Raw genomic sequence first — 216,546 nt, forward strand, 5'->3', positions numbered from 1 at the left:
ATGTGCTTGAAGGTGTGTGCTGAGGGGCGGAATGATAGTTCAGGGCACCAAGAGGTTTCCAGCCTGAGGAAGAGGAGAGCCCCAATGGAGCTCTGGGCAGGCAGACTGAGCTGACTCAGGTGTGCACAGGATCCCTCTGGCTGCATGTGGGGAACAGACTCTAGCGGATGGGAACAGGGGAGCAGTGAGGCCACCCCTGCACTTGCGTAGATCAGCTGACCGCTGGCTGCTTGTCCTCAGCGCCACCTGGGCTCCAGGCCCTGAGCTTGGTAAAGGCCACAACCACAGTCATTCGCTCATCTGAATACCCATGGCGTGGAGCACAGGCCTTCTGAAATATTTGTTAACTGATTTATACCTTCCATGTCTTGAGCTTTTACTGTGTTAAGCCCTGTGCTGGACACTGAACAGTCTTATTGGAAACAAATCTCCACTTTATAGCTGTGGAAAGTGAGGCTCAGAGAGACTGCTTTCGGATCACGTGGTAGGCAGCAGCTTGACCACTTGACTCCAGCTGCCTGACTTTACAGGGCTTGAAGAGGGCAGAGGCAGCCTAGGTAGCATTCGCCATCGCCTATGCACCTGCCCAGGCGAGGCATGCTTAGCGCGCACGCGCCCAGGAGTATTTAAACCGTCCGCTGCTTGTCCTTGGCTTCAGCTGGAGGAGGTAGGCACTGGGCTCGCCCCTCAAGCCACCTTGAGGATGCTGGTGAGATGCAGGAGCCCGGGGCCCACCTCGCGGCAGGTGCCCCTCTGCAAGCGCCGACCTCTAGCCCTTCTCCCTTGCAGAGTCCGAATGCGTCCCGCGACCCCGAGCTTCGGAGCGCCCCAGCCCCCGACGGCGTCCCTGCGGACACGAGCGCCCCCCAAGGACGGCCGGAGAGGCCCCTGGGGCCGCGCGCGCCGCCGGGGCTGGAGGAGGCGCTAAGCGCGCTCGGGCTGGAGGGAGAGCGCGAGTACGCCGGAGACATCTTCGCCGAAGTCATGGTGAGCGGAGCCTGGCGGGAGCCCTGGGCCGGAGTCGCCCGCAGCCCTAGAGGGCCCCGGAGAGGGTCGGGTCAGACCAGCCAAAGCTGACCCGCCCACCAGCACCTACCCAACAAGCAGCCCCGGGCTGCCGCCGAGCTGCCTGGCTCTTAGCTCTTCCCGCTGACTTCCCAGCACCGGCGCCCCAACTCTTGGCTTGTTCTTTCTCACGCTCTTCCCGCGTAGCCAGGCTGTGTGCAGCCCCTCCTTTGGCATTTCATAGCCGCTCGTATTTGTCCCTCATATCTCTTCGTTTAACAAATATTTAGAGATTTATTAAATGTTTTTGAGCATGATCTAGGCATTAGGGATTCCGTGAGGAACATCAGCAGTCTGTCCTTGTGGGGAGATAAGCAAATGTAGGCGATTATTTCTGAAGGGCCACAAAGACGCCGTAGTCCCCGCATATCTGTATGAGACACACACTGTTTGGAAAAACACTGAAGGGATTAATTTATTTTATGAACTTCTGTGAGCATCTCTCCCGGACCAGGGCCTGTGTTAGGAACTGACATACAGCTGTGATCTGGACAGAAATTCCTGCCCTGTGATGCTGGCAGCTTAGTAGGGCAGCTAGACAAACACACAAGGAAATATCAGCTCACTCCAGACTGCAAATGCTAGGAGGAAAATAAGTGCTGAGGTGGAGGGATGGGATGCAGGGGGAAGTGCAGAAAAAAGGAACTCTGAGCTGAGACCTGAATGAGGAGTCGGCAATGCAGAGACATGGGAAAGCCCAATTCAAGTGGAGCGAACAGGCCGAGAGTGCAAAGGCCCTGAGGTCAGAATGAGCTTGACAATCTAGGGCCAAAAGGCTGTGGTAGCTGTGGGTGGTGCAGAAAGAGGGGGTGTCCAAGCAGGGGCTGGGCCTGAGGGTCTGAGAGGAATTAAGACTGTCCTGAGGGCACTGGAAGCCATGGGGAAGGTTTTAAACAGGGGAGTTTCCTGGCCAGATTTGTACTTAAGACCCTTCTGGGTGCTCTAAGGAGGATGGATTGAGGGCTGGTGGCCAAAAGTGGAGTGTGGGAATCGGGGAGATGACTCGGGAGGTCCCATGGCCATGGAGGCTACAGACTGTGGAGGTGGACAGGGAGGAGTCGAGGACAAAGTTCAAGGCTCTAGATGGGGATTCGAAAGAGGAGCGCGTTTCAAGGAGAGACTCGAGGCCGGTTTGGGTGCGGCACTCGTGCGACTTCCCACTGGCAACGATGCTGCTGCACCCAGGGCTGGAGCTCAGGAGATAAGCCGAGGCACAGGTGTGGGGATTGAGGCCATCCCTGCCCAACCCCAGGTGTGCGGCACGCTGCCTCGGAGGGCCCTGCCCCGCACTGTGACGCCGGAGATGCGGGCACTGGTGGTGGACTGGCTGGTCCAGGTGCACGTACGTACCCGGGAGGGGGCATGGCTAGGCCGGCTTGCCGCCTAGAGGTGGTCATCCGTGGCCTTCCCCAGGAGTACCTGGGCCTGGCAGGGGACACCCTCTACCTGGCCGTGCACTTGCTTGATGCCTACCTGCGCGCAGGCCGAGTGCGCCTACACCGCCTGCAGCTGCTGGGCGTGGCCTGCCTGTTCGTGGCCTGCAAAATGGAAGAATGCGTGCTTCCGGAGGTACTTCGGGATGGGGATTGTGGGAGTGGAGCCTTTCCTCACCGCCTCACAGATTAAAAGCCCTACTGTGTGCCAAGCTAGCCGTTTACCTACTCGTGGAATCCTAGCATATCTGTATGAAGTAGGGGTTACCAATGTGTCCCTTTAACAGAGGAAGAGACTGAGGCACAGAAAAAGGAAGATATTAGCCCAAAGTCCAGCAGCTGGGACTTGGACTCAAGTCTTGAATATTTACAGTCCTTAACATGCATAATTAGGACTACGTGCCTAATCAGAATTGCCTGGGAGGTAGGGATAACATCTCCATTTTAAGAATGAGGTTCGGGATTCTCAAGGGAGCTTCAGCGAATTCCCATATCACACAGGGAATAATTAGTAGGGTTTGAACTCGAACCCAGCCAGGTCTGTCTGACTCTGAAGCCGATGCTCTCCATGACTTCCATACAACAAATCAAAGGCCCCATTTTACAGAGCAGAAAATGAGATTCAGAGCGGTGACTGAACCCATCCCAGGCGCTCCAGGACAGGGAGTAACGGTGGGGGATCCAAGGCTCCCCGACCTCTTTCTCCCTCATCCGCAGCCCGCCTCCCTCTGCCTCCTGGGAGCTGGCTCCTTTTCCAGAGCCGAGCTTCTGCGGGCAGAGCGCCGCATCCTGAGCCGTTTGGATTTCCGGTTGCACCACCCGGGCCCGCTGCTTTGCCTCGGGCTACTCGCTGCCCTGGCCCGGAGCAGCCCCCAGGTGCGCGGGGTAGGAGAAGGGCACGCGGGGATAGGGGTATGGCCTGCACGGGATAGGGTAGTGGCCTGATTGGCCCGCAGCTCTGGCAGGTGATGCTACTTGCCACCTACTTCCTGGAGCTGTCTCTGCTGGAGGCCGAGGCCGCAGGATGGGAGCCTGGCCGTCGCGCAGCTGCGGCGCTAAGCCTGGCGCAACGCATGCTCGACGGGACGGGCTCCGGGCCCAAGCCGGCGCTTTACAGGTATGGCCTGGGGGCGGGTGGTGTTGGTGGTGTCTCTGTGGCTCAGCGACCTACCTTCCTGGTCACTGTCTTTACAGACTCAGAGAATGAAAGATAGTTATAGGTGGCAGGTGGGGGGCACCTAAACGATTTTTCTGGGTGTGAGAGAATGGTGTATATCTGTCTAGTCTCGGAGTTTCTGAGAATGGAGTGTTTGTCCAGATTTGGGGACCCTTAACCTTGGCCAGGGTGGAAGATAGGATCTCCTGAGGCTCGGAAGATGCTCTGCGTTCCCGGGTTGAGGAGTCGGCCAGCCTCGAATCTCCTTCCAAGGAATGGCGTCTTCCTTTAGCGGCTAGAGGCGCCCTCGCCCCCAACCTCCTTAACCATGCCACTGGGTGGCAGGTGCTTCCTCTTCCAGCCCGAGCGCCCGGGGTAGAGCTGGATGTCTGCCCATCCTCGGCCCCACACCTTCCCTCCCCGTGGTTCTGGCTCTTCCCTGGCCGCGCCCTGCGGGGAGAATCGAGGGTCGGCCCCTATTCGGCGCCCTCCAGTCACTCACTCTCTAGAGAGCCCCTGAGCGGTCCTCGGGGCCCCAAGTAAACATGTCTTCCCAGCCTCCGGTCCCCAGCTCCGAGGACAGGTCGTCTCCACGCTACCCCTGCCCCGCCTCAGTTTCCCCGTCTCCACGCCGCAGCCCAGCGGAGTTGGGCCAGCTGGAGCCGTGCATGGTCCGCGCCGCGCTCCGAGGCCCGGCGCCCGGCCGCGCCGCCATCTTCCTCAAGTACGCGCGGCCCCAGCGCCAGGGCACCAGCCTCGCCGCCGCCCGCCTGCTCCGCCGCCCCCAGCCCGGGCCTCCTTGAGCCCCGAGGCCAGATCAAAAAAGATTCCGTTTGTGTGTCCCTTTACCACTTCAATAAAAGAGTTTCTTTTATTCCGAGCGCTCCCTGTCCTCATTGGTCGGGGAGTTCGGCCCCTCTCTCACTTTTGATTGGCCACTTTCTGGGTCTCTCATCCTTCCGATTGGATGTTCTCACCCGTAAATTGCTGCTGGGCTTTGCAATGTAAAATATGGACTGCTCCGCTAGGGGGCACCGGCGGGCTTCCGCGAGCGCTGCTCAGCCAAATAAAACCGAGAACAGCGTAAACGCTTGTGGGAGGTAGATGGTCAGAGATGCTGAAAGGAAAGTGCACTGCAAACTGAATGACTCTCGGTCTCATGGTTGGGAATAAACTAGGAGGGATGGGGACTGTGGGAATCTGTGAGAATGCCTGCCCCAGTCATGAGGAATGCTACCTTAGTGTTACCAGATGTTCAGATTTTGTTCAAGTGAAGCTGAAAATTTGCAATTCCATAAATATCTCTGCTTGTATATGTTGGCAGCTAATTCAATACTTTAAAGATGGTTGCACACATCACGCATGTTGGCCTTGGAGGTTCATCAGTTTGCGATAGTACCTGTTTTTGACAGCAAGTGTTCCATAAATGGGATCTGATATACTTAACCTCTGAAATGCCACAGTGTCAACAGGTATAATTATGGCACCAACCTTACAGAGGTGTAATGAGGATGTGAGTTAATATATGAGAGCTTAGGACAGTGCCTGACACCTAGTAGGTGCTGTGAAAGTGGTACCGCTGTGTTCTAGAAGGACTGTGGGTTAGGTATAGTTGTCCCACTGATACTGAGCCCCTGGCACCTAACCATTTAGCAGGTGCTCAGAAAATATTTGTAATGAATCAATAGGTCTCCACATCTTTAATGAAAACAAAACAAAACACCTGAAGTGCAGAAAGGTGACCTCATTGCTCTGGAATTCAGACTCAGGAATATTAGACTCTTGACCAAACTTGGGTTTGGGGGTTCAGAGAAGAGGGAGTTCCTGCCCCTGAGATGTTCAAAGTTGGAAGACCAGGGATGGCAGAGCAAAGTACTAGGAGAGAGAGAAGCAGATGCTGCTGTTGGAATGGAAGGTGCTGTGTTCAGGTTTGGGCCTGTCCAGTGGGACTTGCCATGAGATCTCCACAGGGAGAATGTGCAGTGGGAGGCGGAGGGGAGGGTCAAAATACAGTCTTGGTGTCTGGGTCTAAGGCCCAAGCTAGGGTCTTGTGGGGATGGGCTGGGGTGAGGTAATACATAAAGTTATTCATTCGATCATTCATTCAACAGCTATATATGGATGCTGACTCAGAGCCAGGCACTTACGATCAGTACCTCCTAGTCTCATGGATGATAAGAAACACAAGTTGTTGGTTGTCCATTACTGTGCCGGATCTACATCATATAATTCAGTCCTTACAACTGCTTTGCAGTGAGTTCACTTGTTATCCCCATACTACACAGGAGGGCAAGGCAGAGGAAAATCTAAATTCCCACCACTTAGTAAAGCAGCTAAGGAAGGTTGAATACAACCACCTCATTCATCTTCAGTTTTTCTCTCAAAAGCCTCTCACATGTTTCTTTTCTGTATATTGTTTTATTATCATGCTGCTCACTCTGAGCTGTCACTCAACTGTTTTCCACTGTCCTACCCAGTGAGCTTAATGAGGGCAAGAAGTAGAGGCAGGTGCCTCTTCATAGCCTGTGGTACCTCCCCCATCCTGGCCTTGATCCCTCTGCATGCGCCTCCCCCATCCTGCCCCAACCACTTTGCCTGAACTTCCCAGGCTCTCCTGCTCTGGTCACTAGTCTGTCTCTCCACTGGACTAGTGGCCCAGTCCCTAGGGTAGGGTCTGAGGCTCTCTCAGTCCCTGCTGTGTCCCAGCATCATCCAGCCCAGAGGCAGGCAGAGAAAAGGTATCAGTGAATATTTGTTGCAGAGATAAAGGAATAAGTTTCAAAGTTGCTATTATGGTCCCTTGTTACCGAGGAGGATACAGAGTTCCAGACAGTTTAGCTTATTTGTCCAAGCCACACAACCAATGAGAAGATAAGCAGGGAATTGAATCTGGGCAGCCTGAGTCCACAGTTTGTGTTCTTATCATGAGAATGCCTAATGGGCTGGAAACCAGCTTTCCATGAAGTTATTGTCTTCCTGCTCTTTGCCCTAGACTTGTTAATTTCCTTCTAGAAAGCTTTGGGAGATTTGGGCATGGGGAGGAGAGCAGGCAGGAGGGTGGTGAGGACAACAGGAGTGGGAGGAAGGGAGAGGACGGCTGGGTAACTAGGACTGGGGCTGATTTTAAGGAGAGTGGGAAAGTCTTGAGGGGTTTCTCTAAACCCATAGGGGGAGCCGGAATCGGCTGCCGGAGGTGCGGGGGCGGAGAAAGGGTGGGGACCGGCCCCGTGGGGGGCGATGCGGTAGCTGCAGCGGCGGCCGCAGGAGTTTCCCACAATGCAGCGCGGCGCGCTGTCCCCGGTGCTGATGCTCAGCGCTGCCCCGGAGCCTCCGCCGCGCCCGCCTCCTGTCCTCTCCCCTCCGGGTCCGGGCCCCTGCCATGGCTCGGCCCGACCCGGTCCTGCCTCAGAGCCGTCGGGAGGCCTGGGGGCGGCGCTCGACAGCAGCTTGCGGGCCGCTGTCGCGTTCAAGGCGGAGGGCCAGCGCTGCTACCGAGAGAAGAAGTTCCGGGAAGCCATCGGCAAGTATCATCGGGCACTGCTGCAGCTGAAGGCGGCGCAGGGAGCCCGCCCTGGGGGCCTGCCCGCCCCCGCCCCTGGGCCCGCCAGCAGCCCGGGGCCAGCCCGCCTCAGTGAGGAGCAGCGGCGCCTGGTGGAGAACACGGAGGTGGAATGTTATGACTCTCTCACGGGTACGAGCCGTCATGGGGCACAGAGGGAGCGTATGTGAGAGGAGTGGGAGTGAGAGGCAATCATGCAGCCTTGTGTGTGTGTGTGTGGGGGGGTGCTGGAGGCTTGAAGGGGGATAGACCTCTGGGCTGGGGTCTTAGGGGTTAGACCTCAGACCTTATCCAGGAGAGGCATCAAGGGTGTAAGGCAACACAGGGCTGGAAGGAGCTGGGATGCAGGAAATGGGCTCTGGACTGCCACCTGAGAACCTAGGGTGAGAAACACTTACCCTGGATGAGCCATTCAAGACCCCATCCCTCACTTGAAATTGCCCTTGGTACCCTCCTCTACGGAAACCTCCCTTAGTTACCCATAAGAGCTTGTCTGTGTTTTTCGCGCCCTCTAGCGGCGGCGCAGATTGATTCTATTCTAATTGGTCAGAAGATTGGAGGCCTCTGGTAGCCGGAGCAATCCCTTAGGCCCGGTTCAGCTGAGGGAAAGGGTGGGGGTTCCGTGCAGCCTGAAGGCCGGGCTCCTCGCGGTCAAGTGAGGGCTGTAGGGTGCCGCCAGGCTCTGAGAGAACCGCCCCGGTGCCCCCGCAGCCTGTCTGCTGCAGTCGGAGCTGGTGAACTATGAGCGGGTTCGCGAGTACTGCCTCAAGGTGCTGGAGAAGCAGCAGGGCAACTTCAAGGCCACCTACCGCGCCGGCATTGCCTTCTACCACCTGGGTGACTATGCGCGCGCGCTGCGCTATCTGCAGGAAGCCCGCAGCCGGGAGCCCACAGGTGAGGGGCCGGCAGGAGCAGGGAAAGGGGCTAGAGCAAACAATGAAACGAGGGAAGGGCAGGGCAGAGCTGCTTGGAGGGAGTGCTGTACAACCCCCTCACCCCCACCCGACGTTGCCCTCTCCACCCACCTACTCCTTACACACCCACGCAGCTGCTCACTCACCATTCACCCGCCAAACATTTCCTCACCCATTGGTCTCTGACATTCACCCAGCCACCTCATCTATTCAGTCATTGATTTATCTGCTCACCTACTCAGCCACTGTCCTATCCACTCACCCTCCCCCATCTCCACTACCACCCCCACCAAACTCATTCATCCACTCACCAACCCATTCACACCCTTACCTATTCCTTCACCTGTCCCCCCACCCACGACATATTGGGCACATGTTGGGATGCAGACTCCAGGGAAGGCAATGCCAGGCAATGTGTGGTGGGGAGGGGAGTTCAAGGTTTCTTCCTTGTGCTCTAAGAGAGAGCCTAGGAGTGAGTGAGCGAGTGAGTGAGTGAGTGAGTGAGTGAGTGTGTGTGTGTGTGTGTGTGTGCATGCTGTTTTGTAATAGCCAATGACCAGGGGTTGAGGGAGCAGAGGCAAGATTCATTTTCCTGGTAAGTGGTTTGGGGAGAACGGATTCCTTGAAGATGTCGGTGGAGGCTGAGTAGAGGTGTGACAGGGGTCTCTGAGCAGAGGCATTCCTGGCAGAGGGCATAGCAAATACAAAAGAATGGAAGTGTGAGATGCCCCTGCTCTGTTTGTTGTGGCTGGGGCTTTGAGGGAAGGGCTCTGGCAATATTGGCTGTGTGTGGGAGCCGTTGAAGGCTGGGGACAGCGAGGTGTGGGCCAAGGTGGTGCAGATACTACCTACCACCTGATACCACCCCTGGACACGCAGATAATGCCTTGCCCACCTCCCCTGCAGACACCAATGTCCTACGCTACATCCAGCTGACTCAGCTGAAGATGAACCGTTGCAGCCTCCAGCGGGAAGACAGTGGGGCCGGGGCTGGGACTCGGGATGTCGTTGGCTGAGGCCGACCTAGGGGAACTGTCCCTAGCCCCCCTTCACAATGTAACTTCCCTGACTAATGCTCACTGGTAAAGCACTTGTCACTGGTGACCAAAGCTTCTTTGTGTGGTGTTCTTGTGGGACCATGGGAGGGGACAAGGCCTGGGCTTCACTTTCCGGATCTCAGAAACCTAGAGAGGCCAAAGGAGGAAGCATGGGGTGGAGGGGTGTCCTACGGGGGATGACCTGGGATCAGGGCCCCGATGCCAGGGAAAGACACATAGCCAAGTGCAGTAGGGGGCAGGGGTTACCTTTAATGTTGTGTTTTGTGCCAAATCCCCTATGATGCCCTGTCCCTGAGTATCCCTGCCCACCCCCAACCCCCTGCAGGGCGGGCACAGGGCCCCACCCCCTGGGGTAAAAAGGAATAAATAAAGTGGTCCCCCTCCCCCCTTTTCCCCAATAAATAGAGTATCCTGCCCAGGGCCTCCCCCATCTGTGGCACAGTGGGCAGGGGCAGGGCCTGGGGCGCTACATTCATGGCTGCCCAGGCGGGCGGTGGTAGGCAGGCCTCAGTGAGAGCCATTGGCCCCGCACAGGGGCACTGTGCTGTCTTGGCTCTGCCCCTCCATGTCCATGTCAAGCAGTGTGGGCTGCATGCTGAGGGGCCCAGGGCTCTCTGGAGTGTCTGGCCTGCTCAGAGGCGAGATGCTGAGTGTCCGGCCAAAGGAGACCAGTTTCCAGGGGTCCAGGCGGGGGTGGCTGGCAGCTGGCCTGGGTCTCGGGGCAAAGGTCAGGGTGGTAGGACGGCCAGGGAACTCAGGGGGCCGGCGGTGGGTTGGGAACAGGGCTTGAGGGTCAGGCAGGCGGGGGAAGTCCAGGGGGTCTCGAGAGCCTGATAAGAGAATCAGACGAGATGAGTGGGGTGGGCCAGAGGCTGGTATTTAAAAGCCAGTAGCTCTCACATGAAAATGGGTATTTCTGACTTTTGAAAAATCTGATTTTGTTGGGCCCACTTTTCAGCAGTGGGTGGTCCTTTGCCTGGGCCTGGAGCGTAGGTAGTCGCTCACTCATCTGGGTGTATTCCTGATCTTTCCAGAGCCCGCTTCCTTGTTGCCCCTCTAGACAATGCCCTCATCCCTCCCAGCTCTCTTCCGGTGGGCTAGGTTCACAAAGAGACCTAGAGAGAAGGTGGGCATGCCACTGTCTCTGGATGGGGAGAGTAGCAGCTCACAAAATAGGTGAGGATTAGATAAAATAGTAACAATAATCATAAAACGAGCAGCCCAGTGCCTGACAGTAGGTACTTACCTCTCTTCTATTCATCTTTGTCTTTGTTAAAAAATGAATAGAGAACAGGGCCTAGCACATGAGTGTTAGCTCATGTAGTCATTCATGTCACCTGCCTGTCCCTGTAGGCATTAGAGTTTGCCATCAGGCTTCTTCCTGTGTCTCAGTCACCCGGAAACCACACGGCCTACAGCAGTGAGGGCCACGGGGACGCCCGCCCTTCCCACGCTAAGGAGCACGAGGCCAACCTGTCATCCTAGGGCTGGCTGCGGGGCTAGGACACCGGACCTCGCCGGGGGCAGAGGAGAAGGGCCGTTTTCTGGGTGCGGGACGCCTCACTCACCAGGGCGGGGGCCCGCGGGCTCGGGCGCCCCCCGCTGCCCCAGCGCCCCGTCCGATGGCGTCCGCCGGTGCCCGCGGCTCACAGCACGTGCGGTGGTGACGTGGGTGGGCGTGAGCGACTGGCGGGGGTCCTTCTTGAAGCTCTCCAGCTCCAGGTCCACCAGTGGGTTGGTGCTGGGTGGGGAGGGCGGCGGGGAGGGCGCGGCCGGCGCAGCCTCATCGCTGTCCGAGCGCAGCAGCGAACGCGTGGAGTTGCAGTCAGACACGGACGACAGCGACACAAGGGTGGCCGAAGGCACCAGGCCCGGGCCAGGGGAGGCGTCGTCGCGGCGGCCCGGGGAGCGCCCGGGTGAGCTGAGACCCCGCGGGAGGCGGCCGGCACGCGGGAAAAAGAGGCCATCGAGCCAGCGCCGTTGTTCCTCGCCGTCGGCCGCACGCGCCTCGGCCACGTCGGCGCCCAGGCCCACAGCGCCCAGCAGCGAGGCGCAGCCCAGCAGGGCCAGCTCGCAGCGCCGCCGGCCGCTAGGCCCAGGTCGGGCGGGGGGCGTGGGCGCGCCCGGGGAGGGCTCGGCGGGCAGCGGCACGGTGAGGTAGGATGGGGTGGTGTAAGGGGAGGGGGGCACGCTGCTGCCTCCGTCTGCCTCCGCAAACTCCTCTGCAACCAGGAGAGGGCCATAACTCGACTTGGGGCTGGCCCTGCTCCCCGGGGACTTGGTGGCAAGGGGCTGTCCCCAGAGACCTTTCCAACAGTGAGACCTCCAAGCTGTGCTAAGCATGGATCTCGAACCATTCTACCCGCAAGCCCCTTGCCTCCGGGAATGACCCCCACACCGGAGGGTCTGTCCCCCTTTCCAGGAATGCTTTCTACCCACCGGCCCTGTGAGATCTGGCTCTCTCCCACCAGCCCTGGGGAACGGTCACCCCATGGTCTTGGGAACACCCCTCCCTCCGAAAGGCACCCTCACCCTCTTACCCATCTCATTGAGGCTGGCAAAGCCTGGGGCGATGGGTGTGTGTTTCGGGGATTTACCCAGGTTGGGGGCGCTCGATGACCACTGTTTGCTTCCTTCCCCCAGGGCCTTCAGCCTGCGGGGGGCACCAGAGATGGGGGTTTGGCTGCCCTGGGCCTGGGGGTAGGGCCCGGGGCTGGGCTGGGCTCCAGGGGCCAATACCTCTCCTCTCCTCCAGCCCGCTCCTTCTGCAACGTGGAGCTGGGCCCCCAGGTCCGGCCCTTCTTCTTGCCCCCAACCAGTTCTTCCTTCTTTGGGGGCCCACTGCGGCCCCACGTCCCACTGCTACCACCATCCACGGGAGTCACTGGGCAGAGAGAAACCATTCCATTACTGCATCTCGGAGAGTCTGTGCCTGCTGGGCTCCCAGCCTCACTTCCCCCACACTTCGGATCCACCCTCCCCCTGGAATCCAAGGGATCCTGGATTCTCAATCCAATCATGACCCTTCCCGGAGACAAATCCTTCCATAGCTTCCCAGTGTTGTGAGGACAACATCCCAGCTCCTCAGCCTGGCATTTGAGACCCTTCATTCGCTACTCGCTGTGGACCCTCAGCCCCCTGTCACTCCTCACAGCCTCACCCTTCAACCACCCACTCATTCCCCCATTTACTGAGCACCTGTGGTGTGCCAAGCTCTGTACTTGAGAAGACAGTTGTGGACAAAGCAGGCAAAACTCTCTGCCCTTGCGAGTTTATATGTATGTGGGAGAAGACGATGACCAACAAGAATCAGAGGAGGTAAGTAACCTGGGGTGTGTAGGGGGTTAGAAGGTGGGGAGTGCTGTGGGAAATATAAAGCAGGAAAGGGGCCTGGGGAGTTGGGGAAGGCCTCATGTTTGGGGAGGAATCTGAGCAAAGACTTGAAGGAGGTGAGGGAATGAGTCAAGTAGATACAAGGGAGAAGAGCATTCAGGTAGAGGGAACAGCAAAAGCCAAGGCCCTTGGCCGGATATGCCTGGAGTGTTCACAGAACAGCCGGGAGGTCGGGATGCCCGCAGTGGAGGGAGGGAGGGAAGGAAGGAGAAGAGGGATGAGATGGAGCTGGGATGCCAGGCAGAGGGCACTGAGTGGCACGGTGGGGGCCCCGTGCCTGCCAGCCCCCAGGTGGGCATGTCCACACCTCCATGCCTTCGCACAGCCTGCTCCCTTCACCTGGGAGTCTGCTCCCTTTCGGTCCCTCTCCTGGCCTGGTTGGCTACTCGCCCTTCAAGCATCCAGCTCTGAAGTAGTTCGTTCCTTGGAGAGTCAGTTGCTCTCTCTTCTCCGTTCCTACCACACTTTAAAGGTAGCCCAATATTAATACTGACTACCACTGTGTGTCACTGTCCCTGCATCTCCATAAGGACCTCCCGGGCCTGGTACAAAGCAGATGCCCAAACAGAGGTGCTAGAGGGGAATGTGTGGGGCAAGGCCAGGGGTGAATGACGGAGTGGAACAGACTCAGGAGTCAGCCTTGTGTCCCCAGTGGCTGTACCCCTGCCATGTAGCCCCAGCTGTGGCCATGTCCCCCCACAGCTGCCACCATTTCATTTGTCTCCTGCCCTTCTATAATCCATACCCCTCACACCAGCTCAAGGGAGAAGATAAATTTATCACATCACTGCCTTGCTCACAGCACTCCAGCGGCTCCTTCACGTTTAAAATTAGGTCCAGATTCCTTATCCCCGCTCTCAGGGCCAGGTGTGATCTGGTCCCTTCCAGCCCTTGACCACAAGCCTTCTGCTCTCCCTCCCATTCGCTCTATTCCAGTCAGGTTGGCCTTCCGGGCTGATAAACAGGCCGTGCTTGTTCCCACCTCCAGGGCTTTGCCCTTGCTGTTCCCTCTGTCAGGGATGCTCTTCCTTTAGATCCGGCATGCTTGCTCCTTCTTACATGCAGGTCCCTGCTCCAACCTCAGTTTCCTGATGTAAGACAGCAACCTTTTCTATTGTGTTTCCCCTGATGAGAATGAGGGAGGGAACCCTGTTGCTCCTCTGGCTTGGTGCAAGGTCTGTACTCAAAAGTTTGTTGACTGACTGATGGGTCAGGGACTTGGGAGATACTCACGGCGAATGGCTCTCAGCCGGGGAATGATGCTGGGGCTTGCAGGAGGGCTGGCCCCATCGGATCCTTTCCGCTTGTCCAGGGTTGGAGAGGCCTGAACTGTGATCTTATGCTCAAAGCCTGCAGAAAGAAAGAGACTTGCCTAAGTAACAGTTTCACAGGTAACCAAAGAGCAGTTCCCTTTGAGAAAGGAAGAAGAAAGGCTAGAATGGATACACCACCATTTTGCATTCCTTAATGCAGCAGCAGTGTCCCCATCAGCTGGAAACCTCTTGTGAGTGCATATTCCCGGGCCCTCCCTGAATCAGCAACTCTGGGCGGGGGGAGTGCAGCCGGAAAACTGTGCATTGCAATCTAATTGTAACAAGCCCTCCAGACACCTCTGCTGCACACTCGAGTTTGAGAATAAGGATCCTAATTGGATCCCTAATTAACTAAAGATCTAGGCCTGAGTGTCAAATATGCTGGCTTTTAGCCACATGTGTCAACTGAGCATCTAAAATGCAGCTTGTGCAACAGGAAGAACTGGACGTTTATTTAATTGTAATTAACCTATGTGTACATTTAAGAACAGATACTCAGTTGTTACTGGAAACATTTAAGCATGTTTGGAACAACTTGGGTATGTGAATCTACTTTTTCAACTGTAAATGTGATGGTAAATTTTATAAACTCTAAATACAGGTCAAGTATTTTTTATGAAAATTTAGCACCTGGATTGAGATACACTGTAAATATAAAATATGCACTGGATTTCAAAAATTTAGTGGAAAGAAAGAAGGTAGAATACCTTGCTAACAGTTTTTCTTCTATTGATTACATGTGAAACCATAACATTTTGGATATATTGGGCTAAATAAAATATATTTTATTTTATGCTAAAATTAATTTCACCTGTTTCTTTTTCCTTTATGAATGTGGCTACTAGAAAATTAAAAATAATCTTAAATTATACATGTGGCTTGTGTTGTATTTCCACTGGCCAGTGCTGTTCTAGGCACTACTCTACGGCTTGTAACATCACAAAGAGAGGGACAACCAGACTTTCTGAGGGATGAACACTGGAACACGACCTAGGAGGCTGTCTTTGCAAAAAACAACAAAAAATACCATCTGAACTTGGAACTGATTAAGATCCACCTATTAGGTTGCTTCACGTGAAACTTGTCTTTTCGCAGGTCGAAAATGGCTGAACATTAGCAATTTCACATGGTTTAACCAGATACCAATTTATAGGAAATTCAGGGCACAGGAGGACATGTTAAGCAATACCAGGGGGACGCAAACAGCAAAATCCAGACTGTAGGAAATGCTACAGGACAAATGATGAAGGTCCTCAACAAATCATTGGCAAGGGAGAAGAGGCAGCAGATTAAAAGATAGTCAAATAGTTGGGAGACAAAACTATAAAGAACAGTAAGGAAGTGACTGCCCTAAAAGTCAAGAGAGTGGTTACTCTTGGGAGTGATGGGAGTTGTGTTTGGAGGGGGCATGTAGAGGACCTCTGGGGGTCCGCAGGTTCTCTCTGCTGTCAAGGGGGCAATCGCGGTAACTTATTAAGCTGTGCAGTTTTTTGGTCTTTTCCTGATTGTGTGATATACTGGGCAATAAAACAATTTTAAAAATAAAAGGAAGAGATAAACCCTGGGTTAGGAATGTGCCCAGCAGCCTCTTGGGGGATGTGCAAGGGACGCGGGCGGGTACCGGAGGGCAGGCTGATGTGGCTGCCGCCTTCCCGAAGCTTGAGCAGGCGGCTGCGCTTGAAGTTGCCCTTGCGTTTGCGGACTCTGGGCTTCTCCTGGCTCAGCTGGCACATGAGCAGGTGCAGCTCCCGCTCCACAATGTCCATCTCGCGCTCGGCCAGCTCCTGCTCCCGCCGCCGCAGCTGCTCCTCCTGGAAGCGCTGCTCCTGTGCGGCCCGTAGCAGCTCCTCCTCGCGGCTCCGGAGCTCCTGGGGAGCACAGGGGCGGCTCCAGGGGGGGACTCACATACTCTGTCCCTGGGGATGGACTCAGGGCCACTGGATCTGTTTGGGGCCCTGCACAAGGGCGTCCCGCTGTGGGGCAAATTGCGGGCACCATCCAACTCACTCTTCACTAGCCAGGGCAGGGGACTGTGTTAGCCCAAAGAAAGGGGTGCCCTGTTTTTTTTCCCCTCTTTGATTTTTGTCTTCAGTCTGATAAACTTCAAACATCCACAAAAGCGGAGAGAGAACAGTACACCCAATGTACCCATCAGCCAACTTCAACAGTGATTTACACTCTGCATATTTTTTTCATGCATCCCCTTCTCTCCTCTCTCATTTTTGCTGTAATGTGTTAAAACCAGTGCCAGACACTATGCAGTATCACTTGTAAGTACTTCAGGGCAGGGTGTCTTACTCTTATTAATCCTTATTCGTACCATGCAGAAAAGCTCCCTGTGCCCCGTGTGGATCAAAGACTGGGGCTCACGGAAGGGACACCCTGTCCAAGGTATCAGAACTCAGCCATCCTGCTCTCTCCCTCCCACCGTGGCCCCTGCGGTCACCTTCTCCTTGGTCCGGAGGTCATTGAACATGTGCTGAATCTCCAGCTTCCAGTCTTCCTGCAGCGAGTGGAAGGACTCCAGCGGCATCTGGAACAGGGCTGACTGTTCGATAACTTCAAGCTGCTTCAAGATGCTGCGGAAATCTGGCCGGCCATGGGGGTCTGGGTCCCAGCATTCTGGGGTGGGGGTGGGGAGGGCAGCAGTGGGAGTGGAGATGTCAGTGGCCATGTTCTGGGGCATCGGCCTGCTCAGCGGAAGGCAGGACTTTGAGGGACTGTGGACAAACTGCTTCCACAGAGCTGAGGGGAAGGAATTCAGAGCTGAAGTTTTGGCAATATTTCACTCAGGGAATCTCAGAGAGAAATCCAGGGACCTGCTGACTGGTAGTAGAATCAAGGATTAGGGAGGAATGCCTCCTAACAGGTTGCCATCAAGGGCTGTGGGCCTGGTCAGAGCAAGGGACTAGGGGCATGGGGCCAACTGTGCTCTGAGGGTTGCTGCCCCTTCTCCCTCACTCCTGGACCCACTGGTATGGATGGGTACGAAGGGGTGAGGTCTGGGCCCAAGGGCCCCTGCCACCCCAAGCTGAGCCTGTCCTCTCCTCGGGGCCCCAGCTCACCCTCCAGTAGGCGGGCAAAGGGCTCGGGGCACGTGGAGGGAATGGGTAACGTCAGCTTGTTCATAGCCACGCCGTACGCCACAGCCAAGGCGTCGATTTCACGGTAGGGGACCTCACCCGTCAGCAGCTCCCAGAGCAACACCCCGAAGCTGCAGGTGGGGAGAGGGAGGGTGATACCGCAGCCTACCCCAACCCCCACCAATACCCCAGCCCTGCCCCTGGTCCACAGTAGGCTTCCCTTACCCCAGCATCCAGCCCTGGCAGATGAGGCTGCAAGAACTGATTTGACCTTCATCAGCCTGACTTCAAACGAATGTGGTGGGGTTGGCTTTCTGTCTCCCTTTTGCTCTGCCTCTCTTCCCTCACCCCTGCCCAAAAACCTTCAGGGGATCCCCTGTGCCCACTGGACTAATCCACCCTTCTTAGCCCTGACCTCTGATGATCCCCACAGCTTTGCTTCTAAGCAATCTCAGTCCCTGTACCAACCCCAGCTTCACCTCTCAGCCACACTGAACAGTTGAACAAGCCCTATTTTTCCTAATCTCTGGCCTTTGCATATGCTGTTCCCTTTGTCGAGAACACCCTTCCCTTTGCATAACTGTCCTTTCAGTCACAACTCAGGTGCCCCCTCTGCCAGAAAGCCTTCTTTGGTTCCACCGCCTCCAAAGCTGGGTTAGGGGCCTCTCCTCTGTTCCTACAGAATACTCGGCACTCACCTCTAAAAACCAGTTTATAAAACATTTATAAAGCACTGCCTCCAGGCCAGCACCATGCTAGACACTCTCAGTAATCCTCACAACAGCCCTGTAAGCAGAAGGTACTGGTATGACCCTACTTCATCTGATGAGTAGGTGCACGCTCAGAGAGGCCGAGTTGCCTGCCTGAAGCCACACAGTTACTAAGTGGTGAAACCACACTTAGACTCAGGTCTGATGCCCACAACAGTGTCCTTAATGGCTCTGCAATACCAGAGCACGTGTCTCTGTGCTACAACGGCCTGTGGCAGTCTTCTTCAGTGAGCTGTGCTCCTTCTGGATCCTGACTGCTGTTCTGTGCAGTGCCTGGCGGGTAGTAGATCCCCATGCTCCCCATATCCATGCATGCATCTGCTCAACATACACTAATTAAGTGTCTGCTGTGTGCAAGGGACACAGCCCCTGCCCTCATGCAGTGACAGCCTCTCCTCCTTTCTCAGAGACAGCACTGGTCAATTTGAGGGCATGTATGCTGCCTGAAATGATCCCTACCCCTCACCTTCCTGTGTAGCTGAGTATGCCCACATGGCCCTGGTTTGGGCCCGGGGGATGTAGGAGGTGTACAGCACGCACCTGATTTCCAGGAAGTGTCCTGAAAGAGAATGGGTGCCTTTCTCCTCTTTTCTCCTTCCTACTGGTTCAAATGTGGACATAAGAGCTGGGGCTCAAGCAGCCATTTTGGATTATGAAGTGAACTTGGAAATGGAGGCCATGCAAGGTGAAAGAAAATACAGTGGCTTTCAACTGGAGGTGGCATGAACCGCCCACCTCTCCCATATCCCTGGAAACCTGTGGGGATGTTCTGATCTTCATAATGACTGGGCAGTGCTACTGACACTGGTGCCTGAAAACTACGGATACTCAGTATCCTGAAAACTACAGGACAGGACCACACGAGGAAGGAGTGCCCTGCCCTGTGGTAAGGAGCCCTGATGCAGGACCTGGAATCCCTACTGCTGGGGCCACCATATCAATCTTGGGCTTTAAAGGAGAGTAGAAACTTCAGTCTTGTTTTCATTTGGGGTTTTCTGTTCCTTGCTGCTGAAATATGGCTCCATTCAGTGTTTGGTACTACAAATCAGATGAATACCTGATGTAAAACCAGTCAGAACTTCCCTCAAAGGGCTGTGCTGCTCTACTTAAGACTTCCCGTCTATCCGTCTGCCCAGAAGCCATGCCTTTGCTGCTTGGTCCGTCTGGAGCTTCAGCTGGGAACTGACCTGGCCTTGGCCTCGCCCCAGTGGAAGGCACTGGGTCGAAGTTTCTGCTGCCACCAAGTCTCACTGGCAATGGCAACAGCCTCCTCCCTGGCATCCCACCCCCACTCCTGTCCCCTGCAGCCCCGGGAGCCTTTGCAGTGCTAAATCTGATCACATCGTTTGGAGGTGCCACTGATGGCTTCCCACTGCACTTAGAATGAAACCTGCAGTCTGGTCCCTGATCCTTGGGGCCCTCCGGCTCTCTCTCCCATATCGTTTCCTGCCAATTTCCTCCTTGCTGGCTCTGCTCCAGCCACATGGGCCTCTGAGCTGTTTCTGGAGCACACCGGGCTCATTCACACATCACTACCCCCTTTGTGGTCCTGTTCCCTCTGCCTGGGAGGCTTCCTCTTCCAGACTCCCTACGGCTGCTCCTTCTTGTCATCCAGAATTCAGCTCAAGTATCACTTCTCAGAAAAGCTCTCCCCAAAGTCATCCCCTACTCTCAGAGTGCTTTTCGACCAACCTCCTAGCTCTTAATATTATGTAATACTTTTTCTGGTGGGTTAACTTATTTTTTAGTTATTTTACAATTTTCTCAACTTAAAAACAGCTTTCAGCTTGTGTTATTAATTTATTTAATTATCCTTGTAGGTGGGAAACATGTCTATTTTGTTTACTGCAATATCCCTAGCACCCAGTGAAACTGGATGGATGGGTGGGTGGATGGATGGATGGGTGGGTGGGTGGATGGACGGATGGATGGGTGGATGGGTAGGTGGATGGATGGATGTGTGGGCGGGTGGATGGACGGATGGATGGGTGGATGGGTAGGTGGATGGATGGGTGGGTGGATGGATGGATGGGTGGGCGGATGGATGGACGGATGGATGGGTGGATGGGTGGGTGGATGGGTAGGTGGATGGATGGGTGGGCGGGTGGTTGGAGAGATAGATGGGTGGATAGGTGGGGGGATGGATGGATGGGTGGGTGGAGGGATGGAGGGGTATACAGATGGGTGGATGGATGGGTGGATGGGTAGGTGGATGGATGGGTGGGTGGATGGATGGATGGGTGGGGGGGTGGATGGGTAGGTGGATGGATGGGTGCGTGGGTGGATGGATGGGTGGGCGGGTGGATGGATGGGTGGGCGGGTGGATGGACGGATGGATGGGTGGATGGGTAGGTGGATGGATGGGTGGGCGGGTGGATGGACAGATGGATGGGTGGATAGGTGGGTGGATGGATGGACGGGTGGGTGGATGGATGGATGGGTGGATGGGTAGGTGGATGGATGGGTGGGTGGAAGGATGGATGGGTGGGTGGGTGGATGGGTGGATGGGTAGGTGGATGGATGGGTGGGCGGGTGGATGGACGGATGGATGGGTGGATGGGTAGGTGGATGGATGGGTGGGTGGGTGGATGGACGGATGGATGATGGATGGGTGGATGGGTAGGTGGATGGATGGGTGGGCGGGTGGATGGACAGATGGATGGGTGGATAGGTGGGTGGATGGATGGACGGGTGGGTGGATGGATGGATGGGTAGACAGATGAGTGGATGGATGGGTGGACAGATGGGTGGATGGATGGGTGGGTGGGTGGATAAGTGAATGAATGGATCCAGAGTTGCTTCCAAAAGCCTTAGTTTCCTGTTTGACAGGTATGGGCAGGGTACTGGATGGTGTTTGAGGGGACTTGGTGCTGACATCCTATGTTTGGAATTTTTTACCCTAATCCAAATCCTCCCGAGCTGCCACTTCTGCAGCAGAGCAGAACCCTTAGAGCTTGTCTGCCAGTCTGACCTTGCTGCCAGGACCCTTTGCCAGGCCTGGATACTGGGTTCAGTGGGAGACTGTCCCTCCCACTCTGCCTTCACCACCCCCATTTCCAGGAGGCCTCCCTGGCCCCACCATCAGCACCTCCAGACATCACTGCTCTTGGAGAAGAGGGAGAGACGGATAACCTCTGGAGCCATCCAGGCGTATGTCCCTGCGGCACTCATTTTGGTGGTCTTGTGCCACTCGCGGGCGAGGCCAAAGTCTGTGATCTTGAGCACCGTGTCTGAGAGGCTGTGGTTCTCAATGGCCTCCAGAATAAGGACTGTGGGGTAGGAAGAAAGGTGGGTTAGCCCAGACCCACTGGGCTGCAGACTCCAGTGCCCTGGCCCCTCCTCTTGACCCCTGCCTCCCTCAAGCTGCCCCCACTGCAGCATCCCCCTTTCTGGCCTCAAACACCATGAAACCCTCCACACTGCTCTAATCCCTGCCCCCAGGTTTCCATGAGGGTGTAGGGAGCATCCCCTGCATCCCTTGCCTTACTGACTCCAACCTGGGCTCTGAGAAGCTCAGGGAAAGGCCAGCACTGGCACCTTGGCTCTCCTTGGTCCAGGCTTTGAATTCCCTACCACCCCAGAAGCAGGCACAACAAACCATAAGCAGAAGAGATGAACATGGTTTTCTTATGCCTTTTTCACCCCCTGTGAAATAACTGCATTCAGGGTCCCAACTCTACTTTCTGTGTCGTTGTCTGCCATGTGACTTCTCAGTTCTTTCCACTAAAGAGGCAGAGTGTATTTCCCATCTTCTACTCTGGCTTGGCCACATGCCTCGCTTTGGCCAACAGAATGAGGCACAGGCGACACAGTGCCAGTTCCAAGCCTAAGCCTTCCAAGGCCCCATGTGCTGTTAGCTGCCTTGCGCTTCTGCCATCACCATGATGCCATGCCTTGGCTAGCCTTTCGGTCCAAGGAAGATGAGAGAGACTTGGAGCAAAACCTCTGCAGTGGGGCCTAGCCTAAAGCACTTTACTGGCCTGAGAGTGTATGAGTAGTAAGTAATGACACTGAGTCTGAAGATACTGTTTTGAGGGTAGTTTGTTACACAGCATTATTATGACCAAATCTGATAATCCCCCGAACATATTGGATGGCCCAACTTACTGACAGCCTAGGGTTGTTAATAACAGCAATAATAATCATGGCTAGTGTTCATCAGGAGCCCGTTACATGGCAAGCACTGTGCTAAGTCCTTCACATGCATCAATTAGTGAGCAACCCAGCTAGTCAGTTTTACTGACTAGCAAACTGAGGCCCAGAGAAATGAAGTCACTTGGCCAAGATGAACCATACAGCTAGAAAACGGTGGGGCAAAGACCTAAACTAGATCTGTTATCAGGGCCCCATCTTTTACTGCTATGATATTCTATTACTCTGTCAAACAGAGGCTCCAAAGTATAGGGTCCTGCCCTTGAATCCCAGCTCTGCCACTTATTAGCTACATAACCTTGTATACTTCAATTTTTCGAAGCACAAGATTTCTCCTCTGTTAAATGGAGATAACGGTATTTACTTTATAAGGTTTTAGTAAAGATTTACCAGCAGTAGTTCCTTTAAAAGCATTAGCTATTATTAGTAGTATGTGATGCCACCATAATTGTCCCTTATTTCTTCAGCTATATCTTTGGCCATTCCTGGCTGCTTCTCCAGGCAGTAATTCTATTATCATGCCCCTTTGGCAGAAGCAGCAGCTCAGGTTAGTTCAGTATATTGCCCAAGGTCACAAAGTTGGTAACCTTGTCCATTTTTTAAAGCCCCACTCAGATGCTACCTCCTCTTGGGTCTCCCTTGACTCTGTAGCATGTGACTCTGCCTCCCAGAAGTCCTTCCATCTTTCCTGTTTGTGGAGTGACCCTGTGACAGAGGGAACACCCCACTGTCTTTCACTTTATCTCTGCATCTCCCAGGCTCGGCCTAAATCAGTTCCCTTTAAAAATATATCTGATCACATCACCCTCTGCTTAAATTCCTCAAATGACTTCCACTACATTGAGTAAAATACCCAATGGCCTCACCGTGGTGCTCAAGGTCATCGTGATCTGGCCCTGTCTGCCCTTCTGAACTCATCTGCCTCCACCTCTTCCTGACTCTGATCTTCCAATCCCTCTGGTCTCCTTGCTATTTCTCCAGCATGGCAGGCTCATTCCCATCTCAGGACCTTTGCCCTGCCCAGATCTTTGTAAAGCTGGGTCCTCTTTGTTCAGGTCTCTGCTCCAATACTGCCTTCCCTGACTATCTGATCTAAAGTGCTCCCTTTGCTCCGCCCTTAATTTACTTGGTTTCCTTCAAAACCCCTGATACTCTTTAAAATTCCATCACTTATCTAGGTGCCAACCATCTATTTCTGGTCACTGGACCATAACTTCCCTGAGGGGATTCCTGCCTTGTTCATGTCTGTTATCCCAGAGCTAGGGACAGTGCCTAGGACACTTAATTCTGTTGAAGAATGAACCAATGAATGAGTGACATCAGTGAGGGGCTACTTAGGGAAGGGTAAATGGGGGAAGCCATGCTGTGGAGGCTCTGGGTCCCCCATCTCAGGCATGGAGCAATCCCACTGTCCAAGCAGGAAGCCCTGGCCTAAAAGCTCCACTGTCCAGGTAGCACTGGCTACAGAAAATGTGGGGGCAGCGGGGAGGTGTGTCCTTATACCCCACCCTGGAGGCTGTGGGTCAGTGGGGTGAGGAAGGGCCAGAAAGGGGCCCCAGCCTTCCAGAGGAGCATGCCGTTAGTCCTGCCTCCATTTATCCAGCATTTCAGAGGAGTCAGAGCACGAGCCTCAGTGAAGGTAGGGGCCTTCTGCATCTGTCTTGCTCAATTCCTCAGCCCTCGCACAGTGCTTGGCACACCTTGGGCACTTGGTAGTTGTCTGTTGAGTATATGAATGCCAGGCCTGGAAGTCAGGAAGACTCACTCCTCTGTTCTAGGTGCTTACAGCTGGTGGTGGTAGGGGCATAGCAACAAACATAAAAATAGTGGGATGGATTCAAACAAATTTCAACATGTAGAATTGATAGGAATCAAAAACAGAAGAGGTGTGGAGGTGGAGGGCAACGGGGAAACCCTCCCATTTCACGTGAAAGCAGGGAACATGCTGGCCTCATTCCCTGTTGATTCCTCTTGCTTAGCATACAGTCTGGCCCAAGAAATACCAAATGAAAGGATGAATACATAAATGCAGAAATGAAAGGGAGTGAGGAAGGATGGGAGGACCGGGAAGGTAGGGCTATTCCCCTGCTCTATCCTTAGGGCCCAGGACAAGGTCTGGCACACAACAGGCACTTCGGACACCTGGGGAATGAATGAGATCTCTAGTTTGTGACCACTGTAAAGGCAGAAACCATAGCCATCTTGGACCCTGTTGGGCTCCTACTTACTAGGTGCTCAACTAACATTTGCTGACATCATGATCTAAATGTGGGTGCTGAAGAAGCTTCCCTTCCACCAGGCCCCAGTCCTCATCCAACCAACCAATCGATTTTTGAGAGCCTGTGATGAGCCAGGCAGCTGGGAAGATTTACATAAGCCATATCCCTTTTCTCCTCCCTCATCTTTTCCAGTTGGCCTCAGCCAGCTGGGGCAGAGGCCTAAGAGGACTCCATGAAATGGTTCTCAACTGGGGTAGGTTTTTCCCTAAAGGACATTTGGCAATGTCTGGAGCCCAGTTTTGGTTGTCATAACTGGATGAGGGGCAGGGAAGACCAATGGCCGCTGGTGGGTAGAGGCCAAGGATGCTACTAAACAACCTACAACACACAGGACCACCTCCTACAATCATCTGGCCCCAAATGTCAACAGTGCCACGGCTGAGAAAGGTCTGACTCCAGGCTAGGTTCTTCCTGTCCCTGCCTGGGGACTCTGATATTATGGTTGGACAGGGAGTGCCAGGAGGGCACTCACTGTGTGTCCTGTGCACATAAGAAGCACGGGGCCTGTCCCGGCATTCACAGATACATTACTTATTAAGCAACTGTGATTCTAGCCTGGGAGGCAGGTAGTCCCTCCACCTTTCTGGGCCTTCTTTTCCTCCCTTATGGTGGCAAGTCCTGCCTCACCTGGTCCTATGTACTGCTGCTCTTTCTTGCCCTAGGTAGTGTCTTCTGGTGTTCCCATTTCCCACCACCTAGGCTTGGCCTCACAAGGTTCCATACAAGCAAGTTTTGTGGGCAGGACACCACTTACTGTTGATGGACTTGAGGTCCCGGTGGATGATGGGCACAGGGGCATCACTGTGTAGGTAGTTCATGCCCCGGGCCACCTGCACAGCCCAGTTGACCAGCACGTGAGGGGGCACACGGCGACCTGCCAGCACCCTGCTCAGTGCACCTCCCCTGGCATATTCCATCACTAGGCAGAGGTGTGGGGGGCTGAGGCAGGCACCTCTGAGGGCAATGATGTTGGGGTGCTGCAGGACTCCAAAGAGCCGGGCCTCCTGGCGCACCTGCTCTGCTGTCACTGCTGGGTCCCGTTCGGGGTCTAGCCGGGCGGCCTTGACGGCCACCTCCTCGCCATGCCACAAGGCCCTGTAGACCTTGCCAAAGCCCCCTACACCGATGATCTCCTCTAGCTGCAGCTCGTGGAAGGGGATCTCCTGAGGAAGCTGGAGGCCTGTGGGCGCGGCCGGGGCGCTGGGGGCCACGTAGTTGCTGGGGAAGACGCCCACACGGCCGCCGGGTAGCTGCCCGGTCCACCAGCCCTCGTCGCCCGACACCGCACAGTCCTGGGAAAGCACCTGGACGCGGTCGCCCCTCCGCAGGGTCAGCTCCTCGTCGCCCGCCGCCTCGTAGTCGAACACCGCGGTCCAGACAGGCCCCGTGGGGGTCGTGCCCCACTCCTTGGCCGCCGTCCCCTCCTCCTCTTCCATGGGGGAGGGGCCGGGGGCTGCGGGAGGCCGCTTCACACAGGCTGCCCGCGGGATGCAGAGGGCGGGCCCTGGCGGCCAGGATAGGGGGCAGTCCCTGCGAGTCCTAGGGGGCTCCTCGGGTCCATGGCTGGGGGGCCTCCGCAGGAGCAAGAAAATGCCTCCTTAAGAAGGCAGGGTCGGCCCCGCTGATTCAGCTGCCCAGGCGGGGCGTGGTGGGGGTAGGGCGATGGGTTCACCTGTCCCCCCCAAACGTTAGGGCTCTAAGAGGGCCTGGCCGCGCGGCTCCTGAATTCCTGCCGGGGCCCGCCGGTGGGGGACGAGGGCGAGGGCAGCAGGCAGCCCCCTTCCTCGCGCCTCTCACCCCGCACAGCTCCACCGGCGGCCCCCGGCTCCGCATCCCGGACCACTACCGCCGGGCGGGGTGGAGGTGGCGAGGCGCGGGGGGCGTCCGCCCCGGGGCGGGGTGGCGCGCCCCTCACCCTCCTCACGCGCGGGGCTGTCGGGTCGTCCCCATCCTCAGCACCGGCCTCCAAGTCCGCCCCAGTCCTGCCCCCGCCCGCGCCGCTTCCCGGGGCAGTTGGCGGTGCCCGAGTGACGTGTCGCCGCCGCCGCGCGGTGCCACCTGGGAGTTGTAGTCTCCGGTTGTGCGGCCTCAAGGTTCGTTCCCTTCCCTTCAGTCCCCCAGAGCGCGGCTGCCAGCCACGGGCCGCAGTGGGGACTCCGTGGGGCCGGAGGAATCCTCCCCGGGAGATAAGCCTGGCCTCGGACCCTCCCTGGGTCCCGGTGGGCCGGGCCGGACGTCTGGAGGCGCGAAGGAGGAGGAGGCCAAGCGCTGAATGCTGACGGTGACGGACGGGCTCCGCAAAGCGAGAAGTAGGAGCTGCGTGAGAGATGGTTAAAGCCTCGAACCTCTAACGCAGCCGGCACAAGATCCCCGCGGCTGGACTACCCCCTTGGGACCCCGATCCGAGGTGCACACCGGGAAATGTAGGCCGTTCTGGAACCGGCGCTGCGGGAGGCGGCTCCCAAACCGCAGGCTTCGGAGAGCCGATGGGTGGCCTCAGTAAGCTAGCGGGTCGCCCTGATGGCGAGGCCTCTGCGGGGAAGACGGGGCTGGGAGGATGTATTTACTGACCCCGAGGAAATCACAGCTACGTCTGCTTTTCCTACCAGTTCTGGGGTCCTCTGCCTCCTCAGTCAGAACTCGAGCCCCCGGGAATCCCCTGTCTTCCATAATAGGAACTTCTATTTATTGGGGCTAAATATGCTTCTTGTGCTTTGCACACATGTTATCTTTAAATCCTTGCAAAGCCCGCATTTTACAGATGACGCATAGAGAAATAAAGTTACTCGTCCAAGGTCACAGAACTATAAATAGCAAAACAAGAATTTAAAATTAAAAACACCACCACCGTGATTTGTTTAAAACACTGCCTTCTCATTAAAAGCAGAAAACTGAGGCCTGCTGAGGTTTAGCGACTTGCTCAAGATCTGAGGCTTGTAATGGACAAAACTCCGGGTCTTTTCACTTGTCCTCTCTGGAGTTGTCTGGGGGTCTGAAGGGTGGAAAGAAGAGGGGAGCTTTGGTGTTCAAGCTCCAAGGAATTAACTGCCCGTGCCCCAGAGTCTCCTGGAAAGTTATTTCACTTTCAGAGGGAAGTGGGTATCCGGTTTCCTGGCTACCTGTCAGGGAAACGTAGGATTTATCAAGAATGCCTATCGGAGGAGAGAGATTCCACTTCATTCTGAGTATAGGCTTTTCTGCTATAACCTGATGTGTGCGTTCCTGAAAATCCTGGGGGTTTGCAAAGCAGTGCACTAAAATAACAAGGCTTTATGGGAAAAATAGAATTAGGTACAGATTGCCCCAAATGTATATGCAACTTTGTAATCAGAGCCCTACAAAATCAGTAATGATTCTAATAGAAATATTAGCACAGTTAAATTTCCAGGAGCATTTGCACTTAGCCTTCCATCGCTTCTTTTGCAACTTAAAGGCTGGGGCTTGTTCATCCTTGGAGATGCTAATCTGGAGATGTTAATTTATAATGGACTTTGGTCCATTTTCATCATCATTCAAAATCTGATCCAACCTGTAGTCTTGTTCATTAATGTGTCATTTTAATACTAGGAAAGTATCATTTCAGGTTCTTCATCTATGTTCACAGCCTTCCCACATACCATAACCTTGTATCTAGTGTTGTGGTTTTTTTTTTTTTGAGAGGGCATCTCTCATATTTATTGATCAAATGGTTGTTAACAACAAAATTCTGTATAGGGGACTCAATGCACAGTCATTAATCAACCCCAAGCCTATATCTCAACAGTCTCCAATCTTCTGAAGCATACCAAACAAGTTCTTACATGGTGAACAAGGTCTTACATAGTGAATAAGTTCTTACATGGTGAACAGTGCAAGGGCAGTCATATCACAGAAACTTTCAGTTTTGATCACGCATCATGAACTATAAACAATCAGGTCAAATATGATTATTTGTTTGATTTTTATACTTGATTTATATGGGAATCCCACATTTCTCCCTTATTATTATTATTATTTTTTTTGAGAGGGCATCTCATATTTATTGATCAAATGGTTGTTAACAACAATAAAATTCTGTATAGGGGGTCAATGCTCAATGCACAATCATTAATCCATCTCAAGCCTAGTTCTCATCAGTCTCCAATCTTCTGAAGCATAACGAACAAGTTCTTACATAGTGAACGAATTCTTACATAGTGAATAAGTTCTTACATGGTGAACAGTACAAGGGCAGTCATCACAGAAACTTTCGGTTCTGATCACGCATTATGAACTATAAACAATCAGGTCAAATATGAATATTCGTTTGATTTTTATACTTGATTTATATGTGGATCCCACATTTCTCCCTTTATTATTATTATTTTTTTATTTTTAATAAACTGCTGAAGTGGTAGGTAGATGCAAGATAAAGGTAGAAAACAGTTTAGTGTTGTAAGAGAGCAATTGTAGATGATCAGGTGTATGCCTGTAGACTATGTGCTAATCTGAGCTAGACGAGGGCAATAAAACATCCATGGATGCAGAAGCTTTCTCTCAACACAGGGGGGCGGTGATAGTGTTGTGGTTTTTGAAGCCATTAAGCGTATCACTGTGGATCTAAAGAAAGACAATTCTGTAGGTTTGCAGCTTTTTCTCTAAATATCTTTTTTTATTACTAAGCCTTCCTCTTTAACTGTGAGAAAGCATGCACCAAAATCTTAAATCCTACATAGGATTTAAGCTTCAAAATCTTAACTACCTTGGAGAAAATTGCATATTAAACAACATGCTTGTGTATGGTGGCATCATTATTCTGTTTACCAACTGCTTATGGGGTGATTCAAGTCAAAGAAGCAGGTAAACAGTAGAGCAGGTGGTCTCCAAACAGCTGCCTAGACTTGGGTGAGGAAAGGAACCTGGTGGGCCCTGCAATGGGGATGGGGAGTGGGATGGAAGTTGTCAATTCCATTAAAAAATCATTTGGATTTTAATTGGGATTGTAATGAATGTTATTAATTTGGGGAAAATTTAAGACGTTTTATTATCGAGTCTTCCATTCTTGGACATAGATACAATTTTCTTCTGGGATATCTTGTACATACTTTCTTCTGCTCATTCACTGGGACTTTATTGTTTAAATTTACTTATATGGCTGAGATTTTGTTGTTTTTTTCTAGTCAGTTACTGCTGTTGTGTTTTTAATGCTGATCTTGGATCTTGATATCTTGTTCAACTCGCTCTTCTTCTAGGATCGACAGATAATTCGGCATACTTTCCCAGATATATGATCCTGTGTTGGCAAGAAAAGTGACAGTTTAGTCTTTCCAATCTTTGAAACTCATTTATCTCCTCCTCCCCTTTTGACTAAAAGTTCCAATAATAGTGGTAATAAAGGGGAAGCATTGTCTTGTTCTAGACTTTTAAAGGAATAACCCTAAGGTTTCACTGCTAAGTATGTTTTCAGTAGATCTCTAGAAGTCCTTTATCAAATTCTATTTCTACTTTGCTAAGAGATTTTTTTAGAAGTAGGTGTTGACTTTTATCAAATATTTTTAATGCATTTATTTATGTGATCACATGTTTTTTCTACCTTAATCTGGTAATATTGAACCATCCTCCTTCTCCTTTTTACCACTGCTGGATTTGATTTAATATTTTTATTTAGGGTTGTTTGCATTTGTTTTTATGAATGGAATTGGCCCATGGTTTTCTTTCTTGTTCCATCCTTGCCCAGTTTTTACATTAGGGAACTGTTAGCGCTGTTCTGTGATTTGGGTGAATGACCTATCATTTTCTATGATCTGGAATGGTTTGCAGTATACTGGAGTTATCTGTTCTTTGCACATTTGGTAGAGTTTGACTGTAAGATCATCCATGCTTGATGCCTTTTTTGTAGGTCTTTGACTACAATTTCAACTTCTGTGGATATTGGTTTATTCAGATTTATTATTTTCTCCTGGAAAGAATTTTTGTAATTTGTATTAACATAAAACAGTATCTATTTTATCTAGGATTTCAGATTTATTGGCATAACTTTATACATATTATTTTTTATGTGTCATTTATATCTGAAGTTATAGTTCCTTTGGCTTTCCTGATATTTATTTGTTCCTTCTCTTATCTTTCTGGATCACACTTGCAAAAATTTTATAGTTTTATTGATCTTTAAAAAAAACCCAGCTTTTTATTTTACTGATAATCTTTTTTATTTTTGAGGGGGAGGGGTTATTTTGTTTCACCATTCTTTTTCTCCCCCATTTTAGTGTTTGTTAATCATTATACTCCAGATTTTGATATGTGGTGTTTCCGTTGTCATGAGTTTCCCAATGATGTCATTTCAATTTTCTTAAACCCCAAATTATTTAGAAATGTATTTTTGAATATTTTAGTGAATGGAGTTCCTTGATTATCTTTTTATAGTTAATATCTAATTTTATTCAAAGAACATATTTTAAATGTTATAAATTCTTAGAAATTTGTTGAGATTTCCTCTTTGACCTAGTATATGACTTTTTTTTTTTGTTTTGGAAGTGTTCTGTATGTGTTTTTAAAGGATGTGTATTCTAGTTGTTGGGATCAGAGGTTTGACTATACAGGTTTATTAATTGTCTAATTCTTATCTACTAGATTCTTAGTTTTTTTTCTGTTTTGTCTATTGGTTTCTGATAAAGTCTCCCATTATGAGTGAGGATATGTCAATTTCTCCTTTTAGCTGTATCAGTTTTCGCTTTATATATTTTGAAGTATTGTTGCTAGATGCATAAGGGCTCATGATATTAGTATGACCTCATCGAATTATTCCTTTTATCAGAATGAAATATCCTTCATTGTCTTTCCTAATATTTTTTGCTTTTAATGCTTCCTTTTTCTTAACATTTCCTTGGTATTTCTTTTGTCATTCCTTTATTCTTTTTTTTCTTTTTCAGAGAGTTAAATTTATGATACTGTTTCATTTCTAACATGTTATCTGGAATAGTTTGTGTAAAGCTATTCTTTTACATTATGTGATCTTCCCCCCATATCCCACTCCCACTTTTATTTCTTCCTCCTCTTCATAGATACACTTTCTAATGTTGTTAATTTATGGGTCTTGGATGTGTCTATACTACCAAAAGGTGTATAGTGCTTTGTATATGTAAATGTTTTTAATTCACAAAAATGATATTAAGTAATTTTATTTATTACTTAATAAATAGATAAATTTAGATTAAATTTATTAAGTAAAATTTCTACTTTTACTTTTCTTTCTCAATATTGTTTTAAGAGCCTTCCATGTTGTTTATACATCTCATTCATTGCTTCTGATAGCTGCGTAGTACTCCAAGTTATTAGTTCACTATCCTTAACTGTTTACTTACTAATAAAGACTTATATTGCCTTGAAATCTTTGTTACTACAAAATAGTACTTCAATCAACTATTTTGTACTTGTATGCTTTGGGATACAAGTGTAGGAGTTTCTCTGGATTATAGGATATACATACTGAATTACACCACCTGGAGGTGCAGGATGTTTCCAAATTCCACGTCTTCTCTAATACTAGTTCCTCTGTGACCTGATTTTCGCCACACGGATGGATTTAAACTAATGTGGTGTAATTTCCTCACTGATTATGAATGAGACCGAGCATCTCTTCAGATTTAACCATCTGGATTTCCTTTTATGTTAATTGCCTATTCATATTTTTTGTCCAGTTTTTTCTATTGGGTTTCCTATTCTTAAATGTTTGCAGGATTTTGTTGTATGTTCTGGATATTCATCACTTTTTTTTTGAAGCTGAAAATATCTTTTCCCAGTATGTCACTCATTATGTTTTTCAATCATGTCTTTGTTTAGAAGAAATCTTTAATTTTAGCACAGACAAATCAATCTCATTTTCACTACATGGTTTATGTTCTCTGGGTTTAAGAATCTTTATTCACTTTAAAGTCATAAAGATATTCTACATTTTTTTTACTAGCTCTTATGAGTTGAATTCTGTCCCCCCCACCACAAAAGATATGCTGAAATCCCAATCCCCCCCACACCCCCCCATACTCTAGAATGTGGTCTTATTTGGATAGCGTTGTTGTAGATGTAATTAGTTGAATTACTCGCCCACCTCACTTTCGCTCACATCCCTCTGGACAGAAATTAGTCATATGGCTACAGACAAAGCATATTTCCTGGGGTTTGGTCAGAAAAACAGAAAGTGACCTAGTTATGTTCACAGTCTGCAAGCCAGGGAGAGAGGCTGCAGAGGAAATCAAAGCTGCCAACACCTTGATCTTGGACATTCAGCTTCCCAAACTGTGAGAAAATAAAAATTTCTGTTGTCGTTTTAGCCACTCAGTCTGTGCTACTTTGTTATGGTGGGCCCAGCAAACTAATTCCCTCTCTGTTGCTGGAATTTCAGACATTATCTTGTTCTCGGAGGGAGGAACTATGATTTCGCACGGGGGCCTTTCAGACGCTGTTCACATCACGGCCAGAGCACAGCCCGGCTCGGCGCACAGACTGAGCAAGCCCAGGCCCAGGACGTGTCACTCACGCAGCGTTGTTTCTTTTTTCAGGGCGTCATTCTAGTCCTTCTGCTCAGGAATGAATCTGAGGACAAGCAGCATCTTGGTGATCCTCCCGCATGACTTGGTTTGAGGACCTGTGGGATGTACTGATAAGAAAGACCGGAGGCGAGGTGAGAACAGCGGGAGCTGGGGAAAGGAAAGAGGGACAGAGGCATGCTCTCATGCATGAAGCCAGCTTTCTTTTAGTAGGTGTGGGTGAGGAAAGCATTTTATGAAAAGGTGTAGAAACAGAGGGAAGTGCAGAGAAGGAATGATGGTCGATGAGTTTAGGATGAAGTGATTCGGGGTTGGCGCAAGCATTCTAGCTCTCTTCTGCCTCTCTTGATTAAGTCAGGAGGCTTATTTTTTTTTCAGATAATTGCATCTACGAACCTTTATTACTTCCTTCCCATAGTTTTCATGTATACCAAACTCGTCTTTCATGGAAAAATATATTTGCTGAGCACAGTCACGGTATTGAGCGTGTAGCAGTCATGGAGACAGTCCCTGCCTCCAGTGCAGCTCTGAGTCTGGGTGGGCAGGAGAGGCACCGAGCGGGTGCACCAGGAGCGCCGAGTGTTTCAGAAGGGGCTATCTAGATAACAACTTTATACCAAGTTGACAATCCCTTATATTCCATGTGTTAAATTCTCTCTGTTAAAGTAACTTGTGTAGTTTCTGTCTCTTCATTGGATCCTGATTGATTCAGGGAGCATTGCGGTCATTCAAGTTAGAGATGAGGACTGCTCACACCAGAGCTGTGGGAGGCAGGTGGAGAAGAGGTGACCAAGGGGAGCTACTTAAAAGATCTTGATTCTACCTGGAATAGCTCCCAGATTCCTGGCCTGGGTCCCAGATGGACTGTGGTGCCCATTCACAGGATACAGGCACTAGAGGAGGAGGGTGGTGGTGGAGATGATCGACTTGCTTTTGGATTTGATCAGGTTCCAAACTGAGCTACTCAAGTGCAGACATCCAATAGGCAGTTGGCTATAGGTCTTGAGCTCAGGAGAGATGTCTGAATAGAAATTTAGATTTGTGAGTGATCAGCATCTAGGTGGCAGCAGAAGCCTGGATAAGCCTACCCAGGAAAGCAAGCAGCATGAGAAAATCCCCTGGCCAGGTGTCCATAGGATTAGAGACCAGGACAGACACTGAGAAGGATGGGCAGGGTGGAGGCAGTGGAGCCGGAGGGCTGAGGAGTTATGGACAGTGAGGGACCATGGAGGTTCAAGAAGGTGGGTCAAGTGTAGCACGAGGCCAAGGAGGTGTATTAAACAGGTCATTCCTCTCTGTATCCTGAGGCTTTGACATCTGGGCCCTTGCTGGCTCTGGAGGGACTGCCCCTTCCAGGACTAGCCAATTCCTAAAGATAGTAAATGAGCCACCCAGGGTGTGGTCAAATACAGACAATGGCTCCAGAGCCCACATGGCCACCTTCTCCTCTCAGGCTTTTACACCTGCTGTAAGCACCCGAGGGCCAGGTCCCAGACAGCTAGGGAAGACCCTATGCCTCCTTATGCACAAAAGGTAGCATACTTTGCTCGCCAATTTACACCTTGCTTTTTTCACTTAATTATATCTTGGAGGTCATGACGCCCACACATCTTATGTAGGTATAATCCTAATATATCCTATTTCCTTTTACAGCTGTATGGAGTTCTATTTTTATGAATGTAGCTTAGCACTGTTCATGGCCATTTAAATAGTTACAAATAGTGCTGCAGTGAAGAGGCACATTCAAGTGGCATGTCATCTCTGTCTCTGTCTTTTCCATAGAATCCTAGATGTAGGATCACTAGGCCAAAGGGTATGTGTGCTGGATATAACCAAATTCTCCTCCATGGAAGGCTTTATCTTTTTGCATTCCACCAGCCAGGTGTGAGAATCTCTGCTTTTCCACAGTGTTGCCAGAGGAATGTTGTCAAACATTTGGATTTTTGCTAATCTGGTAGGTGGGTAAAAGGATTTCAGTGTAGTTTTACTTTGTGGCTTTGAAAAATTTTGAGTGAGGTTGAGCAAATTTTTATATATGTAGGAGACATTTGTGTTTCTGTTTATGGGAACTCTGTTCATATATCTTGCCCACTTTTCAAAAGGTTTCTTGGTCTTTCCCCCCTCAAGGTTTAGATACTCTTTATATTTTAGGGATACTAACCCTTAGTCTGTGATATAAGTTGTAAATATTTTGCTCATTTTGTCATTTTTAGTCTGCGTATGGTGGGTTTAAGTTTTGAAGTCGCAAAAGGTTTGCATTTTTGCTTGGTCATTTAACAAAATTCTCTTTTAATGTGCCTGGATTTTGATGATAAGTTTGGAGAATTTACCCCACTCCCAGGTCATTAGGATACTCCCCAGTGTTTGTTTTTTTAAAATTATTTGTGATGTTGTATTTTTTCACTTAGGTCTTTGATGTACTTTGATTTAATCTGGTATCCAGCATGAAGAGTGGATTCAAGCTTTTCTTTTTGGTTATCTAGTTGGCTTCCCTGAAGCCACTTCCTAAATAAAAAATGATTATATAATCACGTAAAGTTCCAAAAGCAATTTTTCAGTTTCTGCATATCCTAATCCTTGCCATGATCTGTACGCCTGTTAATGCACCACTAACACTGTGTTTTATGTTGTTTTTAATATCTGGTGGAGCTGCTCTTGCACTTTCTCTTCTTTCTCCTTCACCTTTTTCAGGTTTTTCCCCTGTATTTGCCTGTTGTACGTCCAAATGAGCCTTATAATCAAGTTGTCTAGTTCTCGCAAAAAACCCTGATGACATTTTTATTAGGATTGTGATATATTTCTCAGCAAACTGGGGGCAGTTGACCTCTTTACAATGTTGGTAGACTTTTCAGTTCCATCCTTGGAATCCAGGCGCCATCTGGTGGTCACTCTAGATAATACTTTCTCTAAAAAAGTAGCTCAGGAATATTGTACGTCAACTATTCTTCAATTTAAAAAAAGAAGCTCAAAGCACACTTTCCGTGGGTCAGGTATTGTGGGGTTGGCTTCTCTGAATCATTCTGCCTCAAAGCCAACGCAGTGACGATGTCGGCCAGGACTTCCGTCATCAGAAGGCTGGACTGCGGCTGTGGGACCATCTTCCAAGGTGGCTCATTCACACTCTTGGAAGACGGTGCTGGCTGTTGGTAGGAGGTCTCAGTTCGTCACCATGTTGCCCTCTCCAGAGTGGCTTCATGAGTCTGGCTTCCCTTGGAGCAAGTGGACCCGGAGAGAGTAAGGGGGAAGGGGCAATGTTAGATAATGTCAGACCTAGAGAGAGTGCAGAGTTCTCATCTATCTCCCCTCCCTGAGCCCCCTCATGTTAACTCTCCAGGACAATGATCAAAACCAGCAAACTAACACTGGAAACCATGTTATCAACTAAATTACCAACCTGATTTTAACAGCTTTTCTAGTGGTGTCTTTTTCCTGTTCCAGGATTGAATCCAGGATCCCACAGTGTTTAGCTGTCATGCCTCCTTAGCTTCTTATTGTCTGTGACAGTTCCTCTGAATGTCCTTGCCTTTCAGGACCTTGACACTTTTGAAGATTATTGATCAGCTGTGCTATAGAATGTCCCTCAGTTTGGGTTTTCTGATGTTTTTCATGGTTGAGAAGAAGTTATGCATTTTCGCCAGGAGGACCAGACGAATGGTGGTGTGCCCGTCTCAGCGCACCATATCAGGGGATTCATGATGTCCATTCATGATGTCCATGTGTTTCATTACTGGTAATGTTGACCTTGGTCACTTGGTTATAGCACTGCCTGCTGCACTTCACTATAAAGTTACTGTCTTTCCCTTTATAAGTATCATATGAGAGACGCTTTGAAACTATAGAAGTCTGTTTCTCTCAAATTTTCACTCACTAACTTTAGCCTCCATTGGTGGATTGTGTCTGCAACAGTTATTACTGTGGCATTTGCCTAATACTGATTTTCATCCCTTCTTCTTTCTAATTTATTAATTAGAATTCTATTAAAAGAAAGAGCTGTCCCTTCTCCCCATATACTTATTTGTTTGATCATTTACTTAGATCAGTATGGACTTGTGGATATTTGTTTTATTCCTTGGGTCAAAACCTGATACTGAGAGGTTTTAATTTTTGACAATTTGCTGGCTGTGAAGTGGCATGGTACTGTGGTTTTTAATTAGAATCTGAATACCAATAAGGTTGGGCATCTTTAGCCTTTCCTTTTGTGGCCTCAGGGAAATGCCCACAGATGCTGTTTTTTATTGTCTTCTTGTCTTTTTAAGTCAAAATGTCAGGCTCACTGTACAAATACAAATCTATGGTTTGGGAAGTAGGCCTGAAATATTTTAGGGCCTGTACATATGTTAAATGCAAATTTTAGGCTTTTGTGCCATCTATATGCTGATGAATCCTGTTGGAATTTGAGTTCTCTGGAAGCAGACACTAGGTGCGGTTTGAAGAACAGGACGTTTATTAGGGATTGACACCTGTGGAAGGGAGACAGCAGAACCAGGGTTGAGTGGATGAAGAATTTGAAATGTGGTACAAGTACAGCATTGGCCTTGGTCTGCCCAAGAGGACCTGTGGAGCGTGGATGACCCACTGTTTGGCTGTCCCTTGTTTGGCTTTATATCCTGGGCCTTATATCCCTGACTTCACCAGTCACTGATGGGGCCATCCCAGGAAGGATCTGTGTTTGGGCAAGGCAGCTCTCAGCAACTGAGGCCGGCCCTGAAGGAGCCGACAGCAGGAAGTTGTCTGCTGACAGCACTCCCAGTGGCTGGAGCTGCAAGTCCTGCCTTGAAGGGGGATCTGAGCAGGGTATCCCCATGTCTACTGTTAGTTCCAAACTTATTCCTCCAGTGCAAACCTCTCCCCTGAATTCTGCACTTGGATGTCCAACGCCTGCATGTGGATGTCTAATGGACTCTCAAACTGCTTGTGTTCATAGCTGAGCTCCTGATCTTTCCTTTGAAACCTGCTTGTCCTACAGGCTTGCCCACCTCAGTTAGTAGCAACTCCATCTGTCCTGTTGCTCAGGCTAACATCTTTGTAATATTCTTTGATGCTCTCCTCTTTCTTCTGTGCATCACACCTGATCTGTCAGCAAGTCCCATTGACTTTGTGAAATATCCCAAATGTGAACATTCTGGACCAAGACACATATCACCTTTTTGCAGCCACTCCCTTCCCAGGCTCTGCGCTTCCACCCCTGCCCCACTAAGTTATTCTGCTGAAATGTAAACCACATCATGACCCTTCTGTGCTTATTACCATTCACTAAGAGTAAGATCCAGATTTCCCTCAATGGCCTCCAAGGCCTGGCAAGATTGTTTCCTCTCCTCTCAACTCTTCATCTCTTCTCCTTGTTCACTCCGCTGTACCTGGCATTTCCTTCCCCAGAGATCCCCAGGGTTCCTTCCCTCCCATCCTTCAGGACCCTCTCAAAAGCTGCCTTCTCATAGAGGGTGTCCCTGACTACTCATTAAACTACCACTCCTGCCTTAGCACCCCTTGTCTTTGACATATATTTCTTCATTGCATTCACCTCCATCTAGTATAATTTACTCATCATTTTGTTTATTATCAGTCTCACCATCAGATTGTATAAGATACATGAGCACAGGGCAGGAATTTTGTCCCTTGTGTTCGTGCAGAATCCCCAGTGTTAGAACAGTGTGTGCACATAGTGGGGGCTCAGTAAATATTTTTAAATGAACGCAAGAAAGAGTTTTATATAGTGTTCACCACTACAATACAGTGAATTTGTACCTTCTTTAAATTATACTATTGGTGTGTGAATTCATTCTTAGGAGTCATTTAAATATTAAAGGAAACACAAAAGTCCCCCTTAATGTGGATGGTGGACATTTTACGTTTTTTGTCTGCCCAGGAGCTAAGCATTTCTTGTCTTTTGTGAGACTCTCTAGTTCCATCATGTGGTGGGAGAGGTGAATTGGCACCTCACGTTGAACAGACTGTATTTGTTCCCTGGTGCTGCTGTAACAACCTGCCGCCACACCAGGGGCTTAAAACCCCCCAACCTTACTTTATAGTTCTGGAGGCCAGAAGTCTGAAACTGATCTCACTGCGCTAAAATCAAGGTGTTGGCAGGGTTGGTTCCTTCTGGAAGCTGTAGTAGAGAATCCATCTCCTTGCCCTTTGCTGCTTCTAGAGCCTGCCTGTATTCCTTGACTCGTGGCTCCCTCCTCTGCCTTCAAAGCCACCCAGAGAGCATCTTCTTCCACTTGGACCTCTCCTTCCATCCTTACATCTTCTCTCTCAAACTCTGATCCCCTCACCTCACTCTTATGAGGGCCCTTGTGATTACACTGGGTGACCAGGATGGTCCAGAATGAGCTCCCCATCCCAAGGTCCTTAACTTCGTCATATCTGCAGTGTCCCTATGGCCATGTGAAAGAACATATTCCCGGGTTCTGGGGATAAGGCAAGGAGTTCTTTGTGGTTATTCAGTGTACCCCAGAGGCTGAGTGTGGACTTCTTGGCAAAAATTGCAAAGTCTTGTGCTTCCTTCAGACCCTCCAAGACACAGTGTAGTATGGTAAAAGCATGAGCTGGCTAAAGTCAAAAACTTGCTCTGACATTTTACTAAGTGTGCAAAGTTTTGAGCAAAGAATTTCTCTATACCTCAGTTTCTTCATCCTTAAAGCCATTAATAGTAGAACCCACCCCTGTAATTGCTGTGGAGATGAAATGTATTAATACACAAAAAATACTGAGGACATGCTCAGCAGGTAGTGTGAGCTCAGCACAATGCTGCAAGGTGCAGGTGTCTCCAGAAAGGCCTGATGTAGTCAAGGGGGCAAGTTCCAGCCATCTCCTTACCAAATGAACACCCACTTTGTCCCAGTTCAGTATCTCAGACATTGGGTGAGGGATAATAATAACAGATGTTAAACAGCAGTTGCTCCTGAAGGACATACATTTGATTCTGTGAGATAAAATATGAAGCAATGGCATAGAGCTGGGACTTCAGATCAAGAAAACAGTTTTGAAAGTCATCTCTGCCCTGTGTGATCTTGTGCAAGTTCTCGTCTCCATCTGAGCCTCAGTTTATTCATCTGTGAAAGGGGCTACCCTGGCACTTAGCCTCTAGAATTGTGGTAAAGATGAAATCCAGCTGAACACATAAAGGGAAGAAGGCCACACTGGGAGCAGTAAGGACAACCACTCTCGTTAAGAACAAGAACAAAATGAATGAGAAAGAGAGCTCAGTGGCTCAGAGGTGAGGGACCTCCTAGCGGCTCTGGACAGCTAGTCATTTCCGATCCAGAGTAGACTGTTCATCTGCCAGGCAGCCCTTTCTTCTTTTTCTCTATCGAGACTCAGCACTGGTTGCCTCCACTCTAGGCAGGTTTCCCTGACAGCTTCCCAGTAGGTGGAGAGGCTGAGGGGATGGTGCTGTGTTCAGGGTCCCCTTGGAGGTGCTTATCTTCATGGAGCAGGAACTGAGAAGGGTCTAAAAACCTGGTAGCCATCCAGGGGCAGGGATGGGGGCCCTAACCCCAGGGCTTGTGAAAGACATGTGGCTCTGCCAGTAGCCGGGACAGTGGTTCCCAAAGTGTGGGTCAGGGACCCTTTCAGTACTATTTCTGTAATAATATGAAGATATTTTTTGTCCTTTTCATTGTTAATTCTCCCATGGACTTATTGGAGTTTTTTAGAGGTTATATTGTGATGACATCATTGCTCTGCTGGCTAATGGAATGTTTAAGTATTTATGTATGTGTGTGTGTATGTGTGTTTTAATAACAGCTTTTTTGGGGATATAATTCACATTTGCCCATACAATTTGCCCATTTAAAGCACACAATCCAATGACTATTAGCATATCCACAGAGTTGTACAACTATCACCACAATCAGTTTTTGAAAACTTTAATCACCCCAACAAGAAATGCTGCACCAATTAGTGTTTCAACAGATATTCCCCAACCCCTTGCTCCTGGAAGCAACTACATTCTTCTCTATATTCCAGACATCTCATATAATACAGAATTATTCGATATGTGGTCTCTTGCATCTGATTCATTTCACTTAGCATAATGTTTTCCAGGTTCATCCATGTCAATACTTTGGTCCTTTTCACTGCCAACTAATATCCCATTGTATGGACATATCACATTATATTTATCCATCCATCAGTATAAGGACATTTGGGTTGTGTCCACTTCTTGGCTATTACAAATAATGCTGCTTATGAACATTTGTGCACAGTTGTTTATGTAGTTGTATGTTTTCATTTCTCTTGAGTATATACCTAAGAGTGGAATTGCTAATCATATGGTAACTGCATGTTTACCTCCCTGAAGAACTGCCAGACTGTTTTCCAAGGTGGCTGCACCATTTGATATTCCCACTAGTGGTGTATGAAGGTTCTGATTTCTCCATGTCTTTGACAATAAGTGTCTATCTTTTTTGATTATAGTCATGCTAGTGGGTGAAGTGGTAGCTCACGGTGGTTTTGATTTGCATTTCCTTGATGGCTAATGATTTTGAGTATTCTTGTTTTTAAACATTTCTCAGTTTTAATTTCTAATATAGTAAATGTTGATTGAATTCACATAAATAAAAGTTCATTGGGGTCATCTATTATTTTGAGAGTGTAAAGAGAGCCTAATACCAAAAAGTTTGAAAACCATGAGACTAGGCCTTGGGGCAGGATTTACAGATCCTTTGGTTCCTGACACTGTTATAGCCTCAGTATTTTGGTTGATGATCCGCACACAAACTCAGTGGCTTCAGCGTTTTGCCTCTTGATCTCTGGACTGAGGTCAGCTGCAGAGTGATGATCTAGAGAGGGCTTTTCTGGGTGGCTCTGTGTCAGGCCCCAAGCTGACTGGGCTTGGCTCCAAACTGTCGGTGGGTTTTGGGTTTGCTCCGTGTATGTTCATTCCGGGGCCCAGGCTCAAGGAGACATGCTTTTACTCTGAACATGCTTATCTGAAGGGCAGTCCCCAGAGTGACAGAGTCAAGCCAACTGCACAGGCACAGTTAAGACCTTTGCGCACCTGTGTCTGCTACCCATCAGTCCATTCATGCAGCCTCCGCCCACTGCAGAAGGGGGAGGAGCCTACGTTTGCTGAGCCCTATTCCAAACCTCAGAGGTGGGGGCTCTACACTTCAGTGAATGGTTCCCCTTTCCCCCGTCAGGGAGCTCACTTGTGTCCGTGGCAGAGTGTCGCAGCATAGGAAGCTCCGTGCGCCTGGCCCCTGGCACTCTGCAGGTAGAACTGGCTAAACCCTGAAGATGATCTACTGCCAAGGCTGTAAGTTGGGTCTTGCGGACTCATACCTGTTCTTAAAAATGTCACTTACTTGCCACATATCTAAAATAAGTGGTTTTCGCATAAAACCCACATTTCTGTCTTGTCTTGAAAAATCCTAAAAACTGCCTTCTCCCATGGTGACAGGTAATTGTTGAGTAGTGATCACCGGCCTGACCTTCTCAGCTCACCCTGGTTCCCATCCCTCATTGCCGTACACGTGTCTTTCTTTACTCATTTACCTTCTCTCTCTGTCTTCTTTAGGGATATGTTTTTTTTTTTAATTTAAAAGATTGTGGTAAAATACATGTTATGTAAAAAATTACCAGTTACCAGTTTAACCATTGTAAAGTGTACAGCTCTGTGGCATTAAGTACATCGACAGTGCCATGCAACTATCACCACTTCAAATGGAAACCTGGTACCCAATCCTCTCTCCTCTCAGCCCCTGGCAACCACCTATCTTCTTTTTATGGATTATGCATATGAGTTTTTAATAGCTGCTCTAGACACACCCAAACTAGTTTGAAAATCAACATATGTTATATGATTTTATTTTGTTTAAAATATATTTGTGTCTGTAACGCAGATGTTATCTATACGTAGACAGAAAAAAATGTCTGAAAAATATGCTGTAAATTCTAAACAGTAATTACCTGTAGGACTTGGGATCAGAAAACTTTCATTTGTTGCTTTACATCACTAGCAAATAAAGGGACAAGAGTGTGGGTAGCTTTTGCTTAATTTTTGTGTATTGGTTTTTCCCTCCTCTGTTTATAAATGAAGCAATGCAAAAAACATATTGGAATATTAGGCTAAAAATAGTGGAGCCTACCCTACATGTGGCCTGTTTATAAGGGGGATAACCAACTGAATCCTTATTGTTTAAACCATTTGATTTGGATTATGCCTGTTGTTTGCACCCTAATCCATGTTCTTTATAACAACCTTAACAGGTAGGCACTATTATCATTTTCTACAAAAGGAGACTGGTGTTAAAAGATGGGAAGTCATGGTCTAGGGACACCAGCTAGTAGATACACAGGATTATTTTCTTGCCTCAAATCATCTGCACCTGGGAAGGAGTCAGAACTAGAAGCATGGCAGGGCCATTCCTAGGTAAACACCTCCCTTCACTGGGCGCTGAGTTTGACAGAGGGTAAAGCCCAAGTGTGAGGTCACCAGCACAGAGCATGCACACTTAGGGCTGTGAAGTTCCAACTTGAGGCTCTGGGCCAGGTGTTGGGTCACATGGTAACTCTATGCTTAACCTTTGACCTTTCCAAAGTGGCCGCACCATTTTACATTCTAAGCAGCGATGTATGATGGTTCCAATTTTTCTTTATATTTGTTAACTTTTATTTTTTGTTTTTTGATTATCACTCACCTAGTAGGTATGATTTTGATTTGTGATTTTGATTTGCACTTCCCTGGTGGCTAATGATGTTAAGTATCTTCGCATGTACTATTGCCTATGTCTGTACTGGGGAAATGTCTAATTAAATTCTTTGTTGGTTTTTAAATTGGGTTATCTTTTTGTGGTTGATCTGTGAGAGCTCTTTATGTATCTGGATACTAGACACTTATCAGATACGTGATTTGCAAATATTTTCTCCTGTTCTGTGGGTTGTTGCTTCGCTTTGATTGTGTCCTTTGAAGCACACAATTTTTTAACTTTGAGGAAATCCAATTGATCTATTTCTCTTTGATTGCTTATTATTTAGGTGTCATATCAGAGAAACTTTTGCCTAGCTCATGAAGGCTGGTAAAGATTGTGCCTACGTTTTCTTTTAATTTTAATAGTTTGGCTCTTACGTTTAGGTCTATTATCTGTTTTGAGTTAATATTTATAGTGTGAGATAGGGGTCCATCTTCATTCTTGTGCATGTGGAGATCCAGTTGTCCCAGCACTATTTGTTGAAAAGATTATTCTTTCCCCATTGAATTGTCTTGACACCCTTGTCAAAAATAAATTGGTCATAGATGTATAGATTTATTTCTGGACTCTTAGTTCTATTCCATCTATCTATGTTTATCCTGATGCCAGCCTCACACACTCTTAATTATTATAGCTTTATAGTAAAGTACAATTAGAAGTGTAAGTCCCCCCAGTTTGTTCTTCTTTTTCAAGATTGTTTTAGCTATTCTCAATCCCTTGCATTTCCATATGAATTTTTGGCTCAACTCTTGTCAATTTCTATAAAAAAGACAGCTGGGCTTCTGACAAGGATTGTTGATGAATTTGGATAGTATTGCCATTTAATACTATTAAGAATTCTGATTCATGAACATACAATGTCTGTCCATTCATTTAATTCTTCAGTGATGTTTTTCAGTTTTCAGTGTAAATGTCTTGCCTTCTTTTGTTAAATTTATTCCTGTGAATTCCTATCCTTTTGATACTATTGTACATGAAACTGTTTTCTTAACTTCCCTTTTGGATTGTTCATTGTGTTTTTAGAAATAAACTGATTTTTGCTTATTGATCTTGTATCTTACAATTTTGCTGAACTCATTTGTTAGTTCTAATAGATTTTTGTGGATATCTTAAGATTTTCTATATACAAGATCATATTATATACAAACAGAGAGTTTTACTTCTTTCTTTTCAGTCTGGATGCCTTTCATTTCTCTTTATAGCCTAATTTCCCTGACTAGAACCTCCACTGCAATGTTGAATAGAAGTGGTGAGAGAATATTGTTATTTTGGTCCTGGCCATCATGTTAGTGAGAAAGCTTTTAGTCTTTTACCATTAAGTGTGATATTATTGTGGGTTCTTTGTCGGATTTTATCAGATCTTTTTTGGCATCTGTTGGGATGATCATGTGGTCTTAGTCCTTTATTCTATTAATATGGCATATTATATTGAATGATTTTCACATGTTGCACCAAACTTGCATTGCTGGGATAAATTCCACTTGGTTATAGTGTATAGTCCATTTTTTATGTTTGTGGATTTGGTTTGCTAGTACTTTGTTAAAGATTCTTGTATCTATGTTCATAAAGGATATTGGTCTGTAGTTTTCTTATGATGTATTTTTCAGGTTTTAGGAAAGAGGTAATAGTGGCTCTACTGAGGGAATTCATTTTTTTCTTGCTAATTTTGAGGAAGAGTTTGCGAAGGACTGGTGTATTTTAAATATTTGATAGAATTCACCAGTGAAGCCATTTGGACATGAGCTTTTATTTATTTTTTTCTGGATAATTTTTTGATTACTAATTCAATTGCTTTACTTGTTACAGCCCTTTTTGGTTTTTCTATTTCCTTTTGAGTCAGTTTGGTAGTTGGTGTCTATCTTGGGATTTTTGCATTCTGTCTAGGTTGTCTAACTTATTGACATAAAAATTTCATGTTCTCTTATAATCCTTTTTATTTCTATCCTATTTTATTTTCCCCCTTTCATTCCTGTTTAGAGTAATTTGAGTCTTCTCTCTTTTATCTTGGTCAATCTAGCTAAAGGTTTGTTAATTTTGTGGACCTTTCAAAGAACTAACTTCAGTTTTGTTGATTTTCCTCTCTTGCTTTGCTATAATCTAGTTCATTCATTTCTGCTTTAATCTTTATTACTCCTTTTCTTTTCCTTTGGGTTTAATTTGCTCTTCTTTTTCCAGTGTCTTAGGTAGAAGGTTAGGTTATAGATTTGAGATTTTTTTTAAAAAGGTAGTCATTTACAGGGATAGATTTCCTTTTGGGCACTGAATCCCATAAGTTTTGGTATGTTGTAGTTTGATTTTCATACTTTTCTTACTATTTCCTAATTTCCCAGTGATTTCTTCTTTAATTTGGTTATTAGGAGTATGTTTTTTAATTTTTATATATTTGTGGATTTCCCACATTGCTTTCTATTATTGATTTTTAATTCTTCTGTTTTTGGAGAACTTTGTATGGCTTAAATGTTTTTAAATTTATTGAGACTTGTTTTATGGCCTAGCATGGGTTCTGTGTTGGAGAGTGTTCTATTCATGTTTGAGAAAAATATGTACTCTGCTGGAGAGAGTATTTATAGTTGTCTATTATGTCTAGTTGATTTATAGTGTTGTTCAAATCTTGTATTTTCTTGTTGATCTTCCATTCAACTGCTTTGTATACTGTTAAAAGTAAGGTACTGAAGTCTCCAAGTATTATTGTTGAATTGTCTATTTCTTCCTTCGATTCTATCAGTTTTGCTTTATGTGTTTTGGGGATGTGTTTTTAGGTCATGATATGTTTATAGTTGTTATGCCTTCTTGATGGATTGAGCCTTTTATTATTATAAAATGTGCTTGTCTCTACTAACAGTTTCTGTCTAAAGCCTATTTTGTTGATATTAATATAGCTACTCCAGCTGGATTTTATTACTGTTTGCATTCTATATCTTTTCATCATTTTACTTTCAACCAACATATTTTTATTCTAAAGTGTGTCTTTTTGTGACAGCATATAGTTGGATCATGTTTTTTAAAAATCTGTTCTGCAAATCACTGTGCTTTAATTAGAATGTTTAATCCATTTGCATTTATTGTAATTACTATAAAGGTAGGCTTTATGTCTGCCATTTTGCTATTTGTTTTCTATGTATCTTTTGTCTTTTTTTGTTCCTCTATTCTCCATTACTGCCTTATTTTGTGTTAAATATATTTTTTGTAGTGCATTATTTTTTAATTTCCTAGTTTTCTTTAATATATTATTTTTAATATTTTCTTAGCATTTGCCTCTGGCCACACTTTTATGTATGTATCTTTGCATGTCTCATAATATTTTTTGTTACTGGACATTTTGACTGTTACAATGGGAAACTCTGGAAATCACATGCTCCTGTCTTCCCAAGATTTGTTTTGTTGATGTTTGCTGCAAAAGTTATTTGTTTAGTGATTTTTTGATTTTCTAAACTAAATCTGTTAAGTCTGTATTCTTTGTTGTGTGTGGATACTGAAATTCTGCTCAGTTATCTTATGGATCAGCTAATGATTGGACAGAGATTTCCTGAAACGCCTGGAATCAATATGTCTCCCAGTTTTTGCTGAGAGACTGTGTGTATGTTGGGACATGCTTACAACACTTAGCCAGGCAGTTAGAATTCCACCTTAGGTTTCACTTTCTGCTTGTGCAGAGCCTCAAGGTCAGCACAAGGTGAGAGCTTAGGACTTTTTCAGGTCTTTCCTGAGCATGCACACAGCCTTGGGCATACTCAAAGCCCTATGCATGTGCATGACTTTCTAGATTCTCAGAATATGTCAGAGGTTTTCAACACTCATATGGACATCTTATTCTCTAGCTCTTCCTTTTAAGATTTTTGGTTGGTATATCGTTTGCCTTTACTGTTATTCACCATTTCAGATAGTTATGGAGTTAAATAACTGCCTGTAATTTTTTTTTTTTGACAAATGGTGCCCACTGTGAGAAAGCATTTCCCGCTGGGAAAAGTCAGGTCAAATACAGACAGCCTTACACGTGGGTCTCCAAGGGATCCATCAGACAGGTTGATTAATGACAACTCTTTGTGAATGTGGCTTTGAAAGGGCTCCAGCCCTATTGTATTCCCTCTGTGGACTGCTAGTTTTCAAGGCTGCTAGTTTTCACCTTGAATGAGAGCTTTGATTTTTCAAAACTACTGGGAATCTGGAGAGCAGGAGATGGGACAAGGGTAAATTAAAATGCTACAAGTAATGACTCTATAGCATCTTACAATGCTGATGGACAGTGATTGCATTGGGGTGGGGGGGACTTGATAATATGGATGAATGTTGAAACCACAATGTTGCTCATGGGAAACCTTCTTAAAATTGTATATCAATGATACCTTAATTTAAAAAATTAAAATGCTACAAATCTCACTATTCTTATTGAGATTCAGCTATTTTTCTTGAATAAATACTTCCCACATTGCTGTAAGCTTTTGATTAATTTCCAGAATTCAGAAAAATCTGATTCTGAACTATTATTTTTTTGCAAGTTTTCTTATTTATTTTATGGAGGAGAAAAATTTTGGTGGTCCTTATTCCACCATTCCTGGTGAATGCCTCCCCTATTTTCTTATGATATAGAAATATTACTGTACACCTGTGTCACTATCCAATCTGATGAAAGTAGAAATGAAAATGTTGCATGCTTCCAGAAAAAAACAAACAGTGTGTTAGTCATCTGGACTATTTGTAGCTAGTCAGTTTCTCCTCCTTCACACCGTGTTAGGCACAGTTAATTGACATGCTTTGGTTAGGAAGGTGAGCAGAAGTGGCAATTTGTTTCTTTCCCCATTGCTGTAGTGATCGTGGAAACACATCATAAGATGAATCTCCATCAGACTGGGTCCTTTAGGGACAAGAATGTGTATAGCCTTCTGTTGATCAATATTGGATATGTAATATGAGCAATAAACATATTGTATTATGTTAAAGTGCCAATATTTTGAGGCCCATTTGTTGTTGCAACACAACTGAGTCTATTTGGAGTGGTATAAATGGATAAGGGTATAGCTTTTTTGTGGAAGTGAAGAGTATTCCTACATATTCTATGTGCCTGGTGGGTCTGTGTTGAAAGAAAACAGAATAAGATATGATTATTAAATAAACTATGTAAGAAATGATGAGCAGCAAAACACTTAAAAATTCAATACATTAGTGACTTCATGAACATATCTCCCTAGGCAAGGGAAACAAAAGCAAAAATGAACAAGTGGGACTATATCAAACTAAAAAGCTTCTGACAGCAAAGGACACCATCAGTAGAACAAAAAGGCATCCTACAGTATGGGAGAATATATTCATAAATGACATAACCAATAAGGGGTTGACATCCAAAATATATAAAGAGCTCACACATCTCAACAAACAAAAAACAAATAATCCAATTAAAAAATGGGCAGAGGAGCTGAACAGACACTTCTCCAAAGAAGAAATTCAGATGACCAACAAGCACATGAAAAGATGTTCCACATTGCTAATCATCAGAGAAATGCAAATTAAAACTGCAATGAGATATCATCTCACACCAGTTAGGATGGCCAACATCCAAAAGACAAACAACAAGAAATGCTGGTGAGGATGTGGAGAAAGGGGAAAACCCTCCTACACTGCTGGTGGGAATGTAAATTAGTTCAACCATTGTGGAAAGCAGTATGGAGGTTCCTCAAAAAACTCAAAGTAGAAATACCATTTGACCCAGGAATTCCACTCCTAGGAATTTACCCTAAGAATGTAGCAGCCCAGTTTGAAAAAGACACATGCACCCCTATGTTTATCGCAGCACTATTTACAATAGCCAAGAAATGGAAGCAACCTAAGTGTTCATCAGTAAATGAGTGGATAAAGAAGATGTGGTACATATACACAATGGAATATTATTCAGTCATAAGAAGAAAACAAATCCTACCATTTGCAACAACATGGATGGAGCTAGAGGGTATTATGCTCAGTGAAATAAGCCAGGCAGAGAAAGACAGGTATCAAATGATTTCACTCATCTGTTGAGTATAAGAACAAAGCAAAAACTGAAGGAACAAAACAGCAGCAGACTCACAGAACCCAAGAATGGACTAACAGTTACCAAAGGGAAAGGGACTGGGGAGTCTGGGTGGGAAGGGAGGGATAAGGGGGAAAAAGGGGCATTACGATTAGCACACATAATGTAGTGGGGGGGCACGGGGAAGGCAGTATACCAGAGAAGACAAGTAGTGACTCTATAGCATCTTACTATGCTGATGGACAGTGACTGTAATGGGGTATGTGATGGGGAATCTAGTAATGATACTAGATTGATAATGGGGGGAATCTAGTAACCATAATGTTGCTCATGTAATTGTATATTAACAATACCAAAAAAAAAATTCAGTACATTAAACAAGAGATATAGAACCTATGTAAAATGAACTCTATAAAATTACTTCAGAGAACAAAACAAGATTGCACAAGTGGAAAGTCATGCCATGCTTTTGAATAAGGAACTTAATAACAATCATGTAATTTCTTCTAGAATTTATAAGTTCAGTAAAGTACAATTAAGATCCTCAAAGGATTTTTTAATTGAGCAAAATAATCTTACAGCTTATATGGAAGAATGAATGTCTCATGAAAAGCAAGAAAATTATGAAAATAAAAAACTGAGGTGAGGTTAATTTCCTCAGATATTTAATCACACCACAGAGCCACTGTAAAAATAGTACAGTACTCTGTGTGACCAGGCAGATACATCAGGGACATTAGAAATACAGCCTAGAAAAGATGTGATTTCATTACATGTAAAGGGGATATTTGAATTTGGTAGGAGGAGAATGGTTTATGTTAAAAATGGCACTGGCATAACTGGAAGAAAATAAAGTATGATCTCTATATCAGACAATGCAAAACAACAACAAAAAACAAATTCCAAATGGATAAAATACTTAAGGGTAAAAAAATCAACAAAAATCTTAGAAGAAAATTGGAGAGATTTTATGTACCATTTTGTGATGGGCAGGTCTCTTTGACTAAGATAAGGAATCTCAAGTCTGTAAAATATAATATTAATATTTTTGGCAAAATAAAAATCTCATGGCCAGAGGGCAGAGGGCAAAATTATAGCATCAAAGAATAATAACAAGTAGAAGTTTGGGCAAAGGATATACATAGACAAACTATAGAAGTGAAAATCCAAGAGGCCAATAAATGTATGAAAAGATGTTCTGCCTTTAGTATCCAGAGAAAAGGAAGTGAAAGCAGCAGTGAGGCATCATTGTATATCTATTTATTGGCAAAACCAAAAATGACTTATAAAGCTAATGCCAGCGGGAATGCTGGGAAAAAGATCCTCTCACTTATTGCTGGTGGCAATGTGATTTGTTAGAGAATTTTGGAAATCAATCTGGCATTATATATTGCGATAAAAAATGTAAATTCTCTTTAATCCAGAAATATTATTTGAGTCCTCTCTATGGAAATAAAAGTAACAGGACATAATGATATACACTGAGATTTTCATTATATCATAGTTTGCAGAAGCAGAAAACTTAAAGCAATCATAATTCCCATCAGTGAGTGGTTGAATAAATTGATACATCAAATTTCTGAAATACTATGTAGATAGATAAAAGAATTAGTTAAATACAAGCCAAACTTGAATATTACCATATAGTTTTGTGAGATTATCAGTATCAAGAGATAGATATATAATGTGATACTATATTTGTTAAGACAAAGACAAAATTCGTGTATATGTGTGTGTGTGTGTGGTGGTGCTTGAGTGTAAACATCCAAGCACACACTGGTAGAAAAATTCCAGTGTAAGACATAACAGATGATTTAGAATTATGCCAGAACTTCCTCTTATTTACATTTGTGAAGGTTATCACAGGTCTTTGAGGTAGAAGAGTTAAATCTGATACTAGAAACTACAGTAGTCTTCATATGTAGTTACTTATAAATAGGTACAGTGAGTTCTTTTGTGTTCTCATAACAATAAAAACTCAAGACCAAATATATCAAAAAATGTTGCATAATGAAAAAATACAGTGATGTAAACAGGATTGAAATTTTAACCATTTTTTTGTTTCTTAATAAACTAATAGAATTATACATATAGAAGAATGCATGATTGATAAACACACAGCTTGATGAATTTTCTCAAGTGGATAAACCTATGTAACCACCACCCAATCAGGGGACAGAATAATAACAGGATCCTGTGAGTCTTCTCAGTGAATCCTTGAACCTGGGGGTGGTGGTCTTGGAGACCTCTCTCTGATACAGTTCGCGTCAGAACTGGGATTCGTAGACCCGGACTCACTGAAATGGAGCAGAAGCATTGTTTGGGAAGAGGAAATGAAGATGAAGGTAGGTAGGTATGATGAAACTTTGGTACCTGGTGACTGTGGAGTCACTGTATGAACAGCACTGAATTGCTGTGTGTTGGGAGAGAGAAAAGTTACCTGTGGAATATGAAAATAATAGGTCGTCTCCAAGAGAGCTGGCTCCATGGATGTGCCTGCTGCTTCTGGCCATGCTGGATAAAGTGAGGGTTGGGGAGGGAAAATGCTGCCTGAGCGATGCTTCTAGTTTTTTGTTTTCTCCTCCAGGAGGAGGATGAAGAGCCCCTAAATTCTCCCGCCCCATCCCCCACTTGAGTTCCAGCCAGTATTTTCCCTGGACGCGGTAATATTAACCTTGTAAATGCTAACTTTACTGCTAGAGATTTGGGTACTTTTTCAATAAGGAAAAAAAGGGGGGGATATTTTAATTGCTTTGAATCTTGCATGTGGATGTATGGTAAAAATTGATATAACATGTTAAATGCATTTAATCTCATAAATGCTGGACGGATCATCCTTATAGGAAAGCTGCAAAGGAAAACTCTTGGACACAACTTCCTTGCCTTTTGCCTCTGGTAGGTAGATTAGAATTAAATTTTTTGAGTATTGCAGACAGAACAAATCTCCATAGCTGGTGATTTTTTTTTAACCTTCAAGGTGTTTAATATTTTACAATTTAAAGGAAAACAAACCCATTATGTAAATTTCAGTAAGACCCATTACTACGTACAAAAACTATACAGGAGAATTATGGATTGTATAGAAACTGATGTACATCAATGGTACGCATTTTTCTTAAGAACATTTAACATTTTAACACCACTATTAACAATATAAACAAAAGTTCAAAAATTATTACATTTTATACCCTCAAGTTGCTGCATTAAAAAAATTCTACATATTACCACATTTAAACCAAAAAACAAATCAAATCACAACTGTTTCTTTTGTTCAGCAACAGTTTGTAACAAAGCATGTTATCCTTCCCTATCATGCCCACGGGGTGTGCTATAATCTCAAATGAAATTTCCCTTTTGAAAAAATGTCTCTTAGGAGACATTAAAAAGAGAACTGGTGGAAACTCATTCCACAAAGGAACAAAATAAAAGCAAGTTTTCTATTTAATAAAGAGTATATGGTGTCGATATTACTGTATCAAGTTAGAATGCAGATTCTACGTCTTGAGTAACTTTATATATATGAAACATGAAGCCACCACTGTATCTAAAATTGAGTCTGAAATATGGATAATAAAATTAACATAATGATTTTTCATCACACAATGAAGTTTTTAAAAACTATACAACTGCTAAATTTACATTAGAAATATCCACAGATTATCTAAAACTTGAAACCATATAGTGTAAGAATATAGTAATTTATTCTCCATTTGCCCCAAGCACATAAGCCGGTGAGAATTATGCCTGGGCTTGCCTGGGGCTTGACTGGGTTTACCCCACCTTATCTCTAAACATCCCGACCCTCCCCCAAAGCAACAGGCCGAGCGGATCCGCCACCACGCTGCTGCCCCCTCCCTCTCTCTCTGTCTCTGTCTCTGTCTGTCTCTCTGCTGCCCTGTCTTTGTCTCTGTCTCTCTGTTCCCCTGCTCTCTCTGCTCGCTCTCTCTCTCTCTCTCTCTCCCCACTCCCATCTGGGGCAGCCACTCTCTCTTCCAGATAATAAAGTCTCTTGCGTGGGCCCGTGTCTCCTGAGTCATTCTGGGTAAGGAGGGTCGCGGCGAGATACCCTTTCATATAGTATAGTTACTAAGCTAGTTGGAAAAAAAAGAACAAAGAAACATACATTTTCATTCATTTGGAAGATGTAAAAATTTATGTACTAATATATAATCTCCACTTTCTCTGGCTATTATAAATAGTGCTGTGATAAACATTGGGGTGCATATGTCTTTTTCAAACTGGGCTGCTGCATTCTTAGGGTAAATTGCTAGGAGTGGAATTCCTGGGTCAAATGGTATTTCTATTTTGAATTTTTTGAGGAACCTCCATACTGCTTTCCACAATGGTTGAACTGATTTACATTCCTGCCAGCAGTGTAGGAGGGTTCCCCTTTCTCCACATCCATGCCAGCATTTCTTGTTGTTTGTCTTTTGGATGGTGGCGATCCTTACTGGTGTGAGGTGATATCTCATTGTGGTTTTAATTTGCATTTCTCTGATGATTAGCGAAGTGGAGCATCTTTTCATGTGCCTATTGGCCACCTGAATTTCTTCTTTGGAGAACTGTCTGTTCAGCTACTCTGCCCATTTTTTAATTGGATTATTTGCTTTTTGTTTACTGAGGTGCATGAGCTCTTTGTATATTTTGGATGTCAACCCTTTATCGGATCTGTCATTTATGAATATATTCTCCTATACTGTAGGATAACTTTTTGTTCTATTGATGGTGTCCTTTGCTGTACAGAAGCTTTTCAGCTTGACATAGTCCCACTTGTTCATTTTTGCTTTATGTTTCCCTTGCCCGGGGAGATATGTTCATGAAGAAGTTACTCATGTTTATGTCCAAGAGATTTTTGCCTATGTTTTTTCTAAGAGTTTTATGGTTTCATGACTTACATTCAGGTCTTTGATCCATTTTGAATTTACTTTTGTGTATGGGGTTAGACAGTGATCCAGTTTCATTCTCTTACATGTAGCTGTCCAGTTTTGCCAGCACCATCTGTTGAAGAGGCTGTCTTTCCCCATTGTAGTCCATGACTCCTTTATCATATATTAATTGACCATATATGTTTGGGCCTCCTGGTGATTTTTTACAATGATTTTTGCCACCTGGAGTCTCAGGAAAAAAGAGACAACATAAAAAGAGACACAATCTCCAGATGGAGATACATTTTAGAGTTTTAAGAAGCAGTTTTCTAAGGCGCTCTTATGAAATCATATATATGACATCCCTTAGAGGCTGATGATTTTCTAGCCTGATTGGCACAGGAATGTAAGTGGATCAATTTGGACTCCAAGTTGGACAAGAAAAGAAGGGCTTAGGAAGACCCTGCATGTCACTTGGGCTGGGTACAGGGCTGTCTGGCCTGAAGTGTCTTTGCTGCTGCTGAAGAAAATCGGCTGGTTTTTAAAGTCTTGAGTTAACAGATCCTAATGGCCTGGTTCTGACTCCAAGTGAAAACCTGGTATGAGCTGTTCTGGGCTGAAAGTAAGTGTGGGCTCAATAAATAGAACTCAGATTCTGGGACTGTCGCAGATTTAGGGCATCTCTCTGTGGGTGTCAGGGCCGTGACAACATTGTGCATGCTGGCTGGACCATCTGGGTCACTTAAGGTGCCCATAGGAAAGTGCTCATTCTCTGATAGGACTATCTAATTGTTGAGCTCCTGATTGGCTCTGTATTTCTTCTGATGCAGACTAATTGCATTCTTAACTTGGAATCCCTGCGTAAAGGCTACAAGTTGGAGGAGGACATCACAAGGCCTGTGACCCCTCCACAGGCCTTGACAGATCTGACTCTTGACCCCTCTCTTGGGGGATAGCTCATTTCTGTTGGCTGGTGGTCAGCTTTCTGGATTAGCAGCAGTGTGCAACAGTGTATTGCTAACCAGACTTTCCTGCCTTCACCTTTCTCCTGGCACGTGCACCTTAGGAAGGCAGTTTGATTGTTAAAAGCAGCTATCCCAGAAAGGGATTGATCTTTTTTAGACTACTCACTGGATGAATGATTGGGATGAAAGGGGTAGGAGGTTATGATAACTTATGTAAAAATTTTTGAAAATTCAGGATTTCATCCTGAGCAATTTCTGAACAGGGTGAGCCTTTCTGGTTAAGTTAAATAAATTTTTTTTTCCTATGAAAATGCTTTGTTTCTCTTTCATACAACACTTTCAGATGAAAGATCTGAGTGAGGGGAGATGATTAAAAAAATAAGTAAAGGAGATTAATGATAATAAAATAAATTAAAAAAAAATAAGTAAAGGGATGATCAGGTGGGACATGTTAATTTTGTAAAAATAGAGGCAAAAAATTTCCAAAATTCCAACATCTGGGGGAGGCATGGGAGAGAGGGAGGGTATTAATGATCTTTTGTTTTTCAAAACTGCTCCTAGAAGCTTCCCCTTCCTAAAGAAAAATGCCTCCACTGTTTGTCCACACTGCTACCTTAGTTTTGAATTCAGAATGACTGTTGATCCTTAGATCACACCACAGAACTGAGTAGGAAACAGCGGGAGGTAGCCGTCGCTCCTGCACGGCCCATGCAAACCATCCTTAGATGTCTACTCTCCTGAGGCAGATGAGCCAGTGTAATGGAAAAGCAAACTGTCTGGAACTGACCGCCTCAGCCTTCCCTCTGAAAGCAAGGTCTGGACTGAACCACTTGGACTGATCTGTCAACCCTGGGGCGGGAAGGCCCAGGGTAGGAGGCCTCACTAGGGGGCCCTGCTAACCTGTCCTGCCTGACCAGTCATGTTTTGCTTGAGGTACCCTAACAATTGTCAACTCTTAGCTTCCAGGGGTACCACATGTGCCCGGTGGGGTGGCTCTTCTTGGGTGTGTTGTGCCCTGATGCTGCCTCTGCCCTGGAAGGCAGTGACTTTTCAGTTTCAGCTTGCTGGCTGGAGTGTGCCTGAGTTGATGCCTCCAGGCAAGATAAAAGTTTCATACAGAAACTTGAGGAGGAAGCCACTTGGAATTCCTTTTGAACTCTAGTAGCAGACTTTCGCCCAAGGTAAAATCTGAGTTTTCAGCCTGTTTCAAAGTCAAGATTGGCAAATAACCCAAGGGTTAGTCATCAGTGGTAATATTCTGCATCCTGGAGAATTTTCATATCTCATCTGTTGTTCTCAGTGACCCTCTTCCTAATGGGACTTTGTCTTGTGTATACCTGGATTCCATTGGAAGTTCAACTCTGCTTTTCTGAAAGTTATTTAGTCTCCTGCTCGGCCGAGTTTTGCAATTCAGCAAATGTCTTAAGGAGGAAATCATTTTCTTGAAGCCCCTCAAATATCCAGTTGATGTGTCCACCCTCACACAAGTTCTAAAAGCTCTGCTGATTTCTCTGTGTCTCACCGACAGCCTTGTGCTTGGGCCAAGCCCAGATTCACCATTTTTGGACCATACCCAGAGTTTGCAAATGATCCCAGATTAACCTGAGGATCCTCAGCATTTGTCTGAAAGACAAATTCTTCCCTCTCTGGACTTTTATTTCCTTAATCATTATAGCTTTCAGAGCTCTCTGTTACCTTTAAAATATGATTGTACTAATTGTCCTGGCTTTTCTAGGTGTCCTTAGGAGAAGCACTGGTTTGCTTCAAAGTACTTCATCCTACCCAGACATGAAAGTCTTCTCCTGTTTTTCTGTTTAAATCAACTGTATTGTAGTGTAATTCACATACAATGAAATGCACCACTATAAGTGTGTAGGTGAGTTTTGAAAAATATACACAACCATGTAACCACCACCACTGTCAAGATATGAAACATTTCCACCACCCTAAAATGCTCTGTCATGTTCCTTTGAAGTCAATTCCACCTCCTTCCTCTGCTATATGCAACTAGGCAACCACTGATATGCCTTCTGTCCCTACAGATTAGTTTAGACTTTTCTAGAATCTCTTATAAATGGAATCATAACAGTGGTATTCTCTTGTGCCTGGCTTATTTGCTCAATTAATTGTTTTGGGGACTTACCCATGTTGTAGCAGTTGTCCATTCTTGAGTAGAATTGTGTCCAGTGATACCATGTTCATTGCTCAACAGTGTTACATTCTATGAATATACCATAATTTGCTTATTTATTCACTGGGTTGTTTCCAACTTTTGGCTGTTATGAATAAAGCTGCTATGGACATCCTGTGTAAATCTTTGGGTCTACATACATTTTCATTTCTCTTGGATAAAAACTTAGAAATGAAATTGTTGAGTTGTATGGTAAGTATATGCTTAACTTTTTAAGAAAGTGCCAAACTGTCCTCCAAAGTAGTGTGACATTTACATTCTTGCTAGCAATGTAAGAGTGGTCTAGTTACTTCTCATCATCAGTCTTTTTAATTTTCACAATTGAATGTTTGTGTAGTGGTATCTCACTGTCCTTTTGTGTTTCCCTGATGACTAATGATGTAGAACATTTTTTCAAGTGCTCATTGACCATTTATTTATTTATCTTCTTTGGGAAGTGACTGATATTTTGCTCCTTTTTAAATCGAGTTGTTTGTATTCTTTTTTTTTTGCTATCATTAATCTACAATTACATGAAGAACATTATGTTTACTAGGCTCCCCCCTTCACCAAGTCTCCTTCACATACCCCTTCACAGTCACTGTTCATCAGCGTAGTAAGATGCTGTAAAATCACTACTTGTCTTCTCTGTGTTGCTCAGCCCTCCCTGTGTCCCTCACACACTATACATGCTAATAGTAAGGACCCCTTTAATTTTCCCCACCTTGTCCCTCCCTCCCCACCCATCCTCCCCAGTCCCTTTCCCTTTGGTAACTATTAGTCCATTCTTGGGTTCTGTGATTCTGCCGCTGTTTTGTTCCTTTAGTTTTCCTTTGTTCTTTTACTCCATGTATGAGTGAAATCATTTGGTACTTGTCTTTCTCTGCCTGGCTTATTTCACTGAGCATAATACCCTCTAGCTCCATCCATGTTGTTGCAAATGGTAGGATCTGTTTTTTTCTTATGGCTGAGTAATATTCCATTGTGTATATGTACCACATTTTCTTTAGCCATTCATCTACTGATGAACATTTGGGTTGCTTCCCTATCTTGGCTATTGTAAATAGTGCAGTGATAAACATAGGGGTGCATCTGTCTTTTTCAAACTGGAGTGCTGCATTCTTAGGGTAAATTCCTAGAAGTGGAATTCCTGGGTCAAATGGTATTTCTATTTTGAACTTTTTGAGGAACCTCCATACTGCTTTCCACAAAGGTTGAACTAATTTACATTCCCACCAGCAGTGTAGGAGGGTTCCCTTTCTCCACAACCTCACCAACATTTGTTGTTGATTGTCTTTTCAATGATGGCGATCGTTACTGGTGTGAGGTGATATCTCATTTTGGTTTTAATTTGCATTTCTCTGATGACAAGCGATGTGGAGCATCTTTTCGTGTGTCTGTTGGCCATCTGAATTTCTTCTTTAGAGAACTGTCTTTTCAGCTCCTCTGCCCATTTTTTAATTGGATTATTTGCTTTTTGTTTGTTGAGGTGTGTGAGCTCTTTATATATTTTGGATGTCAGCCCTTTATCAGATCTGTCATTTATGGATCAACGACCAAATTAAAATAAACAAAATAGATAAGCCTCTAGCCAAACTTATTAAGAGAAAAAGAGAATCAACACACATCAACAGAATCAGAAATGGGAATGGAAAAATCACAACAGACTCCACAGAAATACAAAGAATTATTAAAGACTACTATGAAAACCTATATGCTAACACGCTGGAAAACATAGAAGAAATGGACAGCTTCCTAGAAAAATACAACCCCCACACACACTTTATTCTTCCTTCTCAGGATTGCTTTGGCTATTCGGGGTCTTTGGCGGTTCCATATGAATTTTTGAACTATTTGTTCCACTTCAGTGAAGAATGCTGTTGGTAATTTGATAGGGATTGCATCGAATCTGTATATTGCTTTGGGCAGGATGGCCATTTTGATTATATTAATTCTTCCTAGCCAGGAGCATGGGATGAGTTTCCATTTGTTAGTGTCCTCTTTAATTTCTCTTAAGAGTGTCTTATAATTTTCAGGGTATAGGTCTTTCACTTCCTTGGTTAGGTTTATTCCTAGGTATTTTATTCTTTTTGATGCTATTGTGAATGGAATTGTTTTCCTGATTTCTCTTTCTATTAGTTTATTGTTGGTGTATAGGAAAGCCACAGATTTCTGTGTGTTAATTTTGTATCCTCAACTTTGCTGAATTCCGATATTAGTTCTAGTAGTTTTGGAGTAGAGTCTTTAGGGTTTTTTTGTGTACAATATCATGTCATCTGCAAATAGTGACAGTTTGACTTCTAATCTTTACCAATCTGGATTACTTGTATTTCTTTGTTTTGTCTGATTGCCGTGGCTAGGACCTCCAGTACTATGTTGAATAACAGTGGGGAGAGTGGGCATCCCTGTCTTGTTCCCGATCTCAGAGGAAAAGCTTTCAGCCTCTCGCTGTTCAGTATGATGTTAGCTGTGGGTTTATCATATATGGCCTTTATGATGTTGAGGTACTTTCCCTCTATGCCCATTTTGTTGAGAGTTTTTATAATGAATCGATGTTGAATTTTGTCAAATGTTTTTTCAGCATCTATGGGGTGATCATGTGGTTTTTGTCCTTTTGGTTTATGTGGTGGATGATGTTGATGGATTTTCGAATGTTGTACCATCCTTGCATCCCTGGGGTGAATCCCACTTGGTCATGGTGTATGATCCTTTTGATGTATTTTTGAATTCGGTTTGCTAATATTTTGTTGAATATTTTTGCATCTACCTTCTTCAGGGATATTGGTCTGTAGTTTTCTTTTTTGGTGGGGTCTTTGCCTGGTTTTGGTATTAGGGTGATGTTGGCTTCATAGAATGAGTTTGGGAGTATTCCCTCCTCTTCTAGTTTTTTGAAAACTTTAAGGAGAATGGGTATTATATCTTCTCTGTATGTCTGGTAAAATTCCGAAGTAAATCCATCTGGCCCAGGGGTTTTGTTCTTGGGTAGTTTTTTGATTACTGCTTCAATTTCATTGCTGGTAATTGGTCTGTTTAGATTTTCTGTTTCTTTCTGGGTCAGTCTTGGAAGGTTGTATTTTTCTAGGAAGTTGTCCATTTCTCCTAGGTTTTCCAGCTTGTTAGCATATAGGTTTTCATAGTATTCTCTAATAATTCTTTGTATTTCTGTGGGGTCTGTCATGATTTTTCCTTTCTTGTTTCTGATTCTGTTGATGTGTGTTGACTCTCTTTTTCTCTTAATAAGTCTGGCTAGAGGCTTATCTATTTTGTTTATGTTCTCGAAGAACCAGCTCTTGGTCTCATTGATTTTTTCTATTGTTTTATTCTTCTCAATTTTATTTATTTCTTCTCTGATCTTTATTATGTTCCTCCTTCTGCTGACCTTAGGCCTCATTGTTCTTCTTTTTCCAATTTCGATAATTGTGACACTAGACTATTCATTTGGGATTGTTCTTCCTTCTTTAAATATGCCTGGATTGCTATATACTTTCCTCTTAAGACTGCTTTTGCTGTGTCCCACAGAAGTTGGGACTTTGTGTTGTTGTTGTCATTTGTTTCCATATATTGCTGGATCTCCACTTTAATTTGGTCGTTGATCCATTGATTATTTAGGAACATGTTGTTAAGCCTCCATGTGTTTGTGCGCCTTTTTGCTTTCTTTGTACAATTTATTTCTACTTTTATACCTTTGTGGTCTGAGAAGTTGGTTGGTAGCATTTCAATCTTTTGGAATTTACTGAGGCTCTTTTTGTGGCCTAGTTTGTGGTCTATTCTGGAGAATGTTCCATGTGCACTTGAAAAGAATGTGTATCCTGTTGCTTTTGAATGTAGAGTTCTATAGATGTCTATTAGATCCATCTGTTCTAGTGTGTTGTTCAGTGCCTCTGTGTCCTTACTTATTTTCTGTCTGGTGGATCTGTCCTTTGGAGTGAGTGGTGTGTTAAAGTCTCCCAAAATGTATGCATTGCATTCTATTTCCTCCTTTAATTCTGTTAGTATTTGTTTCACATATATTGGTGCTCCTGTAAGGGTGCATATATGTTTATAATGGTTATATCCTCTTGTTGGACTGAGCCCTTTATCATTATGTAGTGTCCTTCTTTATCTCTTGTTACTTTCTTTGTTTTGAAGTCTCTGATACTAGTATTGCAACACCTGCTTTTTTCTCCCTATTGTTTGCATGAAATATCTTTTTTCCATCCCTTGACTTTTAATCTGTGTATGTCTTTGTGTTTGAGGTGAGTCTCTTGTAAGCAGCATATAGATGGGTCTTGCTTTTTTATCCATTCTATTACTCTGTGTCTTTGGATTGGTGCATTCAGTCCATTTACATTTAGGGTGATTATTGAAAGGTATGTACTTATTGCCATTGCAGGCTTTAGATTCATGGTTACCAAAGGTTCAAGGTTAGCTTCTTTACTACCTTACTGTCTAACTTAACTCACTTATTGAGCTATTATAAATGCAGCCTGATGATTATTTCTCTCCCTTTTTATTCCTCCTCCTCCATTCTTCATATGTTGGGTGTTTTGTTCTGTGCTCTTTTTAGGAGTACTCCCATCTAGAGCAGTCCCTCTAAAATACCCTGTAGAGGTGGTTTGTGGGAGGCAAATTCCTTCTACTTTTGCTTGTCTGGGGATTGTTTAATCCCTCCTTCATATTTAAATGATAATCGTGCTGGATACAGTATCCTTGGTTCAAGGCCCTTCTGTTTCATTGCATTAAATATATCATGCCATTCTCTTCTGGCCTGTAAGGTTTCTGTTGAGAAGTCTGATGATAGCCTGATGGGTTTTCCTTTGTAGGTGACCTTTTTTCTCTCTCTCGCTGCCTTTAATACTCTGTCCTTGTCCTTGATCTTTGCCATTTTAATTATTATGTGTCTTGGTGTTGTCCTCTTTGGGTCCTTTCTGTTGGGAGTTCTGTGTACTTCTGTAGTCTGTGCAACTATTTCCTCCCCCAGTTTGGGGAAGTTCTCAGCAATTATTTCTTCAAAGACACTTTTTATCCCTTTTTCTCTCTTCTTCTTCTTCTGGTATCCCTATAATGCAGATATTGTTCCTTTTGGATTGGTCACACGGTTCTCTTAATATTGTTTCATTCCTGGAGATCCTTTTATCTCTCTCTATGTCAGCTTCTGTGCGTTCCTGTTCTCTGGTTTCTATTCCATCAATGGCCTCTTGCATCTTATCCATTCTGCTTATAAATACTTCCAGAGATTGTTTCACTTCTGTAATCTCCCTCCGGACGTCATCCCTTAGCTCTTGTGTATTTCTCTGCATCTCCGTCAGCATGTTTATGATTTTTATTTTGAATTCTTTTTCAGGAAGACTGGTTAGGTCTATCTCCTTCTCAGGTGTTGACTCTGTGATTTTTGTCTGTCTCAGATTCTGCCTTTTCATGGCGATAGAGATAGTTTGCAGAGCTGGGGCAAGTGACGGCTGGGAGAACGTCCCTTCTTTTTGGTTTGTGGCCTTCCTCTCCTGGGAGAACAGCGACCTCTAGCGGCTTGTGCTGGGCAGCTGCACACAGACAGGGCCTCTGATTTTTGCCCGGCCGCTATGGAGTTTAGCTCCGCAGTTGCTGTCGGCATGGCCTGCCTCTGGCTGCGGCTCCGATATGGCGGAGCCACATCGGAGGGGAAACGGCTGGGAGGCTGTTTATCTCCGTGAGAGGCCTCCAAGCCGCCCTGCTGCACAGGGGGTTAGGGTGCCTGGAGTTCCCCAGGATTCCCAGCTGCTCAGCTAAGTGTCCCAGGACACTTCCATCCAGCTGTGGGGTCCCTGTCCCTTTAATACTTTCAAAAAGCACTCGCTTTTCTTTGTTCCCGGGGTGCCGGCTGCGGGGACCCTCTCACAGGTCTTACTGTCCTGTTTCCCTAGTTTCCAGCACCCCACGCACGCACTGTGTGTCTGTGCTCTGGTGCGGATGGCTAGGGCTGGGTGTTTAGCAGTCCTGGGCTCCCTCTCCCTCCCTGCTCTGACTCCTCTCCTCCCGCCGGGAGCTGGGGTGAGGGGCGCTTGGGCCCCCTGAGCCATGGCTTGTATCTTACCCCCTTCGCTAGGCACTGGGTTCTCGCACGTGTGGATGTAGTCTGGCTGTTGTCCTGTGTCTTCTGGTCTCACTTTTAGGGAGAGTTGTATTTGTTGTATTTTCAAAAATATATGTGGTTTTGGGAGGAGCTTTCCGCTGCTCTACTCATGCTGCCATCTTGGCTCTCAGCTTTTATTTTTATCTGTATTCTTAAAGATTTGCAAGAGTTGTGTATGTATTCTGAATACAGGTTAGATACAGTGAGTATCTCCTTCCAGCCTATGGTTGCCTTTTTATTTTCTTAACTGTGAATTTTGAAGAATGGAAGCCCTTACTTTTGATGAACTCCAAATTTTTCCTTTATGGCTTGTACTTTTTGGGCTTTGATTAAGAACTGTGTACCTACTTCAAAGAAGCAAATATTTTCTCCTGGTCCATTTATAGTTTTAACCTTTATATTTAGTCCTGTGATCAAATTTGAGTTAATATTTGAATAAGGTATGAAGTATGGATCCAGGTTAATTTTTTTTTGCATATGGGTGTTGAATTTTGTCCATGTCTTTATAGGAATATTTAGAATGAATTTCATACAGATCGCTCATGTTTGGATCTTGCCTTTTTGATCCATCCTGCCAACCTATGCCTTTTAATTGAAGTGTTCAGATCATTTATAATGTGATTATTGATATCATTGAGTTTAAATCTACCTTTTTTGATATTTTCTAGTTTCCCCCCTGTTGTTTATTTTTCCTTTTTTTCCTTTTAGACTGATTAGTATTTTTTTAGTATTTCTTTTTTATATCTACTATTGGCATGTTAGCCATATATCTTATTTTTGTTGTTGATGTTGCTTTAGGGTTTACAATAGACAACTTATCACAGTCTACCATCAAATAATATTGGACTACTTCACATATGATGTAATAACCGTGCAACAGCATATTTCCATTCCCCCACTCATTCTTTGTGTAATTGTCATATATTTTTACTACTATCTACATTATAAACCTCACAATGTATTGTTATAATTTTTTAAATAATATTTTAAAGAACTTAAAGATGAAAAATATACTTAGATTTACCTACATATTTCTCATTTCCAGTGCTCCTTATTTATTTATATAAATCTAGGCTCCCATCTGGTATCTTTTTTCTTCCATTTGGAGAACTTCCTTTAACTTCTCTTATAGTAAAGATCTGTTGATGATAAAGTCTCTGTTTTTGTGCATCAGAGAAAGTCTTTAAATTTACTTGAGAAAGATATTTCATTAGGGTATAAAGTTCTAGGTTAACAGTTTTCAGCTCTATAAAGTTATAAGTGCATAACTTTTTATAAGAAGTCATCAGTGTTTCTTATCTTTGTTACTTTTTCTAACATGTGTTTTTATCTGGCTGCTTTTAAGATTTTATGTTTAATCCTAGTTTTCAGATACTCAATTTTTATGAGCTTCAGTGTGGCTCTTCGGTATGTGAGTTTATAGTTTTCATCAAATTTAAAAAAATTGACTCAAACAGGGGGATTCTCAAGATGGTGGCGTGAGTAGGGTGGCGGAAATGTCCTCCCAAAACCATATATATTTTGAAAATACAGTAAATACAACTCTTCCTAAAAGAGTAACCAGAAGATACAGTACATGAGCCACGCTACATCTGCAAGAACTCAACATCTCACAGAAATGGGTAAGATACAAAGCTGTGACCCAACAGGACCCGAGCACTCCCCCTACCCCAGCTCACTGGTAGAAGGAAGGGAATCAGAGTGGGGAGGGAATGGAAGCACAGGAATGCTAAATAACCAGCCCTGGTGGTCTGCCCCAGGAGCACAGACACACATTGCATGGTGCACTGGATATTAGAGGAGTGGAAAAGCAAAATCTGAGATTAACACTGTGAACAGGTTCCCACAGACGGCTGCCCTGGGACAAAAGAAAAGCAGGTGCTTTAAAAGTCTTAAATGGACAAGGGTTTAACAGGTGAAGAAAATCGTCCTGGCACACTCAGCCCAGCAGGCTGGGAATTTTAAGGAACTTCAGGTGCCCTAACCCCCTGGGTAGCAGCACAGCTCCAATCCCCTCACTGCAATAAGCAGCCTGCTGTTTCTTCCCCCCTTGCCGGCACTGCAAGCAAACCGGCTGATCCACCATTGCTGCAGAACAGCTGTGGAGCAGCCCCACCTACAGCAACCACACAGCTTAACACAGAGGCTTCTCCCTGCATGCAGCTAACTGGCCCAGACCCACAGGCTGCTCCCTGTGCACGGTTGACTGGCACAGACACGGAGATGGGTGCAGAGTCTGGGAGGCACAAAGGGGTTTTGTTCTTGCGGTAGAAGACAAGCCGCTTGCCTGCAACCCCTGCCAGTGCCCTAGGCTATCCTGAGGGCCACCCTGCCTATGGCAGCTCAGGGGATTAACACAGAGGCTGCTCCCTGTATGCAGTTAACCAGTACAGACAGCAGAGACAGGCAAGGCAACCGGCAAGCAGGAAAGGACTTTGTTCTCCCAGCTGACATATGCGCCACTTGCTGGTGACCACTCCCATTGCCATGAAAAGGCAGAAGAATTTTGTTCAGTCCAAAATCTCTCAAACACCAGAGAGAGGACTTGGTGAGACTGAAATCACCAATCTTCCTGAAAAAGAATTCAAAATAAAAGTCATTAGTGTGCTGATGGAGCTACACAGAAATATTAAAGAGCTAAGGGATGAATTCAGGAGGGAGATAACAGAAATGAAATAAACAGTGGAAGGATTTAAGAGGAGACTGGATGAGGTGGAAGAGACTGTTAATGGAATAGAAATCAGAGAACAGGAATACAGAGAAGCTGAGGCAGAGAGAGACAAAAGGATCTCTAGGAATGAAAGAATATTAAGAGAACTGGGTGACCAAATGGAACAGTATTTGCATTACAGGGGTACCAAAAGAAGAAGAGAGAGAAAAAGGGATAGAAAGTGTCTTTGAAGAAATAATTGCTGAAAAACGTCCCCAATCTGGGGAAGGAAATAGTCTCTCAGACCAAGGAAGTCCACAGATCTCCCAACACAAGGGACCTAAGGAAGACAACACCAAGACATATAATAATTAAAATGACAAAGATCAAAGACAAGGACAGGGTATTAAAAGCAGCCAGAGAGAGAGAAAAGATTAGCTGTAAAGGAAAACCCATTAGGCTATCATGAGACTTCTTAGCAGAAACCTTACAGGCCAGAAGGGAGTGTCATGGTATATTCCATGCAATGAAGCAGAAGGGCCTCAAACCAAGAATACTGTATCCAGCAAGATTATCATTTAAATTTGAAGGAGGGATTAAGCAATTCCCAGATAAGCCAAAGTTGAGGGAATTTACCTCCCACAAACCATCTCTACAATGTATTTTAAAGGGACTGCACTGGACGGAAGTATGCCTATGGCTAAATAGCTGTCACCAGAGAAAATAAAACCACAGCAAAGAAAGTAGACCAACCAAATACTAACTAAATGTAAAATAAAATAAGCTATCCACAAAATTGGTCAAGGGAAACACAAAGAGTACAGAATAAAACACCTAACATAAAGAATGGAGGAGGAAGAAAAAGAAGGGAGAGAAATAAAGAATCATCAGACTGTGTTTATAAAAGTGTAATAAGTGAGTTAAGTTAGACAGTCAGATAGTAAAGAAGTTGCCCTTAGCATTTGGTAACCATGAATCCAAAACCCACAATGGCAATAAGTACATGTCTATTGATAATCAGCCTAAATGTAAATGGACTGAGTGAACCAATCAAAAGACACAGAGTAATAGAATGGATAAATAGCAAGACCCATCTATATGCTGCCTACAAGAGACTTACTTCAAACCCAAAGACATACACAGACTAAAAGTGAAGGGATGGAAAAAGATATTTCATGCAAACAATAGGGAGAAAAAAGCAGGTGTTGCAGTACCTGTATCAGACAAAATAGACTTCAAAACAAAGAAAGTCACAAGAGACAAAGAAAGACATTATATAATGATAAAGGGCTCAGTCCAACAAGAGGATATAACCATTATAAATATCTATGCACCCAACACAGGAGCACCTACATATGTGAAACGAATACTAACAGAACTAAAGGAGGAAATAGAATGCAATGCATTCATTTTAGGAGACTTCAGCACACCACTCACTCCAAAGGACAGATCAATCAGACAGAAAATAAGTAAGGAGACAGAGGCACTGAACAACATATTAGAGCAGAAAAACCTAACAGACATCTACAGAACTGTACACCCAACAGCAGCAGGATACACATTCTTCTCAAGTGCATATGGAACATTCTCCAGAATAGACCACATACTAGGCCACAAAAAGAGCCTCAGTAAATTAAAAAAGATTGAAATGCTACCAACCAAATTCTCAGATCATAAAGGTATAAAACTAGAAATAAATTGTACAAAGAAAACAAAATGGCTCACAAACACATGGAGGCTTAACAACATGATCCTAAATAATCAATGGATCAATGACCAAATTAAAACAGAGATCAAGCAATATATGGAGACAAATAACAACAACAGCACAATGCCCCAACTTCTGTGGGATGCAGCAAAGAAGGCAGTTCTAAGAGCAAAGTATATAGCAATCCAGGCCTATTTAAAGAAGGAAGAACAATTCTAAATGAATAGTCTAAATTCACAATTATTGAAACTGGAAAAAGAAGAACAAATGAGGCCCAAAGTCACTAGAAGGAGGGACATAATAAAGATCAGAGAAGAAATAAATAAAATTGAGAAGAATAAAACAATAGGAAAAAAAATCGATGAAAACAAGAGATGGTTCTTTGAGAAAATAAACAAAATAGTTAAACTCCTAGCCAGACTTATTAATAAAAATATAGAATCTACACACATAAGCAGAATCAGAAATGAGAAAGGAAAAATCACGACGGACCCCACAGAAATACAAAGAATTATGAGAGAATACTATGAAAATCTATATGCTAACAAACTGGTTAACCTAGAAGAAATGGACAACTTTCTAGAAAAATACAACCTTCCAAGACTGACTCAGAAAGAAACAGAAAATCTAAACAGACCAATTACCAGCAATGACCTTGAATCAGTAATCAAAAAACTACCCAAGAACAAAACTCCTGAAACAGAGGGATTCACCGCCAAATTTTACCAGACATACAGAGAAAACGTAATACCCATTCTCCTTAAAATTTTCCAGAAAATAGAAGAAGAGGGAATACTTCCAAACTCATTCTTTCAGTGATGCTGGGGTTCTTTTTCCCGAAGCCGAAGAATGAGCTTCACACTCAAGGTAGGAGAGCAAGGTACAGGCTTTTATTTAGAGATAAAGTGAGAGGACAGAGCTCCTGACTCACGCCAGGAGGGGACAAGAGTCTGTGGTGGTACGTTTTCTAGGGGTTTTATAGGCAGTTGAGGATATTTGGGAACGTGAAAAAAAGCTTAGGGATGTGAACTTGTTAAGTGGTCCCTGAATATTAAAAATTAACTTAACATAAGGAAATTCCTGCCTTGATTTCTCTCTGGGATACCGGTGTCTTGGTCTGGGAGCATATCAAAAGGCCACCTGCCCAGCCCCCAAGGTGGGCTGACGTATTGTCTATTTGCTAAAGCATCCTGCCTCTTAAACTTCCTGGGTGTTAAAATGCAATCTTATCTTTAAGATGGAACTCTTACTGCCTTTTACCATACAGTCAGTCTACAGCTGGGTCTGCATATTAAATTGCTCAGTTTGCGAAATCACCTGTGAAGGGTCCCCACCAGTAAGATGGCAAACTTCCGGCTTCTCTTTGGGGTCCTCGGTTCCCACCGGCGCCACCTGAAGCCTAATCACCTCTCGCCCCCCTCCCAATCCCAGCACCTAGCCAACAGCCACCAGCCCCATAGAAGTAACACCACAATCACCCTATGCCCCTTCCTATATAACCCAGCACCTTTCCCTAATAAAGTGGAATTCTCCGGTGAATTGCTGCTGTGTGTCGCTCCTTTCCTTTCATTGGTGCCAAAACCCGGGAGACAGGACACCCCAACTGGGCCCCATCTTCCCCCCGACACCAGCAGCAGCTTGCCCTCGTCCTCTTTTTCCAGCGCTGGCTCATCACACTCACCACTCCTCTCTGGCCTTTAGGTAAGTTTTCCCCTGGAGTGGGCCACTCTTCTCCGAGCTATCGCAGTGCCATTGACCGTGATCGTCCGGCGAGGCCCTGACGCTCGGGGACGAGGAGGGAACTCTCCCCACCTCAGGCCTTCACGGCTGCGGTGGACCCTCAGGCCCCTCCTCCAACAGCGATAAACTCCCACCACAGGCCTTAAACTTTTTAAGCAAAATTTCCCCGGAGTGGGCCACTCTTCCCCAAGCTATCGCAGTGCCATTGACCGTGATCGACCGGCAAGGCCCTGACGCTCAGGGACGAGGAGGGAACTCTCCCCGCCTCAGGCCTTCACAGCTGCGGCGGACCTTCAGGCCCCTCCCCCGATAGTCATAAATGCACTCACTGTCCCTTCCATCAGTGCCGAAACTTTTTAAGCAAAATTTCCCCGGAGTGGGCCACTCTTCTCCGAGCTATCACAGTGCCATTGACCGTGACCGTCTGGCAAGGCCCTGATGCTTGGGGACGAGGAGGGAACTCTCCCCGCCTCAGGCCTTCACGGCTGTGGCAGACCCTCAGGCCCCTTTTCCGACAGCCATAAATCCCCGCCTCAGGCCTTCACGGCTGCGCAGACCCTCAGGCCCCCCTCCAACAGCCATAAACGAGGTGACTCTTTTGCAGATGAGAACGCTCCCTTCCCCCCACCCCTCCTTCTGTTCCATCCGCCGAAATCTGTTCTGTCTGCCGAAAACTCCTAGCGCTAGGTACCTCATGACTCCAGCAAACTGCCTTCTTAGGGAAGTCTGGGTGACGACCCACACTTCCTAAGAAATTCCGACTCGTGTACGAGTTTCCGCAGACCACCAAGGATCATTGGGGAAGCCCTTTGTCTCCTTGCGGTCTGCTTCCAGTCCAAGGATCTCCGTTCGTCTTCCCCTATTTGTCTCCTTCTCTGTCCTTTAGCCATGGGAGCCTCCTCATCCCTCCCGGAAAGTTCACCTCTTGAATGCCTGCTTAAGCATCTGGCTACCCTCTCCCTGATGCCTAATATAAAACCAAAACTTCTCCGTAAATACTGCTCCCAAGATTGGCCGACATACCCCCTAGACAATAACAACCAATGGCCCGCAGGGGGAACTCTTGATCCTAACATCACTCGCAATCTCTTTAAGTACTGCCAGCGCCTGAAAAAATGGGAGATTCCCTATTTCGAAGCTTTTCGCCTCCTAGCTCAAAATCCCAGCCTCTGCACCACCTGCTCCCCACCCCAAGTTCTCCTAGCCTGCAAGCCATCTCCCTCCCCTCCACACACTCCTAGTCCCTCTTCGATTACCTTTGACCCGGCCGACGAGCCTCCGCCATACAGAATACAGACTTCCCCCTTCGGCCCCTCCCCCTCCTACAACCCCTCCACCCTCCGCCGCTGCCGCTGCCTCTTTCCCCCAGGCGGCGGAAGCCTCCCGTCCTCTCCCTTCCCCTTCTTCTCCTACAATAGCCCCTCCCCCTTCCTCTACCGCTGCCACCACTGCCTCTTTCCCCGCAGCAGAAGCCTCCCGTCCTCTCCCTTCCCCCTTCTCCCCTCCCTCCACCACCATCTCCTCCCCCACCTTACCTCCTCCTCCTCCATCCCCCTCACCTCCCCCCCTCCCGCAGATCAAGCCTGAGCCTTTCAGCCCCCTTCTAACTAAGTTCCAGGAGCCTCCTCGGTCTTTGCCCCCTCAGACTCGGTCCTGAGGGCCTCCCAAAATTATCGCGGCTTTGCCCCCATCACCTGTTTCCCCCACACAGACTGAGCCAGAAACCTTCAGTCCCCCTCAGACCCGGTCCCGAGGGCCTCCCAAAATTATCGCCCCCCTCTGGGAAGTAGCAGGATCCGAAGGCATTGTGCGCATTCACGTTCCTTTCTCCTTAGGAGATTTAGCCCAACTAGAGAAACGCCTAGGTTCCTTTTCCACTGATCCCACGACATACATCAGGGAGTTTCAATGGACCCTCCAGTCTTACAGCCTCACGCATCATGACATTTTCATGCTCCTGGCCAATACTCTCCTCCCTGAAGAGCATAGACGAGTTTGGGACTTTGCCCAAACGCACACTACTGAAACCCACAGGACTAACCCCACCTATCCCCCTGGCCCCACTGCTATCCCCAAACAAGACCCACACTGGGATTATAACACTGCCGTGGGTCTCCACTCTCGAGATATTTTTGCCTCCTGCTTAATAGCAGGTCTAAAAAAGGCAGCTCGTAAAGTAGTCAATTTTCAAAAGCTCCAAGACATAATTCAAAAGAGAGACAAAACCCCCTCCGAGTTCTTAGACAGACTCACTCAAGCCCTATTACAGTATACCAGCCTGGACCCAGAAACACCTGAAGGAAGACATGTCCTTATGACATACTTCCTAGCTCAAAGCTACCCCGACATTAAAGCTAAACTCAAAAAGTTAGAACAGGACCCCACTACCTCACAGACTGAGATCCTAACAGTGGCCTTTAAAGTCTTCCATAACCGGGAGGAGGAGAAAGAACGCCGAAAACAAAAGGCTGATCAGGCCAATTTCCAGATGTTGGCCCAGCTGATAAAATCACAACCTGGGCACCCCTCTACAAACAAGCCCCCCCCAGGAGCTTGTTTCAAGTGTGGAAAAGAGGGACATTGGTCAAGGGCGTGCCCCTCCCCCATATCTCCTACCACCCCATGCCCCAGATGCCACAAAAAGGGCCACTGGGGGTCTGATTGCCCAACCACCCAAAGGGGAGGCTGGACGAACAACCCCCATCCTAAGCCCGCCGTAGTAGGGATGGCAGAAGAAGATTGATGGAGCCCGGGGGCTTCTCACCCAACCATTTCCATCACCAAACAGGAGCCCAGTGTTACTTTAACAGTAGACGGTCGCCCCATCTCCTTCCTCCTAGATACAGGAGCCACCTTCTCAGTCTTGCGAGAATACCGGGGCCCTACCATGCCAGCCATTACTCCTATAGTCAGGGTAGGAGGTAAACAGATTTTCCCATTCAAACACCCCCCCTTTTTATGCACAATCCTAGACAATCCCATACCTTTCTCCCACTCCTTCCTGGTTATGCCCCAGTGTCCCATCCCTTTACTAGGACGAGACATCCTTTCCCTCCTCCACGTTTCCATAACTATATCCACTCCCACAGCCCCCAGTACTCCCTTTCTGATGGCCCTCATAGCCGACGACCCCCCTCTACCCAATGAAAGCTCCGGTTCCGCCCTCATACACCCTGTAAATCCCAAAGTTTGGGACATTACAAGCCCCTCTGTGGCCCTATGTCTCCCTGCCTCTATCAAATTACGTGACCCCTCTCAGTATATCTGTCAGGCCCAATACCCCCTAACCACTTCAGCCCTCATAGGCCTCCAACCCATCATTCAAGATCTCTTAAACAAAACTTACCTCAGACCCACTCACTCCCCATTTAATACCCCCATATTAGCTGTTAAAAAAACCAACGGATCTTTCCGCCTTGTCCAAGACCTTCACCTTATCAACATGGCCGTTGTCCCTATCCATCCCTTAGTTCCAAATCCATACACCCTTTTATCGCAGATCCCTGCCTCAGCATCCCACTTCTCAGTCCTAGATCTCAAGGACGCATTTTTTTCTATCCCTCTAGACCCCTCCTCCCAAGATTTTTTCGCCTTCACCTGGACGGACCCGTGCACCAGACATTCTGAACAACTTACTTGGACAGTTTTGCCACAAGGCTTCCGAGATAGTCCCCATATTTTTGGACAAGTCCTAGCTCAAGACCTCAAACAGTTTCATCATGATCACCCCGACTCCACTTTATTACAATATGTAGATGATCTTCTACTCTGCAGTCCCTCGTGGGAACAGTCTCAACTTGACACTGCATCTCTACTTAAGCTTCTAGCTTCCAGAGGTTACTGGGTATCCCCTGTCAAAGCTCAAATCTCTTCCCCTTCTGTCACTTACCTTGGATTCCTTCTATCTCAACAAAGAAAGTCCATTACCTCAGACAGAAAATGGCTCCTCTCTGACCTGCCTGTTCCCAAAACCAAGACAGAAATCCTTTCCTTTCTAGGCCTGGCTGGGTATTTTAGAGCGTGGATCCCTAACTTCTCCCTGTTGGCAAGACCCCTATACGACCTCAGCAAGGGCCCCCCTGAAGAACCATTATCATCCTCACCCCGACACTCCTTCATTAAGTTCTGTCAAGCCCTTGTGGAAGCTCCAGCTGTCCATCTCCCTGATTTGTCAAAACCCTTCTCATTATACATTCATGAGAGGTCCAGTCAAGCTCTAGGAGTCCTAGGCCAATATTATGGCCAATCCTTTGCCCCAGTAGCTTATCTCTCCAAGCAATTAGACCCCACAGTTCGGGGATGGGCCCCCTGCCTACGGGCATTAGCCGCTGGACAGCTCTTGCAGAAAGAAGCTCATAAACTAACATTCGGAGCACCCCTTACCATTCTGTCCCCACATCACCTAAAAGATCTCTTAACCTACAAAAGTTTACAGACTCTCCCTCCCTCCAGACTCCTGACCTTACTATCCTCTTTCCTCCAAAATCCAAACATTTCTTTCCTCCCCTGCCAGCCCCTGAATCCAGCCACTTGTCTTCCTCTACCCTACTCTCCTCATACTCCCTTGCATGATTGCCTAGAAGCCCTTCACAACTTCCTTCCGTGCCACTCCACGATCTCCAAAGGAGCCCTCTCACACTCCGACCTCATCTGGTTTACTGATGGGTCCTCCTTTAAACATGAGGGCACCCACTACTCAGGATACGCAGTAGTGTCCCTCGAAGATGTCATTGAGGCACGAGCCCTACCCCTGGTACAACCAATCAGCAGGCCGAACTCATTGCAGCCACCAGAGCTTGCACTCTGGTCCGGGACACGTCTCTCACATTGTACACTGACTCCAAGTACGTATTCCACATTCTCTTGTCTCACGCGGCAGTATGGAAAGAACGAGGCCTCCTCACCACAAAAGGAAATTCCATAACTAATTCAGCCTTAATTACTAAACTTCTAGAGGCTTCACAACTCCCACACCGACTAGGCATAGTCCACTGCAAATCACATCAAAAGGATGACTCCCCCATTGCAAGAGGTAACAACAAAGCCGACAGAGTAGCCCGGTCAGTTGCCCTATCAGAAGACGCAGCAGACAACAATCCATCTGCCCTTGCAGTTTTAGCCTTATCACAAGACACCCTCTGCTCCCAGGACAAAGAGTCTCTCTTCCGCCTCTTACATGATCTGTTCCATCCCAGCCCCCAATCCTTGACCCATTTTTTACAATCTTTTTTTCCTCTCCTGAAGACAAAACCCTACTTAACCAAATCACCTGCAAGTGCACCATCTGCCAACGCACTAACCCTAATACCCCCCTCAAAGCCCGACCCTTCCCGGCTCATCAAGCAAGGTGTAATGTCCCCGCTGCAGATTGGCAAATAGACTTCACTAACATGCCCCCTGTATGGCATACCAGATATCTACTCGTGTTAGTAGATACATTTTCAGGATGGGTCGAAGCTTTCCCCACCACTAACAAATGAGCGTCCGCGGTTGCCTCTATCCTCCTCACCCAGATCTTTCCTAGTTTCGGGATGCCCACTTCCCTCCAATCAGATAACGGCCCTGAGTTCACTGCCCAAATTATCCAGAACCTCTCCAAGTTGCTCTCGCTCCCCTGGCATTTACATTGTCCTTATTGACCACAAGCTTCGGGAAAAGTAGAAAGAGCCAATAGGACTCTAAAAGACATCCTGACCAAACTATCTCTAGAACTACACCTTGACTGGGTTCGCTTACTTCCCTTAGCTCTACTCCACATTCGGACCCTCCCAAAGAAACCTTTCTTCTTGTCGCCCTTTGAGATCATGTACGGCCGCCCAATTCTACCCCCGGGGCTCCCTTCCCACAAAGGACCAATTCCTCCCAATATGGCCCTTCCACTACTCTCTCTCCTCTGCACTGAATTGTGGAAATATCAGGATTGGCTCCTTCCTGATCCATCCGCCTCCCAAAATCCTCCTGTCTTACAGCCCGGCCAACTAGTGTTTTGCAAGCCACCAGAGGATCGGCCCTCTCTCACCCCGAAATGGGAAGGTCCACACCCAGTTATTCTCTGCACCCCCTCGGCCGCCAAGCTCTCACTGCCTGATAACTCTGTCACCCCTTGGATTCATATCTCTAGGTTGAAACCAAATACCCAAGACCCACCTTCTCTGGACACCCAAGACCCATCAGTCACAATCCAGAGTCCTTCGGATACAGCCCGAGACGCTGTCTACTCTACCATTCCTCATCCCTCTGATCCTTTGAAGCTCCGCATCTCCCGTGCACCCCCTTTGCCATCCATACCCGAATCATGACTTTTTCCTCCTTTGCTGCTCTCTCGCTTTTTTTCCTCATTCCTATTGTCTTCCCCGCCACCCCACCCTCCTTTGTATGGCGATTCAAAGTCAGGCAGACTTACACACAGCATCAAACAAAAGTTACTGCCCTCATTGCCACATCAGACTGCCCTCTGAAAGGCTGCTCTGAGCCTTTGTACCTCCACTTTCCTCCCTCCACCGAAGTGTTCACTTACATCTACCTTTATTCTCCCTACCTCTGCTTCCTCTATGACCAAAGACAAGCCTATTGCAGGCGATGGCCAGACACCTACGGGGGATGTCCCTACTGGTCTTGCACCATTCACCACATGGGTGACTTCCAGTACCCACAGTATTACTCCTCCAACCATTTCATGAAATATCCCAACGGATCATTCTCCTTATCAATCCCAGATCCCTGGGACTCTCGATGGGCTGCTGGAGTCACAGCCTCAGTTTACTACTGGGGGTCCTCGACCCCCCACGGTACCCTTTGTATCTCTCGAGAGTATGTTCCCTCTCGCTCCCAGATCTCTCAAGTTGCATCAGATATCAGACATTCTGAAAAAGTCATTATCCAAACTCTTGATGGCACCTCTTCATCTTCTTATTCCTCCTACTCTTGGTTACAGCTCATTCAAGACACCACCATCTTTCTCAACCACACCCTCAACACCGCCAATTGTTTCTTGTGCGCATCACTACAGCGCCCACTGCTGGCCGCCGTGCCCCTCAATATTTCCAACTACTCTTTCCATGCAGAAGGACAACCCCTCCGCCCCCTGGCAGACATACCCCTATGGGAACCAGAATACGCAGATAATCTCACCATCCACCACTGTGTAGGCCCAACTCCACCCCCCTCCAGCGCACTTCACTGCCTCTCTATCTACACCCCTACCTCCGGCTCTAAGACTTTTACACAATCGGGACACTTATTTTGGTGTAATGGCAGTCTTTTCAACTCACTGCCTCTCAACTCCGATACACCCTGCATTCTCGTCACCCTAATCCCACAGCTTACACTTTACAGCATGGCAGAATTCCTTGAGCTCCAACCTCCCTTGCCCTCGTGCATAAAAAGGGCTGCTTTCCTTCCCATCATGGTCGGTATCTCTTTGATCACCTCAGCCATTGGGGCAGGGTTTTCGGGAGGAGCCTTGGGTCACTCTCTATGGGCAGTTAGAGATCTCGACGCCAAACTTGAGGGAGCCCTGACATCCACTGCCGATTCCCTAGCCTCTCTCCAAAGATAGGTCACTTCGCTAGCTAAAGTCACCCTTCAAAACCGGCGGGCCCTAGATCTGCTTACAGCCGAGAAGGGCGGCACCTGCGTCTTCCTCCGGGAAGAGTGCTGCCATTACATCAACGAATCCGGCATTGTAGAAACTGACATTACCAAACTCACTGACCTTGCCTCCAGCCTCCACTCTGCTTCCAATTCCAACCCATTCTCTTCAATACTAACAAACCCCCTCCTCACCTGGGTCTGGCCCATTGCAGGCCCCATAATAGTCATTCTTCTTGTCTGTCTCTTCTTACCCTGTATAATAAAGTTCATCAAATCCCAAGTCAGAAAAATCTCTAATCAAGCTTTCAACCAGCTTTTACTCAGGAACTACCAGCTTCTGGCCACAGAAGATCCCTCACCCTCACGTGACCTCCTCACCACACACTGAGATGGACCCCTCTCTCCACTGGAAACTGTTCCTGGAAACAATAGCTGCAGACGCCTGGCTCCTGACACCCATATCCTCTTGGCACCATTGGAATCAACAGGTCCTCAACCTATGGTTACAGGGAACCTTCATCGATTTCCAACCTGAAGAAGTCCACATCTACTCATCCTTACTGTGGGGAGTCCTATCAACCCTTTCCTTCCAATCCTCAAGCCCTCACTCCCTTCTCTGCCCCTGTTCAGCAGGAAGCAGCCAGAGAGAAAGCAACGTCCACAACCCCATAGAGGAGAAAGGGGGGAATGAAGGGTCCCCACCAGTAAGATGGCAAACTTCCGGCTTCTCTTCGGGGTCCTCGGTTCCCGCCGGCGCCACCTGAAGCCCAATCACCTCTCGCCCCCCTCCCAATCCCAGCACCTAGCCAACAGCCACCAGCCCCATAGAAGTAACACCACAATCACCCTATGCCCCTTCCTATATAACCCAGCACCTTTCCCTAATAAAGTGGAATTCTCCGGTGAATTGCTGCTGTGTGTCGCTCCTTTCCTTTCAACCTGTCAGATCTGAAGGAGGAAAGACAGCACATAGGCCTGGGCATTTTAGTATGCTAAAGTGAATCTTACTCATGATTACAAATGATTAGCATAATAAAACATGTGCTACTCTTCTTTATCTGGGGAACATTAATTGATCTCACTGAAGACTGACTCTAGAGCTTAATGTTCAACCTAGAGTTTTAGTAGGGGGGGTTTCCTTGCATGTAGTTACCTTGCTCTGACTGCAAATATCCTGTCTTGCTTTTTCTGGAGGCCCTCACCCTACTCTGACTACATCCATGGTCCCTGTCTCACTAGCAAAACCAGGCAAAGACACCACAAAAAAAGAAAACTACAGACCAATATCCCTGATAAATTAGATGCAAAAATATACAACAAAATATTAGTAAACAATTCAAAAATAATCAAGAGGATCATACACCATGATCAAATTTAGAAAACTTTCAGCTATTATTCCTTCCAAAAATATATATTTTCCCCACTTTCCATCTGGGATTTTAATTATGTATGTATTAGCTTGCTTAATATGATCTCACAGGTAAATGAAGCTGTGTTACATTTTAAAAATTCAATCTTTTCTTTCTCTCTTTGCTTCATTTTAGATGGTTTTATTGATATTTCTTCTAGTTCACTGATCTCTTCTTCAGTGTGAGATCCATTGTTAATCCTTCCTAGTGACTGAAACAAACAAAAAAGGTCTGGTCTATTGACTATTTTTCTTCTACTTATATAAGGCCATATTTTTCTAATTTTTGGCCTATCTATTAATTTTTTTTGAGAGGGCATCTCTCATGTTTATTGATCAAATGGTTGTTAACAACAATAAAATTCTGTATAGGGGACTCAATGCCCAATCATTAATCAACCCCAAGCCTGACCCTCAACAGTCTCCAATCATCTGAGGCATAACGAACAAGTTCTTACATGGTGAACAAGGTCTTAGATGGTGAACAAGGTCTTACATGGTGAACAGTGCAAGGGCAGTCATATCACAGAAACTTTTGGTTTTGATCACGCATCATGAACTATAAACAATCAAGTCAGATATGACTATTCCTTTGATTTTTATACTTGATTTATATGTGAATCCAACATTTCTCCTTATTTTTTTTTTTAAATAAAATGCTGAAGTGGTAGGTAGGTGCAAGATAAAGATAGAAAGCATAATTTAGTGCTGTAAGAGGGCAAGTGTAGATGATCAGGTCTGTGCCTATAGACTAAGAATTAATACAAGCTCTATTAATTTTTAATTGGATGATGGACACTGTCAATTTTTCTTTGTGGAGTGCCTAGATTTTCTTTTCTTTTTGAAAGGAAGTATTAGGCTTTGTTCTGATATGCAGTTAATTTACTTTTGCTTCAGTGTCATTTTTTCAAAGCTTATATTTAAGCTCTGTTAAGTAGGTTTAGAATAATCCTCTTATGGAGATATTTAGTCCAAATACTAAGGCATTGTCCCCTCTTGCGTCTTTGCTGACTGCTCTAAGTGATCAGAAAGGTCTCTCCTTCCTGGCTGGTCATATTGATGCCGGGGTTCTTGTTTGCGGAGCCGAAGAATGAGCTTCACAAACAGTCAAGGTAGGAGAGCAAGGTACAGGCTTTTATTTAGAGATAAAATGAAAGGACAGAGCTCCCGGCTCACACCAGGAGGGGACAAGAGAGTCCATGGTGGTGCGTTGTCTAGGGGGTTTTATAGGCAGTTGAGGATTTTTCGAGAACATGAAAAAACTTAGGGGTGGGGACTTGTTAAGTGGTCCCTGAATATTAAAAATTAACTTAACTGTAAGGAATTTCCTGCCTTGATTTCTCCTGGGACACCGGTGCCTTGGTCTGGGAGCTTATCAAAAGGCTGCCTGCCCAGATCCCAAGGTGGGCTGAGGTACTGTCTACTTGCTAAAGAATCTTGCCTCTTGAACTTCCTGAGTGTTAAATGCAATCTTATCTTTAAGATGGAATTCTTCCTGTCCTTTACCATGCTGTCTACAGCTGGGTCTGCATGCTAAGTTAGTTGCTCAGTTTGCAGAATTACCTCGTCAGATCTGGAGGAAAGACAGCACTGAGGCCTGGGCCTTTTAGTATGCTAAAGTGAATCATACATATGGTTACAAATGATTAGCATAATAAAACATGTGCTACCCTTCTTTATCTGGGGAACATTAACTGATCTCACTGAAGAATGACTCTAGAGCTTAATGTTCAACATAGTTTTAGTAGGGGGGTTTTCCTAGCATGTAGTTACATTGCTCTGACTGCAAATATCCCACCCTGCCCCCTCTGGAGGCTCTCACCCTACTCCGACTACATCCATGGTCCCTGTCTCAATATCTTGAGCAACTTCCAGCTTTGAATGAGTTCTGGGAACTATTTAATTCAGTTACCTAGTTTTTATATGTGTAGCCTCATGGAGTTATACCCTCTGCAGGCACAACTGATTGTCCAGCAAAAACTTAAGTGGGCCCTGAAAGGGTATCTCGCCGCGACCCTCCTTACCCAGAACGACTCAGTAGACACGGGCCCATGCAAGAGACTTTATCATCTGAAGGAGAGAGTGGCTGCCCCAGAGGGAGGAGGGGAGAGAGAGAGGGAGCAGAGAGGGAGAGAGAGCAGGGAGAGCAGGGGGACAGAGAGACAGACATATCAAAAGGCTGCCTGCTCAGCTCCCAAGGTGGGCTGAAGTATTGTCTATCTGCTGAAGAATCCTGCCTTTTACTATGCCATCTGCTGCTGGGTCTGCAGGCTAAGTTAGCTGCTCAGTTTGCAAAATTACCTTGTCAGATCTGAAGGAGGAAAGACAGCACGTAGGCCTGGGCCTTTGAGTATGCTAAAGTGAATCTTATACCCGATTTACAAATGATTAGCATAATAAAACATGTGCTACTCTTCTTTATCTGGGGAACATTAACTGATCTCACTGAAGAATGATTCTAGAGCTTAATGTTCAACATAGTTTTAGTAGGGGGGGTTTCCTAGCATGTAGTTACATTGCTCTGACTGCAAATATCTTGCCTTGCTTTCTCCAGAGGCTCTCACCTTATTCTAAGCCTATGGTCCCTGTCTCATTCTCCCTGCTACAGATAGAGACTCTAGCTGCTGCTAGGGAAAGGGGGCGATGACTGCTCTGGCTGCTTCACGCTGAGAGGGGGCGCAGTAAAGGGTGCAGCTAGGTCTCCATCACTGGTCAGTTGAGAGGGCCTCAGAAGGTTGGCACTTCTATTCTGGACTTCATCTCTATAACTATTTGCAGTTTTGTGACTTCTAGGCAAGATAGAATAAATTGTTATTAGGTTAAGTAGCAACATCTGGAGTTGGATTTTCTATTCTGGAAGGACAAACTTGACGAGATTAAGAATGCATGGCTGAATATGAGAAGTAGAAATATGAAGAGTCTAATTGAGAATCACAGCCAGGTATCATGGGGAAACTAGAATTCTGGATCGAGTTTACATCTCAATGACTAGTATTAGGATTTAGTATAGATAAAACTGCATTATTGAAACAATACTTTTCTCTAAAATCACCCTCATTTTTATTAGAAGTAGCCAGATTAAGAAAATAATTAACAGTTGGCTTGATTATTTGCATAAGTGCAGCAAGAAGAGTAATTGATTACATGGGATCTTTTAAATGTGCTTTGCTGGAACTTTTTGCAAGGAATTTCAGATTGAACTTTTAAGGGCTTCTTGAGGCCAGAGAGCTAAGCCAGACTTGCCATCAGGTTTTGCCTGCGGTACCTGTAGGTTTGGGTGAATTCCTCTCTTCTTGAGGTTTCCAAGACATTCCTGAGGTTCCTGCGCCTGCCAGGAGGTGACCTTCCTTACTCACCTGGTAAGGCTGCTGGGAACTCTGTAAGCAAGGTACCAGGCCAGTTCTTCTAAGGGGCTTTGTTGGCTTTATAAAGTCAATCTTAGTTCCTTAAAGCTGTCTGTTCATATCTGAGTTTACACACGTGTCTCTCAGGTATGACGTTCCAGTCAAAGCCTTGGTAATATAACCAGTGTTTTTAATTGGTCCTCTTACAAAGAAAGCAGATTCTTATTGAACTTGTGCAAATAAACATACTGCCATGAAATATAAAAATAGTCACTGAGAGTTTTTAAATTCTGGAGGGATCGGGTAGAGAGAAAGATCAAGTTTCAATTCTGCTTATAAAGGCAGTCATTTACTAAGCTGTTGTCAGCTTAAGAGAAAAAGCTTAAAACACTTTATCAACAACATTTGAAACAAAAAGCCACAAAATTATCTTCCTTAGTTTACTTAATCCTATGTAACTAATACCTGTTCTGCTGAAATCTAGTTTTTTACTAGTTTAGGAGTAATAAAACAGTGAGTATAGATGACAAAACTTGCAAATGACAATGGTTAAAGATCTGATGAGAGCTCACTGTAAGACAGTTGTCATAGGGAAATTTGGATCTTTCTGTAACACAAAACATTCAGTAACAAAGTTCAGCATCATTCTCTGTGACAGTGCCTTCTAGGTAGTTCAGCAGGTAATTATATCTCAGATAAATAAGCCAAATTAGCCCAATACTTTCTCCAATGAGAAAAAATTCCTCTGACATGTTCCAGGGGCCCTCTGGAACATATCAGAGTTAACTAGAGGTAAAAGCACCTTTTTGCATTTGATTTTGGGAAGCTGTTAAAAGTTTTAAGGCACTTGCTTAAATAGTTACTCAGATTAGACAAAGCTACACTTCACTTTAAGCATTTTTCTTTGAAAGATTTAACAGATACTATCAACTTAAATGACTTTAGGTAAACTTAGGCAGCTGATAACCATAAGGGCATGTCTATTCAGTTCAACTTAAATTAGCATTAATGCTTAATATCTTCTATTAGAATTTTTTAGAAGTTTTAGAATGCCCAATTTTTACAAGCGCTTGTCTTTAAATCAATTTTTATTAATACCATCTGGAGGTAGAAAAATATTTTTCATTTACACACTTAGACACAAACATACAGATTGAGACATAATGATACAGTGAGAGGACAAAGCTCCTAGCTTGAGCTAGGAGGGGACAAGAGAGCCCGTGGTGCGTTGTCTAGGAGTTTTATAGGCAGTTGAGGATATTTGGGAATGTGAAAAGAGCTTAGGGGTGTGGACTTTAAGGCAGGTACTAGGTGTTTAGGATGTAGGGGAGACAGAGAGCTTGGTTCGGAGGTAGGAGAAAGCCTGGATATATGGGGTCTCTTTCCATTTGCCCGTATGCTCACAGAAGTTGTATAAGTCATGGAGAATTTTAGGATCTGAAGAGCCATTTGGGGGCCATTTAGACTGATTGTCCAAGAGATATTGTGGCCAGATCTCATTACAGCAGCAAACAGGTTTGAGGTCTGGAGTGAGGTGGAGGGGCTTTAGATTATTGAGTAAGCACCCTAGTGGTGAATCTCCAGGAATGGAGGGGCCAGATGCCATGGTGAGAACGAGACCATTCAGAAGTCGCTGAGGCATCCCTGAGCAATTGAGAAGGTCATGGAGAAGATCAGGCACAGTTAGGGGGTCATCACCACCTCTAACTGCGGGGTCGAGGCGAAAACACTGGGGAGGCTCGGTACCTGGTACCAGGAGTTTACGAGTAGAGTAGAAACGTAAAGGGAGACTGGACCTCAGTGGAAGAGGATTCTCACCATGGGGAGGCAGAGAAGGGTCGACTATGGGGATCAACTGTGACTCTGAAAGTCATGGTTGGGGGTGCCCCTGTCCCAGAGGAGCCCTTGGGAGTCACTTCCCAGGTTCCAAAGGGACATTTAAGTCGACCATGAAGGGGAGACTCACCAAATCGAAGGCCGGTGTTGGGTGAGAAGATGAGCAACTGGGGAAATAGACAGTGAGCCCGTGGAGGAGGATCGGGCAGTGAGGGTTCCCAGAGCAGCTCAGGTTCCCAGAGGAAGAGCAAAGTCAATGCGAGAGCCTCATCTGAGTCACGGCACCAATGAAAGGGTATCTCGCCGCGACCCTCCTTACCCAGAACGACTCAGGAGACACGGGCCCACGCAAAAGACTTTATTATCTGAAAGAGAGAGTGGCTGCTCCAGAGACAGGGGGCAGAGAGAGAGAGAGAGAGAGGAAGAGGGAGAGGGAGAGAGAGAGCAGGGGCACAGAGAGACAGAGACAAAGAGAGAGAGAGCAGCAGCGGGGTGCAGAGCATTGTGCTTTTATTGTGGCGGATCCGATTGGCCTGTTGCTTTGGGGGAGGGTTGGGATGCTTAGAGATAAGGTGGGGTAAGCCCAGGCAAGCCCAGGCATAATTCTCACCTGCTTATGTGCTTGGGACCATGGGGTAAATGGAGGATAAATTACTATATTCTTACAGGCCCTATGCAGATTTCTGGAGCTTCTCTTCTGCATAGCTCCCTATTCTCTATCATTGCCTTTCTATCTCATTTATATACACTCTGTCATGTGAATTCATTCCAATATTTCTTTCTTTCTCTCTTCAGTGTAATTTTCCAGTTAACCCTTTCAGTCTCTCCCAGTATTCTTATACTTTCTAATTTCATTTGATCTCCCTGACCTGGAAAAACCTCCGCATTAATTGAATCTAGTGTTCATTTTTCACCCTGTAGCTACACAATGGCAGTTGTGTGCAGCTGAATACTCAAGTTGGTAGATTGAGGTCAGCATTAATATTTCATTGGCAATAACCTGAACTCCTCCAATTATTCTGCCCAACAGCTCTCTTTTGCTTCAGCTTTTGACTCTTTTTTTTTCATTACAAGACATCATTTTTATTTGGTCCATCAGAGCCTGAGTCTAGAAATACCCACGGAGGGTTATCCTTTAGGGATGTGGTCTGACAACTGATAAAATAGTCTCTGTGTCAGAGGAGCTGGCCATATGTACAGGGTTAAAAATATTCACAGCTCAGAGTAGAAGGAGGAAAAATAAAGGAGGCCCAAAGGGGAGTAGAGTGCTTCCCAGTGTTTCTCCAGCCTTTGACTCTTTCTGCCATTATCTCCTGCCGTGCTTCCAAATTATCTCAATCATCCTCAAATCTCTGTGCTTCTCCCTTTCTTTTCAGATATGCTTGTTTCCTGTGTCACAGAGTTGAAGCCATCTGTTGAGAAATGCCATTTCCTTCTGTAATTCACAATAAGCTTCCCTTTATACCCATTCCTTTTTCCTAAATGTATGTTAAATGGGTAATATATCCCTTTTAAAAACTAAGATTAATTTCTTTACTTATACATGGATCCCCCTTTTTTTATTAATAACTTTTGGTCTAATGAATATTAAATATATACTCAGTTACAATTCAACAAGCCTGATCTATCAGTTCTGACCTATCAGTATCTAAACTTTCCCTTCACCCCATAAAGTTCTGGTTACTCTTTTACAATTACAGTTACTGAGAGGGTGATCTGTACTCCCCTCCATTCCTTTACTCCCATACACTCTGACTCCATAGTAAGTTGACCTCCCGCTCCCATCTAATTTATTTTACCTTTTATAATAGGTTCTCTTGTCCATATCTGCTACCTTATTTAGATGTCCCCCACCCTCCCTCCTTGGAAGGCCTCTTTTTTTTTTCTACCAAATCTTTAATAGGTAGACTTCATCACAGTTTTTAGAGTCTAAGAATTCTCTTCTAGGAAATACACCCCTCAGAGATTTTTCAGAATATAGGCAGGCTCATGTGTTTGTTCCCTAAGCTCTTAGTTTTTTACGCCTCCCAGTTATTTGACATCATCCCTGGAGGCAGTGCAGAAAAATATTTTCTTCCAGTTACCTCTGACAGTATCTTGGGATACTCTTTTTAAAAACTCATAATTAATGTGGATAATTAGGATGAGGAAAAAAAAATGTTTAGAGGTTTTTCTTGGAGGCACTGTTACTGATGCTAGAAGTAACATCATAATCACAGCTCGAGAGAGATGAAGTCAGGAGAACCAAACCTATAACTGAGGGCTCACCTTTCCCCTCCCATGACAAATCTGGTAAACATTGCCACCAACATCCTGGAACACAGGTTACTCAGGTGAGTAGAGTTTAATTTCAGGCTTAGAAACTGAGAAAGCAAAGGGGTGAATATTCAGAGATGGGAATCAACACAATGTCCGGACAATAATGCCTTTTCATAAGAGCATATAAGAGTCCTCGATAGAGCTGGCCTGTACTTTGAAGGGGCATCCTCTGATCATGGCAGAGTCCTGTCCTTTCATCCACCTGCCGATAGTGTCTCCTCAATTCTTCCCCTGAATTAGTTCTGTCTGAATTTTCACCTCGTTCTTTGATTAAACCTTCTTAGTTTGAGATTCCCTAAGCCTGGGGTCAAGATGAATTAAATGTACAATAGAGAAAATTACAGGCCTGGTGCAGAGAATATCTTTCCTCAATGTTAATGTCTTTTGTTTTCACTGGACTTCGTCTGGGTGAGAGTGAATTTGGGAAATTCATTTATACTGGAAGTTTGTGTGCATTGCATGAAAATTTTAAGACATTGTCTGAATCTTCCTTAGAACTGGTATGCTCAGAAATTACATGTTATTGTAGATGCAGATCTTCAAAGTAAAATAATTCACCTTGGAATAAATGCCAGACCCCATTACAGGGAGAAGCCATGTTTACCAGTGAATAGCCTCACTGGTCCTCATCCCCAATAACCTGAGCATACTTGGGTCCAAGACGTGGATTCTGAGATGTGATATTGGTCCTACAATCAGACATCTGATGTGGACCCTGCCTTATACTTTGTATTCCACGGGAACATCAAAACCCTGAAGTCAAATATGACAGATCAGGGCAGTGCTGATCGAATGTACAGGGTCTAATGTTCATAAGAGCTTGATGATGTAATGAAATTCCACTGAACTTCAAGGTACGTGGACTTTAGGGAAGCACCTCCACTTTTTTGCTCAAGTGCAGAGCCCATACAAGATTCATCGACAGCTCCAGTACTCCCTTGGTCTGCTGGAGCTCTGCTGCCATTTCTGTCTGGGTGTGGGTGGCTGGTTCCTGCTCTTTCTGCTGATTTTTCTTTTTCTTTTTTTTGCCCTGAAGTTACTTGCCTGTAAGATTTGATTTGGCAAACTAACTTCATACTTTTCAAATCATTCACCAGTTTTTTTAGTCCCTCATTTTGAAGAGTTACTCTCTCCTTTATTGATTTTCTCCTTTGTGGAATTTCCTATTTATAATTTTTTCTGGACACTTCATTCTGAGCCATTGATGTCTGACTATTCTTCAATTGTACTGGGCACTTTGTGTATTATTTTAGGAAATTGGGAAGGTCAATCCATTTCATCATTATTATTTTTGAAAAATGTCTTGGTTTCTGTGTGTTTGAAAATTTTGATAATAAAGCACTCATGAAAGTGATGTGGATTTTCTTGAGCAATCATTAAATCTTGTCAAATTTTGATTTAAGTTGCCTAGTTCTCCAAAAATTATCTTGCTATTTGGATTGATATTGAATCTACACATTTGAGGAGGTTTCAAATCTTGATGACGTGTTATATCTTCCCACTCAAGAACATGGAATTTGATTCCATTCATTCAAGATTTCTTTATGCTATTTAATTTTTTAGCTTTTGTATTTCTAGCACATCACTGACCTAATTTATTTCTAAGATTTTAGAATTGTTTATGTACAATATATTTTAAATTTTTGCATACTTGGGCAAATTACTTCTAAAATATCTCAGTAGGTTTTTGGAGTGTTGCACATAAAAATTACCTAATTTTCAAAGAGGAATAACTTTTTTCCTGTCATTTATTGACCAAGTCAGAAAAATTTTGGATAATAACATGCCTAAGGTCATGTTAGTCTTTATTTCCAGTGAAAGGAGATTGCTTCTGATGTTTGCCATATTTGTCATGTGTTAAATCTCTGTTGGAATATATCTCTGTTAGTGTTGTATTATTATTAAGATAACTGCTCAGTTCGCTTTAGGTCCTTGATTCAAAAGTTGTGTTAAAAAATTATACTGGTTTAGAGAAAAATAATATTTAACAAAGAATATTTGATGGAAACTATTACAACATAAGACACTTGAGCACCTATCTCTCAGAAAGGCCACACTTTTACATAATCAAAAACAAAACCCCCAAATCAGGCAAGAATATGTAGTTTTGAATAACACAATAAGCTTAATGAACTATTTTTAACTATTAAGTGGAGTGTATGCATTCTGTATTAAATCTAATTATGTAGAGGACATACTGAAATATTTTGACATGAAAATAATGATTCCACTGATTTGTTTATTCATTTATTCATGTAATAGATATTTATTACCTTCTAGTAACAGATTGTTCTAGACCCTAGATATGAATTGAAAATAGGTAACAAATCCTTGCTTTCGTGGCTCTCATGTTTCTATTGGAGGAAGTTGTTTTCCTTCAACAGAATTAAGATAATCCAATAAGATCATTTCAGTTGTTGTAGGTAGCACAAGCAATATACTGGGTGATGAGGAGAAACAAACTTTAAGAATGGGTGTTTTATGTGTGACAGTGGAATAGGGCCCCCTGAAATTAAAGAAATTATGCTGAGAACCATATTTCACTTGAATTGAGGAAATTCACATGTTCCTTCTGTTTCTCCCCAGGTTCTAGGATTCCGAGCACAATCATCATACCTCATTCATTGAGGGAATGATTTCCGTTGACTTGGCAATAGGTATGGTCATCTTCGCTCAGACCGTAATAGGGATTTTAGGCAACACTTTACTCCTTTGTCATAATATCTGCTCTCTTTTCAGGAGACATGGATTGAGACCATCAGAAAAAATAGTCAATCATCTTTCTTTAGCCAATACTTTGGCCCTTCTCTGTGGAGGAATCCCTCGGATAATGGCAGCCTTTGGGTTGAAATACTTCCTAGATGATGTTGAATGTAAACTTGTCTTTTATTTTCAAAGAGTGGCCTGGGGAAATTCTCTCAGCACCACTTGTCTTTTGGGCGGCTTTCAGGCCCTAAGTATTAACCCCACAAACTCTAGATGGGCAGAACTCAAATTCAGATCCCCAAAGCATATTAATTCTCCATGTATCCTGAGCTGGTTGTTTCATTTGCTGGTAAATATCATTGTTCCTCTGGGAGTGACTGGACAAAAGAATAGCAGAAATATCAGTGAGAAATCAAATCTTGGATATTGCTCTCGTCTGTTTATTAACACAATTACAGAATCAAAATGCTCAGTTATTTTCCCCTCTATTGATGTTATTTGTTTGGGACTCATGATATGGACCAGTGGATCCATGATATTTTTCCTTCACAGGCATGAGCAGCAAGTCCAGTATATTCACAGCACTAGGCAACACCCCCGCATGTCCCCAGAGACCAGAGCCACAAAATCTATCCTGATACTTGTGAGCACTTTTGCTGTGTTTTATTCTCTCTCTTCTGCTTTTGAAATGTATGCTTATCTTTTTGACAGCCCACAGTTGTGGCCTGTGAACACCAGTGTGCTTCTGGCATCTTGTTTTCCAGCCCTCAGTCCTTTCTTGCTCTTAAAAAGTGACACCCGTATCTCCAGCTTCTGCTGTTCCCACTAAGGAAGTCGTAGAATTTACCCAGTTACCGACAGCTCTGCACAATATTCCTTCATCCATTCATCTCATATGGCAAAGTCCCTTCTCTGTACCACTCATGTTTTAGGCGCAATGGTAAACAGCAAGGGTATCTGCTCCACTAACGTCTGTTGGGAATACAGACATTCAGACAAACAATTACACAACTAATTATATAATTGGAGGTACACAGATTACTGCAGTGAGAAGTGTGGGATTGTATGGCTCAGAAGCATGGTGAGTTTCCCTTTGTATTTGCAGTTTTGGCTACTTCCTGAATGTTTTGGAGGAGCTCACCAGCCATAGTAAGTGCTGTAGGCAAATGGAAATCAGGTTTGTATACCATTTACAGGAAGGAACACAGAACATACAAAGAACTGAAAGAAATTCTGTGTGCCTCAAGTGCCCAGAACAAGAGAATTCAGCATGAGCCGAGGTTACTGATTTAGGGTGGGATGACAAATCATCAGGTCTTACAGATCAGGTTAAGAATTTTACCTTGAAGCCCAACAATATTTTCAGGCAATTTCAGCATTTTATCAGAGGGAAAAGAGGCATTTAAAAAATTACCCCCATTTACCTATTACCTAACAACTAGGAGTCTAGTTTACTGACTGGAGCAAGAATAAACTTGAAGAAAAGACTTGGAGATTTTTGAAGTAAACCACATGAGAGAAGATGGTGAGTCTGATAAAGATGATGACAGTCAACATGAAGAGGAGCATAAGGACGTGAGAAATACTTCGTGAGAAAGCAGTGCGCGCTGAACGTGGTAATTGTTTCATAAATGGTTGTTTAAGGCAGGTGTCGACAATGACTCAATTCTTTTAAGACTTGAGCAACTGGATTGGTTGTGCTGGTATTTTGTGATACTGAGAAACTGGGGAAGTTGTAGTCTAGGTGTAAAGATACAGTGCATTTGTTTTAGTAAGCAGAGTGAGCTGTGTCTCTAAGGCAACTGCAACATGCACATGTCTGGTCATATATCACACACACATGTATTTATGAGTAAGGCACAGATGGAGAGTTTGCTTTTGAAATACACATTTGGCTGTCAACACCATATATTGGTAATAAGGTAGGGCTGAGTAGGAGAAATGGAAATTTGAGAGTGGAGAGACTAGGCCTGAAACCTAGAAACAAATTAGCTTCATTTAAAGATCGTGTAGAGGAGGTGGAGCCTCACTTTTAGTTCATTTATTCATTCATTTGATCAAGAATATCCAATGATCCCTTCCTATATGCCAGTCACTGTTGGAGATGATATTGGATATAGTAATAAATGAGATAGGAAAAGAGAATGGTCCTTATGGAGTTTAAATTCTACTAGAAGGGGCAGAAGATGTTAAACAGAGAATGTTGTAGTATTTCAGCTGGTGATAAGGACTCTGTTGAAAAGTAATAGGATGGGGAATGCCCTGGGCAATTCAGTTTTAAATAATCTGGTCAGGAGATCCCTTCCTGAGACTGGTATTTCAACAGAGTCCAGAATGACTTGAGGGAAGAACAGCCCTTGGCAAGAATGTTGAGGGTGCGGGGCGTAGGTAGAGGAAAGATTGAGGAAGGACGGTTACTGGGTGTTGAAGGAATGTTACTGGCATGTTGAAGGAATAGCAAGATGACCAGTGGGCTGCAGAAGACCTGGGAATGAGCAAGTAGTAGGAGTTAAAAGGGCCATCTTATGTGAAGTGTTTTAGGTAGTGTAACTATTTTGACTTTTAACCTAAAAGAAGTAGGGAACCGTTAAAAGAGATTTTTAAGCAGAGGAAGGACATGATCTGATTTTTCTTTTTTTTTTGAAAGAATGAAGGTGGTGGTTTTATACCTATCAAGTTAGCTATGCTGGAACCATGTTTCCAAGAACTGATATTTGTGTCATATTTACAAGCTGGAAGAGAAGCACTTCACTGCTCTAAAGGGCTGTGGGGTCTGCTTGCTGCTGCCCTGCTTCGTGTTGCTGCTCATCGGCTAACTTGCCCTGCTGGCATGATCACCCTCGTTGGGCCTGTGGCCACTCAGACACCTGTCAGCCTCCTGTCATTCGGCTTCTCCAAGTGTGGGGCAGGTGTGTGTACAGCCCATGGCAGGCAGGGTGCCAACTTCTGCAGGTCACTCATGTTGTAGAAGCTGGAGGTCATGAGACACTGACAGTTTCTAGTTGGACTTCACTTTCTCCTATTTCACATCTAGCCTTTATATCCTGACTGCACTGCCAACTAACCTACAGTGACCTCAGACCCACCACCAGATGTGGAGGGAACACCACCCTGCAGATTACTTCACCAAGTCCACAGTTGGGAAGAGTCTAATCCTTAGTTTCAAAAATCTCCTATTGCGGATCCTTCCAGTGGTTCTAATTCTCGGACTGAATCCTAACTGATATAATTTTGTTCCTTCTGGTGTTTAGCTTGGAAGATCAAAGCAGGAGACAAGAGCCCATTTAGAAGGCAAACTGCAATACCAGTGTCGTAACAGTGGAAGTGGTGGGCATTGTTCAAATGCACATATATTTTATGCATTTGTGAGGTAATTTTCTTTTCTGAGATAATTACAATTTCCAGGCAGACATAAGTCTATATGTACTTATTTCTGTACCAGTTTTCAGCACAAATGAGATTTATAGAAGTTTCAGGCTCTTTTTTAGTTAACTTGATGTCTCCCGCCTCACACAACCCCCGACCCCCCATAAATTTTTTGGCAGTATAACATTCTGTTAACCTTAAAAACAAAACTGTTATTTTACCAGCAAAAATGAGTTTATCTGGGAACAGCAGAGAATTGCAACTGGGAGCAGGCAAGCTATAGCAAAACCACAAACACCAGGAAACAAAGAGAATTGTTTTGTAGAAGAAAGGGAAGAGTTGTGGGACTGTTCTAAGCAAAAAGTACATTGGAGGAAGCTAAGAGTCCAAAGTGTCCTGGCTGCTCATTGGCTGAGTCATAACAGCCTCTCATTGGCTGGGCTATTGCTGGGGAGGCAGAAATTCTTCCCTCGTTCTACTGGGTGGAAAAGTGGCCAAAGTAGTGTGAATTGCAAAGTGTTCATGTCGTCCTTGCCTGTTGCAGGTGCAATTGAGGAGTGGTGGGGTGGGAGTGCGCATTGGAGGTCTCCCCATGCCATGTCACCGAGGCTTCCTTTATCAGTTTTCAGAGTTCATAAAGAAAAGGGTCCAACTCGTAAGTTTACAAACTACTACATTTTCAAAATTTGAATACGCTCATGGCACCAAAACGCAGATTAAGAAACAATAATACCAACCCCCAAGGATCCATTTTTATACCATAATAAAGTTGCTAGTCCCATGGGAACCACTACCTAGATTTCTAACACCATAGATTTTCATGGTGGGTATGAAAAACCAGATGACGGACGAAGGTGGAAATGAGGAAAGCACCTAAAGGGAAACGCGTTTTTTTTTTTAACAACTTGCTCAATGTTTTAAATCTATTTAAAACTTTTGATTGAATCTGTGCTTTGTATGGGTGGACTCAGATAGTATGAATCCTCCATTGTGCCTGACTTCTGTGGCTCCACATTATGATTCTGAAACTCATACGTTATTATGTATAATTGAAATCCTTTTATTCTCCTGCCTGTGTATTATTCTGTTGTATAAATACAAGATAATTTAATCTTCCCAAAGTACGTGTTCATTTGGCTTGTTTCCAGATTTGGCTGTTAGGACAGTGCTGTTATGAATTTTTCTACAAGTCTTTGGGGATATTTATACCTTAATTTATGAGAATATAGCTAGAAGAAAATTGATGGATCATTTGGTAGGCATATTTTAGCTTTAATAAACAGCGCCAATTTTCCAAAGTGGTTGTACCAATATACTGACATTTCCACCAGCAGTGTATGAGAATTCTGTTGCTCCAAATATTCCCGACATTAGATATTGTCTCTCTCTTTTTTTCATTTTAGCCATGTTGTTGGTTATGTAGTGGTATCACACTATGATTTTGATTTCCCTATGACTACTGAAGTTAAAAGTCTTTCTATATTTTTATTGGCCACTTGGCTATCTTCTTTTGTTAAGTCCTTTTTTAAAAGTCACCATTTTTTTCAATTGATTACCTCTTTTCCTTATTTATCATTAAGAGATTTTATGTACTCTCTGTATAAGTCCACTGTAGGATATACTCAGTGTTAAGTATCTACTCCCACTCTGTTGTTTCACTTTTTTGTGTATGTATATTATAAATAGAAGTTCTTCATTATAAAGTAGTCCATTCTATTATTTTTCCCTTTATGTAGGTACTTTTGGTTTCCTGTTAAGGAAATTTTTGCATACTCCAAAGTCATGAGCACATTCTTACCTGCTTTCATCTAAAACTTCTATTGTTTATACTTTAACATTTATATATAATATATATTATTTTATCATTGTGGGTAGCGTGAGGTAGACTTCAAAAACTTTCTTTTCTTATGGCTATCCAGCCACCCAGGCACTATTGATGTATCCCCAAATGTATTTCAGTGTCTCTTTTGTTATAAATCAGGTGGCGATATATTTGTGGGTCAGTTTCTAGACTCTACTCTTTTTTGTTGCTCTATTTGTCTATACTGTGCCACTGTCACACTGTCTTAAGAATATCTTAGGATAGGTTTGTAACAAGCCCTCTAGCTTTGTTCCTTTTCTCCAGTTTTGCCTTAGTCATTCTTTGCCCTTTCCATTTCCGTATACATTTTTAGAATCAGTTTATAGATTTTCACAATCCTGCTGCCTGGGGTTGCACTGAATGTATAGACGAGTTTGGCAGAACTGGTATTCTAAAAAATTGAGTATTTCAATCTGTAAACAGAGTATATCCCCCTCTTATTTAGTTCTTATTTGATTTTTCTCAGGAATGATTCATGGGTTTCTATGTATAGGTCTTACACATCATTTATTAGATGTTTTCCTAATATTTGATGTTTTTGGTGCTATTTTAAATGACATCACTTTTAATATTTCGTTTTATATCCATTTCTTTGTTGATAGTATTTAGAAAGTATGTAGAAATAAAATCAGCTTTGTATTTTGAATTTGAATCCAGCAACATTGCAGCAAATTATAACATATTGCTGTAAATTCTTTTTTCTTTTCTATGTGAATCATCAGGTCATCTATGAATAACAACAGATTTGCTTTATGACCCAGGATATGGTCAATATTGGTAAATGTTTCTGTGTGGTTGAAAAGAATATGTAGTCCTTCACTGATTTGTTCAGTGACCTATGTACAACAATTAAGTCATGTTTGCTAATTGTGTTGTTCAGATACTGTATATCCTTGCTGACTATTTGATTGTTTCATCATCTGTTAAGACATGTCAAAATCACCCATTATGATTGTGGATTCTTCTGTTTCTCCTTTTACTTCTGATGGGACTGACCTTAGTCAAGAACATAAAGAGTTCATCCTCAGTAATAAGCAGTGAGAAAGAATATACGGGTGGAAAAGATGGTAGGAAGACAAGGCAGAAACCTCCTCCCCAAATCACACAGGACACGAAAACACCGCCAGTGCAGCTAACCCTGAAGGCAACCTGAGGGCTGCAGAGCTGACTGCCCACACCTGGGGGAGGAGAGAGGACCCTACAGGAAAGGGTGAAGTGGAAAGGCCATGATCCGGTGGGACTCAAGCCCTCCCCCGACCCCAGCTCACAGGCAGGAGGAAGAGCAACAGAGCTGGGAGGGTGCAGAAGCCCAGGACCCTGAACACCTGGTTCTGGAAATCTGCTCTGGGAACATGAGCCCACATTACATGGCACTCTGGTGATTAGTAGGGCTGGACAACAGAGATAGGCAGAAAACTTGGGTAGGTTGAGATCCCAGCCACCTGTGAAGAACAGGCACACTGTACCGGCTCCCCTCTCCCCTGCCCCTCTGAGAAGGAAAGAAAAGCAGGCAGTTTGAAAGACTTCCTAGCAGTGAGAGGGGCACCAGAGGGGCAAGAATTACACAGAGCTCTCTGCTTAGGAGAAAGGTCAGGTGGACAATACCTCCCCAGCCCACCCTCAGCTCAACAGGTTGGAAGCCCTCAGGAGATTCAGACTCTCCATCCCTCTCACTGGCAACACAGCCTGGAGGATCCTCACTGCAGTGTGAATCACACTTTACTCCTGGGTAGGCAGAGGGAGAACCCCCAGCTTGCTCAGCCCTATTTTGGGCCAGCTGGGGAGCTGCGTGCAGTAGCCAGCCCCGGCAGTTCTTTCCTCCGACAGGCGCCAGCCAGTCTTGCTTGCCACCAGCCCCCACTATTGCAGTAGGTCAGACAGAGGATGGCTCTGCCACTGCAGCTCTAGGGGTGCAGCACCAATGTCTTCCCTGAGCGCTCACACGCGGTCCAGTTCCAGGAGCTCTTTCCTCCCCACAGGTGCTGGCCCTGTTCACCAGTGGCCCTGCCATTGCTGCAGGCCAGGTGGAGGCAGCCCTGCCCACAGCAGCTCCAGTGGTGCAACTTGGAGTATTCTTCCTGTTTGCACAATCAGGCACAAAGGCCCACACAGCCCCCTGAAATCACATCACTACAAGCCAGAAAGAAAGGTGTCCTGCCCACTGCAAGCCGGCAGCTGGGGCTTCTGCACAGGAAATTGAGCTTCTGAGCACTAGAGGGCACCTCCTTCCTAAAGCTATACTTCATAGGAAACACTGAAGAAAATGAAGGGGCAGAGGAATTTGGTCCTAACAAAACTACAAGACAAAACACCAGAAAGAGGGCTGAGTGAAACTGAAATCACCGATCTTCTTCATAAAGACTTCAAAGTAAAAGTTATAAACATGCTCACAGATCTACAAAAAAATATTCAAGATCTCAGGGAGGACCTCAACAAAAAGATACAACGCCTCCAAAAAAGTCACTCAAAACTGATGACTACAGTATTGGAAATGAAAAATACGACGGAGGGAATTAATAGCAGGCTTACACAGGTTGAAGAAGTTGTAGGTGACTTGGAAATTAGGGAGCCAGAAAACAATGAGCCAAAAAAAACAGAACAATGGATCTCTAGGAATGAAAGAATAATAGGAGAGCTGTGTGACCAAGCCAGATGGAGCAGTATTAGCATTATAGGGTACCTGAAGAAGAAGAGAGACACAAAGGGACAGAAAGTTTCGTTGAGGAAATTATTGTTGAAAACTTACCCAACTTGGGAAAGGAAATAGACCTTCAGGTAATGGAAGCACAAAGATCCCCAAACAAACGGAACCCTAGGAAGACAACACCAAGACGTATAATAATTAAATGGCAAAGATAAGGACAGAGTATTGAAAGTAGCCAAAGAGAGAAAAAAAGATCACTTATAAAGGAAGCCCATCTCAGTAGACTCAGCAGAAACCTTACAGAAGGGAGTGGCAATGATATATTTAATATAATGAAACAGAAGGGCCTCCAACCAAGAATACTCTATCTGGAAAGATTAAATTTGAAGTAGGGATTAAACAATTTCCAGAAAAACAAAAGTTGAGGGAATTCATTACCACTAAACCAGACCTAGAGTATATCTTAAGAGAGTGCTCTGATGGAAATGCTTCTATGGCTAAATAGCTGTCACCAGAGAAAATAAACCTATAGTAAATGTAGTAGACCAATTAATTAGCAAGCAAATATGAAGTTAAATCAATTCCCTACAAAGTTAGTCAAGGGATAAACAAAGAGTGCAGTATATGACACCTAAAAAATACAGTGTGGAGGAGAAAGGAGAGAAAAATAAGTACATTTAGATTGTGTTTGAAAAAGAGTAATTAGTAATATAAGAAAGACTGTTAGATAGGAAGCTATTCTTGAGCTTTGGTGACCATAAATCTAAAGCCTACAGTGGCAATAAGTATGTGTCAATCAATAATCACCTTAAGTGTTGTGGATAAAATTCTAATATTTCCAGAATATCTCACCTGGCTTTGGTGCATTTGCATATCCTTAGGTGTGGAGAGTTCATCTCCATGTCAATGGGTAATTACCTGGGCAACTGAGGGCATGTCTGAACCTGAGAGGTTAAGGGGAGAGGCTTGCATGCTTCTTCCAGAGCAGGGGAGAGAGATGGTGCTGGACTGCAGTTTGTAAGCAATAAACGGGTTTTAAACTTTATTTCTCCCTTTGACTGATTTCAGTTTTTAGAGGTATTTTACCCTGGGATTTCCTCTCCCTGGACTTACAAATGTAAAAGGACTGAATGCACCAATCAAAAGACATAGAGTGGCAGATTGGATACAAAAACAAGACCCACCTATATGCTGCCTTTGACTCATTTCAGACCCAAAGACATACACAGACTAAAAGTGAAAGGATGGAAAAAGACATTTCATGCAAATAATAGGGAGAAAAAAGCAGGAGTAGCAGTACTTGTATCAGACAAAATAGATTTTAAAACAAAGAAAGTAACAAGAGACAAAGAAGTACATTACATAATGATAAAGGAGTCAGTCCAACAAGAAGATAAAACCATTGTAAGTATCTATGCATCCAACACAGGAGCACCTAAATATGTGAAACAAATACTAGAATTAAAGGGGGAAATAGACTGTAACACATTCACTTTAGGAGATGTCAACACACCACTCACTCCAAACAACAGATCAACCAGACAGAAAATAAGTAAGGAGACAGAGGCACTGAACAACACATTGAACAGATGGACCTAATAGACATCTATGGAACACTCCACCCAAAAGCAGCAGGATACACATTCTTCTCAAGTGCATAAGGAAGATTTTCCAGACTAGATCACAAACCAGGCCACAAAAAGAGCCTCAATAAATTCAAAAAGATTGAAATTGTATTGAGCAGCTTCTCAGACCACAATGGTATGAAGCCAGAAATAAATTACACTAAGGAAAAAAAAAAGTCTACAAACACATGGAGGATTAACAGCATGCTTCTAAATAATCAATAGATCAATAACCAAATTAAAACAGAGATGAGGCAATATATGGAGACAAATGAATACAACAACTCAACAGCCCCAAACCTCTGTGATGCAGCAAAGGCAGTTCTAAGAGGAAAGTATATTGCAATACAGGCCTACCTTAAGAAACAAGAACAATCCCAAATAAACAGTCTAAACTCACAATTAAAGAAACTAGAAAAAGAAGAGTAAATGATGCCCAAATTCAGCAGAAGGAGGGACATAAAAAAGATCAGAGCAGAAATAAGTAAAATTGAGAATAAAACAATAGAAAGAATCAATGAAACAAGGAGCTAGTTCTTTGAGGAATTAAACAAAATACATAAACCCCTAGTTAGACTTATCAAGAAAAGAAAGTGTGTACACACATAAACAGAATCAGAAACAAAAATGTAACAATCAAAACAGACACCACAGAAATACAAAGAATTATTAGAGAATACTATGAAAAATTATGTCAATAAATTGGACAACCTAGAAGAAATGGACAACTTTCTAGAAAAATACAATCTTCCAAGACTGACCCAGGAAGAAACAGAAAATCTGAACAGACTGATTGCCTGCAATGAAATTTAAGTGGTAATCAAAAACTACCTAAGAACAAACTGCTGGCTCAGATGGCTTCACAGCTGAATTTTATCCAACATTTAAAGACCTAATACCCATCTTTCTTAAAGTATTCCAAAAAGTAGAAGAGAAGGGAATGCCTTCAAACTCATTCTATGAGGCCAGCATCACTCTAACACCAAAGCCAGACAAAGACACCACAAAAAAGGGAAATTATAAACCAGTCTTCCTGATGAAGATAGATGCAAAAATCCTCAACAAAATATTAACAAACCAAATTCAAAAATACATAAAAAAGATCATCCATTGTGACCAAGTGGGATTTATTCTAGGTATGCAAGGATGGTACAATATTCATAGTCAATCAATATCATATATCACATCAAAAAAAAGGACAAAAATCACATGATCATCTAAATAGATGCTGAAAAAGCATTTGATAAAATTCAACATCCATTCATGATAAGAACTCTTAACAAAATGGGTATAAAGGGCAAGTACCTTAACATAATAAAGGCCATATATGACAAACCCACAGTCAACATCATACTTAACAGCAAAAACCTGAAAGCTTTTCCTTTAAGGTCAGGTACAAGACAAGGATGCCCACTCTCCCAACTCTCCCCACTCTCCCCACTCTCCCCACTCTCCCCACTTTTATTCAACATAGTACTGGAGATCCTAGCCACACCAATCAGACAACACAAAGAGATAAAAGGCATCCTGTCGGTCCCCTCCCTGCTTCCGACCCACAAACAAGAGAGGAGATGCGATGATGTATTGAATATCTGAAAGGACCAGCCAGGGGACTTAAGGCGTAACAGCTCAAGAGCAATGCCAAAAAGGCACTCCTCATATTTATTGAGCAAATGAACTTACAGTGAACTCAAACATCATTATCCAGCCTTGAGTCTAGCCCAAGGACGCGATGCTTCTCAAGGATACCAAAACTGTGTGAACGTGGCTCTGAGCCATGAGAACTGCTTTGGTTCTCATCACTCTGTCCTTGATTACACATCAACAGGAGTATGTGGGAAAAACAGTCAAGTCATGTGTACTTATACATTTGATTTCTATATTACTTGAATCATGTATCAACCCCATCAATCCCACAGCATCCAAATTGGTAAGGAAGAAGTTAAACTGTTTGCAGATGATATGATATACATAGAAAACCCTAAAGACTCCACCAAAAAACTATTAGAACTAATAACTGAGTTCAGCAAAGTTGCAGGACACAAAATTAATATGCAGAAATCTGTTGCATTTCTATATACTAACAACAAATTAGCAGAAAGGAAAATCAGGAAAACAATTCCACTTACAATTGCATCAGAAAGAATAAAATACCTAAGAATAAACCTAATCAAGGAGGTGAAAGACCTTTACTCTGAAAACTGTAAGACACTCATCAGAGAAATTAAAGAAGACACCAATAAATGGAAATCTACCCCATGCTCATGGGTAGGAAGAATTCATATTGTCAAAATGGCAGTTCTTCCTAAAGCAATCTACAGATTCAATGCAATCCCCATCAAAATACCAACAGCATTCTTCAGTGAACTAGAACAAATAGTTCTAAAATTCATATGGGACCACAAAAGACTCCAAATAGCCAAAGCAATCCTGAGAAAGAAAAACAAAGCAGGAGAGGGGGGATTATACTCCTTGACTTCAAGCTCTCCTACAAAGCCACAGTAATCAAAACTATTTGGTACTTGCACAAGAACAGACCCATAGGTCAGTGGAACAGAATAGAGAGCCCAGATATAAACCCACACATATATAGTCAATTAATATATGATAAAGGAGCCATGAATATACAATGGAGAAAAGACAGCCTCTTCAACAACTGGTGTTGGCAAAACTGGACAGCTACATGTAAGAGAATGAAACTGGATCATTGTCTAACTCGATACACTTAAAATGGATCAAAGACCTGAAAGTAAGTCATAAAACCACAAAACTTTTAGAAGAAAACATAGGCAAAAATCTCTTAAATATAAACATAAGCAACTTTTTCCTGAACACATCTCCTTGGGCAAAGGAAACAAAACAAAAATGAAAAAATGGGACTGCATCAAATTAAAAAGCTTCTGTACAGCAAAGGACACCATCAGCAGAACAAAAAGGCATCCTACAGTATAGAGGAATATATTTGTCAATTATTTATCTGATAAGGGGTTAAGATCCAAAATATATAAATAACTGATAGGCCACCACACCCAAAAAACAAATAACCTGACTAAAAAATGAGCAGAGGATCTGAACAGACACTTCTCCAAAAAGAAATATGGATGATCAACCGACACATGAAGAGATGCTCCACATTGCTAATCATCAGAGAAATGCAAATAAAAACCACAATGAGATATCACCTCACACCAGTTAAGATGGCCAGTTTCTAAAAGACAAGAAACAACAAATGCTGGTGAGTTTGTGGAAAAAAGGGAACCCTCCTACACTGTTGGTGTGAATGTAAATTGGTTCAATTGCTGTGGAAAGCAATATGGAGGTTCCTCAAAAAACTAAAAATAGAAATATGATTTGACTCAGTCATTCCAGTCCTAGGAATTTACCCAAAGAAAACAAGATCCCTGATTCGAAAAGACATATGAACCTCTATGTTTATCGCTGCACTATTTACAATAGCCAAGATATGAAAGCAACAAAAATGTCCATCAATAGATGAATGGTTAAAGAAGATGCGGTATATATACACAATGGAATATTATTCAGCCATATAAAGAAAAGAAATCCTGCCATTTGCAACAACATGGATGGATCTAGAGGATATTATGCTCAGTGAAATTAGTCAGGTGGAGAAAGACAAATACCAAATGATTTCCCTCATTTGTGGAGTATAAAAACAAAGTGAAACAGAAGGAACAAAAAAAGCAGTAGACTTATAAACACCGAGAAGGGAACAGTGGTTACCAAAGGGGAAGGGTTGGGGAGGGTGGGTGGGGAGGGAGAAGGGGATTAAGGAGCACTATAATGCACAATTACAACATAGGCAGGTCACTGGGACAGCAGTACAGCACGGAGAATACAATTAATGACTCCATAACATCTTATTATGTTGATAGTGACAGCAATGGAGTGGGTCAGGGCTTGATAATTTGGGTGAATGTTGAACTACTGTTTTGTATACATGAAACCATCATAAGATTGTATATCAATGATAATTTAATTTAAAAAAAAGAATATTTGGGCACATACCTACATAGGTAGCTAGTTGGTATAGTAAGATGTTGTAGAATCTCTTTTTTGATTGCAAGGCCATAAAGTGATAGTAAAGGTGGGGGAGGTGTTAGAGTTTGGAAGAAAGAGGAGAGGTTAAGCAGTAGACACTTAAGAGAGAGGAAGGGTGAATGGGATAGGAGAATATTGTATGACTGCCCTCAGATGTGAAAGTCTTCCAGGGAGGTCTCACACTCCTACTGAGTGTGCCAAGAATACAAGGACTGGTGTCTCTTTATTTGGGCCACTTCTTAAGGTTATGTTTGCAGTGAGCAATGTGAGGTATGAAGTAACATCTTCTGGGACAAAGGCTTGTTTACACGTTGATCAAAAACAACAGGTATCCAAAGCTCAGTGTTCTTAATCTTTTAAGTCTATTCCATGTGCAGGTGTCCATCTGAACCCATCCATATTCCCTCAGGGGATTTGGGCAAAAGGGGAACCAATACAAAATATGCTGATACTAAGGCTGCTTTCCGTGGCATGATTATTAAATTCCTTTGTCTTTGACCCAGGAGTCTAATGTCTTCTAGCAGCATCCATGAAACATAACAGGCTACCTGTATTAGCTTCCAAGGAAGGAAAAATCAAATCCCAGACCTGACAACTGTCACTCAACTTTAAGTGCCTTCATGAGGTTAGTGAGCATGAATTTGAAGTAAGATCAGTGAGCTTTTTTTTCTTTATTTAGTCATGTTCAAGTGTGTGGATACAGGCATGGGGTAGACTGAGACTTAACTTTTAAAATGTTGATGGAGCTAGGAAATTAAGGACATGGGATTTAAAGTAGGTAAGAAGGGGAATAAGGTTCTGGGGCATGGAAGGAAAATGGCAATTCAATAGAGGGAATTTCTGGTGACAAAGACCTTTTAGAGCTGGAGAACTGGCTGGAAGAGGAGGAGGTGGTTCAGGTGGTTCAGGTGGTAAAGGTGAAGGAGTGGGGCTTCACAGGATGTGACCACGGGGATGAGGAGTTGAGATCAGGTGGGGGAGAAGATCATTGCAGGTACCAGAGGGAAGGATATTGAAAGATCATCAATCTATGCATATAGATAGCTGTAAGAATTAAGCCCGGAGTAATGTTGAATTATAGTAATTCAAGATTTAAAAATCTTCAGTAATGATGGGAAGTGATTGGTGGGAATAGCAGGTGACTACAATGGGGAAATGTAGTTGGTGATACTGTCTAATGATACTAGATTCCAAGATGGAGGATTTAGGATGAGTATGAACGGGATCTTGGGTACTGAGGAAAGGTCTATCAATGCATACCGTGAGGTACAAGGATGAGAGCTACTCCTAAAACACTATGTGAAATCTTAATCAAGCTATACATTCATTGAAAATTTTGGGTGCAGATTATTTTCTTGAACACATTGTCTTTTAAGGACATCAATTAAGTCACAATGAGGTTCTTATCCTGTATAATGTCTTTATTTTCTACTTTGTTATTTCTGCTCTTAAATTATTTCCTTCTGCCCATTTCCCTTGTGTTTATTCTGCTATTTAAAAAAACTCATATCTTTATTCAAATGTTTATTAATTTTTAATCTCTTTTAAATATTATATCCATTTAAAACTTTAACCTTCCTATAAATATTTGTTTTAGAATTAGCTCTTCACTTTTGATATGTACAATTTTCATGTTTTTTTGTTAATATATATACATTTGCTTATTCCAAATAAGTGGTTCTGTTGACTCATACATTTTAAGAAAGAAGTGTTTATTGCTGATGTTACTGTTTGTGAATGTAGTTACATGGCTTTATGGTCATGAAATTTGGTGGGTAGGGTATGAATTTTGAAGAATTTATTGAAAATTGTTTCGTAGCCCAGACCCAGATTGGTTTTTGGAAATATTTCATGTATTTTGGAAGAGAAAAGTGTTTTCTATTAGCTTTGGAGCCAGGGTCTAAAATGTGTTTATTTGATCAAGCTTATTATTTAGTGGTTCAGAATTTTCAACCTTACTAAATTGTCTTCTCAAAATATAATAGACTAAAATTTTTTTTCAAATTAATTTATTTGAGTATATAATTTGATATTTCTCAGGTGTATGCAAGGTTAAGATTGGTATATCTTTCAGCTGAACATTCTTTTTATCAATATGTAATTTTCTCTTTCAGGAATGAAATGTATTTTTAACATTCAACGTATTTTACCACACTAACAAAGACAATAACAAAAATTGCAATTACCTTGATACTTAAATTCATGTGTACATAGTGTAGCATTTGACAAAAGGCAAGATCCAAGTGAAAATAGGAGGCAACTTCCTGAGTCTATTAAGGGATACTTACCAAAAAAAAAAAATGACAGACATCATATTCAATATTGAAATGTTAAAAGCATCCCCCAAATAGTAGGGCTAAAGCAAAGATGACTATACTATTACAACCTCATGCTCAGTGGATGTCCTAGTCATTGAAATAGGGGCTTAAAAAGAACGAAGAGGCAAACAAGCTAGAAAGGAGTGACTAAGACTGTTAATACTTGCTTTGGGTTTTCTAGGTACACTATCTACAGAATTAGAGTTAGTGAATTTAGTAATGTTTCTATGTATAGGTCAATAAGTCAACTGTATTTTCTATATATCGGCAATAAATAAATGAAAAATGAAAAAGAAGAAACCATTTATATTAAAATATGACAAATATCTAGGAATGAGCCTAACAAAATGAATAAGACCACTACAGTAAAAAATGCAAACTTTCTCTAAGAAATTAAAGAAACCCTAAAGAAGGGAGAATATAATATCCATGGGGTAGAAGGCTCAGTATTGTAAAGATATAAAAATTTCCCCAATTGTACACAATGCAATACTGATTAAAAATCACAGATTTTTTTTTTGTGGAAACTGACAAGCTAATTTTAAAATTAATATGAAAATGCAAAGGGTCAAAAATAACCAAGGTAGAAGAGCAATAAATCTGAAGGACATTTACTGCCATGTACAAAGATCTGTTACAGTAGTGAGACCTGGACTGTGGACTTAGGCAGAGTAGGGTGAGGACCTTTGAAAAAAAGGCAATGCAAGATAATTACAGTCAGAACAATGTAATAATGTGCAAAGAAGTCCCTATCTAAAAACTCTGTTAAGCATTATGCAAAGTCAGAGTCACACGAATTCTGTAGGGTAGATACCAGATTAGGAACTTAGACATTCTTCAGTGAAATCCATTAAAGCTCAAAAGACCAGGAGCAACTTGGCCTGGAATGTTTGAATGTTTCTCAGACAAAGAAGAGTATCTCAGCATAGCCCCTGACTTCACTGTATTAAATAGATCATGACACTGTACAATTTGCCTTATCCTGCTAAAAGGCCCAGCTTATTTTTAACTGTATCTATGTGCTATTTTTCATTCTGTAATCCTAATCAAGTAATCTGGAACCTAGGCAAAAGACTAATCTGGTAAGCAATCCCAACTACAAACAGCCCAAGCAAACAGACAACAACCCAGCCCACCCTGGGGACAGGGCAGGTGGTCTTACAACAAGTCTGCACCCCAAGTCCTCTACCCCTATTCTTGAAAATCCTCAACAGCGCATAAAACCCCTAAACAACACACCAGCATGGGCTCTCTTTTGCCCTCCTGGCGTGAGCCTGGAGCTCTGTCCTCTCACTGTATCTCTAAATAAAAGCCTGTACCTTGCTCTCCTACCTTGAGTGTTTGCAAATTCATTCTTCAGCTCCGTGAACAAGAACCCTGGTATCGGTAGTACAATTCAAGACAGTGAGATACAGGTACAAGGAAAGACAGACTGACCAATGGAACAGAATAAATTCTGGTAATAGACCCATATATATATATATATGGTCACCTTATTTATGATAAAGGTACCACTGCAGGGCAGTGATGCTGCCCCAAATCAGTTCCAGACAGTTTGACCCTAAATGTGAATGTAAAATACTTTTTAGAGGAAACAGAGGAGAATACCTTCTTGACCTTGGAGGAGACAAAGGTATTTTTAACAAGACACAAGAAGCAATAACCATAAATAAAAATTTGTAAATTGTAGTATATTAAAATTAAGAATTAAAATCAAATAGCAACATTAAGAAAGTGAAAAATCAACCTATACATTGAGAGAAGATATTTTAAATATGTATATATATATGATATGAGATTTATACCACAGTACATTTAAAAAACTTCTAAGAATCATTAAGAAAAATGCATCTCAAAAGAAAAGGGGGTAAACAAGATGTGGAAGCAACCAAAATGTCCACCAATAGATGAATGGATAAAGAAGGTGTGCTACCTTCACACAGTGGAATATTATTCTGCCATTTGCAACAACATGGATGGACCTAGAGGGTATTATGTTAACTGAAATAAGCCAGGCAAAGATAAACATCATATGATCTCACTTATTTATGGAATCAAAAAACAAAACAAAACAAAAATGAATAAAATAGCAGTAGTCTCATGAGAAGTGATTGGTGGTTACCATAGGGGAGGGGTTAGGAAGAATGGGTGGGGAGGGGGAGGGGAATAAAGGGGTGAAAAAACTCTCAATCATAATATAAGTTTGTCACAGGGAAGGTATTACAGTATGGAGAATATAGCTAATGATTCTGTAACATCCTCCTATATTGACAGATACAGATAGTAACCCCACTAGAAGGGGTGAGGATTTAATAATGTGGGTAACTGGTGAACTGCTATGTTGTATACTTGAAACAAATACAAGATTATATATCAACTATACCTCAATACAAAAATAAATACATAAAAAGAAAAAGGAGCAAAAAATGTGATAAGCCACTTAACTAGAGAGGATATTCTAAGGGTCAGTAAACATAAGGAAAATTGATGAAAGAGACTACTACCCACATATTACAATGGTTACACTGGAAAAGAAAGAAAACATTAAGTACCAGAGGTGAACGAAAAAACTGGAACTCTTCTACACTTTCTATAAGAATGTAAATTCCAATAACTTTAAAGAAACACTTTATTGAGGTATGATTGCATGTAGAAAGCTGCGCATATTTAATGTATACAACTGGATGAATTTGAATATTAAGCATACATCTGGGAAACCATCACCATCATCAAGGCCACAGACATATCCATTACCTACCAGTTTCTTCATGTCCCTATTCTTCTTCTTCTAACACTTAATGTAAGATTTACTCTCTTGGCAAATTTTAAATATTCACCATAATATTGTTAGCTATAGGCACTATGCTGTATAGTAGATCTCCAGGACTTATTTAACTTGCATAACTGTAACTTTATAACTTTTGACCATTGCTACCATTTCCCTCTCTCCCAGTCACTGGAAACCACCATTTTACTCTCTGCATTTATGTTTGACTATTTTAGATTCTAACAAAAGTGAGGAAAATAGAGTATTTGCCTTTCTGTGTCTGGCTTATTTCACTTAGCATAATGTTCTCCAGGTTTATCTATGTTGCCACAAGTGGCAGGAGTTCCTTCTTTTTTAAGGATAAATAATAGTCATTATATGTACATACAATATTGCACATTTCTGTCCAGTATTTACATAACTTCAGACTGTTTTCCATAGTAGCTGCACCAGTTTACATTTCCACCAACACTGTCTAAGAGTTCCCTTTTCTCCACATACTCACACTTTTTTTTCCTTTAACAATAGAATCCTAACAGATGTTAGGATAATATCTCATTGTGGTTTGATTTGAATTTCCCTGATGATTAGTGATGTTGAGCACCTTTTTGTGTACCTGTTGGCCATTTGTGTGTTTTTGAGAAACATCTACTCAGGTCTTTTGTCCATTTTTAAATCAAGTGTTTGTGTTTTCACTACTGTTATATAAGCTCTTTTTTTTGGATATTAATCCCTTATCACATGTATGGTTTACAAATATTTTTTTTACCAATACATAGGTTATCTTTTCATTTTGTTCTTCCTTTTGCTATAAAGGAGTTTTTAGTTTGATGTAGTCCCATCGCTTTTGTTACTTGTGCTTTTAGTGTCATATCCAAGAATTACTGTCAAGACCAGTATCAAGGAGATTTTTCTCACTTTCTTGTAGGAGTTTTATGGTTTTAGGTCTTAAGTTTAAGTCTTTAATCCACTTTGAGATGATCTTTGTGTATGGTCTGAGAAGAGTCCAATTTCATTCTTTTCCATGCGGACATCTAGTTTTCCTAGCACCATTTATTGAAGAAACTGTTCTTCCCCATCTTGTATTCTTGGTGTCCTTTTTGAAGATTAATTGACTGTACATGTGTAGGTTTATTTCTGGGCTTCTATTCTGTTCCACTGGTCTGTGTGTCTGGTTTTAGTATAGCTTCATATGTTTGATTACTGTAGCTTTGTAACATAATTTGAAGTTAGGAAATGTGATGCCTCCAGCTTTGTTCTTGCTTAAGATTGCTTTGGCTATTTGGGGTCTTTTGTGCTTCCATACAAATTTTTAAATTGTTCTGTTTCTATGAAAAATGCCACTGGAACTTTGATAGGGATTGCACTGAATTTGTATTCACTGTGGCATTTTAACAATATTAATTCTGCTGATCCATAAGCACGGATGTCTTTCCATTTATTTGTGACTTTTGCAATTTCTTTCATCATTGCTTTCATATTCAATGTACAGCTCTTTCTCCTCCTTGGTTAGATGTATTCCTAAGTATTTTATTGTTTTGATGCTGCTGTAAATGGGATTGTCAATTTCTTTTTTCAGATAGTTGTTAGTGTTTTGCAACAAAGTGATATTTGTACGTTGATTTTGTAACCTGAACCTTTACTGAATCTCCTTATTCTAACAGTTTTTTTTTTTTTAGTGACGTCCTTAGGGTTTTCTTATATAAGATTCTTTCTTCATTTGCATCCACCTCGGTAAGGAGATGTTACCTTAATACTCCAACAAGGACAGCCTTACCTTTAGCAGCCGCCCGCGCCTGCGCACTCCCCGGGCAGGACCTCCCACAAGTCCCTGGGCTCGGCCCCCTTGGGGGCGGGCCCAAGTTACGTGCCTCTTCAATCTGAGCTGCGCCGCCCTGGGCTTCTGAGGCTCTACTTTGCAGTGGCTGCGGGAGGCGTTGGCTGACTAGAGCCCCAGCTTCACCGAGCGGCCGGCACAGGTGGGCTGACGCGGGCTCAGGGGTACGAGCGCCGGGAGCTGGAGAGGCCGTTGCCTGAGTTGCGGGAAGGGGTGGTGGACGCGGGTGCGGGAGCGAGCGCGTGAGGGCGCCCAGCGTGCCCACGCCGGCCATGGCGGCATCCATGTGCGGCCGGCACCCGAGGAGCCGGCGTGTGGGCAGCGGGCGTGCTTTTCTGAGGCAGTGTGAATGTCGCTGGGAATCGTGGCCTGCTGCTTTCCTCCGTCTGTCCGCTCACAGCCACCGGGGCCGCAGCAGATGTCATAGTAGGGACGTCAGACAGTCCAGAATCAAAGTCTTGCTTTCTCTTTGAAAGCACGGATCTGAACTTGAGATGGGGATTTTAGAGCTGGAAGTGTCTGTGAGGGCCCTCCAGGAAGGCAGTTACATGTTGAGAACCTCAGCATTCTCAGACCTGTCCCCAGGAACTAGCTTCGAACTCAGGGACCAAATCCTCCTTTTACTTCCATTCCATTTTGTGAGAAGTAAGCGAAGATGTGGCCCGGGAGGGTGCTTTCAAATTTTGTCTGTGCTTCAAGAAAGGCCTGGGTTCTCTCAGTCTTGCATTCTTCTTATCCAGTCATACCATTATCCAAAATGGCCCTATGGGTAAAATTCCTGTATTTCCAGAGTCTCACCCCTGGCCTTAGTTCATCTCCATATCAATAGGTGTTTCCATGGGGTGGAGGAAAGTAGTCTTTTCCATATCAATAGGTAATTACCTGGTGAGCCGAGGGCTTATCTGGACTGGAGAGGTTGGGTGGCTTCTGCAGCCGGGTCGCGAGAGACACGGGGAGGGTAAGTGGAGGACTGTTTCTAAGGAAAAAAAAGGGTTTCTCCCCCTTTATTTCTCCCTTTGACCTATTTCAGCTTCAAAGGTATTTTGCCCCGGGATTTTGCTCCTGGAGTTACAGACCCCAAAGAAGCTGAGAGTCTTACTGCGGCACATCTAAAAGTCCGGGGTGAGTTTGTGCTTTGTGTTTTAAGAAATTGTGGTTTTGTTTTTAAAATACAGAGGTTCCAGTAAATTTTCAGTAGATGAAGGAAGCCATGCAGATTGGTACTCCACCGTTGTGCTCCCCCATTGTCCCTCATCTCCTAATGTTCAGTTAGCTATTTGGAACAATGTTCACAGCTTGTGCACTCTCGTTTTCTAAGATAATACGGAAACAAACCTCCAGAGATTAATGTTAAAGCTTTAGTTTAGACTGATTTGGTAAGAAGGCAATTACTGTTCAAACGGAACCACATACTAGATACCTTTTGGTGTTTGTATGCCTGCTCTTCAAAGCAAGGGAAGAGTGAAGATGATTTGATTGTTTCAGTCTGTGAGGCTTTCAGGAGTAGGAAATTACAGCAACAGAAGCTGGGATCAGTAAGGCCAGGATTTTTCCAGGGACTCCCCCATCAGTTGGAATTTGTAGTACCGGTCAGGTGTCCTTTGAGGTTTGGCACGCCACCTTGTGTTTTGAGCTGATTTTTGTGTGGACTCTTGAGGAGCAGTATAATGGTGTGGTAGGAGCCAAAATTTCCGGATTGGAATCGTGAGTCTGTCTCTTTCTGGCTCTGTCAGGTCTGTGATGGACATTAGAGGAGTAGAGCTAGGCATATCCTGAGTGCTTGATATGCTTTAGTTGTTCTTTTATGTGTGGTCATTTTAGCTAGTTCCCCTCAGCTTTGTATAGAATTAGGAATATGTGATCCACGTACTCTAGGAGTGTTAGGAATGTGATCCATTGTGATGGCTGCCTGCATGTTAAGAAAATGAATGAGATGCCCAAGTAATCTAAAATGGAAATTCTTAACCTGAGTTCCTGTGATTCCATTTATGGTCTCAGGACCATAAACTCACTGAAATCGTATACTGAAATGTTACAGAAATGTATAAGGGTGTATTTTGTAGGGGGGGAGAAAGTATGTAATTTCATGAGATTATCGAATATGTGCATGACCCAAAAGGCTTGGACTCATTGATGTAGACCAGTGATTCTCAATGGAGGGCGATTTTACCAAGTGATCAATGCCACGATTGAGAAACCCTGGTCTAGAGTCAAAAGACTGTGATACCTGGAGTAACATTTAAAAACAATCTTACACAAACTGAGTAGTTAAGCAAATCATCCTAGCCTCATGTGATAGAATATTATGCACTTAATAAAATTATGTTTATAAAGAATCTTGAAAAATGAAAACATTTGGTATGTTAACCAATATTCATGTTATGACCAGCAGTACTCAGGAAAATGTTGTATATGGATCCCGTTTACTAAACGAGGGCATTCTGTAAGGATTATGTCCAAAATGATACTTTAAGTGGTTATTGGGTGAAGAAGAGAATCAAGCATGGTACTGTATATTCCATGCATCTTCTCACTCAGTTTTACACGTGCCACTTCCTTGCACTGTGTTCTTTTGGAGAATAATCTTGATAATGAAAATTGTCTATATTGGTGAGATGCATTGTAGCTGAAGGATTTTTCAACTAGTTGAAGTTACTTGTTAAAGGCACATAGATTTCTTTGTTGACCCTCATGATAAGTCCTGATTTTTAATGATTGGGAATACTGACTCCCTGATAATCCTCTCATTTTTATTTTGTAATTTCAAAGTAGTTTTAGTGTGGATTTTTGGTGCTGGAATAGTGTGGAACTATTCTTTTTAAGGAACTTAAAGTGAAGAAAGTTAAAGTTACAGCCCCTCTCTGGAGAGATGGTCATTATTGATACTTTGTTGTTTTCCAGTTAGGTTTTTATATGTGGATATGAGAATTTTGTTTCTGTAGAATAGAATCAGTTTGAAAAACAAATCCAATCTACTCATGGTTTTCGTTCTTTGAGTTAACAGCAAAGTGTGCCTGTCCCTTTGAGGCCTCTGTGCTTTGGGGCACCTTTGCTCCTTGTTATGAGAGCTCTTTTGCAAATGTTATTTAAGAATTGCATTTTCCAGGCTAGGCTCTGAATATTTTGGGTTGACATTCTAAGAAGGAGCAGGCCTTAAGCTATGTTTTACTATATAATTTACACACACAAAGAAACAGTAGAATTAAGTTTCTTTTAACAAATGCAATCTTTATCCTCGATGATGATGATAACACACATTTAAGTGTCGTTATGTGTTTTAATTGAATTTTCTTACTATTCTTCTGCTTACTCTCTGTGCTGGTTACTCTCTGTTTTACTAATGAGGAAACAGAGGCACTGAACAGTTAACTGTCCTAGTTTAGATTCACATCCTGAATATGAAAACAAAACTTGTGGGTTTCTCTTTTTTTTTTTTTACTGATGACAGGCTACCACATATATTGTTTACCTTAAAAATTTTTTTCACATTAAATGCTTTTGATCTTCATAAGAATTTGGATTAGGTAGGAAAAGAATATTATGTCCATTTTACGTCTGAGGAAAGTAAATTGAGGCTAAAATTCAGGTAACAGTAGCCACTGCATCAGGATTAAATGAAGTCATGGAAGTTTCTGGCACAAAGCTGAAACTCACAGTACCTTAGTTTCTCTTCCCTAGGTGAAATGGGTGAAGGGGATAAAGAGGTACAAACTTCAAATTATAAATTAGTCACAAGGATGGAAGTATAGCATAGGGAATATAGCTAATAATATTGTAATACCTTTGGTGACAGATGGTAACAACACTTATGGTGAGCATTTAATAATGTATATAATTGTCAAATCACTGTGTTGTGCATCTGAAACCAATATATTGTATGTCAACTATATCTCAAAAAAAATGAAAGATTGAGAGATACAGAACTTAAGATGTATTAAGCTCTAGACACATTGTAGGAACTCAGATATTTTAGTTCATGGGAGTAAAATTAAGTATACTTTTAAAATTTTGTCTCATTGAGTAATCATGAATTTTTTACTTCTTCAGTTAATGTAGACCATCATAATGAATAATGGACTGGTATGCCATCATATAGCAGAACATGGTTTATTTAACCATCTGTCCATTGTTTGACATCTAAGTTTTAATTATTGGTCATTATGGAATATTCTCTGATGATCATCCTTGTGCATATGTCATGTGTGCTTCCATAGCTGTTTCCTGTGGAAAATTCCCAGAATTGCAATTTGGGTTAATCCTCAGATGCTTATGTACCTACAATAGGGCGGATACTGTGATAATTTTTGGAGGATGTAATGATGAAAATTTCTTATTATTACAGCAAAGAAGGTAAAATCTGAATAAGGGTAAGGCAGAGTATGGAAAAGCCCATTAGAAAAATTCCTCTAGCATACTTGAAGAGTTTACAGGAAAGAGACATCTTTTAGTCAGTAGTCACCAGGCTTTGATCACACTATAGTAAGCCCATGGGATTTCTGTAGAGTTAAATAAAATTATATTGTAAGATTTGTATCTTAGAAATTCTAAATATGTTAAATGCAAAGTGACTAATCACAGAAGGTGATTCAGCAGCTGTTTAGAGAACATTATGGCTAAAATGATAGGTTTAGAAACAAGCCTTTCTGTTAAGAAGGCATGAAGGAAGCAGCAGTGAGACTGTCACTAAATCATATAAGACTCTGCTTGGGGACTGTAGACTCTTTTTTTAGGAGTTATTCTAACATACTCGGATAAATATAGATAGCTCAGTATTGGTTCAAGAATTGAGAAATAAAGGAAGCAAACCCATTAAGTAAAATCAAGTGTTCATCAGGGTATCCTGAGTTCCCCTCCCAAGCTCAGGGGGAAGCCATCTAAGTAAAAGGTTATCTTTCATCCAGTGTGGAGAACAGTTTCCTCATAGGAAAAGGAAGAAAACATACAAGTGCACACAACCATGTATATGTCTCTATTTGAATATAACTGTATAACTATATATATGTTGTAAGTTAATGCCTGGCCATACTTAACAACAATTATGAAGCACTTTCAGGCAAAAAGTAGAGAATTGGGGCCACAATACAGAGATAAGAACTGTTGACATTGCATGTAATTTTCTAGAATTTTTTTTGCATCCATGTCAAGTCAATCTTTATCTGTATATACATTTTACAAATGTTAAGGCATATCATCCTCTTTTGTAACCCCTGATTTTTTGGCTGACCATATATCTTGAACACTTAATCACCCAGTCACCACTGAGTATTCCATTACATGGATATTCTGGCTTTGTTGGCCTCAGACAAACACAGCCTGGGCAATTCCAACCCTACATCTTTTTGTTTTCACACTTGGCCCCACTTCCCCCTATCCTGAGTTCACAAAGAGATTGTGGTTTGGATGATGTGGCCCCTTCTCAGCCCTTAGAAATGGGACTAGTGGAAGACAGTCCGCACAGAGCAGGATGAGGGGCCCTGTCCTAGGCCTCGGTATGCGTCCTAGGAATAGAGGACAGGCCAAGGCCCTTCATGCTGAGATGTTTTGGAGGACAGCGGGTTCCCTGGAGATTGGGGGAGAGCTGGATTCTGTCCAGACTTCTCTTGCTGCCAGTTTGTACAAGAGAGAGCCTGTGTGTGCGAAGGGGGGCAGCATGGAAGAAGTGTCTTCCAGGGTAGTTGAGACATAGAAATGGAGGAAAAAATTGTTACAGTAATTTAAGTCACTTGGAGAGCACTGAGCCAAGGCTTGGCTTAACCTTCCCCCCGCCTTTTTTTTTTTTCTCTCTAGGAGAGGAAGCATGAGGAAGATTGGTCAATGTTGTAACTCTAAAAATACATCCCATGTAAGTTGGTATTTCTTCTCCTTGAAATAAGACTTTCAGTTCAGCTGACTTATTTGTTACTTATCCTGAAGCTTCCTACCAAAGGGTCCAAGATCCCATACTTCAGTTTGTCCCATGACAGTGAAGGCTGGTGAAAAAGAAAGCTCAGTGTTCTTCCCATTTATGCCTCTCTTTTCCAAATGGTGTTGATAAGTTTGAACACATTATTCAACATCTGCTCCATGCTAAGGCCTCTGTTAAGAGAAACATTGGAGCAGCGAGTGTCAGTTCCCACAGGGAAATGGGAGTTTGTGGAGTTTGAGAAGTTAGAATGGTTGTCTCATTTGGCCACAGTTGGGAAAACCTTGGAACTTCTCCACAGACTTGCGCTTTCCAGGGAGTAAGGTAGAATTTGATATTGGGTGGCCTCAGTGTGTGACAAGATGATCTACTTTATGAGGCTGTTAGGAAAATGTTCAGTAAGAGCAGTAGGTAGTAACAGGAGGTCATCCAGTATGTAGATCACAGGTAATGATAAAGAATGATAAAATCAGATGTGTCCATTATATGGACTCTTATGCAGCTTATAAAAATGCCAGGACAAGAAGATATGCTTTTGTTATCTTCTAATATAATGAACTTGAGGAATGAGAACATTGTCAACTTTATGCAGCCTCTCTTTTCTAAGGTATTTTTCCTAAAACTTTTCCTAAAAGTTTCATGAAAGTTTCCCCCTATATCTTAAAAATACAGATGGTATAGAAATGCACTTTGCACTTTTAATGAGCATTTGTGACAGGCTCATAGCAGGCACTATGCTTATTTAGTAGGGAAATTCAGACATTTTATCCATTCCCAGACATGCTGGGATAAGTGAGTTAGCCCACAGTATGTAAGAAGTTTGCTGTGTGGCAGCAGGATCCTTAAGAAAGTGTAGGGCCCCTGGGAAGTTCTGTGTCGCTACTTTTCTGCATTGCAGTCCTTTACCTCCTCTCCTCTCACCCTGAAATGCTTTCCTTCAGTCACTGTAATGCATGTGTTTGTGGTTCCAGGGAGCCGTGACATTCAGGGATGTGGCCATCGACTTCTCCCAGGAGGAATGGGTGTGCCTGGACTCTGCTCAGAGAGCCTTATACAGGGATGTGATGCTGGAGAACTATAACAACTTGGTCTCACTGGGTAAGACTTTCTCCCCCAGTATTATTTCTAAATACTAACCAATATTAAATCTAAATTAATATTGAGTATTTATAATTATTAATAAGTTCATAGTGTCTTTTCTCTGTAATACCAGCTTTCTTCACCATGAGTTTCAGCTCTGTCTCTTAAGAAATAGCTTAGTTCCTTCTTCTTGTTCTTAAAGGAAATAGTTTGGGATTTATTGGGTTGAAATGGGCACCTCCATGAAGAGCCTGCATCTTGCCCACCCCGCAGTGAGCTTTCTTCCTTCTGCTGTTCCTCTCTGTAACTGAATTTGGAGTCTGCATTGCGTTGTCTAAGAAACCAGATTTTATATTGCGTTTGATCTCAGAATTACTGTAGATGCTGTGGGGGTTTTTTCGGACCCACTTGCAAGGAGAGCAGGATTTGGATTTTCTATCAAAAGAGCCTCTTATGATTTACATAATATTAATTGGCTCGACTGAATTCATTTAAAACTGAAGTGGACATATTCCTTTAATAAATATTTCTTTTTTTTCTGACAGTTATGACAAAGGGTTTATAGTTATTTGCAGATGAAATGAATGCACCATCCTCTACTTGAAAGGCTCTGACAAGCCTTAAGCATATTCAGACTGTACCAGAGCACTGCCACTGCCTCGTTATATTATGCACCCATTTCAGGAACCAACACTTCGCTCAGCATCAGTTTGGCACTGTTTCTGGTTTATTATATGCTTCCAAAAGAATGAAAGTTTCCAAAAATATTTGCAAATATTGTGGTTTATTCATAGTACTGCTTAGGCATCATCTTCCTCTTCCTCTTCTTTCTCCTCAGTATAATCTTCAAAGCCCTTGCTGCCCTCCTGGTGTTCCGCCCCCTCTTGCTGTATCACACTGTGGGGGATTTTTTGGCACAGGCTTAGCTTCCAGAAATTTCAACTTCAGTAGTTTAGTCTGATCCAAACCCATGTAAGATAGAAGCCTTGATCTGTTTTGGAAACTCAGAAATATTGTGATAATTTCCAGGCTTGCCTGGCACAGGAAACTTAAGTTCTACCTCCTCTGTATCTTTAAGAGCATACACGTGATGTGGTGTAGCTATTCTTGTCTGTTCCTTCCTGTCTTGGAGTATAAAGCCACCACCACTTGTTTTTCCGCAGGAAAGTGAAGACTGTGAACGGGGCATGCTGTCTTTGAGCTGGTTGCCTGTAGAGCTCTCTCCCCTTTGCCTGTGTGCTGCGTTGTAATTCTTGCTGCTCTGTTTCATCTCTTTGTTTTGTTTTCCATCTTGCTCTCTGTCAGAGTCTCTGTCCTCTTTTTCACTTTGGGACTCTGTTGGTTTTTCCTTCTTCGAATCACTGCCTTTGTCAGAAACTTTGTCTTCCTTTACTGCGGCCTCCCTCCCAACGGCCCCATTTGTCTGCATTAGTTTCTGTTGCTTTGACTGGTAAGGGCATGGTATATGTTTGTTTGTTTTTTAAGGTTTCTTTTTTTTTGATCGAGCAGTTTTCGTGGGTCCTGTGCCTCTCTGTTACCACTGTCCTTTTGTCCTGTTCTTGTTAGTATTACCCTGGCTGTCTTCTGCTGGCTGTTCCTCCGTAGTCCAGATGGGCTGCTCTCTTCCAATACTTCGGCTGTTGTTGGCCAGCTTAACAAGCACTGTAACTGGGGAGCCATCTGTGATGTCATTGCTGTCTTCATTATCTAGTAGCTGTCGTTTTATGTCCATAGGCACTTATGGGGCACTCACCTCTTCATATTTCTCATCTTGAAGGAAGCGGAGTAGATTGTGGCGATCTGTTTCTTTTAAACTCAGCAAAGCCTGGATAGTCTCAGTTTTGTACTGTAGAAATTATAGAAACTCTTTGGAGATTGTCCTCTTCCATGTGAGGAAGCTGCTGAAGAGACAACTTAAACTGCAGAAGGCCTTGCACAGCCATCTGAGAAAGCTTCACACAGTTTTCTAGGGATGTCACAGTTAGAGAGCAAAACTCCCTTTCTTCACAGCTCCGGGTCATTATTAGTTGGCAGATGACATTCAGTGTTTCTTGAAGTAGGGTAGGACATTTTTTTTTCAGCATAAATTGCTGATATTCTTCAAGAGTCTCAGGAATTTTCATTCCAGTTAGATGAGACTGTAAAAGAACTCTGGCCTTCAGGCTTCATGGGCAGGTAGGTAGAGGCTCCTTTAAGTTAATTCTGCCAATCTCTCTGATTAGCTGAGATACGAGAATATTATCTGTTGGTCTGCTTGTGGCATCTTTATTACACTGAGGATCAAATTTAGAGGCTCCAGCCAATACCATGATAAGATGTTTCATATCCATATTTGGGGTTTTATAAACAAAGTATGTGTAGATCTGTTGTACGTATTAGAATCTGTTCTCTACTCTTAACATATTGAGCAATACCACCATGCATCCACCACACCTGGAAGGATAACCTTGAATGCCAATCCATGTACTACCAAAACCAAAATTGAATTTTCCTGGTCCACTGTCCAGCTGGCAGGGCAGTTCCAAAGCTCATGGTTTGAGGCCCATCTGAGTTCCCAAACTCTTCCAGTTTTTCTGGGACTCTTCATCATTTGAAGCTGCATAAACGCTTGCTATCCTCATAAACATAACTTCATTGCCTCCTTTATCTGGATGACATTTAAATGACAGCAAATGATACTGTTTCTTAATTTTTGTGACTGTTGCCTTGGGATCCAAATTTAATACTTCATAAGGATTGTATTCTTGATAGTCTCGATCTGTTTTGGAAACTTTGTATGCAAGGAATAAGAACAATGCCCATCCTGCAAACAGAATTATTTTCTTTAGAAATAATATGTGGCTGGGTTTCAATAACCATAAGCAGTACCCCATACATTTTCCATATACTTTTCTGATATTCTTTAATCAAATTTGTTTGGCATTCTAGTCCCAGGGCCAGAGGTAGTATGTGGCCGGGATCGCAATGAGCCCCACAAAGGTGACGCAATGGAGGAAGGTGTTTCCGCTGTCCCCAGATTGGAACTGCTGCCCTCCCACGGACCCCCCTCCACTGCCTCCCTCTGCTCACCCTGCCACAGCCGCTCCTCACTCTCTCAGTAAACATTTCTGTACTTGCTTTGTAGTAGACAGTTTCAGACCATGAAGTTTGTATTTTCATTGAATTAATATATTCTACGAATGAACCAAAACATCTAAGGAGGCAAAATGAATACCAACAATAAAAGTGATAGTTGACACTGTAGTACAGACTACATACCAGGCAGTGTCCAAAGTGTTCTACCTGTATTAACTAATTTGATTTTAATATCAACCCTATAAAATAGGTATTATTATCACCCCCATTTTAGAGATGGGAAAACTGAAGGACAGAGAGTTTAAATGGCTTGCCTAAGATTATATCGCTCCTGAATAGCAGAAGAGAATTTGAACCAGGCAGTTCATGTTCTCGACCACTAAGTTGTATTTAATCTCAAAGGGTGGGCCATATATGAGTTTAAATGAAACTAAGTCCCTTTTCTAATCTGGCTGGTCTCTTATTCTCTCTGCTGTCCTTGAAGTCTTTTCCCAATATCATTTTGATTTTTAAAGTGTCATAAATTTAACTAGGTCCCAAAGTTTTTGTTCTATTTTTTTATATTAAGAAAGAATTCTACACCATGCATTATTTGTTTTCTTTTAAGCAGGAGCAAGTTCCATTTCTAAGCCACGTGTGTTATTAGAGCAAGAGAAAGAGCCCTAGGTGGGTGTGAGGAAAAAAACATGGGGATGGTACCCCAGTGAGTGAGGGGAAAGCTGGCAGGGGGCACCTGTCATTGTGGAGGGCAGCCCCCGTGGTCAGACAGCGGTTACACTCTTGAGATGTGGTTCGAAAAACTTGTTCCAAGACCTATGTTTTACCCTGTTGGATAGAAATGCCCGAGCCCTGACAAGGAGATAAAGATCACAGCATGAGCTGTCAAAGGAACGTGGTCTTTTACTAGATCACCTAGTTTTTATTCTCTAATTTTCCTCCCCTTATTGGAGAGCCTTCTTTCTTTCCCAGTGTAACCTTTTCACATATATTTTGCATCCAAATGCTTTCCAGCTGTGCTTTTACATTTAGATTTCCGTATGTGTTACCAGTGTCTAAAGAATGTACTCATATCGTCAGTGAACGTTTAACCAAGCAGGGCGCTGTTCTTGTCACTGTCGTTACGTGGACTTTACCTGCAGTTGGCAAGATGCGGATTAAACAACTAAGCAAGTGAATAAATCAGGAGTATCAGGAATCATGCTGTGCGGATGAGTGAATAAGAACAGTGGGTGGGAATGACGGAGCTCGGATGGTGAGGGAACACGTCTTGAAGGGGGCATGCTTGCAGAGCTGGAAGGAAGGATTCAGGTCGCATTCCTGGACGAGAGTCCTCATCAGCCTGATCATGAGTGGGAAACACAAAGGCCCTGAGAGGGAAATGGTCCCTGTGCGACCAGGAGCAGTAGGAAGGCTAGAGCAGAATTAAGTGAAGGGAGCATAGGAAGGGAGGTCTGAGAGTTAGGCCAGAACCAGATTGTACAAGGTTTTGATTGTCATTGTGAAAATATAAAATGTTTTCCAAGAGTTGTTACCTGTGTCCTGATTTATGTTTAAAATTTTCTTGATTTCTTAGTTTTTATCTTTAAACAAATGAAGTATGGCAAGAATACAAAAAAACCACGTAAAGCAAAGAACTGCATGATTAATTATGTTAAGGTGCACACACTTTTAGACACCAGGTCACAGAGTAGGATTGCCAGCTGTCCCAGACACCTGTCACATGTCTCTGCACTCACAAATCTTTCCCTTCCTGCAAGAAAAATTTTTAGAGTTTTATCACGTGAGTTGAGCATGTTTAGTCTGATTTTTGTTTTTGTCTGTAGTTTAAAAGTCTTTTAAGTTTCTTTTAAATTATACGTTCCTTTTGATTTGATTGTTTTGAAAAGTTTTTTTCTTGATTAAAGTGGATTGTTTGGCCTGTAGTGTCCCACCATCTGGATTTTGCTGGTTATATCTCGATGTTACAGATGAACATGTTCCTCTGTCCTCTGTTTCCTGTAAATTGATAGTTGGATCTGGCAGCTTAATCAAACCCAGGTTTCGGGGGCTTTTGGCAAGATTGTTTCCTGGGTGGCAGTGATAATTCTTCAACTAGTTGGCATATGATGTCTGGATGTCTCATTTTAGTGATAATTAGCTGCTATTGATGGTCAGTTACTATGTCCCTTAATCCATTAGGGGTGGCAAATTGGTGATATTTTCATTCTGTCATTTACTCTTTATTAGCTGGAATGCATCTGTAAAAAGAAACTTTGCCTCATTCACTACATGGTTATTCAGTTATACACATTATATAGAAAAGTCAAGGTAAATACTTGATTCTTTTCCTTTGTTTATTAATTTTCCAAGTAATGAGTTAGTTTCTTAGTATCCTCTCAAACGTGACCTTTTTTTAATGATGGTCATGAATACACAGAATAAAAACTTTGCTGTGTCTCATTCTATTTTTCCTATTTTTACTGATGCCCAAATTGTTCCATCTTCGGCCAGTGCACACCTCTTCAGTTTGACTCCCAAGCTCTCTTAACATGACCCTGGTAGTCTGAGAGATTCCTTGCTGTCTAGCAAGACAACCTGTTTCTAGGGCCTGTTTTGTACATTTCCTTTTACAAACCTGGAATCAGACATTTCTCCACAAAGCCCTGGTTTCTTTAATGGAAAATAGTATTTTGAGCCCATAGTCTGGGAACCAAGGTTGCTTATTGTTCTTGGTTAAGTTAATTGCTTTTAGGCATTTTCAGTGGACAGAGGTAGGAAATAAGTCTAGTTTTATTGGAGAGTTAAAATTCCTCACAAGTTCACACTGATCTTTACAATTCTATTTCAGGATTAAAAAGTGTTTGTTTACCTAATCTGCCTTAAAACCTATGTCTCTTTTTTTCTCAAACTGAAAATCCTAGTTCTCAGTGATACTGGGGGTAACAGAATAGAATATCCCATAATTACTGTTTTATGCCTTGCTATATGCAAAACATTCTGAGAATCACAATGCCAACACTCCCATGACAGTGTGATTATTGAAAACAGTTTATGCCCTCCCCATTTTCTCCCTCGTTTTCATAGTTTTACTCTGTGTACTTTTCAAAGTACTTAGCCAGTGTATACTGTAATCTCATTTTTATAGTCCTCATTTGGTGTTAATTCTATAAGGATGTACATGTGTGTGACTATCTCTAGTCAGTTTGGTTGTTTGAACTTTTTCTGTTATACATTCTTTGCTTTTTTTTTCTCCTATAAGTTTTATAGTTTAGCATTCAGTATCATTTCTTTTTTTTGTCAAATGTAAGTATAGTGGTTCAGCAGTTCCTCTCCTTACCCCACCCCACTCACTCCACTCCCCCTTGGTAACCACTAGTCACTTCTCAGAGTCTATGAGTCTAATGCTGTTTTGTTCCCACTGTTTTGCTTTGTTTTCATATTCCATAAATAAGTGAAATTATATGGTATTTGTCTTTCTCTGCCCGATTCAGTATTTTTTTCCTTTTCCCTTTTTTAAAAAAAATTAAGGTATCGTTGATATACACTTATGAACGTTTCACACGAGCAACGTTGTGGTTTCAGCATTCACCCATATTATCAAGTCCTCACCCCCTCCATTGCAGTCACTGTCTATCAGCATAGTAAGATGCTGTACAGTCATTACTTGTCATCTCTGTGCTGTACTACCTTCCCCATGAGCTACCTATATTGTGATTGCTAATTATAGTGCCCCTTAAACCCCTTCTACCTCCTTCCCTCTCTCCCCATCCAGCCTCCCCACCCATTTCCCTTCGGTAACCACTAGTCCCTTCTTGGAGTCTGTGAATCTGCTGCTGTTTTGTTCCTTCAGTTTTTGCTTTGTTGTTATACTACACAAATGAGTGAAGTCATTTGGTACTTGTCTTTCTCTGCCTGGCTTATTTCACTGAACATAATACCCTCTAGCTCCATCCATGTTGTTGAAAATGGTAGGATTTGTTTCTTCCTTATGGCTGAATAATATTCCATTGTGTATATGTACCACGTTTTCTTTATCCATTCATCTATTGGTAGACACAGGTTGCTTCATATCTTGGCTATTATAAATAGTGCTGTGATAAACATAGGGGTGTATTTGTCTTTGAATCAGGGATTTTGTTTTCTTCCGGTAAATTCCTAGGAGTGGAATGACCGGGTCAAATGGTATTTCTATTTTTAGTTTTGAGGAAACTCCATATTCCTTTCCACAATTGTTGAACTATTTTACATTCCCACCAACAGTGTAGGAGGGTTCCCCTTTCTCCACATCTTCTCCAGCATTTGTTGTTCCTTGTCTTTTTGATGTTGACCATCCTAACTGGTGTGAGGTGATACCTCTTTGTGGTATTAATTTGCATTTCCCTGATGATTAGCCATGTGGAACACCTTTTCATGAGCCTGTTGGCCATCTGAATTTCTTTGGAGAACTGTCTGTTAGATCCTCTGCCCATTTTTTAACTGGGTGATTTGCTTTTTTGGTGTTGAGGTGTGTGAGTTTTTATGTACTTTGAATGTTAACCTCTTGTTGGATATGTTACTTACGAATATATTCTCCCATATTCTACGATGCCTTTTTGTACTACTGATGGTGTCCTTTGTGTACAGAAGCTTTTTAGTTTGATATAGTCCCATTTGTTCATTTTTGCTTTTGTTTCCCTTGCCCAAGGAGATGTGTTCAGAAAAAAGTTGCTCATGTTTATATTCAAGAGACTTTTGCCTATGTTTTCTTCTAAGAGTTTTATGGTTTCATGACTTACATTCAGGTCTTTGATCCATTTTGAGTTTACTTTTGTGTACGGAGTTAGACAGTAATCCAGTTTCATTCTCTTACATGTAGCTGTCCAGTTTTCCACCATTAGTTGTTGAAAAGGCTATTCTTTCCCCACTGTGTATCCATGGGTCCTTTGTCATATATTAATTGGCTGTATATGTTTGGGTTTATATCTGGGCTCTCTATTCTGTTCCATTGATCTATGAGTCTGTTTTTGTGCCAGTACCAAATTGTCTTGATTACTGTGGCTTTGTAGTAGAGCTTGAAGTTGGGGAATGTAATCCCCCCAGCTCTTTTCTTCCTTCTCAGGATTGCTTTGGCTATTTGGGGTCTTTTGTGGATCCATATGAATTTTAGAACTATTTATTCTAGTTCATTGAAGAATGCTGTCAATATTTTGATAGGGATTGCATTGAATCTGTAGATTGCTTTAGGCAGGATGGCCATTTTGACAAAATTAATTCTTCCTATCCATGAGCATGGGATGGTATTTCCATTTATTGGTATCACTCTTTAATTTCATCAGTGTCTTGCAGTGTTTAGGGAAGGTCTTTCATATCCTTGGTTAGGTTTATTCCTGAGTATTTTATTCTTTCAGATGCAATTGTAAATAGAATTGCTTTCCTGGTTTCTCTTTCTTCTAGTTCATTGTTAGTATATAGGAGCGCAACAGATTTCTGTGTATTGATTTTGTATTCTGCAACATTGTTAAATTCAGTTATTCTAGTAGTTTTGGAGTGGATTCTTTAGGGTTTTCTATGTACAGTATCATGTCATCTGCAAATAGTGACAGTTTAACTTCTTTCTTACCAATCTGGATGCCTTTTATTTCTTTGTGTTGTCTGATTGCCGTGGCTAGGACCTCCAGAACTATGTTGAACAAAAGTGGGGAGAGTGGGCATCCTTGTCTTGTTCCTGATCTTAGAGGAAAAGCTTTCAGCTTTTTGCTGTTAACTGTAATGTTGGCTGTGGATTTGTTGTATATGACCTTTATTGTGTTGAGGTACTTTTGCCTTCTGTACCCATTTTGTTGAATTTTGTCGAATGCTTTTTCAGCATCTATGGAGATAATCATGTAATTTTTGTCCTTTTTGTTGATGGGGGTGCATGATGTTGACTGATCTTCAAGTAATGTACCATCCTTGCATCACTGGAATAAATCCAACTTGATCATGGTGGATGATCTTTCTGATGTATTTTTGAATTCAGTTTACTAATATTTTGTTGAGGATTTTTGTATCTATGTTCATCAGGGATATTGGTCTGCAGTTTTCTTTTTTTTGTGGTGTCTTTGCCTGTTTTGGTATTAGAGTGAAGAAGGCCTCATAGAATGAGTTTGGAAGTATTTCCTCCTCTTCTACTTTTTGGAAAACTCTAAGGAATATGGGTATTAGGTCATCTCTAATTGTTTGAGAAAATTCAGCCATTAAGGCATCTGGTTCAAGGCTTTTGCTCTTAGGTATTTTTTTTTTTTTTTGGTATGGTTAATGTACAATTATTTGAACATTATGGTTACTAGACTCCCCCTATTATCAAGTTCCCCACCCCTGCATACCCCATTACAGTCACTGGCCATAAGTGTAGTAAAATGCTATAGAATTATTACTTGTCTTCTCTGTATATACTACCTTTCCTTCTCTGTATATACTGCCTTTCCCGTGTCCCACCCCGCTTCATTATGTGTGCTAATTGTAATGCCCCATTTTTCCCCTTATTCTTCCCTTCCCACCCATCCTCCCCATTCCCTTTCCCTTTGGGTACTGTGAGTCGGCTGCTTTTTTGTTCCTTCAGTGTTTGCTTCGTTATTATACTGCACAGATGAGTGAAATCATTTGATACTTGTCTTTCTCCGCTTGGCTTCTTTCACTGAGCATAATACATTCTAGCTCCATCCATGTTGTTGCAAATGGTAGGATTTGTTTTCTTCTTATGGCTGAATAATATTCCATTGTGTATATATACCAAATCTTGTTTATCCATTCATCTCCTGATGGACACTTAGGTTGCTTCTGTTTCTTGGCTATTGTAAATAGTGCTGTGATAAACATAGGGGTGCATATGTCTTTTTGAAACTGGGCTCTTGCATTCTTAGGGTAAATTCCTAGGAGTGGAATTCCTGGGTCAAATGATACTTCTATTTTTAATTTTTTGAGGAACCAGCATACTGTTTTCACAATGGTTGAACTAGTTTACATTCCCACAGGCAGTGTAGGAGGGTTCCCCTTTCTCCACATCCTCGCCAACATTTGTTGTTGTTTGTCTTTTTGAAGGTGATCATCCTAACTGGTGTGAGGTGATATCTCATTGTGGTTTTAATTTGCATTTCTCTGATGATTAGCAATGTCAAGCGTCTTTTCATATGCCTGCCTGTTGGCCATCTGAATTTCTTATTTGGAGAACTGTTCAGTTCCTCTGCCCATTTTTTTTTTTGTATCTTTTTTTTGATATCATTAATCTACAATTACATGAGGAACATTATGTTTATTAGACTCTCCCATCACTAAGTACCCCATTACAGTCACTGTTCATCAGCGTAGCAAGAGCCTGTAGAATCTTTTATCCTCTCACTCCCCTTATCCTGCTCCTCTCACCCATCCTCCCCAGTCCCTTTCTCTTTGGTAACTGTTAGTCTATTCTTGGGTTCTGTGAGTCTGCTGCTGTTTTGCTCCTTCAGTTTTTTCTTTGTTCTTATACTGCACAGATGAGTGAAATCATTTGATACTTGTCTTTCTCTGCCTGGCTTATTTCACTGAGCATAATACCCTCTAGCTCCATCCATGTTGCAAATGCCAGGATCTGTTTCCTTCTTAGGCTGAATAATATTCCATTGTGTATATGTACCACCTCTTCTTTATCTGTTCATCTACTGATGGACACTCAGGTTGCTTCCATTTCTTGGCTATTGTAAATAGTGCTGCAATAAACATAGGGGTGCATATGTCTTTTTGAAACTGGGCTCCTGCATTCTTGGTAAATTCCTAGGAGTTGAATTCCTGGGTCAAATAGTATTCCTATTTTGAGTTTTTTGAGGAGCCTCCATACTGCTTTCCACAATGGTTGAACTAATTTACATTCCCATCAGCAGTGTAGGAGGGTTCCCCTTTCTCCACAACCTTACCAACATGTGTTGTTTGTCTTTTGGATGGTGGCGATCCTTACTTGTATGAGGTGATATCTCATTGTGGTTTTAATTTGTATTTCTCTGATGAGTAGCAATGTGGAGCATCTTTTTGTGTCTGTTGGCCATCTGAATTTCTTTGGAGAACTGTATGGTTCAGCCCCTCTGCCCATTTTTTAATTGGCTTATTTGCTTTTTGTTTGTTGAGGTGCATGAGCTCTTTATACAATTTGGATTTCAACCCCTTATCGGATATGTCATTTATGAATATATTCTCCCATACTGTAGGATGCCTTTTTGTTCTGATGGTGTCCTTTGCTGTACAGAAGCTTTTTCATTTGATTTAGTCCCACTTGTTTGTTTTTGCTTTTGTTTCCCTTCCCCTGGGATATATGTTCATGAAGAAGTTGCTCATGTTCATGTCCAAGAAATTTTTGCCTATGCTTTTTTTTTTAGAGTTTTATGGTTTCATGACTTACATTCAGGTCTTTGATCCATTTTGAGTTTACTTTTGTGTATGGAGTTAGACAATAATCCAGTTTCATTCTCTTACATGTAGCTGTCCAGTTTTGGCAACACCAGCTGTTGAAGAGGCTGTTATTTCCCCATTGTATATCCATGGCTCCTTTATCGTATATTAATTGACCATATATGCTTGGGTTTATATCTGGGCTCTCTATTCTGTTCCACTTGTCTCTGGGTCTGTTCTTGTGCCAGTACCAAATTGTCTTGCTTACTCTGGCTTTGTAATGGAGCTTGAAGTCAGGGAACGTAATTCCCCCTGCTTTATTCTTCCTTCTTAGGATTGCTTTGGCTATTCAGGGTCTTTTGTCATTACATAGGAATTTTAGAAGTATTTGCTCTAGTTCATTGAAGAATGCAATAGGGATTGCATTGAATCTGTAGATTGCTTTAGGCAGGATGGCCATTTTGGCAATATTAATTCCTCCTTGCCAAGAGCATGGGGTGAATTTCTATATGTTAGTGTCCTCTATAATTTCTCTTAAGAGTGTCTTCTAGTTTTCAAGGTATAGGTCTTTTACTTCCCTGGTTAGGTTTATTCCTAGGTGTTTTATTCTTTTTGATGCAGTTGTGAATGGAATTGTTTTATTTCTCTTTCTGCTAGTTCATTGTTAGTGTATAGGAATGCCACAGATTTCTGTGTATTTTGTATCCCGCAACTTTGCTGAATTTCGATATTAGATCTAGTAGTTTTGGAGTGAATTCTTTAGGTTTTTTTATGTACAATGTCATGTCATGTACAAACAGGGACAGTTTGACTTCTTCCTTGCCAGTCTGGATGCCTTTTATTTATTTCTGTTGTCTGATTGCCATGGCTAGGACCTCCAGAACTATGTTGAATAAAAGTGGGGAGAGTGGGCATCCTTGTCTTGTTCCCGATCTTAAAGGAAAAGCTTTCAGCTTCTCGCTGGTAAGTATAATGTTGGCTGTGGGTTTGTCATATATGGCCTTTATTATGTTGAGGAACCAGCTCTCTGTACCCATTTTCTTGAGAGGTTTCATTGTGAATGGATGTTGAATTTTGTCGAATGCTTTTTCAGCCTCTATGGAGATGATTGTGTGGTTTTAGTCCTTTTGTTGATGTGGTGGAGTGATGTTGATGGATTTTCAAATATTGTACCATCTTTGCATCCCTGGAATGAATCCCATGTGATGGTGATTGATGATCTTTTTGATGTATTTTTGAATTCGGTTTGCTAGTTTTTTGTTGTCTATTTTTTCATCAGGGATATTGGTCTGTAATTTTCTTTTTTTGTGGTGTTTTTGCTTGATTTTGTTATTAGAGTGATGTTGGCCTCATAGAATGAGCCTGGGAGTATTCCCTCTTCTACTTTTTGGAAAACTTTAAGGAGAATGGGTATTAAGTCTTCACTAAATGTTTGATAAAATTCAGCAATGAAACCATCTGGTCCAGGAATTTTGTTCTTAGGTAGTTTTTTGATTACCAATTCAATTTCTTTGCTAGTAACTGGTCTATTCATATTTTCTATTTATTCCTCGGTCAGCCTTGGAAGGTTGTATTTTTCTAGAAAGTTGTCCATTACTTCTAGGTTATCCAGTTTGTTACCATATAATTTTTCATAGTATTCTCTCATAATTCTTTGCTTTTCTGTAGCATCCATAGTGATTTTTCCTTTCTCATTTCTGATTCTGTTTATTATATGTGTGTGTAGACTTTTTTTCTTGATAAGTCTCACTAGGGGTTTATCTATTTTGTTAATTTTTTTGAGAACTAGCTTCTGCTTTCATTGTTTCTTTCTATTGTTTTATTCTTCTGAATTCTATTTATTTCTGCTTTAATCTTTATTATGTCCCTCCTACTGACTTTGGTCTTCATTTGTTCTTCCTTTTCTAGTTTCATTAATTGTGAGTTTAAACTGTTCATCTGGAATTGTTCTTCTTTCCTGAGGTAGTCCTGTATTGCAATATATTTCCCTCTTACCACGGGCTACGCTGCGTCCCACAGATTTTGTGTTGAGTTATTGTTGTCATTTGTCTCCATATACTGCTTGATCTCTGTTTTTATTTGGTCATTGATCCTTTGATTATTTAGGAGCATGTTATTGAGCCTTCATGTGTTTGTGGGGTTTTTTGTTTTCTTTGTGTAATTAATTTTAATTTCATACTTTGTGATCCGAGAAGCTCGCTGGTAGAATTTCAATATTTTTGAATTTACTGAGGTTCTTTTTGTGGCCTTGTATATGATATATTCTTGAAAATATTCCATGTGCAGTTGAGAAGATGCATATCCTGTTGATTTTGGATGGAGAGTTCTGTAGATGTCCATTAGGTCCATCTGTTCTAATACGTTGTTCAGTGCCTCTCTCTCTTTACTTATTTTCTGTCTGGTTGATCTGTCCTTTGGAGTGAGTGGTGTGTTGAAGTCTCCTTCAATGAATGCATTGCATTCTATTTCCTCCTTTAATTGTCTTAGTATTTGTTTCGCATAGGTAGGTGATCCTGTGTTGGGTGCATAGATATTTGTAATAATTATATCCTCTTGTTGGACTGACCCTTTTATCATCATGTAATGTACTTCTTTGTCTCTTGTTACTTTCTTTGTTTTGAAGTCTTTTGTCTGATACAAGTACTGCCACTCCTGCTTTTTTCTCACTATTAGTTACATGAAATATCTTTTTCCATCCCTTTACTTTCAGTCTGTGTATGTCTTTGGGTTTGAAGTGAGTCTCTTGTAGGCAGCATATAGATGGGTTTTGTTTTTTTATCCATTCAGTAACTCTTTGTCTTGATTGGTGCATTCAGACCATTTACATTTAGGGTGATTGTCAATAGGTATGTACTTACTGCCATTGCAGGCTTTAGATTTGTGGTTACCAAAGGTTCAAGGGAATTTCCCTTACTATCTAACATTCTAATTTAACTCACTTAGTATGCTAGTACAAACACAATCTAAAGGTTCTTTTTTTTCTTCCTTTTTCTTCCTTCTCCATTCTTTGTATGTTAGGAATCATATTATGTTCTCTTTGTCTATCCTTTGGGTGACATCTCTTTAGCCTTAGGAATACTTCAGTCTATAGGAGTCCCTCCAAAATGCGCTGTAGAGTTGGTTTGTGGGAGGTAAATTCTCTCTGCTTTTGTTTATATGAAAATTGTTTAATCCTTCCTTCAAATTTAAATGATAACCTTGCCAGGTAGAGTATTCTTGATTCAAGGCCCTTCTGCTTCATTGCATTAAATATATCATGCCACTCCCTTCTGGCCTGTAAGGTTCCTGTTGAGAAGTCTGATGATAGCCTGATGGGTTTTCCTTTGTATGTGATCTTTTTTCTCTAGCTGCTTTTCAAAGTCTGTCTTTGTCCTTGATCTTTGCCATTTTAATTATTATATGTCTTGATGTTGTCTTCCTTGGGTTCCTTGTGTTGGGAGATCTGTGCACCTCCATGGCTTGAGAGACTGTCTCCTTCCCTAGACTGGGGAAGTTTTCAGCAATTACCTCCTCAATGGCACTTTCTATCCCTTTTTCTCACTCTTCTTCTGGTACCCCTATTATGCAAATACTGTTCCTTTTGGGTTGGTCACACAGTTCTCTCAATATTCTTTCATTCTTAGAGATTCTTTTTTCTCTCTGTGCCTCAGCTTCTTTGTATTCAGCTTCTCTAATTTCTATTCCATTTACCGTCTCTTCTACTACAACCAATCTGCTTTTAAATCCCTCCAGTATATGTTTCATTTAGATATGGAATTTCTTAATGATTGAATCTCCAACTTATATTTGTTCCTGAGTTTTTGAATATTTTTCTGTACCTCCATTACAATGTTTATAATTTTTATTTTGAACTCTCTTTTCGGAAGATTGGTGAGTTCAGTTTCATTTGGTCCTTTTTATGGGGTTTGTGAAATTTTGATCTAAACCATGTTCTTTTTACGTTTCATATTTCTGTGTGGTGCCCACTAGTGCCCAGAATCTCCCATCTCTGGAGCTGCTCAGCCCCTAGAGTGAGGTTGGTGGTTGTAGGGCAACACAGCTGGTGCCCGAGGGGAGGAAAGGTCTGTTTCCTGATTCCCGTCTGCGGTCCCTGTCTCTGGTGTCAGGGCCAGTGGGCTGAGAACACAGTTGTAAGCCTCCATGCTTTGCGTCTCTAGCTGTTGTAGGTAGGGCCCCCCTCTGGCTGGCCTGACGCCAGCGTAGTGACTGCTATTTTGCGAACCGGTGCCCACAATCTAGGAGGAAGGCGCAGCAGGCTGCATATCACAGTGGGGGGCCTTGGAGCAGGGCAGCCAGCCACAAGGATGGAGTGCATGAAACTCCTCAAAGTTCCCAACCAGCTGGGCACAGCTCACCCAGACAACCTTGTCCAGCTCTCTCTTCTGTGCAGCAAGCTCTGTGCAAACCCTACCCCTTCAGCAGCCGTGTCACTGCTAGGATGCCTCTCAGGCCACCTGCCTTTCCTTTGACACAGAGCGGCGGGATGTGGATTCTGTCCTCCACAGTGGCTGGAATCTCAGTCTCTCAAGCACTGTGCCTGTCCGAGCTCCCAACGTCCAGGGCACCACACAATACAGGTTTCTGCTCACAAAGCAGATCTCCAGGGCTAGGTGTTCAGCAGTCCCAGGCTTCCACCGCCACCCCGCTCTGTTTCTCTTCCTCCTGCCAGTGAGCTGGGGTGGGGGAAGGGCCTGGGTCCTGCCAGATTAAGGCCTTCTTTCGTTACCTTGTTTCGTGACTTCTGCTCTGTTCCTGAGGTCTGTATGAGGTCTGGTTCAGCCTTCTTTCTTGTTGCTATTTTAGGGTTAGTTGTATTAATTAACTATATTTTTGTAGTATTTGTTGTTTTGGGAGGAGTTCTCCATCACACCTCTCACACCACCATCTTGAATCTCTCTCTTAGGTAGTTTTTTGATAACCAATTCAATTTCATTGCTGGTAATTGGTCTGTTCAGATTTTCTTTCTCTTCATCATTCTTAGAAGGTTATATTTTTCTAGAAAGTTGTCCATTTCTTGTAGATTATCCAATTTGCTGGGATATAATTTTTCATAGTATTCTCTAATAATTCCTTGTATTTCTGTTGTATCTAGTGATTTTTCCATTCTCATTTCTCATTCTGTTTATGTTTGTAGACTCTTTCTCTTCATAAAGTCTGGCTAGGTATTTATCTATTTTATTTCCCAAAGAAAAATAAACTGGCTTCATTGATTATTATTATTATTATTTTTCTCAATCATATTTGTTTCTGCTCTGATCTTTATTATGTCTTCCCTGTCCCCCCTTCTACTGACTTCAGGCCTCATTTGTTCTCTTTCTAGTTTCCTTAATTGTGAGTTCAGACTGTTCATATGGGATTGTTTTTTCCTGAGGTAGGCCTGTATTGCAATTTACTCTCCTCTTAGCATGGCCTTTGTTGCTTCCCACAGATTTTTGGGGTGTTGAGATATTTTCATTTGTCTCCATATATTGCCTGATCTGTTTTTGTTTGGTTATTGATCCATTGATTATTTAGGGGCATGTTGTTAAGTCTCCGTGTGCCTGGGCTTTTTTGTTTTCTTTGCATAATTTATTTCTACTTTCATACCTTTGTGTTGTGAGAAGCTGGTTGGTCCAATTTCAGTGCTTCTGAATCTACTGTGTCTCTTTTTGTGACCTAGTATGTGATCTATTCTGGGAAATGTTCCATGTGTATTTGAGAAGAATGTGCACTCTGTTGCTTTTGGGTGGAGTGTTCTGTAGATGTCTGTTAGGTCCATCTGTTCTAACGTGTTTTTCAGTGCCTGTCTCCTTACATATTTTCTGTTTGGTTGATCTGTCCTTCGGATTGAGTGGTGTGTTGAAGTCTCCTAAAATGAATGCATTGCATTCTCTCTCCCCCTTTAATTCTGTCTGTATTTGTTGTACATATTTGGGTGCTCCTATGCGGAGTGCATAGATATTTATAATTGCTATAACCTCTTGTTGGACTGACCCCTTTATCATTATATAGTATCCTTCTTTGTCTCGTTACTTTCTTTGTTTTGAAGTCTATTTTATCTGATACAAGTATTGCAACTCCTGCTTTTTTCTTCCTATTGTTTGCATGAAATATCTTTTTCCATCCCTTCACTTTTAGTCTGTGTATGTCTTTGGGTTTGAAGTGACTCTCTTGTAGGTAGCATATAGATAGGTCTTGTTTTTTTTTATCTATTCTGTAACTCTGTCTTTTGATTGGTGCATTCAGTCCATTTACATTTAGGGTGATTATCAATAGATATGTACTTACTGTCATTGCAGGCTTTCGATTTGTGGTTGCCAAAGGCTCAAGGGCAGCTTCTTTACTAACAGTCTAACTTAACTTGCTTATTATGCTATTATAAACGCAATCCAAAGATTGTTTTTCTCCTGTCTTTTTCTTTCTCCTCCTCCACTCTTTATATATTAGGTGTCATATTTTGTGCTCTTTGTGTATTCCCTGACTGACTTTGTGGGTAGTTGATTTAATTTTCCATTTTCTTATTAATTAATTGGTCTACTTCCTTTACTCTTGCTGTTCTGTTTTGTCTGGTGACAGTTATTTAGCCCTAGGAGCACTTCCATCTATATCAGTCCCTTTAAAATATACTGTAGAGATGAATTGCTTTTGCTTATCTGGAAATTGTTTAATCACTACTTCATAATTTAACTGATAATCTTACCAGGTAGAGTATTCTTGGTTGGAGGCCCTTCTGTTTCATTGCATTAAATATATCATTCCTTTCCCTTCTAGCCTGTAAGGTTTCTGCTGAGAAGTCTGCTGAGAGCCTCCTGGGCTTTCCTTCATATCTGATATTTTTTTCTCTCTGGCTGCTTTTAATACTCTGTCCTTGTCTTTGATCTTTACCATTTTAATTATTATATTTCTTAGTGTTTTCTTCATAGGGTCCCTTGTGTTGAGAGAGGTCTGTACTTCCATGACCTGAGAGACTATTTCCTTCCCCAGGTTGGGGAGTTTTTAGCAATTATTTCCTCAAAGAGGCTTTCTATCCCTTTTTCTCTCTCTTCTTCTTCTAGTATCCCTATAATGCGAATATTGTTCCGTTTGGATTCCTAGAGATCCTTTTAGCTTTCTCTGTCTCATTTTCTGTTTTCTTGTTCTCTAAAATCTATTTCATATACTGCCTCCTCTACCCCATCTAATCTACTTTTAAATCCCTGCTTTGTATACAGGGATTAAAAAAGACAGCTTTTCAGACACTGTATTTTTCAAAGTTTCTATTTCTTGAAGTCCTCCTTGAGATCTTCAATATTTTTCTGTAGCTCCATGAGCATGTTTGTGATTTTTATTTTGAAGTCTTTATCAAGAAGATTGGTGATTTCAGTTTGACTTAACAGCCTCTTTCTGGTGTCTGCTGAAGTTTTGTTTGTACAGAATTTTTTTTGCATTTAAGATCTCTAGTGATTGCCGTGGACTAATAACGTTGTTTAGGTGGCATTCTGTAGTGCCTGGAAGCTTTACTCTGTCGAGCTGCCCAGCACCTGGAGTAATGGTGGGGGTCGCAGGTGAGAGGAACCAGTGCATGCTGGGAAGAACTTTTTCTTGCTTCTCGGCTGCAGTGCCTGCCTCCATTTCCAGGTCCTCTGGGTTAAGTGCTCAGGGAAGACCCTCTGTGTTATGCCCCTGTAGTTGTTGTGTGGTCATCCTCTGGGCTGGCCTGGCAGTATGGCAGGGGCAATAGGTGTGGACCGGTGGTGCTTTCCTCAAGGATGGAGCAGCTGGCTGCCTATCACAGTTGGGGGCCTTGGAGCTGCTTTGGGAGGCGGGCACATGGAGTGTCTGAAGCTCCTGAAAGTTCCTAACCTGCTGGGCTGAATATGCCAGTACAATGTAGTCCACCTGTTCTTTCTCCTGAGCAGCAAGTTCTGTGTAATCTTTGGCCCTTTATAGTACCCTTCTCACTGTTGGGAATTCTTTCAAAGTTCCCTCTTTTCTTTTGTCCCAGAGTGCCTGGTTGTGTATACCTGTTCTTCACGAGAGGCAGGAATCTCAGTCTCTCCAAGTATTCCGCCTCTCTTTGCTTTCGAACACCACTGATCTCCAGAGCACCATGTAATGTGGGTTCGTACTCCTGGAGCAAATCTCCAGGGTTGTGTGTTTAACAGTTCTGGGCTTCTCCTCCCTCCCCAATCCGTCTCTTTTCCTCCCCCATGTGACCTGGGGTAGGGGGAGGGCTTGGTTGGGTCTTACCAGAGCACGACTTAGCTATTTTACCCTTTTCTTTGAGGTCTTCTCTTTTTCCCACATGTAGGCAATCTGTTATGCAGTGTTCAGGTCATTCTTTTGGGATTAGTTGTGTTTGCTGTATTTTCATGTTATATGTGGTTTTGGGAGGAGATTTCTGCCTCAGTTCTCATTCTCATACTGCCATGTTTTTCCTCTGTTACATATTCTTAAGTAAGTGATCAGGGGAATGATATTCCCAGAGTATTTGTATGACATTTGATAACAGTTTGCATACTCTTTTCTTTTTAATGTAGTAATTGAGATATAATTCACATATTATAAAACTCACATTTAAAGTGTACAATTCAATGGCTTTTAGTATGTTCATAGAGCTGTGCATCATCACCACAATCAGTTTAACATTTTTGTCACCCAAAAAGAAACCCCATACTCAATGGCAGATACTCTTCACTTCCCACCTCCTCACATATTTTTATAATTTCTTGAGTATTTCTTTGACTCAAGAATACTTTCTTTTTCCTAAATTTTTCCAGGTATTTATATTGAAAATGTTCACACCTAGAGAAAAGTTGAGAGGATAATAATTGAATTCCATTTAAAACCATTATCTGGATTTACCAGTTTGTAACACGCTGCCACACTTGCTATACGTATTTATATATCTTAATGTTTTAAAGCTTTTTTTCCTAAATGATATGTAGGTCTAAGTCACTAATGTAGTGACATTTGATACCTAAATAATTAAGCATGTATCTCTAATAATAGGACATCCTTTCCTAAATAAGTTTTCATTATTCCTAATTAACCTAAGCAAACTACCATCACATGTAAGAAAATTTCTCATTATTTCAGGAATATCATCTAAAGTATGATACATAATAAACTTCTCCCGTTTCTTTAAAAACATTTTTTTCTTTTGTATGAATGTTTTTAAATTCAGGATCCAATCGAAGTTCATGAATCAATTTATTGTTAGGTTTTATTAGTCCTTTTTAATCTAAAGAACTGTGATTTGAATTTTTTAAAATTTAAATTATTAAAATTTTGGTTCTCTCTTTCTCTCTTTTTTTTTTAAGAGTCCAAGTCCAGGCCAGTGTTCTTAAAGCATGACATTCTGAGTTTGTGTAGTTTAAAATTTTTCCTCATGATTTGGTTCAGAAAGCTTCCCAATAGATGTATAATTCTGGTAACATTAGGTGAAGAAGCACAGATGTTTCTTTACAGATGACTAATTTTGGTCAACCAAATATCTGTTTCAACATAGATGATTAATTCTGATTTTATTATGGTCAGAGACTATATGATTTCACTCCTTTGAAGTATATACAGACTTGTGTTATTTTATAGCCCAGTATATAGTCAGTTTTTATAAACATTCTGTGTGATCAAAAAAAGAATGTGTATTTCTAGTGTTTGTTTTGGGTTTTATATGGTGTCCATTCAAATTTTTTTCCTATTTTAATAAAGGATTGTTGATATACAATCTTTTTTCTAGTTTTTTATTTATTCTTTAATTGATACATAATTTAAGGATAAAGTCCACTAATCTTAAGTGTGCACCTTAGTAAGTTATTACACAAATAAATCTTGTAAATACCACCCAGTTGAAGACTTACAGCATTCATTGAAATACAGTCTTTTATAGGTTTCAAGCATACAGTGCAGTGGTTCAGCAGTTACCCATGTTAGTAAATCCTCTCCCCCACTAGTGTGGTTACTATCTATCCATGTAGAAAGATGTTACAGAATCATTGACTATGTTCTCCATGCTGTAGTAACATCCCATGACCAACTTATATTGTGATTGTGAATTACTGTTCACCTTTATCACTCCCATTTAAAATTTTTAAAAATGTATTTCTGCAAGTTGCTGAAAAAGATATGTTAGAATCTTTCACTAAGTTTATGGATCTCAATTTTCCCTTAAAACTTAATCTGTATTTACTTCATATTAAAACCATTTTATTAGGGACATACAAATATTAATATCCTTTTGTTGTTATGGCTATAATACAGGTGCATTATAGAAAATTGAGACAAATTTAAATTAGAAACAACCTTTACAATAACACTCTTCAGTACTTCCTACTGCCCTTCCACACCTTTACATACACACATCATTATTCCCTGTTGAGCAAAATGAGATAATACTGAAATTGCTGTTCTACAACCTACCTTTTGGTTGGTTGTCACATAACTATAATTCTCTTTGTGCTGTAGTTCTCCTACATCTATGTTGTAGTAGCATTACCTCTACATACATTGAAAACCCCATTCCACAATAACTTAATTTTTCTTTCAACCATCAAACATCTTCTAAAGAACTCCAGAGGAAAAGATGGCCTATTACATTTACCCAGATATGTACCATTTCTTTTGTTCTTCCACTGTTCCTGATGTTCCGGTTTTTCTTCTGGTATCATTTCACTTTCTTCCCAAGAACTTCCTTTTAGCACATCTTCTGCATTTTGTTTTCCCATTTTTATAGATACATGACCAAAGTGGTTAAGATGTGCATTTGTTCCATTTGAAAGAGAAGCAGTATGAGAACGATTCTATTTATCAGTTGGTTGTGACAGATTCTTTTGTTTTCTGTCTTCATTTGTGGTTGGTATTTTTTCAGGATATTGAATTTAGGGTTGAATTTTTTTTCTCGCTCTTTAGAATACTGTGTTACTTCCTTCTGGCTGCTGTTTGATGAGAAGTCTGTAGTCATTTGAATTGTTCAGGTATTGTATAGGTAATGACTTATGGTTTTTTAAGGTGCTTTCAAGTGTATTTTCATTTATATTTAGTTTTTAGCTATTTGGTTATGATAAGTTTGGGTGTGGGTTTCTTTAGTTTAATTCTCATTGGGGCTCAATGAGATTTTTGTTTGTAGGTTTATGAATTTTGCCAAACTTGGGAAGGTTTTAGCTTTTTAAATAAATTTTTTTCAGTTGTGCACACTTTTCCCCTCCTGGAACCCCTGTGATATGAATGTCAAAACTTAAAGCACTGTCTTTCTGGTCCTTGTTGCTGTGCCCATTTGTTTCAGTATTTTTTCTTTCTGTTTTTCATATTGGATAAATTTGTTATTATCATAAGTTCATTGTTGCTTTCCTGACTGAGACCATCTAGCAATATTTTAACTTTATTTGTTACAGTTTTTAGATTTTTTTCCTTGGTTCTTTTCATATCTTGGCTGACATTTTCTCTTTTTCCATTTGTTTCAAGAGTGTTTGTGATTGCTTGTTGTTGCATTTGTATAATTATAGCTTTAAAATCTGTCAGATAATTACAACATCTGTCATCTCAGCATTGACATCTGTTGATTTTTAGAACATGTTGATGTATTTCAGCAGGGAGTTAACCTAATTACATGTTCAAGCTTCCAGTTTCTACCTGCCTTCTGTGTTTATCTTCCCATTGTTATAGGGACATGACCAAAGTGTTTTAGACGTGCATTTGTTCCCATTTAAAACAATTGATACGAGAATAGTTCTTTATCAACTTTAGTGGTTTTGAATGAATGGTTATTGCAATAAGTCTTTCCCAGTGGCTTATTTTTATATAGTATACCCTTAATCTCAGCCTAATTTCCTTTATCTTTAATTCACCGGTAATCTGTTATCTGTTATGTGCTATAGGCTTATTAATAGTAGTGAGTGCAATCAAAATTGTGCCTACCCTTAGGCAGATTTAGGGATAAGAAAATATACAGAGTAAGATGTTAGTTAATGAATAAAAATATAGTTAAAACAGAGTTATGAAGGCAAGGAATGAGGCTCTCGAGTAGAGAATAGTAGACAGGGATGTATTTAGATAGGACCCAGAAAGTACAGTTGTTCTGAGGAAGACATTTATCTGGAGTCTTAAAAGATGAGGAGGATATTTTTTATATGTAGCTCAGGTCCCAGGATTTTGGAGAGATGAAACAGTCTAAGTTAAAGCATGAAGATGTGGAAAAAAGGTTGTATCAAGTACTAAGCACTAAAAGAAAGCAGTGCGGCAGAGGTAGGGTACGAAGGACGACTGGCTTGATATTAGGTCTTGCTGTCTGTGGTTTTGGACTTTAAGAGTAAAGGCAAACAAACCATTCAAAATAGTTTTAAGTATGGAGAATTAAACTTTGATCTGCACCTGAATCATCTGATAGAGATGTAAAAATACAGTTTCTTAGGACTTAATCATACAAATTCTTATTCTGTGCATCTGAACTGCTTGATTTCTAACAAGTTTATCAAATGATTTTGATTAACACCTAAATTTGACAAAGTTAATCTATTCTATTATGAGCATAGTGATGCTTATATAAACTTTCTTGTTATTGGAGCTCTTATCCTTTTCCAATTCTCTGGAAGTATTTTAGAGTTGTGTATTCTTTAATGGATATTTTACTTGTATATGTGAAAGGAATGTAAAATATGTTTGCTTTCTACTTTTCTTTCAGATTTGGAGTCAAATTATGGAACTGAGAAGTTACTGGCAGAAAATGATATTTACGAAACAAACTTTTCTGAACAGGATATGCTGCAAATAAGTAAAACTCTTGGGCTCAAGGCCTCCAGTTTTAGAAATGACTCAAAGTGTAGAAATAGATTTGAGGGACTACAGGGACACCAAGAAGTATATATCAGTCAAAAGATAATCAGCTATGGAAAAATACTTACTAATCATACTTCTCTTATTCAAAATACAGGCAAACCATATGAATGTAAGGAGTTTGAAAAGTACTTTAGTAGTTTCTCAAATCTTACTCAGCATCAGAGTATTCATACTGGAGAGAAACCTTGTGAATGCAAGGAATGTGAGAAGGCATTTAGACTTCTACAACTTACTAGACATCAGAAATTTCATTCTAGTAAGAAACCCTTTAAATGTAAGGTATGTGGGAAGGCTTTTAGTCTTCCCATGCACCTTAATCACCATAAAAACATTCATAGAGCTGGGAAACCATTTGAGTGTAAGGAATGTGGGAAGGCCTTCAATCATAGCTCAAACCTCATTCAGCATCAGAGTATTCATACCCGTGTAAAACCATATGAATGTAAGGAGTGTGGGAAAGGCTTTAATCGTGTTTCAACTCTTGTTTGGCATAAAAAAATTCATTGTAGTGCAAAACGTTTTGTATGTAAGGAATGTGGGAAGGTCTTTAGATATCATTGCCACCTTATAGAACATTGCCGAATTCATACTGGTGAGAAACCCTTTGAATGTAAAGAATGTGGGAAGGCCTTTAGTCTTCTGACACAGCTTACTCGACATCAGAACATTCATACTGGTGAGAAACAATTTAAATGTAAAGAATGTGGGAAGACCTTCAGTCGTGGCTGGAATCTTGTTCAGCATCAGAGTATTCATACTGGTGAGAAACCCTGTGAATGTAAAGAATGTGGGAAGGCCTTTAGGCTTCACTTGCAAGTTTCTCAGCATCAGAAAGCTCATGCTGGTAAAAAACCCTTTGAATGTAAGGAATGTGGGACAGCCTTCAAACATCAGTACCAACTTACTGAACATCAACGAATTCATACAGGTGTGAAGCCATATGAATGTGAGGAATGTGGGAAATGCTTTCTTTGTGGTTCAAGTCTTACTCAACATCTGAGTATTCATGCTAGAAAGAAACCCTTTAAATGTAAGGAATGTGGGAAGGCCTTTAGATTTTCTATACAATTTCACCGACATCAAAAACTTAGTACTGGTGAGAAGCCCTTTGAATGTAAGGAATGTGGAAAAGCCTTTAGTTTTCTCACCCAGCTTAATCACCATAAGAACACTCATACAGGTGAGAAACCATTTGAATGTAAAGAATGTGAAAAGTCCTTTAATAGTGTCTCAAACCTTGCTCAACATCGGAGTATTCATGCTGGTGTGAAACCACATGAATGTAACGAATGTGGGAAATGCTTTAATCGTGTTTCAAACCTTATTCAGCATCAGAAAATTCATGCTAGTGAGAGACCTTTTGTATGTAAGGAGAGTGGGAAGGCCATTAGATATTACCAACTTAGTGAACATCATAGAATGCATGCTGGTGAGAAACCCTTTGAATGTAAAGAATGTGGGAAGGCCTTTAGTCTTCTGACACAGCTTACTCAACATCAGAACATTCATACTGGTGAGAGACAATTCAAATGTAAGGAATGTGGGAAGACCTTCAGTTGTGGCTCAAATCTTGCTCAGCATCAGAGTATTCATACTGGTGAGAAACCCTGTGAATGTAAAGAATGTGGGAAGGCCTTTAGGCTTCACTTGCAGGTTTCTCAGCATCAGAAAGCTCATACTGGTAAAAAACCCTTTGAATGTAAGGAATGTGGGACAGCCTTCAAATATCAGTACCAACTTACTAAACATCAACGAATTCATACAGGTATGAAATCTTATGAATGTAAGGAGTGTAGTAGAAAGGGCTTTAGTTGTTGTACAGACCTTAGAGTACATCAGAGAATTCACACTGGTGAGAAGCCCTTTGAATGTAAGGAGTGTGGGAAGGCTTTTCGACATCATTACCAATTTCTTGCACATTACAGAATTCATACTCATGAGAAGCCCTGTGCATGTAAGGAATGTGGGAAGACCTTTTGTTGTAGCTCAAACCTCATTCAACATGTTAAAATTCATACTTGTGAGGAACCCTATAAATGTAAGGATTGTGGAAAGGTCTTTAGCAAGAATTATGGACTTACTGTACATCAGAGAATTCATACTGGTGAGAAACCTTACAAATGTAAGGAATGTGGGAAAACCTTTAGGTTTGGTTCAGTCTTTACCGTACATAAGAGAATTCATACAGGTGTGAAACCCTATGAATGTAAAGACTGTGGAAAGACCTTTAATTGTAGCTCAAACCTTGCTAAGCATAAGAGAATTCATACTGGTGAGAAACCTTATGAATGTAAGGAATGTGGGAAGGCCTTTAGACTTAAGTCAATCCTTTCTGCACATCAGAGAGTTCATATTGGTGTGAAGCCCTGTGAATGTAAGGAATGTAGGAAGGCTTTTTAAAGAACTTGACTCAGTTTTTATTGCCCATCAAAGAATTCATTCAGTTATGAAACCCTATTAATGTGAAGAATGTGGGAAAGCCTTTACTGTGAGTGGTCAGCTTACTTGACATAAAAAAATTCATAATCATCAGAAGTCCTGCAAATATAAGTAATGTGGGCAAACCTTCAGTGAATATGAACAGTTCACTCAACATCAGTTCATACTGGTGGAAATGCCTATGCATTTAAAATAATGTGGGTGGAACTTTCGTTGTGGTCTCTGCTCAAAAGTATACTGGTAAGAAACCCTGAATATAAGTAATATAGAAAGTTTTATAATCACAGTAAAACAGTTCAGAGAAGACATTCTTGTAAGAAAATATATGAATAAGGAATATGGGGTAGCCTTCATGCTTATAGGTTATTAACAAAAACATTTTACTAGATATGTTTAATTCATAAACTTAGAAAAGCCTTTAAACTAGAGAAAAACTATTAGTGGAACAAATGTGAGAGACATAGTTAACCGTCATCGTCATATCCTTGTCACAGAGGCACATACTTTATCATCATTATCCTATCCCTGCCTGTGTGAAATTAGATGCTTATACTCTTTTTGCATAATTTGTAAATGGCAACAATAGTGAGTACTTAGTGCAGTTAAGGGAATAAATATAGTACATATAAAATCCTTGACTGTTTAGCACATGCCTGTGCTCATAACTTACATTGTAGTTTCATTAGCATTACTGATATTGATGTGAGAGGAAAATTGTATTGCAAATAATTAAGGAAAGACATCCATTATTAAGTTTTAAATATTCCAGATAAAATTGGAAAGTAAAGAACATGTGACAGTTTTCATTAAGAACTCATTTCTTGAGTTCCAACAAAAAGTTAATGCTGAAAAGAAACCCTGTGGGTTTAGTGTGGAGATGTTGAAAATACATTTGTTGAAGAATCAAGAGTTTTTGGAGTGATTTGCCTTTAAAAATTTCAATAGACAGAAAATGTATAATCTATGTTCTCTGTCCAGAAGTTAGGATATAAATTGGATATTAACAAATAACAGGAACTAAAAACTATCCATTTATATATTATCTAACTTTACCATGAAAATTGTTATAAAAGTTGAAGAATGCCCCCAGATACCCGAGATTCAAAGTTGACAATTCGACATTTATTTTTCTGTATATTTTTTGTACCATTAATATATTTTAGACATGATACCTTAACCCTTATTATATCACTATGTAGCTCCCAAACACAATCTCATATATAATCATAATACAATTGCCCTTAAGGAAATTATCCATAATTCCATAATATCTATCCTATATTCACAGTCTTCATTGACCTCTAAAATGCTTTTTACAGTTTATTTTCTAAGGAGAATGGATTCAAGATTCTGTGTTGTATTTGGTTTAGTTTTCTTTAGTCTTTTAGTTTGGAACAGTGACTCTCAAATTTTCCTAGATATCAGAATCACCTTGGAACTTGGTAAATATACAGAGGCCCAGGCCCTTTCCTACTTGAGTGAGCCTGGGCCTCTGTTTTCTTTACTGGCTCTCCATGTGATTCTGATACACACCACAATTAGAGAGTGATTGGTCTAGAACATTTCTTCTTGTTTTTAAAAAGATGTTGACTTTCTGGGAAAAGTTGCCATGTGTTTAGGTGTTTTGTTTTCTTACTCTGTTAGATAGCCTTACTCTACCTTTTGTATTTTCTATATAAAGGAAGTCAGACTAGAGACTACATTAGGTTGAGATTAAATGTTTTTTTGGGTGGGGGGAAGTACAGGTCGTTTGTCATATTGCAATATGTCAGAAAATACATTGTTAATAAAAGTTATAATCATGGGTATTTAAATCCTGAATCAAGAAAAATAAAATACACTTCAGAAATGAACATTAAAATGTCATCATAATTGAACTTGGGGCATGTGGCTGAAGGTACACTCTGTATGAAATTAGTATCCTTTGGTGTATACAGGAAACCAAAATTGTTTTGACTGAACCTTGTTTTGTTGTTCACTCTATCCCGAGCACCTGTACTGTGCCTGCCACATTAGAAATTGATAAACTTGAAAAAAATAAAAAGCATTCAAATCAAGTTATAAAACAGTAAACCATAAGCCAATATAAAGAAGCAACAGTAAAAAAGATTATTTGAAAAACAGACTTCACCCATTTTAAATTAAAATGCACATGAATGTATGTACATATTTTCTGTATCCATTCATTTATGGACACTGGTTGTTTCCATTTCTTGGCTATTGTTAATGCTGCAGTGAATGTGGGGTTCCTGATACCTCTTCAGGAGAGTCCTTTTATTTCCTTTGGATATAAACACAGAAGTGGAATTGCTGGATCATATGGTAGGTATCCTTAATTTATTGAAGAAACTTCATGCTATTTTCTGTAATGGCTGTACCAATTTGTATTGCTGCCAGCTATATGCAAGTGTTCCCTTTCTCCACATCCTCACCATCCCTTCTCTCTTGTTTTTTTAGTAATAGCATTCTAACAGGTATGGAATGATACCTCATTGTGGTTTTGAAATGCATTTCGCAATGATGAGTGATACTGTGCATCTTTTCGTGTGCCTATTGGCTATTTGAATTATCTTTAGAAAAAATGTCTTCAGGTCCTTTGCCCCTTTTAAAATCAGATTTTTTTTCTGTTGAGCTATGTAAGTTCCTTATATATTTTGTATACTAACCTCTTATCCAATATGTACATGGCTTACAAATATTACCTCCCATTCCATAGGTTGCCTTTTCGTTTTTTGTTAAGTTATTATGCTGTGCAGAAGCTTCTTAGTTGGATGTGATCCCACTTGTTTTTGCTTTTGTTGCTTGTGATTTCCCTGTCTTATCCAAAAAGTCATTGCCAAGAACAATGTCAGGGAGATTTCTCCTAGGATTTTTATAGTTTTAGGTTTTTTTTCTTTCAAGTTTTTCACCAGCTTTATTGAGAGAAAATTTACATATAACGTGTAAATTTTTTTATTTTATTAAGGTATCATTGGTATCTTACGAAGGTTTCACAGGAAAAACAATGTGGTTATTACATTCACCCTTATTACTGAGTCTCCCCCATACACCATTGCAGTCACTGTCCATCAGTGTAGTAAGATGCCACAGAGTCCCTATTTGTCTTTTCTGAGCTACACTGTCTTCCCTATGACCCCACATTGATGTGCACCAATCATGATACCCCACAATTCCCTTCTCTGTCCCTCCCCACCACACCTCTCCTTTGGTAACCACTAGTCCCTTCTTGGAGTCAGAGTCTGCTGCTATTTTGTTCCTTCAGTTTTGCTTTCTTGTTATACTCCACAAATGAGGGAAATCATTTGGTACTTGTCTTTCTCCACCTGGCTTATTTCAATGAGCATAACACCCTCTAGCTCCATCCATTGTGTTGCAAATGGTATGATTTCTTTTCTTATGGCTGAATAATACCCCATTGTGTATATGTACCACAGCTTTATCCATTCATCTACTGATGGACACTTAGGTTACTTCCGTGTCTTGGGTATTGTAAATAGTGCTGTGATAAATGGGTGCATATGTCTTTGAATGTGAGAAGTTCTTGATTTGGGTAAATTCGTAGGAGTGGAGTTCCCTTATGGTTTCAGGTTTTAAGTCCTTAATCCATTTTGAGGTAATTTTTGTAAGAGGAATCTAGTTGTTTTTCATGTGAATATCCAGTTTTCCCAGCACTTTATATCGAAGAGACTGTCTTTTCTCTATCAAGTATTCTCGGCTCCCTTATCAGATAGTTGACCATACATGAATGGGTTTATTTCTGGCCTCTACGTTCTGTTCCACTGATCTGTGTGTATGGTTTTATGCCAATACCATACTGTTTTGATTAAAGCTTTATAATAGGATACATTGAATATTGAAATCAGGAAGTGTGACTCCAGCTTTGTTCTGTCTCAGAATTGCTTTGGTATTCTGGGACTTATGTGTTTCCATCTGAATTTTAGGACATTTTAACTTCTTCAATTTGTCAACGTGGTATCTCTTTCCATTTTTTTGTGTCTTAAATTTCTTTTATTAATACAGTTTTAATTATACAGGTCTTTCATCTGGTTGGTTCAATTTATTCTTAACTAATTGTTTTGGATGCAGTTATAAATGGGATTGTTTTCTTTTTTCAGATAGTTTATTGTTAGCAAATAGAAGTGCTACTGTTTTTTGGATGTTTATTTTGTATTCTGCAACATTACTGAATTTGTTGATTAGATCTATCATTTTTTTATTTGACATTTTAGGGTTTTCTCTCAATAAGATGTCATCTGCAAATAGAGGCAGTTTTATTTTGTCTTTTCCTATTTGGATGCTTTTTATTTTTTTTGCCTGATTGCACTGGCTAGGACTTCCAGTACTCTGTTGAATAGGAGTGGTGAGAGTGAGCATCCTTTTCTTGTTCCTGATCTTAGTTAAATTAGTTAGAATGTCCTAAAATTCAGTTGGAAACATGAAAGACCCAGAACACCAAAGCTTTCAACCTTTCACCGTTGAAGATTTTAGCTGTGGCCTTGTCATATATAACCTTTATTTTGTTGAAGTATGTTCCTTCTACATGCAGCTTGTTGAGAGTTTTCATCCAGAAAGGATGTTGAATTTTTGTCAAATGATTTTTTTGCATCTATTGAACTGATCATATGATTTGTATCTTTTATTCTATTGTGCTCTACCTACGTTAAACCTTTGCTGCATTCCAGGGCTGTCACTTGATTGTGGTGTATGATCCTTCTAATGTGCTGTGGAATTCAGTTTGCTAGTATTTTGTTGAAAAATTTTGGATCTGTGTTAATCAGGGACATTGGCCTATTTTTTTCTTGTAATGTCTTTACCTGGCTTTGGTATCAGGGTAATGCTGGCATTGTAAAAATTGAATGCTCTCTCCTCTTCAGTTATTTATTTATTTATTTATTTTTGGAAGAGTTCTAGAAGGGTTGGTATTGATTTTTTAAATATTTGGTCATCAGTGCAACTGTCAGGTTAGGGATTTTATTGGGAGATTCTGAGTACTGATTCAATCTCTGTTGTTGATCTGTTCAGATTTTCTGCTGCTTAATGATTCAGTCTCGGCAGGTTGTATGTTTCCAGGAATATGTCTGTCTTACCTAGATGTACACTTTGTTGGTGTACAGTTGTTCATAGTGCTCTTGTAACCTTTTATTTAATCAGTAGTAGTCACTTTCTTAAGTAACTTAAATATTTTATTATTTTTTTCTTAGTCTACCTAGCTAAAGGCTTATTAGGCTTGTTGGTTTTTCCAAAGAGCCAAAGTAAGTTTCTCTATTTTGTTTATCTCTAATCTTTATTATTTCCTTCTGTTAGTGTTAGGTTTTGTTTATTTCTCTTTCTAGTTCCTAAGTTGTAAAGTTAGATTGTTGATTTGAGATCTTGTTTTTTAATGTTAAGTGTCTATAGCATAAATTTCACTCTTAGCACTGCTTTTGTTTCATCCTGTAAATTTTGCTTTGTTTTCATTTTCGTTTGTATCTAAATATTTTCTAATTTCCCTTGTGATTTCTTTGATCCATTGGCTCTTTAAAAGTAAGTTTTTAAATTTCCACAATTTTGTGAATTTTCCAGTTTTCATTGTTATTAATGTCTAACTTCATCCCATTGTGGTCAATTAAGATACTTTGTATGACATCTGTTCACTCTATTGAGGCTTAATTTGTGACCTAACATATGGTTTAACCTGGAAAATGTCCCATGTATATTATACTTGAGATGAATGTGTATTTTCTTAAAGAGTAGAGTGTTGTGTATAAGTCTGTTAACTCTAATTGGTATTGTTTTATGGCCTCAATTTCTTTACTAATTTTTTGGCTTATTCTATTCAGTATTGAGTGGGGTATTGAAGTCTCCGACTATAATTCTAACGCTGTCAATTTCTCCCTTCATTTCTGTAAGTTTTTGCTTCATCTAGTTTGTTGGTCTGTCATTAAAGGCTAACTGTTTTTGTTCTATCTTATTGAATGTTTTATTGATATATATAATGCCCTTTTTTGATTTAGTCTGTTTTGTCTAATATTAGTATAGGCACACCTGATTTCTTTGGTTACTATTTGCATAGAGTATCTTTTTCTACTCTTTCACTTTGAACCTGTTTGTGTCTTTGGATCTCAAATGAGTCTCTTATAAAAAGGAGCATATAGTTGGATTTGTGTGGCTTTATTCACTGTGTAAATCTCTATCTTTTGATTATAAAAGTTTAATACACTTATATTTAAAGTAATTAGTAAAATGGAGAGACTTCTGTAATTTGCTTTCACATGCTTTATGACTTTTTGTCAATCACTTCCTGCATTACTGTCATCTTTTGTGTTTTTCACAGTGAAATGCTTAGAGTCCTCTCTCATTTGCTTTTGTTTAAATGCTTTAGCTATTTGTGATTATCATGGGGATTACATCTAAATCCCAATTTGAATTTATACTAAACTAAATATAATATAAACTCAGTTCCTTTACAGCACTGTATGCACTTTTGGTTGTTGGTGTCACATAGCTATGTCTTTGTACATTGTGTCCCAAAACATAAGCTAATAATCTTTTAAATGCATTTTAGTCTCTTAAATTATGTAGAAAATGATATTTGGAGTTACAAACCAAAGTTATGGTAATACTAGATATCATGTCAAAGTTCCCAGCCTATTCATAGTGATGCTTTGGCTAAGAATGCCTGAAGTGCTTGCCTGAGCCCATGATGGATATGTTGTTCCACATGATGGTATCCCATAAGTCCCTTAGGCTCTGTTAGCTTTTCGTCAATATTTTTTCTTTGTTTCTCTTATTTAATAGTTCCATTTTCCTATCAAGTTTGTGGAGTCTTTCTTCTGCCTACTAAAATCTGCCTTTGTATTCCTCTAGTGAAATGTTTCCATTTCAGTACTTTTCGGCTCTAGAATTTGTCTCTTCTTAGGTTTTCTATCTCTTTATTGATATTTCTGTTTTGTTCACACATTGTTTTCTTGGATTTCTCCGTATGTTCCTTTGGTTCTTTGAGCAGCTTTAAATCAATTGTTTTAAAGTTTTTGTCTAGTATTTATGCCATTTCCGCCCCCCTCCCCAGGGGCAGTTTCTGTTGATTTATTATTTTTCTTCGAGTTAGCCACACTTTCCTTTTTTTATCTGCCTTGTGATTGTTGAAAATTATGTTTGTGTCTAATCATGTGGTAATTCTGGAAATCAGATTCTCCCTCTTCCCCAGGATTTGCTGATTTTTGTTATTTTTTAAAATTATTGTAATTTAAAAAATTTTCTCTGTGGCAAGCCTGAGGTATAGACATAAGGTCTTCTCAGGTCCTTTCTGAGCTTCTCCCTGGGCATGAGTAATAACTTTTCAATTTTTCCTTGATATGAAGTTGTTTTTGAATGTCCTAGTCTTTAATGTCTGGCTCCTAAAATGGGAAACCATGAAAAATGAAGGCGGAGAAAATGGCCCTTTAAATATTTTGGAAGTCACTTAGCTGGAAGGGGTGGAGCTTGCAAAAATGTTGGGGGAGATACAACAGCTGCCTGCCTCTTTGTCTCCACCCCTGTGATCAGAAATAGCAATCAAGACCACAGATACTCTGAAGACAGGATCGATTTTGCCCATCCTGTCCTGCAAGGTGTGTAGAAGCTGCTCTAGGGACACATACATAGCTACCTGGCACATGGCTGGCTGGGAATGAGTAGCTGTTAACTGTGCTAAAAATTGAAATTGAGTGAAATAACCACAATTTACTGTCTTCCCATGGAAGTTTCAAGCCATCAAAAGTCTACAAAGTTCCAAAATAGTTATATCAGACAAAATCTTCCAGTACAGTTGTCTAGTTGGACATTGAGCCCTGGTGCTTCCTACACTGAAATCCTCCTAGAATCTTCTCTGATAGTTTTTAAAAGACTCTGCTTGTTCCAATGAACTGTTACACTAATTAGCATGATTGGTTGACGCCCAAATTGACGATGTGGTCAGAGGAATCCATTTACATTTGTTCCTTTGACTATTCCTGTTCTCCTTAGAAGGATCACCATTATCAGACCTCAAGAAGAGGTATTAGGTTCATATTGTTTTGGCTCATATTCCCCATCCCTTATTCTGAGTTATGGAACCAACTGCCCTGTTAGGGTGTCCTAGTTCCTCTTAGAGGAAAAGAGCTTTAGAGACCAAAAAGTCTGGCTCATAAGGTGCACATAATAGTTGGAAGTAAGGAAAAGGGCTGTTGCTGCTTTGATTGAAATAGTTTTAGTAGAATCAGTGTTGAAAATGTCATTTTAAGGCCATATGTTCACAATTTTTCTTGACATATTTCTGTAATCTCCTTTTTTACTTTGGTGTTTTATTGAATTCTAAGGCCTAGTGTTACAGTGACAGCTGAGAAGTTTATATCTTGTTGGAGTGCCTGCCTAGAAGAGTGCATTAATGTGCTTGCCTGTTTTAGAAATGTTGGTGTGATTCAAGTTTGCCATGGTGTTTCTAAGTAGTGTCATGACAAGACTTGGGTTTTAGAAATTTCAGTTGTGGATATTTAATGTTGTATAGATTCCCCAGAAAAAAGAAAAGCTAAGTAAGGTTTCTGTCATCCTTTTACAGAATATTGTGAGAATCCAATTTGGAACATGAAGGATGAAGGACTGGGTGTGTGTTAATTTCTAGGATCCTCTTCCATTTTATTAAGTTCTGCACCAGTCATCTCCAGGGTTTCATTGTAGTTACTTGTAATTGATAAAAGTGAAACTACTCCCTTAGATTCTCCAGTGGGTCAGTCTACTGATTAGTACCCCACCACACACATCCATTCTATACTGCTTCCATAGTTATAGAACCACTCATTTGTATTAACAGTTGACTGCCTATCCTGAAAAAGGGATTGAATTTATTTCTCTATGGTGTTGCCATGTGATACAACTTTGGCTGGTGAGATATAAGTGAATATTTTGGCAATCCTGGAACCTTCCCCTGAAACAACTAGCTGAAAGTAATATTTGTGGAATCTGGGTGAAGGGTATTTAGAAATTCTTTGTAGTATTCTTGTAACATCTATAAGTCATAATTTCATTGTATTCTGATACCAGGTATGACAATATCCATGAGGAATTTGGAGCAGAGCCATTCCACCAGGCTTAGACTATCTATACCCCTATTTTGTGAGAGAAATTAACTCTTGTTTGATCCACTTTTATTTAGGGCAGCTTTAGTATTTTTATTTTCTTCACAACTAAATTTAACATTTAAGCAAAATTCTCAAGTTACCATATGTTAGCACTAAAGACAGTCAGTATTCCTTTCTGTCTTCTCTGACTCAAAGGCACAAATCTCTGGAAAAGAATCTCCCCCAAACATGTTATCATGTATTCCTATAACATACAAATCATGTAAGGGAGACACGCATTTTCTTGAAGATCATGTGTTTCTGCTACATCAGTGATCCTTCAGAATGAGGTGGCAAAAGGTGAATTATTTTTGAATGAATATGTGAGTTTCCATTTCTAGATGGTAGGGTGAAGGCAGCTCTGCAGACTCATTCCCAAGTAAAACAAGGCTGAAAGAAAAAAAAAACATTTAAAGTTTGAAACATTTCCTAAGGGCATGCAGCAATCGAGAATCTACTGAAACGAGCAATGAGAGTCTGGTGTTTAACATGACCTGTTCCCTTCTCCCCTCTACAGCGTATATTGATGCTTCATTCTAGGTAGCTGGGAAGTAGGTGTGGCCAGGAAGATGGGGCTCCCTCTCCCTCCAACTCTCAAGTGCTACCATGTCTTGGGGCAGACTGCCAGCATTTCTCATCCCCACCAACTCACTAGAAACAATTCCAGATGAGTATGGCCAAGAGGTTAGGCATTCCCTTCCTCTGCCCAAGCCCTACCTATAGTTTGGAGCTCTACTCAGGCATAGTGAGTTCAGTATACTAGTACCCTGATTGCCCTCAGCTCACTTGTAGGACAGAATCCACATGAAGAAAGCAAGCAAAGAGTCTAACCACCAAGCATATGCCCATAACTGGTGAGATTTTTGTCCAGAGGGAGAGTCCATAAGAAAAGATGTGAAGCCCTCTTAATGAAATGGTTTTACTTGAAACTTGTGAAGTTCAAGGCCAAGGACAGTGTTGAAAACAAGTAGCTCCTAAATTAAAGTTAATAACCAAAACCATAGGCTAGCTACTTCATCAGACACAGTCAGGGAATGGGTTAATAAGAGCCCTCCTGAGATCAAAACACACCTCAAAATATTGGCATTAAAAACTACCTCTGCCTGAATTAAACGGGATCAAACTATTGAGCAATTTATGCCCTAAAGGAATTGTTGAAAATAGCAGGAAATCTCTGAAGCCTAATGGGCTGAAAATAATACCGAGTGAGGCAGACAGCTTCACAGAGATCAGAGCAAAAAATAGCCAAAGAGAATCCCACGTAAACTACCGCAGGTGACTGGGTACACACCCAACCTTACACCCTCTAAGGAACACCACCAAACGCTTCTTGCTGTAAAGGGCAGTGGATTTCACTAAAAGAGCCTAGCCAAAACAAGGAAAAAAGCCTGGGGGGAGGGAGGAAATATTGGTAATCATAGTTGCTACAATATATTACCTATTATGTATAGTTTTCAACAAGAATGCACAATGTAGAAGAATATCTAAGGACAATGTCTAATGAAGTGGATATCAGCAAAGGAATCAAAAAGAACCAAATGGAAATTTTGGAGTTTACAATAATTGACATGAAAAATTTGTAAGAGCTAAGTAGCAGATTGAATTGGCAGAAGAATCAAATTTTTAGATCAGTAGAGATGATGCAATCTGAAGAACACAGGAAATAGAATAAGGAAAAATGAACAGAGCCTCAGATAAATTTGGGACATCTTTAGGTGCAGCAACATACAATTAGAATACCAGAAGGAAAGGAGAAAAATGAGCAGGAAAATATTCAAAGAAATAATGGCAACAACCATCCCCAGTTTTTTGACAAACATTACATCTTCAAGAACCTCAACAGACTTCTGGAAAGTCAAAGACATGGAGAAAATCTTGAAAGGAGCAAGAGGAAAACAATGTATCCCCAAACAGGGAACTGCAATAAGATTGATAGCATACTTATCAGAAACAATGGAGCTCAGAAGGCAGTGGGCTGACACTGAAGATCAAAACACCTAACAACCAATTTTATGTCCAGAGAACTGTCTCATAAATGAAGGTAAAGACATTCACAGGAAAGAACATACAGAATTCATTCTTACCTGACTTGACTTAAAAAAAAATAGAAGAATGTTCTTTAAGATGAAACTAAATTCCAGACAAATTAAACCAAATAAAGAGAACTGATGAAAGTAATTATAAAAGAGAATAGCTGCATATTTCTTCTACTTAACAGACTTATAAAACAGACTTATGTTGGGCTTATGACATAAATGAATTTTTTATAATAGCAGAAGAGGTGAGTGACAGAACTGTATGGGAATAAGGAGATAAATCATGTTGGGAGCTAGAATACACACGAACAAATAGAACCAGAAATAGTAATTATTAAGAGGTAAGATTTTTTAAGAAACTATATATACTTTCTCTTCTCAGCTTTAATGGCTATAAAACGATAAATTTGTAAGATTGTATTGGGTTTTTAGCACATAGATGTAATGTGTATAATGAGCAGAGAAAAGGGAAGGATGGAGTAGAATTATATAGGAATAACATACTGGGTTTAAATTACTATAACTCAAGTTGACTCTGCATTAAGATGTATATGGTAAGCCTTGGAGCAGCCATTAAGAAAATAACTTAGAAATATATAGTTAATGAGGAAGAAAAAAGATGGGAGCATGAGAAATGAGGCAGAAATCTCCCAAGATGAAAATACAGCAAATACGACTAATCATAAAAGAGTGGCAAGAAATAAGATTACACCAGCCATCCTTCATCTGGGAAAAGAACATCTCATGGAAAGGGGTGAAGTAACAAAGCTGTGACCTGGCAGGACCAAAGCCCTCCGTCACCCCAGCTCACAGGCAGAGGAAGAGAAAAAGACCAGGAAGGAAGTAGAAGCCCAGGACTGCAAAATACGTAGCCCTGAAGATACACTCCAGGAGCACAAGCCCATATTGCATGGTGATCTGGAGATTTTAGGAGTTGGAAATCAAAGGTGGAAGATGGGGAGAGACTTGAGATACCAGCTGCTTGTGGAGAATAGGTTACTACAACCACCTACTCTGGGACAAAAGAAAGGGCACTTTGAGGGACTTCTCAACAGTGAGGGCTGCTTAAGGGGTAAGGATTACACAGAGCTTGCTGCTGAGAAGTAACAGGTGGGCAAAATTGTTGCACCATACTGAGCCCAGCAAGTTGGGAACTTTTGGGAGCTTAAGGCGCTCAATCACCCTGGCTGGCAACACAGACCTGAGGCCTCCCACTGTGATGAAGAACCTGTAACTGCTGACTACCATCTGGCACCTGTGTGCAAACCTGCTGCCTCTGCCATTGCTCCAGGCCAACCAGAAGGCAGCCACACCTATGACAACTACATGGGCTTAATGTGGAGGCTGCTCCCTGTGCATGGCTCCCTGGCCCTGACAGCGGAGGCAGGCACTGCTGCCAGGAAGTAGGAAAGATCTCTCTGAGTCCACATTGGCATTGCTCACCTGTGACCACTGCCACTACTCCAGGTGCTGGGCAACTCCAAAGAGCAGAGCTTCTGGGCATCAGGGGATGACCCACACAAACCTAATTCTCATTATCCAATAGGATTATGAAAATGCAGGAGAACTTTGGTCAATCCAAAATCCCTCAAACACCAAAGAGGGCTCAGCGAAACTGAAATCACCAATCTTTAAAAAAATTCAAAATAAAAGTCATTAGCATGCAAATGGAGCTACAGAAAAATATTCAAGAGCTAAGTGACAAATCTGAGGGAGCTTTACACTGGAAAAATACAGTAGCTGAAATAAAACTGCAGGGATTTAAAAACATTACATGAGGTAGAGGAGACAGTAAATGGAATAGAAATAAGAACAAATACAAAGAAGCGGAGACAGAAAAAAGAATCTCTAGGAATGAAGGAAAATGGAGAACTGGATTGGACCAATCCAAACAGAACAATATTCACATTATAGGGATAAGAAGAAGAAGAGAGAGAAAAAATGATAGAAAGTGTCTTTGAAGAAATAATTCCTGAAAACTTCCCCAGTCTGGGGAAGGAAATAGTATCTCAGGCCATGAAAGTGCACTGATCTCCCAAAATAAGGGACTCTAGGAAGACAACACCAAGACATATTATAATAAATAAAATGGCAAACATCAAGGATAAGGAACTAAAAGCAGCCAGAGAGAAAAAAGATCATGTACAAAGGACAGCCATCAGGCTATCAGCAGACTTCTCAGCAGAAACATTACAAGTGAGAAGGGAGAGGCATGATGTATTTAAAGGAATGAAACAGAAGAGCCCCCAACCAAGAATACTCTTCCTGGTAAGATTATCAGTTAAATTTGAAGCAGGGATTAAACAATTTCCATATAAGCAAAAGTAGAGGGAATGTACATCCCATAAATCATACCTACAGTGTATTTCAAAGGGACTGTTACAGATGGAAGTGCTCCTGAGGCTTAATAACTGTCACCATACAAAACAACAGCAAGAGCAAAGGAAGTAGACCAATTAATAAGAAAATGGAAAATTAAATCAACTACCCACAAAGTCAGTCAAGGAATACACAAACAGCACAAAATATGACACCTAATATATAAAGAGTGGAGGAGGAGAAAGAAAACGACAGGAGAAAAACAATATTTGGATTGTGTTTATAATAGTGTACTAAGAAAGTTAAGTCAGACTTAGAAAAGAAGCTGCCCTTGAGCCTTTGGTAACCACAAATCGAAAGCCTGCAATGACAGTAAGTGCATATCTATTGATAATCCCCCTAAATGTAAATGGACTGAATGCACCAATCAAAAGACAGAGTTACAGAATGGATAAAAAAACAAGACCTATCTATATGCTACCTACATGAGAGTCACTTCAAACCCAAAGACATACACAGACTAAAAGTGAAGGGATGGAAAAAGATATTTCATGCAAACAATAGGAAGAGAAAAGCAGGAGTTGCAATACTTGTATCAGATAAAAATAGACTTCAAAACAAACAAGAGACAAAGGACACTATATAATAAAGGGGTCAGCCCAACAAGAGGTCATAGCAATTATAAATATGCACTCCACGTAAGAGCACCCAAATATGTACAGCAAATACTAACAGAATTAAAGGGGGAAATAGAATGCAATGTGTTCATTTTAGCAGACATCAACACACCACTCCAAAGAACAGATCAACCAAACAAAATAAGTAAGGAGACAGGCACTGGAAAACATATTAGAACAGATGGACCTAACAGACATTTACAGAACACTCCACCCAAAAGCAACAGTGCACATACTTTTCAAGTGCACATGGAACATTTTCTAGAATAGACCACATACTAGGTCACAAAAAGGCACTGTAGATTCAGAAGTCCTGAAATTGCACCAACTAGCTCCTTACACCAAAAAGGTATAAAACTAGAAATAAATAATGCAAAGAAAAAAAAACGCCCACGAATGCATGGAGGCTTAACAACATGCTCCTAAATAAGCAATGGAGCAATGACTAAATTAAAAGAAATCAAGCAATATATGGAGACAAATGAAAACAGCTTAACATCCCAACTTCTGTGTGATGTAGCAAAGGCAGTTCTAAGAGGAAAGTATATAACAGTTCATGCCTCTTTAAAGGAGGAAGAACAATTCCAAATGGACAGTCTGTATTCACAATGAAATGAAAAAACAAATGAGACCCAAATTCAGTAGAAGGAGGGACATAATTCAGATCAGAGAATAAATAAAATTGAGAATAAAACAATTGAAAGAACTAATGAAACCAAGAGGTGGTTCGTTCAGAAAATAAAATAAACGCCTAGCCAGACTTACCAAGAAAAAAAGAGAATCTACACATAATCAGAAATGAGAATGGAAAAATCACTGTACAAAGAATTATTAGATAATACTATGAAAAATTGTATACTAAGAAAATGGGTGACCTAGAAGAAATGGACAGCTTTCTAGAAAAATCGAACCTTTCAAGACTGACCCAGGAAGAAACAGTAAATCTGAACAGGCCAATTACCAGCAATGAAATTGAATCAGTAATAAAACTACCAAAGAATAAAATCCCCAAACCAGATGGGTTCACCGCTGAATTTTATCAACCATTTAGAGAAGACCTAATACCCATCCTTAGAGTTTTCCAAAAAGTAGAAGAGGAGGAAATGCTTCCAAACTCTTTCTATGAAGCCAGCATCACTCTGATACTAAAACCAGGGAAAGACACCACACAAAGAATTAGACCAATATCCCTGATGAGCATATATGCAAAAATCCTCAACAAAATATTAGCAAATCGAATTTAAAAATACATTAAAAAGGTCATACATCATGATCAAGTCAGATTTCTCCCAGGGTTGCAAACAGTTACAGAATGGATAAAAAAACAAGACCTATCTATATGCTACCTACACGAGAGTCACTTCAAACCCAAAGACATACACAGACTAAAAGTGAAGGGATGGAAAAAGATATTTCATGCAAACAATAGGAAGAAAAAAGCAGGAGTTGCAATACTTGTATCAGATAAAAATAGACTTCAAAACAAACAAGAGACAAAGGACAATATTCGAAAATCTATTAATATCACCCACCACATCAACGAAAAGGACAAAAATCACATGATTATCTCCATAGATGCTGAAAAAGCATTCAACAAAATTAAACATTCATTCATGATAAAAACTCAAAAAAAAAAAGGTATAGAGGGCAAGTACCTCAACATAATGGCCATATATGACAAACCCACAGTCAACATCATAACAGCAAAAAGTTGAAAACTTTGCCTCTAAGATCAGGAACAGAAGAAGGATGCCCACTCTTCCCACTTTTATTCAAGATAGTACTGGAGGTCTTAGCCATGTTGATCAGACAACACAAAGAAATAAAAGCATCTAGGTTGGCAAGGAACAAGTTAAACTAATTGTTTGCAGATGATGATTTCATACAGAAAATCCCTAAAGAATCAACCTCAAAAGTACTAGAGCTAAAAAGTGAATTCAGCTGGTTGAATTTTCAAAATCAATATACTGAAATCTGTTGCATTCCTATATATTTACAATGAATTAGGAGAAAGAAATCAGGAAAACAAATTTCATTCACAATTACATCAAAAAGAATAAAATATTTAGTAATAAATCTAACCAAGGATGTGAAAGACCTATACCCTGAAAACTACAAGACACTCATGAGACAAAGAAGACACCAATATATGAAAATAACATCCCAATCTCATGGATAGGAAGAATTAAGATTGTCAAAACGGCCACCTGCCTAAAGCAAATCTACAGATTCATTGCAATTACTATCAAAATACCAACAGAATTCCTCAGCAAGAACAAATGGTTCTAAAATTCATATGGAACCACAATAGGCCCCAAACAGCCAAAGCAGTCCCAAGAAGGAAGACAAATCTGGGGTATTATGCTCCCTGACTTCAAAAGTTCTACTACAGAGCCACGATAATCAAGACAATTTGATACTGGCACAAGATCAGACCCATAGACCAATGGAACAGACTAAAGAGCCCAGATATAAACCCAAGCATATATGTTCAGTTAATATGTGGTAAAGGAGTCATTGATATAGAATTCTGAAATGACAGCCTTTTCAACTGGTGTTGGCAAAACTGGACCGCTACACAAGCGAATGAAACTGGATTGTTTTCTAACCCCATACCCAAAAGTAAACTCAGAATGGTTCAAAGACTTGAATGTAAATTACAAAACCATTAAACTCTTAGAAGAGAACATAGGCAGAAATTTTTTGAATATAAACATGAGCAACTTTTTCCTGAATGCATTTCCTTGGGCAAGGGAAACAAAAAGGAAAAATGAACAAATGGGACTACATCATGCTAGAAAGCTTCTGTACAGCAAAGGACACCATCAGTAGGATAAAAAGGCATCATATACAGTATGGGAGAAGATACTCATAAATGACATATCCAACCCGGGTTAACATTCAAAATATATAAAGAACTCACATGCCTTAATACCCCAAAAGCAAATAGCCCTATTAAAAAATGGGTGGAAGATGTGAGCAGACAGTTCTCCAAAAAAGAAATTCAGATGGCCAACAAGCACAGGAAAAGATGCTCTACATTGCTAATTATTAGGGAAATGCCAAATAAAATCACAATGTAATATCACCTCACACCAGTTAGGATGGCTAATATCGAAGACACGGAACAAGAAATGCTGGCAAGGATGTGTAGAAAGGGGAGCCCTCCTACACTGTTGGCAGAATTGTAAATTAGTTCATCCATTGTGGAAAGCAATATGGACGTTCCTCTAATAACTAGAAATAGAAATGTGATTTGACCCAGGAATTCCACTCCTAGGAATTTTCCCTAAGAATGTAGGATCCCAGTTCCCAAAAGACAAATGCATCCCTATGTTTATTGCAGCACTATTTACAGTAGCCAAGATAGGGAAGCAACCTAAGCGTCCATCAGTAGCTGAATGGATAAAGAATTGGTACATATAGATAATGGAATATTATTCAGCCATAAGAAGAAAACAAATACTACCATTTGCAATAACATGCGTGGCATTAGAGGGTATTATGCTCCGTGAAATAAGCCAGGCAGAGAAAGAAGTACCAAATAATTTCATCTATGGAGCATAAAAACAAAGGAAAAACTGAAGGAACAAAACAGGAGCAGACTAACAGAACCCAAGATTGGACTAAGAGGACCAAAGGGAAAGGGACAGGGGAGGTTGGGTGGAAGAGAGGGAGAAGGGGAACAGGAGAATTATGATTAGCACACATAATATGGCGGGGGTTACGGGGAATGTACTGTTGCACTGAGAAAAGAAGTAGTGACTATAGCATCTTACACTGATGGAGAGTGACTGTAATATGGGGTATGTGGTGGGGAGTTGATAATGGGGGGAACCTAGTAACCACAATGTTGCCCATGTCATTTATGTTAATGGTACCAAAATAATTAATTAAAAAGAAAAGACATGGAACAAGTGCTCATGAGGATGTGGAGAAAGGGGAACTCTCCTACACTGTTGGTGGAATTGTAAATTTGTTCAACCATTGTGGAAAACAATATGGAGCTTCCTCTAAAAAGTAAAAATAGAAATATCATATGACACAGCAATTCCACTCCTAGGAATTTGTCCAGGGAAAAGATCCAATATTTAGAATGTTTATTGCAGCATTATTTACAATAGCTGTGTACAGAAGATATGGAAGCAACCTAAGTGTCCATCAGTAGATGAATGGATAAAGAAGTGGTGTATATACAGAATGGAATATTCTGCCATAAGAAGAAAATAAATCTTACCATTTGCAGCAACGTGGATGGAGCTGGGGAGTATTATGCTACGTGAAATAAGCCAGGCAGGGAAAGACAAGAATCAAAGGATTTCACTCATTTGTGGGGTATAATGGCAAACCAAAGCTAAAGGAACAAAACAGCAGACTCACAGACTTCAAGAAGGAACTAGTGGTTACTAAAGTGAAGGGGGTGGCCAAGATGAATGGGGAGGGCAGGGGAAGGGAATGAAGGGGCATTATCATTAGCACACATAATGTAAGGGCATTACAGAGAAGGTAGTATAGCAGAGAGAAGACAAGTAATGACTCTATAGCATTTTACTATTCTGATGTACAGTGACTGCAATGGGGTGTGTGGAGGGGACTTGATAATATTGATGAATGTAATTACTGCAATGTTGCTCATGTGAAACCTTCATAATGTATATCAATACCTTAAAACAAATAACAAGTACGTACAAACTGAATGCAAACAGTATTTGGGTCATGATGAATATCTTCAAACATTATTTGAATTTCAAGGAATTCATGCCAATATTAATCATTTGATGTTTTGTAAGAACTGAACGATATGTTCTCACATTCTCTTCATTCAAACTTTTTCTCAGTGGTATATAATTGCATGGCCTACTATACATATATTCCATAAAATCTATCTCTACTATGAATTCTATGATATACTTTAAGCATTGAACTGAGCCTAAAGAAATTCCCACATTTGTTACATTCAAAGGGTTTCTCAGCCATATGAATACTCTCATGTACTTCAAGGCTTGAACTGATTCTAAAGGGCTTCCTGCATTTCTTTCATTCAAATGGTTTCTTATCACAGTACTCTGATGTCGAATAAGTCATCCATACACACTGAAAGCCTTCCTATATTCCTTACATTGATAGGGTTTCTCACTGATATGAAATCTATATTGTATAGTAAGTTGGTGGCTACTCCTAAAAATTCCCACACTCTACCTTCATAGGGTTTCTCACCAGTATGAATTCTCTCATTTCTAACAAGATTTGAGGCATGAGGAAATCCCTTCCCACAATCTTTACATGATTCGGGTTTTTCACCAGTATGAATTCTGTCATGTGTAAGGCTTGAGGCTCAAATAAAGGCCTTCCCACACTCCTTACATTCATACGGTTTCTCACCAGTGTGAATCCTCTTACGTACTCTAAGATGTGTAAGACGACTAAATGCCTTTCCACATTCCTTACGTTCATAGGGCTTTTCACCTGTATGAATCATTTGATGTACTCTTAAGGTTTGTTTGATGACTAATGGCCCTCCCACATTCCTTACATTCATATGGCTTCTCTCCATTCTCAATTTGTTGACACAGAGTAAGAGATGAACATTTTGTATAAATGTTCATTTTTCCATAGCTGATTATTTCATATCTTGCTTCCAAATCTAAAATAAGAAAAAAAGTTTTCTTGACCAGAAAATGTTGTGTATTAGAATTAAAGAAAAACAGAAAATGTCACCCTTTACAGATAAAGACTCTAAAATACAATTATAAAACTTGAAAAAATAAAAGGAGAGCTTAGAAAATAATATTTATGCAGTAGTGCTCATAAATGTTTAACAACCAGTTCTATACACACACACAACACATCCAATCATGAGGTGTTTGCCACTGTCAATGATGTAAATACTCCCACCATGGGTAATTTGAAGCTACGAATATCACTTTATCCAAACTCAGAATGATATGTAATTTCTTGAGACTAGAGAGTCAGTACAGCCAGCTCTAACATACTCTTACTATCTAAAATATAAATATATACATATGTGAAATTGAAAAAGGCAAGTATTTATACACGACCATTTTTCAATTACAATTCCTCTACAAATACATTTTTCTATCACTGGTTCATTCTCTCCTATACATAGCCAATCCATCTGGAAATCCCCAGAAGAGTATGTCAACCAATTTTTTGACATATACCAGGTACGTTCACCAGTCTTACAGCACTTTGAACATTTAGGGAATTTGGACAAAAGAGGGGACCTGATTATATGACTAGAGGAAGGGCACCAGAAGGTCCATAAAAAGAATTGGCAGTTGTAGGCTGAAGAACTGAAGTGTACATGAAGCATTATCTTGAGCAAAGTTGAAATTATTTAGTAGGGGCCTGTTACTTGGAGTTAAAAATATCTTCTTGTAACCAGAGTATGGTATGTATACCATACATTGAAATAATAACACCTTCAAAATAGAGTAGCAGTAGAATTTAATAACAAATATTAGAAAACTAGAAGTGCTTCCATGTAGAAATGAAAATGCCCATCCAAAAAATCCTGGAGCAGTATGGGAAGAAAAAACTGAAATGGAAGAATTCAAGTAATTTACTATACAGAAAATAAGCTTCGATTAGAATCTTGGGTATTCAACTTCACTACTCAGAGAACCTAAAACTTAAATAATTATCTCTATGAAAGAAAGTGAGTTAAGATAAAATCAGAGCTTTCACTTAAAAAATTTGTAAAAGAAAATATTAGGCAAACCATTCAAAAAAGAGCAAAAACAAGTAAAATTAAGATATGAAAAGAGGAAAATAAGAACCACTGAGGAATTTAAATTATGAGTACTATATGAATACTTTTGAAAGTTTGGATAACTTTCTAAATAAATTCATCAATACTGATCACATAAGAGAAAGCCTAAATTGACCTTGCTATGGAGGAAACAGTAAACAGCTGCCAGAGGAGACGGTTACAATAAATACTTTAACATTTCTATTGTAATTTCTCAACATACAAGTATAAAATATGGAAATACAATAATAGAAAATTTAATACTCCACTTACATCAATGTATAGACCATTCAGAGAGAAAATTAATAAGGAAGTATTGGTCTTAAATGAGTTGGACAAAATGGACCTAACACATCTATACAGAACATTCCATCCAAAGGCAACAGAATACACATTCTTCTCAAGTGCACATGGAACATTTTCCAGAAAAGATATGTTAGGCCACAAAACAGGTCTTAAAAATTAAAGAAGACTGAAATTTTATTAAGGACGTTTTCTGGTCACATGGTATGACATTAGAAATGAAGAACTCTGGAAAATTCAAATATGTGGGTTGAACAATATGCTCCTGGACAACCAATGGTCAAAAAGAAACCAAAAACTTGAGACAAAAATGAAAATATAACACCAAAGGCTGATTCTGTGAAAAGATAAAATTGACAGGCCTTTACCTAGGCTCATCCTAAGAGAGAACTGAAATAAAATCTGAAGATGTTACAACTGATACCACTGAAATCCAAAGGATTATAAGAGACTATTTCAACAATAATATGTTGGCAACCAAGAAGATGTGGATAAATAGCTAGAAACACAATCCAGTAAAACTACAAGAGGGGAGCAGCAGCAGCTTGAGCTCCCGGCGGGCGTCCCGCCTGTCCCTGTGGACCTGCTGCGCCCTCTCTCGCCTTCGATCCGCCGGGCTTCCTCGGCCTCCTCCGTCAGGCCCCGTGCCGCGCTGACCCCGGGGTCATTTTCCCACAGCGCCTGCGCGGCAGCCCCGCCGGCCCGTCTGCTCACGTGCGTGCGCGCACACACGCTCGCACTCCTGCCGTCGCTACCCCGAGGCCCCGCTGGCCGCCGAGCGCCCGCTGGCCGCCGAGCGCCCGCAGCCCGGGCCTGCCTCCGGGGCGAGCTCGGTGAACCTCTGTACCAAGGAGGCAGCGAGAGCGGGCGGCTGGGGCCGCCGGGACGAGCGAGGCTGGCGCGGGCGCGGACTCGGGGGGCGCGCGAGGGAAGGCCTCCCCGCCCGGCCTTGCCCAGACGCCCGTGCCTCCTTCCCCAGGAAACGGAGGCCCTCCTCGCCCCCCGCGCCGCCGCCGCCGCCGCCTCCGCCGAGGCTCCCTGAAGGTCTGCGCCCGGCGGCGAGAGCACAGCCACCCGGGCGTCCCTGCAGCGAGCGGCCGCCGACGGCTCCACGCGCCTGGCGCGCCTACCCCTCGCCGCCGCCTGGCACCGGTCCGGGGCGCCCTCGGCCCTGCCCGCACCCACCGCCCGGATGGCGCGCCTCTAATTGTGAGTTTTTAAGTGCTGCTAGACAATTCTAAAATTAATAGTTTTATAATTGAGATATATTGACATCGCATTGTCTTAGTTTTAGGTGTACAACGTAATAATTTGATAAATGTGTTATACATTGTGAAATGATTACAGCAGTAAGTTAGCATCCATCACTATGTATAGTTAGGATTCTTTCCGTCTTGGGATGAGAACTTTTAATATCTTCTCTCTCAACATTTGAACATACAAATACAACATCGCTAACTATATTCACCATGCTATATTACATCCAGGACTTCTGCGTCTGGTAACTGGAAGTTTGTAACTTTTGATCTTAACCTATTGGGCCTACCCCTACTCCTCATGCCCACCTTGTCTGGTATTCACCAGTCTGTTCTGTATATGTATGAATTCTCTCTTTTCTGTTTTGTTTTGTTTTAGATTCCAAATGTAAGTGATATCATACAGTATTTGACTTATTTCACTTAGGGTACATCTATGTTGTTACAAATGGCAGAATTTCCATTTTTTTGGAACTGAGTAATATCCAGTTGTGTGTCTATGTACAACATTTTCTTTATTCATTCATCCATCAGTGGGCACTTAGATTGTTTCTATGTCCTGGCTGTTGTAAACAATGCTGCAGTGAACAGAGCAGATATTTTAAGATTGTAATTTCACCTCTGGATAAATACTGAGAAGTGGAATTGCAGGATCATGTGGTAGTTTCATTTTTTATTTTTTATTGAAGCTCCATACTGTTTTAAATAGTAGCAGAACCAATTTACATTCTAACAGTGCACCGAAAGGGAACCCTTTTCTCCACATCCTAACCAACACTTGGTATTACTTGCCTTTGTGATAATAGACATTCTAACAGGTATGAGGTGATAGATATCTCATTGTGGTTTTGATTTGCATTTCCTTGATGATGAGTGATGTGGAACAGTTTTTCATGTACCCATTGGCTATTTGTATGTGTTCTTTGGAAAAATGTCTATTTACATCCCTGCCCATTTTGTAATTGGGTTGTTTGGTGGGTTTTTTCCTCTACTGAATTGTAATAAGTCTTTCTGTATTTTAGGTATTAATCCCTTATCAGATATGTGATTTGAAAATATTTTCTCTCAATTTATAGATTGTCTTTTTATTTTTTTGTTTTCTTCCTTTGCTGTACAGAAGCCTTTTAGTTTGATATAACCGTACTTTTTCTTTTTACTTTTGTTGCCTTCTTTCAGTCTTGTTGTCAAATTCAAAAAACCATCAACAAGACCCGTGTCAGTGAACTTACCCTCTATGTTTTCTTTTAGGAAGTTTATGATTTCAGGTCTTAATGTTTCAGTCTGTGATCCATTTTGAGTTGCTTTTTGTATGGTTTAAGATAATCATCCAGTTTTGTCATTTTGCTGTGCAATTTTCCCAGCCATTTGTTGAAAAGACTGTCCTTTCCCACTGTATATTCCTGGCTCCTTTGTTGTATGTTAATTAACCCTCTGTGACTGGGTGTATCTCTGAGCCCTCTATTCTGTTCCATGGCTGTCAGTGTCTGTCCTGTAGTGTTTTGATTATTATAGCTTTATTAATATAGTTTGAAATCAGGGAGCTTGATGCCTCCAGCTTTGTCGTTCTTTCTCAAGATTGCTTTGGCTATTCAGGCTTTTGTGGTTCCATATGCATTTTAGGTTTGTTCTAGTTCCGTGAAAAGTGCCACTGGAGTCTTGATACGGGGTTACTTTGAATCTGGATTGTTTTGAGTGTGTGATGATATTTGTTTCAGTCTATGAGCACACACTCTTTCCATTTCTTTACATGTTCTTCAACTTTTTTCATCAGTGTCTGACAGTTCTCAGAATACAGATTTTTCACCTCATTGGTTAGATTTGTTTCTGGGTATTTTATTATTTTCAATGCAATTATGAATGGGAGTATTTTATTAATATCTCTGATAGTTCAGAATTAGTGTGTAGAAACAAAGCAGTGTTTTGAATACTGATTTTACATTCTCAATATTATTGACTTCATTCAGTTATTGTAACAGCTTTTTGAGTCTTCAGGATTTTATATATATAATATGTCAATACAGATAATGACAGTTTTGCTTTTTTTGTTCTGATTTGGATGCCTTTTGTTTCTTTTTCTTGCCTCATTGCTCTGGTTAGGACTTCCAGTACTTTGTTGAATAAAAATGCAGGAGTCACGCCCTTGTCTTACTCCTTATCTTAGAGGAAAAGCTTCAGTTTTTCACATTGTTGATGATGTTAGCTGTTGTCTTACCACACATGACTTCTATTATGTTGAGGTATATTCCCTCTATATGTACTTTGTTGAGAGCTTTTGTCATGAATAGGTGATATCTCATTGTGGTTTTAATTTGCATTTCCCTGATAATTCGCGATGTGGAGCATCTTTTCATGTGCCTGTTGGCCATCTGAATTTCTTCTTTGGAGAAGTGTCTGTTCATATCCTCTGCCCATTTTTTAATCACTTTATTTGCTTTTCAGGTGTTGAAGCGTGTGAATTCTTTCTATATTTTGGATGTTAAACCCATGTCGGGTTTGTTGTTTACAAATATATCCTCCCATACTGGAGGATGCCTTTTTGTTCTACTGATGGTGTCCTTTGCTGTACAGGTTTTTATTTTGATGTAGTCCCATTTGTTCATTTTTGCTTCTGTTTCCCTTGCCTGAGGAGATGTGTTCAGGAAAAAGTTGCTAATGTTTATATTCAAGAGATTTTTGTTTATGTTTTCTTCTAAGAGTTTTATGATTTCATGACTTACATTCAGGTCTTTGATCTATTTCAAGTTTACTTTTGTGTATACGGTTAGACAAGAATCCAGTTTCCATCTCTTGCATGTAGCTGTCCAGTTTTTCCAACACCAGTCGTTAGAGGCTGTCATTTGTCCATTGTATGTCCATGGCACCTTTATCGTATATTAATTGACCATATATGCTTGGGTTAATATCTGGACTCTCTATTCTGTTCCACTGGTCTATGGGAATATTCTTGTGTGAGTTTGAAATTGTCTTGGTTACTGTGGCTTTGTAGTAGAGCTTGAAGTTGGGAACTGAGATCCCCCCTGCTTTATTCTTCCTTCTCAGGATTGCTTTGGCTATTCATGGTCTTTGGTGGTTCCATATGAATTTGAACACCATTTGTTCCAGTTGGTTGAAGAATGCTGTTGGTATTTTGATAGGAATTGCATTGAAGCTGTAGATTTCTTTAGGCAGGATGGCCATTTTGACAATATTAATTCTTCCTAGCCAAGAGCATGGGATAAGTTTCCATTTGTTAGTGTCCTCTTTAATTTCTCTTAAGAGTGTCTTGTAGTTTTCAGGGTATATGTCTTTCACTTTCTTGGTTAGGTTTATTCCTGGGTATTTCATTCTTTCTGATGCTATTGTGAATGCAATTGTTTTCCTGATTTCTCTTTCTGCTAGTTCATCGTTAGTGTATCAGAAAGGAACAGATTTCTGTGTATTAATTTTGTATCCTGCAACTCTGCTGGATTCAGATATTAGTTCTCATATTTTTGGAGTGGAGTCTTTAGGGTTTTGTGTGTGTGTGTTTGTGTAGAGCAGGGCAATATATATATATATATATATATATATATATATTTTTTTTTTGATACGGTTAATGTACAATTACTTGAACAACATTATGGTTACTAGACTCCCCCCATTATGAAGTCCACCCCCCACAAATCCCATTACAGTCACTGGTCTTTAGGGTTTTCTTATGTAAAATATCATGTCATCTGCAAACAGGGATAGTTTGACTTCTTCCTTACCAATGTGGGGGCCTTGTATTTCTTTGTCTTGTCTGATTGCCGTGGCTAGGGCTTCCAGTACTATGTTGAATAACAGTGGGGAGAGTGGGCATCCCTGTCTTGTTCCCCATCTTAGGGGTAAAGCTTTCAGCTTCTCTCTGTTAAGTATGATGCTGGTTGTGGATTTGTCATATATGGCCTTTATTATGTTAAGGTACTTGCACTCTATATCCATTTTGTTGAGAGTTTTTATCATGAATGGATGTTGAATGTTGATGAATGCTTTTTCAGCATCTATGGAGATGATCATGTGGTTTTGGTCCTTTTTGTTCATGTGGTGGATGATGTTGAAGGATTTTCGAATGCTGTACCATCCTTGCATCTCTAGGACGAATCCCACTTGGTCATTGATGTATTTTTGTATTAGGTTTGCTACTATTTTGTTGAGTATTTTTGTATCCTTGTTCATCAGGGATACTGGTCTGTAACTTTCTTTTTTTTTGGAGTGCTTGCCTGGTTTTGGTATTAGAGTGATGCTGGCTTCATAGAATGATTTTGGAAGTATTCCCTCCTCTTATATTTTTTGGAAAACTTTAAGGAGAATGGGCATTATGTCTTCTCTATATGTCTGATAAAATTCAATGGTGAATCCATCTTTTCCATGGGTTTTGTTCTTGGGTAGTTTTTGATTATTGATTCAATTTCATTGCTGGTAATTGGTCTGTTTAGGTTTTCTGTTTCTTTCTGGGTCAGTCTGGGAAGATTGTATTTTCCTAGGAAGTCCATTTCTTCTTGGTTATCCCATTTGTTAGCATATACATTTTCATAGTATTCTCTCATAATTCTTTGTATTTCTGTGGGGTCAGTTGTGATTTTTCCTTTCTCATTTCTGATTCTGTTTATGTGTGTAGATTCTCTTTTTCTCTTAATAAGTCTGGATAGGGGTCTATGTATTTTGTTTATTTTCTTAAAGAACCAGCTCCTGGTTTCATTGATTTTTTTCTTCTCAATTTTATTTATTTCTTCTCTGATCTTTATTATGTCCCTCCTTCTGCTGACTTTGGGCCTCATTTGTTCTTCTTTTTCCAGTTTCAATTATTGTGAATTTAGACTATTCATTAGGGATTGTTCTTCCTTCTTTAAATAGACCTGGATTGCTGAATACTTTCCTCTTAGAACTGCCTTCGCTGCATCCCACAGAAATTAGGGCATTCTGCTATTGTTTTTATTTGTCTCCATATATTGCTTGATCTCTGTTAAGTTGGTCATTGATCCATTTATTTTTTTGAGCTTTTTTTAAATCATTCATCTACAATTACATGAGCAACATCATGTTTACAAGACTTCCCCCATCATCAAGTCCCCCCCACATCCCCCATTACAGTCTCTGTCCATCAGCATAGTAAGTGATCCATTGATTATTTAAGAGCATGTTGTTTGGCCTCAATGTGTTTGTGGGCCTTTTGGTTTTCTTTGTACAGTTTATTTCTAGTTTTATACCTTTGTGATCTGAGAAGTTGGTTGGTAGCATTTCAATCTTTTTGAATTTACTGAGGCTCTTTTTTTTGCCTGGCACAGAATAAACTCTCGGTAAACGTATTTTACTAGTGGAAACAACCCAAATGTCCGTCAGGAGATGAATGGATAAACAAAAATCGTAGAGCCACACAATAGGGTATTATACAGTCATAAGAAGGACTGAAATCCTGACATGTGTTACAAAATGGATGAATTTTGAAAACATTTGGCAAAATGAAAGAAGCCAGACTGAGAAGTCACATACTGTATCATTTCATATATATGAAATGTCTGGACCAGCAAATCCATAAAGAGAGAATAGAGACTAGGGGCTTCCAGGGTGTGCAGAGAGGAGGGAATGAGGAGTGCCTGCTAATGTGTAAGGTAGGTTCTTTGGGGAATGATGAAAATGCTATGGGTTAAATGATGATGATGGTTGCACAAACTTGTGAATGAACTAAATGCCACTGATTTTACAGTTTCTAGAGGTGAATTTTATGGTACGTGAATTATATTTCAATAGGAATAAGTTGTAAAATGTAAATTTACCGATGTTCCCAAGGTGCTGATCTGCTGTTTGCCTTTCACCCTCTCCCCATTCCATTCCCTTTCATGTCTAGTCCCATGCCCTCCCTGTGGCTTCCCCAAGGGGCCTTCTAAGGAGCGCCTCTGGCCCATTATGAGGTTTCGGCCTCCAGTTGTTGGCAGTGCAACCCAGCACACACACACTCCCATCACTTGCACCTGGAAGAAACGGATGCTTCCAGGGAGATTTTTCTTGTGAGCTTAGGTTGTTAGTGATGTTTAGAGCAGGCTGTGTGCATCAGGGTTCATGGAGGAGGACCTGTCCTGTCAAGTTAACATTTAGGCCCGTCCTGAAGTTTGATCTGGTCCACCATGAAGCTCCGGGTGCCGTGCCCTGAAAGCCAGGTGGGCTGCCTAAGGGCGCCTGAAACACCGAGGACTTCAGTGGCATATAGGCCTCAAATTGAGGCCTGGCCCCTCCCCATTGAATGTGACCTCAGTCCATTGCTGAACCTCACTAGTGAAGTAGCACAGTGAAACGGACCTTGCGTGTCGCAGTACTGTGCTCTTGGACCTGGTGCACAGGGGTCAGTAAAATGTGATTTAAATCCCAGCCCCTGCTCTGGGTGGGCCTCCTGCTTCAGCAGTGCACTGGGCTCAGCCCCTGTTATCAGCTGCCCCAGGATAGCCCTGAGCCCCTGCCATTCATCCGGCAGATTGCCCTCTGATTTGTACTCACCTCCCCAAGCCATAATCATACATGGATTAGGCAGCCAAAAGTTTTGGAGTTGTGTCCTGAATGCCTTGTTTTCTAAAATACTTACCTTTGGCCATGAGACATGATGTCAGCCCTCATGAGAGACTTTTTACATTTCTCCTGGTCAACCTAGACACATCTCCTGCCATCTTCAACTATTCAAAGGTTAACCCTGACCCTTAGCCCTGATGCGCTTCTTACTTCTGCCATTTCCCGCACGCCGGCTCCTTTTTATAAACCTGTAACATCTCTCCCCCTTTGGCCTTCCTGACCCTGGACCGTGTTCCTTCCTCTGTCCCCAGTTCTTATCCCTTTTCCATGACCCTGACATCCACCTTCCAGGTCTTTCTTTCTCATACAGACTCTCATCCCCACTCCCACCAAAGAAAAACCACAGTTAAAAGCATTTCAAAACTCAAAAGGGTTCTTTATTACTCATCTATTAATTCTATTACATTTGTTGTGTTATTGTTTTAAATTCTGTCAGAATAAACAGAGAAACATACTACCTATCTGCGTGTGGAAACATATGTCTATGTGTGGAAACATCTATCTACGTCTGGAAATTACATCTATCTATATCTACATGAGGAAATTTATTTCTGTCTTTCTGCAGCTGGTAACCAAAGTGGCACTGACAGTCCTGTCAGCTCTTATATTGCATAGCCACAGCAGTCAGCAATTTTCATTTCAATTACCCTCTCAGTGAAAAGCTGTACTTTTCCCTAGGTGTTGTATTTGGCAACATTTTCTTGTTCTTGTTGAGCCTGCCTCTCCATTTCCTTGTGCTCTGGCCTCTGCTCTTCTGTGCTGTGATGGGCTTTGACATTACTGGCTCTTAGGAATACTGGGTTTCCTCCATGGACATGGTTGGAAGCAGAATTCTTTGGGTGGAAGTTGGATTTGAGGCTTGGGTGGAGACTGGTGCTGGGGCACAGCAGTGGGAATGGGCTCCTGCTGGAGAGAAGTGCAAGATAATGTTTACTGGGTACAGGTCTAGAAGCAGCGGATGGTGGCATCCTAGGCAGGGTAGAGTTGCCGAAGCCTGGTTAGGTTGAGTTGGCCAAAACAGGAAGAGATGAGTGGACAGGAAGTGTCAAAAATGTAGTAGCTTTCCAGGACGCACTGACTGCAGTAGGTCGAGCTGCATCAGTAGAACCAGGCCAGGTAGAGGAAGCAAAGGCTGGCCCGTGTGAAGCCAGAGACTGTGGCCTCCAAGGAACTCGATGAATTGGAGTTTTCTCCTCAGTCAGAGGAGGCCAAAGCACCAACTTGAACTTGCCAGGAGGTGGCCTTTCATTCTGGTATGGAGATGGACACTCTTTTTCGACACCGCCCTCTGGTTTCTGGGCTTTGACGTGAGTTTTCTCAAGATCTTCTCCCTCACATGGAGTATTCTGCCATGGTTTGGTGGCCGGGATGGCTGGGGGTGTTTGGGGTACCTATAATTTCCCCAGTCTGCGGAAGAACAATTCAGGTTTCCTATCAGTTTCCTTCCCCAGTGTATGAAAACCCTGTGCAGACTCCAGCATGTGCATGCCTAGGCTGCTTTGAGGTTTTTCAAAGTTGTCCTGGCTGAACTGAGGTTGATTTTTCTTCCGCATTGTCTCGGGAATGGTTGGCTTTTCTTTTGCCATGACTGGGCTACCAGACTGTTTAACCCCTGCAGCTTCCTTGGAGTTGCTTTTTCTGATCCTTTCGGTCTCTTCCTCTTGATGGCTCCTGGATTTTCTGGTCCTGCTCCGTGCTGCCTTTGGAAATTTGCAGTTAGCATGCTTGGACATGGTCACAGGAGCATTTTCACCATCCGCAACACTGTGAATACTCATGTCGCCCCCTAACAGAACAGATGGGTCCTTTGCCTGGATTTTGGCCTTGGGTGCACCACTGAGATGCTCAGAGGCTTTATGTTTGTTCTTGGCTTGAACAGAGGACCCCTTTCTGGTATGTGGGCTTTCCCGCACCTGGTTTAACTCAATGGCTCTGGTACCTTTGGCTTTCATTACCTCAGGACCGTTGAACTGATCAAGGTCTTTGAAGGCACTGAAGAGCTGAGGAAGGTGTCTGTCCCCTACCACAGCAGCAACTTTTGCAAAACTACCGCTTGATTGAGTCTCATGTCCAGTTGTCTGTTGGCCCTCAAGGCTCATACTGTTCCTTTCCAGATGAGTGTTTCCAGAACCAGGCTTCTTCTCTTGGCCAAGGGGGTCCATGCAGGCCGGTAGCTGGTGAATATCAGGGATTTGTAAAGGGAGGAGTGCATCGTCTTGGTTTTCTGTTGGTTTCTGGGAGGAATCCAGAGGCTTTGAAAGCTTGGTTTTAATATCCTCCAAATCGTTGTTCTCTTTTTGTTCCTTATTTTTATCTGGAGGCAGTGCCAAGAGATTACTAGAAGTCTGAGTTGAAGGTATCACTGAAATGCCCCCAAGCTCAGGTGGTGGGTTACTCTCAAGTGATTGGACTCAAGTGATTGGATATTTTTGCCCCTGCAGGTCTCGGGGAATTCTGTAGTTTGTTGCAGAGAAAATGTCTGGCTTGGAGGCTACAAACCCAGGGAAGTCTCCATCCCCACAGAAGTCTCCATCACTACAAAGGAACAAGGAAGAAGTCAGTGTTTGGTAAGTGAGATGCTTCTAGACACAACACAGCAATCATGCACTGTTAAACATGGACAAGACATTTGTCCTAGTTCTTAAGAATCACGGGCAGCACCCTGTGTGAGATAGAGGAGGCATCTGTTCTAGCTCTTACTGGGGAATCACTTGATGTCACTGTTGCTTGGTTTCCTTTGTACTTCATAGGGTTTTTGTAAGTCAGATAAAATATAGAAATGATTTTTAAAATCCGAAATGTTTCACAAGGCCTAGCAGTCTTACATGGAGTCTTCAATACTCTGTACTCTCCTGAGAAGTTAAGAATACCTCACCCAATAGCCTACGAGAGAGAATGGAGCTCTTCCTGTTGAAACATATAAGCAAGGACAGATTCACAGCTTGCTTCCTTGGACAAAATCCCAGAACACAGATTCTTAAGTTCTGCTGTCAATTAAGGAAGTAAGGGAGAGTTAAACTGGTACTAGTACAATAAGTGAAATGCCTTCCAAAAATCAGGAATAGATGAGGAAAGTGGAGTTCCTTACAGTGTGGGAGAATACAGGGGGACTGATCGGCTAGGGCTCTGAAAAGCATCGTGTTGCTTGGTACCCTCTTGGGTTTTATGTGCATGTTTCATAGGCAGCCATTACAGTGTCCTGCCTTCCTACCTCTATTAGGTCTGAAAATGAGGAGCACAGAGTGAGGGTGGTGGTTATTAAAGTCTCAGGCCTTAAACTCTACCTGTCTGTGGACTCACTTCTTTCCAGCTGCAGATTTGACCTTTCTTTTGAATGCTGACCTTATTCCTCTCCCTACTTGCTGTTTGCACTGACCTTGAAACTGCGGTTGTGTGATGGGTGTAGCACACGCAGTGTAGTCAATTCCAGATGTGGAGGCTGGTGGTAGAGTATCTGTGGGCTGAATCTCCTTTAGCACCATCAGCATTCCTGGTGGGGCGGCTATGACACACAGCAATTAGATTGCAGGCAGGGGCTCACTTCTCCAGATAGTAGAGGCTCCGGTGTGCCTTGATGATAATAATATACCTGGTTCCCTTGCTGGCAAAGAAGTGACAGGCTATGCCCCTGATTTGGAATCTGAGATGGTGTTCCCTGAACAAGAGTGGCAGAAAGTGAATGACACAGAGGGACCATGTCATTGGCATCTGAAGTCGTACCATATTGGGCTCCCATGGACATGGCTGTGTTCTGGTCAGTGACAGTCTCAGTGAAGTCGCCAAGGGAAGAGGACTTCTTTTCAGTGCTTCCTGTGATATCCCACGCAAAACCACATGGGTAGGAAGCAGCTGAAGTGGAGATCTGGCTCTGGCCTGTAACTCCAGACCATACAGCTGTGCTGGAATGTTGGTCAAGGTAGGCACTATGCATGCGTGGCTGGAAGAGGTGCCAGAGGTTGATGGCAGCAGCCATGTCGAACTGGCAGTGGGAGCAGAGACGCTGGACAAATTGTACACACTTCCTGTTAAGGAAGAAGCCACATGGCTCACCACGGGAAGGGAGAGCTGCAGAGAATTTGGAGTTCCCAGTAAAAATGGATTTTGGATCTTAGGTAGGCAGCATAAATAGAAGATTTCAGTGCAGTTGATAGGCAACAACTCCTAAAGCCACAGTGATAATGAAATGATGTGTAATTTAGGAAGGGAATAATGTTAAAGTGTCTCATTTACATTTTTAGTCTTATTCTTTCATAATACTAGGTCCTTCTTAAAAAAATAATAGTGTTTTGTATAGGTTTTAATAGTTCATAGAGTATTTCACCTCCTTTACTTCATTTGGTCTTCACAGTTCAGTGTGCTCTGAGTTGGGCGCATTATCCTCACTCTGTGAGTAAGGAACCATTCTCTGGGTCTAGTGACATGCTCTGTTCCACAATTTGGAGTAACAAAACCTGGATTTTCTAGCTCTTCTTTCAGGATTCACTCGACATTATAGGCCACATTCTTTTTGTTTTACGTTTGGTCATTCTCTGTGAGCTGAAGGTAGTCTATTGAGATTATAGTCTAGAGCCACATGGACCACTTTTTGGTTATTTTTAAATTATTTTTTAAATAGATGACATGTACATATACAAAATTCAGAAAGCACAAAAGGGTGTGTGTGTGTGTGTGTGTGTGTGTGTGTGTGTGTGTGTATGTGTGTATGTGTATATATATTTAAAATCAAAGTCTCCCTACTGATACTTTTCCCCGAAACCCTCACTTCCACTGCCCAGAGACAATCACTCTTTATTAGTTTCTTATGTGTCCTCCCAGAGATGATATATGCATAGCAATTATATCACATTAGATTTTTTGATCACATACTACTCGGTAGGTTTGTCAGTATTATTGACATATGGAGTGGAATAATTCTTTGCTGTGGGGACTGTCCCGTCCTGTGTGCTATAGGGTGTTTAGCAGTGTCCCTGGTCTGTACCCACTAGATGTCAGTAGCACCTCTTCCCCCACTGTGACAACCAAAAATGTGGCCAGACATGACCTCATGGATTCTGAGGGGCAAAACTGCCCTGGTTGAGAACCAGTGCCCTAAAGAACAGGACGCAGGAGAAGGGGACTGCTGTTGTCTTTCATTTTTATTTTATTTTATTATTATTATATTTTGAATAAAAAATTTAAGAGTTGTTTATTAGGACTGTCATTAAAAAGTGAAAGACTCTACATTCTCCAGAGGGAATGATGTTATTTATTTATTTATTTTATTAAGGTATCATCGATACGCAATCCCATGAGCAACATTGTGGTACCAGATTCCCCCCATTATCAAGTCCACACCACATACCCCATTACAGTCACTGTCCATCAGCACAGTAAGATGGTATAGAGTCACTACTTGTCTTCTCTGTGCTATACCTCCTTCCCTGTGGCCCCCCTACATTATGTATGCTAATCATAATACCCGTTAATCCCCTCATCCCTCCTTTCCCACCCACCCTCCCCAGTCTCTTTCCCTTTGGTAACTGTTAGTGCGTTCTTGGGTTCTGTGACTCTGCTGCTGTTTTGTTCCTTCACTTCTTGCTTTGTTGGATATGCCACAGATGAGTGAAATCATTTGGTACTTGTCTTTCTCTGGGAGTCTTATGTCACTGAGCATAATACCCTCTAGCTCCGTCCATGTTGTTGTAAATGGTAGCGTTTGTTTACTTCTTACGGTTGAATAATATTCCATTGTGTATACATACCACATCTTCTTTATCCATTCATCTACTGATGAACACTTAGGTTGGTTCCGTTTCTTGGCTATTGTAAATAGTGCTGCAATAAACGTAGGGGTGCATGTATCTTCTAGAAATTGGGCTCCTGCTTTCTTAGGGTGAATTCCTAGGAGTGAAATTGCTGGGTCAAATGTTATTTCTATTTTTAGATTTTTGAGGAACGTCCAAACTGCTTACCGCAGTGGTTGAACTAATTGATCATTTACATTCTCACCAGCACCATAAGAGGGTTCCTCTTTCTCCACATCCTCACCAACATTTGTTGTTGTTTGTCTTTTGGATGGTGGCCATCCTAACTGGTGTGTTCTGATATATCATTGTGGTTTTATTGATTCATTAATTTTTTTTATTTTGGTATCATGAATATATACACTAACATGAACAACATTGTGGTTACTAGATTCCCGCCATTATCAAGTCGCCCCACATACCCCATTACAGTCACTGTCCATCAGTGTAGTAAGATGGTACAGAATCACTACTTGCCTTCTCTGTGCTATACTGCCTTCCCTGTGCCCCACCCCCCACCCCCCCTGTACGTTATGTGTGCTAATCGTGCTGCCGCTTTTCCACCTTATCCCTCTCTTCCGACCGGTCCTCCCTAGTGCCTTTTCCTTTGGTGACTGTTAGTCCATTCGTGGATTCTGCAAGTGTGCTCCTGTTTTGTTCCTTCAGTTTTGCTTTGTTATTATATTCCAAAGATGAATGAAATCATATGATACTTGTCTTTCTCTACCTGGTTTATGTCACTGAGCATAATACCCTCTAGCTCTGTCCATGTTGTTGCAAATGGTAGGATTTGTTTTCTTCTTATGGTGGAATAATATGCCATTGTGTATATGCACCACATCTTCTTTATCCATTCATCTACTGATGGACACTTAGGTTGCTTCCATTTCATGGCTACTGTAAATAGTGCTGTGATAAACATAGAGGAGCATCTGTCTTTTTCAACCTGGGCTCCTGCATTCTTAGGGTAAATTCCTAGGAGTGGAAATCCTGGGTGAAATGGTATTTATATTTTGAGCTTTTTGAGGAACCTCCATACTGCTTTCCACAGTGGTTGAGCTAATTTACATTCCCACCAGCAGTGTAGGAGGGTTCCCCTTTCTCCACATCCTCACCAACATTTGTTGTTGTTTGTCTTTTGGATGTTGGCCATCCTAACTGGTTTGCAGTGGTGTCTCATTGTGGTTTTAATTTGCATTTCTCCGGTGATTAGCAATGTGGAGCATCTTTTCACATGCCTGTAGGCCATCTCAATTTCTTCTTTGGAAAAGTGTCTTTTCAGCTCCTCTGCCCATTTTTTAATTGGTTTATTTGCTTTTCTTTTGTTGGTGTGTAAGCTATTTATATAATTTGGATGTCAAACCCTTATCAGATACATCATTTATAAATATATTCTCCCATAGTGTAGGATGGTTTTTTGTTCTACTGATGATGTCCTTTGATGTACAAAAGCATTTTACTTTGATATAATCCCACTTGTTTATGTTTGCTTTTGTTTCCCTTGCCCAGGTAGATATGTTCAGGAAGAAGTTGCTCCTGTTTATGTCCAAGAGATTTTTGTCTATGTATTTCTCTAGGAGTTTTATGGTTTTATCTCTTACATTCAGGTCTTTGATGGTAGAGCCACACAATGGAGTATTATAAAGTCATAAAAAGGAATGAAAATACTGACATACGGTATAACATGGATGAATTCTGAGAACATTAGGCTAAGTGAAAGCAGCCAGTCACAAAAGTCACATACTGTATCATTTCATATATATGAAATGTCCATACAAGTAAATCCACACACAGAGAAAACACAGTAGAGGCTTCCAGGGTGTGCAGAGAGGAGGGAATGAGGAGTGCCTGCTAATGTGTAAGGGGCAGTTCTTTGGGGAATGATGAAAATGTTGTGGGTTAGATAATGATAATGGTTGCACAAGCTTGTGAATGTGCTGAATGCCACTGATTTTACTAAAGTTTCTAGAGGTGAATTTTATGGTACGTGAATTATATCTCAATAACTTTTATAATGTAAATCACCAATTTTCCCAAGGTGAGATTACCTGCTGTTCTCCTCTCCCCCTTTCCCCACTCCATTCCCTTTCCTGTCTAGTCCCGTGCCCTCCCCGTGGCTGCCCGAAGGGGCCTTCTCCTGAGGAGCGCCTCTGGACCATCCTGAGCCTTGGTCCTCCAGTTGGTGGCAGGGCAACCCAGCACGCACACACTCCCATCGCTCACACCTGGAAGAAGTGGGTGCTTCCAGGGAGATATTTCTTGTGGGCTTAGGTGTTTAGTGATGTTTAGAGCAGGCTGCGTGGACCAGGGTTGATGGAGGAGGACTGTTCCCGTCAAGTTAACATTTAGTCCCGTCCGAAGTTTCATCTGGTCCGCCGTGAGGCTCCAGGTGCTGTGCTTTGAAAGCCAGGTTGGCTGCCTAAGGGCGCCTGAAATACCAAGGACTTTGGAGGCATACAGGCCTCAAATTGAGGCCTGGCCCCTCCCCACGCAATATGACCTCAGTCCATGGCTGAACCTCACTAGTGAAGTGGCACAGCGATAGACAGTAGTGTGCTCTCGGGCCTGGTGCGCAGGTGTTGAGTAAACGGTGATTTAAATCCCAGGCCCTGCTCTGGCTGGGGCTCCTGCCGCAGCAGTTTGCTGGGCTCAGCCCCTGTTATCAGCTGCCCCCAGGAGAGCTCTGAGCCCCTGCCATTCATCTGGCAGATTCTTCTCTGATTTGTACTCGCCTCTCCTGGCCATAATCATACATGGATTAAGCAGCCCAGAGTTTTGGAGTTGTGTCCTGAAACCCTTGTTTTCTAAAATACTTACCTGGTGGTCATGAGACATCATGTCAGCCCTCATGAGAGACTTTTTACATTTCTCCTGGTCAACCTAGACGCATCTCCTGCCATCTTCAACTATTCAAAGGTTAACCCTGACCCTTAGCCCTGATGCGCTTCTTACTTCTGCAATTTCCCGTATGCCGGCTCCTTTCTATAAACCTGTAACCTCTCCCCCCCGCTGCCCCCTTTGGCCTTATTGACCCTGCGCCGAGTTCCTTCCTCTCTCCCCAGTTCTTATCCCTTTTCCCTGATGTGCTGTCCACCTTCCAGGTCTTTCTTTCTCATACAGGCACTCATCCCCACTCCCACCAAAGAGAAACCACAGTTAAAAGCATATCAAAACTCCAAAGGCTTCTTATTACTCATCTATTAATTCTTTTAAGATTTATTATTTTATTGTTTTCAAATCTATCAGAATAAATAGAGGAACTTATATCTATCTGTAGAATCTTATATCTATCTATCTACATATGGAAACATATCTATCTGTCTACATGTGGAAACTTATCTATCAACATGTGGCAACATATCTGTCTATTTATGTGGGGAAACTTATTATCTGTCTGTCTACAGCGTAACCAAAGTGGCACCAACAATCCTATCAGCTCTTACATTACGTAGCCATAGTAGTCACCAGTTCCCATTTCCTTTTTCCTCTCAATGAAAAAGTGTATTTTCCCCGCAAAGGTGTATTTGGCAGCATTCTCCCTCTCTTGTTGAGCCCGCCTCTTCATAGCCTCCCGCTCTGGCCTCTGCTCTTCTGTGATGTGCTTTGATGTTACTGGCCCAGAAATATCTGGTTTCCCCCATGGCCGGGGTTGGCAGCAGAATTCTTGGGGTGGCAGCTGGGTTTGAGGCTTGGGTGGAGGCTCGTGCTGGGGCACAACAGTGGGAATGGGCTCCTGCTGGAGGGAAGTGCGAGATGATGTTCTGTAGGGTGCAGGTCTAGAAGCAGCGGACTGGGTGACCCTGGGCTGGGTAGAGTTGGTCAGGTGTGGTTGGGTTGAGTTGGTCTGGACTGGACCCAGAGATGAGCAGGCAGGACCCGTCAAAGATGCACGCGCTTGCCGGGACGAACCGACTGCAGTAGGATGAGCTGCGTCCGTAGATCCAGGCCGGGTAGAGGAAGCCAGAGCTGGCCGGCATGAGGCCAGAGACTGTGGCCTCCGAGGAACTCGGCTAGCTTGAGGCCTGTCCTCAGTCAGAAAAGGCAGAGGCACCAACGTGACCTTCCCAGGAGGTGGCCGTTCATCCTGGGATGGAGATGGACACTCTCTTTGGACACAGCCGTCTGGTTTCTGGGCTCTGGCATGAGTTTTCCCAAGGCCTTTACCCTCATGTGGAGTATTCAGCCACGGTTTGGTGGCCGGGGGTGGCTGGGGGTCTTTGGGGTTCCTTGAATTTCCCAAGGCCTGGGAAGAAGAGAATCCAGTTTCCTTATCAGCCTTCTTCCCCGGCGCGTGAAGAACCTGCACAGGCTGCAGCGTGTGCACGCCTAGCGTGCTTCGATGTTTTTTACGGTTCTCTTGGCTGAGCTCAGGTTGGTTTTTCTTGTGCTTCATCCTGGGCATGTTTGGCTTTTCCTCTGCCCGGACTTTGCTCCTGGACGGCTTACCCTCCTCAGCTTGCGTGGAGTTGCCTTTTCTCTGTCCTCTCCCCGTACTTCTCTTTTCACCTAGTTGAGATAGAACACTTCAAAATGTGTGGATATTACTTTTTAAACATCATTAAATTAAAACATAATAAATTTGAAACACTGGTGGAGGGAGGGTGGCCACTACAGATGATACATCTCAGTACATGCTGCCAGTTTTCTACACCACCTTGTTTTCTCTGTTTCTGTGGAAACACTTTCAAGATGCCTCTGATTTCATTTTCTACATGGGTGCCCTTTAAGGCTCAATATTGGGAAAGAAAGGGACCAGAGAGAAGCAATCTGCCATCCTAATGTAACAGAAGAGCGAAAACCAGATTTTCCTGGAGAGTCAGTGACTTGTCCAAAGTCACACAGCTAGTAAATGTCAAAGTCAAAAGTGAAACTAGGTCTCCAGAGTTCTAGTTCAACACTTTCTCCCATTCTTCCATGCTATTTTAAACCTGCTACTAAATTTAGGGGCAGAAACATCTAATGAAAATCTTGTAAGAGTTTCTTTCCTTACCTGACATGGTCAGAGAAGAACAGGAAACACCAACTGTAGATCCCAGAGATGAGGAGAAGGTGCTAGAGGATGTCTGAGTGGCTGAAGCCAAAGAGTACGTGTGTCCAGCACGAAGATTACCGGTCACTGGTCACTTGCCGTGCTCCAAGTCTGTTTACAGTCAGCTCCGTGGGAACCCCAAGATTCTACAGGTGGTGATAGGTTGGTGGGAGAATGATGTCGCAAGCTGGCAGTTTAAAGGTACGAGGTAGCCAATAGGGAGGTCAGCTTCCCAACAAGAAGACAGGATTGGGTGGAGGCAGTAGTAGGCGAGCTAAAACAACACCTAAATGGCTGTGCTCTGTGAAGGGGGATTCCTACAGGACAGGTGTGATAGCCCCCATTCCCCCCAGGATCTTATGTTAGGGAAATCATCCCAACATTTCTTACAGATGTTCATTGATATAAAAAACTAGTACTTACTTATAATGTATTTTATAACATATCATACCCGTTTTTAATTATATGTATGGTAAATTAATATTCTTAGGAAGGAGCAACATTTAGGATGAACAGTTACATTTGTTCTGAAATTATATCAGTTGATCTGTTTAATGAACTTGTTCCTTTTTAGGACCGTAAGAAGGGATTAAGGTGCTCTTTTTGTAACTTGGTTCAAGAGTCAGATGAATTTATTGAGTGCACCTTGTGAGGAAAGATGTGGTACGAGGATCTTTCTTTCCATTTGGTTTCCTCTCCTTGACTCCTATCTTCCTTGGGCTGGGCTGTCAAAGCCAGGTTGCGCTTGCATCTCTCTTCTGCTTTCCTTATTTTCTTCATTATAGGCATTGTTTGGTGGACAAGCCGTGACCTGGCGTCCCCCATCACCCATTATTGCAGTCACTGTCCGTCAGTGTAGTACGATTCCACAGAGTCACTGTTTGTCTCATGTGTGCTACACTTTCTTCCTCATGATCCCCCCCACACACTAATCATAATACGCCCCATCCCCGTCGCCCTCCCTACCCACCAGCCCTTCCCCACCTCTCCCCTCCCCTTTGGTAACCACTAGTCCCTTCCTGGGGTCTGTGAGTCTAATGCTCTTCTATTCCTTCAGTTTTGCTTTGTTGTTATACTCCATAAATGAGGGAAATCATTTGGTATTTGTCTTTCTCTGCCTAACTTATTTCACTGAGCATAATACTCTCTAGCTGTATCCATGTTGTTGCAAATGGTAGGATTTGTTTTCTTTTTATGGCTGAATCATATTCCATTGTGTATATGTACCACATCTTCTTTATCCATTCATGTACTAATGGATACTTAGGTTGCTTCCATTTCTTGGCTATTGTAAATAGTGCTGAGATAAACATTCAGGTGCATAGGGGTGCTATGTCTTTTGTCAAACAGGGCTGCTGCATTCTTGTGGTAAATTCCAAGGAGTGGAATATCTGGGTGAAATGGTGTTTCTATTTTTAGATTTTTAAGGAACCTCCATACTGCTTTCCACAATGGTTGCACAAATTGCATTTCCCTGATAATTAGTGATGGGGACCATCTTTTCATGTGCTTGTGGGCCATCTGAATTTCTTCTTTGGATAAGTATGTGCTCACATCCTCCGCCCATTCTTTAATCAAGTTATTTGCTGTACAGGTGTTGAAGCCTGTTAGTTATTTCTGTATTTTGGATGTTAACCTCATTTTGGATATGTTGCTCACAAATATATCCTCCCATACTGTCGGATGCCTTTTCGTTCTGCTGATCGTGTCCTTTGGGGTACAGCTTTGTAGTTTGATGTAGTCCCATTTGTTCATTTTTGCTTTTGTTTGCCTTGTGTGAGGAGATGCGTTCAGGGAAAAGATGCTCATGTTTATACGTTCAAGTAATTTTTTTTAATGATTTCTTCTCAGAGTTTTATGGTTTCATGAGTTACATTCAGGTCTTTGATCTATTATTGTAAGTTTACTTTTGTGTATAGGGTTACACAAGAACCCTGTAGAACCCTGTTTCAATATATTGCATGTAGCTGTCCAGTTTTGCCAACAGCAGTTGTAGAAGAGCCTGTCATTTCTCCATTGTATGTCCATGGCACCTTTATCATATATTAATTGACCATATATGCTTGGGTTTATATCTGGGCCCTCTTGTCTATTCCATTGGTCTATGGGTCTGTTCTTGTGCCAGTACTAAATTGTGTTGATTTCTGTGGCTTTGCAGTAGAGCTTCAAGTTGGGAAGTGAGATCCCCTCCACTTTATTCTTCCCTCTCAGGATTGCGTTGGCTACTGGGGGTCTTTTGTTGTTCCATATGAATTTTAGAACTATTTTCTCTAGTTTGTTGAAGAATGCTGTTGGTATTTTGATAGGGATTGCATTGAATCTGTAGATTCCTTTAGGCAGGATGGCCATTTTGACAATATTAATCCTTCCTATCCAGGTGCATGGGATGTGTTTCCATTTATTGGTATCTTCTTTAATTTCACTCATGGGTGTCTTGTAGTTTTCGGTGTATAGTTCTTTCACTTCCTTGGTTAGGTGTATTCCTTGTTATTTTATTCTTTTTGATGCAATTGTGAATGGAATTGTTTTTATGATTTCTCTTTCTCCTAGTTTATCATTAGTATATAGGAATGCAACAGATGGGTTATACTTCCTTTGCACCAGTAGAGGAACTTGTCTTTAAAAGAAGGAAGGTTGGTTCTGTTACTGCATCTGAAATTATTGTAGGTGTAGGTGAATTTGGTACACGGTTGTGTTACCCACATGATGTCCTCCCAGCCAGAATGTTTTCACCTGCTGTCTTTTTGGTGTAGCGCTCACTTGTGCTTCATTTATCAGCCTCCTCAGAGAAACCTTCTGTAAGTACCATTTCCTGTTTAAATGATTCTTCCATCCCTTTTGCTTTTATCCTTAATAGCCCTTAATATAATGTATAATTGTACAATTATGTATATTGCCGGTATGTAGTTGTAAGATTTTTTCATTTTTAAATACATTTTTATTGGACAATAGTTTTACATTTATAGAAAAATTGTAAGGACAGTACTAAAAGTTCTCCTATACCCTACACTCAGTTTCCCTTCTTATTAACATATTAGTATAGTGTATTCTTTTTCATTAATGAACAGATATTGATATAGTATAATGAGCTAATGTCCACACTTCGTTCAGCTTTTTCTTCTGGTTTTTCTCTACTCCTATGGATAAAGTGAGGTTTCCTATAGCCAGGATTTTAGACAACTGCTTTCTCTGATAAAACCCTTAACATATTAGTCCTAGTTATTTTACATTCTCTGTGTGATAATTCTAAAAGCTGTGTCATATCTGAGTTGATTCTGATGGTTGCTTTGCCTCTTCAGACCATGATTTTTCTTTGCCTCGTGGTATGCCTTGAAATCTTTTGTTGAAAGACGTTTTGTATCAGGTAATAGGAACTGAGTAGTTGGGCCTTTAGTGAAAGGACTAGGACTTTTAACCTGGCCAGGGGTTGGGCTGTGTTCAATATTTATTGGAGTTTGTAAATGCTAGAAGGTTTATATTATTCTTATGTCCATGTTTTTGTCTTCCTCTTAACATTGAGCCCCCTTAAGTATTCCTCCTCAGAGAGGGTCTGTGTCCTAACACTCTTTAGCTGTAACCCACTGATACCAGAGCCCTACTGGTGTCACAGTAAGCTGTGAGGGAGGGGAAACGTCCTATAATCTTATGAATGAATCTTAATTTTTTACTGAGTCTCTTAAAAAATGCTTCTCCAGTGGTTTAGCTTTTCTTTTTAAACCAACCTCAGGTGAGAAAAGTAGAGGGCACTGGAATAGTAAGAAATCTCTTCTCCCAGCTGGAATACAGCTCTGATTACAAGTTTTCTCCCAGGAGGGTAGGCTTTCTCATGGAGAACTGTCTGGGTGTATTTCACAGTGATTTATTTGTCTTCCTCTCTGTTAGGTCATTCTGTGATCTTTGTGAGAATCTGGTGGATTTCCAGTTTATGGCTCCAGAGGATTTTGTTCCAGGGGAGCAAATGTCAGCTGTGACTGTATGTGCCTTTCTCCTCAGATTTCAGTGTACTGATTTCACTTGCAATTTCCATCGCAACCTCATTTCTTGTTTGCATCAGTTTGTTCCGCTTTTCCCTGGAAGAATGGAAGTGATGACTTCCAATCTGTTTTTGCATATCAGAGCGATTGTAAGTAGACAAATGGTGAGGTGTTAGGAGACTTCACTTGAGAAAAACTACCAAGCCTAAAACCATCCAGGTGGGTGTGATCACTCTCCACTGGGCATGGCATTTTCTAGGACAACCTAAGGCAGCTAGAGCTAGAATCAAGAGAAAGGGAGGTGATGGGAAGAACAAGTCAGGGAAATGGGAGCCCCGCCGCCATCAAGGTGTTTGGGGGGAGGCGTTTTGCATTTTCCTTGGTTCTTGTCCCTGCCGCCACAAAGAATTGAAGGGCAGAGACACAGTAGTGAAGCAGAGTAAAAGTTTTATTTAAAGTTACTTAGTGAGAAAGAAGTACAGGCGACCTCAGAGATAGAGGAGCACCCTGAAGTGTTGGAGACAAAGAGTTTAAGATTAAAAGGTTACACACTTAGAAAGTGTGGGCAACCTCAGAGAGAGGAGCGAGGTTGGGGGTTCCCCCTTTTCAGGATTTTTCAGGAATGTGACAAAGGGCTACTAGGGTGTAAGCTTGTTAAGTGATCTCAAGTATCTTTGATGAGATGTTAAGTTTCTTGTCTGTCAGCCCTCTAGGTAATTCTGCAAAATTAGCTTATTGGTCAAGACTGTCTGCCCTTGGTCCAAGGTGGCCAGAGTTATTTGTGGTTTGCTAAAGAGTATGTTGAGAATCTTTCTTCTTAAACTTCCTGGGTTTTTTTCAAAATGGAATTTTGGCTTTAAGGTGGTATCTTCCTGTCTTTATTATGTTTTCCAGAGGTGGGCCTTTTCGCAGGCTTAGAGTAAATCTTACAATGATCTAATTGACACAATGAAGAATGGGCTGTGCTCAGGTAATTTTTACTAAAAAACATTTTTTTTACTTTGATATCATTAATGTAGAATTACTTGAACAACATTATGGTCACTAGACTCCCCCTATTATCAAGTTGCCCTTACATACCCCATTACAGTCACTGTCCATTAGCGATAAGATGCTATGGAAACATTACTTGTCTTCTCTGTATATGCTGCCTTTTCTGTGTCCCCCCCACCCGCTTCATTATGTGTACTAATTATAATGACCCTGTTTCCCCCTTTTCCCTCCCTTCCCACCCATCCTCCCCAGTCCCTTTCCCTTTGGTAACTGTTAGTCCATTCTTGTGCTCTGTGAGTCTGCTGCTGTTTTGTTCCTTCAGTTTTTTCTTTGTTCTTACACTCCATAGATGAGTGAAATCATTTGATTCTTGTCTTTCTCTTCCTTATTTCAGTGAGCGTAATACCCTCTAGCTCCATCCATGTTGTTGCAAATGGTAGGATTTGTTTTCTTGTTTTGGCTGCATAATGTTCCATTGTGTATATGTTCCACATCTTCCTTATCCATTCGTCTGTTGATGAACACTTAGTTGCTTCTATTTCTTGGGTTTGTAAATAGTGCTGCGATAAGCATAGGGGTGCATCTGTCTTTTTCAAACTGGGCTGCTGCATTCTTTGTGTAAATTCCTAGGTGTGGAATTCCTGGATCAGATGGTATTTCTATTTTTAGTTTTTTGAGGAACCTACATACTGCTTTCCACAATGGTTGAACTAGTTTACATTCCCACCAGCAGTGTTGGAGGGTTCCCCTTTCCCCACATCCTAGCCAACATTAGCATTGTCTTTTGGATGGTGGCCTAAGAGGTGGTATCTCATCGTGGTTTTAATTTGCATTTCTCTGATGATTAGAGATGTGGATGTGCTCAGATACTTTTATCTGGGGAATATTCAAATGTTCAAGGCCAAGTTGCTCTTCTCCTTTTGAACTTGAACTGATTAACTTATTAACTCTGAGGCTTTTCTGGATTTCTTGTTTTCATTGCTTAACTGAGTCCTTTCTAGCGGGTTTTACTGACCTTGTTCTCCTTCTACCCAGCTCATATCTATTTTCTTGCCTAACAAAGGTGAGAGGATTGCAGGCGTGGTATCAGATAGGTGTGTGACCATCTACAAGTCAGTCAGTAATTCCGGTCTTTCTTCATCTGGTAAGATCGAAGAGGTGAAACAAAATCAAAAAAGAACAAGCGGGTCTACATCAAGCTGAAAAGCTTCTTTACAGCAAAGGACACCATCAATAGAACAATACGACATCCTACAGGTATGGGAGAATATATTCATAAATGACATATGCGATAAAAGGTTGACATCCAAAATATATGAAGAGCTCTTGTACCTGAACAAACAAAAAGCAAATAAGCCAATTAAAAAATAGGCAGAGGATCTGAATGGACACTTCTCTAAAGAAGAAATTCAGTTGACCAACAGGCACATGAAAAGCTGCTCCACATTGCTAATCATCAGAGAAATGCAAATTAAAACCACAGTGAGGTATTACCTCACACCAATGAGGATGGCCACCATCCAAAAGACAAACAACAACAAATGTTGGCGAAGATGTGGAGAAAGGGAAACCCTCCTACACTCCTGGTGAGAATGTCAATTTGTTCAACCATTGTGGAAAGCAGTATGGAGGTTCCTTAAAAAACTAAAAAGAGAAATACCATTTGATCCAGGAATTCCACTCCTAGGAATTTACCACAAGAATGCAGCAGCCCTGTTTGACAAAAGACATAGCACCCCTATGCACCTGAATGTTTATCTCAACACTATTTACAATAGCGAAGAAATGGAAGCAACGTAAGTATCCATTAGTACATGAATGGAGAAAGAAGATGTGGTACATGTACACAATGGAATATGATTCAGCCATAAAAAGAAACCAAATCCTACCATTTGCAGCAACATGGATGGAGCTGGAGGGTGTTAAGCTGAGTGAAATAAGCCAGGTGGAAAAAGACAAGTATGAAATGATCACTCATCTGTGGAGTACAAGAACAAAGAAAAAAACAAGGAACAAAACAGCAGCAGACTCATAGAACCCAAGAATGGACTAACAGTTACCAAAGTGAAAGGGGCTGGGGAAGGTGGGTGGGAAGGGAGGGATAAGGGCAGGGGAAAAGGGGCATTATGATTAGCACACATAATGGGTGGGGAAGGTTTCACCCGGAAGGCAGTACAGCCCAGAGAAGACATGTAGTGATTCTATAGCATCTTAGTACGCTGATGGACAGTGACCGTAATGGGGTATGTGGTGGGTACTTGATGATGGGGGGAGTCTAGTAACCATAATGGTGCTCATGTAATTGTAGATTAATGATAAAAATGCAGATTCAAGACCAGATAACGATGAGACCCAGGAAGAAAAAAAAAGTTCTAAGCGGCTAGCAGCAGCAGTTTGTGATCCTGCCGGGCGTCCTGCTTATCCCTCCAGAGCTGCCCCGTGCTCTGTCGTCGTCGATCCATCGAGCTTCCTCGCCCTCCTCTTACACGCAGAGCGCCGTGCTGACCCCGGGTCATTTTCCCACAGAGTTGGCGCGGCAGCCCCGCCGGCCCTTCTGCTCATGCGCACGAGCATGCACCCTCCCGTCCTCTCTACCCCGAGGCCGTGTTGGCCTCCCAGCCCCGGCTGCACGGGCCCACGTCCAGGGCGAGTTCGGGGAACCTCTGGGCTGTGGCGGCAGCGGAGCGGGCGGCTGGGGGCCACTGGGATGAGCGGGTGCGGGCTCAGGGACCGCGTGAGGGAAGGCCTCCCCGCCCGGCCTCGCCCAGACGCCTGCGCCTCCTTCCCCAGGAAGCGGTGGCCCGCCTCCCCACCCGCGCCGCCGCTGCCGAGGTTCCTAGCAGGCCTGCACCCGTCGGCGAGAGCACAGCCACCGAGGCTTCCCTGCAGCGAGCGGCCGCTCCTTGCTGCCGCCTGGCACCGCCCGGGGCGCCCTCGACCCTGCCCGCGTCCACCTCCCAAATGGCGCGCCTGTGATTCAAGTGCTGCTAGGTAATGCTACAATTATAGTTTTTTTATTGAGATATATTGACATATCGCATTGTGTTAGTTTTAGATGTGTGACATAATGATTTGATGTACGCGTTATACATTGTGCATTGATTACAACAGTACGTTTGGTTAGCATCCATTACTATGTATAGTTAGGAGTCTTTTCTTCTTGGAATGAGAACTTTTAATGTCTACTCTCTCAGCATTTAAATATACAAGTACAACATTGTCAACTATATTTAACATGCTATACATTACATCCCAGGACTTAGGCGTCTGGAAAGTGGAAGTTTGTAACTCTTGACCTTCACCCATTGGGCCTACCCCTACCCCTCACGCCCGCCTTGTCTGGTATTCACCCATCTTTTCTGTATACGTATGAATTCTCTCGTTTTGTTTTGTTTTGTTTTGTTTTAGATTCCAAATGTAAGTGACAACATACAGTATTTGACTTATTTCACTTAGGGTACATCCATGTTGTTACAAATGGTAAAATTTCCATTTTTTCGGAACTGAATAATATCCCATTGTGTATATATGTACAACATTTTCTTTATCCATTCATCCATCAGTGGGCACTTAGATTGTTTCTGTGTCCTGGCTGTTGTAAACAATGCTGCAGTGAACAGAGCAGATATTTCAAGATTGTAATTTCACCTCCTTTGGATAAATACTGAGAAGTGGAATTGCAGGATCATGTGGTAGTTCCATTTTTTATTTTTTATTGAAGCTCCATACTGTTTTAGATAGTAACAGAACCAATTTACATTCTAAGAGTGCACCGAAAGGGAACCCTTTTCTCCACATCCTCGCCAACAGTTGGTATAACTTGCCTTTGTGATAATAGACATTCTAACAGGTATGAGGTGATACCTCATTGCGGTTTTGATTTGTATTTCCTTGATGATTGGTGATGTGGAGCACTTTTTCATGTACCCATTGGCTATTTGTATGTGTTCTTTGGAAAAATGTCTATTTACATCCCTGCCCATTTTGTAATTGGGTTGTTTGGTGGGTTTTCTCCCCTACTGAATTGTATTAATTTTTCCTGTATTTTAGGTATTAATCCCTTATTAGATACGTGACTTGAAAATATTTTCTCTCAATCTATAGACTGTCTTTTTATTTTGTTGATTGCTTCCTTTGCTGTACAGAAGTCTTTTAGTTGATATAATCCTACTTTTTCTTTTTACTATTGTTGCTTTTCACTCTTGGTGTCAAGTTCGAAAAACCATCAGCCAGACCAGTGCCAGTGAGCCTACCCTCTATGTTTTCTCCAGGTCTTAATGTTTCAGTCTTTGATACATTTTGACCTGATTTTTATGTATGGTATATGGTTTTTCTCTGAGCCTTCTATTCTGTTCCATGGCTGTCAGTGTCTGTACTGCAGTGTTTTGATTATTATAGCTTTATTAATATAGTTTGAAATCAGGGAGCTTGATGCCTCCAGCTTTGTCGTTCTTTATCAAGATTGCTTTGGCTTTTCAGGCTTTTGTGGTTCCATATGCATTTTAGGTTTGTTCTAGTTCCATGAAAAGGGCCACTGGAGTTTTGATAGGGGGTTACTTTTAATCTGTGGATAGCTTTTTGTGTGTGATGATAATTGTTTCAGGCTATGAAAACAGACTCTTTCCATTTCCTTACATATTCTTCAGCTTCTTTCATCACTGTCTGACAGTTCTCAGAATACAGATTTTTCACCTCATTGGTAGGTTTATTCGTGGGTATTTTATTATTTTCAATGCAGTTATAAATGGGAGTATTTTATATATATCTTTTTCTGATTGTTCACTGTTAATGTGTAGAAACACAGATGAGTTTTGTGAATTGATTTTACATTCTCAATATTATTGACTTGATTCACTTGTAACAGCTTTTTGACTCTTCAGGATTTTATATATATAATATGTCATACACAGATAATGACGGTTTTGCTTTTCTTGTTCTGATTTGGATGCCTTTTGTTTCTTTTTCTTGCCTAAAATTGCTCTGGCTGGGATTTCTAGTACTTTGTTGTGAAGAAATGCAGGAGTGGCACCCTTGTCTTTTTCCTGATCTTAGAGGAAAAGCTTTTAGTTTTTCACATTGTTGATGATGTTAGCTGTTGTCTTACCACATATAACTATTATACTGAGGTATATTCTTCTATACATAGTTTGTTGAGAGCTTTTGTCATGAATAGGTGTTATTGTATATTAATTGACACTATAGGTGTGGGTTTATATCAGGGCTCTCTAGTCTGTTCCACTGTTCTATGGTCTGTTCTTGTGCCACTAGCAAATTTTCTTGATTACTGTGGCCTTCTAGTAGAGCTTGAAGTTGGAGAGCGTAATCCCCCGAGCTTTATTCTTATTTGTCAGGATTGCTTTGGCTATTTGGGTTCTTTTGTGGCTCCATATGTATTTTAGAACTATTTTTCCCAGAGTGTTAAATAATGCTGTCAGTATTTTAATAGGGATTGCATTGAATCTGTAGATTGCTTTATGCGGGATGGCCATTTTGACAATATTTTCATTCTTCCTATCCATGAGCATGGGTTGTATTTCCATTTATTGTTGTCTCACTAAGTTTTCATGATTGCCTTGTAGTTTTCCGGGTATACATTTTTCACTTCCTTTGTTAGGTCTATTCCTATGTATTTTGTTCTTTTTGAGGCAATTGTGAATGGAATTGTTTTCTTGATTTCTCTTTCTACTAGTTCATCATTAGTGTATAGGAAAGCAAGAGATTTCTGTGTATTACTTTTGCATCCTGGAACTTTACTGAATTCAGATATTAGTTCTAGTTGTTTTGGAGTGGAATCTTTTGGGTTTCTTACGTACAATATCATGTCATCTGCAAATGGTGACAGTTGAACTTCTTCTTTACCAATCTGGATGCCTTGTATCTCTTTGTTTTGTTTGATTGCTGTCGCTTAGGACCCTCCAGTATTATGTTGAATCAAAGTGGGGAGAGTGGGCATCCCTATCTGGTTCCTTATCTTAGGTGAAAAGATTTCAACTTCTCGCTGTTAAGTATTATGTTGTCTGTCAGTTTGTCATATATGGCCTTTATTATGTTAAGGTACGTGCCCTCTATATCCATTTTCTTGAGAATTTTTATCATGAATGGGTGCTGAATTTTGTCAAATGTGTTTTCAGCATCTACGGAGATGATCATGCATGTGATTTTGTCCTTCTTTTTATTGATGTAGTGGATGATGTTGATGGATTCTGCAATGATGCACCATCCTTGTATCCGTGGTATGAATCCCACTTGATCATGATGTATGAACCTGTTTTTGTATTTGGTTTGGTAATATTTTGTTGACTATTTTGCATGTATGTTTCTTTAAGGATATTGGTGTGTAGTTTTCTTTTTTGTGGTGTCTTTGCCTGTTTTTGGTATTAGAGTGATTCTGGCTTCATAGAATGAGTTTGGAAGTATTCCCTCCTCTCCATTTTTTTGGAAAACTTTAAGGAGAATGGATAGTATGTCTTCTCTATATGTCTGATAAAATTCAGCATTGAATCCATGTGGCCCAGAGTTTTGTTGTTGGGTAGTTTTTTCAGTACCTATTCAATTTCCTTGCTGCTAATTGGTCTGTTTAGATTTTCTGTTTCTTCCTTGGTCAGTCTTGGGAGGTTGTATTATTCTAGGAAGTTGTCCATTCCTTCTAGGTTATCCAGTTTGTTAGCATATAGATTTTCATAGTATTCTCTAGTAGTTCTTTCTGTTTCTGTTGTGTCCATCGTGATTTTCCTTTCTCATTTCTGATTCTGTTTATGTGTGTAGATTCTCTTTTTTCTCTTAATAAGTCTGACTAGGGGTTTATCTATTTTGTTTATTTTCTCAAGGAACCAGTTCTTGGTTTCACTGATTGTTGTCTATTGTTTTATTCTTCTCAACTTCATTTATTTCTTCTCTGATCTTTATTATGTCCCTCCTTCTACTGACTTTGGGCCTCGTTTGTTCTTTTTCCAGTTTCAATAATTGTGAATCGAGGCTATTCATTTGGGATTGTTCTTCCTTCTTTAAATTGCCCTGGATAGCTATAGACTTTTCTCCTACAACTGTCTTTGCTGTGTCCCACAGAAGTGGGGGTGCGGTGCTGTTGTTTTCATTTGTCTCCATATAGTGTTTGATCTGTTTTTTAATATGGTCATTAATTCACTTATTATTATGAGCATGTCATTATGCTTCCATCTGTTTGTGGGCCTTTTGTTTTCTTTGTAGGTTTTTTTCTAGAGTCATGCATAGCTTTGTGATCTGTGAAGTTGGTTTGTATAATTTCAATCTGTTTGAATTTGCTGAGGCTCTTTCTGCATCCTAATATGTGGGCTATTCTGGAAAATGTTCCACGTGCACTTGAGAAGAATGTGTATCCTGCTGCTTTTGGGTGGAATGTTCCATAGATGTCTCCTAGGTCCATCAGTTTTAGTGTGTTGTTCAGGACTCTGTCTCCTTACTTGTTTTCTGTCTGGTTGATCTATTCTTTGAAGTGAGTGGTATGTTGAAGTCTCCTAAAATGAATGCATCCAATTCTCTTTCCCCCTTTTTTTCTGTTAGTATTTGTTTCACATCTGTAGGTGCTCCTCTGTTGGGTGCATAGATATCCATAATGGTTATATCCTCTTTTTGGACTGACCCCTTTATCATTGTGCAATGTCCTTCTTTGTCTCTTGTGACTTTCTTTGTTTTGAAGTCTATTTTGTCTGATACAAGTACTGCAACTCCTGCTTTTTCTCCATGTTAGTTGCATGAAATATCTTTTCCTGTCCCTTCACTTTTAGTCTGTGTATGTCTTTGGGTTTGAAGTGAGTGTCTTGTAGGCAGCATGTAGATGGGTCTTGTTTTTGTTTAACCATTCAGTGACTCTGTGTGTTTTGATTGGTGCATTCAAACCATTTACATTTAGCGTGATTCCTGATAGGTATATGATTATTGCCATTGCGGCTTAAGGTTATTGGATACCAAGGGTTTGGGGTAAATTCTTTACTATCTAACAATCTAATTTAACTTACTTAGTATGTTATTACAAACACAATCTAAAGGTTCTTTTTTTCCCCTCCTTTTTCTTTCTCCTCCATTCTTTATATATTAGGTATCATGTTCTGTACCCTTTGTCTATCCCTTGACTGACTTTGAGGGTAGTTGATTTGATTTTGCATCATCTTAGTAATTAATTGATGTACTTCCATTACTGTGGTTTTGTTTCCTCTGGTGACAGCTATTTAGCCTTAGGAGCACTGCTATCTATAGCAGTCCCTCCAAAATACACTGTAGAGATGGTTTGTGGGAGATAAAATCTCTCAGCTTTTCTGGAAATAGTTTAATCCCTCCTTCAAGTTTAAATGATAATCGTGTCGGCCAGACTGTTGTTGGTTTGTGGCCCTTCTGCTTCATTGCATTAGATGTATCATGTCTGTTGAGAAGTCTGATGATAGTCTGATGGGTTTTCCTTTGTAGGTGGTCTTTGTTATCTCTCTGGCTGCTTTTAATATTCTGTCCTTATCCTTGATGTTTGCCATTTTAATTATTATGTCTTTGTGTTGTCTTCCTTGGGTTCCTTGTGTTGGGAGATATGTACACCTTCATGGAGACTCATCTCCTTCCCCAGATTTGGGCAGTTTTCAGCATTTACCTCCCCAAAGCACTTTCTGTCCCTTTTTCTCTCTCTTCTCCTGGTACCTCTGTAATGCGAGTATTATTCCATTTGGATTGATCACACAGTTTTGTCTTTATTCTTTCATTCCCAGAGAGCCTTTTTTCTCTCTGTGCCTCAGCTTCTTTGTATTCCTTTTCTCTAATTTCTGTTCCATTTACTGTCTCCTCCACTTTATCTAATGTGCTTTTCAGTGCCTCCATTGTATTTTTCTCTTCAGATATTGCATTCCTTAATGATTGAGTCTCCATCCGGAATTCTTCCCTGAGTTCTTGAATGTTTTTCTGTACCTCCATGAAGATACTTATGATTTGTATTTTGAAATCTCTTTGAGGAAAATTGATGAGTTCAGTTTCACTTGGCCCTTCTTCTGGTGTTTATGGGATTTGGCTTTGTACCTGGTTCCTTTGACGTTTCATATTTGTATGTGGTGCCCTCTCGTGCCCAGAAGCTCTACTCTCTGGAGCTGCTCAGCCCCTGATGCGATGTCTGGGGTAGCAGGGGAGTGGCGCTGGTGCCCTGTTCCGTGAGGTCTGTTGTTTTCTCTAGGTTTATGCAGTCAGGTGCAGCCTTCTTTCCTGGTTGCTGTTTCAGGATTTGTTTTATTAATTATATTTTCATTGGTATTGGGAGGAGGCCTCTGTCTCACCTCTCATGCGACCATCTTTACTCCCGAAAAAGCTACTGTTTTTAAATTTAATTTCTCTCTATATATTTTAAGTGATAGACTAAGTAATATGCTGGCATTTTAGATTTGATTGTAGTCTTTGTTCTGTTTGCCTACAGCGTAGCTTGGACATACATTTTTCCAAGTCTTGATTTTTCATCATGAAATAGTAAAAGGGGTGTTCACTTGGATACTTCTCTCGGGGCACAGGCGTCTCTGGCAGTTTGGGAGCCACCAGTGAGAAGAGGACTGGGAGCATCTTGGGGCCTGAAGGGAGCGCTGTAGGATCTGTTCTTTTTAATGCTCAGCATCAAAAGTGAGGGCAATCCATTTGTGTCACTCAAACCAAATTTCATTCTTCTTCTAGATTGTTTTTTTCCAGTCCCTTTTCCTGTACTTAAATCAATTACTGATGGACATTCCCTATTAAGACAGATGGGTTTGTCTCAGTATGGTTTAGCTGTGTGGACCTGATCAGTCCTTCCCCCATCTATATGCTTGCATCTAATTGGGGGCTCTGCACAATTTCCCAGAGGCAGGGAATTTTGACTTGCATTAAATAATTCTTTATAATATGTTTGTTAAAAAATACACTCCTCTTTAGAGTTGCTCCTTTTCATGATAGTGGTAGTATTGTGTGACTAAGAAATGTTATCTCAGAAAAGTGCGTCATTGTTGGTAGTGTGTCGACTTGACATTTTTTTAACTCTGTTCCCCGTTTTAGAGACAAACTTACTGGCGTCCACTGTACCCATAGTGAGTTTCCAACTGCAAGAGGCAGACCCTATTTGAGTTGGTTGGTTTGCAATAGCAATGTAAGCTAGTTGCAAAACGCAGTGGAGTAGTTTATGAGGGAGAAAGCAGTCTTAAGCTCACCCAGAGACACTACCAGTGATTGTTTCACCTGCTTTTTTAGACTTTAAAAATGCATACATAAGCATATACATGTTCTTTAATGGTGTAATATTTACTTATTTACTTTGAGAAGGGATTTTATTTTTTATTTTTATTTGTTTAATAATTTTTCATTGAAGTGTAGTTGACATACTAGTTTCAGGTTAATGGTATAATATTTAGACATCCTGCTGTATAACTTAATGTATGGTAGATATATAATGGCGAGCGACACTGCCGCACCTCCCCCACCAAACCCGCCTCCCCACGGGCCCACCTCCCCGCGGGTTCCCGCCTACCCCTGATGTGACGCCCAGGGCCTCCAGGCCAGAGGACTGCAGGGAGGCAGAAGCGAGTGTGCCGCGGCCTCGGCTGCAGGGCAGATGCCGGCGGACGTGGGGAATTCAGGGGGCGCGAGGCCACCACCTGCCGCCGCCTCAGCAGTTCCGGGTCAGTGCAGCCCGCCGAGCCCATGCTCAGCGGCCCCTTCGGATGAGAACACAAACCAGAGCCACTGAAGGGTCCTATGGCCAGAGGCAGGCAGGTCAGCGAGTGGGAAGCCAGGTGCCGGGCAGGCCCCAGAGGGAGCAGGGTGGCAGGCAGGGGGCGTCAGACCCATCTGTGAGAGGAAGCCCTTCCTCAGAATGAACTTCATGAACTTGAAAAACAAATAGCATATGTTTCTGCAGAAACTAAAGAAAGAGAAAGGCAAATTAATCAACAAGATGCTGCCATAGAAGATACCAAGCTTCAGTGTGGAAACCTGGAAACTCAAATCAAATCTTTACATACAGAAAATGTAAAGCTTAAATTTGACATAGAAGCAGCTCAAGAAGACCTTGAGGAACATATGCTAAGATATAATGAATATTATGCAAAAATGAAAGTACATAAAGATAGTTTGGGGGAGATAGAAAGCAAATGGTCATTCATAACTGAACTCCATGAAAAATGAGATCTTGTTAAAAAACTAATGACAATGAAAGAGGAACTTACACAAGATTCCCAAAATCCAGAAGGAAACAGATGAAACAAGTACAGGAAGACATTACAAAGCTAAAGCCTCAAATTATAACTGTAAAAGAATCTATCATTGAAAAAACTTGTTTTCTTGAGGAAGAAAAAAATTCCCATGAAAAATTAAGAAAAGAAATAGAGGTACAACATAAGAGATATGGTGCAATTCTTAAGCATTTGCACTGTCAGGTGAACAAACCAGTCAAACAGAAGACAATGGCAATGGAACATTGAACAACTGGAAAAAAACGCAGCTAAACTAAGAAAACACATTTGAATGAAAGATTAATATGGCTATAGAGCAATGTAGAGCACAGACTGCCTGCAAAAATTATGGGACATAAGGTTTAGCAAATCGTTTGGATTCTTAACAACCTGCATTCACTGTCAGCGGTCTGTCTGAATAAAAGATGCATTTTCTTTTTTTTTTTAATCAGTCATCTGTTTCAAAGTGCCTTCCAACCCTACAATTGATAGCAGGTAGATAGACAATAGTTATATGTTTACAGAAGAATCGTGGAAGACTGTGAATATTTTGTGTGTAAGATATACTGTACTCATGAATGCCTGTTTGTAAACATATGGCTTTTACTATCATATCAAGTAAAAATTTAGAAGAAGAAAAACACTTGAATTTACAATGATTTTAAAATCGTTGATATTTTGATTGTTTCAAACTTTGTTACAATGTACTTTTTTACCACTGCCTTCATAATAGTCATAAATATTGGCATTTACAATAATGTTATATGTTCAATGCTTCAGATATTTTACTCAGTTTTCTCCTTTATGCATAAGGTAACAATTTTTTATTAGGTAACATATTTTTAAAGTGCATAAAAAGTTTATTCATTTAAAAAAAAAAGTATTTGGAGACCTCATTCTTTTTTAAGGTTGCATTGCTCCACTTTCTGATGAATATAAGGAAGTCACAAGTTGTTATAAAATATTTAAGTAATGAATATTCCTGTATGAACGTATTTGAATAAATATTCTGTCTTCTTAGAGACTGTTTCACTCCGATTGGAATTTCTGAATAAGAGAATTTATACCCTTATGTTTCTGTGGATGTTGCTACACTGTGCCAATTTATGTTCATTCAGAAAATATTTTTAGACATCTATGTGTAATGCCTGTGATACTTTTTAGACTAAGAGACTTGACCAGCCTTCTCTGAGTCCTACAAGTTTAGGGAGGACCTGGATACTTGAGAATCACATAATTGCCTGTAGAATTACAACCCTAACAAGTGCCAGGACAGACGGGACATAGTACTGTGGAGCATGTTCACAGGAGGATTTGGCCTCATCACAGAGATTAGAGGTTTCCATACAGATATTTGAGCTGATACCTGACAGAGTAGTAGGCATTAAGCAGATAGGGACATTGGGGAGCGAATCCTAGGTGGAAGGAAGAGCAAAGACTGACAGCAGGAAACCATGTGCTGTGTTGGAGGGACTGGCCAAGGGCCTGGGCCTGGGCAGTATGGCATTGAAATGGAGCTGAAAGTATGGAGCTAGGTCATGCAGGCCACTTTTTAAGACTTTTAGACTTTGTCTTAAGAGTGACAGAAACCTGTTGAACTGTTTCTGTTGAGGGTTAGTGTGTGGAGCCTGATCAAATATGCATTTTCAACCTATCGTTTTGTCACCGAGTGGAGAATACATTGTAGGAAAAAGAGTGGCAGCAAAGAGAAAAGTTAGGAGGTTTTTGTAGAAGAGGCATAATGGTGGCTCGGGTGTGGGGCGGTCGGTCATTTTGGTGGAAAGATGTGAACATAATCTGGAGATACTTAGGTGATGGTACCCTTGTTCCAACTTGGTGGTGGGTTGAGGAGGAGGAGGGTCAGGAAGAAACGGCTGACAGTGGTGGTGACTTCCAAGTTTCTGGCCCATACAGTTGCTTAGGTCGTATTTTTTGATAAGATGTTAATATTTTTCCCAGATTACTTTTGGTGTTTGTTGGTTCCTGATAAATACGCCATGAGAGTAAGTCTTCTGTTTTTAACATATAGCATTTTGATAAAATAATGACTGTTGTATTTTTCTTTCTTTCACTCTTTCTCTCTCTTTCTTTCTTTCTCTCTCTCTCTCTCCTTTTCTTTCTTTTCATATCATTAATGTACTATTCTGTAAGCCACATTATGGTTACTAGACTCGCCCCATTATCAAGTCCCCACCACATACCCATTACAGTCACTGTCCATCAGCATAGTAAGATGGTATAGAATCACTGTTTGTCTTCTGTGTGCTATACTGCCTTCCCCATGGCACCACCACCACCACATTGTATCTGCTCATTGTAATGCCCCTTTTCCCCCCTTATCTCTCCCTTCCCACCCCTCCTCCCCAGTCCCTTTCCCTTCGGTAACTATTAGTCCATTCTTGGGTTCTGTGTGTCTGCTGCTGTTTTGTTCCTTCAATTTTTTCATTGTTCTTATACTCCACAGGTGAGTGAAATCATTTGGTACTTGTCTTTTTCTGCCTGACTTATTTCACTGAGCATAATACCCTCTAGCTCCATCCCTGTTGTGGCAAATGGTAGGATTTGTTTTCTTCTTACGGCTGAATCATATTTCATTGTGTATATGTACCACATGTTCTTTATCCATTCATCTATTGATAGACACTTAGGTTGCTTCCGTTTATTGGCTATTGTAAATAGTGCTACGATGAACATAGGGGTGCACATGTCTTTTTAAAACTGGGCTCCTACATTCTTAGGGAAAATACCCAGGATTGGAATTTTGGGTCAAATGTTTTTCGTTTTAGTTTTTAAAGGAACCTCCATATTGCTTTCCACAATGGTTGAAGAAATTGACATTCCCACCAGTACTGTAGGAGGGGTTCCCCTTTCTCCACATTTTCACCAACATTTGTTGTCATTTGTCTTTTGAATGAAGGCCATCCTAACTGATGTGAGGTGATATCTCATTGTGGTTTTAATTTGCATTTCTCTGATGATTAGCAATGTGGAGCATCTTTTCATGTGTCTGTTGGCCATCTGAATTTCTTCTTTGGAGAAGTGTCTGTTGAGCTCATCTGCCTATTTTTTAATTGGCTTACTTGCTTTTTGTTTGTTAATGTATTTGAGCTCTTTATATATTTTGAATGTCAATCACTTATCGGATACGTTATTTATGAAGATATCTTCCCATACTGTAGAATGTCTTTTTGTTCTACTGATGGTGTATTTTGCCATACAGAAGCTTTTTAGTTTGATATAGTCCCACTTGTTCATTTTTGCTTTTGTTTCCCTTGCCTGTGGAGATGTGTTCAGGAAGAAGTTGTTCATGTTTATGTCCTGAGAGAGTTTTGCCTATGTTTTTCTGTAAGAATTTCATGGTTTCCTGACTTACATTCAGGTCTTTGATCCATTTTGAGTTTACTTTTGTGTATGGGGTTAGACAATAATCCAGTTTCATTCTCTTGCATGTAGCTGTCCAGTTTTGCCAACACCAGCTGTTGAAGAGGCTGTCATTTCCCCATTGTATGTTCATGGCTCCTTTATCGTCTATTAATTGACCATATATGTTTGGGTTAATATCTGGACTCTCTTTTCTGTTCCACTCGTGTGTGGGTCTGTTCTGGTGCCAGTACCAAATTGTCTTGATTACTGTGGCTTTGTAGTATAGCTTAAAGTTGGGAAGGAAGATTCCTTCTCTTTGTTGTTCCTTCTCAGGATTGCTTTGGCTATTTGGGTTCTTTTGTGGCTCTGTACAAATTTTAGAACTATTTTTTTCCAGTTGGTTGAAGAATGCTGTCAGTATTTTGATAGGGATTTTATTGAATCTGTAGATTGCTTTAGGCGGGATGGCCATTTTGACAATATTAATTCTTCCTACCCAAAGGCATGGGATGAATTTCCATTAATTAATGGTCTCTTTAATTTCTCTTAAGAGTGTCTTGTGGTTTTCAGGTTATAGGTCTTTCACTTCCTTGGTTAGGTGTATTCCTAGGTATTTTATTATTTTGGATGCAATTGGGAATGAAATTATTTTCCTGATTTCTCTTTCTGCTAGTTTATCCTTAGTGTATAGGAATGCAACAGATTTGTATGTATTCATTTTGTATCCTGCAACTTTGCTGAATACAGATATTCTAAGTAGTCTTTCAGTGGATTCTTTGGGGTTTTTTATGTAGAATGTCATGTCACCTGCAAACAGTGACAGTTTGGCTTCTTCCTTACCAATCTCGATGCCTTTTATTTCTTTGTGTTGTCTGATTGCCATGGCTAGGACCTCCAGAACTATGCTGGATAAAAGTGAGGATAGTAGGCATCCTTGTCTTGTTCCCAATGTTAAAGGAAAAGGCTTTCTGCTTTTTGCTGTTGAGTATGGTGTTTGCTGTGGGTTTTTCATATATGGCCTTTATTATGTTGAGGTACTTGCCATCTATATCCATTTTGTTGAGAGTTTTTATCATGAATGGATGTTGAATTTTGTCAAATGCTTTTCAGCATCTATGGAGATGATCATGTGGTTTTTGTCCTTCTCTTTTTTGATGTGTTGGATGATGATGATGGATTTTGAATGTTGTACCATCCTTGCATCCCTGGGATGAATCCCACGTGATCATTGTGTATGATCCTCTTAGTGTTTTTGTGAATTCAGTTTGCTAATATTTTGTCTAGTATTTTTTGCATCTATGTCCATCAGGGATATTAGTCTGTAGTTTTCCTTTTTTGTGGTGTCTCTGCCTGTTTTGCTATTAGAGTGATTCTGGCTTCATACAATGAGTTTGGAAGTATTGCCTCTTCTATTTTTTGGAAAACATTAAGGAGAATGGGTATTACATCTTCTCTAAATGTGTGATAAAATTTAGCGGTTATTCAATCTGGTGTGGGGATTTTGTTGTTGGGTGGTGTTTTGATTACCGATTCAATTTCATTGCTGGTAATTGGTCTGCTTAGATACTCTTTTTCTTCCTGGGTGTGTCTTGGAAGGTTGTATTTTTCTAGAAAGTTGTCTATTTTTTCTAGGTTATCCAGTTTGTTAGCATATAGTTTTTCATAGTATTCTCTAATAATTCCTTGTATTTCTGTGGTGTCCGTAGTGTTTTTTCCTTTCTTATTTCTGATTCTGTTTATGTGTAGAATCTTTTTACTGTTAATAAGTCTGGCTTAGGGTTTATTTGTTTTGTTTACTTTCTCAAAGTACCTTCCTTCTCTTGATTTCATTGATTTTTTTCTATTATTTTAATCTTCTCAATTTTATTTATTTCTTCTCTGATCTTTATTATGTCCCTCTTTCTGCTGACTTTGGGCCTCATTTGTTCTTCTTTTTCCAGTTTCAGTAATTGTGAATTTAAACTATTCATTTGGGTTTGTTCTTCCTTCTCTAAATAGACCTGGGTTGCTATACACTTTCCTCTTAGAATTGCCCTCGTGGTGTCCCACAGAATTTCCGGCATTGTGCTGTTGTTTTCATTTTTCTCTATATGTTACTATATCTCTGTTTTAATTTGGTTGTTGATCCATTGATTATTTAGGAGGATGTTGTTACAGCTCCCTGTTTTTGTGTGCCTTTTGGTTTTCTTTGTACAATTTATTTCTACCTTTATACCTTTGTGATCTGAGAAGTTGGTTGGTATAATTTCAATCTTTCTGAATTTGCTGATGCTCTTTTCGTGGCCTAGTGTGTGGTCTGTTCTGCAAACTGTTCTGTATGCACTTGAGAAAAATGTGTATCCTACTCCATCTGTTCTAGTGTTAATTTCAGTGCCTCTGTGTCCTTTCTTATTTTCTGTCTTATGATCTATCCTTTGGAGGGAGTGGTGTGTTGAAGTCCTCTAAAATGAATGCACTGCATTCTCTTTCCTTCTTTAATTCTGTTGGTATTTGTTTCACATCTGTAGGTGCTCCTGTGTTGGGCGCATAGATATTTACAGTGGTATATCCTCTTTTTGGACTGACCTCTTTATTATAATGTAATATCCTTCTTTGTCCCTTGTGACTTTCTTTGTTTTGAAGTGCATTTTGTATGGTACACGTACTCCAACACCTCTTTTAATCCCTGTTGTTTGCATCAAATATCTTTTCCATCCCTTCACTTTCAGTCTGGGTATGTCTTTGTGTTTGAAGTCAGTCTCTTGTAGGCAGCATATAGATGGGTCTTGCTTATTAATCCATTCTATAACTCTGTGTTTTGATTGTTGAATTCAGAGCATTTACATTTTGGGTGATTATCAGTAGATATGTACTTATTGCCTTTTCAGACTTTAGATTCCTGGTTACCAAAGGTTCAAGTGTAATTCCCTTACTATCTAACAGTCTAATTTATCTCACTTCTTATGCTATTACAAACACAAGCTAAAGGTTCTTTTTTTTCCTCCTCCAGTCTTTGTATGTTATTAATCATATTCTGTACTCTTTCTGTCCCTTGGGTGACATCTATTTAAACTTAGAAATACTTCCATCTATGGGAGTCCTTCAAATATGCACTGTAGAGGTGGTTTGTGGGAGGTAAATTCTCTCAGCTTTTGCTTATCTGAAAATTGTTTAATCCCTCCTTCAAATTTAAATGATAACCTTGCTGGGTAGAGTATTTTGGTTCAAGGCCCTTCTGCTTCATTGCATTAAATACATCATGCCACTGCCTTCTGGCCTGTAAGGTTTCTGCTGAGAAGTCTAATGATAGCGTAATGGGTTTTCCTTTGTATGTGATCTTTTTTCTCTCTCATGCAGTTCTTAATGCTGTGTCCCTCTCCTTGATCTTTGCCATTTTAAATATGTCTTTGTGTTGTCTTCCTTTCCATGGCCTCAGAGAATATTTCGTTCCCCAGAAAGCGGAAGTTTTCAGCAATTACCTCCTCAATGACACTTTCTCTCCCTTTTTCTCTCTCTTCTTCTGGTACCCCTATAATGTGAGTATTGTTCCATTTGGATTTGTCACACAGGTCTTTCAATATTCTTTCATTCTTAGAGATTCTTTTTTCTCTCTGTGCCTCATCATCTTTGTATTCCTCTGCTCTAATTTCTATTCCATTTACCATCTCTTCTACTACATCTAATTTGCTTTTAAATTCCTCCATTGTATGTTTCATTTCAGATATGGAATATCTTAATGATTGAATCTCCAACTTAAATTCGTTCCTGAGTTCTTGAATATTTTCCTGTACCTACATAAGCATGTTTATGATTTTTATTGTGAACTCTCTTTCAGGAAGATTGGTGAGTTGTTTCATTTGACCTTTTTTCTGGAGTTTGTGAGATTTTGGTCTGAACCATCTTCTTTTGACATTTCGTATTTCTGTGTGGTACCCTTTAGTGCCCAGAAGCTCAAGTCTCTGGAGCTGCTTAGCCCCTTGAGTGAGTTTGGGGGTTGTCGGGGAGCGGAGCTGGTGCCCTGGGGGAGGAAAGATCTGTTTCCTGATTCCCGTCTGTGGTGCCCGTCTCCAGGGTCAGAGCCAGTGGGCTGAGCAAACAGTTGTAAGCCTCAGTGCTTTGCGTGTCTAGTTGTTGAAGGCAGGGCCTCCCTGTGGCTGTCCTGACATCAGTGCAGTGACTGCCGGTTTGCAAACTGCTGCCGGCAGGCTAGAGGGAGGCGTAGTCACAGTGGGGGGCCTCAGAGCTCGGCAGCAGGCCAGGGCCTGGAGCACCTGAAGCTCCTCAAAGTTCCCAACCAGCAGGGCAGAGCGCACCCAGACAACCTTGTCCACCTATCCCTTCTCGTGTGCGGCAAGCTCCATGCAAACCCCGCCCCTTCAGCAGCCCTCTCGCTGCTAGGAAGCCTCTCAGACTGCCTGCCTTTCCTCTGACACAGAGCAGCGGGATGTGGATCCCGTCCTCCACAGCAGCCAGAATCTCAGTCTCTCAAGCAGTCCTCCTGTCTGAGCTCCCCAACGTCCAGGGCACCACACAATACAGGTTCTGCTCACAAAGCAGATCTCCAGGGCTAGGTGTTCAGCAGTCCCAGGCTTCCACCGCCACCCCGCTCTGTTTCTCTTCCTCCTGCTAGTGAGCTGGGGTGGGGGAAGGGCCTGGGTCCTGCCAGATTAAGGCTTTTGTACGTTACCCTATTTTGTGAGGTCTGCTCTAATTGTGAAGTCTGTATGCAGTCTGGTTGAGCGTTCTTTCCTGTTGCTGTTTTAGGGTTAGTTGTATTAATTAACTATATTTTCATACTATTTGTGGTTTTGGGAGGAGTTCTCTGTCTCACCTCTCACGATGCCATCTTGAATCTTTGCACCTGGCAATTTATTCTCAATTCCTTTATGAGCATCAGGTCCTTGTTGAGATGATGAGATCCTGGACTTACATCCTGAGCCTGTTGCTGTAATTGTATTACATTTGGGATTCTTCAGAGAGGGATCGGTGCTTTTTGTATGTGGGAAGTGTGAAAGTCACTGGGTGGAACTAAATCTAGTCTCCAAGGATTACTTCCTATGAACCACAAGTCACAGTAACCATGCCCTCATCTAGTCTCCTCTTCGTGATTCTGGCTGTCTCTCTAGGTTGACTTTGAACAATAAGATGTGGCGAGAGTGACTCTGCTTTGCCTTCCAGAAGTAGGTCCTATTATCCCTTAAACCTTCTGCTTGAGCCTTTTCAAGGCCTCACTATGGTGGAAGCCAGTCACGAGTCATCAAGTCCAAAAATTATGAGTCCTCCATGACTTGAAGACGTCTAAGACAGCCATGAAGTTCATGTAAGGAAAGAGAATCAGCCAGCTCCCAGCTACATTAGCCACCCCAGATGGAGCATCAGACATGAGGAAAGCCCAGACCAGTTTATCCTTCAGAAAACCCACTCCCCCCCACCACAATCTGATGAAAGCCATATGATACGCTACCCACATGAGTGCAATAAACCTGAAAAACTAGGAGAGAGAACAAATTGTTGTTTTAAACCAATCTATTCAGGGAAGATTTATTATTCTGTAATGCTTAACTGGAGCAACATCAAAAATCAGTGTGTATGCAGCATTCCATGTGTATAAATTGTGCTTGTTCCAACAATTCTATCCTCCCTGGTATAAAACTGAATGAATTGGACACTTCATCTCCAAACATATGCCTCAGGTTTATGTCCACATAAATTGGAAAAATCTTGCAAATCTTGGGTACAAGACAAGAATTGTTTGAGGGCAATTTTCTGTGGTTCTCTAACTGTTCCTTGGATTAAAATTTTCAAGTGCTCGCTTTGTCATTTCCTGTCTTTAATTTCTCCACTGCATCTTGAAAAATGTCAAGGCCGTGTCAATATGCAATGAATATCCTTAAAATGAAGGAAGAATTAAGACATTTCACCTGCTTTTCCTCAAATTACAGTTTCTTCCCCAAACCACCCTTAGAGCTCTGTGGCTGTAGATGATGTCTAATACCTTGGTTTAGTTGTTAGGGAAGGATTTTGGTTTAGAGTGTTTGACATAATAAGAATTATATAAGGCTATTGTTACACATGTCTTAGATAGTTCAGTGACCCTGTTGCTCGCTGCTTGTATCAGAGAAATATTCATTCTCTTTGACCCCTCCATCTCTTCCACAGTACCCTCATACCCACCTAGGTGATGACTGCTTATTCTTTTTCCCCCTGAAGCAAGAACCAAATCCTGTTAAGTTTCCAGAAGTTTTAATGACTAAGTATGGGGGAAGGATGAGGAAGAACCATTTTGCTAGCAAGTTCTGGAAATCACACAGTCACTCAGATGGAGGGATCTCCGAAGATGGGGAGTCCAATCTCTCTGTAGCAGACACACACCGAGGTCAGGGAAACATCTCTCCACACCTGCACCATCTTCACAGATCCTAGCTGGAGTCGATGAGCAAAACTCATAATAGTGTTAGCCATTTATCATTACCTGGAATGGAAAATGTACCAGAAATACAATATGTCACTGAACAAAGTCTCAGGCTTCCTTTCTACTTCTGCTCTAGTACACACACCATCCACCCAGAAAACTCCTATTCACATTTCAAAACCCAGTAGACATGCTTCATCTCATAGACTATCTTTTGTGACTATTACAGAGAGTTGTTCAATCTATTTTCTGTGTTTCTCCCGTTTCTCCATTGGGGTTTTATCACTCTCTGTTGCACAGTCTGTATTTGCTTGGCCTTCCCTCTAGCCTAGAAGATTCTCACAGCTATGAACTGTGTCTCATGCATCTGGAATCCTTGTATCTTGCATAGTGGTTGATAAGTGTTCATTGAAAGCATAAGTTTCAGTTCTGCAAAACTTTGCTGCCATTTTACTCCTCATGACCCAGTTTTCTCTTTGAGTAGTTCCCATTTGGGGTGATCGTGGTAAAGAATGAAACTCAAGTTCTAAGGAGGTAGACTGGTACAGACGGTTAAGAAATAGGATATTATTTTTTAATGGCTTATAAGCATCTGAAAAGATGCCCTATTTCAATCTTTTTTTTTCTATTTTGTTAGTCGTGTTTTATTTCTAATAAATAGAATTTTGGAAGCCACCAGAATGTCCAACAATAGACTGATTAAATGATTTTGCCCCACCTCTTGATAGAATTTTTGCATCCATTAAAATGAATAAATGTGAAAACTGTGTACTAACATGGGAGATTGTTTCTTATGTAAGGAAAAATTCAGGTTGTATAATTGCATACATACACTGATTGACTGTATGATAAACATATTTATGAAGAAAGACTACGAGAGAATGCCCAGAATGGTAACTGGATTATCATAGAAGGACAATGGTTGTTTTTTTTTCTTTTTCCTTCTTTATTTACAAAATATTCTCTGTGGTTGGTATGTTACATTAAAAAACACACTATTATATTACAGTTGCTGTGGCTCCGAGGCCAGGCATGTCTCATGTAGAAATGGTAACCAAGGACCCTGCGCTCAGGATCTTACCAGGCTGCAGTCTAGGTGTTGGCTGCTTGGATGGGGAAGAAACCACTTCCAGGCTCACTCAGGTTGTTGGCAGAGTTCAACTGAGGGCCTGAGTTTGGGTGGCTGTCATCTGGGGTCTGCCCGTAAGTCCTGGAAGCTGCTCCTATCTCAACCTAATAAAACAATTTATTTGCTTCTCCATTTAAAAAGGTCAGAATATTTGAACATACTCTTTACTGGTGAGGCTGTGGAAGATCAGTCACTTTTCAGGTGTTAATTGTCAGACCGAAAATGCTTGTAACTTAGAACCAGTTTTTCCTGTCTCTGAAATTCTCCTCCAGTGTAAGAATTGAGAGGCTAATAGTGACAAAAGCATGGTATAGAAACCTGAATGCAGTATAATTCGTGAGAGAAAAATATTGGAAACAATCTCTTGTGCATTAATAAGGGTCAAGTTCCATCATTTTTGGTAACCTCCTATTGGAATATTCTGCAAATACCAAATAATGAGGGAGCATCATGGATAGAACAATTCCCCTAAGATACATTCTTTGACAACAAAAAGACTCTCATCCTCTAAATGTTCTGTATATAGAAAGTTATAACCTCATTAGTTTAAAAAGAAATGAAAGCAGACTAACAGTTACCAAAGGGAAAGGTTCTGGGGAGGATGGGTGGGAAGGGAGGGATAAGGGTGGGAAAAAGAAAGGGGACATTACAATTAGCATGTATAATGTCTTGGGGGTGGTTCGGGGTGGGCTGTACAACACAGAGAAGACAAGTAGTGATTTTAATAGCATCTTACTACGCTGATGGACAGTGACTGTGAAGGGGTATGTGGGGGGGACTTGGTGAAGGGGGAGTCTAGGAAACATAATGTTCTTCATGTAATTGTAGATTAATGATACCAAAACAAAAGAAATGAAAGTTAATATATGGATGGATATACTTGGATAAACATATATTATTTCTGGAAGGAGTGTAAAGAAACTAGTAACTAGTCCTGGAGAGGAGCACTGGGTTTCAGGAGTGACAGAAAGCCTTAATTTTGGATTTATTATACTCATTTGCATATTTTAACCATGTAGCTACATAAACATTTACATGATAACAGTGTATGTAGAAATGATAGCTGTGGGTGAAGACAGAGGATATTGTCCACCTTGGGGGAAATGACTCGTGGATTGATCTTGACCCTGGTTAGATGTGGGAAAAGACTTGAGGATTGCAGTACACGCAGAGGATGCTCTGTGATTAAAGGGGCAGGAGCAGTTACAGGAGATGGACCCCACAGGACCCGTGCCCTCGGAGAACCACAGTGGCCGTGCAGCAGATGTTTGTGCACACTCCGCTCACACCTGGTACTCTTTGCAGCACCAAGATGTGCAGGTCAAATGGTTTGCCATCCACAAAGGCCATATTAGGAGGATTTCTCCTCACATTTCTAGCCCCTATTCTGATGGCTGTTCCTCACCACACATTGGCCAGAGTACACTTGGGAATAAGGTGGTGTCTGACTTCTCATCAGTTCCAGTATGGAAATCCACGTGCATTTGTGGGTTCTTGCTGAACGGCAAAGCACACAGCATGTTGAGCAGACCCCTTCTTTGTGGGGGAAACCACGTTTGACGTACATACGTATCCTTTCCCAACTCATCCTGGGGGGGAAGGAAGGCTTTCCTCAGTGAGACTGTGGCCCCTGTCCCTGGGGGGATGCTTCAGCTCCTCCTGCCCCGCATAGTGAGAATCAGTGTTTCCTTTAGCCCAAGACTGAAATTGAGCAGCAGTCCCTGGCCTGAGCCTACTGGTTGCTCATCCCTGGAAATTCTATGCCCCTTGATAAGAAGTCACAGCCCCAGACCCTGTATGACCACATCCCCCAGACCCCAAGACCTTCCCACAGGCCTGCAGCTGTGGGTTTAGTGGCTGGTACTGGAGGGTCTTCAGGCCCTATAGTTGCATTGTGCTGCCATCATGCTAATTACTCCTTTTAACCTCACTCATGTATAAGTGACCCCTGGAGCGCTAGCGTTCTCACTTCTTCACCTCCCCACTTGCAGGCTGGAGGGCACTCACCTGAAAGCAGTGGCAGGTTTCCCTCTGACTGTCACGTAGGGGCACATGCCTTGTGTACAGGGCCTGCCTGGGCAGATGCGAGTGGATGGGAGATGCGGGCCCTGTGGGGGAGGGGCAGCAGGTTAGACATCAAAGGACAAACTGAGGACCTCTTTTGCCCACCTCACCACAGTAGGTCCCTGTGTCCTTGAAGAGATGAAAGGGTCAGAGTTAGGTGAGGGTTCAAGAGCCAGGTTGCCTGGATTCAAATCCTGATTCTGCCTCTTATTGGCAGTAAGATCTTGGATCCATTACTTGAGATCTTCCTGCCTCGGTTTCCTCAGTCCAAGGAGGATTCTCAGAAGAACTGAATTCAGAGTGTTTTCAAAATTTGATGAGCTAATGTATGTAAATTCTAAATTTTTAGCCTATACAGACCAATCAGTGGGGGGAAGGCCCTCAGATCATTTTTGATCTGAAATTATGAAGACAGGGCTTAAGGATGCAAAAATATAAAAATATAAAAAATTGCTCCAATGAAAAACACTTGTTTAGAGAGAGAGGGAAATAATAATGGAAAAAGAAATCCCTCTGTGTGGGAAGTATATGCATCAAAATTATCAAGGGCAATGCACGCCCTTTCAAGAATGTGTACGCGTTGCTGGGAGCGGCCTGGACAAACAGCGGGTGTGCAGCAGGAAGGTAACTGAGCCAGTCCACAAGCGGTTGCCTCATATCTACTGTAAGCTCTGTCTGGACTGAGGCTGACCGTTCTTCCAGCTTCAGGTGATTCAGTTCTCTGAAATCGCTTTCTCTCGCGGTTCAGGATATGCCCACCACCTTCCTGGAGCACAATGGGAAGGACTGGGTGAGGCGGGAGTGGGTGGTCACTGTGTGCGGAGCCTGCCTGGACACCCAGTGCCCCAACAGTCTCAGTTTATCTTCCCCTGCTTTTCTTGAGAAAAGGCATCTAAAGACTCTCATTCTGCTCTCGTGCAGACTTAGAGATGAGTAACTCACAGTCCCCAAGACCACCAGTTCTTCCAACCAGGATCCGTACATGCAAAGACCCCCCAGTCACTTACACACTCACATGTAGGCAAAGTCACACACAGATTCAGTTCAATACCCAGTCGCAGATTAACACACAGACACACAACTCACCGTGTTACACATAATTCTTCATCCTCCTCGTCACAACGCGAACAGCTGCATGACCAGTTCCCAACTGTCACACACTCAGAATCATGAAGACATATGAGCAGTCTCACCCCTTCATACTCACTCATCCCAGACAGATGCCCACCTTTCCCGCAAAGTCACACTGTCTCGGTAGAGTTCACTCTCATTTAAACACCATCATATGCTTCATGGGATTACACTGCCCCAGGGTCAGCACACGAGTCCCTTCAAGGATCCCCAGGTCTCTCCCTTCCACAGTCACAACACCAGGAAAACAGTCCAGATAGAAATGCACATGTTTTCATTTTCTGCAATCTCCCACTGCTTTTTTCAGTGACCTGGGACCACTGAAGTCTGTGTCCTTTCAACTCACCTGTTGCTCTGACATGGTTGTATCTTTTGCTGGACAGCTCTGCTCTAGTCTTGCGTGTGAGCCCCTTGGAGTCGCAGAACGTGGACGAACCTCTGAGGCACTGCCCTTGGCTTCCTTCTAGGGTCCCAGCAGTGTGAGAGGAGGTGGGGTGTCAGAAGTAGACTCAAACACAGCTGTGCCTGAGGACACACAAACTATGTGTCTGTGATATAGCAGACCCATCAATAAGGAAAATGTTGGAGGAGGAATGAGTAGCAGGGGTGATGCACAAACAGGTAATGAGATGAGGGAGTGATTCTAAAATCCAGCCTACACGCCTCTCACCAAGTCTTTACCCCACGGGGCAGCAGCCACCCTAAAGTGCGCTATTTTCTAACTTGCACAATGGCCAAGAAGTGGTGGTCTTAGGATAAGCTTTTGGCCCTAGAAGTAGATCCTCCTTTCTCTTCCAGAGATTCTGGGAGAGCATAGATAAGGATCCTCACAGCTCCAGAGATAGAGGTAGAGAAAGTCTTTGTGTCACACCCATTTCACACCAGGGCCCTTGCCTCTGCTAATGCCAGCTGTGTCAGGTGAGGGCCACTCAAACCTGTTCTCCCACATGCTGGGGTTCAGCCACCCCTCCTCCATCTGGGTCTCCATATGCATCAAAATCCCAGAGACCCTGATTCTCCTTTAGGTTCTGGGAAAAATGTGAGATCCTTAAGATTTACTCCTTGATTTGTGTGCTCCTTGCTTCCAGGCCTGACTGAAGACGAGTGAAGGTACAGTATGATGGGTCTAAGCTGTAACAGGATGGAGGACTGCGGGCACCCCCTGGCAAGTTGTCCTTTTGGGGTGAGAGGAGATATCTTCAAGACCTAAGTTAGGAATTTAAGGAAGAATCCGATTGAATTGTATTAGAATCCAATCATCATTGACATGAGATGGTGTTTGCATCATCTGTATGTGAAATTGTTGATTAATTCAGTCAAGGGAAGCTTCCCCCCATGGCTCTGTAGATTGAAACCAGAGGTCTTTCAGCCCTTCCGGGCAGCAAACCGAGCCATTTCCTGCCTCCCAGGGGCTCTGCCTAGTGGTTGTCCTTGAACATCCTCTGTGAAGTTTTTCTGAATGACTCTCATATCCCTGAACATCCTCAAGACTGCTGATGTTTATGTGATAATATAAGACACTTGCTTTTATGTGTTCTATTCATTTATTTGTTAAGATGGGGGACTATATGTATGGAAGCCACACAAGAGTATAATCTAAGGAAGACCTGTGAAGGGGCTATTTTTCAGTGTTGCTTGCAAAGTGGGGCCTCATCTGCTGTTTGTGGGAGTTTTGGGAACTGGGAGGAAAGAGCTCAAATCTGTGGTTTTCAGGTCATTATAAGTAAGGATGTTTCTTGGATTGAGCAATGGGTAATGACCTTTGTTCATACCATATGGAATCTGATGATCTCTTTGCAGACTCCATGAAGAAATCATGACTGCTTGGGGTGGAGAAGGTTACTTCCTGCTTTGAGACATTATAGTCATAGCAGGGACGTCTCCACAAGTGGGATCATGTGAAACTCCCACAACAAACTTCAATCTGACTGGAGAAGCCATAAAATTGTCCTTTAATCCTCTTCTCTTGCCAGAGCAAAGAGGAGAAAAATTGAGGTGGGGGAGAGGTGTAAACATTCTTGCATCAATGGCAAACCTTGGATAAGTTATTATTTAACCAAAGGGAATTAATTCAATAAATGTAGCACACCAATTAATGACATGTTTTTAGACTTACTAAAAGGAGTGAGATCATAACATTCTTAAACACTGAGATTTCCCCATGGTATAATGGGTTAAAAAATCAAACTAAATTGTGAAAATATGTAGAGTATAATCTTTATTGTCAGTTCTTGTCTTTTAGCAACTTCATTTTAGCTCTGGAAAGACAAGAAAAGTTATCAACATGGTTCCTCTGAGTAAAGGAAGATTTTGATTCCAAGTTCTCTGAACCACAGAAAGTTTAAACATAAGCATCTGTCAATTTTCTTCTGAAAGTTTTATTTCTAGCATGGAAACAATAAATCTTTTGAGACAGTTTATCTTTTCTTCCTTCCTTCCTCCCTCCCTTCCTTCCTATTTTCTGAAAATCCTATGATTTTACCTTTATAAAAGAAATGTGAATCAACCACTTTTGATCACCTGCCAATTCATCCAGGGCAGACATTTTATCTGTTGTGTTTACTGCCAAGTGCCTTGCTTATAGCAGATTCTCAATGATTCTTTATTTAATAAACAAGCAAATAAATATCTTCTTCTATAACTTCTTTCTGAATACAAACAAGTTAACATTTCTCAGAAATAAGTGATGTGAGCAGTGAAGTATATCTGGGCAATATGTTTTTTCAGAATCTATTCCTGGTTTCATGACTAGAAGAGAAAATGAAGCAAAACCAGATTTTCAGTTGGGTTTAAAAGTCCAGTCAGTAATTATGAAAAATTATATGCCAACAAATTGGAGAACATAGAAGAAATGGATAAATGCCTAGAAACATTCAATCTTCTCACTGTATGCACATGCCAGCCTAGACATCTCCCTCCTCCTTATTATGGCAAGTCCAGGAGACGGTGGGCTGGATGCAGCCACAACCGCAGCATCGTCCGGATCCCTGTGGAGGCTTTTTGATGATCATCCCCCGGCACGAGTCCTCCAGAGAGTGCTGATGCCGGAAGCTCCTCCTCATATCGTATCTTAGTTCATTTTCTGGGTATCCAAGCTAGGCCTTGATCTTCTGCATAGAAACAAACAGACCCTTTGCAGGGCAGACATTTTATCTGTTGTGTTTACTGCCAAGTGCCTTGCTTATAGCAGATTCTCAATGATTCTTTATTTAATAAACAAGCAAATAAATATCTTCTTCTATAACTTCTTTCTGAATACAAACAAGTTAACATTTCTCAGAAATAAGTGATGTGAGCAGTGAAGTATATCTGGGCAATATGTTTTTTCAGAATCTATTCCTGGTTTCATGACTAGAAGAGAAAATGAAGCAAAACCAGATTTTCAGTTGGGTTTAAAAGTCCAGTCAGTAATTATGAAAAATTATATGCCAACAAATTGGAGAACATAGAAGAAATGGATAAATGCCTAGAAACATTCAATCTTCTAAGACTGAACAAGGAAGAAATAGAAAATCTGAATGGACTAGTTACTAGTAATGAAACTGAATCAGTAACAAAAAACTCCCAACAA

At 41.8% G+C, this 216,546-nt stretch overlaps 4 protein-coding genes and 2 pseudogenes across 11 annotated transcripts; 4 read left to right on the plus strand and 2 right to left on the minus strand.

The window, feature by feature from the left end:
• The first annotated feature begins 666 nt into the window (after positions 1 to 666).
• On the plus strand, positions 667 to 4,534 carry CCNP (cyclin P). The gene is made up of 7 exons (XM_073225657.1): positions 667 to 709; positions 790 to 987; positions 2,318 to 2,407; positions 2,479 to 2,634; positions 3,216 to 3,374; positions 3,464 to 3,615; positions 4,292 to 4,534. Exons 1-7 carry the CDS (start codon positions 704 to 706, stop codon positions 4,455 to 4,457), a joined length of 927 nt encoding a protein of 308 aa, XP_073081758.1. The 5' UTR covers positions 667 to 703; the 3' UTR covers positions 4,458 to 4,534.
• Positions 4,535 to 6,712: 2,178 nt separating this feature from the next.
• Positions 6,713 to 9,250, plus strand: TTC9B (tetratricopeptide repeat domain 9B). The gene is made up of 3 exons (XM_017649518.3): positions 6,713 to 7,345; positions 7,925 to 8,107; positions 9,034 to 9,250. Exons 1-3 carry the CDS (start codon positions 6,931 to 6,933, stop codon positions 9,141 to 9,143), a joined length of 708 nt encoding a protein of 235 aa, XP_017505007.3. The 5' UTR covers positions 6,713 to 6,930; the 3' UTR covers positions 9,144 to 9,250.
• Positions 9,251 to 9,455: 205 nt separating this feature from the next.
• Positions 9,456 to 25,611, minus strand: MAP3K10 (mitogen-activated protein kinase kinase kinase 10). 3 transcript variants are annotated; one of them, XM_073226074.1, is made up of 10 exons: positions 24,930 to 25,611; positions 20,833 to 21,013; positions 16,957 to 17,105; positions 16,338 to 16,636; positions 15,513 to 15,759; positions 13,812 to 13,928; positions 11,925 to 12,069; positions 11,726 to 11,838; positions 10,754 to 11,407; positions 9,456 to 10,015 (listed from the first exon to the last, which is right to left on the minus strand). In XM_073226074.1, exons 1-10 carry the CDS (start codon positions 25,609 to 25,611, stop codon positions 9,693 to 9,695), a joined length of 2,910 nt encoding a protein of 969 aa, XP_073082175.1. In that variant the 3' UTR covers positions 9,456 to 9,692. The 3 variants fall into 3 exon arrangements, with proteins under 3 accessions (XP_073082175.1, XP_073082176.1, XP_073082177.1); XM_073226075.1 differs by having other exon boundaries at positions 9,460 to 10,015; positions 16,338 to 16,513; XM_073226076.1 differs by lacking the exon at positions 9,456 to 10,015 and adding an exon at positions 10,044 to 10,532.
• An 813-nt stretch (positions 25,612 to 26,424) lies between these two features.
• LOC108390482 (uncharacterized) lies at positions 26,425 to 144,739 on the plus strand. Of its 6 annotated transcripts, none has more exons than XM_037013873.2 (6): positions 26,425 to 26,582; positions 32,689 to 32,810; positions 110,274 to 110,365; positions 115,031 to 115,085; positions 116,117 to 116,243; positions 140,293 to 144,739. In XM_037013873.2, exons 4-6 carry the CDS (start codon positions 115,041 to 115,043, stop codon positions 142,845 to 142,847), a joined length of 2,727 nt encoding a protein of 908 aa, XP_036869768.2. In that variant the 5' UTR covers positions 26,425 to 26,582; positions 32,689 to 32,810; positions 110,274 to 110,365; positions 115,031 to 115,040; the 3' UTR covers positions 142,848 to 144,739. The 6 variants fall into 6 exon arrangements, with proteins under 6 accessions (XP_036869768.2, XP_073082179.1, XP_073082178.1 ...); XM_073226077.1 differs by having other exon boundaries at positions 26,533 to 26,674; XM_037013874.2 differs by lacking the exon at positions 26,425 to 26,582 and adding an exon at positions 32,319 to 32,427.
• On the minus strand, positions 116,256 to 122,615 carry LOC140847079 (translocation protein SEC63 homolog pseudogene; annotated as a pseudogene).
• Positions 144,740 to 197,101: 52,362 nt separating the features above from the next.
• On the plus strand, positions 197,102 to 199,201 carry LOC108404515 (coiled-coil domain-containing protein 122 pseudogene; annotated as a pseudogene).
• Positions 199,202 to 216,546: the final 17,345 nt, after the last annotated feature.

Source organism: Manis javanica, chromosome 17 (assembly GCF_040802235.1).
Source record: "Manis javanica isolate MJ-LG chromosome 17, MJ_LKY, whole genome shotgun sequence".
In the NCBI taxonomy this organism is placed as follows: domain Eukaryota; kingdom Metazoa; phylum Chordata; class Mammalia; order Pholidota; family Manidae; genus Manis; species Manis javanica.

Bases quoted from the DNA above. Each gene is read 5' to 3' on its own strand.
- TTC9B (XM_017649518.3), top strand. From the start codon at position 6,931: ATGCAGCGCGGCGCGCTGTCCCCGGTGCTGATGCTCAGCGCTGCCCCG. The intron at 7,346-7,924 runs GTACGAGCCGTC...GTGCCCCCGCAG, and splicing joins ATGTTATGACTCTCTCACGG to CCTGTCTGCTGCAGTCGGAG. The intron at 8,108-9,033 runs GTGAGGGGCCGG...CCTCCCCTGCAG, and splicing joins CCGCAGCCGGGAGCCCACAG to ACACCAATGTCCTACGCTAC.
- CCNP (XM_073225657.1), top strand. The intron at 2,408-2,478 runs GTACGTACCCGG...GGCCTTCCCCAG, and splicing joins ACTGGCTGGTCCAGGTGCAC to GAGTACCTGGGCCTGGCAGG. The intron at 3,375-3,463 runs GTGCGCGGGGTA...CAGCTCTGGCAG, and splicing joins TGGCCCGGAGCAGCCCCCAG to GTGATGCTACTTGCCACCTA.
- LOC108390482 (XM_037013873.2), top strand. From the start codon at position 115,041: ATGAGGAAGATTGGTCAATGTTGTAACTCTAAAAATACATCCCAT. The intron at 115,086-116,116 runs GTAAGTTGGTAT...TTGTGGTTCCAG, and splicing joins ACTCTAAAAATACATCCCAT to GGAGCCGTGACATTCAGGGA. The intron at 116,244-140,292 runs GTAAGACTTTCT...CTTTTCTTTCAG, and splicing joins TAACAACTTGGTCTCACTGG to ATTTGGAGTCAAATTATGGA.
- MAP3K10 (XM_073226074.1), bottom strand. From the start codon at position 25,611: ATGGAAGAGGAGGAGGGGACGGCGGCCAAGGAGTGGGGCACGACCCCC. The intron at 12,070-13,811 runs GTGAGTATCTCC...CTCTCTGCCCAG, and splicing joins CCGGCTGAGAGCCATTCGCC to TGACTCCCGTGGATGGTGGT. The intron at 11,839-11,924 runs GTATTGGCCCCT...TGCCCCCCGCAG, and splicing joins CGGGCTGGAGGAGAGGAGAG to GCTGAAGGCCCTGGGGGAAG.